This window comes from Syngnathus floridae, chromosome 11 (genome assembly GCF_059516105.1).
Source record: "Syngnathus floridae isolate MCC-2025c chromosome 11, RoL_Sflo_1.0, whole genome shotgun sequence".
NCBI lineage: Eukaryota > Metazoa > Chordata > Actinopteri > Syngnathiformes > Syngnathidae > Syngnathus > Syngnathus floridae.
In genome coordinates, this window is record NC_142423.1 from 12,843,147 (window position 1) to 13,099,263 (window position 256,117).

The 256,117-nt window shown below is 42.9% G+C and overlaps 8 protein-coding genes and 3 long non-coding RNA genes across 20 annotated transcripts; 7 read left to right on the plus strand and 4 right to left on the minus strand.

Annotated features, from left to right (window-relative positions):
* Positions 1 to 2,870: 2,870 nt before the first annotated feature.
* Positions 2,871 to 15,963, plus strand: wnt4 (wingless-type MMTV integration site family, member 4). 2 transcript variants are annotated; one of them, XM_088389686.1, is made up of 6 exons: positions 2,871 to 3,456; positions 12,726 to 12,807; positions 12,949 to 13,102; positions 13,207 to 13,338; positions 13,819 to 13,961; positions 14,033 to 15,963. In XM_088389686.1, the coding sequence occupies exons 1-6, from the start codon at positions 3,239 to 3,241 to the stop codon at positions 14,501 to 14,503; spliced, it is 1,200 nt and encodes a 399-aa protein (XP_088245812.1). In that variant the 5' UTR covers positions 2,871 to 3,238; the 3' UTR covers positions 14,504 to 15,963. The 2 variants fall into 2 exon arrangements, with proteins under 2 accessions (XP_088245812.1, XP_088245813.1); XM_088389687.1 differs by lacking the exon at positions 2,871 to 3,456 and adding an exon at positions 10,394 to 10,425 and having other exon boundaries at positions 14,033 to 15,960.
* On the minus strand, positions 8,252 to 10,521 carry LOC148391192 (uncharacterized). Its single transcript, XR_015861298.1, has 3 exons — positions 10,180 to 10,521; positions 9,842 to 9,930; positions 8,252 to 9,341 (listed from the first exon to the last, which is right to left on the minus strand). It is a non-coding gene; the product is annotated as an uncharacterized LOC148391192 (long non-coding RNA).
* A 2,738-nt stretch (positions 15,964 to 18,701) lies between the features above and the next one.
* rtf2 (replication termination factor 2) lies at positions 18,702 to 24,878 on the plus strand. The gene is made up of 9 exons (XM_088389808.1): positions 18,702 to 18,875; positions 19,243 to 19,337; positions 19,760 to 19,853; positions 19,955 to 20,094; positions 20,331 to 20,409; positions 23,103 to 23,213; positions 23,319 to 23,373; positions 23,916 to 23,981; positions 24,075 to 24,878. Exons 1-9 carry the CDS (start codon positions 18,807 to 18,809, stop codon positions 24,275 to 24,277), a joined length of 912 nt encoding a protein of 303 aa, XP_088245934.1. The 5' UTR covers positions 18,702 to 18,806; the 3' UTR covers positions 24,278 to 24,878.
* Positions 20,022 to 23,356, minus strand: gcnt7 (glucosaminyl (N-acetyl) transferase family member 7). 2 transcript variants are annotated; one of them, XM_088389807.1, is made up of 5 exons: positions 22,258 to 23,356; positions 21,923 to 22,180; positions 21,111 to 21,852; positions 20,865 to 20,960; positions 20,022 to 20,776 (listed from the first exon to the last, which is right to left on the minus strand). In XM_088389807.1, exons 2-5 carry the CDS (start codon positions 22,136 to 22,138, stop codon positions 20,538 to 20,540), a joined length of 1,293 nt encoding a protein of 430 aa, XP_088245933.1. In that variant the 5' UTR covers positions 22,139 to 22,180; positions 22,258 to 23,356; the 3' UTR covers positions 20,022 to 20,537. The 2 variants fall into 2 exon arrangements, with proteins under 2 accessions (XP_088245933.1, XP_088245932.1); XM_088389806.1 differs by having other exon boundaries at positions 22,290 to 23,355.
* Positions 24,879 to 25,142: 264 nt separating the features above from the next.
* tfap2c (transcription factor AP-2 gamma (activating enhancer binding protein 2 gamma)) lies at positions 25,143 to 37,596 on the plus strand. Of its 3 annotated transcripts, none has more exons than XM_088389805.1 (8): positions 25,143 to 26,314; positions 28,811 to 29,299; positions 30,159 to 30,210; positions 31,636 to 31,707; positions 32,383 to 32,605; positions 34,060 to 34,178; positions 35,183 to 35,324; positions 35,621 to 37,596. In XM_088389805.1, the coding sequence occupies exons 1-8, from the start codon at positions 26,189 to 26,191 to the stop codon at positions 35,910 to 35,912; spliced, it is 1,515 nt and encodes a 504-aa protein (XP_088245931.1). In that variant the 5' UTR covers positions 25,143 to 26,188; the 3' UTR covers positions 35,913 to 37,596. The 3 variants fall into 3 exon arrangements, with proteins under 3 accessions (XP_088245931.1, XP_088245929.1, XP_088245930.1); XM_088389803.1 differs by lacking the exon at positions 25,143 to 26,314 and adding an exon at positions 27,813 to 28,209; XM_088389804.1 differs by lacking the exons at positions 25,143 to 26,314; positions 31,636 to 31,707 and adding an exon at positions 27,816 to 28,209.
* A 9,726-nt stretch (positions 37,597 to 47,322) lies between these two features.
* LOC148391196 (uncharacterized) lies at positions 47,323 to 64,175 on the plus strand. Its single transcript, XR_015861327.1, has 3 exons — positions 47,323 to 47,457; positions 59,725 to 59,870; positions 60,059 to 64,175. It is a non-coding gene; the product is annotated as an uncharacterized LOC148391196 (long non-coding RNA).
* A 1,686-nt stretch (positions 64,176 to 65,861) lies between these two features.
* On the plus strand, positions 65,862 to 67,149 carry LOC148391197 (uncharacterized). The gene is made up of 3 exons (XR_015861318.1): positions 65,862 to 66,009; positions 66,214 to 66,302; positions 66,505 to 67,149. It is a non-coding gene; the product is annotated as an uncharacterized LOC148391197 (long non-coding RNA).
* A 42,129-nt stretch (positions 67,150 to 109,278) lies between these two features.
* Positions 109,279 to 219,404, minus strand: cdh22 (cadherin 22). Of its 5 annotated transcripts, XM_088389837.1 has the most exons (16): positions 219,123 to 219,404; positions 204,283 to 204,391; positions 193,061 to 193,256; positions 168,254 to 168,326; positions 144,975 to 145,669; positions 140,839 to 141,133; positions 134,045 to 134,164; positions 131,094 to 131,261; positions 129,734 to 129,915; positions 128,857 to 129,113; positions 126,910 to 127,046; positions 122,424 to 122,545; positions 118,048 to 118,165; positions 115,784 to 115,933; positions 115,495 to 115,596; positions 109,279 to 111,060 (listed from the first exon to the last, which is right to left on the minus strand). In XM_088389837.1, exons 5-16 carry the CDS (start codon positions 145,179 to 145,181, stop codon positions 110,522 to 110,524), a joined length of 2,397 nt encoding a protein of 798 aa, XP_088245963.1. In that variant the 5' UTR covers positions 145,182 to 145,669; positions 168,254 to 168,326; positions 193,061 to 193,256; positions 204,283 to 204,391; positions 219,123 to 219,404; the 3' UTR covers positions 109,279 to 110,521. The 5 variants fall into 5 exon arrangements, with proteins under 5 accessions (XP_088245963.1, XP_088245965.1, XP_088245962.1 ...); XM_088389839.1 differs by lacking the exon at positions 204,283 to 204,391 and having other exon boundaries at positions 168,258 to 168,326; XM_088389836.1 differs by lacking the exon at positions 204,283 to 204,391.
* Positions 219,405 to 223,968: 4,564 nt separating this feature from the next.
* tbc1d20 (TBC1 domain family, member 20) lies at positions 223,969 to 227,742 on the plus strand. 2 transcript variants are annotated; one of them, XM_088390736.1, is made up of 8 exons: positions 223,969 to 224,383; positions 224,800 to 224,976; positions 225,059 to 225,139; positions 225,217 to 225,403; positions 225,473 to 225,574; positions 225,828 to 225,969; positions 226,083 to 226,257; positions 226,461 to 227,742. In XM_088390736.1, the coding sequence occupies exons 1-8, from the start codon at positions 224,332 to 224,334 to the stop codon at positions 226,613 to 226,615; spliced, it is 1,071 nt and encodes a 356-aa protein (XP_088246862.1). In that variant the 5' UTR covers positions 223,969 to 224,331; the 3' UTR covers positions 226,616 to 227,742. The 2 variants fall into 2 exon arrangements, with proteins under 2 accessions (XP_088246862.1, XP_088246861.1); XM_088390735.1 differs by having other exon boundaries at positions 223,971 to 224,383; positions 226,079 to 226,257.
* A 445-nt stretch (positions 227,743 to 228,187) lies between these two features.
* necab3 (N-terminal EF-hand calcium binding protein 3) lies at positions 228,188 to 238,700 on the plus strand. Its single transcript, XM_088390602.1, has 13 exons — positions 228,188 to 228,411; positions 229,875 to 229,899; positions 233,323 to 233,431; positions 233,836 to 233,861; positions 234,408 to 234,505; positions 235,087 to 235,223; positions 236,291 to 236,367; positions 236,493 to 236,560; positions 236,662 to 236,706; positions 236,937 to 237,049; positions 237,258 to 237,335; positions 237,403 to 237,494; positions 237,603 to 238,700. Exons 1-13 carry the CDS (start codon positions 228,286 to 228,288, stop codon positions 237,629 to 237,631), a joined length of 1,023 nt encoding a protein of 340 aa, XP_088246728.1. The 5' UTR covers positions 228,188 to 228,285; the 3' UTR covers positions 237,632 to 238,700.
* Positions 238,701 to 246,100: 7,400 nt separating this feature from the next.
* Positions 246,101 to 252,181, minus strand: dhrs3b (dehydrogenase/reductase (SDR family) member 3b). The gene is made up of 6 exons (XM_088390760.1): positions 251,738 to 252,181; positions 247,910 to 248,053; positions 247,611 to 247,730; positions 246,731 to 246,969; positions 246,528 to 246,653; positions 246,101 to 246,452 (listed from the first exon to the last, which is right to left on the minus strand). Exons 1-6 carry the CDS (start codon positions 251,930 to 251,932, stop codon positions 246,368 to 246,370), a joined length of 909 nt encoding a protein of 302 aa, XP_088246886.1. The 5' UTR covers positions 251,933 to 252,181; the 3' UTR covers positions 246,101 to 246,367.
* Positions 252,182 to 256,117: the final 3,936 nt, after the last annotated feature.

The window sequence follows — 256,117 nt, forward strand, 5'->3', positions numbered from 1 at the left end:
TTGGGCTGCTTCTATACAGACTAAATCACCTCTCTCAGCTGTTCATTTACTGACCTAACCCCTGACAACACACACACACACATATACAACTCAAACTCTTCTACTTCACTGCACCAAGTGAAAATCTTCACATTTTCCAAGGAGGCGAACAGAGGATGGAAGACAACAAGAGGATGAGAGGGAGGGGCAGGCCAAAGGGCATTTGACCCGTGACCTTTGTGTTGTTGGTGGGGCATTGGGAGCCAGTGGACACAACCACCCGAGCTAATGAGTAACTACACGCTAGGTGCGACGCACAAACAGGCAGAAAGGGAGTCCAATTTGATTCATTTGAGTGAGAGCAATCGAATCTCTTCTGTCAAAGCAGGAAAATGTTCAGTTGAGCAGCATTCTAAGATTGTTGAGTCAGTCACGAAATTGAGTTAGAGGCTTAGGTTTGAGTGTTATCAAACCCAATTTTTTTAAATCCACAAGTGTCTAAGGTCCACTATATCTGCGTCATGCAAAGAAGACAAAGATTGACACCAGGAAAGGGTTAGAAAGTGAAAAGAGGAAGAGACTTGTCACAAGTGACATAACTCTTGCTTGTGTTCACGTTTTCTTGATGCCGACATGTGAATGTGTGCTTGTGTTTGTGGCTCACAGGAGAGCAAATGTTAGAGAAGCATTGACGTTACCGGGGCGATGGCCCAGGAGCGTAAAGCCGACAGCAATATAAAACCTGCGCTTTACCAGAATGCCTTTGTGCCGACTATGTGTGCCAGATCCGGTTGCCATGGGGACGAGAGGTCGATAGGGTAACGCGCCCTGGTGCAGACTTTCTCTCTCATGACCCCCTTCGCAGTCTTGATCTGTCGCACACAATCATACACAGATGTTCACTCAGGTGTCTGTTGAGAAGTTACAACATATAATATTCATTCCTCAAGGTGTCAAAGTCAAGGCCCAGAGTTCAAGATGATACTTACTAGGCCACGCCCCCTCACAGACACAAATCCTACAGTTTGGCAGAATTAAACTTTCATGCAACCTATTTATTTCTTTACGTTCTCTTTTATCATGCATTGTGTTTTTATATTTATTTTCTACAATACTTGCCTGTATTTAAAACAGGTCAACGAATAAGGCCATTTTCATTGCAAATTCATTTTATTTACAAATAAAATGAGTTACAACCTTCCTTTATTTTTGCTGTAGATTAAAAACATTTGGATTTGACTTCAAAAGAAGAATATGAGACACCATTTCGCCATTGTCACCATTCCAGCTTTTATTTTCAAGAATTGACATCTGGATCTAATACAGCAATGTAAATGATAGCATTATTTGTAACAGGACACAATTTTAGGTGGAAAAAAAACAACTACTGGAACAGAAACTGGAAACTGATTTATAGTTGTGTACGATAACTGCATCAACCGTGGGACCCGCTCAAGTTTTGTATTCTTAATATATTTGCATTTCAATTGCAGACCTTTTTTTTTTCCTTACCGGACCTCTTTCCAAGTTTTTTTTTAATTTTGTTTAGATTTTATAATGCAGTGCTATGTTTCTTTATGAAAAACATCTGCCTGTCATTTGTTGTTTGATTCTCAGTGTCTCTGATTTACTAATTGTGATCATGAAGGAATTTCTCGTTTTAACTTTAATGACACTTTTCCCCATACTGTCAAGATTTATTAAGATTGATTATAAGGAGGCCTATTGAATTTCTTTCTTCAGCAGTGGGCTGCTTTGCTCACTTCCGCCCTCTGTTGGCTAACCAATTATTCCGCTGATGTCGGCAATCCCACGGGCCTAGCCACTATATTAACCTAACCTAACCACCAATATTTTAGTTTTTCTAAATATCACTTAAAAATTGACTCAGTGGTTTTCCTCTCCTACTGAAAAAAGTGAAGAAAATATTTGTTCGGTGTGATATTCCACCCTATCTGAAAATCTTGAAATCTTGCAAATGGGACAAGTCAGCATTTGAAAAACCATTCTGACACGTTTCTCTGTGGAGACCAATAAAAAGCATTTTCAAGTTTGAAACACTTTCATTGGGAAAATAAATCACATTTGAGCTAAAATATTTATAGTGGTCCACGGATTGGGCTGCATTTTCCACTGGTTGATCTACTGCTAGTCCCACCGTGCAATCACTCTGTCAACAACACTCCGATTGGATGCAGCGTCAACATTACAGCAAGTTGAACTGCAGGCATATGCAATTATTGATTTAATATTGGAAACTATAAACACTAAAAAAGTCAGCTTTTTCAGGTGTGGACATAGACAGGCAACATTATGCAATCATGAGAAGTCATGGTCATCTTGGCAGGACGAGCATCATCCAGGGGACACATTTTGCATTCTTAAAATATTTTTCTCATGACAGCTATTAAGCTCTTCCTCCTCATGCTGATCAAGTCCCCATAGCTGCAACACACAATGACTGTCTTCCCCGGGACGTTGACACTAGTCAATAATGTCCCTCACATTTGTCATCTTATTTGGGATTTGCAGGGTTCGAACGTAGACATTTTGCTGCCAAGCTTTAAATAGCCTGTTGACCGCAGAAAATTTGGTTGACTGTGTGACAGGGAGCGCGAGCCTCTGCCAAGAAGTGGTTTGAGGAGCGTGTGTGTGCATGTGTGTGTAAGTAAATGCGAGTGTGTTTATGTGAGTGTTGGAGAGGAGTGGGGATAGCTGGGGAGGGCATTAGTGAATGGCTGTGCTATTGCATCCTCCCAGGAGACCTCTGAAACACATAGTGCCGTCTACACACACACACGCGCGCACACACTAGCTCATGAACCCGCCCCACTCATCCCCCTAAAACTCCCTGCATGTCTCCGCCATACCTCCACATCCTCGCACCGCCCCTCAACTAAAGTCAGCATACACGCTCTCTTCTCTGTCAGACGCACCGACAGAGCCAAGTGTGTGTGAGTGCGTTCATGTGGATCTGTTAGTGCGCTACTCGCGCTTAGTGCGTGGTCCCCAGGGGCCCGATGACAGGATAGCCGCGTGGCGTGACTTAAGCACCATCGGAACGCTTCATTTGTATGGTTGCTCCTTATGTGCACTTTGAGGGGGTTAAGGTGAATGCAAAGTTTGGCTGGACTTTTGGAGCGCATCCTATATCGTTCCCTGTGGCAGTGGATGCGCTCAAGGAGCGACGGACGCGAGAAGTGCGCGGACGCGCTGTGAAGCTGCGCGCCTGTGCGGCCGGACGTGGCCGAAGCGCTGGATGCGAATGCGATGGATTAGCAGCAGCAGCAGCCTCGTCCGAAGCGCTCCCCTGTTTCCCTCCGTTCCCCGCCCGGACAAGGACTCTCCATCACGGGATTATTTCCACTCTCGACGACTTTCTGCTCCCCACCGAGCTGAGATGACAGAGGAGTGTGTGTTGCGGTGTGTGCTGATGCTCTGCTGTGCGCTCCTCTCGGCCAATGCCAGCAACTGGCTGTAAGTTCAAATCTTATGTTTTCCTCTTTTTTTCCTTTGAAGAAACTCCGGATGTAGCACCTTCACGTTGAACCATTTTTAGATTCTCATTAATTAGCGTGACATCACTCATCTTCCCATACAGGCGCGAGTTAATCGTTGAATAGTCAGAGTTCATAATTTACTAAACTCCCTTTGTGCACGTCCCCCCTCCCCAAAAAATCATTGCAAGCACCTTTTGCACCTAAAAAAAAAATCAGGCGTATCCAGCTTGTCGTTTTAAAACGGCGCAAATGATGACTTGCCGTTTTGCACGCAATCTTATGAAACTCGTATTCCAATAATTGGCTGTGTAGACGAATGGGTGCAACAGGTCTCTTGCGTCACACCAATAATTCTCGTTAAAGAAGGTTTAACGGATGATGAAGAGAGACACAGTAAAGAGGCAACAGATAATTAAAACTACAAATCCTGAACGCCATGTAAATGGCAGAATTAAGAGCACTTCTTCACTTGCTGGGATTCCAGCCAGCGAGACACACTTTGATGTGACGGGTTCTGTGCTTTTCAGATTTATTTTTCAAATCACAATGTGAAAAGGAGGCAGTTCTCCAAATAATCAGTCATTCACCAGCCCATGTGTAATTTATAATATCCTGCCTGTAATGCAAAAAGACTTGAAATAATGCTTTGGAAGATCAATTCTGCAAGTGGACAGCAACCCGACAACGAAAATAAGGAATGCACGATGTGCAAAGTGCAAAGTGTCTCCTCGGGTCGCATGTGTGTGCCTGCTCTGCCTGCGCTCGGAGGGAGGCGGATGGGATGGGTTCGGTGGCTTTCTTGCATTCCTCCGCACAGGCGCGATTCCACGTCTCTTATCTTCCAACACGTTTTATTTAAGGAGGACCATTCCATTTCATTGCACAAAATCGCGGCCCCGGAGAGGCTTCATGGGCCAAATGAAATAATGCTGATGAGTTGTAGAACATGTCACGGCACGGTGCGCAAGCACGAGTAACCTTACAACCTGTAATTTGTAATTCATTATTCCGCTTGTCAGTTCTCTTGAAACCGTGTACGTTTAAGCCTAATCTGATGTTGACATTAAGATAACTGCATACGGAGTGGCTGTAAGAAGAAGAAGAAGAAGCCACGTGAAAGCTTTGCCAAACACCTTGAACTCTGTCACCGAGTGCAGAGTAATTGTGCTGGTTTGTGACTGAAGGCGTGGTGACAGCAGAGGCATGTACAGGCAGGCTTGTGGAGCTGCCAGTCTGCTTGCACGGTGGAATTACTCCTCTGAGATGGTTGTGCTGTGTGCGTGGACTGTACACGTCGATGTTCACCTCCACCTTCAAATGCAGGTAGCGGCGCCCGACATACGACGCGCGCAAATTCCCGTGGAAGAATATGACGCGCCTCACAGATATCGCCGCACTTACCATTTTTGATTTTATTTTTTTAAATATTAGGGCCTATTTCTCTCTTAAATCTATTTTTTTTTCAATGCGTCCGATTTACGTACTTTAACATTCGGGTGAGTTTACTTCTCCGTTTAAGGAACAATGCAATCAGATTTGGAGGCAATTGAAAGCAGGTACTGATTCAAAATGTTACATAAAAGTAAATGATTGGAAGTATATGACCTTTTTTTTGACATTTGACAGCAAAAGAAAAAAACAAATTTTGATGTATGGAAATTGTAATATTGACAAACTCTCAATCATTAAAACGTCTAACTGCGCAACGCCATTTGGAGAATGTACTGGCAGGAGTGCTCACTGAAAAATGTTGTGATTTACTATGGAAGAAATTTGGTTCTTTTTACAGGGGAGATGTAAATGTTAGGTGGACCTGGCCCAGTACAGGTAACAGCTGAGTCGAAGAAGAATTTCGACCTGTGGGGCCTCGTTTCAGTCATGCTGCAGCAACAATCAATGCAGAGCAGTAAAGGAGATACAATTGTTGTATGGTGGTCCGCAGCAAAAAAAAAGTTTTGGAATTGAGAATCTTTTTTTTTACACTTATGTGCAGTCATTGCTGCTTTTAAATACTTCAGGGATTGACATGACCTATAAAATTATAATTTTGAAAATCTGATGTACAAAAGAAAAAATGTGGACAGATTAGGAATCATCTAGAATTGCATTTCTGAATAAATTTAGTTTTTACCTGTATAATTAATATATAGTAATCCCTTGCTACATCACGGTTACCACCCCCCCCAAAAATTCACAAATTCAAAATAAACCATCTAAATTGATGAATTATGGCACAAAAAATCAAATGGCAGGGCGTGTCCACACAGTTGTAGTACATACACTTGTAAAAAAAGTTGTTATAATAATGAGAGTTCTAAAATCATATTTACAGTATTGTACCTTGTCATAAAAATGCTATAATAATAAAAGAGTTTTAAAAACATATTTACAGTATGCACACTTGTACCTTGTTATAAAAATTATTATAATAATAAAACAGTTCTAAAATCATATTTACACATATCATATTTATATTATTCATACATTATTTTCTGTATGTCATTTATACTACGTATTAATGGTATTTACATGTTTGAAACTATTATTTAATGTTCCAATGATAACATATGCACTTATATGGTTTAGCCATACACTTATTGATACACAAACAATTTATGTATGTTTGAAATAAGGGTGACACTACTTTGCGGACTTTCACATATCGCGGGTGGTCTTGGAACCAATTATCCACGATAAAAGAGGGATTACTGTAATCCTATAGTAGAGAGACATTTTTAATTTATCAACTGTTAATTCATGACGTTGTGAATGAAATCTATTTGTGCATTTCTTAATGCTGAAATGGCAATGCTGCTCCATTCTATCAATTAGCTACGATGGAATGTGATGAACAGCACAAGCACCAAGAAAACAGTAGACGGCTTTCTAACATTAGATATGAATACACGATGATGCAAATAATATTCTCCTTAATGTCCTACAAGTAGCGTGAAGGTGTTTTACATGTCATTGTTGGCTCGGTGTGTGTGCAGTCGAGCACATGTCCCATCTAACCATGGTGAGGTGCTAAAGAGATGCCAGCGTAACCAGAGAAAGCAGCAGAGACCTTGGCAGCACACGCTGGCGCCTCACACTTTGTTCCCCTTCACATGACTGCAATGAGGTTGCGACATGTTATTTCAAGCCCTCTTGTCACCGCCGGGCGCGCAATTATCATGGCACACTTGAATCAGCGGGGGGAATCGCTCGCGTTGACCAGATTAGGACTCGGATTAGTTGAGGGCAGATGGGAGCGACGGGGAACCGGCGAGCGGGCGGCCTCACTGAAAGATGAGATACAATTGTGGCACTCGGCAGAGAAGTGCGGCAGGCTTTCGGGAGACATAACACACCATCTGGCGGCGACCGAGGAGGCCCAACGAATGGCTGTGTGTGAGCAGCTGATTGTGCACCATTCTGACTGTTAAGATGTGTGACTTTCACTGTGATTGTATTGTTTTTACGGGCGGCACTGCTTATATACAGTTTGTGCCAAAAGAATTAGAACAAAAGCCGCTTTCAGTTCTTGTTTGTCTCTGGGCGGGCTTCTGTCTCCTCTTCAGGTGGTAAAATGCATGCTCTATGGGGTTAAGGTCCAGATTGATTGATTGATTGATTGGTTGGTTGGCTCCAGACATTTAGTTGAGCTAGTTGACCCAAACCAGCTGCTAATGACTGCAGCTCATCTGTGACAGCTGTGAAGTGCGATCAAAAAATGTATGGCTGGGTCAAAAATATAAAAAGAATAATGCTTTTGTGTTTAGAGAATGAGAATACATATTTCGCATAACTGCGCCGTGGCATTGTGAGGGTTGCAAGGCCTTGTGACGAATCAAATATTTGCTAAATATATCATTCGATCCAGCAGCTCCTGGGCATCCACTATTGAGATTTTTTTTATTAAATCTGTTTTGTTATGTCCAAAAATGTGAAAGTGAGTCGCAAACGGGGGACTCTTGTTCCAACACATTCTCATCAAGGCTGCAAAGGACAGTACAGGACCAAAATGCGCATTATTGTTTCGCATTTCTCCAGCCTGGCCTTAGTGCGTACGCACATACCTGACCCTTTCATGACCTACATCCGCATTTCATTCTGATCTAACGTTGAAAAGGCTACGTTTGAAGAAGGAGACTCGGCGGTGATGAGGTGGGAAGCAAATATGTATTCTAGCCTCCCACACAGATACGTCTTTCTCCATACAAATATGTGCGTACAACACAGAGTTTACACATGTGCGATAACTGTGTAAATAGAAAGCTGGATGGTGCGTGTCCACACTTGCCCCCTTGGTGTGACTGATTGCAATTCCGCAAGCGAGGACATTTCTCCATCTTGCAAATGAATGAATTTGAGTTTTTTTATGAACCCTTACAGAAAAATGTCATAAAAATTTGGCATAACATTATTATTCTAATATTCTCACTTAGACCCTCCTAATAATGGAATCTAGTGATGAGCCAGATTGAACAAGGTTATAATCCAAACATCCATTGTCTGCCACTTATTCAGGTGTGCTTAAGCTTTAACCGGCTGACTTTGGATGAGAGGCTCTAGACTGGTCGCCAGTTAAGAGGGCACACACAGGCAAACGATTAACAAATAATTCTGTGTTTTTCTTTTCTTCTTTTTTTAAACCCAACACGATTTTTGTAACGTGCGCACGCACGGACACCCACACAGGCCTCCAATGATTCCGAGCCTTATTGGGCAATGGCACGGATACCCTGGCGAGAGGTTAGTCCGTGGGTTTTACTGTCTTTCATTTGTTTTCCCAAATTGGCGTGAAACGGTGGAGATGTGAATGTGTCTGTGTTTCTGCGTGTGAGGCTTGAGGTGTTGGCAGGGCACTTTATTTTTAGGGGGCAATGAGCTCTAGTGGAGCCACCAGCATATAAATACACCCAGACACACGTGTAAGCACATAAACACACCAACAAACAAACATATTACCATAGTATCGAGCTTGCCTCACATTTTTCCAACCTATTCACACCGCCTGACTTCCACCTTCTTTTTTTTCCAACTTCAAATGTACCCTGCACACTTTATTCTGCATGAGGTCATTCAATTGACTACTTCAGAGAACAGAACATTGCTGTAAAGAGATTTTATCAAGGCAGATGTCACAGCACCTCACAAGTAGGGCGTCACAATAAACTAATGGAGCAGCGCCCTCAACAGGTGGCAGTACGTACAAATACAAATGGTTACTGGAATAGTCTCCAATTTATGGCTGGTACCTTCCCAAAAGTTTGAGAAAGTAAATCTAAATGCTAAGTTGCCCAACAGAATTCTCTCCATTACCTTTCTGTAGAGTTTATACACCCAAAAAATTTGCTATTTCAAAACCACTGCCATAGCAACCAACCAAACCGTGACCTTGAACAGGAGGAAATTATTTACAAAATCGATGCACAGAACTATTTTGAACAGAAACAGTCCAATATAAATTGCCTGTTTTAATAACAAAACCATCATGTGGATTTCTCATGGTGTCCAACCGTTTTCCTTCTTGTCAGTATTTTCTGTGCAAGATAACAGCAAAAGTCATAAAAGTCTCCCCCGTCTGGATTTATCTGTTATTTTCACAAGGCTGCGGGGGGTTCCAAGTGGGAGGCTTGGTTCATTCCACCTGGCCCAAAGAGCATCCGTGGGCCGCTGGTGTGTTTGTGTTGTATTACGGCCTTCACAGCGCCGCCGGCTCCAGCGGGTTTAGGCCCGTGGGATTCATGCAAGGAAAGCGGGAGAGAGGGAGGGGTTGCCAATATGTTTCTCCGTGCTGCCCTTCTATGGGTTGACTCCTCTGCTTGTGGGCTGAGATGTTTTGTCAACCTCGTGGAAAGGAAGCGATGGTATAGGCTGCAGAATGAGCAGATAAGAAGATGCAGGGTTGAAAATGAAACATACCCGCTCAAGGTCAGTCTGTTACTTTCCCATGACTTGACATAAAAACACGCATCCCGATAAAGTACAGCTTTCTAAATTTTCAATCCACATCTGACACTCCAATGTGTCCCTAATAGTTACTTCTATACATCCATTACACGAAACACTGGCTAGTGTGTAAAGCTGAGGGTTCAGGTGTCCCCCAGGGTCAAAATGAACTCCCTCGCTGGCATTATTTCCGTGATGCTGGAAATGAAGACGCCAAGTCGCAGACTTTTTGTGTGCTTGCATACCAGACTCCCATCATGGAAACTGTGTACGCCTTCATAATGAAGACCTTCTAAGCAAATCGCAATAAAGTGAGTGAGTGTGAGGTCACTTCCAAGTGTGTAGTGTATGCTGATGGGTCTGGCTGAGATGCTGTGGAGTGGCAAAGATCGGGGTTATCGCGCTGCTGAGTGCTGAATACTGACATTGTCTGCTTGGGTCCAGCGTGGCCTTCAAAGAGGCAGCGGGAGAGGAGGATTATCGGCACTGTTGAGAGGATGAGATGAGAGCGGAGCTGCAAAGAAAGAGGTGTTTCACTTCTCTAACTTTTGAAAGGATGACAGACAGGTTACTTGTTGCTCTGCAATTTGTTTTTCCATAAGAGTGGAAATCCATTTCAGGATCAAATTGTCGTTTGCATAAAAACTATTTTTTTTCTGTTTTGGTACTTTGATATTGTTTTGAATACATTTTTTTTCTTTCATGTTATGTTTGTTAGTTTGGTTCTTTTTTCTGTGTCCTCAATATTTTTTTCTGTGTTCACCTGTTCTTGTCGGCCAATCAGCTCCCTCAGCCACTCCTCTCTTGTCTAGGTGTTCCTCATTGTCTCGTCAGTAGGTTTGTATTTAGTTCCCTGCTACCTATTAGTCCTTCTTGCGTTTTCTTGTTGTCATGGTCCCCTTTGTGACTGTTTGCTTTGTACCTTATTTTCTGTTTTTTTCTGTGTTTGCCTGTTCTTGTCAGCTCCCTCAGACACTCATGTCTTGTCTAGGTGTTCCTCGTCTCGTCAGTATGTTTGTATTTAGTTCCTTGCTACCTTTCAGTCGTTCTTGCTTTTTGTCGTTGTCATGTTCCCCTTTGTGACTCTGTTACAAGTTTTGCTTTGTACCTTATTTTCTGTTCCCTGAGTTTTTAATCATTTGGTCATTTTAACTTATTCTTCCAATGATTGAGAGAATTGAATCCTTGAAGCTCAGAATCGATCTGCCTGTGCCTAACTAAAATCCACGAAAATAGTGTTACCCCACCTGCGCCACAACTTAGACCTGCTTTTAGCTGGCAGTGTTTAATAGAACATTTCAGCTGGAACACCCAGCAAGGCACAACGTCCCAAGCACAATAAACTAGACTTGATATGCCAGTTTAGTGCGCCTGTCTATGAAAATAGGCGCCCAGATCTTTCTTTTGGAGAAGTGTCAAACAAACGCTCCACAAAGCCAAAGCAAAAATGCACAGATTACAGCTTTTAATACTGATCCGAGTTGTGAGCATCTTTGAGGTCTTGTGCTATTTGCTGATGTCATGTGCGACAAATTCAATTAAATTTGATGTTCTCATGGATCGAATTAAAACGGAAGATCTTTTTGCGTGTGCTGTGACAATTATTTTCAAAATGTGGAAATTAATAGCTTAGTATTTATAATATCCCAGTAAAGTGCTATCAATAATTTCAGCAGAATTTGCCAAGTCTTGGATATGTGCCACTCCATTCCACTGAGACAGACACACAAGGGCTTTGCAGAGGTATGTGTGGTCTTGGGAACTCATAAAACGGGCTTCAGAAACCTTAAGGAAAACCATGCACACTCTAAGAGAATAACAGCCTTCAAGTCCGTCCCAGGGCCATTTGAATGCACTCGCGTTACTTGTGCTGAGCTCCTCAGAGACGTTTTTAGGCTCATCTCTGTAGCAAATTCAAGCCCTGCCTTCTATTCTTTTCGCAAATGGTGTTTTGCATCTTCTGTCATCAAATGCAGCTGTTTTCCTCACGCCCCCCCATTCTACATCTGTTTCCTTGCACACCGGTGCGTTCTTTGTTCTTCAGGACATTCCGAACGACTGTATTAGCTCCCACTAATGTTTTTTTTTCACTGGCTCTTCTCTTACCTTCATGATTGCTAATTTATCACCCAAAAACAGATTAGGAGCTTTAATATTGTGTACGGAATATTAGGTTGATGAATCAATGTAAGAGGACACACACACACCTCGGCAACCAAATCTTAATCAAAGTGTTTCTATACTTTGGCTTGCATGAAGATACCATAATTTCTGGACTATAAACGACACCTAAAATTAGGGAAAATTCATGTTTATATATAAGCTGCTTTGGACTATAAACCACAAGTGTTTTCATATTTAATTTCCATATATAAGAGAATATGCACAAATCATACAATATCATAAAAATCATGAAAAATCCAAAAATAAGTCGCATTGGACTAGAAGTTGCAGTCGGGAGATTCAAATGACTCTATAGGCTCTGCTTATGATAAATGTGTGTTTGTGTTTGTTAAATTTAAGAACAGCTTGATAACGGACTTTGTTTTGGATAATCCAAACTGTTGCTTCTGCCACATTTTTCAAACATGAGCAAGAGCAGGGGACTCGTTTCAGACTCAACAAGCAATCAAACATGTCAGGAACCTTTGAGCGCTTTAGACGGTACATCATCAAGGCTCCGACCTCAAAGGGGAATTCAGCGTCGGAAATTGTGAAAGCCTATTTCTGTAAAGCGCAGCTGGGCTTGCAGATATGAGAGTGAAGTGAGTTGGGGCGGTTGTGTGTGCATGTGTGTGGGGGTCATCAACAGCGATGCCATTTTCTCACACGTCTACAATTGTGTGTGTATGGGGTATATCTTTCTGACCTGTCTGGCCTAGAGGTGCTTGTCTGTGATAAACCACTTTCCCTCCTCAGAGTGTAGTCACAGCCAGACCTTCATCCAAAACATTCTCACAACATCATGGGAACTGAGCCTGCAGGACAAAATCTGAATGACGGTTTATACAAATCCGCGCATCCCTCCTTGAACCGCAATTGCAAGCAAAAACTACAAGCAGAAGACTCGATTCAGCTGTTTTTCACGACTCGGATGCTTTCCCTATCGCTTGATCCATTTTAATTCAACCCTGTTTACCCACTTGGTGCATTTTTATTTATGTAAGAACATTTATAAGGTGCACTTAGAATAATAAAACTTAAATATCGATGGTTCGGTTGATTGAGTTATTTGAAATTGATTTATTTGCTGAACTACTGCTGAGCTGTTGGCTATTTATAAAATGATTTCCGTGTCTCTTCCATCAGGTACCTGGCCAAGCTGTCGTCAGTCGGAAGCATCCGGGATGAAGAGACGTGCGAGAGGTTACGAGGCCTCATTCAGAGACAGGTGGAATGATCCACAATGTTGTTTTCCATTCCTGCAAATTTATTATCAGTGTAGCGGTAGTTCCGATTTATTTCTTGGTATATCTTATTGGGAGCGACTGTATTTGTTTGAGATGTCTTCTGAGATTCTATTCCGCTGCAGGTTCAGATCTGTAAGCGCAGCGTGGAGGTGATGGACGCGGTGCGCCGTGGTGCTCAGCTGGCCATCGATGAGTGTCAGTTCCAATTCCGGAACCGTCGCTGGAATTGCTCCACTCTCGAGAGCATGCCTGTGTTTGGCAAAGTGGTCACCCAGGGTAAGATCTCTGTGACTTCACTAATTGTCATACTTCTTAAACGCGGTCTTCATTTGTCCGTTCTGTGCATAATGAGTCATTGCGTGTATATGTGTGTGTTCTAGGCACCCGTGAGGCGGCCTTTGTGTATGCCATCTCAGCAGCCAGTGTGGCGTTTGCGGTCACAAGGGCCTGCAGCAGTGGAGAGCTCGAAAAATGTGGCTGTGACCACAACGTACATGGAGTCAGTCCAGACGGTGTGTATCGCTCCCCTCCCGCTTGCAAATACATAAGCAGAAAAACGGCATCAGCAACACATCGAAGCAATTATACTTTTAATATTTGGAAAGAACAACTCTTGAATATCTAATTATCTGATGTTGAAAAGTTCTTCTTTAATTCTTCCATTATAAAGCCCGAGCTATGTCGAAATATCAACTTAAGTACCAAAAATAAATAAATGCTGTTGGTGAAATGTGTATTAAGTCAAAGTGGTGCTTGTGTGATTATCACTGAGTCAGTGTTGTGCTGGTGTCAGGCTGCGGTTGCAGCCAGACAGCAAAACAATGAGACCTCTTATAAGTCAAATGCAAAGCTGCTGACTTGTGGCTAACACTTTGCTGGTTCAACACTATGAGGATCACCTCAGACATTTCTCTGTCATTTGATACCGTATTTTGGGGGGTTAGCTTTTTTTGGGGTATGTATTTGAATGATATTCCAACGTCTTGTCGCAGGATTCCAGTGGTCGGGCTGCAGTGACAACATTGCTTACGGAGTGGCTTTTTCTCAGTCCTTTGTGGACGTGAGGGAAAGGAGTAAAGGCCAGTCTTCCAGTCGGGCCCTCATGAACCTGCACAACAATGAGGCCGGCAGGAAGGTAACCCAGGGTGCGACCTGTAGAATCGCATGCAAAGATTTATTCATTGATTTATTCGCTCAACTTTTCAGGCCATCCTGGCTCACATGCGTGTGGAGTGCAAATGTCATGGAGTGTCCGGCTCATGTGAGGTGAAGACCTGCTGGAAAGCCATGCCCCCCTTTCGCAAAGTGGGCAACATCATCAAGGAGAAGTTTGATGGGGCCACTGAGGTGGAGCAGCGCAAAATGGGCTCCGCCAAAGTCCTGGTGCCTCGTAACTCCCAGTTCAAACCTCACACTGATGAAGATCTGGTCTACTTAGAACCTAGTCCGGACTTCTGCGAGCATGACCCCCGCACGCCGGGCATGCTGGGTACAGTGGGGCGCCAATGCAACAGAACCTCAAAGGCCATCGACGGCTGCGAGCTGATGTGCTGCGGCCGCGGCTTTCAGACGCAGCAGGTGGAGGTCGTGGACAGGTGCAGCTGTAAATTCCACTGGTGCTGCTACGTCAAATGCAAGCAGTGCCGCAAAATGGTGGAGATGCACACTTGTCGATGATGAAACGGGCACTGCTGACCAACTTCACAAACCATCACAACTAGAGAGCACACTGAGGACAGGTAAAGCTCCCTCTTCGGCTGGATAGGACCAAAGCTTTGTGCTACTCGTTGACGAAAACACGGCGAGTTGCAGAGAAGTGCGCGGACATCCACTTCTTCATCGTGCCGTTTGTGTCGTCTCAATTTGAAAGCGTTGTCTCCTTCCCTCTACGTCTTCTTGTAATGTTTAACTTATTTGTTGAGACTGAGGATCTTATCTGAGATTGACTAAGAAGGAGGGGGCAGTCTGCTGGAGATAAGGAGAGACAAACAGCATCCCTGGATGGGTGGGGTTGAGAGGTTTGGGTCGGGGGGGGGGGGTGATGGCACTCCGTCCTTGCTGCTCCTGCTGCTGCTGCTTTGGGGACTCAATCAGTGCTGCACGTCAAGGGAGCATCAAGAAAAGACGTACGTGGACTTTACATGATTTGCTTTCTGTGTGTGCATGGCTGCACTGAGCTAAGATTTTATCACGTCGAGTTGTGTGGTTGGCACCACGTGGCGCCATGATGCCGCTCTACTTAGACACACATGCGGACACGTTTTCTGCCAATGAAAGCCACTATCATCTCCTTCCTCTCCTCCTGTAAACTCACAGCATGAGCACTAATGGTTAAAAAAAAAAACACACTCACACGCGGAAAATATTGCTCAATAAGATCCGTACCCATCATCAATGGTTAATAGAGAAAACTATGTCAACCCTGTTTACACCGAGCGGCACGGTTTGGTTGAGGTCGGAATGAAATGAAGTTTTCCCGCTGTAAACATTTTATGAGTGGTGCCCAAAATAATTGAATTGTAGAGGACCACATGGTTCTCCTCTTTGGACTTGGTGGAAATCAACATCCTTCAGGTCGCAAGGTTATTGATCGCCTATGGTATGTCGTTGTTTGCCGCACACAAGCAACACATGAATCAGACAAACACCAAGACATTGGAAAGGTGCCGATTGGTCGCTGAGCATGCTCTTCATGCATGATGACTGAAGCACTTTCTGTTCAACCGCACATGAAGCCTCCACCCCGCAGCAACTGACAACATGTGACCACACGCGGCCAATTTGTCCCAGCGAAAAGCCACGCTTGCCTATAATAATGTGCTATCGTAATCATAATGTAGATCTGTAAACACTGAAGATTATAACTGCCTATGAATGTATGTTCATCTTGAATATATGCTGTGTCAAATACATATGATGTCCCCGACTGCTCTTTTTCAAATGTCTGGATGTAATCAAGAGTAAGAAAAGTGATGATGGAAAAGACCGGATTCCCCCACCAACACTGAAACAGGCTCATAGACATTTAGCCTAGCAAGCCGCACCCACTACCAAAGCGACGAGTCTGGATTTCCGGGCTACGTCGCTATAAGAACCACCTCAATTTTGTTTGGATCCATTGTGACATTAAAAACAATGAAACCATGTTTTTGTTGAGACTTTCTTCGTATCAGCATTCTACTATGTGTGAGGTTCTCTCAAGGTAGCTCACATCACATGACCACAAAACCACATATAGATATTTAAGTGGGATTTGGAAGAAGCAGGGCAGCCGCTCACCGTCTGGTCTGCTACGGATTCACGAAGGAACAGAGGCAGGAACACTGGGATAGACGAGGATTTCAGCCAAATGCAGACCACATGGCATGAGCTTTTACTCACTCTGTCCCCATCGATATCACACACACACATGCACACACATCTAGTGTATTCCGCAATAACTTTGGTTCCATTGCGGTCCTCCACTGCGGTAAATGTGTCTGTAACAACGGCGACAGATGGGATCTGTCCTTCATTAAGCCACCATGATGGCCCATATGAGGTGTGGGTGGCCATACCGATTGGTGAGCTTGATTTTTCCGCACTTTGGTGGAATGCATTTAAAGAGCCACGTTGCCTTGGAAGGGTTAACTGTGCAGGTTGGCTGGATCTTAATGCCGCTCGCTCAGACCCCTGAAGACGAGTGGCTTTAACGCAGCCTTCTCCTTGGCCCCTCGCAAACTCCGAGATCTTCTCAGGCATAGTTCTCATATTAAAAGAAAACAAGTTACACAAATGAGACAGATGGTTCTTGTTTGTGATGACAGTTGCACGACTTACTCCTGCGGCTCTCCCACCTCCTGCCACCCCCACCTTGCCCCCTCCCTCTCACCTTATCCCTCTGAGTTTTCTTTCTCTGATATATTTGCTATTTTGTTGTCGCACTAAAAAACCCTGAAGGCTCTTATTCACATTTGCATTGACAGAAAACAAACGCCCTGTTCTCACAAATTAAGCCAGACTTTGATTAGTTTGGAATAATAGCCGACTAGAACTGGACCCCAGTCAAAAGTCAAACAAAGCCTGTATGCACTCACGTCACTTTTGTACGTTTTGACATAACAAATTTTAAACAGGTCACAGCTCCAGTGGGCCTTTTGAGCTCAGTTCGCAAATCAATCGAAAGCCCTCATCTGGAGGCTTTTAGGACGACGTTCATCTCAGCCGAGACGGACGAGATTTGGATCGATCAGCAGAAGGAATGTCTCAAGCGTGACAGTGACAAGTTGTTTCGGAATGTTGATGGGGGCTTTACCTGCTGTGGGTCCTTCTCAGCTAGCTTACCTCTCCGTGCACACGCTCTACTTACCTTTTAGCTGTGCGTCTGTCACCACAGAGATTTCACATGAACTACAAAGAACCTTCCCTTCACACCTGGATACTAAATGTACTCTTATACATGAAGACATGCGTGGCTACAGGTGAAAGGAGAAGGAGTATGTGTGTGCACACGTGTGCGTGTTACATGTATCTTTAAGTCAACAGCAATCGGCCGTGTCAAAATTATCCTTGCGTTGACCGGTAAAAGTGTCATTTGATGGCCACCTGGCTGTCGAAGGCACGTGACGGCACAAAACACACCCTTGTGTCATTTAGAAGCGAGAGCAGCAACAGTTCACCGTGTGACGGGTGGAGATGGAGGGTGGACCTCAATATTTTCTCCGAGGTTGGTGCAGCTGAACAAATAAGAATTTCAGCGACGTGAGAAGTTTATTCAAGTTTATCGTCAAGGTGAAGGAAGCAAGCCGCAATGAGATATTGTGAATAACAAGTTTTTTTTTGACAAATGATGACGGCCGATCAAGGATGAAATGTTTGCTCATGTTGTAAATTTTCTCCAACTGATTGATCGAAATGTGGAGGCCATACTAGCAGGCGCTATAAGGATATTGAAAAAACAGCTTGCCATAGCCTGCCGCTTTTGCAAGTTTGCAAGAATCTGGAGCACGTTCATGGAGCGAGACCTAATGGTGATTGGATTCTCCCAGAGGACAAAACATTTGGACTCATTTGTCAAACATGATGAAGGCCAATGGAGGCCAGGTGTTATTCCTCCGTGAGCGTGTGTACGGGATGTAGAACAGAAGACGCAGACACAGCAGACGGCAATGCCCTTCGTTCAGCCTGCGTGATAATTAATGGCTGTCAGTGTCTCTTTAGTGGAAGAAGGTGTTGACAGACAGCACTTGAGAAAGGCAAGGAATGTGTGAAGCCCTCAGAGATTCATGCGGGTGAAGGAGCGCCTGAGGTGAACAACCGTTCAACATCACTGATCAAACGTCAACTCAGCGCAAGCCATGCAGGTCGCCTCGCATGATGATGCGTCACCCTCATTTGCTGCCGTTTCAAGAATTATGTGCATTACATCTGTGCAGACTTTGTAAAAGTGTAGACTGATCTCTCACTATCCCAATGACAGATTCTGAAAATTGCATGGCTACATTTTTAAAGTGCATTCATTACATAACTACATAACTTTAAAAAAAAAAAAACATAACTTTTCATTCAGTGCTTTAAAAAACTTTAAAATTACATAACTTTTCATTCAGTGCCTCAGTAAATAAATACAAATCATTAACTTTAAAATGAGCTGGCAGTGAATGAGTTAGGAAGAACTCCAGATGCTTGTGACTGTTAAGAGTAGATCAATTAAATACTGATTCAACTGCTGCACTTGAGTTAAAGTTAGAAAGAACAAATTATTTGCCACGAATAATGATTATCTGAATATAAACTGATTTTCTGCCATGGATTTGTAGTTGGGCGCCGGTCCCAAACCAGTAGGTGGCAGAAACGCACAATTTCGTTGTTGACATCCGCCGAAGAAAAAAAGAAGATGACGTATATCCGGTTAATCCAGGAAGTGGCCCGTTTTGTTGTTTTTCTTGGTTGACATAAACACTTCGACGTTCCCGTCAGACTTCTCCACTCTCCTTCCAAAATGGGATGTGATGGTGGTACTATTCCCAAAAGACACGAGTTGGTGAAAGGTCCCAAGAAAGTCGAGAAGGTTACTATACGTCGTCATTTCAATGAGTCGATTACGTGGGCAAATATTGCCAGGTTGCTAACTGCTAGTTAGCTAGTGTATAAATCAGCGTACTTTTTAATGTAATTAAGCTCCGCTTTTTCATGTAAGTAAGTACAACGTATCGTTCCTAGTGCATATTTTTCATCTTTTGGGATTTATGTGCAAATTGATTATGTTAAGATCAATGTTGAGATGTTAAGATTACATTTTAAAATGTAATGTCCCATCATGACGTATTGCACTGTTATTGTTGATCTTTCCTGATATGGTTTAGGCGTGATCAAAAATTTGATCGAAACGTGCTTTCACTTGGTGTGTGACTAAAGTTACCTTCCCTGCCGTGTAGGTTGACAAAAATGCAGAGTTGGCCGCCAAATGGAAGTACTGTGCCCTAAGTCAGGAGAAACTCAGACGTCCAATCGTTGCCTGCGAACTGGGAAGGTCAGTGATTTCATTTTTGTTTATCAGTAACAATACCAAATTTCTGTTTTTGATAGTTGCTACTGTACCTGTGCAAAGAGATAGTGAAACGATATACCTCAGCCAAAACGTACATTATCAGTGAAGAGCTCAGGAATGAAAGATGACAAGACATAACTTAAAATTCAGATTTTATTCATTCAAAACAATATTAAGCAGTGCGTGATACATAAATAATGAAAATTATCACATTTCTATTATTCATTTGATGATGTCCGACAGCTGTCGTCAAGTCGTCTGTTTTCAATACCACTTTTCATCTTCTGCAGTAATCAAAAGCTAATTGGGCCACTGACAGCACTATAACAGTAACTGGATTAAAAACAATGCAATTAAAATATACACACTAAGGACACTTAAGACAAAACTATTCTCTTTTGAAGACTTTATAACAAAGATGCTGTCATCGAGTATCTTCTGGATAAATCCGCTGAGAGACCTAACACCGAGGCTGTAACGCACATCCGCGGTACCAAGGTATGTTTATGCTTTGTCTGGTTCCTCATTGGTTGAGCATTCCTCCTCTTTTCAGTTTACACGAGGAATCTTTGCATCCTTTTGCACATTTCTCTCTGTAGGACATAAAAGAGCTCAACTTGACCGATAATCCCGAGTGGGGAGGAGAGAGAAGGAACACCAAAGGAGACGTATACGAGGACGTCCATTGTGGAATGTTTATTTGCCCCGTTGTTGGGCTAGAGATGAACGGCAAACACAGGTAACAAAAGCAAACTCAAGTCGGATGAAGTTGTGCGGTTAAAGTGACACAATTCCCATCAATCGCACAGTTGGGACATGCATCATGGCAACGCAAAGTGGAAAAAAATACAGAGACGTGAATTCTGACTTTGGTTCGGGTTTTTCTATCAGGTGAAATGTCTGCCCATGTGAGCGCTACTTAAACGCGCAGTACGTGTACATGCTTTTTCATGTCGCCCACCTTTGTGTTCTCAGGTTCTGTTACCTGCAAACGTGCGGTTGCGTCTTCTCTGACCGCGCCCTCAAGGAAGTCAAGACGGAAATCTGCCACAAGGTGAATGCAATTTTTTTAAGGCATGACGTGCAATTTTAAAAATGGGTTTAATAAAACAATCGAACAGAACGCTGGCTGATAAACATTGCTCAAAGCAATCGTCACTTCATACCTTTAGTTCTTGTTTGTCACCCCCCCCTGGGTGACATGTCCTCGTCATGGTACTTTCTCTGCGTGGCCAGCAGCCATGACAACTCTATGGGAACCCTGGCGTTGCCCAGCACCTTGTTCCTGTGCCACTGCTCCAGGCAGTCCAGGGCCTCGGGCAAAAACTGGCTCTCAAACTTGTTTGCGAACATCGCGTCGCTCCGGATGAGCCAGGGTAGGTCCTTCATCCCATAGATGCAGATGGAGCGCACGTAACGGCCTGAGAAACCAGAGATGATAAACAGAATAGCAATAGTTTGGGAGCAACAAATCAACCAACAATAGAGTAGAGTCGTTTTGTAGAGTACCGTGGCAGCCGTCGTGCAGTGTTCCTTCATGCTCCGCCCACTTGATAGCACGGACGCTTCCTTCCCAGCGACCTCGTATGTTGTTGCCTGGTGCCTCTTCAGATAGAAGACAGAAGCAGGCAGAGTGGCTCAGAGTGTCGCACGGCCTCGTACAAGCAGAACTTAACGGTGATAGTAAAGACCGCTCATTCATTTGAAAGGGTCATTTAAAACTTGCACCTTTGCCCTTCCCAAATCCATACTTACCTTTGATGTGGTTGAGCGTCACCCAGTAGTGCTCATCCGGACTGTATGTGTCTCTGGACCACTCGAGGAGGTCTCGAGCTTTGGGGCTCTCGAGAACAAAGTTGACGAAAGCTCGCGTGAGCGCGTAGTAGGCTGTTCCGAAATATATTTCAAGGTTGTGAGGAGGCGCGTCTTTCTCGACTCCCGCTCCAATGAGAGCTACGTGCGAACCAACAATCTCCTCGTGTCGGAACTTTGTCCGTATTCTGAAATGTGCCGGCTGCTTAATCCCCGGCGTAATGTTCTTGTCCCGCCACTCTTTGCTCTGCAAGTAGCGCACCAGCTCCAAGTTGCTCCTGAGCGGGAAATCCTGCCCGCACAAGTTGATCACTTTCTTCCAGTCGACTTTGGACGCGACCAAATCGGTCATGCAGTTCAAGTCCGCTTTCAGGCGCGAGAAGCCGCCATAGGTAATCGTCTCGCTGCGGTTGGACAGGAAGACGTTTTCAAAACAGCCTGCCAGATTCTGCACGGCTGCCCGGTACTCCTGCGGAGCCTTGGCATCCATGTGGATGCAGTAGACATTCTGTGGCGCATAAATGGCCCGCAGTAGCCGGACTAAAAGCTCCAGTTCTTTGTGAACAGTTAGGATGAAGGCCAACGAGTACTCCTCCTCCTCCTGGCTCAGAGGTCTCGTGATGAAGTGAAGCTCTCGCATCATATCGGAGCACTGAAGCTCGCTGTCGGTAACGTAGCTTTCGATCTGAGGGGGCAAACGCACGACCATTTGCAATCCAACATCATGTTCTTTGAGGAGGAAAAGTATCTTTTACCTGACAGTCACGCCGATGCCATTCCGTTCGTTCGACGGGAAGAAAGGCTCGACACTGGGCGGAGAAGGGACGGCACGATGGCGTTGGGGTGGAGGGCTCGCTGGGCGTCATTTTTGTCAAGTGAATCACCAGAAAGACTGCGGCGCTCATCGCGAGGCACAGCAGGAAGCTGCATTTGGACCAGCCAAGCTGGCACATGGCAGACCTTCTTGTCATCCCGATGGCATAATGCTTCTACGTTCTTTGGGATCCCGTTCACTTAAAAAAAAAAAGAAAGTGTGGTCAGTCATTTGATGTGCTCATAGGAACTTATTTGCAAGTCCGATTTCAAGCACCTTGCCTAGTGAGCACCTTTGGAAAACGTTACCTCGGAAGCAGTCCAGCTGTTGTTCCTCATAAATACGGCAACTCGTAGTCCATTCAGGAGAAAATAATGATAAAATAAAGTAGACCAACTTTATATGTCCCAGGTTTGGGTCAGGGTTGCAATTATTAAGAGTGAGATGGCTGGTTCTCTTCTACATGAGCTCTTATTTGTCGATCCCCCTGAGATCCAGATAATGCTCCCTACCTGGTTACCGGCAAGTGACGCACACACACTACCCCTTTGTTTATCCTCCTCCTGGTTGCCTGCTCACAACGTTGCATTCTTTTCTTCTCCTCGGATGTTTAGTTTGAGTAAAAAGGCGCGTATATCCCGATACGGCTCCCTTTTTGGATGTCGTCCGCCCTGGACTGTGTGCGTTTGTTAGCTGCTTGCTCAGCTTCTGCGATGATCCCTCCTGTGTTGCGCAGAGCACATGGCAACAGCTCACGCCCACCGGGCCCGTATTGCCAGGACACAATGGAAAGCGGCCCTGCCCTCCTGCCGCTCGCTTACTCTGAGCTGCGGCACGTTGGGCTTGTCGTCTTGTTAGCCGGAGCGCGTTCGAACACTTATCAGTTGGCCGCATGTCATGTTGTGCTTCCCGGACTCGCCTTTGTTCTATTGTATCTATGTAGATAAAAGCAAGCGATGCGGAATTATCCGGTGAGCGCTCGCTGCGCTTTACTGGATGTTTTGCCCTCTATTTCATTCATGTTGTTGCAATAAGATCTCAATCAGCAGAGATTGTCTTTCGACCGTTTGATGTTGTGTAACAATTGTGCGTCTGACCTGTGCCGTCTGTGCGGGCTTTAGTGCGGAGACCCCTTCCAGAACACGGACCTCGTCGTGCTCAACGGAACAAAGGAGGAGGTGGAAAAACTGAGGGAGAAAATGGAGGCGAGGCGAGCCATGGCCAAAGCTAAGGTGACTTCTGCGTTTCGCCGTGAAAACTCAAAATTAACGGGCAATGGAATTTCCCCGTGTGGGACAAATGAAGGAATAGCTTTTATGACTTTTTTCTTCTTTTAGAAATCAAAGAAGAGCAAAGCTGCTGCAAGTGCGTCCACCACATCACAAGCAAAAGGTTTGTGCAAGCCGCAAGCAATTTTCCATGCTCATTTGGTTTTGGCTTTTGAATGGACATGACACTTGGGTATTCAAATACCTTTAACCAAATGATTTACATGGGAGTCAACATCATGAAAACTGCCCTCTTGCACTCTTCCTCAAACAATCAGAGTCATCTTTATCGGCCAAGTGTGTACAAACACAAGTCATTTAGTAAGTAAAGCAATTATACCCAAAAAAAAAAAGAAACATTAAAGGTAAGATTGTTTGAGATTGGTTGTCTCCTGACTCCCGCACCGCCCAGCTCTGCTGGTGTAATTTCCTGTTTGGCTCTGGGCTGCCAAACACCTGCACTTTATTTGTGTAGTGTGAGCTTCAGTGAAATGAGGCAACGTGTGCACCCTTTCCTCTTCCTGCACACATAACACTTTCTTTTGAGCTTAGAATGCGCTGGACCTTTTTCATTTTGCCTTCAATAGGTCCTCTTGATCAAATGCAGAAAATGTCAGTGTTAAATGACAGCTTGCATTCTTGCTGTGAATTCTCTACGCTCTGCAGATGATGGAAAAGCGGAGGAAGCGCCAAAGTGCTCACTGGAAAATGGAGGCACAAGCAGCCAATCAGGTGTGAGATTTCATCCAGCTCAATCCAATTCAGAATCTGCATTTGTGCTTCCCGTGCAGCTTCTCATTGTCGCGTTTGCCTTTCTTCTCTCAGTGAAGGCAGGAAGCTCGGGAGCCTCGCACCCGTCCTGCGCCCTCAACGGCGACGGGCCTTTGGCAACCGCCTCCAAGCGATCCATCCAAGAGATGGAGGAGAAGTCGGAGACTTTCAAGTCCATCTTCACCACCCACAGCTCTGCCAAGCGCACCAAAGATCAAACCTCCAACTGGGTCACCCACACGCCGTACCACTTTTAGCTCTCGCACGGGCGTCCGGACGCATGTCAACTCATTCCCGGCGCCTCCACCTTTTCTTGATCTGGACAGTTTTTTTTAATGACTTCCCAGGCTGCTCACACGCTCTTGTTTAATTTGCATCGTCCCCCACGCGTCCCCTCCTCCCCCTCTCTCCCAGGTGCATTGAGAATTAGTGTTTTTTTTTTTTTTTTCATTCTTGGTAACAAATCAGACAAGGAAAAATTGATCAAATATTTAAAAAAAAAAAGATATTAAAAATGAAGACAATTTGCAATTCTAGTAATGACACACGAATTTGATGCACAATTTGTCCTCGCGGGCCACATAAAATGTGGCGGGCCATATCTGCCCCCCGGGCCTTGAGTTTGACACCTGTGATATACAGGATCATTGCTCAGGTTATCATGCGTACCTTGCTTTAAGTCATTATGTGTTATCTATCTATCCATCCATCCAATCGAACCCGTAACCTGAAATTCGAGGCGGACATGCTAATCAGTGCCCGATTGTGCCGCCATTATATGTTATGTCCCTTTGTATTAGTGCATCATTTCTAGCATTAGAAAATAGTCAAATTAAAGTCAATGTGTGTGTCAGAAAAGTCGGCATTCCAGTTTGTGCTGTATGCATAATTGTAGCAGGTTATTATGGCGTCAGCAACCCTGCAGTGGAACTTCATGACTCGCAATGAGGAAATACAGCCACAAGAGGGCAGCAGATGCCCGGTCTTATTCTGTACGTGTTTCTATGTTGAAAGACTAATTAAATAAATGACGTCATATAATAGGGGGCCACGTTTGGGCCAGAGCAATGAAATCATGGAATAGTTGATTGAAATTAAAATAGCTAGTGTTCTCCATTCGTTTGAATGCAAGTCGAATACACGTGGGCTTTATGCGGTGCCTCAAATCATTGTTTCACAAAACGGCAAGCCCCTTTCTCACGCCCGAGCGAGCCATATTTTTTTTTGAGCCAATAAAACAACAAAATCCAAACATTAATCATCCAATGATACCTGAAAATAAATATCGATAATTTAACTCCAGTTGAAATTTACTTTTGCAACGATCTTAAATTAAATAACTGCAAATTATATTCTTTATAGTGTCTGAGCGTTTATCAGTTATTGTTGCTATTAATATCTGAACTGAAATAACTAAAAATATAAAAGAAATGTCGGATTAATAAGAGGCAACGCTTGTATTTATAATTGCATGTACAGTGTTTTACTTTTATTTCAAAAGGCAGAAAGAAACTTCTCAGTCCATGTTGCAACCCACAAATGACTTGCATACATTTTACCTTTGCATATTTTCCACCAGATTATTACGCACAATTTGTTTATTTATATTTTCCCGTCCTTTTCCACTGAAGTCATTTGGAGTGCAATTAGTCAATTCTGTATAAATAATAGAACAGTTGGGCGAGTTCACAGAGGTAAGATTCTTTTCTTTAGAGGACACCCAATAGCCGAGCGTCGTGACGACACTTTGATGTGCTCATTAATTACAGTCAAAGCATTTGTGAGATCAGATAACAGGTTATAGGCCTTAAAAAAGAGAGAAAAATGGGTGGCTTTTGAAAACGGATTCTTTGGGTCACCCTGAGGCGATGCGGCCTTTTGAGGGGGTGGGAGATGGAATGACTTCATCTTGGAATTTCCATGCCAGTGATTTTACCCCATATGATATATTTCATCGTGATATAATAATGAAAATATATTTGTCAGTATTTGACCGTGCATTGTCAATTTAACAGTTTCATAATTTGGAATTGAGTTCAATCTGCTTCTAGTGACAAGAAGGGAAAACAAAAGAACATCAGACCCACTCACAACGAAAGGCTTTAATTAATGTCGAGGTCAATGTTTGGATTTTTCTCGTTCAGGTGTGTTGTGCTTGTGGCTGGCGCATGCGCAGTGCTTGTGAGCAGGTGAAGAGCGAGCTGCAAGCATGCATGTGGAGTTCGCGTGTGTTTCACTCACTGGCCGAGATCAGAGCCACGCAGATGTCTGTGCTGGACAGGATCGACTGGAGGGTGAGTGCCGTGAAAGATTATTCGCATTTTAAATGGGCTATATTTGAACTCTTATTTTACCTTCCAATCGAATTGAGCTCTTATTTGACATAGGTGAATGTGTATTTTTCAATTGATGCAATTTACAAACGAGATACATTTGTGTAGCAAAGTAACGATGTTGTGAGATTGTTGCAGCAATTTAAAGCAATTAATTTCAATTCATTGTAAAGCCACAAATATGATCACACATGCAGCCTGAATAAAAAATATGTAATTAGCAACTAAAATTGACGCGCGTGCATTTGAATAAATATATCTGTTTGTGCTCACTTTCCCCTCCGTTGCAACCAAGTGCATTATTTAATTTAATTAAAACTAGGTAACTAATTGAAATAAATTATTATTTATTTACGCATGCAGGCTACTTAAAAAGGGATTTATCCACTATATGTAGTTTTTATGCGCACACACACACACAGTTCAAAACGTGAGGCCATGCGTGATTAAGTGCCTTTAGGTCGCTCCTGTCCACTCTGACGTCAAATAACATTTTAATCAGCACGCGTATGAGTTAATCTCGAGCATATTTGCTGTTCCCATGCACCCTGGCACGCATGCATTGCTCGACACCGGCTGTTCTCTCTCAAATTTAAATCTGAACCAGTTTGAAAGGACCTTTTAATGGTTAGGCTATTAGTCGACACATTCGTGCAGTTTGAAATGTTTTTTTAATTGCAGCAAAACGTTTTTTTCAAAAGTCTATGTCTGCCGAAGTTTCAAAGCGTGTTTATGTCGGATCTTGCAGAATTCCACCAGAAATGCAAATGAGCGCAAGGAGTTTCGTGGTGAGTGAGTGACGCATGCTTCAGCCCCCTCAGGCGTATTGGAACTTTAAACAGACTCTAAACCACCACTGAGAAAGTCTTTAAAACACCACGAATGCTCATTATTTAACTGAGAGTTTCAAAGTGACGATTTGCGAAAAATAAATAAAAGAATAAATAATAAATAAATAAATAAATAAATAAATACATACATAAACAAACAAATAAATAAATACATAAACAAACAAATAAATAGATAAATAAATAACCCCATTCAATGATTTTAAAGAACTTTCAATACAGGATTATGACAAAACGGCAACAAATTTAAACGAATTTAAAGAACCTTAAATACAGTACTATGAAAAAAATGCATGAAAAATATTTCTAATAGTGTTGCAGCAAATGAAAAATGTCAGGCCTTAAATTGGGAAATAGTTGAGCTAATTTTGAATGTCAGAAGTTATTAGTTGGTCTAAATTATGTATCCTGTAATTTTGGTCTCCTTTCTGGCAACGTACCAGCGCACAAAGTTCCTATTGGCCATTTTTGTAACCAATCAGCGATCGCTACCTTTTTTTTTAACCAATGGTTGCAGCTTTGAGTTTTCCTTACCGGTGACGTCCTTGCACGCGGAAACGCCCACCCGTCTTGACTGCGCGACTTTGGAGAGCTGCAAAAGCAGCCTGCGCCTGATATGCGCGTCTGCGCTGTTTTGTCCATCAGAGGGAGTCAAGTTTCTTCTGTTAAATGTACAGCCTGGCTCCGGTTGCTCAACAGACGTGACGAGCCGCTGCGGAGACCACAAGAGAATTCATCTTTTTCTTTTCACTGGCTTTCCGTGGAACAGTCTCCGGTTGGCGGCCGGATAGCTGTCCGCTTTTTCCGTTTTTATAACAGACGCTCCCTGGGATGTTCCCCACCAAACTGGATTAACTCCAAGGCATTGATTTATTCACTTAGTGTGTGTGTTTTGGTTATTGTTTTTTGTTTGCTTGTTATTTTTCGGGGGTGACAAACCCTTTCCCCCCGGGGGTCAACATGTTGTGGAAATTAGCAGACAACGTCAAATATGAGGATGACTGCGAGGTGAGTTCGGGGACAATTTGAGTGAAGCACAGAAATTATATCAAAGAAAATGGTCAACTGTGTGGGTACTAACTTAAAATATTTTAACTAAAGCCAGTCATCCAGTCAAAAGCGCATATGAAGCAAATATATTTTCTGGACCATAGATGAATTTCAGCTCAACCGTTTGCTTGGATTCGGAGTTTGCGCATTTTAAAAGAAGTGATTTGACATTTATAACGCATGCTGCATGAGGTTAGTAGAACTTAAAGGTGTGCCGTTGCAGCAGGCACACACGAGATGACGATTTGGTAATATTCAATATTTTCTGCATCTGACAAAAAAAGCTCAATGACACAACGCAAAACGTAGGCTGTGTTTTTTTTAAGTTAAATTCTTCCTAGTTATTGTGTTTTTTTTTTAAATATAATCAAATAACAGTGAAGATACGGTTCCAAAAGTTTATCACTGTGTATTTAAAGTAAAAGAAAAAACCCAACCTTCAAGTGGTATTTTAATCTTTTGGATTTCGCTCCAAATTTCAAAACAAAGCAGGAAAAAAATTATGTTTCAAGAAAGTTTTCTGAGAATCTGATTATATTTGTCGCCCTCCATCCTGCAGGAGCGACACGACGGCAGCAGCAATGGCAACCCGCGGCTGCCCCACCTGCCAGCTGTCAGCCAGCACCTGTACAGCCCACCTCCCTCCCTCTCACACTCGGCAAGCTCGGACTTCCAGCCGCCCTACTTCCCGCCCCCCTACCAGCCCATCTCCTACCCGCAGTCCGGTGACCCTTACTCGCACCTGGGCGACCCGTTCAACATCAACTCGCTGCACCAGTCACCATCGTCCAACCAGCAGCAACCGTGGCCGGGGCGCCAGGGCCACGAGGGGCTGGCAGCGCACGGCCGCAGCGGCCTGGCCGGCCAGATCCTCGGCCTGGACGGGGGAGGAGGAGGCGGAGGAGGCGGCTCGTCCGGGGTGAGGAGGGAAGGCTTCCGCCGGCCGGAGCTGCTGTCCCCGCACGCCCATGGCATCGAGGCGTCGGTGATCGGGGACAACATGCATGGCATGCACGACATGCAGGGCCACGGCATGGATGAAGTACAGGTGGGTGTGGGCCCTGGACGCCTCACAAAAAAAAACAAAAAAAAACAGAGTGCATGGAGATCACACACCAGTGTGGTTCCAAGGCCCAATTTGATGTCAAGAGTGTCACATCCCTAAATCATCAGAGAATAGCCTACTCGTACAGTACGATTGGATATGCCTTCATTTATGTAGAAATTGAAATTATTTTCATTTTATTGTTAACAAGAGCATACCAGTAATCATCTAAAAAAATATTTAGTTAGGTTTGACGTCCCTAAATATGGGCCTCCTTTTAAATGTTTGAAATTCTTTGCAATTATGCTGATGCATGCTCCATAATCAGCATCATCATGAATTATTTCTAAATATTCCAACTATTTAATTTAATGTGTAAAACTATCTTTTACGTAACTTTTTTCTATACTTAAAATGTCATATGGATAATTTTTGGAAATCAACACAAAAACACTTGAAGCAATGCAGCTGGATTTTTTTAATTTGTATTCTCTAAATTAATTTTTGTGATGCGGCTATAAGCGAAAAAGTTATAAATTACAATGTGTTCCAAGAACTGTATAAAAAATATGCCTCTTGGGTGATCATACTTCTTGACACTCGTAAATTATTATCTCTCTGTAATTATAACCAATGAGTGTCAGGTGAATATGTTACTTAGTTCATTCAACTCCATGCACAAACATTTTAGAAACACTTGTTTGATGCAATTCATTTGTGCAACCACATCCTGGCAACCCAACCAAAACAATTTTTATCAATGCCTACAGTTAGTTTTTGTATTGGCTGCCATTTGGTTAACCTGTGCAATACCTTCTTGATCTCATTTCCAATTGCTTTTTTTTTTTATTTTTTTTATCAGCACGTGGACGACCACAGTATTATCATGGCAGATCAGACGGTCATCAAAAAAGGTACGTTTCCAAACACTCCTCCTGCCCGAGTAAAACGTGAAGCTTGCAACCTCTGCTCTTCAGTTGTTCAGAATGCAGAGTACAGACAGTATATCCTTCTGTGACCCCCCTCATGATCCTTCATACCTGCAAGATGTACTTAGCTAAGCTCCTTGCAGGGAAGCTCCTTGACAAGACGTCCAGTGGGTGGAAAAGAAAGTGTTAAAATAATAGCATTTACTTTGTCTTTTGAATCGGCCAGGGCGCGGCAGTGGGCTCGCATGTGAAGGACGGTTTAGTAATTTGTTGGGACACGAATTGTTTTGATTAAGGCTCTTAATTCCCCAATGTTTTGTCATCAGGAGTCCATTAAAAGGGCTTTGAGTCAGAGTGACTGCACATTGACTAATACCACTTGTAATCATACACTTACGTGCAGAGAGAAAGATGGACGTCTTACGTAATCTTGGTTGTTGTTCTTTTGTGTTTTTTCTTATATTGCATTCATCGTGCATCCAAACGTCAAGCAAACAATAAGTTACATTGCTAACTGTTTTTATATTGTTCAAAACATTTTGTTCCGGTGAGCTTGTCGTTGGGACTGCCACTTGCACAACCAAACCAGCAAGCGGGAAAACCTGTTCCGCATGGAGGGAATTTGCATTGTTGTGAAACAATTCCCTACTCTTGGTCTGAAGGTTGCTGAAAATGCCGCTCGAGTTTGGCTTCTTTACCGTTTCTGGCATTGATCCAATAAAGGCTAGGCAACACTGTACTGAAAAAATATCAACAGATAATTGATGAATGACTTTCATCTAACTTTCATAACATTGAAGTGTCAACCCCTAAAGAACTTCAGCCCTAGGTGATTTAAATAGACAATTTACTTGAAATCAATTAAAGGTACATTACTTTTTTATTTTCAAAACAAGTGTGGTGTTATGATTAAATAATCACAAATTGATTCTCATATTCCATATATGATTTTGTAGAGGAAGTTTGTATGTCTCAAAAATCTGAAAATGCTAACTTGATATTTAACATGTTTGTTTCTTTATAAGCATCTCAAACTTTCCTCAGTTGCTATGAAAAAAATGAAAAGTGTTTGTTTATTTTGTAGTGTCACAAAGATTTATAATTCAGACTGAATATTCACTGATGCCCATGTTGCATTTGTTTTCATGTTTCATGTGTTCCCTAATGACTTTTGTCAAGGGGCTGAAACGTATTATGGGTCTTAAGCACCTCTCAAAAGATCTAAAAGAGGAGAAAAAAAACAATACAGGCTTTTGCGTTTGTAGATGGGAAGCAACGATGACTCATGGTGCGGCGTTCCCACGCTTGAGGGCACGCTGTGGGCCAAGTAGGCTTCCCGCGAGCAGCCAGGCAGCCAGGCAGGCAGGCAGGCAGGCGCCGCATGTGTGACTCTTGTGATTTTTGTCTCAGTATTAGGACTGCGAGGGGCCAGGAGCCTTGATCGCGTACAGAGGACTTGTTATCAGGGGGGCATCCTTGCGGGTGAGGATTGTCGCCTCACTTTTGTGCTCTATGTTAGTGTGCTGTGCTGTGGTTGTATGTCCAGTGACTGTAAGTGATTGTACGTTTTCTGTAGATCTTCTAGGATAACTGGAGTTGATGTACATAACTGGCTGTTTGTGTACGGAACATATTTGTGGGTGGTGGCTGAAGCAATCTGTAGTTTACAACAGTTGTAGATTTCTCTTGAGGTGACCTTGAGTTCCTCATATCATCATTGTGTAGCATTTACATCTAGTAGGAAGATCAACAATAATGCGAACCAAATGAAATGAGCAGAATCCACAAAATGGCGCACTTCCCAAGCAAGATTCACAGCAGCGTCTTTGCCCTGCAATTTGTTGTAGAGAGTTGTGCACCCAAACTCTAACATGAACGGCTTCGAAATGATGCAGAAACATAATACTGTGGAAAATATTCAATTTTTGCAGCCATGTTTGGACAATTTGAAAATGCAAAGATTTATTTTCTTTGTGAGGGGAGCTTTGAGAATTTGGTCGAAATGGTTCAGTCCGGTTCAGAGTTGTATTATTCGTTGCATTATGTGCCACTCCCTTCTAAATTTGAGTGCAGACACATTGTGCCGCATGATTACGATGGTTTTGATGAAGCACAGAACGCTCATGGTGTCTTACCCACATTCTCCTCCCCACTCAGGGCCCGTGACTCTCCCCAAAGGCAACGCGCTGGGCCTCCCCTTCCAGAAGGAGTCCCTGCTTGGCATGGTGTCCAACCCCACGGAGGTGTTCTGCTCCGTCCCAGGTCGCCTCTCGCTGCTGAGCTCCACCTCCAAGTACAAGGTGACGGTGGCCGAGGTCCAGAGGCGACTCTCGCCGCCTGAGTGTCTGAACGCGTCGCTGCTGGGAGGAGTTTTACGCAGGTCAGAGTGCAAACCTTCCAAAACAAATTGCATATTGGTGTTTCCATTGCAACTTTAGATATTTTGCATTTATTTTCATACTGCCCCCGGGTGGTCAGGGCATGCACACCAGAAGGAGCAGCACAATGTCTGATGAATGGAATAAAATAAAAAGTGGCAGAAATAAGATGGATTGCCACTTAGTTAAATTTATGCCACATGTTCATGTATGTTTGCAGTGTTTGTGTGCCATCATGTGTGACAGTCCAATCTACGTACACCAGACACTGGAAATTTTGTGCTTGGAGCGCACGTTTGCTGCTTCCCAAGTGCCTCGCGTTACTGCTGACACACAACAACAGATTTATAAGCATTTTTAAGTAGGTCATATAGCAAGTGGAGGGGGATTGTTTGCGGAGGGACATTGCACACACACCAAAGGTGCTGCCCATCTCGCAGAGAGAGCTGGACCGCCACTCATGCAGCAAGTGTGCCGTGGTCTTATTGCGCAGACGACACTCGACTGCCGCTGTTGCTGCTCAATTGTCTTGTGGCATTTTCACATAACAAAAAAGCGGGATGATTTACACGTCATCGGATTTCATAAATTATGTGTGGGCGAGACGGAAAGTTCCTCGACCAGCAGGTTAGTTGCAGTGCAGTGTGTCTCGACATTTTTTTTAATTAAATGCTTGGAAAAAGTCCAAGGTAATCAGTCTCAGAGTTACAATTTCTGCTTTGGCTTCTTCTCGTGCTTGCATTTGTTTTTTTTCCGGGTTGTCCCGGTTTCTTCCACATTCCCCAAAACATTCATGATCAAATCATTGAAAACTAAATTATCCATCAGTATGACAAGTTGAGGGAATGCCCCGCTGCTCGTCAAAAGTTAGATGAAATGTGGGGTGCTATTACAACTTGACCTATAAAAATGAATGGATGAATGAATAATTTGGTCTGGTGTACCTCAGGCCTCCGTACGTGGCCCTCTATCATTCAATCATGTGGCGATATTATTCTGTTCAACTAAATGCATGCAACTGATCAAGTCAAGTTGGTCAATGCCCTTTGCTGTGGAAGCAACTCTATTTTGGAAATTGTTAAGGTACAACAATGATCCAAATTATTTTACTCAGCTATGACGGGATGTTTGGTTAAGGGTAATCGCCACACATTCATATGTTGGGGTAATTGAAGATGAATTTTCCATAGGTGTATAAATAGTGTCGTCGACTGTTTATTAGTGATTGGCTGATGACCAGTCCAGGGTGTGCCTCCTTTCTCACTCACAAAGACAGCTGGGATAAACCAACGACCCGAGTGAGGATGAGCACTTTGAGAAATGGATGGATGAGTTGATAGAATCATGCGAGCAGACTATTAAATGTCATGTTCATTTCTCAAAGAGATTTCTATAAGTCAGCCGGGTGACAATTACTTATGTCTTTATGCGTGCGTGTATCTGGGTGTGTTCACAGAGCCAAGTCGAAAAACGGAGGCCGCTCGCTGCGTGAAAAACTGGACAAAATTGGGCTCAACTTGCCTGCAGGGAGAAGGAAGGCGGCCAATGTCACTCTACTTACCTCACTTGTGGAAGGTGAGAAGCGTCACTCTGTAATTACTCTCGGGTTGGAATGTAGTTTTCATAAAGTGAGAATGTGGGAACGTCAATCATACTTTCGCATTCTGAAAATGTTACTCAACAACAACAACAACTACAATAACTGACTCTAAACACTGCTTCCTCCCACATTCCAAAAACATGCTTCTGTATTCCAAAATAAATACATACACTGTATTAAGAAATAAAAATACAGAAACAAAATTGATAGTTGGCAATTCTTCTGAATAGACTCTCAAACCAAACCGAACAAAGACTGCTTAGCTTTATGCTATTAACCAATGCAAAACACCATCGACAGGCTAATGAATAGCATCAACGTTGCAGCATTATAACCTCTTAAACCACACATTATACAAATAGCTTAAAGGGAAACAGTCAGAAAAAAAAATATGTTGTTGTGTAGTTCATTGAATTTATATGCATGAAATTGTCATCATAATAAAATGTTAGGGAAACTACCAGTTGTTCCATTAATACAAAAAAATAAAATAAAACTCCAAATGTAGTCGCAAGTATTTGGTCTGCAATTTTTCCACAATGTGTTTTGCTGTGACCTGTGCTGACTTCAGAATGTCTGACTGATCAGCTGACAGATAATAACTGCCCTCAAGTCCTCCCAAAAATCAAACTCAGCCTTTTACCTCGTTGTGGTAAATATAGACTGGTCATGTTTTGGCCCCAAAGTGATCACAAGAATGGTTGCCCTCTGTTTTCCTCCTCGCTTCACTTTGATTCCAAAGTCTGATGACTCTGCGATGAGAATGTTTGGAGCCCGCCTGCTGCTATTTCCAGACCTCGCAAGTTGAATCGGGCCTTGTTATCTGGTGCGGCGCTCGCCGGGAGGCCCGGCTGACCTTAAAGCTTCAATGCAAAGCGCTCGGAGCGAATAGCTGATGCGGCCCTCGTGCGTGTGTTGACGTTGCTACCGTGCAAATCAAAGACACTCTTTTTCATTCCACCTTTCCGTCTCTCCTCAGGTGAAGCCGTTCATTTAGCTCGTGACTTTGGTTATGTGTGTGAGACGGAGTTTCCCGCCAAGGCCATCGCGGAGTACCTGGGCAGGCCCCACGTGGAACGTAACGAGGTCAACTCTCGCAAGAACATGCTCCTCGCTGCTAAGTGAGTTGTCATCTTTTGTGCTAAGAAATTCCCTTTTGCTAAATGTTGACGGAATTTGGGTTCCCTACAGTCTTGTCTTTTATATTAAGGAGAAAACCCCATCATTTTTTTTGTAATTGTCACATAGGAGAGGGGACTGACTTTATTCATTTTTGAATATATATTTGTGCAAATTTGCCAATTTTTGGTCCCATGTACTTTTAATTTGAAGCACGACAAACGTAAATTTTTCACAAAAAAAAAAGCACAACAGTATTCAAATGTCAAATGAAGTGTTGCCGTCCCCTTTTTCGCAGGCAAATTTGCAAGGAGTTCACCGACCTGCTCACCCAAGACCGTTCGCCGCTGGGTAACTCACGTCCGGCGCCTATCCTGGAGCCGGGCATTCAGGGCTGCCTGACCCACTTCAGCCTCATCAGCCACGGCTTTGGCTCGCCGGCCATCTGCGCCGCCATGACCTCGCTGCAGAACTATCTGAACGAGGCCCTCAAACAAGTGGACAAGATGTACCTGAGCTCCGACACGCAGGGAGCCTCCGACGGCGGCAGCGGCAAATCTGCCGACAAACTGGACAAGCACAGGAAATGAGACCCCCCCCCCACCAGCTTTTCCCCTGTGAATTCCGAGACCCCCGGCTACCCAACGCCCCTTCCAATATAGTATTGTTACGTGCGGCTGTGTTCAAATTCACTCCCTAATCGCTAATGCACTATATCGTGATAAACTAAAAATAGAAATAATTTAATGAACAATAATGAGTGGGCGACTTTTTCTTGGGTGTCGAAAGATTTTCATCCGGAAAAATGGAAGGATGCCAGGGCTATTTTGACAGTTTTTGCCTTTGATATACTAAGCACATCTAGAAACCCAATTTCATATTTTTAACCTGTCCTTTTTTTTTTATACCGAACGCAATAAACATCCACAAATAGAGATTAGGGAGAAGAAAAGGAGTGAACAATTCCGAACACAGCCATTGTTTCGGGCAACTTTGAGGCTGGGAGGATAAGCGCATGCTGCTATTCTCCCCCTGTCAAGAGGACATCATTTCAAGATGAGTTGCTGTGACCGCTCCCACCCTCCTCCCCCTCCTCCCCTTCCTCCTCTGTGGCGTCTGGAGGCAAATCCTCTGATTTCCTGTGTCTCGACGGACTTGCAAAAGGACAACGTTTTTTTGGTTTAATTTTATGAGAAAGAGATGCAATTGCCCAGCACTGTTTTTTTCTGTTATTATTGCTCATGCTTTGTTTGTGAGACTGTGCGGGGAGGATTCCAGTGTGCTGTCTGAATGGGTCACTCGCTCAACAGAAGCCTCAGTGATAGTGTCTTGAAGGAGACATATTTTATTCTGGAATTGTTTCAACGTTTTGAAATGTTTTGAAGTTCCCAGGTGTCTCATTTGGGATATGTTTTTGACAAATACATCGAGAATCTTTGTGTCCCTTTTGACACAAATGACACAGAAATCACCTTGTTTTGAAAGGGCTGTCCTGTCTGATGTTTTCCTCACCCCGCCCACTCAACTGCGGGGTGCACCATTGCTTAAGTCATATTTGACTTTTTTTTTTTTACCAGTTACTTCGATTTGTCTTTTGCAAGTGACTATGATCTGGATGACTGTGGAAAATAATTGCTGTGGGAGTCGTTTTTATGTCAAGTAAATCTTTCGAAGGGCTCGCTCACAGACACATTTTCAGAAATAACAAGACGGCAAAAGATTTACTTGGTTGTGTTTTTTTGCACTTGATTGGGCCACCCAAATATTTGTAGATAATTGGAAAGTCACTTTTCCATCATATGTCCCCTTTAAAAGGTCTTCGATTTGATACCACATGTGTTTGTTTAGCCTTTTAGTATTTAAAAAATGAGGGCGAGTCAACCTATTGTTGAGTTAACGCCTGTGTGTGTACTAGCATTTGTGTGTGTGTGTCTTGCGAGCACATGGACATACTGTAAATATTTTTTTCTAATTAGTCATTAAATCCCAATACATAATTTTATTCACACAAACTTGTCCCCCAAATGTAAATATTTTCTAATTTATGTTGTAATTTAATGGGCTGTTTTTTTTGTAAATAATGGTAACCCTTTTTTTTTGGTGTGTGGTTTTTATGATGATGTTTTTCTAATACATGGGTTAGTTTTTTTTTTAGTAAATCAAATAGCGAGGTTAGCTCTTGTGGCCATGATGTACCTTTTTTGGCTTTGGAAATGATGTAAAGATACATACAAACAAAAAACAGCAGGAAGAATAAAAACAATTCAAGCCTGACGCTTGACAGCGACTCGCAGGTTTCCTTTCAACGCTATTTACCGAATTGGATCACTCACGACTTTCTGGAAGTCAAAAGTCAGAGGAAGAAACTGTAAACTTTTTTTTTGGTTCCTTTCAGTCGTTGTGTGACAGAGAGGTTATAATTATTTTTGTTGGATAGTTTGATTATCTCATGTCTGTCTCTTGTTTCGTTGCTGGTGTGGTTTTACGAGGTTTCCTCCAACTGGCGGCGCCAGGTTTACAGTGCTGGGTTTGTGACCTTTGACACCCAGTAAAATGACCTGCTGTGTTCGCATGGGGCAAGCAAATCGCTCATTCACTCATGACTCCACTGAAGTCTGCGTTTGAAAGGAGCATCATGGATTTAAAAAAAAAAAAGAAAAAAACATCCAAGGAGTGTATGTCAGCCATTAGTGTTGGTAGTTTGAGCCTCTCCCCTCAGAACCTGCTCAACCAGAAGTGTCAGCATCGGTGTCTCAGCGGTTGACTGCCCGTCTCATGTTCGTGATCAGATAGTGGAAGGAGGATGTAGTTGTCGGGAAGACGACGACGTATGCTAAGTATCGGCGAAAGTCGGGGGGGGGGGGTTGGGTCAGGCTTTGATGACCTGTTTAGCACAACACGGCCGTGAGGTCTTATTGGATGCAGTTGAGCGGGCTTGTCGATACGGCACTTGTTCAACACCACCCTGTTCCATTCCTAGTCATTTATTTTTCCAAATTCTTGCAAGAAGGTGTGCGCCGAGGGAGTGATTGTACTGCGACGCGCCCAATAAAACAGAGAGTGAGAAAAACGTCCGAGCAAGCGCAGACTTGTGCAGCTTACCTGTGAGCTCCGTCACGTCTGCTCGTCAGACAAAAGAATCCCTCGCTGCGCCTTTTTTGTGAAACGGCTCGGCCCGAATGACCCTCCTACTATGCAGGCCGCAGCACATGACGCCCTCCCTGCTGACAAGCGTGACTTCACGTTATATTGTTTGCTTGGAAACACAGAAAGTGGGCATGACTCACAAACAATACAAGTCATACATTCAGGCCAGTACTTCCAAAATGGACTTTTACACCTTAACACGTTTCTCAGATCCACTCGTTAGCCATAAACGCTCGGGACTAGTCGCCCGCCTTGCCCCTGCCACCGTTACGATTCCATCATGGCTTAGATTTTGAATTTGCAGCAGCACATTCTTGTAACCCCTCGAAATAATCTGCAGTTGAGCTTGAGTCAGTTGCCAGCACAGAAAACAGATGGCCCCGCAAATTTAGATGAGTGTGTCCAAAGGATAAGAACAATGTGAGCGTTTGTAATTGAAGTTTTGTCATAAAAATGTCTCGAAAACTAAATTGAAGGACTTTTCACGCTTTAACAGAAAAACAATACAAAATGTTTCTGTATGATATTTTTGAGGTTCATTTTTGGGTGAACCATACAAGTATGATATGTTACCATGACAACCAAGGCCAAAATGACAGCATTGTGTACACATTTCCATTTTTACTATTTTGTGACGAGCAACACTCGTAGCAACTTTCTGTGGAGTTGTTGTTGTTGATCAAAATATGATTTCTACTTGTGTTGCTTTCTTTGCAGTTGTTTTGGCGCTAAATTTCCGTCTGAGTCGTCCTGTCCGCCCCCTGCGTGACTCACAGGTAAAACACTTGCAGTCTGTGCTCAGGTCATCATTGTCTGGAAAACCTTGCTTGGTTTCTAGATCATTCTTTTTTTAAAAAAAAATAATAATTGCAAAATAAAATCCAAACATCCCACCACAGTGAAAGCCTATGGATAATGAAATTGTGGAATCTGATGACATCACTGCTGATGTCACTTTTCTAAATGATTTTGAGAGGGTATCAGGGTGGGCTCGGATGGGTTTAATTTGTCCAAAAAAAAGGAACTGTTGTGATGGTGGCCTGGGAGGTGTGTGTGTGGGGTAGGGGGGTTCTAAATGGGTTCACAGCCTAATCCCAGAGGAAACTGTGGAAGAAATTAATCTAAATTACAATGATGAGTCTGGAGTCTGGAGGGGCTACAAAGGCAGGGGAAGCGGGGCGTTTGTTTGAAGGGAGCGTGGTGGTGGTGGTGGTGGTAGGGGGGGGGCATTTCTTTTCTCCGACCAATTAGTCGCCAAGTGTAGCACCGGACCCCCTCGGCCCCTGCGCTCCTCCGCACACAGACAACAGATGTTGCCGGTTCTCAGGGAATGTGCGTCTCATTGCAGGCCTGCTTGCTGTGTGCGTCATCTTCCTGCCTGGATGATGTCAAATGTGACATCATCGTCGAGCAGGCACAGCAGCCACATGCTAGAGCCAAAACCGTACTTTATTACTGCTCCTTGAAGCAATTTATCAAAATATTCCATGCCTCAATCGTGGATCGATTGGAAAGGGTCAGATGAATACAGATGAACGGGTTTGCGGAACGACGCCTTTCATTGTTGACTGTAATAGGATTAGAGATTATGGGGGGGGGATTATTGATCGGTCTGCGTCTGACTCTTTCTTTGCTTCTCATTGGGACCTCACACATGGTCCATTCCCAGGAACCACGGGAAGACAATACCTGCTGACAGGTTTGCACCCGGGTTTGCTGTATGAGGAAGGCTCAAGACAACATTTGTGCAAAAACTCTGATTCTTCACAACTGTATTTTTTTCACCCATGGACAGCTCTGTGGTTTTCATGCTGGCTACATAACTCACTTAGTAGGTGTAGTCATTTTAAGCAAAAGCCAAATGGCAACTGTTGATTTGTTTTTTTTATAGAATTTAGTTTCATGTTTGCTTTGTGTCCTTTGGTCTGTCTGTCCCGTTACGTTCTTGGGTCCACCTAAGCGTGTCATTCCAGTACCTCGTCCAACCAATGAGCTCCTTCCAACCTTTAGTCTTGTCCTTTCATGATGATTATCAAGGTAATTCCCTTGTAAATGTTGATGGCCTGCATTACATAGTGTTGGGTAATTATGTGCAAAAGAATAACGAGCACAGGACTGAGCAATTTCAGAATGGGTCAGGCTCAACGGGTATTATCCAATCCCACGCCCATTCGTCGTACGTTACCACACCACTGACCTTTAATTGATTCATGTTGTCACTTACAAATGATTTATGGACACACTGCTGGTCATAAGATAGCAGCTGAGAAAATGTGGGGTTACGCAGTTTGGTGTTCCACTTGTGTAGATCAAACCACGTACTATGTTGTTTACAATGTACTGTCGCGTACACAGCAACCATTTTTTTTTTTTTGCTAGAGAACATTTAGGGCTTAGGGAGATGTCAAATCCTCAAGAAAGGTGCCCCAATATTCATTTCTGTGGCACTTCCCAGTGGCTGGACTTGGGGTCATGGAGCATACACGTGTACGGTTGGCCACGGTTCAATTGGAGGTAAAGCTCATTACCGTGGCTGTCAGTCCTTAAACAGCTGTACGCTTGAGCTTTGGCCTCGGGTGCTTTGACTCTCAAATACCGGAGAGACACAAGCATGTTGGCTTGCTCTGTAAAACAAAAGAAGAATAAAATGAATTGGATGTTTTTGTAGAATAGGCTTCTAATTTGTCAAACTAAATTAAGGACTGAGATTTTTTACTCCAAGAATTTAGACGGAACTAGCTTGCATTGAAGAAGTCCGTTTTGTAAATGCACAACAGAGTACGGCTTTGTTTACAATTTTAGTGACATGTCAGCTCCATGCGCCACGTGCGCTCGTACGGTGTTGTCATTTCCACGACTGAGGATGCCTCACCCCTTGCAGTTTGTCAGTTACTTAAAAGGGGCGGATTTCCGCCAAATTTCAGCCAAACTGCTGTCACGCTTGGAGAAACTCAATGTGGGGGCGCCATCATGTAAATTAGCAGCACGGCTCATCACAAGCCAAACACAACTTGCTGACAGACTAATTTTAGGTGGCTCGCAGATGAATGACTGGAGCCGTTATTGAAACGCGTCAGTTGGGCAATGTGCATCTCAGAGGTCCGAAAGCATCCGTATGGAAAGAGTCCGTGTGTGCCACAGCAAAAGAGAAAATGAAAAAGCCAAACACGCAAAGCCCCTTTGAACGGAGCTCTGCGACAGCAAATGCTTCCAGTATGTAAAACCACATTCATTTCCTGCATGTGTTTATCCAAAGAGGAGGATGAGATACAAAGCGAGACCAGACTTGTTTGCAGCGTGCAGCACGGCCGCTGTGTGTGTGTGTGTTTGAGGATTTGAGTGTGCGTGCGTGTGTGTTGAAAGGGAGATGCACTCATCCTGCTGTGGGAAAGGACATACTTAAGCAACTGGAAGTAACACTTTGCACCTTGGTAGTTTTATGACGAATACGTCGGACATATGAGGATTGAGTCTGTTTTAGTTTCAGAAAGTTTAATGCCGTGCAAAAAGTCACAGGTTGTTAATACTTTTGGTGTGTAATGGTATGGTATTCCCGAGAGAGGTTGGTTTAGGGTTGGGAAACTGGGTTAGGTTTTGGGATTATGGGATTAGGTTAAAGCAGGAGTGTCAAACACATTTTTGTCGCCGGCCGCATTGTACTCATAGTTTCCGTCGGAGGGCCGTTATGAGTGTCAACACATATATTATATACACCTGATGAATAATGAGCTTTGAAATCAAAAGATGGATGGAAATAAAAATTGCTAGCAATATCTGTAGTTTTTAAAAGTGAAGAAAATTTGCAATTTTAGTAATGACACATAAATTTGTCTTCGCGGGCCACATAAAATGAAGTGGCAGCTCAGATCTGGCCCCCGGGCATGGAGTTTGACACCTAAAGGAATGTGCCAATGTGCTTTTAATCGGATTTAACTATTTAATCAAGTTAACAAAATGCAGTTCGTCTCAATTATGTTGGTTGGATTAATCAGGCTCTTAATCTTATGTATGTTTTTCCAGTAATAATACTCCGCATTGTGAAGGATTATTATTTATTTTTTACTGATGCAGCTAGGATGATTTGCACTCACCAATATTGCTTATTCTACAGTAGAATATGTTTCTTGAATGTTCAGGTTACCTAAATAAGTCATTTTTATGTTGGTTAAATAAATCATAGTAATTAATTGAATGCCTGAAGGGAAATTCATTCAATTTGAATTGCAGACACTCCAGTTGAATGAAAGAGCAACACACTGAAGAATGAATGTCCGCAGGCTGTATTTGTGTACGTGAACATTGCCTGCTTTGTTCCTTAAACCGACAAACGTACATTTGAATAAAAGGCTCCATGTTTGACCAACATGCCCGTATTTCCGTCGCTCAAACGGCTATGACAAATCTAACCTTGGCAAATATGAATAGTAATGAAGCGTGTTTCTTTCCTTTCCATTTGTGAGGGTGCCAGCTAAAATTGCACCTGCCTTTCCGGCAGAGAATCAAAAAAAAAGAAGCTGAGCGAGTTAAATGTGCATGACTTCCATGACGCAGGCAACCGTTCTGCTGATGCAACCACCCCTGCACAAACTGGCACGTGAAAAAGACAATACACACTTACACCGGGGAGAAGGAGAGCGAGTGACGGCAGATGTTCGAGATATCAGGCTGATAAAGTTACTATCTCAGCATGTTTACGCTGTGCAACCGCTGCTCTTCACTCTCTCCTGGTACCTATCTGATGAAGAGCCACGATGCTCAGCGGGGCCTTTAAATGTACATCGGAATATGAATCAGTAGGACGTCTATCGGCTCATTGAACCGGTGAGACGTTTTCAAATGGTTGCTTGGCTTTATTGGCAGGTTGATCGCAACACCATGTCAGGGCCAGGATCGTGACAAAATACAAACACAGAAATACGGGAAACTGTCCTTATGAGTAAAAAAAAAAAAAAAAAGAGCAGCCGCAAAAAGGAACACAAAGTTCTGTGCGGTTTCTGTCTTCAGGCGGGTAACGGCTGTTCTGGTGGATTTGACAAAGGCCCAGTTTTGTTAGAACCGGAGAAGCCTTTGAGACTAAAGGTGAGATAGCTTCAAAAACAAGACATGTGAACTTGAGCTGTTATTATTCCGGCTAATTCTGAACAGACGTCAAGTAAAATTTGTGGCAAGCTTTCATGGGCCATAAAAAACAAAGACGTCAAGGTCGTCTTTAGCTCAAGTTTGTGCGCTACCTGGTGCAAAATGCAAACTTGGCACGAGAGCGCTTCTTGGGCGTGGAACTAACCGTGTGGACCGGAGCTGCTACGAGACACTCCATATCAAGTAACATTGTCTTTATATCGCAGGTCTTCATCTAGTTCCAACAAAGCTTGCCACCAGGATACACATTTGTTTCCATCAAGGGTTTCATCAATAAGACATGCGTGCCAATTGTTTTGTTTTTGCTCTTTTGCATGCATGAGTGAGCCTGAATGTGCGATTACACAAGTGTGCAAGTGTATGTACGGTAGAAACTTGAACGCACACTCGCGTGCGGCTCGTTGTGTGTGTGCGTGTTCAATGCTTTGTCCAAACAGACAGACACAAGTCTGCAGCAGGCGAGAAAAAATGCGCCTACTCGAAAATATCCCTCTTGTTCCGACACGTTTTATCATTTTCCGCTCCAACCGCCTTGCTGAGGTTTTCACGCCGCTGTCACTGGTGAGGAAGGAGGAAAAGGTGGGGCAGTTGAAGAATCCTAAAAGTTACCCTAACTGAGAATTTTGGTCAATCTATCAGTTTCAACAATCAGTTCTTTGCAGGAGCCGATCTCAAAGCATAATTTCCCGTGTCTGCAGGTATACCGCGGTCCTTTTTTTTTTTTTTGCCTCTGAGGGACAACTCTGTCTCAATGGTCTCATCGCCATCTGATTCCCATTTCCTGAGTGTCCCCTTGGAAGTTGTCCCAAAGGAGTCACCGAGTAACCCAGAAGGAAGGAACGGAGGAAGAAAGTACAATGTGCCTTTCCTTTTGACGATACGCATCTTAAGGGAATTTAAATAATCGGTGCGATGTCCTTGTACAATCAGGATGAGCTTCGGGGCCGCATCCTCTCAATTTTGTCTCAGGATCGAGATGTCCATCCGTCCTCTCGACCATTTGATGCAATAATTTTCAGCCATAATATGCTCCTTCATTATGAAGGAGGCACACTTTTCCACCCCTCCTTCATAAAATAATCCAAATAAAAATACAAATAGATGTTTAATTGACATGCTTGTGCAATAATAGAAGACATTTTTGTTTTGCGTGCAAATAAGCCTGAACTCTGACCTTTTTCTGACATATCTGACTGACAGCAAAGGCAATTTATTCTTTGCATGCTTGCATTCATGAGCTTGTGAACGCATTTGTCGGCACTTACATCTCTCCTTTATGACCATTCTTGGGATGCCGCGCATCGTGTCATTGCGTTGCGTGCCAGCGCAGGCCGCAGCTCATTGCTCACAAGTAATAAAGTCAACGCATACGTTGAAGGCAGCGTGAGAACAGTGAGATGGCAAGCTGCCCCGTAATCTCCTGCAGTAGCAAGGGGAAGTTAAAAGGGAACGCTAACAAGTGCCGTTTTACTGGAGCCTCCTCAAATGCCACATTCAACATGATTCACGAAAAGGGCACTTTGAAGGACCAACATAAAGAATTTCAGAGTGATATATAAAGAAAAATTGTTTCGTTTCAACAGAACTAAAAATTAAACGAATGAGCCAATGAATGTTGCGAAACTGTGCACACCCCTAATATCAGGAACATGACTGTATTCAGTTAGTGTGCACCTGCCACCACCTAAAGTGCCTCAGTGGAACCCCAAATAAAGTTCGATGTTCTCGTAGGCTTTCCCTGACATTTTTGTAGTCACATCTTACGACGTTAGCGATTGTACACACACAACGCTTTGTAGACTTTTACGTTCCACGATGCATTGTGGCTCTCATGTAGACAAAGTATGGACTGTGTGTGTGTCCCCCCCCCTCCTTTCTCTTTTTGGAAGAAGAGCAGAGGAGGAGGGCTTAGGGTTAGCATGTACACACATAAACATCCTCCGGGCAATGGGAGTCATCCTGGGAATATTTATCTTTGCTGGTAATGCAAAGAGGCAGCCAACCTCCAATCTGGCCTTTGGCTATTTTCCCTGAAATTTCCCAAATGGGAGGAGGGGGAAAAGTGGGAAGGAAGGTAGGAAGCTAGGAAGGAAGGTGGCAAAGTCAAAAGAAGACGCTGGACTCGTCTCGTCCATGACATCCACATGGGTGAGCGTGTGTGATTGTATCGGCAATTTATAGATGTTTGCGTGTTGCTGTTGCATGAGAGTGTGTATTTGTATGTGCGTCCGACCAGGCGGGTCAGGAGTGGGCCCGAGGCGGGGCGATGAGTCGTGTTGGGGACCTTGTGTTTGGTGTGTCTGCGAGGCAAACTGTGGTAGGGTGATGAAGACGTGTGTGTATTTGTGTTTTTGTGTAAGTGTGCGCGTGAGTGTGTGAGTGTGTGGTTACGCTCCCACACCCCGGGCCATCCAGCATCTCTCAGGGTGCGCTTGATTCAAAGTGAATGGCAGCGTGCCGCGTGGCTCCATTGTGGCCAAATGACTTGTGACACTCCTCGCCTTGTTCCTCTGACGTCTGAGGACAGACACACACACACATACACACACACTTACACACACAACACAACACACACGCAAAGAAACATGGTAAAGTCAACTAATTGCCCAGATTTAAATTTTTATCACTATTTGTTGATGCCGAATCGGCTTCGAGGAAATCCATTTATTCAATTTCCTTGCTGCCTTTCCGTTAGAGGTCCATGTTCTCATGTTTTTTGTCGTCACTTGTCACACATTTGTAATTCAATGCACTTCTAAAATGTCTGTTTTTGGCCTTCTAGTAGATGACTAACCCTGGCTAGTAAAGAAGCACGCTGCTCTAGTGACATGCCCGTCCCAATAAGCATGCGTCAACTTCTCGTAGCTTCCAGAGCCCTACTCAAAGTGCCAAAATGATCCAAAATAGTTTCACGCTACCTCGCGAGTAATATAAAGCCAAAATGACCCAAAATAATTTTAGGCTACCTCACGAGTAATCCAAAGTCCTACAAGTGAGGACAAAGAGGAGACAAGTGCATGAGATGGAAAACTCGACATCAAGGATATTGAATAAATGCTCGAACGGTCCGCTATACTTTTTTGTATCTGTTTGCACGACATGTGTTTTTCCTTAACATCTCTGACCCGCACCAGCGAGGGCCTGAGGCACAAGGAGGGAATGCACATACACACAAAAGCAAGTGTACAGCTCCATGGCCGTGTGTTTAATGTGCACGGTGCAACATATGTGCACGCCAGGACTATTTGCAATGACAGTCGCTGTGTCCATTTGGGCGGCTTCAGAACTCTGTCACGTCGCATGAAGTCTTTGTCGTCCTTGCCGCAGGCTGGCGCCAACCAAGATATGCATCGCTTTTGACTCGAGCTGTGTTTTTTGGGACTCTTACATGGGGTCGGGTGAAACATTGAGAGAAAGGAACGGGTTACAATTCCATTTTTTTTTCTTATTCATCATGTGGAAGGAAATTTTAAAATCGATTGGAAATCTAACTGAAAACAATTTGTATATAAATGTTCAATGTGTCAGGAAATTTGAAATGTGAATGGGAATATTTCCCAAGGAATATTGTGGACTAAATCAGCTTGATTTTTTGTTTCCTTGTTTCTTGTGTCAACCTATCAGCTATCTTGGGCCGCCTCTCTCGTCAGGTGTGCCTGGTTGTCTTGTCAGTGTGATGGTATTTAGTTTCCTGTTTTCTATCACTCTGTTTTGGTGCTTTGCTGTTGCTGATGTGCATTGTTGTCACTCATATTAACCAAGCTATGTTAGTATGTTTGTACTAAGTTCATCTTGTTTTTCCTTTTTTAATCACTTCACTGGGCAGAAGAAACCGCCGAAACATGCCAGGTAATGCACCTAAAATAATTTGTTTGATATAAAAGAAACCAGTGAAGTGATATGTTAGTATGTTGTTTTTGTGGTTCTTGCTGTTGTTGAAGACTTTGTCCAAAAAGTCAAAGGTTATAAAATTTTACTTTTTTGTATTAGATTACTCATTGAGATATGAAAAAAGCCACATGTTAAAACCAACCAACCAAAAAAAAGAATGTCACCACATTACAGAAAGCCAAAATTGTGAGAGGAAAGTCAGATTTGTTTGAAAAAAAGTTGAGTGGGATTGGGGGGCGATGAATTTTCAAGTCAATGTTAAAGGCAACACATGAGTCAGACACACTTTCTTCTTTGAACAGCACTTTTGAAACTTTCCCAACTTTATTCTCATTCGCATTCATCAAATTCTTCAATTTGAATCCTCTCACTCTTAGATTGTTTTTGATACATGTGAGCATCCTCATTTCACCCTGTATGTGGCCTATTACAAAAGAGGCCATTATGTGTTGTGTTTCATCTGAGGGCAAATTACATACTTGTCTCTTTCTGTGAGTATCACAGAGACACGCGTTATACACGGATGTCCTCCCCTCTGGCCCGCTTTAACCCTCGTCTGCAAAACGCCGCACCGCTAAGGGTGTCTTTGGAGAAGTCCGAAAGACCAAAATGAAACGTGAGAAACCATCAAAGCTAAATATTTTGGCGATCAGAGATTTTCAGTCATTTCAATAAGAGCATTGTAGTCATGTCTTTGAGAGGTTGTTGTAAATTTGGTCCTTACCAGCCTCTCACGTGGTCCTCAGAGCCACGAGGTCATCATCAAAGTCCTCGTTATCCCTTCCGCTCCGGGTTCTTGTACCTCAGACGAGGATGAATTAGCCAATTATTAGTGGAGTGCCCCTGGGAGGCGTTTGAGGCCCCCCAGCCTTCATTGTGTCACGGCTAGCGCACGTATTCAGGGCCTCAATTAGCTGGCTGCAAGAGCCCGAATGGCGAGCCGTGTTCATCTCTTCCCTCTGAGTAGGTGAGGGAGATTTTAATTCAATTAGGATTAGTTTCCGAATGTCCACTGTTGCCGCAAGCCACTTCGTCTCGCTGCCTCCTCCTTTCGGTTTGGGAACCTCCCAAATGAACGAAGCAGACAGTGCACGCATCTAACTTTATTTTGCTGAATGCTCCTGGCAACAGAGGACATGGAAGCTTTGTGTCTTCATTAAATACCTAAAGGGAAATTCATATTATTTTTTGGGGTCACAAAGTCGATTTCTGGAATCTGGGTTTTGAATTATCTGGAAATTTGGAGGGCGAATGGACCTTTGAAGCACCTCAATCTCGCAAGACTGTAGCTCAGCACGTATAAACTAAATTTGCAACGGACACTTGGACCTGTTGCGTAAATCCATTTTTCAACAGTTACTGGATAGAACAAAGCCTTGTTGTCTAAATCAGACCTCCTGCTTGTGTGGCTGTGTGTGATGCTGCAGAAAGGAAGGAAAATGATCTTTTGTTGAAAAAGTGCCCTGGGTTGTGATGGATTAAAGATTAAAGATGTTTGCGTTTCTTGTTTGCAGAAGTCACCACACACACACAAAAGCAGAGCTGTGTTTTGTTATATTTCGTTCCTGTTGCTAAGTGGATTAAATGCATAAACATGTCGGGTTCTATTCTGGATTCCTGGACATTACGCCTGCCAGTGTAATGGAGCCTCATGTTCTGACCCGGGCTTGGAGGTCGAGACTCAGCAAGTCGAGTCTATCTATTATCAAGAGAGAGGTCAACGAGGCGTTTAACAAGCGTGTCTGCATGTTGTCCAATGCGGGTCACATGTTCTGACTCCAAGTGAGCAGACAAATAAGAGGGGGGGGGGGGTTGTCTTGTCACATCTCCTCCCCCGCTGCTTCAAAACGTCCCGGGCAGTGCTGACAATCAGCCGGTGCCTGTCGCTTTGGTGTGGAACATGCACAGTCTACAGCTTTGCCTGCTTCCTCACATTTAGGTGCACTTCTTGCGCACCCAAACTAAACGGCACAAATCTGAGAACGGTGTGCTGAACCAAGTGTAGGGCTCCCACCAATTGCAGTATCTTCATTCAGTCTAGACAAATGGCGACTGTAATCATTTGTTTTCGTGAAACAACAAAAATTACTCTCTCCAAAAATTAGCCTACATTCCAAAAATGACCTAAACAAACAGAACCAAAGTTCTGTTTGTTGATTAATTCTGAGTCCCCCCTCATCTGTTAGTGATCTCCTGGTCCACCACTGTGAACACTGTGAAGAACAGGGGGGGGGAGGTTGTTGAGAGTCAAGAAAAGTTTTTTTAACTGCATCCTGGTACATCCTGCCTTAATGAGGCCCCCCCTCTCTGTCTGCCCATCTGTCCCCAGCAGGATTGGTCGCACGGGGCCCCCGTGTTTGTGAGGTATGCTGACAATGCACAACAGTCAGTGTAACTTCATGGTGGACAAGCGTCCCTTTTGCGCAGACATGTCATTTCTCACAGATTACTCCCCAGGAGGACAGAGATTAAGACATTTATCTCTCAGACCCCACCCCACCACCACCACCACCTCCGATGACCCCTCTCTGGGGTATAGTCTCATTAGCTCGAGCTGCAGTGGCTTGTTAACCTCACTAATCGAAATGGGTACGAGTATAAAGGAGCCAAAGAATTTATTGCCAGGTCCACACTTCAAAGAGGAGAGTGGGGAGGCGGCATCATCAAGTCGTCCGTGTGTGTATGTGTGTGTGTGTTCCCTTCTTGTTGGCAACAGCGCGAGTTCCAGATAACTTTCTAATTGGCTATCGTTCCATTTTACATCACAATCCATGGATGTACAAAATTCGTGTTAGATTTGCAATAGTACGATTTACGATTGTCAATCGGGAATGTTTTCCAAGCGTATCAGAGAGGAAAAAGACATCCCACACCAGATGACTATTAATATTTTTGAGAAATCCAGTTATCGGGCCTTTGCTGACTTTGATTGTAACAGGTACCCCACTTATAGTAAATGGTCTTTGACAACGTCTATCTTGCTTTACTGGAAACAAAATCTCAGGTTAAACTTGCACGGGAGTAAACCCGCTGTCAGATTCCACCGTAGTGGAGCTAATGTATGTTTTACAAGGACGTGTTGCAGCCTGCCTAGCGCTCTGATCATCTACCAACACGAACACACTCCCATACAACAAACAACTTCGACCTTATTAACGTTTTTAATCGAGGAGTCACGTGCCACATGCCTGCTTTGGCACTTAAAACTTCACCAGTCTGGTTTCAGATACGACTTCTTCCTACCACCATTTTTTCTTCTCATCTCAAAGGTCCTCGCTTGTATGATAAATGCACGGAATACTTTTTTTTTTTTGCCTTAAACGGACGAGACACTATTAACGGATATTTTTGTGCTGTTACCACAGTCTACTGTACATTTTTAACTAAACTGGTGCTTTCAAAAGCAATAAAGAAGTGATGAAAAGCACATTCAAGCACATGGAGCTCCGTGGTGTGAGTGTGTCTCCTTGATAAAACAAATGTATTGACTGCTGATAATAGCGAAGCATTACGGAAACCGCAGCAGTCATTCAGCACGGAGTTCTCCTCGGAATCTATTCAGCGAGGCCGGGAGTGGCAGTCAGCGCTTAGCAAACGGTGAAATCCCCAAGGTGCAGAAAGGTACTTTGTCGAGGCGAGCGTGTAATCCATTTATTCAATGCTACATGTTTATCTTTTGGATCTTTGTGTCACTTACGCTGCGCTTGTGTGCTCGCCGTCGTCGTCAGTGACAGCACAAGCCTCTTTTTAGATGGGAGTCAAACAAAGCCAAACGCTTTGGTTTGGTTAGGTCGGCCTGGGTAGGGATTTGGCTCGTCCTGATTCACGGGCGCACACCACAATAGATGCAATGAAATCTGTTAATACCGAGCCCGTTCGCTATTATCCCGTGCCTCGCCTTTTAGGTGCGAGGCAATTCAGCAAGGATGATTTTTATTTGTACAGACAGCCTGACTTAGACTCACAAACAGGCTGACTGACAGCAAATCAAGAATAAGGGCATTTGGAAGTGCACGAGCCTTGAAAAATAAGAACGCATATTTGGACTGTTTTTATGCATGGTCGGAATTTTCTAAATAAACACTTCAGGTCCAGTTATTCCTTGCTGCTTGTTGCTGTCGGTCTTGAATGGAAACCGTTTCAATTTTGGGTCACGACCTCACATTATAGATTTTTTTAATTGACCCAGGAATATTATGTCTGGAGAAATGACATTAAAAGCACATGATAGGCACCAATGAACAAATGCACACTTTAGGCTGTAAATTAATGAGAGGAACAATTGGCCAATAAATACGGTGGGTAATAGTAAACCAATTATTGCCCTTTCTATATCTTTGGCTCGTCTATTAATTTCTTTTTTTGCCCAAATGAAAAAAACAAAAAAAAATCTGTCATTGCACTTGTCACTTTGTGGCACGTCAAACAGCAGAGAATGTATTCAAGCCCGTGGCCAAGTGTGACCTTTTTAGGGGGCGCTCGGGCGCAGTTTTCCTCTAATTAAGCCGTCCTTTTTCATGCATACGCAAATTCATACACATACACATGCACACATACACACCACGAGATGCCTTGCTCATTAGACCGACTCCGGGATCAACAGATTAATTTAATCTGCATAAATGCAAATGTCCTGCTTGGGTTTCCTGAGCGCAATATGACAGTGGTTAGCACTGAGGCTAACCCAAAAGGTTAATAGAAAACTCTAAACTATAAAAATAATTACTATAACATAGAATATAATTATATAGCATTAACATTATTCATCTGCATGATTTTTTTTTAACTTCTTTGCAGCCGGAAGCATGCTGCAGTACTTCTCAGGCAAGCGGCACGCCTAATTGGTTTGAGACAATGACCACTTGATGACCCCAATAAGACGCTAACAAAATAATAACCTCGTCACTGGCGCATATTAACCCAATTCTTGAGGATCCTGCAACAAGGCCCGAGCGTGGACAACGCTGGCAAGTCTGTGCCGGCGTGCAGGCGTGACAAAAGAAGTCTTCCTGCCTGCAGAGCTCGTGTGAAGTCAAGCATAGGCGAGCTTTTCCTCATTAGACATGCAAAATAACGAAACACATGTTTACTCTCATAGGCCACATTGAAACATCCATCTACCAAAACACGCAATCCACAAATCTGTCAAACTGATTTGGGATCGGCTCTTTCTTTATCGACAATGAACACAAGTGTGAATTGTGTCACTGTCACCTGGACAGAAAGTTGAGAGTGGGCATAAAAATAGCGTCGCATTCATGCAACTGAACCTCGTTTGCCTTGTAGCTGTGCATGCGCTCTCGCACATGGCGTCAAAGCACTTCTGTGGCATTTCAAGAGCCTTTATGAGTGTGTTGGTAGTGATACCTACAAGGCCCTCAGTCGTACCAGTGGGCACGGCGGCTTCCACGACCCGCACGCCGACCCGTGTCCTGTTGTGCTGAGCGGGGCCATACGGACGGCCGTTTAACAAGTTCCCCTCCCGCTTTTTAAACAAACACGGTTCCCCCCCCCTTTCGCATCTGCCGCCAGCCCTCCCTTGGAGCAAGCCGCAGTGTGAAAAGGTGGGCCAGGGCTTTTGCGAGCTAGAGAGAGGGAGAGATTACAGCACAGGGAGGAGTGAAGTGTGTGAGAGTGTTGACACACTACAGGCTTGGCCTCTAGTAAATACACGGGATATCACACAAGGGGGCCACTGGATGAATGGCGCTGCCTCCCTGGAGAGTAGACGCACCGGGCCTGCACTCATTAGCTTCCCTGAGTCAAGGCGGGAGAATAAAAGGAGGCCGGGCGGGCTTTCCCCTGTGACGCCGCCGCCGCTGCCACAAAAGAGGGCCTTCATGGGTGTGTCTCTCAGTTGGGGTCCCAGTGAAATGGAAATGCTGTGATTGCCATGAGCTGATAAATAGTCACCGACTACATGAGATTCCAAGTCAATTATTGTTTCAATTAGTGTCCTTTTTTCGTCCTTTTCAAACAAACTTAAATTAACTCTCACACACTGTTTGTTTCAAAGGGTGTAAACAACCTGTGTGCTCCCAGCTGAGGCCTTTTTTTTGTCTCGACTTTTGCTCGTCACGTTAAGCAAGACGGACGTGCCTGTGAGTTTCCTCCAGCTCGCCTAATTGTGAGCCACTGCATTGGGGAGCTACGGGCCTCCTTCCGCTTGCAGACTCCTTGAGCTCTCCCGCACTCAGCTAAACTGGCTTGGCAGCCGGCGTGTGTACAGTGCCAGGCTGGAGGGCGAGTGTTGCTTCTGCACGCTTGAGACTTTTCTTGCAAGGAGACTCTGATGAATGCTGCTTATCTCCTGTTCTTTTGTAATTTTTTTTTTTTTTTTTGGCACGCATCAGTGTATGACTTGTGAAAAGCGCCCGAGTGAGGATTGTAAGTGAGCAGGACACCCGTCACAGGTCCGCCCGTGAGACCCAGTGACACCTGTCATCACGGCTTACATTGAAGACCTGCTACGTTGCACCTCCAGCCTTGCCTCCGTCACTACCACACCAGGGAGGGTCGGGGGTGCGGGGGTCTGGATTAATAGATCCGCTCTGCACTCTCTTCCCTACTGGTAGCAAGGTTAGCGGGCACATTGTGAGCGGAGAGGAGGGAGCGAGGCATGAGGAAAGTCGGCCTGGTTTGTCCTTCAGATGATGCGTTTGAGGCCCTGTGGCTATGCGGCCCACATGACTGTGTGCTTGGGACAAAGAGGCTGCGTGTGTGTGCGCATGTGTGTGCGCGCTACTAGGATGCTCAACAACTTCACTGTACCAGTGTCACTTTGAGATTCTTTCAAAAATATGTGGTAGACAATTAATATATTGTTCCTCTTTTTCTGTGGATCGCTACTAATTAAAATCGTGTTCCTCTTTTTCTGTGGATCACTATGCCAATAACATTGCTGTTTAAAAGAAATTGTGCAGGTCACGTTAATATCCAAAGCAAATTCAACCAGGAACACAGAATTGCTAGCTTTAGTGGTGCAAAGAGCAAACTTTATATTTTCAGACTGAAATAAGCACAATTCTTAGTTTATTGATTCATTTAGCAGCTCAATTTAGACCAATGGGTGTTTATGTACAATTAAAATATGAATTAATTGATATAAGTAACTATGCATTTATTCAATTATTCTTATTTTAGTCTATGCCGAAAAACTGTGTCTTTGGGGGTTACTGTACTGCGGCTGGCGGTACTTCATATCCCGGTAACGCAGAGAGCTGATTATTGCCCAGTCGTGAGTCGCCGTGCATAAAGTAGCCGAGACAGAAAGAAGGAAGGGCGGAATGAGGCCTGTTGGCTTCAGAAAGCATTTAACAACTTCCCCTGGAAATTGAAAGAGGAAATAGTTTTGGGCTGGATTGCAGCGGGGGGCGAATGAAGCCCATATGAGGACCAGATGAAGACCGAGCGTTGCCAAGCTGGCCTGACAGTGGGAGAAAGGGGGGGAAACCGTGGTGGGGGCACGGGGGGGATTTCTGCTTTGATGTCTGTCATTAACATGTTCCGACAAGAACAACAAAACATGAAAACACAAAGTGGGATCATCGTGTATTTGTGTACAAGAGAGTGTTTATGAGGGCATTTAGCAAACTTTTCAACATTCCCCCCCACCCCTCCACCACAACCTTTCCACTTTAATTCTCAGCTCTGTTCCACACTAATGACTTCCATCCACTTTGTGTTTTCATTAAATCGTGTATGTGTGTGTTTGTGCGAGTGCGTGTGTGTGTGCACACGCGCGTGTGTGTGTAGGCTTGTACATACTGTAACAAAACATGCCGACTCCCCTCACAATGGGGACGGACACAATTTTCTCGGCAGATGTTGACCAACGTCGGAAATTTGGGATTTTGCAGGAATTTGTGTTATTAAATATTTATAATGAAATAAAACTGTCAGTTAATGTAAAACAAAGAGTGCTTGAACTTGAGCTTGGTAGCTTGAAAGTGACTCAGGATCTTCACCCAGTCTAGCTCTTGAGTCACTTGCAAAACTCGCTAGTTTCTATTGGGTGCTTTGTTGTCATGGCTTTTGTTTTAGTCATAAAAAGTTCAACTGAGGTCCTGACGCATTTTCACCTTTCCAACCGTCACGAACTCCAAACTGACTTGGCGCAGGTGTGTTCCTCGATGCTCGTCCTATTGCTTGTTTTGCAATCAGTCATGATGTCAAGCCCCCTCTCCGCCGTTCTGCCTTAGTAAGCGGCGGTAAAACAGGAAGGCGGCTGGGAAGTGGGCCAGAAGGTTTGACGATGAGCACGTGACATCCCAATGGATGTTTGGGCTCTTCTCGGATCTATGCACTTTTGGCTCGTAGTCTGGCATCTCGCACTGGCTGGCGGTAGGGCTTGGATTCTTCTCGTGCGCGGCCCGCCTGCCGCCGTGCTCTCGGATCAGCGCATGACTAAGGCACGCGTTGTGACATTTGGTGGTATTTGCATATTCATTTTTGACATTAAAAATCCCTCTCTGGTGCCTCAGGTGTTCTCCACGCTAAGGATCCAGTTCCTCACGTCCTCACTAAATGAAATTGACCCGACAGTCGGGCTGATAGCAAATCTGAACCACCCGGTTGGCGAGAGAAAAAAAGGCGACAGAGCACTCAGGGAAGTCTAGCTCTGACTCACTCTGGTTTTAATCAGGTCGGAAAAGCTGTGTTGTCATGCGATGATGCCGAGTCCAACTCTCGCCCTCAGGTTGGCACGCAGGTCAACGGCGGTGGACCCGGAGAGACTAAGTCCTGGTACATGCGTACTCATTTGGTACATATTATACGAGTTTTTATTTTTTATTTATTAAATGTTGGTGATCAAAGTAGTGCTTTGGCGCCATCTTGAAAACCATGTTGAAGTGAGGGCTGTAGCTCTTGAGAATTTTTGCTGTTTTGTTCCCGAAAGCATTCAAGTATCACATGAGCTACATACGTAAAACAAAGCGGCAGGAAGCTAACCGACCAGTGGCAGAAAAAAAGAGACTAGGGGAATGGGTGAGCCAGACGGGAGAGGAGGGTGAGGGAGAGAGTGTGGGTGACCGCGGGGCCTGTTTGTGAAGGCGACGTTGGCGGTTATGGCTTTGGCCCCGAGCACCGGAGCTGTCACTGAGAATTACAGCGAGGGTAAGAGTGTAAGCTGCCCCAACGCTGCTCCACGCAGCCTGGAGGGGCACGTGGGGTCGGTCGCCCGACTGCTTGAAGGAAGACGGAATGCCTGTTTGTGCCTAACATTTATCATCACACACCTTCCGATGGGTTGACGATTTGTGATTGAAATTATTGAAGTGGTTTAATGTCTACAATTGTCTGCCCTACCGTTTTCTGAGCAGAGGAGGGCAAAAAAGCAAATGAATTATTTAAAATTATTTTTTGTTATTGTTTTGATTGTTTGTCTTAATTGTATTAAGCTTAGTTTGTTGACTAATGAGCTATTCTCTGGCACACGTTAGCTACGCATAACCCAATGTCAAAATGCAATATTTTGTTTTTCTAAACCTGCTCATGCAATTTAAAAAGTAAAAGTGTAAGAAGGATGATTAGCGCTGCCTACAAGCCAAAATATTTACTTTTGCTAGCGTCAACTCGATCAGAGATGGCATTTATTAAAGATGATTGAGCTTGTCAGCAGCCTTTGATAACCAACAACCGTTAATGTGAGTGCTTCATCTTGTGGCTGCACTAATTGTTATTACGCAAAGCCCACGGGCAAAAGTGGCTGCCCAACCATGGCAAGTTGCCGCAGGCTTGTTTCGGGGGGGAAATGTCTTGCGCATTCCCAAAGGTTGCAATTAAATATGCATTTTTACAATGCACTTAATACCTTGTAGGCCTCTAATGAAGACACGTACTGCACACATGCACCGTTGTAGTTATTGTTTCAAATAATAATTCAGGGACACTTTTTTGGCAACAACTGAACATGGTAATATGAAAGTAGGTACATAAGAAAAAATAAATGCCATTAACCAGTCCATAATTCAAAATTCTGTAAAGACTGTTCACAAAATTTTGAGAGAAAGAGAGTCCTCTAGTGTTACTTAGTAGCACCGCATTCATTTAAATGCAAATTATATTCTATTTGTAAATCAAAAATATAAATGCATATAGACACACTGTCGGACGTATACACCATTTAGAAAAAAATCCACATTGTAAAAATTAAGAATATCTTTTTTTGTGGTTGATTTATTTTTAAATGCAATCATCAATACAGTACATACAAGCGGCATAGAAAAATGGATGGATGCATAAACAGATAAAATATACAGTATATGGTTTATATATTATAAATAACATGATATACTTGATATAATTCATGAAAGACATGCTCACATACTCAGTGGAACATTAATATTTGTTTTTCTCTGTCATGTGACCTTCAAAGCGATTCTTTTCAAGTCATCCATTTTCTATGCAGCTTGTCCTGCTGCCAATAAATACGCATGAGTACTATATTTATGTTGTCACTTCCCCAAACTGATAAGAGCAAAGGAAAACAAAAATAAAACAACACATTGTGTGTCTTTACTTGAAATATCCGTTAGCAGAAAATAAAAGCACAGAGGCATCTTAAATGCAAGACTGCAAATCCATTCACATGACATTGTGTCATGATTTACGTAATGGAAACGCTGTAGGGCAGACATGAGAATGCAGCCACAACCCAAAGCATTCAGGTGTGGAATTCCAGGTCTACTAAAGGGTTAAAAGGGGGTCAGGGGAAGAGGTCAAAAGGTTCTGCAGGTACCCCCGCAACCTTTTTCTCCTCTCTGTCTCACACACACACATACACACACATGTGCACAGGGGCTTTGTGAAGCTGTCTTTTGTCATGCACACACAACTGGGCAGGGCTCCAAAATGCAGACGACATGCCAGGTTAAGTGACGGGTGTGGCCAGGTCACAAAGATCAGCATCTCTTTTAATTACCCAGGACGTGCAGCCATATTTCAGCTTGCGTGCGTGTTCGAGAAAGCAGAAGCAGGGGGTTGGGAGCGCTTTTAGACTCAACAGCATTCCAATAACAACCTGAAACCTTCAATGGATTGCAAGTGCAAAGGCCTATTTGTGCCTTGCTATGGACCGACTGGGAGGAGACAATGTGCCTTTGACCCACTGGGCTCGATGACAACTATGAAAATGGGCAACGCATGAACGCTTTAAGGAAGATGCAAATTAATGAGTCGTCTTCTCACCTACTTTCTTATTTCTGGTGCCCGGAGGCAACGGCGCGCTATTCTGGAGATGTTTGGAGCTTTGCAAATAGCCTCCAGCTCTTGCCGTTTTGTCTTGTGCTTCAGGTGCACAAATTCAAAGACCCGCTGCATTTTTGTTCAACTTGTGTTTTACAAATTGGAACAACAACACTCATATGTATATAAGTATACAGTATCGAAGGAGATTAATGGCTTTAAAAAAAACACCCCAGGATGATCTCCTGCCGTCTGCTGGATTGGATACGCTCATTTCTGGTGGTGGTGTTATTGTTTTCTCCACCAGCACCATTATTTCAGAAAGTGCAGTTCAATGGAATACACGTCACAATTGAATTCTAATTAAATATATATTCAACTAAATTTGGCAAAATTAAAATTGCTTGGAGTTGCCTGCAATCGCTTGGTCTTTTTTTGCAGTCATAACTGAAGGATACATGTGGAAGAGTATAAACTAGACCAAACTCAACTCTCCTGCATCATATTAGTATTCATGATGTTATCATTTGAAACGTTTTAGGGTATTTTTTTGGTAACCCCCTTTTCTAGTGAGCTAACGAATGCCCCGTCGCCAGGTAACACCCCTTTTCAGATGTTTACAATAAACACTGTGATAGGCATCACACAAGACCGGCCCCTCGGGCACAGGAGAGGGAAGATTAACAAAGAAAGCAGGAGGAAAAAGAACACAACTAAATGCATCACTATGATGCTGTGTTTGGAAATGGAAAGGTAGATTAATTAACGAAGCATTATTAATGAATGGAAAATGTGATACATGAAGAGAAATTGGGCACAATTGTATTATTACATTTCTGGTTACAAGTTAAAGTTGATGAAATGAAACTGATAGGCAGACCGTTTGTCGCTTTTTTTCAAATCTTCATATTTACACTGAGGCCATCGCGTGATTACGACAGGGAAACATTTTGACAAGCTGACTGCTCAGTGCAACGCAATTACGGTAAGGCAGATTCTTATGTGGATGCCATCACTTGGAGTCTTCTTATCTTTCAGAGTGAGTGGCAGCGGGCCCTGAGGCCAAGCGGTGGCAGCGGGAGGAACGCTGAAGATGAAATCCACGCAGCTCCATGACCCGCTGAGGAAGTTGAGGTGGCAGTAAAAGAAGTTGAAATTGGTAAAAGTGCTCCAAGTGTGTACGTGTAAGTGTGTGTATTATATCTGTGTTAGAAGCTTCAGGGTAGACATCAATGATGTACAGTTTAAAAAAAAAACTTTGTTGTATCATGCCAATGACAAATGTTCACTTTGCAAATATTCTTGCCAGGATTGTATAGGAACTTTAGCAAAAAGTGACTTTCATGATGCGTGCTGTGTTATGTTCTGACAGAAAGAGAGAGAGAGAAGTGGAGAGCGTGAGTTACAGATGCTGACAGGACAGACGGAAACTCAGCCGAACAATTCCCAGTGAAAATGAGCCGCCGGCCGGGGAGATTAGTTAAAAAAGCCAGAAAAAAAAAAGAAAGGAGGAGGTCGGTTAGGATGATGAAAATGATCCACGCCCTGGGGGGGGCGCTGCCTCCTAATGTGACTTATTCCCTCGCAGCAATTAAGCAGACTGACATTCTTTTGAAGTAGTGAGACTCGGAGATTGCAACAAGTTCCAACTAGACTGCTTTCCAATGCACGAGAAGGATTTTTTTTTTTTTTTTTACAATCAGGAGTCACTCAAAATCCTCCCAAGGCCATAATGATGGCATTATGATGTCAATTGGCAACTCTGAAAAATATCAGCTGCTACTTTTAATTTTTCTTATGTAATGATTCTTACAGTGTATAACGTTCTGTAAACTTCTCACTAAAAGCTTTTTCCATCTCACATTTTCTGCTGTTAAAAATGACGATGTGCAGGAAGGGCCCCCGCCACAAATCACGCATGTAACACCTTTCTTCTGCCTTGACAAGGTCATCGCTTTGCCTCCGAGGCACCAACGAATTAGCGGCGGCTGTCAGGTGAGAATGCACTGCTTATTTCATTGTTCATTTGTTTATGAGCAAAATATTGTAAACGTCGCAGAGCCTTGACAGAAAACGGGACACCAACAGTCGTCAACGTCTTAGCCGCACTTGCAAATGACACATCTGCTTGGAACGGGTGAAAAGTGTTCATCACTTTGGATAATTGCTGTAAATCTGCCACAATGTGTCATGTAGTCTTTTTGAAGTCACAAAAGTTTCAAACTCAACTATAAACTTAGAATTTGCAGTTGTGAAAAGGCCAAAACAGCAGATATTATGCAAAATTGACTTTATTTTTCACTTGTAAAATCTGCAAATGTAGGAAGTCTCCCAAAAGCCCCAATAACATCACAAAATGTCACTAGATTTGTTGTGAGCCATTTAAAAAAAATATAATTTAGTAATGTTTTAAATCAAAGCTTCTATTTGACAATGACCAATCGGCGCAGTGACACGATTAGCGACGAGCACTGTTGACGAGCGCTCTTGATGCTGATGAGTCTGCCGGCGGTTCACTGCGGGCCAGCTTTGAAATGTCACTCCCAGTTGAATCTGTGGTGTGATTCATTTCTCCGACTCGCCCAGCACTGCATGATACTGAGCGGGTAGAAATGTCAAAGAGGATGGATTTTTCAGAGGACATTCCAGAGTTTTGTCATCATTTGTGTAGAAAGGAACATCAACAGACTCTCAGTCGAGAAGAAATCAAAAGAAAATGTAAATGAGCAAAGAGATACTGCTGTGACCCACAAGCCTATAAGCAGATTTTTTTTTTAATGAGCATCACCTTCTCTCTTCTTCTTGATGTGAATGTGAATGATTGAGCATTAGGGTCTACACTTAATGATGCAATAGGAATTGGATGGTGGCCAGTTGGGGAACAACATTTGGTTCGGTGTGCCTCAGGGCTCTATTGTTGGTCCTCTGTTCTTTAATAAGGACACTGTAATTCAAATCGAATGCCTGCAATTGCTCTTGGTATGTTCAGTTTTTTACATATCCAATGCAAACTGGGGCGACTTGGTGTGTAACACTTATGAAGCAATACTACGTTGACAGCTGTTAGGGTACAATTGTTGTCGTAAATATGTTTAAATGCAACTATAAAAACTCAATGATCATTTCAATCATTTAATTCTGGTTTTGTTGTATTTCGGTCACTACGTCACTGTCCTCTTATTTTTAAATTCTCTATCCAACTAGTCTTCTCAAGTGCAACTTAATGACTTTTAGTCTCCAGGGCATAACATGCGGCTAATTCAAATTAGCCACCCACTGGATAATTAGAGGGCGACGTTTCCAGACAGGCCTGTCATTGTGTGTCATTCTTTTACGTTATATTGTCCAAAGGCCTTTGGATGTGCTGTGTGACTGCACATACAGTATCAGTGTCATTCTTTAAGTCAGTTCAAATGACAAAATCACAATTGATGGGCATAAACACGCATTGTTCATGTATTTTAAAGCTAGTTTAATATAAAGTAAAGTTTGTTCACATTTTCTGTGGTGTTCTTTTGATGCTCGGTGTGTGTGTGTGTGTTTATTACTTGACCCAGAGAGGTTGTTGGTGCTAATTAATATTATCAGGTTGGATTTTCCAAACTTGTATGAGTTAATTAAAGGTGTGAAATGTTGGAGCGCAGCTGTCAGTTGGATGACGGGAAAGTGTAACGTGCACAACACAACACACTTTTGGACGGTTGAACGGTAAGAAGTAAATGTTGCCCGTTAATTAGGAATAGGCGGACGCGAACTTGACGAGGATCTGCTCAGATTGGTTCCTGAGGTCTACAGCTGCTTGTGAGGATGAATTGTGCATTTACAATGTCGTGTCTTGTGATTACCTCTCTCGACCACTTGTCCCACTAAAGCAACCACAATTGCAACCAGGGTGGGTGTACTTTGAATATGGTTAGTTTAACATTTAACAAGGTTGCTAGTCCATCATTTTTAACCATCATGTTAGTTTGATTGGTATAAGTGAGAGTTAAAAATCATTGCGTCTGTCACGAAAATATAGATCGAGGAAAAGATCCCAGGAGCGCTTCAGCATCAGCATTCTTTTAATTGTCACATCGTGTGGTTTGGACACTGCTAAGGCATCCCGACACTGACCCATCAGCACCATTCAGATCTATAACTTTTCACACTAGCTGTTCAGGCCCTGGAGGTCTCCTCCACTTGCTGCTTTTGTATGAAAATGCAGCCTATGTGTCTCCAATAAATCTTCCTGAGTAATGACGCCCTAGCTAGGTGATTCATGAGCCGGCTGACAGCTCAAATTGCCGGTGTGAATCTCTGGCACGGCATGAGTCGTTCTCCCAGCCAACTCTCTCTCTCTCCCTATCTCTCTCGCTCTGGCCTTGGGCATGCAAGGCGGGTCTTGGGAGGGGGAGGTGGAGGTCAGAGCTAGTACCAGAGTCAAAGATTTACCCTGTCACCTTCGGTTTGAGCTGGATAATGGCGAAACGAATTGTGTGCGTAGAGATCATCAACATCGTGTTAACAGTGAAGCCCAGCCTATTCGCAGTGAAAATACATACAAAAAATGTACAGTAATTTTATATTACACAATTTATACTAATTATCCAATGCAATATATGAAAATGTAGGCTTAAAATTAAATCAGCCGCTTAATACTTTGGCCTGTCCTTGCCAGCCCCCTCAGAGGTTTTTATGTGGACACTGATACGTTTAAAATTCACACTGATCTTCTTAGCGCCAGAATATGAATAAAATCAATTTAAAATATAAAATGCATGCATTATGTAGACATATTATGTAACATATTCCCTTTTGTGCACAACAATCCAACAGTGTCATAAAATGTGATTACTGTAAACATCCTTTGGTGTGCATGTGAAGGGCCTGAAATTCCAAGCTGTAATCGACCGTAGAGAAAGCGGTTGTAAAAAGAGCCATGCATAAAGTTAATTAACATAAAGTTAATTATAAGGTACACTGACAGTTCTGGCGTTTGATCCCTGACACATTTGATGGGCTCTGGTGGATGGGGAGCAGAGCCGGTTCAGACCTCCGAGGCAAAAATATACCAAGGGGCCCCCCTAACTAAAGTCATCCAACATTGTGCAATATTTTCACTCATGTTCCTCACAAAATTAATAATAATAAGGCTTGTAAATTAAAAAAATAATTAATATAAATTGCAGAAAAAACAACAAATTGCATCTTATACGTTTTGCAAACCTTGAGTATCCTTCTCGACAAAACAAATCATGTAAAAGCTTCATGAAGCTGTTCAACAAAGGTTAACAAAAACGCCGCATTGCTTCCTGAACAGAGGCTTAGGGAAATTAATGAAAGCTTTGGAGAATGAAATAAAGGCTCTTTTTGTTAAATCCACCATTTCCCCATCATGTTGTTCCAATTTGTGTTTGTCCTGAAGGACCCTGGTTCCATACGAAAAACACATTTCCACTGTTGCATCAGTGCAGCCGTTGAGCTTTTCTCTCCACTTTTCGTTTGTGTGCTCCCCTTTGACTTTGCATCTACATCAAATGTACTCATAATGTTTGGGACATCAAACACCCCCTTGAGGGGTTCTTGCGGTCGGTATTCCCAGAGACTTGCTGGAACAAATGACAGACCGGAGCAGAAAGGCTTAGATGAAGAAATCAAGACAACGATTTTGTGGGGCTCAGCATTGCCACCACAGTTGTGCACTAACGTGGACCACAAGAGCATCACACGAGAACTCGGACTGAAATTCAAACAATACATTACGTCAAAGACAAACTATGACTATTTTCCCTTCACATGAGGTGTCATTTATGAGAAACTGTGACAACGTCTATGAAACAACAACAAATGTGTGGTTTAATTACATTCAATTAGGTCAAGTAAAAGTTTTTGACTTACTACTACAATGCAAACAATTGTCTGGAAGTTGTGTGATCAATATTTAATTTATGCTCATTTGACATTTTTGCTCAATAAATATTAAGTTAAATGAAGTACTGGTCTATGCTGTTCAACTCCATGCAACTGTATTGACACCTGCTGAAAAAACTTTGAACCTTTTTGAAAAAGTAGTACTTTCCCTTGTAATGAGTTACATTTATGAGTGAGTAATTCAATTATTAATTCAAATACTTTTGGGGAAAAGTAACTAATTAATTACATTTTGGAAGTAATTGGGCCAACACTGAAAGTGACAAAGAAAATCTTCAATCCATTTATTCATCCATTCATTATGCACTGAAAACAAAAAAACTTAGGATTCTTTGGATTGACTTATTTAGTTCAGACATTTACATCGATTGCACATGATACAAATATGTTAAACTAATATAATTTATTTGAACAATTTTACGGGAAACAGTAGAACATGGTCAGTTTGGCACTTATTAATCATATGCAATAAAAGGTGTTAAAAAGTACTCACTTTCAGATTGAAAAATAAACATTTTTCTGGACTTCTCGTTCTTATATTTGATTGACCATAGCACTGAATGACAGTATTAAAAAACACACTGTAGGAAGACCATGATGACATTGACCACTTGATGGCAACATTGTTGCAGTCTTGCTATCTCAGTGGATGTTGGCTCTGACAGGGGGAGCCACAGGCGCAACTTCTCCGTTCATAGTCAACTCCTGCCTATCGGAAAGGTCCCAGGTCAGGGCTCCCATTCTACTTCTTGATTTTGTAGAGTGGTGCACAAAGGTCATTGGGGTCAAGCTGAATTATTCCTACAAATGAAGCAAACGAACAATGAAGTCACAAGCTCTGTCTCCATCTTGTGGTACTCAGATAAAAATAACATTTTTACATGTATATGTGCATAGCATATATATGTTTTGGTCCAATCAGATTTCACCCCCCATGTGATTCTAATGTGATTCTCAAAATCATTAGTGGTGGCTGCTATAAATGTTTTATTCCTAGTACCACTTAAAAAAGCACTTAGCTTTGTTGGCTAGACTTTATCCCAAATGTTTTTTAAAAAAATCTCAAGGACACATGCCGAATATTGGACAATAAATCAGCCATCAATGATTCATCATTTGAGGACAACATTATTATTGCGGATACCTGGGAGGTGCGCACCTGTCTGTGGGTGCATGTGACCACAGGGGGTCACTGCAGGGGTATGACGGGTACGCGCAGCACGCAGTGGAGCTCCTCAGAGCGCCCCAATAGCTGATTGCAATCTATCCTGATTGGAAGCGCGCACACGCCAGGGTTTATAAGCAGCAAACAGTTCAATCCTCTTGTCCAGTGAGCAGCAGCAGCAGTAGCAACGAATCGCACTGAGCTCCAGGAAGAAAGGAAAAAAATCATGGGAAGAGAAGACCAAGGTGAGCTCACAGTTCTCAACTGGACTCATTTAGTTTACTCTGTATGACAAGCATTAAGTTGTGTACTAACTTTTGTTTGAAATAACAACTAACCTTTTCTTCCCTTTCTTTTTGTAAAAATAACTGAACTTTATCTACATTGTTTATTTGGAAGAAAATTGTACATTTTGTTTAAACTCATCCATTTTTTTGTATGTTTTACAGTTTTTTTTACCTTTCGCTCATTAAAGTAGCAACGAATCACACTGAGCTCCATGGAGAAAGGAAAAAAGTCATGGGACGAGAAGACCAAGGTGAGCTCACAGTTCTCAACTGAACTCATTTAGTTTACTGTGTATGACAAGCATTAAGTTGTGTACTGACCTTTGTTTGAAAGAATAACTAACCTTTTCTTCTCTTTCTTTTTGTAAAAAGAACTGAACTTTATCTACATTGTTTATTTGGAAGAAAATTGTACCTTTTGTTTAAACTCATCAATTGTTTTGTGTTTTACAGGTTTTTTCACCTTTTGCTCATTAAAAAGCTGAACAAAGAGTGGAATCCCAGTCTGGTAAAGTCCTTCCTTTTCAAATGTGGAAACCCATGACGTTAACATACACGTGCCAACTATTTTGTCCTTGTTTCATAAAAGCAAACATAAACCTTGGTTGGACAGTTTGCATCAGAGCAGCAATGCAAAATGAAAATGTCAAGCCTCAGTAGGCCACTCAAAGTTTTTTTGGTATTTGCCGCCTGCAGTATTTAATCTCAAACGGTCAGCTCCATGTTGCTCCACAATGCGGCTGGACTGGCAAGAGAACAGGTGGTGCTGTCACACAGGCGTTTTGCCAGGGACTCTAGTAAATCGTCCCTTCAGTATACAAATCGACTCTGGCGTTCCCCTCTCGGGTTGATGTCGAGTGATGGGCCGAGCGAATTAAGTGGAAAGTGCTGAATGACTAATGGCAGCCAGATGGAGAAAGGGAGGTGTGTAAATTGGTGTTTGAATGGCCAGCTTCTCTAATTCTGTTGAACCAAACGGGTTGAGTCAAATTGCATCTTTGAACTCCCTTGGGAATGAAATAAAGGACTAATGAAATAACCTCTGTCTCCCCCTTGTGGATTTGAATTGAATTGCCAGCATTAATTTGAATTTACAGGTTATAGGGGAAATATTACTTATTTTGGGGAAGACAAAAGGCATGTTACTCATTTTGTGCTGAGGCCAAAGCTATTTCTAATAAATAATACGGCATTGACTGCAGCTGTTGGTGTCAAACGACATTGTCAAATGTGAGTAGATCTTTTTTATTAGGCCATAGCCTTGTCGAATGGAAAAGTAGTACTTTGGTGCTATCTGGGGCAAACAAACTTTGCTGGACTCGTTCCCTCATTTACGTCCTCCTTTAAAAGACTACAGAACTTTTTGTCAAGAAAAAGCTCAGTTAATTTTTGCTTATTCATTTCCCCTTTGTCGGTCGCCGGTTTCAAATTTGCATCTGTCATTTAGTGGTGATTACCAAAGCTTTGCACCGATGACAAATCGGTTGTTGTCCTCATTTGAGCCTGATTTACATTTTTGACATATTAGCTATGTCAAAGTTAAACCGAGTAAGTCTTCTCTTGGAATATTAATAACCCAATAACCGTGGTTATTTTTCTTCCTTCTTATTGTCCTGACACCAACTTCTTCAATGTTGGCAGCAATGCCGTGGGCCTAAAAAGCCTTAATAAATGGGAAAGTCATCTGTCATTCCATCTAGCCTTGCTGGCACTTCTCATTCTTTTGTTTGGTGTGGAGTGAACTCCATTTAGTGGGAGATTTTGCAATCTCTGCGGCTAAAGCGCCGTTTAAAAAGCCCACAGAGAGGAAAATATAGTGGAAGCTTTTTACAATGCCTCCAACCATGTTTTGTGCTATTTTATGACTTTTTTTTAGGTTTATTTCCTACACAACACTGCTAAATAGCTTCGTTTTCCCCAGTTGTAAGAGAAAGCTCTGCAGACCTCCCACTGACAAGTGAAAAATAGCAGGCGACACTTCTCTTGTCTGGTGGGAACCAGACAAGTGTTGTAGGCCTTCGCTTATTCATGCACCTGAGAGCTGCACACGAATCTCATGCTAGCTGCTCCTTGAGTCGGCCTATAAAGTACACCAAGGCAGACTAAATCTCTTTGCAAGGCCCTTGGAAAAATCAGAGCGGATTACCTGCCTTTGCCTTGCCCCACATGGCCGTCAGAAGCCATACGGGAACGTAAATCGTATGAATTTATGTTCACCAAAAGCTGCAAAACCTAATTGAGGGGAAAGATGCGGAATGTAGGTAATTCTGCAAAATAAAAACGAAAAATCATTTCGGGAGTCAAATGTTTTCCAGAGAGCTAACTTTGATTTGTAATGTGAACATGTGGTGCAAAACCTAGAGTATAATTTAAGTTTGCTTTTCTCACTGTAATGTGCCATAATGGTGGCCTTTCCTGAATCAAGTTGAATTGCTCATCACTTTCTTCCATCTTGGTTGCCGTGTCGTCAATACACGTGCTATGAAATGTAAATGAGATGAGCGAAAGCTTCTTTGCCGGCCGTCGATCCTTTTTACTCTTGCTGTGTATTATTATTTTTTTGCCTTTGTCACTTGCATTTCTCTTGTTGTGTAATGATTCACGATCCGACGGCCAATCAGCATGATCATTAGTCACCACTGCCCGACAGCGGCTGACTCGTACTGAGGGCACAGCTCTAATAGCCGTGTGATGCATTACTGCAGCTGGGCAGACTCCAGCTACAAAATGCTAACGCTGAAAACAACAACTGTATGCTTAAATGCTATCAGCACACAAAATACATTTATATTATTTGGTGGTCTATTCATGTGAAATCAGTAAGTTCTGTGTCACGGATCGGATGGACTTAAATACACTACAGGTAACAAAAGGCAGGTGATTACATTGTGAGGCAAAACAGGAGGGGAGAGGCGACACTAACAGAAACCATGGTAACCTAGACATAATAAAGCGCCCGGTGACGAGACGTGACAATCTGAACAGCTTCAGTGCAGTTCAAGGCTGGAGCACACTGTAAAAGCTTTTTTCCCACTCAAACCATGATCACAAAGTTGGAAGAAGAAACCGTCTGAGATACTATAACCGCAATCTACTTTGAAGGGGTCGAGCGGAGTGTTTGAGGACAGTTGAGCACATCAACAAATCTATAGGAGAAGGTCGTGGATGTACGTGTGGCACTTAACTTGAATTTGCAAATGCAGAGGGTGGAGGCAACGGCACCATACACAACGTGCATCATTTCAATTGCCTCCAGCGATAATTGCCAAAGCTTCAGTCAAGTATGAGACAATGCGCCATGCTGACAACTTGATGCAGGGAAATGTTTGGTCCAGGATAGGAAGGCCTCTGGCTGGCTGAATGGAGATGGAGGAGGTGGACAAGCAGCTCACGCAAGAGATTCAGGAGTTAGGGGCTCGCTTGCCATTTTCTGACAACACACCAGCGTGTAGGAGTGTTCTATCAACACCAGGAAAATAATGAGCTGGAAAGCACCACCGGAACAACGGCACACAAGCGAAGGGGTCAACACGGAAGGTCAGCGACACATTTTCAAAAGCCAGAAAGTTTCTGGTTTTCCCTACTGCTGATAAACCTCCATTTAACGCTGCCTGGCTCTTTAATTGCGGCAATAAATAGAGCGCTTCAGTAATAAGCACTTTAAATCGGAAAGTTGGCACACTCGAACAAAAAGAAAGTCTTCAAACAAGTCGGCAGGTGAAGATGGTCCAAGAAAATACAGCAGGAGCTTTCGGAATTATTGCTTTGTGGATTGTTGGACTTTTAAATGGAATTCATTTGACAATGTTATTGTGGTAAACAGCAGTCCAGTTGTTTTAATTAAGCAACAGCGTTGTAGCCTAAAGACAGTAAGCCAATGCATGAAAAGGTTATTCTATCTACTCGGAGAGGGTGATTAATTCCAAAGTCATCATGAGAGTTTGACAAGGTTAGAGGAGAAACGACTGCAGTGGAAAAACTGTTGAAGTCGTTGACCCCCAAAGAGGCGACCATTGGACCGGAGTTAATCAGATGCTGTTGAACCCTGAAATATTATAATGACGCTTAGAAGGGACAAGGTGGATGCTATTTCAACCTCCGTGATTAGAATTGTTCTCTTTCCGTAATTGACGAGCAGCAGCAGTTTGACAGGAACACGCAACAGTTTATTAAATGTAAACAATTTTCCTTGTGTTGACGCAATTGTGTGCAAAGTAATGAGAGCAACGAAACATGCTTTTACCTTTTTCACCAAATAAAAAGTGGCTCATCAAAAAGTGATGACTTTGACATTGTGTTATTGCATGTAGGACGCCGCTGCCTCTATCCGTCTTGCTGTGCCCTAATTGATAACCTTGGCGCGTCTAGTCTTCTCAGCCACTGACTGATCGGCGTAATCGTGGGGATCATTATTAGCGAGATACCCGACTCCTCCGCCCCACAACCAAACGCTATTCATCACATCAAGACTTAATTGGATTGCTAATTGATGTGTAGAAAGCCATGTAATTGCACTAAAAGGCACTTTCTGGTGAGTGGCAAAGGGGGTGGCGGCAAACACTCACTCTCAGACGCCGTGTTTGTCTGTGGCGTGGTCGCTTAGCGGAACATGTGAAACAAGTATGAAGAGGGTGACAAACATTTAACCCCAGTATCATATGAGGGTCAAAGGTGAGCATTGATTATAATGTTAAAATTCCATTCCATGCCCCTTTGGAGTATGCACACAAGTGTATGACTAATGATTGACACCTCATATGTTGTCTCTGCTTGTTTTTTTTGTAGTATTGTGCACATTTTGAGTATTTTGAAGATTTTTCAAGTACCACTAGAGAGAGCCAAAATGCACTCTGCTCCATTATTTTTATACCTGCAATAACACAAACACACACACACTCACTCACGCGCTCACATATTCATTGAGTGAGTACGTCCTCAACAAACAGCTCATCCGTCTTCATTCTCTGTGATTACTAAGAGGGTTGTGCGCTGTGGTCGATGAGCGTCCAATGTGGAAGCATACAGCTAAAATAAATACGGTCGATGAGCCATGTAATGGAGCACAATGAGGCGCCATTCAGGCTAATTCAAAAGAAACCTCCACGTAAAACAGCCACGCATAGGAAGGAGGCTCTTCACCTCAATTCCCTTTGGCTTTCTTTGTATCATTTGTACACACTTTGGTGCGTTCATGATAGCTGAAGTCCTCCTTGAGTTCTTGGGATTTTTCCGAAAATAAAATGTTTTCCTATTCCTTGCTGCTTTTTAATATACACTGCATGTTCTGTGAGAATCATGAATAACATATTTGGCATAAGCTGCTGTTGGCCTGTGCTACCAGCAACACATTTTTAGTGCGTTCAAGAAGTTTTTTGAGTCATGTTATGAAGGGCAAGTTGCATATGCAATACCTTAGGGATTGAGTTTTTTTTTTCCCCAATTTATTAATATTGAAAACCAATAAGGTTGGACATTCTGTTGACTCACGGAGGTAACAAACAATATAAAGAATGATAGAATTCACAATCAGTGGAGGTCTTGCTACAAAAATGATCCCTGAGGGTGAGACGACGGGCAAAAATTGCAAATTCTATTATTTCCATTTGCATTGGATAATTTTGAAAAAGCTTCAGGGAAATCCACATGACTGTCACAACAGAAGAAATCATTTCCCTATGTCAGTAAAACAAGACTTGCCATTCTTTAGGGAAAAGGCGATGACCAACCCAGTTGCACAAATGTCAACATCAGCTTCCATCTCCTATCCGGACAAAATCTCATCAACAAATATTTGCTGGGGCCGAGGACTTTGTGTGTGTGTGTGTGTCACCTGTCACCCCGTCACACATTGTCAGCATCCCACTCAACCGGGTGGCCCAAGCGCGCGGAGCCAGCGAGCTGTCAGGTGCAGGACATCAACACCTCATGGGGCAAAAATGTCAATCTGGGCCGACAAGTGCTCATCACCGTGCCGGAGATGCGACTAACATCCCCCTGGAGGGCATCTGAGGTGTGCTTGCGTGTGTGTGTGTTGGTCCTGTGTGTTGTCAGATGCACAAAAACGACTCTGCAGACTCAGACGCAGAATCCATGAGCCAGTTTTTATTTCATGAGTGATGGAGCCACAAATGCACTGACCTTTTGATCTTGAGTCCCAACCTGTATATTTTCCTACTACAGTAAAGCAATGCTGATGGTGGAGGGGAAAAAAAAGAAGTTGCTTCATCAGTTGGTGAATGTGTGTGAGAAGCACTTTGAGCGCCTTTGTAGGTGGAAAATGATTATTTCAATTTTTTTTTTAAATCTGCAGGATACGCAGACAATGGGGTTGCTTGTTCTTCTCTTTCCCTGTCACACGCTCTCAATTCCTTTTTCCCTTCCACCTTTGCTGTCGCTAATGTGACAGCGCAGACAATAGCTTGTGGGGCCTTTACAAGGTTCCCCAACTAATAATTAATGAGAGCTTTTCATCCCATGTCCCCGTGTTCTGGATGACTTGCTGGTCTTTGAAGGTGCTTCAGACACAATAGCTGCTTTCAACTACCCAGAATCTTTTGCCCGGGCGCTTCGTCTTTGCTCACCACAGGGCTCTCAGGGAAAAAATTGTGGCAAGTGGATGGCAAGAGAGACTTAGAAGCTGGGAATCCTGCAGAGCATTAGCAAAATTTAAGGAGGGAACGAATAAGTCGTATCCTCCCATGCCGTGAATGTGTTTGGAGCCAAGCCTCCAAATTTTGTGTTGAGCATGCAGCCTGGATATCCTCAGCGGCGATTTTAGATTCGGTCAAGTGCAAAGCTTGTTAAATTTTACATTTCAAATTACTTATTGATTTGCAAAATCAATCTTAGGACACAACAATGTTTACTATGCACTTTTGAAAGTAATTTCCACAGCATCCTACTTTGACTGTGTTCCGGCCACCTCTCCCTGACCTTTCTCTGCAAACTTTTCCAGGGAACAGCTGTGTGGGCGTGACAGTTGTTTGGTGCATACTTTTGTTTGTTTGTTTTTAAACTAGTGTCGTACTGTACATAATCCAAATGAACCATGAGTAAGGAGAACCATCACCGCTAGTTAGTATTTACTACTCACAATGGTTTACATTACAACATACCAAATTCAGGGTGTAAGTCCAGCGAGCTAGTGAATGCCAACAAAGATGCTCAAGTTTCTAATGAAATTTCAACATTTTAACAACCCTCAAAAGTGACATGGATTTTTTGTCAACAATCCATCTGGCACGGTGAAGATCCACTTTGTGATCCCTCAGTTGCCAAGACAACAGGAAAGAGAGCTCTGTAAGTTACACTTGTATTTAATAGCTTTGGTAATTGTTCAGACTGAGTTTGTGGCAACTTAATCACTTTATTTGCTCAATATACGCCTGGATGAATCATTAATGGCCAATGTTTATTCATTCAGTCCAACAATTCGCTTTGCGGTCAACTGTTGTCCGTTATGCATAACAAATGTCGGCTAATGTGAACGTGGCTAGGGATGGCAAGCAAAACACGTCGGGTTGTGAAGATAGAGAATATTTTTCACTCCAACCGGCTTGGCTTTTAATATTCCTCTTATCATTCAAGTGCTACACTTCCCCAGGTGCACAGAAGCGGCACAATGCAGGATAAAAGGAAATAGCTCTTATTCATTTTCAAAGGCCCATTTCAAGCAGAACAAAAGAGCGCCGTTTACAAATCATTATACCCGAAGGGAAATCTACCAATGGATGACATTGAAGGCGAAAAGTTGGTCGGCGACACCGTTCCAAAAAGCAGACATCTAAAAGCTTTACGTCTTCATATGTACTTGGACTAAGTGGCCAAGCACAAAGCAGCGGCGGCGGCGGGTGTGCACGACACAATATCACAGCCGGGAGCAAACACAACGCAGGCCAGTTTAGCAGCAGTGCATCAAATCTGTCTTCAGGACCATCTCATCTCACTTATCAGGCAACGGTCTAGCTACATCAAGCGCCCTCGCGGTCATCCTCTCACGTTGCGTTCAGTCTGGTGCCGACTCAAAGCAAATTAAGGCTTGAGCTTGCATGAATTTGATAATGTGGAATTATGTGAGCGTGATGCAACGTCGACGGTGCACACTCGGGTGAGTTTTGTGTTTTCAGGCGTGAAGCGAGTTAAACCGCCATGACGGTGGAACATTGTGTTTTTGTGCTGAGTGGAAATGTTCAAGCCTCTAAGATGCCAAATGACTTTTGTCATTTCACTGGCTTCAGCCATTTTTGTGACACGGTGTCACCTTGTGTGTAACCGTCCTTTATTTATAACAGTTTCTCGTCTGTGCCACCCATTTGCGATGTTAAGCGATGCTCAACAGTAAACACCAAGTCAATGAAAAACAAATATTTTGCCTCATTTATTGTTTTAGACTTTAATGTTTCATCATACGGTATACACCTGCCACTTGCATAATGCGACATTCTCTTCCCATAAGAAGTCATTTGCAGCAGTCGCCATGGCAATAACGATGGCATATAATTAGGGTTTCATATCCCTCAGCTTCTTCCATAATTGCACGCTCCCAAGCAGAAATCTTCATTTGCATGTTTCTCAATACAAGGGAAACTCATTAATGGTAGACAATAAGGATTAGGAAATCACTAAGCACAACGGTAATGTGGGAGCTAAAACTCAATTGGGGTCTGCCGTCGTTGAGATTTCGAGCGCCTCCTCTTTGCGACTCTTTGTCATGAAGAATGGAGGAACATGTAGCTTTGCTGTCTCTGTCAATGGAGTGGAACAACTACGTGGAATGGAGTCATTCCCCAATGTCTGATGTCTCTTTCAAACTTTGAGTCATTTAGATTGTGCTGGCTCTCTCGTGGCAAACTATGTTAACAGTCCTTTCCACTTTGATGTCACACAGGAGCCTCTGATGCCACCACTAGTAGACAAACACTTCAATGTCATTGGACCACGTGATAAAAATGGCTCGCAATTATTATTTTAGCCTGCTTCTTTCACACCGAGCTTTGATTTGTCGAGTGTCCGTCAGCTGTCACCCTGTCCCACATTGTCAGCAACTTTGCTAAGCGGACATGCAAATGTGAGGCCAGCACATGGATGAAGAAGAACACGCATGTTCGCTTAAGAGACACACCGCCAAACAAACTCCCAGGAGCGGAATCCATTTATTACCTTGAGTTATTCTTTGAGATCATTTTTCAAATGAAGTAAGCAGTACTCTGTTGCTGTGATCGTGGCTGCGTTGTAAAGTGGGTGAAAGATTAATCAGGGAAAACTCTATTACTGAGGCTGGAATTAATGTGAGAGCAAGTAGCGGCATGATGAATGGATATTTTAAACATGGATGGGGTGGAGGTGGGGGGTTATTTGCGCGAGGGGAAAAAATGCAGACGAGGCCTACGTGCTGTGACAAAACTAGTCAGCAAATCCCAGTGTGAGCGTCGTGGTGCTACCCGGGGAAGGCGAGTCCTTTGGGGAAGGCCACTGCCTATTCTTCACCTAACGATAATAAAAGACATGATTAAATTGCTCGATTCCTTTCTATCTCTCGGAAGCACATGACAACTTTCGTACCTTTCGTTTTGCTTGCAGGTTTTGAAAGTCAAAGGACCCCGTGTAATGCTCATTTAGTGCAGTGGTCCCCAACCTTTTTTCAAAATAAATTCTTTCTCATTTTTGCTAGCTTTGCAGGCTCGACTGGGGATTCTTGATCTGAATTAATTGATCGTCGATACATTTGATGTTTTTTTTTTTTCCTGTGCGCCTTGGCGGCCCGGTACTAAGTGACCCACGGACCGGTATCGGTCCGCAGCCCGCTGGTTGGGGACCCCTGAGTTAGTGGCCTTGGATAAGTAAATAGCACAGCCAATATTGTTTTATTACTTTCTTCGCAGAGCTTTTTACAATTTGAGTATATTATTTTTGTTGTTGTTTTGTTCACAAGGATGAAGTTAAAGTGAACAGGGATGCCAAGAAGCTCACCTTGAAGCTTCTAATGCTTGTGTCTGAATTCTTGTTCCGATTCAAACACATATTTGCCTTTGGGCTTCTTAAGAAAATTGCTCTCATTGAATGAAATGAATGCAATGAAATGGAAAATCCTACTTTCATGGCGTGCATTTCAGGAATGCAGTCCTGCTTTGGTATGCATTGAGCATTACATTGTAGATTGTTCAAACAGATGAAAATGGATAGAGGCTACGCTTTTCAGTTCTGCCCAATCTGAAACAATCGAATAGAAATGATGTAACATTTGCTCTTGTGAGTCTGGGGAAGAACTATGAGCAGAAGAAACTTTTGTGCAGCTAGTCTGGTGGAACAATATTAGAAACAGAAACTTGTCATTTGCCCTGCGGTAACTCAAACGAGTTAAATTTTGAATTCCACCAAGTTGCAGAGTGAATATTCCTGAGTCAAGCTCTCGAACAAGGGCAAACTTCAATCGAGGCCGATTCATCTCAAGCTCACGTTGGACCCAAGTGAACTGCACAACCTCGCCAAGTTGACTACTTATGTTGGTGTGTGCACAATAAAGTGCGTGTGCCGTTTGCTTTTCTAAAAGGTATTGCTCTGTCAAAAACAATCAAAGCATCCGTTTGGAAGACGATACCACCCAAGTTGCTCCCTTTCCAGATACAAATGGCATTTTGTCACAGATGAAACTTCCAAAGGAATAAAAAAGTACACCACATAGACATTGTTATGATATATAAAAAAAAAAAATGCTGGTAACTGAAAGCTGCTGCTATTCCTCCGAGACCAAAAGAAATACTTTTCAAACAGACTCAGTGCAGAGAGCCTTAGGTGTAAAAAAAAGAATATTTAAACAAAATCCTCCAATGAATCTCACCTTTGCCAACCCAAGTTTGTTTACCTGGCCGCTTGTGCACATCAAACTCTTTCGGAAGGGTGGCTGTGACAGACGGCTGTGAAGCCAAGTGGCAAAAGAGGACCTTATTGATCATTCCCGTCGACGGCGGGCAACTGCTGAGCTGAAGAAATCCAATGCGTCGAGGATGAGTGAGTCTTGACTGAGCGCCGCAGGTCAGGGAGTGACAACGGTTCAATTTTCTCTGATAGAAGATACTTCCTCAAGTGGCCTCGCATGAAAATAAAATCACAGCTGCTGCTTTCCAAGGCAAGTGGAATGACAGAAGTTTACCTGCAGAGAGGACAAGTGCATGAACAGACCACACTTGACTATTTTTAAAAAAAAAAATGAAAAAGCAGTTTAATACTAAGTTAAGATTTGTTATTGATTTTTTTAAACTTTGGTTTGGTAGTAGGTATGATTCATCTATAACTCAAATGCGCAAACATTAATTCAAAGGTGGGCTTTTTGAGCTTCGCTCAACTGAGCCTTCATGGTTAAATGTCAGCACGTACATTCGTGTGTGTGTGAGCGAGATTCGGACGGTGTCATTGGAAGTGAAGCCGCGGTTTATTTTGGGACGCATTAATCTGTCATCAGAGGTTTGTCCAAGTTGGAACATAACGTTGCCCAGAGCAACCCTTCAACCGGTGCACTTGTCGGATATGTGACTGAGTGAATACTGACGGACAGGCTGGTGTTTATCTGAATGCCCTTGTTACACGGCTGGTACTCGATGTACTATTCATTTTTTGTTTGTTTGTTTTGTATTTTTTGTTTCACCGTTTCAGGGGTTCTCAAACTCATAATTTTCCTAGGCCGCTGCCATAATCTACTGCAGTCATGACTTGTGTTTTTGTTGATTTAATTTTTTGTCATGTTGTGTCATGTTTTTCTGTCCTTTGTTCAAGTCAATTGGTTCGTTCTTTGTGTCGTCCAATTAGCTTCCTTCACGCGCTGGTTTAGTTGCCTGCTTTCTTTCAATCTGTCTGTTCATTGTTGTTGTTGCTGTCATGTTGTTTTAGTTAGGTCATATTTGTGGAGAGTTTTTACCTTCCAATGAATATCAATGTAATTTTTAACGGACAATCATATCGTAATTTAATAAACAACATGCAGAGAATTTGAAATGTGATGAAGTTTGACTGCTCTTTGCTCGTCATGCTGCCAGGCACAAGATAAAGCCCTAACAAGAAAGGTAATTGTCTTTTTGGCATTGTGTGAAATCATCCCGATCCAATCTCAGGGCTTCTTTGTCGACTAAATCGAAAATCGCCTTCCGTGAGGAAAAAGTAAAGTTTCATTAATTACAGGGTGTTAATATTGCTGGCGGGGTGCCGGTGATGAGAAGGAGTCTCGGGATGCTCTCTGTTGCTCTTTCTCTGAGGGGCGTTTTCAATTCAAAAAAGCTTTTGTGTCATCATCGGTGCAGAAATGTGTCTGCTCGAACGGACGAGAATGTGATATCACACTTGGGTTATCAATTCCTCTCAAGTGTCTGTGCCGACGACATAATAGCCCCCCCCCCCCCCCCCCCCCCCGATTATGTCAATTTGCTCCTCGCCGCATGACTCCATAGAAGCCTCCTCAGATTTTAAGGACCCAATACCCAGTGTGCTGCCATCTTGAGATAAATGTCATTCTTGAATGTCGGGCTTTTTCCCGATTGGTAAGAGGCGTCTTTTTTTAGCACAAACGCCGTTGCTGGTGATCTTAACTACTGGAGCCAAGTTTTAATGGCCCATATAATGTAGTCACTAATTGATGCAGTATAAAGGGCATGGAGCACTTGCTGTGAAAGGGAACTTCTCTTTAATGCAATCATGTCTCGCAAGGAGGCCATTTTACAATATTAAATGTTGTGTCACACGGCCAGAGTAATGAATTACTGGCGCGATAAAAGGCACCAGCTAAACCTATTTACCGAGTGATGATAATGAGTCGATTTACTGGTAATTATGACGCAAATGCTTTTTTTTTCTGGGCTTCGGGGGTTTGTCACGTTCTGCATTCTGATGATGATCCCGAATAATTGAATTGAATTGTTTAACGAGGGAAACTTCGAAAATTTGTAGGACTGCGGCCCCCGAGGACTGAAGTTCGACCACTGTGACAGTCGTGTGTTTTTCTTTCTTTCATGGCAGAGCACTGTGTCTATTGATTCTCAATATGTGACACAAGACAGCGCAAAGGTTGCTGAGTTCAAAGACAGCTGAAGTCGCTCGAGGGTAAGCCTTCATATTTATTTTCTGTCCATGTTCAGACTCCATATTTGTTTTTGTATCTTCTATAATAGCACATGCAAATTAGGTCAGAGTAGTAGTGCCCTTGACTTGAATGTATCAAAAAGTACTCCATCTGCATACATTATGACTTATTAGCGAAAATGGAGCCACAAACATTTATTCAGTTATTGGGCCCTTGTGAATCAAGAGACATTTTAAGTTGTCTCATCAAGCGTTTTGGAGGAAAAGCTTTAAATTAGATGTCCTTACCAAGGTGAAAGTGACACAATGAAATTATTTCTTAAATAAATCAACAATATACTCTACCTTGGTAAAATTGCTTTTCATACATCACCAATTTGCAGGAGCTCTTCGGGTGAAAAGATGTTGATTTAAAAAAAAAAAAAAAGAACAGGAACATTTTGTTCTAGTAAGACTTTGACAAGTGGGTAAATGGGTGCCACGGGCGAGCCAGTAAATGAATTATTGGAGTTCCCAAAATGTCTGGCAGGCTTTGCCGAACAGACTGACTTGAAGCCACGACACCGCCTTCGGGATATGGCAGGTTAGTCCGATGACAAACGAGGGCTTGTGTAAATTTGTGTGTCAGCCACAGAAAGATTTGACATTGGTGCTTGCTTTAGATCCTAATAAATATTCTTATGCGAACAACAGCAAAAGATTGAATGCCCATAAATAAGTAGCATTGTTGCTCACAACCGAGACAAGCCCTAATAGCTCTCCTTGATCTACCAATGGTGGGTGGAAGAATATGATTAGTGCTGTGAATATAGCCAACTATTTAGTGTTAAAAGTTAGAAAGAAATGGGCTTGTTTGTTTCTTGCAGAACACAACTCGGTTCATTCAAGTTCTGTTTTGCATATCATGTGTCTGTTTACCACAGGCTTTCCTTTGGGCTCTGTTTCTGATCCCTATTTTTCCCCATTATATCCTTTGAAAATAGTTTTTTATATTTTTAGACTGATGACACCCAACTCAACCTTGTCATGAATTCAGTTTTGATTCATTCTCTGCTAATTCCTCACGACTTTAATTTTCATGGTTTCATAGAATTCCACTGCCATCATAAAAGATGTCTTAATTTTGCATGGTCATGGAATGTTAATTGTGACTCTTAACAGAGGCTTATGAATATACATAATGTATAAACATGAGTTTTTTTGTAAGAAAAAATACATCAATATCCTATTCATATATTTAATGTAAACAATACATTCTCTGGGTTTGCATTAAATAGAAAGAACTCAGTGCAGACAGCATTGTTGTTCCATTTCTAGAACTGTTAAGACTTTTTTGACAAAGTTTGATTGATTGTTTGAAGCCATGTTGTCTCTCCAGTACAAGTATTTGCATCAATAGCTCAGTTAACCTTCTGTAAACTTGGAGCAACAACAAAAAAAAAAGACTTGTCAGGCAAGACATATGTAATGAGTTGGCCCGTGAAGCACAAATCTCAGACAATGTTATATGTGATTTGTTCAACATTTTATTTACAACACTAACAAAGTCTGGATGGTTTCTGCTGAAATAGTGTTTTCTTTCACCGTGCTTAAGTCTTCTCGTCAACGTGTAATGTTCGACATAATCCTGTCTGTACGTTTCATTATGAAGGCAGCTGTGTCGTTTGCAGAACCCAAACTAGGGCGGCGATGTAATTCACAACGGAAGATTCTGCCCCAAATTATTTGCGTACAAGCGCAGCTTCTCTCCAAGTTTCCACATTGTGTGAATTACTTAGCCCTTAGCTATTCAGAATGATGCTATATATCGTGTCCTTGTCTGCGGCGCTCTGGGATTTGTGATCGCTGGCCGGGTGGATAACTGTGTGATGATGCATAGTGCTCCTTATGGAAGCATAAGCTGATTTCATATTGCTTTTCTCCTGACATACCAACACAAATATTTTGTCTTATTGTGTCTGTACAAGCCCGCTGGGAAATGAAATAGTAAAAGTAGAGAGGCTGCCAGCGACTGCAGGTTTTTGCAGTGTGCCTAAAAGGTGATTCTCTGCTTGGCGACATGGCTAGTTAGCGACACATTCATAAAAATAACCTTGGGGCAGTTGTTCTAAGATGATCCCGGACTTAAAAATGTTTTGTGGCTGCGTCTGGAAGACTTCGTCTTGCTTGCCGAGACTGTAAAGCATGATTTTTGCAAGCAATATTCCACCATCAATTGGATATTTTCAGATTGCAAGGCAATTGTGGGTTTGCATATTCTAATTAGTGCACTCAAACTGCTTTTATGCTCTTGGAATAATGTCACAAGGACTTGTTTTTAGGACAAGAAGCTAATATGCAATCATGAATACCAGTAAAAGAAATTAACAAAATAAAAGCGTCCCTGACAGGACAATAAACACGAACCATCAAAATTTACTCTGCACGAGAAAACTGTTTCAAACCTCCACAGTTAAGAAGAGAGTTCTAAGTCTTGTTTCTCCTTAATGGTGTCTTTGTTGTCGTTTTGTCACGCGTGCTCAGTTGGATTTCGAAGCGATCATTGTTGACGAGGGTCACGAAATGTTTTGCTGACACCCTGCCAGCAGATCTGTAGGCCCAAAATGAAAGCACGTTCAATGCGACGCCGGTGCTGCTGCGACGAGCTGTTTGTTTGTTTGTTTCTCACGACTCCTAATCCATCCTGTGATGAAAGTGTGAATAAATTAAGCACGCATCCGTAATGAGAACGCTCACTGATCAGTCACAATGCTGAGGCCAGTGACAGGTTTACTAGCCAAACAGAGGCGCAATAACTCCTTTCCTCATGAGACTTTAATGTTCGATTTTTATTGCATGTTTAAAGGAGGGGTGTTAAATTATTTTAATAGTCAACGCAGTGCCTACAATTTGTAGCACTGTTGAATTGTAGAGGTTTGGACTTTATTTTGTTCACCATCATTCATCTAAATGGGCCACACAAAATGTTATTAACATTATGTTTGGCCAACTTTATAAACTTTGTACTCTAAGTAGCAAGACGGAGGATTCTAAGAAAAAAGGACAAGCCTTATTGAACCTTGTATTGTAGATGGAGTGTTTTTCCGCCTGTGCTCGTAATGATGGGTTAGCACAGAGCTAAACGGTAAAAGTGAGCGTCATCTCCTATGAGCTGCATAAAATTGCTGCTTTTTGTGCGCATTTTCTCATGCAGCATATTTCCCATTTGGAGGGCCACGTCAACTAGGAAAAATGGAGACAATAAATTTATGAAAAATATTATTTGCTAGTCACAATGGTGAAGCATTGGTGAGCACGACCGCCTCACAGTTTAGAGGGTCCATGTTCGATTCCACCTCCAGTCCTCCCTGTATGGAGTTTGCATGTTCTCCTTGTGTGGGTTTTCTCCGGGCATGGTAGGCTGATTGAGCACTCCAAATTGCCCGTAGGTGTGAGTGCGAATGGTTGTTTGTCTCTGTATGCCCTGTGATTGGCTGGCAACCGGTTCAGGGTGTCCCCCACCTACTGCTGAGATGAGCTCATGCATGCCCGGGACCCCCGTGGGGACAAGCGGTATAGAAAATGGATGGATGAATGGAAAATATTTTACTCTGCATCAGCAGCTCCACGCTTGCGTATGTTTACATTATATAGTGAGCTCAGTTTCCAAGCGAGGGTCGTCAAGTATTCGAACGCAACAAATCCCTCTATTCGCTAAAATGGTTCCCTACATTGTGAGTCGGAGGCCTTGGATATCTATCGTACATAGAGAAAAATGAACTTCCATTCTTGTTTAGCTGTGTGGGTAAAAATAAAAAAAGCATTATTGTCTGAGCTCTTTGATAAGTGATGGATATTATTCTCTCTTGGTAAAAGCCTCTTCTACCACCAGGGATCCACAGTACCTTGGACAATGTGCAAAGCGGTTTCCTTTTAGAGGGAAGATAGCTGAAGGTCAACGCATCTCTAGTTGAGGAGTGTGCTGGTAAAGATGTAAAACAAAATGGAAAGAGGACTGAGAGTGGGAGAGCCTACGTAGATTTTTCGCCGGTTGCACAGAAGAAAGAAAACTGCATCCATGTTTGTTCTCCAGGCCACATTGGGCCCTATTTTGTTCTGCCAATCCACCCAAAACTGTCAGTGTTCAGTTGACCTTGGTCTCATTCCCTATCATCTTAATTGCCAGCTGGCACGCTATGAGAAGCACTGAAGGTTGGTGTTGGGTCACACAAGTAGGAGGCCCCGTGGTAATCTCAAACTGGAAACTTTGTTACGCTCCTCTTGTATACATTTTTAGTTCTCCCCTTAATCCATAACAACCCGTAGCAACCCGTATGGAAGCATAACCTTTTATTTGTGTTGGATTTTATGGATGATTCTGTAGTTAGTGTTTGCATGGATTAACATAACTAGTTTATCATGCATTGTTATGGCACAGCTGGCATCAGAAGTACCTGAAGAAGCAGAATTTAAACAAAAGAATTGCCGATAGTTAAAATAATAAATGACGGTGTTTCTTTATGGTACTTAATTGCAGATGGGAATATATTAAGAAATATCAGTAAACCTCCAACATTTTCAGAGTGACATGGGCCTACTGCAAATAATAGCTACTCAGAAGAGAAAAATAAAACACCTCTTCTTTTCACTTAAATACACATGCAGAAAATGCTCGACATGACAACCCAGGCTAAACTTAGCTCATTTCCCATATGCAAAGAGCAGTTTACAGTTATGTTGTATCACTCCAGCATCCTTCTGTTACATGGATAACTGGGTTTCCATTAGTAAGAGCTTTGATTGTATTGTGTACAAAAAAACAAATTCTTTGTGTGTGTGTTGTGAAGAGTGAATAGTCTTTGTGTTAGCATAGGTTTCGGAAAGTTTTCTGCCATTTAATGCTCTCGTTATACTCAGTACAATCAAGCTGCATAAAAAAAATCTCAGACATGACCGTATCCCTCCTTATATAATTATCCATCATTGCTACGAGAAACATTTTGTAGTAGATGTTTCTCCCTTTGTCAACGAATGATGGCGCATTTGCCGGACTGGTTTCATGGCGGAGGTGTTTGTGAGGGAGTGCGACCGATTTTTCACACGTCTCAGACAGAGTGACTAACAGGAAAGTGCCATTTGTGAGCAGGCGGACGGCGACAGATTTCCTGTCCAGCCTGGCAAGTGTAATTAGCACACTAGAGAAGACAGGCTGAGAGAGAGCAACGCTTGCCGGGGCTTGCCGGGGTCAATGGTTCAATCATACATTCAGCAACATGGCAGCACACCAGTTAGAGTGTCACACTGTCAGAGGCCATGCAAGACTTCCTCTTACTTGCCATGTTCAGTGACGCGCCCATGCACATGATGAAGATCAACATTGTGTCATAAGAACAGTGTGTCTTACAAATCGGAGCCTTCAATAGCCATACTTGGATAAATAAAAGGACTTTTCATTTTTGTGTCCATGTCTACAAACAAAATATAGACATGAAACGCAATTGGAAAAGGTCCCTATGAGTCGGGAGTCCTGCAGGAGTTTGAACCCGAGGGAGCGTGCTCAGTCTGAGGGATGTAATGTGCCCTCCCCCCACACGTGCTCGCCCACTACCCAACCTTAGTCTTCTTCCTCCCGGCCAAGTGTTGCTCAGCTGCTCAAGCGCCTGCCTTGACCCTCTTCAGCAAAGCGATATTCTTTAAAGGCTGCCGCCGGCAAGGCCAGTTAGCTTCTATTCAAGTCGACAGCAGAGCTGCTGGCCGAGAAGGCCGATGATCTTCGTGGACATTCGTTCGCGTGTAAGCACACAAGATTGTGTGACAATATATTGCCATACATGCGAAACATTTTAAAAGTCAAGATGTTGAAAAAAATATTATCAGGAAATGACTCCAGACAAATGAATGTATTTATTTCCAGGAATTCGTTTTAGACTCGAGCCGCTATTCAATAACCTGGCGCGCCACTGCGTCTCTGACAATTAAATGAGTTTATAAATAGAATCCTCGTGGAGGAAAAGACACAAACATTTGTTCAAGTAAATATGTCCTACCTTTCATCACTTTTTGTTTGCTTTAATTTCCAAACCTTACTCCTGTTCAATGCGACCATGTTCATTATGAAAAAGCAGCGCTTGTAATTAAGAACCTTAATTAGCCAGGTAATTCAGGGGAAGCACATTTATTAAAATAATTACAAATATTGTTGTAATTTATAGTCACCGTCATTGTCTGCACGTATAAAAAGCCACTAATTGGATTTCACCTCTTGGCTTTTTGACCCTTCAACAGAATTTTTTATTTTGGTTTAATGGCTAGAGCAATGGCGCTTAATTGACGAAACCTCCGGCTCTCAAAAATCTCATTACACTATGAGAGACACTTTTAGGGTTTGGAGGGAATTTCCCGGAAAACAAAAATTGTAATCCTGTACTTCTTTAAAGCTTAAGAGATTTAAAGTGTTCTAATTTCATATATAATAAGCAGTTGCCTGCGCGTGACATTTCTACTCATCAAGATGAGCCATGGGATTCATTAAAATGCATTAGCCGTCTTAATTGTCTGTAATTGAGCCGGGCCTGCAGGCGCTGCGCAAATTTCGGACCTAAACCCCATCTTAGCATTTCATTATTACCTCATGCTCAAATTTGATATATAAATGAAAACTGATGTTAGGCTTCTAATGATTATGCACAGTTGGATGGAGGCTCAAGGTTGCACTGAAACGGAAAGAAAATTAACACACTGCTACCTCGAGATACGAGTGACCTGTTTTTTTTCCCTGATATAAGTTTAGCAATTTTGAGGAATGTATTTAGTTTATTTTGTGTTACAAAAGTTGATGCTTACTCTTTCGTGCATATGCTCACGGATGAGGCCTAATGGTGACAAACTAAAGGAACTTAGCAAGATGAAATTGACCCTTACAAAGTGTTACCGCCGGTGCGGGATAATCCACTTTTCGTGACCCGCATGCTGAGTCACAAGTATTGTATCATTTTCAGCCACGGAAAACATCATTCTGTTGTTTCAACTCCCAAGGATGTGTTAAGTAAGAGTGTTTTCATTATGCTCAAGTGTTCACGGTTCACAAGATGCCTCGGGCTTCAATTACGACTGGCTTATGTACTCAATATCGGGGCTTAGGGCCAAAACATCAGAATAGGAAATCAAAGAAAAGCGTTGTTTTCTCTTTATGATATTCTTTTTCCTCCCAAGCAACTTGTTTTGCTCTAATTAACCAATTTTCTATACTGCCACAATAGTCATTTCATCGATTCATAAACTGCTATCACCCCAATTATATTTTGCTTCAAAAAAAGTGGTTTGATGATTAGCTGATCATTTGAATGAGGTGTGTTGGAGGAAGGAAACAGGCTCTCAAGGACCTCTGTTTTAAACATTGAAATAGTTTACTTGGGCCTAACACAAGCGATCTGGACAAGTGTGAACAAAATACAGTCAGCGAAAAATCTCATCTGAAGGTAAAACTGATGACCTCTGCTTTAATGATCCTGACCAGGTCATTGAAATTAGAGGGCCGACGGTAAATGAGAATGAATTGAGACATAATCCCCAAACACGGCAGACTTCATCTGGCAGACACCGGTGATACATCTCTTTTAAAAGGTGCTTAATGTAGACGGGTGGACACTTGCCGATGACGAAGCCTATTATCTGTCACTCCTCAAGGTTAAAGCCGCGGGAATCGGGATTGGTAAAAAAGGCCATTTCTGCATCAGCTTGTTTTTTAGTATTATTTTTTTATCATATCCAAAAGGGTTATGGATGATCGGTGCCAATATGAATGATGACTCTTCTCTCGTTATTCAAAGGCGAAGCCAGAGGTGATTTTCAATGCTTTGGCTTGATAGGATCTTCATGGGGCTTGCACATGTAGATGCAACAGAAAATAAAAATATGTGACCTCTAGTCAAGGTTTGCTTGATTGCTTGTTCAGCTAAGGAATAGAGAGACCTTTCACCTTAAATTATCCTGCTGATATTAGAGGAAAAGACAGCCATATCATTTTATGTACTTCACAAAAACATCAATTATTTAGAGGTATCGTTTTAGCACTGTGGGGATTATAGTGGCGTGCCGCCATTCTTCAATTTGATCTTTCAGGAACAAATTATAGTCGTCACATCTTGGACATAGCACACACCACCAAAGTCAATCAATACGTGCTGTACTTTTTCTATGGGATTTTTTACTAGAGTGTTCCTCACTCTAACTTCTGAGACAATTTGGCCATTTTACACTTGCAAGCGGAGAAAGCCATCAGCACCCTGTGTGGTACAGAGGTGCTTGAAAGCAGTCTGACAGTCTGAGGGTGTGAGTGAAGAGGTTTCGGGGGTCACCTCTGCAACCTGGTTAATCAGTGCAGAGGGTCTCAGCTCTTTGTGTTACAAGGTTGTGGAAACAGAAACCAGTGGAGCATTTTAGATAACTAACGGGTAAGCAGGAATGTTTCCACATCATTTGGAACGTTTCAACTGAATGTGGAAACCTTCCAGAGTCAAGGTTGGTTAACAAAGTTGATGAGTCTAGTCTACATTCCAACATAATCATACGATCACAATAATTTGTCAATTTTTTTGTCACATGTCCCCACACAATGACGTCTCAATGAAATGATAGTTGTGATGCTGGTTACCAAACTTGTTGGAAACTAAAAAGGTCAAGAGTTAGTTGAACGGGGAAAGTGCTACAAAGTAAAGACTGCATAGTATGCAACAGTTAACTTAGATTGGACAAAATTGTCAGAGCGGTAGAAACTGACTGGCTTGACGATGGTGTTCGTTATCAATTAGCTTTTGTTTTTCAGCCCACCTTCTTCCTGATCACACAAGTCGACTCCGAGGGTTGGAAGCGAGAGGTAATAGCCAACACCTAATTGGATTCCCTTTGCAAGTGAGCACAGGAGAAAATTAAATCAAGACTAATGAGCGCCAAACAACACAAAAAGGAAGATAAATGGTTCAATGGATGAGAGACAAGAGAAGATGGTGAACTTTCCGTCTTCCTAATTTTCTCTGCTCGACCATGCGGGGACGCCGGAGAAGACTCGCTAATCAAACACATTGCTCTTCTATGTTAAGGGTGCGTTCATTTCACGATAAAACAAACACTGCTCAGGGCACATCGGTACTCGGTCATGGCCGATAGTGACTCGGTAATATGTCGGGAAGTAACATTGCTGGTTACGGGCATTCCGATTTTAAGACTTTTTTCTACTTGTGTCACAATTCAGCAATCTATTGTCAAAGTGATAAATACCATTCCATATGATTTGAAAGTGGTTCAAATACCGCAGCTCTGCTGAGCGGCTTACAAAAAGCTCAAGCTAATTCATTTTTTTCTTGTTATTTACAATAACTATATCGACTGTCAGTTTGTGCATTCATTAAGGCCAATTCTAAAGTTGTTGTCGTCGTAATGTTACGCTCAGTCTTGTTTGTTCCAAGTGGCATCGAGTCAACATCCCTAGCACATGCCGCTGAATGGCAATCGCCAATTACTCCCAATCAAAATCCAATTGTCCGGGCTCAAATCTTACAGCATTTAATCTATCTCTCATGTTCTCACTTGGGATTTCAGGCCTATTATCTGATTACTTTGTCCCCACTATTCTCTCCGTGGGTGGCACAAATGTACAATTACAAAGTTTAGATACTTGCGTTAATGAGATTAAAAAGACAGCGTGGGGTGGGGGGGAGAGAACATTTTGAGCTAACGTCGATTGGCCGACGCTCATACAGATGAGCTCACGTGCCTCTATTGGACATGTCTGCTATAAACAACCCAGATGGTGATGAGACACATGGGTCAGCAGGCTGTGGCCTCATCAGTCAATTTTCTCTTTGGCCTGTAAATAAAACGTTCATAAATTGCCAGCAGAAGTTTGCATGGTATTTGCATGAAGAAAAAGCACCGTTCTTTTGGTCTGATATTCTGTAACTTTCAATTTTAGTATGCCAAAAAAAATCAATTTTATAATCTCTTTAAAAGTTGTATTTTTTTAATAATGTGAAGTTACCTTGTCTAAAATGTGTCATATAAGAAAAGCTGCTATGCCACGTGTTCATACATTCTAGTCCTATTATTAATAAGAATAATCATAACTTCCAGGTCACATATTTTTATTGTCTGTCGCATCTACAGTCTTGACTGCAATTTCTAGTTGGAGGCATCATTCGGAGGAAGCCGAATAGTAACACAACTACAGTAAATAAGTGGCGTACCTGATTTATTAGCAGCGGCTGACTGGGCTGCAGGTGCAACTGAAATGTGCGTACACTACTATTTTTGTTCGCCCTCGGGCATGTACAACAATGTGAGAGGTTTAAAATGAGATTTAAACAGGGTGACCTGGATGCAAATATAAATCAATATGTCCATAAAATCCTTTCTGTTCCTAAAGTTTGGTGTGGAGCCTTAATTTTTATTACAAATAAACTTCATGAATCTGTATGAATCTCTCCTGTATGTTTTTTTTTTTTTTAATTCAATCCAAACACGCACAAAACTTTGGCAAAGTCGTTTCTTTTTTGTAACCGCTTGTTGCGCAACTTTTGCCTCTCCATTTGGACTTTTTCTCAAGAGGTCTTGTTTGAACCTTCACACACTGCCACGTCCAACACGGGGGCAGTGAAGATCTTTTACATTAAAAGCTTCATGGACTTTGTGCAGATATAGTGGCACATTCCTTTATTCTTATTATTCAATAGCTACTACGTTAACACGGATGTACCGTGCTAAGGTTTTTGTCGTATTGTATCTTTTCACATTTGTGGACTTTTATCTCATTCTGCCTTCATTTAATTCATTTAAAAAGTTCCTGTCATATAGATTAATGCAACTTCTCCTTACAACCGAAGCAGATGATTAAAGTGTCGCTTGAAACGTAAAGCCTTTATTTCGGTTTTCAGCCTAAAACTGGAGTAACCTTGTCCATTCATCCATTCCACAAAGTGAAACTTTATATAAGGTGAACAAGCTAATAAGGGTAGCAAAAGGTCAGTTCTTTTCAAACCAAATCTAATGTCAATATAATATATAACCTGATCCGAGATAAGTATTTTTTTGAAAGCACAATTACTCATAATGTCATTTGAACACAAAGACGGACAAGTCATCCTTTCCTTCAAGTCATCTTTTCCTGCAACCTAAATATCTTGTTTGTGATAAAAGAACCAGTAAAATAATTGACAAGCGAAAACAAAATGAACATAGTACAATCATCTTTTCCTTCTTCTCATCTTTCAGCAGATATGAAAAGAGGCATGCCGGTTCTTGTAAATCTTTCACGTTGGTCGAGGTGAGCGGGTCATAGCTCGGCGGTCCTAATTGTTTCCTTACTTACCTCTGATGTGCACCTTGATCCTTTCCCAGATGGAATGCTCCCATTACCACCCCCCTCCCTCGCTGCCGGGCATAATGGAACGTCATCGCGTATCTATTTCTCGAGTGTTTGCAAACGTGTGCTGCCCTTTGCAAGCAACTGTATTTTCTTGACTGCACAAGATGCTGACAACATTCATAAAAGGATGAAAGATTTCACCTCGTTTAGTGTTAAAACTCAATTCAGCCTTTTTCAGGTTACGTTTATTCTCTTCTTCTCAGTTACCGCCAACGGAGGCAAAGGGCCAATCTTTAACCTACATTCTAAGAGGAGTTCAAGCACCAAGTTCACTCCTCTAGTTGAATAGGAGGACACTTTATAATTTGCCATTTCCATGTAGTGGCTTGAAGAAGAAAAATCCTGATTGCTTTGGGAGATTACCTTGAAAGCAGATCGCTGGGCTGATTGAGACCAAAGGTGTAATGACGGGTGCTGTTGACTGAGCAAGTCCGCCTTTCCGCTCACATTATCAAGGCCATCAAGAGAGGACTGCAATTTCCCAGCCTTTCATTTCATGAGCTATGCATATCAATGTACCATTAATCAAAAGATAAAGTTCTTCCCTGAAACCATCCTTCTTCTTTCCTTTTCGACACTCTATATGATACCAAGGATTAGCCCGGAAATGAAGTGATAATGAATTCTGGATCTACCTTCAGGTTTTAATGTGTTGTAATTGATAGGACACAATTAAGAATTTTCCTGCTACTTCTTGGCTGTTGCTTATAGATGCAATTTAGTTCCCATATTCAAGAACCTTCCTTTCGCTCTGAATGATCAATTGCACAAGAATGAATGAATAGCCCAAGATCACTATATGGAGATTGACAGACTCTAAAATGTCCCCCCCATCTTCCCTCAGTGTTAAGAGTGTCTGCAGTTGGCAAATTAGAACAAAAATGCTTTGGTTGAAAGAATAGAATGGTGTCCTTCATCCATTTCACGGCTGGCCGGCGTGACAGGTAGCCAGCGTAAGGTATGATTAATTGCTACTTTGTTCAACAAATCAATTAAGTTGGATGGTAGTTCAGAACCACCACAAAGGGCCGAAACTCAAATTAAAATCGTTGATCGAATGTCCATGCAGATTCATGGCAGATTGTGATAAATGTACAAACGTCGTATGTTTCTGTGCTTTAAAGAGAGATTCAGAAAAACTCGCATTGGTACAGTGATCTCGAACTATTTGCGCTGGGAAATAATCCGGTGTGAAATTTCTCTTTCAGCTGTCAAACTTTCACAGATCCCTCTGGAACAAAGGACATTTTCATTTTAATTGATGTCTATACTAGATGACCATGGCAACAGACGTAAAAATAAGTTTGAAATGCTCAATATTATTTTCTTGGCTTTTTCATGTGAGGGTCTGCTCACTTTTTTTGACTTGAATGGCTGTTTGTTGAGTTATTTTGTCAAAGGATTTGGGAATTGGCTGGATGGATGTCTTCTTGAAAGTTTTCTCATTTACAAAAGAAAAGTGCCAAGACTGACACTTGGAACAGATGGAAGCATTTGCAAACATTTACAATCCGAGCGAAGCGCAAAGAACTGAAATGAAGCTAAACGGTTTTGTCAGAGCACAAAACGACGAGCTTGAAGAACGGAGAGGTGAGCAGCGCCCCTCCGAAGTGGCCAAACAACACCAATTTGTGTTCTTGTCAATGACTCCCGAACAACTTGCGCTGCCAATTAAAGCGCTCGAGCCAAACCTTTCAATCAGGAGAAGCAAACCGGCAAACAGGAGTTCAATTTACCGCTAAAATGGCTCACACGCTCGTAGAATCGTTGAGGTCACACTGTGAATCAACGCTGTTGATTCCTTGCCATTAAGATGGTCAAAGGGTAGTTTGAGCCGTTCCTTAACAAAGTTGAGAAAGCCTCAGTCTTTTCAAATTCCAATCGCAACAGTGAAATACGACAAGGTGCTGCAAAGTCAAGGAAACTGAAGGACATGGCTTTGCAAAGATCAATATATAAGTATTCTGTTCATGTTTGCAAGTGGATCAAATTACCCCGTATTGCGTAATTACAACACACTCCCACGTCCACGCTCGACCTTTGTTGGACGTTTGACTAACTGTGAGAACCTCCACGTTTGTCCCTTGACATGACGGCAGAGCGCAACAGCAGACGGACCTTGTTAGCTCCCCTTGCTAGAGGCTATTGATCCAATATTAACCACCCTGTCTTTCTTCTCTCAAAATGCTCTTGCAAGTGATGAAAACCTACGTCGTGGAACGACTTTAGTGAAGGCTACAAACGGGCAAGGTCAACTCAGCGACGTAAATGTGGCTGATGAAAATGCTGGAAGGAGATTGATTGCCTGGTGGTGTCAAATAATAATAATAATAAATATTATTTTTGCACTTATTGGCTCATATAATTATTCTTTTAACACACAAAAAAACTATGAGAGCGTGGAGGGCAAGAATACAGCCGGATGATTAAAATGTACAATACGGGAATACGAGTGGCCTTCAATGCGCCCGACTCGGTAACCTTCTCCTGTTCTCCGCCCACGCAGCCTCCGGCTCGCAGCCACTGATTCAGTCTTTGCCTTTTCATCAGTCAACATGTCCAAAAGCAACATCATGGGGGCAGACCCTGCACTGTCACTGGGAATTTTATGCGAAATAAAAGCAAGGGAAGAGGGCAGACATTTTGCCCTTAGTTCGCGTCTGAGGGGAGATGCTTAAAATATAAAATGACTGCGGGCGGAAAGTACGAAAAGAGGGTTGATGGGAAGAAAAACCATGCCTGACAGAAGACAGAGGTTTGTTGTTTGAGATATTAATTGCCTTTGTGGATGACTGCATGAGCAAGCCTTTTGTCCGCTGCGCTGCTTCTTCCCCCCTTCCGCAAGTCCCAGTCTGCCGAGGTTTTGGCGCTAATTTCTTATCCCATAAAGCGCTGCAAACATAATAAATTAGGTTAAAATTGTGGGAAACAATTCCATCAAATCCACATCTTGTTCTCGGACTCCTGCTCATCAAGGGATATCATTTGAACAAGTAAATCGCAATTAAACTGGAATTGCAAATATGATCACACACACACAGTGATACAGTGCCTGTGAGAATTGGTCTCAATTTCCTGTGGAAAATTGCAAGCTTCTAGACACGAGTGAAAAGTAAATTTCATGGTTAGCTGTCTGCCAATCTCACACCTCTTCCCTCTTCACGCTGCGTTCAGGAGTGATTGATGGAAGTCATCTGTCCCGACGCCGCAAGAAAGTCTCGGCATTAGTCGCTCCTGGCCAAGGTCGTGCAAGTTAAACCGGGCAAGTCTGAAAACGCCATTGTGCTGTCATGGTTGCAAAGTGGACAACACGCTGTTGGAGTGTTGTGTGCCGCACCGACTCAAGCAGAAAAATTGCCAAGTGTGACATTCTATATGTGCAGCTATAATGTGGATTTTGAGAACAGAAGCTATAATTCTAAATAAAACTCTAACCCTGACATCGGTAAATTCCCGACCCTCCACTAAAGATGGAAAGCAAATGAGGGAAACTTGCTGTTACTGCTCCCTCTCCCAATTCTGATCGCCCTAGGCGTGAATTAACATTTTCCATTCAGAGCAGAAAGTGGCTGGAGCTGCCTCTGCTGAGGGCTCGGTGAACTCTCATCAACTTGGTGAGCTCTGTCGGCTTCAACGCTGCCGTTTATATTTAGATGTTCATACACAGCCCGAGGGAGACGGACAATGTGTTGCCCTTATTATCATCCGGGCTGGCAAATTTTAGCACCTTGGCTGCGAACGTGCATCGGTGCTCTAGAATAAGAAAGTAGAGGGGAGAAATGTCATTGACTACGTCACCTTAAATCAGTGTTGGCCGACTTCCGTTGAACTAAGACACATATTTTAAATTTGAAAAAAAATAAAACAATATCACCAAAAGTATTGTGTACTTTTAAAATTAGACTTTACACCAGTACTTTTGAAATATAGGGAGAGGCAGTGTGACTTTTTTTGTTTTTTGTAAAATAATAGTGTGATTGCACATGTACTAGGATAGGTGGCAGTGGTGCTTTTATTTTTTTCATTATTCATAGTTTCCTTTTAGTTCTTATTTTTTTTATTTAAGAGCAGACTTGGAAGGAATTTAATTATTTTTAGGTGTCCCGAGTGTTTTTTTTCAATATTTGCTGGAAGATCTATAAAGATGAATAAGGATGCACCGTCTGACTTTGAAAAGTATCAAATGCATTTCTGCGAGCTGGGGTGAAAAATCATAGTGGGACATGTTGGTTTTATTTTTTTGTCAATGCTTCATCGGAGTCATTTATCAGGAACAACACACCGTTCAGCGCCTTAGTCTGTTTTCTTTCAAGGCAAAATTAATACGACAATATGTGCATATATATTCTTGTTGATGAGACTGAGGTCAAGTTGGTGTTGACCTTTTCTGCGGAGCACCTTGCATTGATGCGGGGCTGCAGAGGCTGCGTTCCGCAACACCCGCGGCTCCCTTGCGCTCAACGATTTAATGACCCGCTCAATATCACAAACAATGTTATCAAGTACAAAATAATGACCGCCTCCCGCATCATTGATGTCGGAGATAATTGTTACCCAATTTGCATGAGAAATGTCGGACTCTCCAGCAAAAACATTCTTGTTGCTTTTATTTTCCTTGTTAAACGTTGCTCACACAATTAGGCACCGGGAGTTATATGATCTTCAAAAATATCAATCGAGATGTTATCGTGTGATCAGAGGCCAAAGGCAACGCGGGCGTGCATCTTGTAGCGGCATCGTTTCAGGCTTCACTGACTTTCGATAATGAGGCCAACATTCATAATAGGTTATATTATTAACCTTTGGAATGCGTGTTTATCTCCGCCACTGCAAAGCAATGCCGCTGCAGTCCATTATCGCTCATTAGGTCGAACATTCTCGACCGAACGTGGGTTAGATCAAATTAATTGTGAAAAAGACAATCCGGCCCCTACCTCTCTCACCCCACCCCACCCAAACCCCCTTTAACTCTTTCCAATTTCATGAACTCACTGTAATTGATCTCGGACTGCCGCCCACTGGCTAGCGTCAATCCATCAGTGCTGTGCATGTAATGCACCCCCACCCTCCCCCACTAAGTGAGGCGCAACCTCGCCCGGCTCCTCGTGTCCGTCCCCCTTTCAAAGACGGATTAGATTGACCTCCTCCAAACACACAGCAGCCAGCCGGCTCCGGCGCAACAAGATGAAAAATCTACACAAAGGCTTTGCACAGCCAATTTGTGACATGCACCCATCCTCTGCACTTTGACTCGTATCGTGTCGCTGAAGAAATTTGTTTTCATCCTTTACCTTACTAACCTGACTCAAATTGACAGTGACCCATACAGCCATTTTTTTTTAACCAAAAATTATGTCAGTATTTTTTTCACATGTATTCATAAAATAACATTTTTCAATTTTGATTTCAGGTGCAGAAGTGGCAAAAACACTTCTTTGTGTTTTTTTAAACCACTGATTGAAAGATTTTGAAGAAAATGTAGGATTGAGTGTAGAATCTTTTTGTTCACACCCTTGAACCCGCCTCGGCATTCTTGGCTGCTTCCCGCATCCGTTTCGTTTTCTTTTCGTGCTCCTTCGCCACACCAGACGTGTCAATCAGAGCTCTGAGAAAGAGCACTCATCTCCCAGGGAGATTATATGTCATCAGAGGATGGGGGAATTTGCAAATCTCCTCTTGTGTGGCTGAGAGCTGGCGCCGTTGCCCATCTCCTCCTCGGTGATTAAAAGGAGAGATCGAGTGTGTTTGCGTCGGGCGCCGGGATGCTCATTACGATGCGCTCGCATGCGGTTGCAAACGGCCTCGGCCAGGACCTGTAATCCCCCATGTGCTTAATGGGAGGCCAGCCGGACTCTTTTCGAATGCAAGAGGGTCAGTCCAATATTCCTGTTCATGATGAGTGAAGTATTATAAAAACAGGGATGATGCTGTGGCCTCTGTATTGAACGTCCCCCGCAAGTATGTTTAAACATACCGGCGAGTGTGTTCATCCTCAAGTCAGTACCCTGTGGCATTATGGGAAAAATGCTTGTAGCCTAAAAAGTTTGTAACCTCAACTCACTATGAGTGTAGCCTTGACACCATTAGCGACTTACTGTACATTGTAGATGCTGAATACTATTTATTGTTGTTATTCTAACTATTTCGGTTAGAATCTTTTTTTCAATTCTTGTTTCGATGGCAGAGTATTGAGCAGACTCATGCTGCCATTGTGTCCTGCCGTGGGTTAGGATTAGATGCCATCAAGGTCCGCCTTTTTCTTTTCATTGTCAGCTTCTCTTGTGACAAGTGTTCCATTCCATTGAATGCTGCACAAAATATTTGTCTCCGAGGAGGTCAAGCGTTTGTTCATGTGTGTGCTCTTGTGTCAACGTATAAGATTTTAGACACAATCATGAGCATTTTCTTTCTTGGTTTGTTTGGCCTTGGCATAAGTATGACCTCAAGGCCTCCTGATGCTGAAACGCTTGCTTATTTTTGTCCACAGTTAGGCCTTGGTAGAGCCTGGCGGTGTGCCCTGGTCACGTTCGTATTAAAACACTTAGTTTTTTTGTACATGAAGAAACATATTTAAGGGGCTACAAAGGAGACATCATTTGAATGCATGCCACAAAAATGCCAATCTCCCGATGAATGAACATAACTATCCATGCAACAATAGTCTGCTACCTAATTGAGAGAAAATTCATTTTTCGAGAATACATCTCCTCTCAGGAGAGGAACGCTGTTGCCTGAAATCCACTGGGCTGCCCCTTTTTAGCAATTAATTTGCTTAATACATTTTCAACCTCCGGCTTGCTTCCTCCTTGTTGCCGGGAGACTGCGAGCGCTATCACAGTCATTCATCCTGCATCCTGGGCTCTCTGCGGACGTCGCTTGTTGTGCGTTGACATACTGCTTGTCCTCTGCAGCTCCCGCATTAGCCAAACAATTACTCACACCACAAATAGGGCTGGGGCCGCTTGGGACTAATCTTAAGAGGAACACAATTAGGACTGGGTAGGAAATGGCGCCATTAAAATCTCAAACAAGAAAAGTTAGTGGACATTCAAAAAGAATATGTTGATGTTTTCCACTGTGTTGGTGGTGGTTGAGGTAGTTGGCGCTGGTGGTTATGCTCCAGAGTTGGCATCAGTAGACGAAGAAGATTGCTCGATAAATATATGTAGTCATTTCATGTATTTACCACGATGGTCGAAAACAAGCATGTCATTTTATTAGGAACGTAATGTAGACTTTGATGGATTTAAATGTTGGCAGTTTTTGCAGTGACTTTAAACCAGTATGAAGGAAATAACCATACACAGTAAGTTTTTTTTACAATAAAAAAATTACCATGTCGAGCAAGGCTCTTTTTTTTAACAATCCTCAGCCTAACCCTTAACCCTAACCCCAAACTCTACCTTCAAATCATAACCATAATTTCAAACCCAAACTATAAACCCGACCCGTAACCCAAACTATAAACCTTACCCTAATTTCAAATCCTACTTTCTAACCTAAATCTTAATTTTATTGTTTCAAAGAAGGGTTTTAAAGTAGCTTCTATTATTGTACATATGTGTGCTGATGCTCCAGTCCAAGATGTCATCTTTTCTTGCAATTGCAAATGGTGAGATGAACAAAAAACCATGAGAAAGCCACTTTGAAGGCATTTTGTCTCGTGCTCAGTTGAACACCAACGACAAGCGGAGAAGTGCCTTGAGAAAACTCTTCTTCTGAGTAAGCGCCACATAAATCAACAAAACGAAAAATGAACTGAATTGGAATTGATTTGTATTCCAGAAATAAATGAAAGCGTGTGATACTTAGCCAATGACGACGCATTGTCCCATTAAAAGATGATTCTTGGGCGCACCCGGCGTCTCTCGGCTGTGGACAGGAATGAAATTTCCTCAGGTCTCTTCAAAGTTCATTAGGCGGGATTGCTGGAGCCGAGCCGAGCAACGTGTAAAGTATGATTATTCTTGACATTTGGAATGTTTTGCAGGAAAACACATCAAATAGCCAACATGCTGAAACGCAGCAATAACACGCCGTCAAGCAGAAACTTCCGTCCCGCTGACCTCTTCCCGGACCCATTTCACAGTCTAACAGATTGCTTTTCAGAAATGGACTGGAATTAGCTCTGACCCGGGGAGCTCACCGCCGGGGATGAGATGGACTCGTCGGTGGCCGCGCGCCAGGTGAAACCCGGAGAGGAGAGAGGGCGAGCCAAAGAGCCGTGTTCCAATAAATCACAATCTCGAGATGACTTTTATTCATCTATAAATCTCTTAAAGGCAGAGAAAAATGCTGCGGGACCAGCAGAGGCTTCTTGTAGGGAAGCAAAAGAGCAAGTCACTTCAGTGTACCGCAATGTTTTTCAACACGCTCAAAGTGTCATTTTGATGTTGGCCTGTGAGTCCATATTGCAATGTGGAGCGGTTCCTACCAATAATACGAGCCAAGACGGATGGAGACAGGGAAAGTCAAATGAGCGTTAATTAGCATGTGCTACTAATTGCACTTGTCAACAGCCCCAGTTTGCATTAGCAATGGAATACACCGATGGGGATGTATTTCAGAAAACTGACCACCATTTCTTCTGTATGAGTTTTATTCGCCAACCCGGGATGAAGATCCTTTTTTTTTTGTCAGATACACTCAAAATATGATGTCTTTTGAACCAAGGTCCCCCAGGCAGCCGGGCACAATCTTGAGCACTTGGTCACATCTGCCACAAGTCCTCAATACGTCTCACTCTTTCTTATTTGACCTTTAAGAGCATTTTATGTCCAACTACATGTTGCTTTGTAATTATGTAAAGAACATCACGTTACTTGAATATGGAATTTGGCATATACTGTAAATAAAGCTACCTTTGCCTTGGAAAAGGTTTGAAAAACTCTAGTTATTTGTTTACACTCAAACTTCAGCTTGCAGCCAATACAGGTGATGTCATGCACACAATTTCAGGAACTCGGTGCTTCACAGTGGTTAGGGAGACTTCAATCTTGAAGCTCTTTCTCATTTAATAAAAAAACAAGTTATTCAAACAATTTGGAGCATAAAAAAACATCGGTTGTCAGGTTTGCCAGCACGATACACACAAAAGCATTCTTTCAAAAAAAAAAAAGACCTAGAAATTGAAATGCCTTGAGTTAGACTTGAATCAAGTCTTGTGACTTGTATTTAAATTCCGAGGATTCCACTTTGGATGCCATTCTGCAGCTACTTCCAGTGCAAAGCGTCCATCTATCTTCAGGCGCTGTAAAGAAATCACTTTGCATTCAAACGCAACAGCTCATATGGACTTTACAAGCGTAGTAAAGACGGTGATGTTTGCCTGAGGCGGAAGTGGTCAGTCGCCAAGCGGGCGCCGAATACATCATAAAGCAGCTGTGGCATTTGAAATAAATGAAATGATGTGGAGGATATCTGCTAATAAATGGGATGGTTTATGGTAATTAGTGGAACCAAAAAGCCTCTTCGAAGTAGTTCACCATGTCAATTCAAGTTTGTTCAAAGTTTTGCTTTCAAAATGGCTTTTTTTTTAAACACTCCACTCTTAACATAAGAAAGACTAATGACCTGTTTGTCTTTGCCTCATAAGAGCACGGAGAGAATTATTTCACCCGCACTCGTGGGCCGACTCTAATAAAAATTAATGATGTACAAACACTGGTAATTAATTGCACGCCACATCGGCTCCTGCACCGCCATCTTAGTCGGCGGTGTAAAAAAAAAAAAAAAGTCCAGTTTTCAATCAGCCTTCTTTTGGATGACAGGAATGCAATGACATTGTCATTATCTGCAGCTTCTTAAGGGTAGAGAAGCTGAAATTAAAGTCAAAGTCTGCTTTATTGTTAATTTCTTCACGTTTCAAGACACACAAAGAGATCGAAATTGCGTTTCCCACTATCCCACGGTGACAAGCCATATTACATATTATATGTATATATTATTTTATATTGGTCCACGGACAAACAAAACAATCAAGTAAACAATACAAAAAGTAAAAACAAGAAGGCACATACAATGAATAAATAAGAGCAATGAATAAATAATAAATAAATAAGAGCAACATGGTTGAAATGGAGCAATTAACCACATGATTCTGTGACAGCCTTGCCAATGGCACTGTGAGTGCGAGTGAAACATTTCATTCCATGATTATACAATCGTGACCAAAATTAAAAAAAATAAAAAATCTTTGAAATGCTAAATACATGCAGTGTGCTAACCATATTCCAGTTGCTGTCTTTCATTGCCTGTGTGCGAGCGTGTGTTTGGCTTGCTGTGACAGCTGTCTCCGCTGGGCTCCCATCCCACTGCTCACCTAAACACACCGCAATAAAACAACAAAGCCTGCAACAATGAGATGGTTCCACGTGGAGAACATGTGCGACCTTCTTGCCTCAGGCCTTCCGACCACTTAAAAGTGAACACAGCAGCTTAGCAAACGCACACATTTCTGAGTGAAATTTAACAAAATAAATCTTTTTTTTTCCTTCATTTTATTACATCTGCATTGTGATTATTCGCCGTGGTGCGTAGTTGTAAATATTACAGGGGACTTCGTCAATGAGGCAGTAATTGGCCTTGAGGGCGTTTTTGCTCTGAGATTTACAGTGTTGACTCAGTGCACGAGACGGAGAGAGATAATGACCGGGAGGCAAGTTCTACCTTCAGCGCCATCTGTCTGGAACACCGCTGTGGTACGCCTGAGGGTGCACTTGTTTTAATGTAAAACTGGTGCCGATCAAAATCAACATCACAGCAAAAAAAAAAAAAAAACTGCAAATGAGTTCAAAGTTAAATATAACTGAACTGCACTTTGGCAGTGAAACTTTCACGGGAGACCTTCTCACTTCCACCCATGCATTATCTAAACAGTTCATCCTCATGAGTCACGGGAGCCCTTGTACAACACTTTGAAATCACAGCTTGAATTGAGTTGACTTGTCATTTGCCCTCTCCGATTTTGCGTGATGAACAAAATTCAAATGGGTTAGACAGGACTTTAGTTGAAAATAAAAGTGTCTAAAAAGAAAGTCATTCTGAAGTGATGACGGAAGTTGGTGGAAGACAGGAACAATTAAATGCAATTATTTCAACAAAGCCATAATCCGGAGAATCAAAAGTTGTGTCTTTTAATGAAGGCATACTCATTTGGGAGCTTTGTGTTGAATCTCAGTATGTCAGACTGCTCTCTCTTATTCTTCTTACCATTGACATTACCATTAAAATGTCAACGCAAGACAAAGATCAACAAAGACGCAGGTAATTGTTCTTGAATTTGTTCCCCATTCTCAGCTATTTCAAAATCGGTTTACTTCTAAATCTTCCAAAAAGAGTGACTGGAAGACAAATGTGACCCAAAATTACTTTTGAAGGAGACATACCATTGAAGATGTTTTTTTTTTTCATCATTTCAGATGGTTTCCATAAGAGTCTGTGACACAATTTCATTCAAGTACTTAACATAATTTCCACATAGGAAGGGAAGAGCTGAGATTTGAACCTCAGTCCTCAGAACCATTGATGATCTTAATTAATTATGCTTTCTTCACTTTAGAGAAGGTCATGGTCATTTTTGTTTAGGTCAGGTGTATTTTATTCATGCCTGATAAATTGCTTTCATGTACAAAATGGAAGGCATGCATACACAGCATTTTATTGATGTATGTAAGACAAATGCCTATCTCAAATTATACACAATGAATCTTACATTATATTGATCTGATGGATCAATAGAAAAAAAAAAGTTATATTATTAATCGTCAGTCACAGCATCACGGACGTCGGTGCGGTTTAAAATCTGCACACAGCAAGCTCCACTGTCTGTTACTTGGCTGTTGACATTATTTGTCTTTTCCTGATCTGAGCTAACAAGCTCATAAATGCTATTTGCTCACAAGGACATTGCGGCCAAATATTGCCCAGATGTAAAAACAAAGTGATGGCCCCCAACTCTTTGGCATAAAAACATTGCATGTTTTTAAACCTGGAGATGTCCACAGCTTTCCACTTTTTCCACGGTTAGAAACAAAGACTAGCAAAAGCTTGGTGAAGTTTTATCACAACACATTGTATAGAAAAAATTATTTCTACCTGAGTTTGGTACAAGTCCTCATGTGACCTTTGCAATGTGCAGAAAACATTAATTTTACATGTAGAATACAAATCGACCCCAAAGGCATTTTGAGGTGTGTTTACCTTCTGCTACACTCCATCATTGTGCACGCTGCATAAATGAGCAAGGGTCGAATTTATGGTGTGCATTGTGCTTGTTTATGTATGCAAAAAATATGGTACGTCCAGATGTATTTATGCAACAGTGCTGAAATATTGCAAAGGCATAATGACTGCGGGTGCTGGAGCTATATGTGCATGTTAAGACCCTGTGACATTTTGGGAGGTAAAAAAAAAAAAGCTTTGTTTTTAGCATTTAGCCAACAATATTTTTCGAGCGCACTTTGGAAACAAGTTTGCAAATATGTCACAGTTTGGAAAGAATGACGATCAAAAACGAATATGCATTGTTCTTTTTAAATACCAAATAAAATAGAGAAATTGACCAAAAGCTGTTGTGTTAGTCAGTGACCTAAAGTGCATAGTAAGAAAAGTAATTCTAATCATGGTGAGGCTGAGTGACACACTCACTAATTAGAGCTCCGGCGGCGTTAACGGGCAGGGGGCAAAACTGTCTCATTTTGACAATGATGGAAGATGAATGAGAAGCTTGTTTGCAGACAAAATGTGACTAAATGCGGCCGAGTGAGGGAGGAAAGGCCCAGTCGCTTGCCCGTGGCACACGCTGACTCATGGTCACTTCTCCACTTTGGCGTTGGTTACGTCACCTGACTGGAGGTTATGTGACGACATTGTCTTTTGCGAGGTGCACAGGCTCCTGATGGCCGTGCCGCTGGTGACATTTACTTGGCTGTTGTGTTGCATTGTGCTGAGCCAAAAGTTCATGTTAATTGTCGCTGTTTGGAAGAGACACGGAAAGAAACACGCTCATTCATAAAAGTCACGAGCCAGACAGCAGTGAAATGAAAATAACACAGATCCGTTTGCTATTAAGACTCAAAAACATTCTTAGAATATTAAGACCTTTCAAAAACAAATACTTTTTATGAAAAACATATAGATAGATTTTACCTTGATTTGGACAATATTTTTTTTCTGCTAAAAATATGACTTTTTCACGCAAAATATATTTTTCTTAACTCCTTGGTAGAACTATTCATTTGTTTTGATACACAGGTGCTATACAGCTGAATTTCAAGTGGAACCAATTTGATTCAGTACAGCTGAGTTTGAGAGGGTCTAATGCACGATGAGTTTTTTGTTGACATTTTGCATCTCGAGAACTTGCTTGTGAGCTGCTCCATAAAACCATATATATTCCTTGTCTTGCAAGAGAGGTTACCATAGTGTAGTGGTTGGTACTCTGGACTCTCACCCTCGTGACCTGGGTTCAAATCCCAGTGAAACCTAATCTGTTTTGTTATAGCAAAATTTGCAACACAGTTGCTCGTGTGCTGCCCCATGTAACCATTATAACTATTTGCTTGTGAGCTGCTTCATAAAACCATATAGATTTCATTCAATGTGAGCAATCCTTCCATAGTGTAGTGGTTAGTACTCTGGAGTCTCACCCCAGTGACCTGGGTTCAAATACCATTGGAACCTGAAATATTTTATCATAGAAAATTTGCAACACAGTTGCTCGTGTGCTACCCATAAAACCAACCATTTGCTTGTGAGCTGCTCCATAAAATCATACAGATTCCATGTAAGGTACGCGAGCGTTCCATAGTGTAGTGGTTAGTGCTTTGTACTCTCACCCCAACGAACCGAGTTCAAATCCCATTGGGACCTACAGTATTTTATCATGGAAAAGTTGCTTGTGAGCTTTTCCATAAAACCAAATAAATTCCTTCCAAAGTAAGCGAGGGTTCCATAGGGTAGTGGTTAGTACTCTGGACTCTCACTCCAATGACCTGGGTTCAAATCTGAGTGAGACCTGAAATGTTTTATCATAGAAAAAATTGCAACACGGTTGCTTGTGTGCTGCCCCATATAACCATTGTAACTATTTGCTTGTGAGCTGCTCCATAAAACCATATATATTCCATGCAATGTGAGCAAAGGTTCCATAGTGTAGTGGTTAGTCCTCTGGACTCTCCCCCCCAGTGACCTGTGTTCAAATCCCAGTGAAACCTAAAACATTTTATCATAGAAAAAGTTGCAACACAGTTGATCGTGTGCTGTCCCATGTAACCTTTATAACTATTTGCTTGTGAGCTGCTCCATAAAACCATATAGATTCCATGTAAGGTAAGTGAGGGTTCCGTAGTGTAGTGGTTAGTCCTCTGGACTCTCACCCCAGTGACTTGAGTTCAAATCCTATTGAGACTTAATATATTTTATCATAGAAAATTTACTTGTGATTTGTTCCATAAAACCAAATATATTCCTTTGAAAGTGAGCGAGGGATCCATAGGGTCGTGGTTAGTGCTCTGGACTCTCACTCCAGTGACCTGGATTCAAATCCCAGTGAGGCCTAAAATATTGTATCATAGAAGAATTTGCAACACAGTTGCTCGTGTGCTGCCCCAAATAACCATTATAACTATTCCATAACTATAAGTTTTAGCTCCTGCAGAACGTGAAAATGACCAAAAACTTTTAATGCAGTGTACTTAACGAGGGAATCTTGGAAAACATTTTGGAATGCGGCTCCGAGGACTAGAGCTTGATACTTGTGACCTTTGACCGTGATATTTCCCTAATAAAGTGGCCTGTTATTAGGTACACTTGAAAATGACGTTGTACCTAATGGAGTGTCCGTGTGATTCCCTCGTTAAGTGCAGGTGCGTGAAAAGTTTTAGCTCCTTTTGAACGTGAAAGTGACCAAAAACTTTTCACGCAGGTGCGCTTAACGAGGGTCACTTGGAAAACATGCTGGAAGGCGGCCCCGAGGACAAGAGCTTGACACCTGTGACCTTTGACCATGATATTCCCCTAATAAGGTGGCGTGTTATTAGGTACACTTGATAATGGCGGTGTACCTAATGGAGTGTCCGTGTGATTCCCTCGTTAAGTGCAGGTGCGTGAAAAGTTTTAGCTCCTTTTGAACGTGAAAGTGACCAAAAACTTTTCACGCAGGTGCGCTTAACGAGGGTCACTTGGAAAACATGTTGGAAGGCGGCCCCGAGGACAAGAGCTTGACACCTGTGACCTTTGACCATGATATTCCCCTAATAAGGTGGCGTGTTATTAGGTACACTTGATAATGGCGGTGTACCTAATGGAGTGTCCGTGTGATTCCCTCGTTAAGTGCAGGTGCGTGAAAAGTTTTAGCTCTTTTTGAACGTGAAAGTGGCTAAAACTTTTCACGCAGGTGCGCTTAACGAGGGTCACTTGGAAAACATGTTGGAACGCAGCCCCGATGACTAAAGCTTGACACCTATGACCTTTGACCATGATATTTCCCTAATAAAGTGGCCTGTTATTAGGTACACTTGATAATGGCGGTGTACCTAATGGAGTGTCCGAGTGATTCCCTCGTTAAGTGCAGGTGCGTGAAAAGTTTTAGCTCTTTTTGAACGTGAAAGTGGCTAAAACTTTTCACGCAGGTGCGCTTAACGAGGGTCACTTGGAAAACATGTTGGAAGGCGGCCCCGAGGACAAGAGCTTGACACCTGTGACCTTTGACCATGATATTCCCCTAATAAGGTGGCGTGTTATTAGGTACACTTGATAATGGCGGTGTACCTAATGGAGTGTCCGTGTGATTCCCTCGTTAAGTGCAGGTGCGTGAAAAGTTTTAGCTCCTTTTGAACGTGAAAGTGACCAAAAACTTTTCACGCAGGTGCGCTTAACGAGGGTCACTTGGAAAACATGTTGGAACGTGGCCCTGAGGACTAGAGCTTGAAACCTGTGACCTTTGACCATGATATTGCCCTAATAAAGTGTCCTGTTATTAGGTACACTTGACAATGGCAGTGTACCTAATGGAGTGTCCGTGTGATTTCCTCGTTAAGTGCACCTGTGTGAAAAGTTTTTGGTCACTTTCACGTTCAAAAGGAGCTAAAACTTTTCACGCACCTGCACTTAACGAGGGAATCACACAGACACTCCATTAGGTACACCGCCATTTTCAAGTGTACCTAATAACAGGCCACTTTATTAGGGAAATATCATGGTCACTTGAAAAACATGTTGGAACACGGCCCTGAGGACTAGAGCTTGACACCTATGGAACCCTTGCTCACATTGCTTGGAATCTATATGGTTTTATGGAGCAGCTCACAAGCAAATAGTTATAATGGTTACATGGGGCAGCACACGAGCAACTGTGTTGCAAACTTTTCTATGGTAAAACATTTTAGGTTTCAATAGGATTTGAACCCAGGTCACTGGGTTGAGAGTCCAGAGCATTAACCACTTTACTATGGAACCCTCACTCACATTGAGGAGAGTACATATGGTTTTATGGAACAGCTCACAAGCAAATAGTTATAAAGGTTACATGGGGTAGCACACGAGCAACTGTGTTGCAAATTTTTCTATGATAAAATGTTGTAGGTCTTCTTGGGATTTGAACCCGAGTCACTGGGGTGAGAAGTCAGAGTACTAACCACTACCCTATGGAACCCTCACCTACATTGCTTGGAATATATATGGTTTTATGGATCAGTTCACAAGCAAATAATAATGGTTATGTGGGGCAGCACACAAGAAACTGTGTTGCAAACTTGTCTATGATAAAATATTGTAGGTCTTACTGGGATTTGAACCCAGGTTGCTGGGGTGAGAAGTCAGAGTGCTAACCACTAGACTATGGAACCCTCACTTGTGTTACATGGAATATATATGGTTTTATGGAGCAGCTCACAAGCAACTGCGTTGCAAATTTTTCTATTATAAAATAATTCAAGTCTCCCTAGGAGTTGAACCCAGGTCACTGGGGTGACAGGCCAGAGCACTAACCACTACACTATGGAACACTCACTAATGTTGAAGAGAATATATATGGTTTTATGGAGCAGCTCACAAGCAAATAGTTATAATGGTTATATGGGGTAGCACACAAGCAACTGTGTTGCAAACTTGTCTATGATAAAATACTGTAGGTCTGACTGGGATTTGAACCCAGGTTGCTGGGGTGAGCAGTCAGAGTACTAACCACTACACTATGGAACCCTCACTTGTGTTATATGGAATATATATGGTTTTATGGAACAGCTCACAAGCAACTGTGATGCAAATTTTTCTATGATAAAATATTTCAAGTCTCACTGGGAGTCGAACCCAGGTCACTGGGGTGAGAGTCCAGAGCACTAACCACTACACTATGGAACCCTCACTTGTGGCAATGGAATATATATGGTTTTATGGAGCAGCTCACAAGCAACTGTGTTGCAAATTTTTAATATGATAAAATATCGGAGGTCTTATTGGGATTTGAACCCAGGTCACTGGGGTGAGAAGTCAGAGTACTAACCACTACACTATGAAACTCTCACTCACATTGCATGGAATATATATGGTTTTATGGAGCAGCTCACAAGCAAATACTCCCTTTGCAACCTTTTTTGCACCACGGTCCGGTTACGTGTCAGAAATATTTTTGTGGACCGGCCTTTATATGAATAAATAATACATTTATATAAATAAATAATAAATTTATAATAAATATATAAATACGATGAAATAAAATAATACGACTATTTCTTTCTTTTAGTAGGTTTTTTTTAGTTTTTCCTCTGATTTTTTATATTAAAGAATAAAGACTAAAGAATATTTAGGATTTATTGTTATTCAAGTATTCGACATATAGGAATAGAACTTTACATATTTTGTTGTAATATAACTGATTTTAATATAGAAGCTGGTGTAACACTTAACAGATTTTTGTTGGTGGTGTGCCTCAAGATTTTTTCCAATGAAAAGGTGTGCCGTGAATGAAAAAAGGTTGGGAAACACTGAAGTAGGCATTTCCTTCAGATATTGCTCCAATACATTCTAAAGTGGAAGGATACGATTGAGTTCGAAATGAAGTACCTTTCTTTTTCAGCAAAGAATATTTCAAATCCTTTTGGTTGTCACACCTCTACATTTTGAATGCTTCAAGGAAAGCCAACAAAGGTCAAAAGTCCATCAAGCGGCCTGAGTTCCAAGTTGCTCCTGACAAATGTGAATGGTGTTAGTTACACAGTGCCACACACACATTTTGTCGTGGCCGCCTGGGCTTCCCTGTTGATTTTTGTGAAAAGCAGCTCTTTTGTTGTTGTGCTTTGAATATGAACACAGATGAGGAAGATGAAAGGCAGCTCGCGCCTCGCCATCCTCCGATGGCCACGACAATTGCGGCTGCTTGGCAGAAGGCAGCCTTAGGGGGGGCGGGGGCGGGATGACAGAAGGGTCTTTGTTTGATTGTGCATGTCAAATGCTCCGTTTGTTTCCGTCCAGGATCCATCTGTGAATCCTTCCCCTCTGACAAGACACACATTGGAGCTGCACAGAGACTCGCAACTCAGGAGACTTCATCGCAAATGGATGATGATGGATAATCAAATGCACGTGAATCCACATGACGGGAGTAAACTTGTAAATGTAAAATGATAAAGTATTTTTTTTAAAACAATACAAAAAAAAAAAAAGTAATTTACTGACTGCAAATTACGCGAGTAAATTTTTTAAGATAGTATTGCAAGGGAAAATAACCATGCAAGTTTGTGAATTTAACTGAGTCCACACAAATATGTTTTATCAAAAAATTAAATATTTATTTGGATTTTTCCCTCTTTTGATCAGTTTTCCATACATTGAGGTCAACATGAATTACAGGTTGAAGGTAGAAGGAGGATGCGACCACTTAGTCATCGTACCTTTAAACCGCTGTCCCTTCATGTACATAAAATGAAGTGCAAAGTAAACATTTCATGATACAATATTAACTTTTTTTTTAAAACACACGAACAAAATAATAGAACATCAAATTGGTAATTCAAATGTTTGCAATATTTGCGTTTCAAATTAGCTTTGTCAACTGAAAGAACAACGACAAAAAAATTCAACTTAAAAATTGTTTTGCACCCCCATCCAAAAACACAAGTAGGCAAAGAAATGTTCTCTTCCTTGTTTTCTTTTTTTTACAAACCATCCATCTCGCATTATGTTTTTCACAAAAGAGTTTATAGAAAAAAAAAGAAAATTCAAATATAGTCCAAAGTTACACGACCTTCATTTCTTGTTTTTTTTTTGTCTTTTTATTTCCCTTCTGGTACCAAATTCCATTTAGTCTGTGGAAATAAATAAATACAAAAGAAAATAAATAGATAAATAGCAACGACCCTTGAAAAAATATCAGTTTTTTCAAGGGTTGTCTCTCTGTGGCATCCAGTGTGAAAACAAAAAAGACCAAATGATGCCACCCATCTGAGAGTGACCACGAAGTGGACAAAAATATTGGGACACTTGATTTTTTTTTCTTCTTCTTAAATGTGGTTCTTGACATGCTCAATGTGTAATGTCCATGACCTTCTGTTGATATTGGCACCATTTAAACAAAACAATGGTGTGCAAACTATGGAGTGTGGATTTTTTCTTCTCCACCACAGGTGTCACAGTTCAACCCTCGAGGCCCATTATCCTAACCTGTGTTGAAAATTCTCCTAATTGATAAACTCATTGAAGAAAATGTGTGTCCCACTACTTTTATCCACATAGAGCGAGACACACTGAGATGTTCCTGCTGCTTTCAAAGATTTACAGGAATATTTCCTGCTGCTTTCTCCTTTTGTACGGCAATTCCGTGAAGCTGACATCTCTTTTCTCTCACGCCTGTCACACTCAATTCCCAAATAAAGTCCCTCAGGAAAGCTAAAACCGGGTCAGAGACACCAAGTGAGATAAGGAGGTCTTTCCGTGGTGTGTTTTGGGAGAACACTGGATAAAGAAAGAGGAGAATAAAGAAGAAGTCTCTCGGCAGGGTGGGACGCTCTGCTAGGACCCGTCCTCATCGGGTTTTCCCGGCGCGTAGTAGCCCGCCAGCTGCCGGAATCGCGGCCCCCAGTCACTGAGGTAAGAGAAATCCTGATCGGACGTGGTGGACAGTGTGTGGATGGAGCTGAGCGACAGGGCGGGCGAGCTCGTGCCCTCAAAGGCGTACGTCTGGAACGAGTCATACGGCGGCACCGACAGATCGGCGTCGGCCTGCTCCACCTTTTTGCGGATGTAACCTTTGAAGAGCGAGAAGTCAGCGGCCGAGCACGATTCCGCCGCCCCGCCCGCTAAACGGTTCGCCTGAAACCACTGCGGCAGCGTGTGGATTTCCGGGACCGAGTCGGCAGAGGCGGCGCCGCTCTTGGACTCGGGGAAGTCGTAGAGGTTCCTGAGGGCACTCATGTCGTAGGCCTGAGTGTCCTGTTCACCGCCGCCCTCGTCATTGTACTTGATGACGTTGTCCCGCATGTCCTCCTCGTCCTCAGCCATCCGCTGGCCTTTCCGGTGGCGTTTGAGAGTCAGGATGAGCAAGACGAGGACTGAGGGGAAGGGGGGAGGGAGAAAGGGTTACGAGAGATTCAGTAGAAGGACGGTCCGAAAAAACATCTCGCCTCAAGGATGGAGGTTTAATCATCAACCCGTCTGAATCAAACCTTACAGGGGACAAAGGGAAAACCGATGGTTAGGGGTGGGCAAGCTTTTGTGCTCAAGAGGCACATTTAATGAAGAAGACGATGATGAGACATGATCTCGTTATCTTTATGCCGTCTTTTTCCTGTTGTTTCTATCCAGTCTGTAGGTTTCAAATGAACACTTCTTAACACTTTTTTTGTATTTTGGAAATGTTGGCACTTGTATTCTTGCACTCGTATGCGCTGCTGTGACAAGTAAATTTCCCTGCTGTGGGATGAATAAAGTTCTATCATCATCATCATCATCATTTTCTGGTGGTTGTCTCAGTCCAATAACTTTGTTCAATCAGTCTACTTTGGGGAGCTCTGATTTGGAAACAAACTGAAAGAACATTGACGGAACATACGTAGGTAATAGTCTGTGTTGTATAAAAACATGCCCTGAGCATGATGGATTTTCCAATGAGCGCCGCATTGTAATTTTTTAGACTTCTCTGAGCACACACACAGCAAAATGGGAGGGGGAGAGTAAGGGCATTTCAGTGTATTGTCAAGTTTTTCCTCTTGAAATGCATGAGCATTGATTTTGCAGCCTCGCCCAAATATATGATTTAATTGACTTTAAAAAGGGGGAGGGAGGAGCTTTATATCAATACTCATTCAAGCCTGAAGAAAGTAAAACTGTGAGGATGCATCAGCACTTTAAATGAGCCAAATAAGCATAAAGAGCACAAAGATTACTTGTGATTATGACGAACATACACAAGATAAGACACGAGAGCACAGCTCAGGTTCACTTAGTGCTCACATTATTCCAGTGTCCCAAAATGCCACATTCAAATTGCCATTTCACTCTAACTATCTGTTTTCTTTGGCAATACATGTTGTTTATTCCTAACATGTCGTTTAAAACAACTACATTGACTGTGAGTTGACTTGCATCTGGTTGGCTTTAGAGTTGAACAATTAAAGGATGCCAGCAGAAACAGATCATTACCCATCGGGCGCCTCGATGCATCTTCGGGAATCAATGCCTGGAATGCTGGCGGAGATAAAACGACTATAAATAACACAGCGGGTTCAGGCCCAGACGGCTGCGCGGCATTTGATGCCGTGAACCCGCCAACACAAAGACAAACGACGAAACATGCAACCAGCGCGGCCAGAGCATCAGCTGTGGCTGTCCGGGGAATCTGCATAGTGCCGTTCTTAGATGGAAAAGTTCAAGGTAGCCCCGGAAGTTCAAATCTTTCCATCATTTGTCTTTGGTCCTATAGGGGTGGACGCCAATCATTTTTCAGTAAAAATATACACTAGCCTAAAAAGAAGCACTGTAGTCAAACACAACCTAAATGTCTGCAGTAGTTCTTTTTTCAAGCGGGCAATTTAGTATAACTTTTGCTATTTCTCGCTAGCTATTTCTTTTTTAAAAGTGATCTCATGCTAAGGATTTTTTTTTCAAAGTTACATTGCCTGACATGCTATTACCCACAAAAAAAAAGTCTCCAGAACCCATGCCCTGAATTTGAGTTTAAGTGGCCATTTGAGAATCATTTTTGGCTATTTCTAGGACTCCCGCAAAGAGCAACTTGTCCAAGACATTTTGTCTGATTTCCACCAAATTCCCCACACTTTGGAAGAAAATCATCTCAGCCATCGCTGATAATGACAGTGTGTGTAAAAGCTGCAAACGTTCCCTTTCCTGCTCACCTAAGGAGTCTTGTGAGGTGAGAAGCAGCCTTACTGAACTTGGAATATGGACACTACACACCGCTTCTGGCTGATAACATCCAATCACATTCAGCTCGTATTGTTTGTTGGGCTCCACTGGGAAGGCCCTGCCTATAACAATTGTGTTTATTGTTCTCCGCCGTGAATGGACCGAGTTAATTGCCACGGGGGTTTGATGGGGTGGTGTGGGGGGGGGGGGGGGGGGGTCGTGAGGTGAATTGTAGCGCTCACCTCGGCGCATACTAAAGCTGGCACGTTGAGTTCAGCTCTAATGAGGCAAGTGTTAGCAGGGACGAGAAAAACACTCTCGACTCCATCGGCTTGTGCAGATGCTTCTTGTGCAAATAGATCGGACGCGGCGGATTTAACCTCGTGACAAACCCTTGCCGATAGCACGGCAGCGCTGCCGATTAGCCACACAGTAACTTGAACTGTGTTCAAGTTATTTACAGTGTTATTTTATTTGTATTTATTTCCCAACATCCCAAGGAAATTTACCAGAAATGTTCCACCCCTTTGCAACTCAAGTAGGAATCACGTGACCCTTCTGCCCTCGTCCACACAAATCTTCGTATCCCTCCCAAGCACGTATACAGCTGTTGCGATAAGCACTCTTGACAAGGCGGTTAATTTGCCCCCGGGCTGCTCTGCGCCGCCCTACCCGGAAGTTCATCGCCAGCAGATGGTGAGTTAATTAGACCTGAGGCATGCAGATGCTGCGGTGCGCCAGCGCCGCCGATTCATCACGCCGGCCGGAGGAACGGTGTGTTTGTAAAGTAATTAGGGACAAATTTGTTTTCATTTTCGGCCGACAAGTGAGGTGGTCCCATCGCAGGAGCGTGAAGATGCCCGCTTGAAGTAACTGCTGTTGTTTGTGTATAGACAAGTTACACACTGCAATCGAGCGTGCAGTCTCAGAATAATCCATCCATCCATTTTCTATTGAGCTTATCCTCATTAGGGCCTATCTCGGTTGATTTGGAGAAAGAGACAGGTACGGGTCGGAACTCAGTCACTTCATTTACTTGAATATAAAATCAATGTGATACGTATATCAGGTGCTGATAGCATATGACACCTCACCACACAAAAGTCAAGTGAGCTCAAGCTCTGCTACTGATGCTGCCGCTAAGCCACATTAACGCTCCTGTGACTTGGGCTGCTCGGAAGTGCTTTGCGAAGACGCTCCACTCCATTTTCAACCAATCAGTCAGCCCCAGTGGCATTGATGTAATGGCGCCAAGAACAACTCACGCACTTAAATGGAACAGTCGAGCAAAAAAAAAAAAAAAAGTCCAACTGCTCATATGTTTACACTCAATGCGGCAATGTAAATATCTGAGTGTTTTCTCATACTAACGCAGTTAAGTTCATTTACAGATGGCCCAATTTGTTACTCCAGCACTGCTTGTGTTCTGTACAAGTAGTGTATACTGAATACAAATTTAATATTTTCAGCCATGTTTTGGTCAACCTCCACAAGCAGAAACCCATCTTGAGGGTTTCTAAACATTAATTGAAACCTCTATTGAAACCCAATACAAAAAAAAAAAAAAAATTCAATTTGTTTTGAAGTATTTAGTAAATGGTTAAAAAATAAAGTTCTATAGAAAAACAATAAAAAAGAAAGATTTGGTCGGGAGTATCTAATAATGGTTCTGTGAATGTTATCCATTTTTTTTTAATGCGTAAGTGCTCAATATCCACTAAATTCTCAGAAAAAGCAGAAACAACATACATGGTTTTGTATTGCGTATTTGTGACGAGCATCTCATGGCAAATACTTCGGGGTCTTGGAGTGCATGTGGCCCACAAAACACAGCCGAGTTGAATAGCAAGCAGAGACCGCGCTCGACATACGGGCAACGTGTTTGTGGATGTCTTTAAAAAGATGATGAATAAGTGATGCTCTGCGCCCGAGAAAATGTTCTGCTTAATGGAGGCATATTCATAACAAGTCTCATTAGGACGAGCTCTTTACAAGACACTGACAGCGCTCTGAGTCACACTTGCGAACGGCGGGGCGTTGCATCATCCATCATTCAGGTGCGCTCACCTCTAGGGGAAAGACTATTCAGAATAAGAGTATTCATGAAAAGTTCACGCAGAACAACACGGAATCGTACAGGTCTCGGCGTGTACGACATGTTTGTGCTCGTATAAGCGCTTGTAAAGTCTTGCCAGTGTCAACAGGGTTGCTCCTTTCACACAATCTCAGTAAGAAAGAAAGTGAATAGCTCACAATAGAAGACTGATCTCCGCCAAGGCCAGACAGCCGTTGACATTGTTCGGCTTAAGAAAAAGAGCATCTGTTTGTGAGGAATGTTGTTGGGACTTTTCTGACATGTCATTAACTACAATAAAAATCTGTGAGCACACACATGCCATTTTTCCCTTGCATCACGCCTCGATCAAGATGGAAAATCAATATGTGTGCGGCTTCACGCTTTAACTGGCGCAGCCCCCTTAAGAAATCCACTGCTCTTGGTGAGTAGTTGACCTGACCACCGCTGGCTCACCCTAATGAAGTGTACTTAGCCAATCCGTCGCCCACCCGTTTACGTACTCCGGCATACATTCATGAGTACCTCAATTCATCCATTGGCTTACCGATGAGGATGAGCATGCACACCAGCAGTGCGATAAGTGCCCCGGGGCTGAGAGCTGCACTCATGACATAGGCCGTAGCGTTGCAGGACTGGATGGTTCCAGCTGTAAAAGAACATAATGCACGATCAATAAAATAATCATCACATTGCATCGAAGTTCATTTACAATTGTGACCCTCCTTTGTGGTGTCGCCTTCAGCAGCTAACAAATTGTGTGCAAAAAGCAAAACAACCCAGATGACCTTTCAGCCCGGCCGATGGTGATGGTGATTGCTGCTAAGGGTGCTCACCTGTGTCACAGCCGCAGATGTGAATGGTCAGGGTGCCCGTGGAGCTGAGCGAGGGGGGGCCGCTGTCACCCACCAGGATGGGCAGGAAGTAGACGTTCTGCTCGTGCCGGTTGAAGCCTGACCGCTGCGTCCGGATACCGGCGGTGGTGTCTAGGTTGCGTCGAAGGGGTAAAAGGAGACATATTTATTTCGCCGTTTCGGACAGTGATGAGCTTTCAAAGACTCTTGTTCCAGCAGGATGAGAGACCGCTACAGCAGGTGGACAAAGGTTGCTATGACAACGGCAGAGATGATGATCAACATGATGTTTTCTGGAGAAAGCTTCCATGGTTGCAACATTTATCATGCTCCCTTAAACAAACATGAAGGCAAGGGAGAAAATGAGCAGAATAAACAGAAGTTAAACATCAGTGCTATGTGTGAAAAGCTCATCCTGGAGACATAGATGGATGGATGAGAATTCCGTCGGAGGCTTTGACAAATAGAGTCTGAGCGGCTTGGTGGGCGCACTTGCATATGAGATATCGAGCAATCCATCTTCCAGAACGTACATCACCATTATCCATGCAGCTCCGGCGCACTTCTGGTACGCAAAGACGACGATCTCTCTATTAGCGCTCGTGCACACGAACATGATGACCCCGAAGTTCTCCTTTGGATTTTGACATGCCAGCTTTTGTCGTTCTCTTAAAGGCACCACCCAAAAGAGTAGTGCTATATATTACCAAATGTTTTGGGAATTTTAAAATGTATATATTATTTGGAAAGTACATTAATATAAAATTCAATATTAAAATTAGAAAACAAGATCCATAAATATTTTGGAAGTGCGTATGCGGATAAAAGAATGAAACATGAAAAGTGGTCACGCATAACGGCCCAAGCTTAACTCTATCAAAACGAATGCAATTAAAAATGACTTAATCGAATCAAGCGAACTGCTTCAAGTCACGTTTGTTGCCTTGAGTGGCATGTCAGGAATCAGCCGTGTTTGTGTTTCCTGACGACCGCTGACAACATTAAGAGTGTTTATCAGCGAGATGGTGGCAATGGTGTTGGTGATAGGTAAGTGGGGGCGGGAGGAGAGTGTGTGCGTGTGTGTGTGTGTGTGTGGCGGAATGGGGGCTCTCGTCTCTCATCATGGTGTGTGCGGAGGCCCCGCACACGGCATGAGGAGGAGAAGATGCGACAGATTGAAAGTGACAGGTTGACAAATGTGTCCACCAGAGGAGACACGGGAGAGGCCAATAACGAGAACGGGTGGGAGGATTACAAAGTCTGTGCACCCCCCTCGCTCCCTCCCCTCCATTCTCACTTGGGTATACAAGGCTCACTATTGTGTGAATGTTTTTGATTAGCTACCTGGCCTACCTTCAACAAAATGTAAACAAACACGTGTTTGATTGGTGCTATGTGTAACCTTTACATGTATTTAATCAGACACACGCACACCGTGTCCCGCAAGCACTTGCTGTGTGTGTTAGCATGCGTGTGTGTGTATACAAAGCTGAAGAAGCTCGTGGGATGCATCGTGCTGGCCATTTGTGCCTGCGTGCAGGTTCACGCTTGGGCTGCAACGGGCCTGGCTCGCAACTTGAGCCAGCGCCGTGACATTTCCCCATCGCTCAGGCTGCTCCCGTGACATTTCCCCGGTGTCACATCAATCTTGATTTAGCCGCGTGTCACGTCGGCTTAAATCCGTGACTTTAATCGAGGATCTGCCCACGTGTTGTTGTTTGTTTTGCGGGCGGGGCGACAACGTGAAACGGGCGAAAGGATCCGTGGCGCAGCGATAAACGACGTCTCGTCTAAAGTTGGAAAATAGTCGCTCAGGGTGTTTATTTATTTGGGCTGTCAATCATATTTGTTGGGGAATGGTTGTTGTCATTTAAGCTGTGGTTTGCGTACTTTTACACGCAACAACTTGGGGAACTAGGCCATTATGTACGACTCCAACAAATACAACAAACTTGAAGGGGGCATGTTATATAAAAATGAATTTTGAATGGCTTGGAGACAAATGGTTGTAAAATTCAGCAAGGGCCCACAAGTTCTATTTATACAAAAATAAAGCCACCTCTACTATTTGATCGTCGACTGCCTATCACGCCATTGTTGCATCTCCTAACTCTTTACATTCTATTCAAAGATGATATTATTGTATGTATGTCTATCGTTGTGCAAAGTGTTTTGACTGATGTCATTTCCAATGATGATTTAAGCTTCTCCATTCTTCTCAAACAGAAACTTTCACACATTGTCACCTTGGACATCCCAAAGGTCAAAGTGTCGATTGCCAGAGGCTTCCGGAGCCAGCGTGAAGTAAAAGTGATGTCCGGTCTGTGGCTCGTCTTTGTCCACCACACTGACGGTGTGAATTATCTGCGGAGAGGAGCAAATGGAAGAAAGATAAAACGCTCTGTGAGAAAGGTTAAAATCACACACTGGTAGCATTCAAATTGAGTAAACAATGCCACCGCATTTTAGAGACATCATTGAAGAGCTTGAATGGCTTTTAGTGAATACCTAAAGTCAGCAAAGTAGTTCAGAAGAAATTTGCATGATAACAAATAGACAGGGGCCAAACTCTTAAAACGGCCCACTAAAAGGCTTCCCGCTACATAAAGCGACAGGAAACTGCCGTCTTCACTTGAGCAAGAAGCAAAATGCACCTGCAATATAAAAGGATGGGAGGAAATGAAAGGCACAGAACGCGGTCGGGGTGTCGTCCAGCAATCTTCTATAAGAAGAGTGATCCGCATTCAAAGATAAAACTCAACTGTGATCCAATTTGGAGATCTCTGCGTGGACACAATGAGATGAGATACCATTTGCAGTGAGCTGCACAGACATCAAAACAACCCCGGAGAGGCTCGGTGACAATTCATTCAACTTCTGTGCGGACGACACACCATTGAATTCTCTGCAGGCGCACGACACAGTCAGCCACGAAACATTCGTCGGAATGTCCGACCAAAATGGAGAGACGATGCAGTGCCTTCGCTTGAATAGATTGGTGGAGTTATTGAAGAACTAGTCCCGCATTGATTGAAATGGGAACAATTATTTTGAAGAATTGATATTGCGTCGATGAATGCCATCTTCTTGTTCTCAAAGATGTTTTTTTTTTCTTCGCCACCTGCACTTGCCAAGTTAGTGGATTGCTGCACCATACCTCTCTGACATTTCATGAAGCCCGTCCCAGTAGACGGAATGGTTTGGCATTTAACCACAGGGCACGTGTGACTGATGATTTAACAGCAGCCGATCGTACGCCAGCTGCGTTTTGCGAACAACTACGCGGCCAGCCATATAAAGACGTTTTGAAATAGCAACGCGGTCCTTTAATAAAGACGCCAGTCCCTCAGTGCACACCAATATTTTGTGTGTGATCTGTCGCGCACAACCAACAAACTCCTCTTTGATCCATACAAGCTAAAAAGTCTCTGCCAAAACAGACGTGGTCTCCCTCTTCTCATCATTCTCCAAAGCCTTTTCAGGTTTATGCAAGTCAGAAAGTGGGGGAGGGGGGGATGGGATGTCATAAGCAGGAATTTGGCTCGAGCCGAGAGATGAATGCTGTAATATCTTTTGAAGAAATGTATGAAGTGAGCCTTGATCTGTTTTCGACATCAGAGTCCTCAGCAGGGGCTCTAGTCTCAAGGCGTCGTCTGCGGGCGGGCCAACCAAAATTCGCTGCCAGGAAAACCAGCCACCAGCAAGGTTGCAAGCAATCTTAACGAATCTCAAGGAAGAAGAATGAAGAATTTCAACTAAACACGGTGAGACAACGGCAGATGACACAGTGGGTTTGATGAGTCTTTTCTCCTCTTTACAGGAGGAGGAAGACGGAAGAGGAGGTGAGCGCTGGTTGTGTGGGAGTTTATCGAGCAGCCTGCACAGCTCCCTCAAGCACAATCACCTAATTAGATTTCTATCCGCCGCTCCCCTTTCCTGACCCTCTTAAATCTCCTCATTGGGTTGGAAAGCTAGAGGGGGAGACTTTCCCAAAAGTGCAACCTGCCTTACCGGGGACCTGTGTGACCGCTCAAGGTTGCGAGAGGACGCAAAGGCGTTTCCATTTCAGGGGAGCCACGGGACGCAGCCAATAACGAAATAGCCAGACATGAAATGATAGATGGGACATTCATCTCTGACGGCTTTTGTCAATACAATCGCTAGTGGCAGGGTGAAAACAAGAAACAATTCGAAAGTCACACCAAGTTAGAAATTGAAGGTGTAATTTGAAGTTGTTGTTTTCAGAGAATTCTGCATTTTTTCTTAGTCACTTCCTAAAGTTACCGAAGATATAAGAACATTCTGTTCATGAATGGATGTGTTGTTCTTAAATAGAGTATTATTCCTCTTGATTTAGGGCCTAAACTGTCTTCTTGATGTGGCAAGGCTCTCTGCTTTGGTAAAATCATTCGAATGCACTTTGGATTCATATTGGTTTGACTAAGAGGAGCTTAACTAATAAGGCCGGTATTGAGTGTTTCTGAGAGCCGAGGTAGCTGCGGTCAATGCTAACGTCGGTAAGTACCGAGGAAGTCCATGTCAGCACTCTGTCAGGATGGCATTTTCAATGAATTGATTGGAATTATTCGCTTCAAATTGTAATTTAACAACTGAAACTGGTGGTGGGCGTGTCCCCTCCTAGATGCCAACCTGTTTGAATTGCTGCAAAACAACCCTTGCTGTGGAATAAGAACATATTTTTTGGGGGGGTGATGTCAGGCTTTTAAAGCAACCAAAGTATTTCGGCGTCCAGTTCTCTCAATATAATTTTTTTTTTTGATGAGGATAATGTACACTAACAAAGAACCCGTGAAAGACTAAAGATACCGTAGCTGAAGACGAGCAATGAACCTGCGGCATGCATCATGGCGAAGCCATGTGCCGCACTCCAGGGGAGAGTCTCGGACCATTTGCAACGACAACATGGATTCCTGGAGCAGCCTTCTGTGAAAAAAGTTTGGAAACTCATCGCCGGCAATTTGACAGTTGATTTGCTTTGCGTTGATGTGAAATATAGCAGGTGTTGTGTGGGCTCCAATGCATTCTGCCAGCGTCTCGGGCCTCAGACGCTTGGCACTCAACAAAAGTGGCGCCAATGCTTTCAAACGTGCATTTCTTTATTTATTTTTGCTTTTCACAGTAGCCAGATGGAACAGAGAGGAGTGAACATTCTCCGGGTGCGTGAGGCAAGCAGGAGAAGCTTATCAAAATGATTTGATTTTGACTTGAAGCGGAAGGAAATATTTTCTTCATTTATGCCACTTTCAATGAGATGTTGGCCTTTGAAATGTGTATACAAACTCATTCAAAAGAAAAAATATAATTAAACCTTTCATCACGTCCTCCAGCGCAAGCGTAAAATGACATGAAATATTTGTACATGTAATTACTGGTCGTCTTGGAATTTAGAAGAAATAATTGAATGTAACAGAAGAGCAGCATTCTGTCTTCCCTACTTTCAACCAATCTCCTCTACTATGAACACCCGCAAGCTCCGCCGACGCAACCCATCCCTCGACCTAAATCATACGGCATTTCAGTCGGACCCCTGTTACCTATGAAAATAATAGGGAGGCGGAAAAAGTATTGTTTTCCCTCAGGCCCCATCTTGTGAATTCCCCAGAGACCGAAAATGAATGCCGGGAAGCCTTTGGCCAAAGGCAAACACATTTTCATTCAATCCCAGCCGCGGCCACGGCCATCTCCACAACACCATAAAAAGCCACAACAGACAAGTAAAAATGGATGCGAATAACCTTTTGCCTTTCACAGGTGCTCACAGTTGCTAGCGAAGCATTTGCTACTATTCGTATGATTAACTTGCACCACGCTTGCGGGCCAGTGTGTTTGGTGCAGGACGTCTAATCAACTCTGCGATTAGAAGCTGAAGGTTAATGCATGCTTCCTCCAGTAGGCGAAGGAGGAAAAAAATTAACGTGGCGAGCGACGGTGGGAATTGGAAAAGCGTTTAAAGCTCTGTGGATCAAGAGGAGGACAGACCTGAGCCTCATTACACATGTAAATACGTACGGCATCCAGCAAGGAGGCTGTGCTGCCTTTTAAGCCTTGTTTTTAATTACTCCTTTGTTTTCGACATGTAATTAGGTCCAACTTAGCCCAAGGCATTTCTCCTCGTGGTGTGTGGAGCATAAAACACCCGAATAACTCTTTGAATTTTTAATGCTTATCAGCGAAAAGAGCAAGAACCCCTCAACGCGGGAAATGGTCTCACCTGTGCTTGTGATTTTTCACGCTGGTTACACAACTTTTTGAATCATTGTATGTCTGTTTTTTTTTTTAATGCAGGCTCTACTTTGATGCAGCTCTTTTGCACATATTGAGCAGCACCACCCACAAGATTAGGTATACTCGGGTTTCACAAACAAAGCTTTATCCCAACGTCAGACTAAAATGCTCATGTTAACATTTTAAAGTATTTCTGTCATTTAAGAAGAAATGGGTATGTGCTTGATCCAAATATTAGCCAAATGATTGTCCTGCTGGATTAGCACTTGTGCAGAAACAGAACAAAACCCTTTTGGGAAGTAATTGGATGGATTTGTGAATCCAAAAGCCAATGTGATTTTTGCTATCGTGCTGCTGGAAATGGCAAGACAATTACCTGGCCCGGCATGGCATCTTCACATATGAAGACTTCGTAGGGGGAGGCCAGCTCAGGAGGATTGTCGTTGACGTCCAGGATCCGAATGCTCACCGCCGAGTGCGACGCCATGGTGTGGTTATCTACAAGGGGAACAGAAAGCGCAATGAGCGTCTCCTCTCGGTTTATGAGCCGAACTCACATCAGTGACATCTCTGTTGGCCTTCCGCTCGAATCAATGCAGCTGTCTGCAAGGGCTTATTCGATTTCACAAGTTAGTCAGCGAGCGCGAAGCTGCAGCACTTTGGCGCTGTCAAAACGCTGACGTTGACAAAGGAGGGCAGCGGTGCCGGCGTGCTGACTTTACAACAGCGGCCTGATGCAGACAAGGATGCGTTACGATTTGACCTGCTAAGAGTACGAAAGCCGCTTTGGCCCTCCTGGAGGTGACAGAAGATGCCGTTTGTCAGATAATAAGTCATAAGTGGGGACATAACATGCTAGCGGCGGCTGTTTTGTTCTGTAAAGAAAGCAGAAGGAAAAGCGGCATAGGGAATGCGACAAAACTCTTCAGTACGGAAGAAAGCGTCTGCGTGGCTCACTCGTTTAGGTTTTTAATGCGACGCCTCCTCCATTTGCACACTAAACACCTTCAGGCATCTGTGAGCGGCGTTGGGAGGATTGCAATTATATTCATTGTCACATTTTAAAGTTAATAAACAGAATATCGAGAAAACAGGGTGTCCCCCAGAAAATGACTCAATCTCATTTAACTGGCAATTGCTCCCATATTTCATCGGGCCTACACTCGAAACAAGTCAGCTATGCTAAAGATGATAATAATTTTTGCTTAATATGATGACATAAAGTGTAGTCTAAACAGAGAAGAAAAAAATCTAAAAAAAAAAATATATATATACCTATACTATATCTTCATCCTTTTCTCCTTTTTGTTTCAGAAGTTTTCTTTCAAGTCGAGTTAGCCGTGATTGTCATCATTTGAAATCTGCAGTTATCTTTGCTTTCTTGTTATAAAGTGGAGACCAATTATTTCAATTTATGCATCCGGCGCTTCACTAATATGCCGAGCGTATGAGGAACACGTTGTGACAAAGGCGTTTGTTTTATTCATCAGGACATTTAGGCTAAATCACACAGGAGCAAGAACGCATGCACTTGGGCGGCACGCCTAATGGAAGAAAATGTCATCGTGGGAGGTGTGAGGACGATATAATTAGCACAATCAAAAGCTGCTGCAAATTACTGTGACATCTCCTTGTATCTTCATTTGTCCAGTGTCCTCACAAAGCGTACAGGAGGGGTCCCATGATGCTTAGTCTCTCTTATAAAAAAAAAAAAACAAGCTGATGTACATAGTGTGTGCGTGTGTGTGAAACAATTCCAGGTTGAACATTAAAAAGAAATGAGAGCTAAATGAGAGTCATGTTTGCTTCAGGTGTTGTCTTGATATCCGGGTTGATTAGAGGACATTTGTAATAAATAACACAGCATTCAATCAGCGCACCAAAATGAGAGTCTTCCAAGAGGGGGGAAAGAAGAAGAAAAAAGACGAGAGAATAAAGACTATTGTAAGTTATTCCTACAAATAGAGCAATTAAATTGTTTTGAGGGGTGGGGGGGGGGTAGAAATATGGCTTCAGTGGCTACGCCAAAACTAGAATAGACACAGTAGGGACATTGTGCAGCTCTCTGGTGCACATACAATGTTGAGTTGTTTGGGCCAGCAGTTGATGAGAATCCTAGCCGTCACTAATAGTATAATCCTCATGTTAATGCAGCTTTTTTTTTTTTTTTTTTTGAAACAGGGCCGCATTGTGGCGGAGTATCAGTGAGAACAAAACGGCGGAAAGAGCTCCGCCGGCAACAGATATCATTTCTGTTCTGCTAATTTTGTCTCCTCATTATGTCGCCGTCCCCGCTGAGCCGCAATGAAAAGCAGCAATCATCCCATGTTACACATTAAATATTTCAATTTCCACAATTGAAAACAGATGAAACACTAAGAATTTCCTACACTTATATGGGAACAAGGGAAGGGGGGTTGAAAATGTCGAGGGAGACAGATTCATTCATGTGGCCCAAGTGGTGCTGCTCTAAATATGTCTGCTGTTGGACAAGAAGAAAAGGATTGTGTGGATTGTTGGCATCTTTTTGGGCACTCACCAGCTGCTGTGCATGTTCCGGGGGAGTCACTGTGCTGCACAGTGGCACTAAATTATTTGGACAATTGTGGAGAAAGGAAAATAAAACATTTTTGACGTGTGTGTGTCGAGCCTCCTACTGAAAGTCAAGACCTCAGTCCAGGACTGGTACAATACATGGAATCTATGTGTTTTATTATTGCCTAAATTTATATTGAGGGATAAAATGCCAATCAATTCATTCAGCAAATTCTTCTATGAATGATGTTTGCACATCTTGACAGGGAATTGTGTACTGCTGATTTTCACAAAAGTGCTCCTATCCGTACACAATACAGCCATTAGGCTTGGAATTTTCGCCGTTGCATGATGTCATTCTACCACTGTGCACAGTATAAACACACAAATGTCACATCAGTAATCGATACAGCTCACAATCACGGTCATTTTTAGAGTCTTTTTTTAGGTTTTTTTTTTTCCTCTTCCAGATATCTCTATTAGGTAGAAACCTGTACGGCATGAGTATAGCGTGATGGACTACTTGCTGGCCTTTGGAGGAGCAACACAGCGGATAATTGTCTATTTCATCCCGCTGCAGCGACCTCTTGATTGAATTTGTCATGGGGACAAGTGGTGAAGCATTACGCTAGGCGCGTAACCTTTGTGGCTGAAGCACCCGCCTTGATTTCTTTTCTTGTTCTTCCATGACATCCAATATTTGGTAAATGTTTTGTGGAGATGCCAATGGGAAAGCTGAACGTCATCAAGCGAATGACATTGCACTTCTCAGAAAATCAATGAATAGTATTTGATTGAATGCCACAGAAGAATCGCAATTTGGCAAAAAACTCGAGGGTATTTCACATGACCCTAAATGATTAGGTAGTTTTTTTTTTTTTGTCAACATGAGCATCAATACGGTGTTGTTGCAATGCATCAAGGAACAGATATTTGAAAGTACTCACTGGCATATATTCTTTATCATCTGCAAAAATCAATTCACTCACATCTTTTCTACACGCCAAGGTTATCTAGGCTCCTACTTGTTGAAACATTCGTATATTGTGTTCGCACGATAAGGATAAACAAGATGATATGTGAGCAGGCTGACAATTTTGCAGCTCCGCCACCCACCGTCGACAGAAATTGACATCAAAGCGCCGACGGGCTCACCTGACGGACACCGTTTGACCAAAACCCCACACAGGCGGATGAGTCAGACAAAGAGTTGTTTGTTTTTTACTCTGCGTTTGGTAAAAACACATGTTCCTGATATACCCACGCACTGCTCAAGCTTTAACTGGGCAGAATCATGTTTTGATGTTATAAAAATCCAACTGCGCACATTTATTTGCCAGACAGACAATTTATGCTGTAGTGAATCTACTTTTCCCTTGAACACTGCAAGAGATAAAGACTTTCCAACTGCTCCTGCATCTATCTCGCGAGCTATCTATCCCCGGGGTGAACCAACCTGTCTGGGTAAGACGAGGAAAAGAATATTTCAGATCTGCGATATCATACTTGCTATCAGAAAATTATATGTCAGTCTATCTTAGCTGGGTGTGTTTGGGAAAGTGCTAAATACTACCAGGAGAACTTTTAATTGGATAAATGTGAAGACGCACGTACGTACGTGCTGGAGGAGAAGGAGCACATCCTCATGCACTTGTGTACCCACTGACATTTAGTGTGCATCTTGCACTTTCCTAGTCTGGGTTAATCCTGCAGCTCAGACGGACCAGCGCGGTCGCAAAGCTCCTGTCACTGGTTCGATAGCGGTAATACAACAGTTCAAAGGTTGCAAAAGGACGTGCGGCGTAATTAAAGGTCGAGGGACACATGCTTTGACAATGTCCTCAAGACGAGTTGACCCCGTAGCGTGTGTGGCCTTAAAAAGGACTTACGATAGATAAATGACTTTTTAATAGCTGGTAAACAAATGTGCATAGATTGACAATCTACGCAGCAATATGCTCCTGAAACGAGTTAGCAAAAGGGGAGAATCTGCCTTCTCTAGTACTACATCGGATGGTGGGAAATTTGATGTCGATTTCAGCACCCACATCGATAATTTAGACCCAAGAGCCAGTTTGAGACAAAGAGCTCCTCTCATCAGCCACGGGTTACCCTTTAAGTAATGAGATGGAAAATGTCTCTGGCAATCACAGCACAAATACGAATGTAAAAAGTTGCACCGATAATCATGCTGACACGGGAAGATGACATTTAAGACACTTTCACAAAGGTTGCCAGAGACGAATGCAATCACCCTCTTCGTCATAATGTCTCATTTGATATGTACGAGGATGCAAATATTAGATGAGTAGCTTGAGGAGGCATACCGGCTTCCACGGCCTTGACGGTGATGTTGTGCCAGCCGGCTGCCTCGCGGTCCAAAATTTTCTCCAGCGTGATGGCGCCCGAGTTGGGGTTAATCTGAAAGATCATGTCCCAGTCGGTGCTGTGATCGATGGAGAACCTGGAGCAGACACGTACGACGTATACATAAGAGGGCTTGGGAACAGGAATACAGGAAGACATGTTTCGCATTCAGGAAACAAAAAAAGAAAAATGGAACTGTGCTCCGTATGTACCTTGGCATGACTAAGACAACATTTCGGCTAGATGAAACCTTTTTCCGCAGTTGGCAGAAAAAGACTCGTTCCATGTACTCAATCTAGTTTTGGTATCGATACAAATAGTTCAACTGAGTCTTCTGGTACTTCTTGTTTGTCGAGTGAGCATTAAAGATAAATGCCAGCCAAGGTCAGCTACGTGAACTGGCAATATCTTGCAACCAACCCACGCTTTTTCGGTTTCCCTTTTTCTTACTTTGGACCTAGACTGAATATTTTTTTTTTATGGATTGCGGTGTAGAAGCAACAGTCTTACCCTTACATAAATTGCTTCTTTTTGATGAAAGCGTTTTTCTTTTGATCCGCCAAGCTGCAGCACCAAAAACTTGACCGACAAGCGCACCCCCCTCCCACTCGTAAACCATAAACAAGGATTTATCTTCTTAAAATTTGACAGCAATCTCTTTCTCTCCCGTAGCTGCTGTCGATCCGGGTTCATCTTTTGACAGGTGCAGCTGTCTGCCAGCTGTTTGATTTACCTGCTGGAATATGTGCAATGCTTTTAGCTGCAGCCATTTGAAGCTAGTGGCAAAGCACCCAGGAAGCATTGCTATAAATTCTGCCGTCGTGTGTGTGTGTGTGTTTCTTTTACCCACCCCACCCGTGCTCGGGCTGCGTTAATATGCAGGACTTACCGAGTGTGTGCACGACTGTGTGCGCCAGAGGCCATGAGCTTGCCAACTTAGCCCAGTTGGTGGCTTCTGGCCAGCTTTCCCCTTTCTCCCATCCACTTAATCACCCATTCATTTTCTAATGCACACGCAAACACGGGCGCAAATGTAACCCACATGCACGCGCGCACGTAGCCTCGAGGCTTCGGGCTGCCTGTGAACGACAACGCTGCCAGTGTGTTGTACTTTATTACACCTGGAACCCGGGCGCCTCATGCATTTTTAATGGAGGTAATTTGCACAGGCCCCGCGAGTGTGAGTGTTACACTCCGTCAGCGACACTGTCTTAGCCCTTATCTACTCTCCAGCTTCCCGAGGCCCGCAATTGCTCTTTCCAGGTGTAAACCCAAGACCTTGGTACAGGAGATTACGCAGCGATACTGTCTCTTATCACCCACTGCGATCATAGAAGGGGAAAAAAAAACAGACGGATGATGAAGCGCCATCCATTGTGCAGTTTGAGATGAAATCAGCTGCCTGTGTAGACGGCGGGTTCTTTTTAAGCCCATTTTTCATGATATAAATTTGGTTCCAATAAAAATCTTACTTACATGCGGTTAAGCATGCAGAAAGACAAAAAACTTCTGTCATCATATTCAGCCTTGGCGAGACGCTTTGCATTGCATATGAATGAATAACTTGAAATTTTGGCAACAAACATTGCACCGCTGCCCCAAGGAGGAGCCTTCCATGGTCCCACTGGTATGGATACTTTTCCAAATTGCCAAAGCTCTTTGCAAGGCAAATTACTATTTTCATCAAAGCTTATTTCCATAGCCTCTGTCCAGCTCTGAGAGGCAAGTCCTTAGCGTTCTGTATACCAGCTGATTGCAAAAGCCAAGCATCTTAGCTCATTTAATTAAAAAAGGTAATGGGGAGGCGTGGTTCAAGGTGCAAGTAAGTTTCAAGGACAGTGGATGCAAAATCCATCATGAAATGCATCCATCATTTCGCACTTGTCTCACTTTGCGGCTTTTTATACCTGACAGGTTTATTCTTCACGTCGGGGTCTCGGGCGGTGACTACGCCAACCAGCGCTCCCACTTTGGCATCCTCCTGCACCTCCATGACGGTGCCGTCGGCAGGCTGAAAGAGCGGTGGTTCGTCCACGTCCGACACGCTGACGCGGACTATGGTCTGATCCCGGAAGGAGCCCAGATCCACGAAGCGAGGATCCAAGTGCTTATTCACGGCCTCGACCACGACATTGTGTGTGCGTTTGCTCTCAAAATCCAACGGCTGTAGGGGGAGAAAAAAAAAAAGCAAATGTGTTTTGTCTCAGTTCTGGCTGTCAGACATCCTCATTAGGAAGATATTGAGCCAAAACACTGGAAACCTAATTCACCCCCGCTGTCACGTTTATTAAACAAATAGAGTAACAAATAAGTCAAATAATTGCGCACATTTCCCACAAAAAATATTGGATCACTCTGGATAGGGCTACAACAAAAGTATCACCATTTCCTGGACGGGTTTGCAGCAATGTCAAGATATCAAACATTGCAATGCAGCCACGCCAACGTTTACATTTTTATATATGAACTTGATTACAACTTGGAAGTCAACCAGAAGATTGTGTTTGACTTTTGAAATTCCACAATATATAAGTAAAAACACTTGAATTTGGAAGAAAAAGTAGGGACAGGTATAATCCACAATAACCAAGCCAAAGAGCCCCTTTGGGCTAATTTTTAGTTTGGATTAGTTCAAGAACCAAAATAAGGACAACTGATAGTCATTGAAAATCTCGGTGCCAAGGAACTACGTTGAAGTGAGTTGCGGAGCATAATTTAAACTAAAGTAGCTACCATCTTGTGGCCTCTGCAGGCAATTATAAAGTATTTGGGGTGCTTTGATACCTTCTTGATGGAGACGACGGCTTCTTGGGTGGTGGCGTCGGTGGTCACCCTGAAGAGCTCACCTCCTTCCTGGATCAGGTAGCTCATGTCTGTGTTCTCCCCCATGTCTGCGTCGGTAGCAATGACACGCCCCACTGGCGTGCCGATGGCAGCTCCTTCTGACACCGTGAATTGGTACATCTCTAGTGACCGGAGCAGACACAGGTACAGAATTAATAAAAACAAAAAACAAAAAAGACTGCAGCAGTTTGCGTGTAGCATACTGCAAGGGCAACCTGGCACTGGATGTATTGAAACTGGTATCAAATGTCAATAAATTCAAAAAACCAAAATGGTTTGGAGGGAGGCGATTATGAGAAAGCTTTGAATTTATGGACCTGCACTCGACTTGCTTTTCGCCCCCTTTTTACCAAGATGGAGTCAATTTGGAGTCTATCAGAGCAGCAAAATCATTACCTTTGTGAGGTTTAGCCCTCCGACAGCGCAAACATGATCTAGCAAGATGAAAAAGTTATGAATACAAAAGAAGCACAATGAGGCATATCGAGTTCAATTCGGGCCAGAGTGGTTCTGCTCCTCAGGCTGTAACAGAAGTAAAGTATATTTTGGGGAAAAAAAAGAAAGAATCAGTGTGTTCGCAGTAGCATTCCCCTGTTAGATGTCACAATAGTCTTGGAGCCTAATGAAAACGTGCTAGGTTTTTGTTGGGAGATGCCTCGTGTCCTATATTGGAGTTGCACAATAAGCAAACAGGAAGATTAGCTACTTTGAGGAGCATTTGTTTTGGACTAAAGAGACATTTCATTTGACTGCAGGAGGTAAATAAGAAGCCCAGAGTGGCCGCCTTATTGACAAAACTCATCCATAGAAGTCTCTGCTATTTCATTATTTGTTCACAATGTTTGCACTCACAAAAGCTGAGCAAAATTATAAGTCCTCTTTTCTAAGGTTAATAGACATTTTTAAGAGCTAGAAATACTGCCATGTTGATATTTGAAAGTCAGCATTTTAATCTGCATAATTTTATTTTATGAACAAGATATTGGATGATTAACAAGCAACAATACTTTTAAGGAGACATAAAGCCATCTCTAATTACAATTTTCTGTTGACCACGGTCATTTATTTATATTTCTGAGACAACGTCAGTTCTGTTGTCATTCAGTGATCTTCTTCAGAACTCCTTGTCAACGCTAGAAAACTTTTGATTGGCGGTCAGAAAAAATAGTGCATGTGACTTGCCATTTATTTTGATATCTCAAAATTTCACAATGACTGGACTCCTGTGTTTATTTATTTACTTGGTGGTTTGTTTGTTTGTTTAAATATCTGTCAGTAGGAGAACTTGTTGTCCACTCACTCTGCGGGAAGCGTGGCGGGTTGTCATTAACGTCTGTGATCACTATGGTCACCGTGGTGGACCCGGAGAGACCACCCATTTGCCCTGCCATGTCGGTCGCCTTGACGACCAGCTCGTAACGATCCTGCGTCTCGCGGTCCAGATCTGCCACGGCTGTCATTATGATCCCTAATGATAGCCGGATGGGCGGCCGGCCAGAAGAAAAAAAAGAGAAAGAAACAGAGAAAGGGAAAGATTCAAGAGTGGACTGGAAAGCTACAATTCAGCACATCAGGCTATTATCATAACCTCCCTAAACATCATCATCAGGCAAGCGCTGCACTCCCGAGTTGGGCGTATTTCATCTCACCTCGTGAGATTTTTTTTTGACACCGCTGTATGAAAAGGGATAATGTATGCCAGAAAAACATGGCACGGAAAAGAAAGGCACGGATTTCCAAAAAGCAATGAAGGAATACGGAGAAAGCAATCAAACCTCAGCTTGAAGCATACACACGCTGTGCTTTTATGGAATGTCCTGGTAGTGAAATCAAATAATCGTAAAAGTTTAACAGGTTAGCCAATGGAGATACTTTGCCCAAGGAAATTTTGGAACGTGTTGTCACAGTAGTGTGAAATCCTACAAATACACATGTCGTCTTTTTGACAACACAGATGCGTGGGACGAGAAAACAAATGTCAGTTTCTCAAGTTAAATGACATTTGGTCAAGGTAAGCTTTTTCCAAATGGTCTTCATGTTTTGTTTTTGGTCACACAGCATAAAGCTTTATCTGCTACATTATAACAAAGGGCTGTGACCTTTAAAATTTACGCTTTGGGAGAAAAATCCTGTGGCCATTTTGGTCAATGGCAGCCATATTTTTCAACACAAACTCCAGTTAAACATTTTTAACTGGGATATGTCAGTCAAACGCACTGCAGAGTTGTTTCAACTGCATAGTCATTGGAACGTCTTCACAAAGTTGTTTCAGTAAAGTCGTTGTGAAGTATTTACGAAAAGTCACTTGAAGGCATTCGTAAAACATAGGCTTAAAAGTGTAAGCGGGGTTCAGAGAAGAAGTGTTGTCCTTCTTGGAAGAAAGGAGACCTTCTTGTCTCTGGCCCTGCAGCATGAGTGTCCAGCTGCTTTACTTTGCACAAGTAATCTAATTCCTGTCCTCGTCACATCAGAATCTATTGATGCATTTCCGCAGTTCCGTGTGCCGTCGTCTCGCTCCGAGGGCCGCCGCGTTGCGTTGGGAATACAACTCAATGATTCAAGTCACAGTTAGCCCTTGACTGCCCCCCCCTTCGTTCATCTAATGCCAGAGTGGTTGCCTCCAAATCCAGAGGGAATCCAAGTTGAAGCCCTGATCAACATAATGGCGCTGAGGCTTCATGTAGATGAGGCTTTTATTCATGGAAGCAGTCAGTTTAGCATGTGAGATCCACATTCCAAGCTACGCTGCGCCGTTGAAATATTCTTCCAATTTTATCGGTTGTGACCGCGCACACCAACTGTGAAATAAAGCCCCAGTATGCATAATATTAATTTCATATAAAAGACACAGAAGACAGTCTAATCTCTCTTTTTTTTTTTGTCTTTCCTCTCTCGACTCACTAGACAAAGGAAATGTGAGTCTGATTGTGATTTTGAAATTTATCTGCCTGACATTCCAACTTGCATACTGTTTCAAGTACTGCAGAAAGAAGCAAGAGCGGTCCAACATGCGGCTCACGGGACATTTGAGGCTCTTTGTCTACGTAAATATGTTTGAATATACTTGCAGATGAATTTGATTGTTCTTGTGAGCTAAATGCCAAAACCTTAGCATTATTTTATTTTGCCATAATGCCAGAGGGCATTGACTTGTGAATGCTCATAGCCCATCAAAATTGCTGTGTTGCCCTTCCCTCATGAACTTGCACCTATCAGGCTGGACTTCCTTCTTCTAAAATCTCGAGTGGGTCGGATGAACAGACCTCGGTTTGTGAGGCAGGCGCCGGAATGAAGCATCCAGTCGGGGGAACGCTCCCACCAAGTCAGAACCATTTATCATCCAGGAGCTCAGGTTGGCCAAATAACACTGGTAGCCGCCAAAATGGGAATCATTAAAACTTTAGTGCTTTTCCCTGAGGAAGGTGGGAGATGCACTCCAAGGCCCCGCTGCCAATGCTAAGCTAGCCCAGGCGGTTATATATATACATATATATATATAAAACTAATTAATCTATATGTCATGATCGCTTGTCTCCTCTCGGCACTGCCATAAAAATAAGAAATAATAAAAAAAATAACATATATATATATATATATATATATATATATATATATATATATATATATTTTTTTTTTTTTTTTTCCTTTTTATGAGTGTTTTAACTTTTGTTTGTTTTTTATAGCAGTGCCGAGAGGAGACAAGCGATCCTGACATATAGATGAATTTGTTTTCAGTTACAGAGAACGTTGAGACCAGGAATAGCCTCGGGTAATGGGCTGCATGCATTTCACCAAGTCTGCAGACAAACAAATCATTATCTGCTCACATGCGTCTGTTCTGGCAATTATCTATACATTCAGCATTCTACATTGACTCCTGATTTATCCTTATTTGTCTTTTTTCCAAATGCACTATCCATGGGGGAAGAAAAGAGTCTTAAATGGTATCATCACCGTGGTAATATTGCAACTTCACAGTGTGGCTGGAAGGCTTGTGCTGCCGAGATCCCGTGATGCTTTGCGCTGGCTTGTTAAAGGCTCCAGGGCAAGAAATCAATGAGATTCAACTTGTTTGCTCAAATGAATGAAAGTCATTGAGTGAAACTTTATAGGCTGCCTTGTTTTGCTCAATTGCTTTTATGTTTTTACCCACAAAAAGTTATTGGTTGAGGGAATTGCGGCTTCTAATCGTTCCATGATTTCAGGTAAAGAAAGAAAGAAAAAAGAAAAATACATGGAGTCATTACTTACCTGTGTGCCTGCCCACAGTGAAGAACTTTTCTCCATCCAGGACGCTGTAAACCACTCTGGCACTGCTGCCATACGACGGGTCGTCAGCGTCGGACGCTGTGATCTTGAGAACAGACGTTCCTATCGACACAAATGAACCTTTTCAGTTTCACCTTGGAAAGAAACTTTGTTTAAAGGTTACAATTTCACTCAATGTGATTTTTAAGGGCTCCAAGGCCCAGAAAAAAAAAGCATGTTTCATCTGCAGTGCGGTGATGCCAATTGTCTCAGCTCGCTCATTAGCCCACACACAGCTCTTCAGGATGAAAGAGAACATTAAGTCAATGTTATCATTTGCATCAAATAAAGACGCAGCAGAAGGCCACAGCATAACGATTAAAGACGATTACTGCCACGCAGATGAGAAATGACGACATCCAAACAGCCTGGCGGCAAGACAATCATTTAGTAGTTTCTCAGCTTGTCCCATCTGTGGTCACTCAAAGCTTTTGAGTCTCAGTAGCCTAATGGACAAAGGGCTGGCGTCCTCAACCAGGAATTTTGGCTTTGAGTCTGAGCTGGGTTTGATTATCTTTCTTCAAGGTTCAGTTTTGCAGCAACAGCATTTGGACTGATGCAAAGTTGCATCAAATCATTGAGTCACATAAAGCAAAAGCTCAGCCCAGGTTTTTGCAACAGTACTTAATATTGCACATTTTCATTTTGGGAATAAATTCACAAAAAAATGACATGAGGCTAAGGCTCCTCAAGGACAAAGAGTTGGCCCTTTGTGTCCGTCACTGTGTGGGCAATTACGGACAGCTGGTGGTGTCCACCAAAGGTCACCGCTGTAGCCTTTCTCGGAGGCCTGTCACGGCACAGCTCGGCCACCGGATGGCTATATGCTAATGATGCTAATTAGTAGCGAGTGTCAGAGCGCTGTTCACTTCACGCCATCGTCGTGAGCTCCGAGGGGGAACTTGATCGGGGTGGTGGAGGGTGGAAGGATCCAAATCAGCTGTCACCAACTGGCATCTCTTCTACAGAGATTCCTTGACTTACAAGTCACATTCATTCCGACCAAACTTGTAACTCAATTTAGTAATTGTGCATCAAATTAATTTCACCCACTGAAATGAATTGAAATGTTATTCACCTTTTCCAACAAAAATGTAAAGAAACACATTGGCTTTATACATCTCTCTTTCAAAATTGCTGACTTCCTGTTCAATTTTAGATATGATCAACAAAATCTAACCAATCAGTGAAACTGGTGTCTCATGGGAGAATTGTTTTTCTTTTCCTACTATGATGCATTTTTCATGAGGGATGGTGATCATGTTTTTTGTCTAACACCTTTTCACGCAGCCCCCACTTTAAATACGACATCAACCGTCAGGATAGCTATGAATAAGAATGCCTAAAGGCTTTCCATCAGATCTCCTTGCACCAGTTCAGCCATGAGCATTTCCCAATACAGCTCTGTGACAAATCAACCAGAAGGTAAATAGCCCGTTGCTTTGCCTGACATATACCTAGCTCGCTCAAAGCCACAATGGAAGGCTATAAAGATAGCGTCATTCCCAGTTGGGCCAAGTGAATCAGATACCTGTCTTATCGTATTGAAAACATTAGACTGGAGAGACATGTTTTTTTATTTTTATTGTTAATTCTGCCCACCTGCTTGGCCCAATTGCAGTGAGTCCAATAAAAGCATTTCCATCCAGTGGATTAGTCTCTTATCTTAATTTTCCCCAGGTAACCATGCTGGTTCGGGCTACTGGCTGCTTGTGCTGTCAGATGGCTTGGAAGAACTATATAAATGCAAATCATTGTATATTGTGTTTGTATTAAAACACAGAAGCCTGGCAGCAGGTTGGGGACTTGAGGTCTAATTGAAGTTGGATATTTTACATACTTGGAGTGTCTGCTGGTGTCACACTGATGCAGATTCTATTGCTGAAAAAAAGAGATTCAAATCATCCAATGCACTCGAGTCAGCATGTAAGGCAGATTATACAGTAGCTTCATTTACAGATAGCAGAAGACACCAGAACTGTACTTTTTGGGCTCCTTTTGGTACGTGTAATTTCTCTGTTGAATGTACGTTTAAAATGTTTTCAGTTAGTTATTTTATTCAATCTTAAAAGGACATCCATGTAAATATAACTAAAAAAACATGCAATTTCAACAAATATATATTTGTAAGTACACTTTCATCAAGTTTAAATACCAGGTTGCAAATATTCAATGAAAAATAATATTTCACTGAGCAACAACAACACAAATGATACTCATCCGCTCGACCCTGATCGATAAAAAAATACAGCAAAAAAGCAACCCTGACAAATACCAACACTCAACATTCAATTTAGGAAGAGTTAAAAGCCCATCTCCCTCCAAAAATGTTCAATTCAAAAAGCAAATAAAAAAGCAGCCCATCAAAGATTCTCAAGGCGAGCCTCTGGAGTTTTCCTATACCCTTAAAACTGCATGACAATAGTTGTAGTTGGGAATATGTTTGAACATACTTATTCCAAACCAAAATTAAATTTTAAAAAAATAAAGAAAAAGAAATACCTGGGAAGTATTTGTACTTTGTTTCTTGGTTTGACTGCTGACTTGCTGATGTACTGCTAACAACAGCGCAGGCCCTTTTCAGCTCTGTGAGAGTGATGGTTCAATTAGAGCAAGGGGGCCTGCTGCGAAAGCATGCAAGACTGACAGCTATTTAAGAGTTGGCCTCATAAAATAGATTTGTGCCCCCCACCTTCGCCTCTCGCCACGCCGGCGAGGGGGCTTTAACAGCCACAGCGGCGAGTCTCTCGCCGCCGTCCCATGAGCGGGACGACTGACTGCGCCCCACCTAGCATTATGGATCGTTTAGCCATCATAAAAGCTGAGGTGTTTTCACATGAAAAGTTATTTCAACACCACTTTCACCATGATTCATTCCTCCCCCGGCCACACAAACGCTTCGGGAGTCAGATAAGAGACAGGGTGAGTGGGGGGGGGGGATGTCATAAAGATCAATGGGGTGCGTTGGTACATTGATCCTTTTTGAGATCTTGACGAGGATTTAGGGAGAGGTTTCATCCCTTCTGACAGAGGTTGTAAATCCAATTTTGGTTAGCCTTTGAACTCACAGCTTATAATAAATAGAGCAGATCCGTCTATAATAGTGTATTTGTTTGGCTGAAAATACTTTGCAGTGCTGAGATAAAGCCAATGTCTGGCCGAAAGGGAAACTTCTTTAGCTTTTTTAGAGTCTCAAATAACTCTATAAAATAGTATCAGATCAAAAAATGAAATATGTATTATATTAAAACAAATATTGTGTGCTTAATGGTTAGCACTAGATGAGGCCCTTGTGTTGAATTTGCATGTTTTCTGCATCCAGGGTTCACAATTTGACAAATTCCATCTAGGAAATGTGTCCAAATGAGCCCCAACAGGAAGCAGAGACGGTAGACAAATGGGCCATACTAAATTGTAAAGCTTTTTTGGCTACAAAATCTAATGTGGGCGGAACATGGCCAGTAAATCACATCCATTTATTCACATCATATTGTTTTTCATGTTATTTTAATTTCACTGAAGACGACTCCAAATTAATTGGACTTCACTGATCTTCAGCATTTTTTTTTGTCAGTCAGCAAACTCCCAAAAAAAACAATTATTGAGGGTAGCGAATTTCAGCACAGCACTTTCCTATTCTGTGCCATAGTGCAAATAATGCACAATGAAGTATACTGATTGCACAGAAATAATCACATCACATATTGGGTGGCTCAGTTACCCCCCCCCCCCCCCCCCCCCTTCCGCCCAACAGACACACACACACACACACACCACCCCCCCACCACGGCACTAACTCAGCCGTTCTGCAAGAGTGATCCTCCTCCCTCCCAAACGCGAGCACTGATTCAGGCCACGTGCAGATCAGCGACAATCAATTACAGCAAAGCGCCACCGGTTGAGCGCATCGCGGCTCGGACGTCGCCTCTCGTCCGGATAAGGACGCTTGGCGGAGACCATCGATTGGAAGTCACTGCTGCCTCCACCTGTCTCATCCATTGTTAGCATGACAGACTGGAGGCATCCTAATGTGGACTGCAGCACTTTGCCTGGGGTTATCTCATTGTGGCAGAGCAACACAGGCGTGATTAGCTCTTTAATTCTTACACGGCGTACAAAATTGGCAATGCGTTACAGCGCTCACCCTGACTCTGAGGATGGAGCCTGGAATCAAAATGATGACACTTCTACTGCTTGTCATGAGTCCTAGAGAGTCTGTCTTGGATTTCTACCACAGGTGGGTTAGGTGGAGAGGAACCTTCTACCATTGCAACCACATCAAACTGTAACAACAACATCCTCCACTAAGAAGTTTCCCCGGGTGTCCCTGCAGGATGCCGACGAGACTTCGAGGTGAAAAGCTCAAACGTTCTAATGCTTCAAATGTAACCAAGCGGCCTTGAGGAAATGTGGCAATCTCGCTGTTTGGCTATACTTAAATCTGCAGGCTTTTTAAACCCTCCTGAGGCCTCACTCAAGCTCCATAAATATTTGAGCATTTACTATTGATGGGGAAGAGCGCAGGGGGAAAAAGCCTGGCTGCTGTTCAAATATTAACGAGGCTTTCCAAAACATAAACATTAAGCCCAAATTCCAATGTGAACCACCTGCTACTGAGTCGTGCTTGAAAGCGGCTGTTGATACAGAGATGTAAAAGTCTCCCTCGACTCGTTAAAAAACATCGTGTTTGAGGCAACAAAAAGCACTTTACGCCACCAAGGCTGTCTCCTTTCACCGTGGAAAGACTATATTTAACTCGAGGAATATAAAAACTAATTGGCCACCGTCTCAGTACGACAGAAAAGCTGCAGAAATGTAGACGATGTCTATTGGGCAATGGGACGTGACTAGGAACGATTTGCCACACGTGCTAAAACACCACATAGCAATCGGCGAATGTCTCCCCGATGTACCTGTCTCTGTTTATCTGAGGACACAGCCAGCGCCGCTCCCCCTCCCACTCCTTGTCATCCTATCATAAAGACATGCACCCTTCTCGACAACATTCAATCAAGCATGAATGGCGAATTTGATTTAGGACTGCAATTTCATTAGCCGCATATTTTTCAACCAAACAACACCCGGCCCAGTCGCTCACACTTCATCAACATCATCGCCACTCCTATTTTATCTGCCCTCTGCATGTTTTTTTTTTAGATTCAACCAACCTTGGAAAACAAACAAGAGTATGTACACAGGTGTTAGTTTACTCTGATAGAGAGTGAATGAAGTCGCGGGGTGAGAATTTCTGGCAGCTAGCGACTGATTATTATATAAATATTACAGCCTCTTGTTTTCCAAAACGATTTGCTGCACATTAGTTGCTCTCGCCTCAAAAACAGATGCTCATGTTATCCTTACCAGCTAGGCACAAAAGCTTTGACATGTGAGTGATTTAAAACTTGTAAAGTATATGTGCAGAGAAGCAGACTTTGAAATGGGAGGAAAGTACACATAGGGCCAAACCACATAAAAGATTACAATCAAGACTACTACTTTTCAATTTCAAACTTGTATATTTTTTTCACTTGAGGGCACAGAGATTTCTCATTCAAGCATGTAGCAAATATTTCACACCTTTCATCGTTTGCCGCAGGATGCCTTGCCACAGAAATAACCGCGTCGCCACTGATGTCGGATAATGTCGTGTTTGTGCACGTCTCCCTCGAAACAAATTGTGTTCAACATCTGAGGCTCCACCGTATTCTTACTGTGAATGGAACTTAGCTGATATTCAGGAGGGAAAAAGCGAGCAACATCTCATCGGTACGGCTCTGATATTAGTCATTCTTTGCAGAGGGGAAAGCTTGCCTGTGAGCATTGTCAGAGTCGTGCACCGTTTGGTGTTCAGATATCCGTTGTTTCAAGGTAAAATTGCAAATTTTTTTTAGCGTGTGTAGTTCCTTTTGTATGCTGGATGAATATTTCTCTTTGCTTCGTTTCAGGGACCATCTGAGATTGGCAGTAAAGCAGCTTGAAGCCACTTTTGAGGAAGTTTTTTTTTTACAAAGTATGTATATCAGCCAAATTATTGCTTTTTGTGACATGAGTTGCGTCACCGACCACAATAGGCTTGTGAGCAGAAGGCAAAAAAAAAGAATGACCGCTCGATGGCTCGTATCTTGAAAAAACCCTAAATTGAAAATTAAGTCAGCAGTTTTTATTGGTTAGTTTACAGTTTCCTACAAATCTGATGGGAACACATTTTTCTTTCTATTGTCTTTAATTATTTAGACAAGTGTTTGTCCTTAATTCAAAGTGTACTGCTTTTGCCATCTCTAAACTGCTTCAATTCAACGCGTCTGACACTTTAGTCAAACCATGTGAATCTTGCCGTCCAGCCTCTCACTGATACGACCAATAAACAATGTGTTTGATCAGTGTCTAAGGACTTCATCAGCAAGTGCCTCTATCATCGAAACATTTGACAAGCCCCACCTGTGGAGCACCTGTAATAATTTCCCTCTTTAGCACTGTGCCAGAACACAGCCGGACGGCTCACTGGGGAGCAATGCAATCATAAACGCCTCCCTACTCCACGTTTGATTGCTCGCGGTGGGTCGTAATCGCCATCAAGCCAGTGAGGATGCACCGTGTCGCCATCACCTATAGTTTATTTTCAGATATTGCACTGAGCATTTGTTTCTATTACACACTTCTTGCCTCTGACCTAATTTGATCCACGTGGAATCTAAAATAATCACCCATTCAAAATAGGTATTGATTCTAGGTCTTACCTATAGGAGACAGTTCGGCCACACTGCCGATGTACGGCCCCTCCGAGAACTTGGGCTCGCTGTCGTTGATGTCTTGGACCTTGATGACAAACTCGGACTCTGGCTCCAGCGGGTCGTTGCTGAGGCGATCGCGGGCCTGCGCTCGCAGGGTGTAGAAGGCTTTCTCCTCGCGGTCCAGCCTCTCCATGGCGTGGATGTCGCCCGTCAGCTCGTCGATGATGAAGATGCTGCCCGCCCCTTCTCCGGAGATGGTGTACTTGATGGCGCCCTCGCCTTCATCCGAGTCCGTGTGAATCTGCAATTGAATGAATACGGTTTGTAATGGCTTGGGAAGATTTCAAGGAGCAGTGAATTAAAAGACTGGATGGACTGCCATTTCTAAATTGCTTTGTTTAGGTTGAAATAGCACAAATGGACCAAAAACAAATTCTGCTAAAGGAGAGGTTGATGCAAAAAAAATGGCCCAACATCATCCCAGCCTTACAAATGAAAGTACTTGACATAGCTTCATATCAAACTTTATCCGTGTTTGACTTCAATAGCTCAAAGTCAGATCAAGTTCAATTCTTGTCATCCTGGCCCCGAACAGTAATCGCAGTCCAATTTCATCCACCGGGTCAGTACACCAGTCATCATTTAGGATGTGACAAAAGACTCGACTCTTCCTGTGGTAATTTACACCTTTTCTGCAAAAGACATCTCTCCCAAATGAGGCGTTCAAAGTCATTCCGGTAGTTGTTAAAGGTAGACGAAATGAGAACTTAAAAGAGTCGATATAAATCAGACCAACAGTTCCCCCTAATGTGATTGGATGTTCAGACACTCATCAGACGGCAATACTAGGACACTGTGTGATTCTTAAATCCAACTTAACAAGAACCTCTCCCACTTTTTTTGCAACGTGAACCACAGGAAGGTAATATTGTGAATTTTAGACAGCAACTAACGAACCAAATCACAGCAGCTATTCTTCCTTTGATATACACTTTACTTCTTTTATCAACTTGATTGTAAGTGATCGTCTATGTTCAGCGCTCAATATCAATCTGGTCTCTCTTTATAACGCCGCATTTCCAAATGAGATTGTACCGAGAAGAATGTGCATGAAATGTTGTCACTGTGCGTTAATTCAATTGCACAAAGGCTGCCACCGTGTACGCATTCAACTTTTCTACCAACTACACACCTCACACAATCGCACACACACGCATGTACACTTCATTGACACTAAATGAGTTCATCATTTTGCTAGCATGATGTAATTCTGCCCCTCAGGCTGGATATACCCATCCGTCTGTCAGTCTATCATCTCTGGAGTGATGCGAGTTGGCGGCTTAAACACACACACGCACACGCACACACGTGCATGGTTAGCTAAATTCTATTCAGCAATCTGAAGGTCAAAGCCAAGACACAATTTAGCAGAAACAAAAGCAGATGTGCAGACAGACCTTCAGCAAGCTTCTTTATTTTTCATACCTACAAAAAAATTGAAAGCGTAATTCAGGCACGCACTTGTTTGCAACGTGAGAGCAAAAAAAAAAGACGGAGGGGGTGAGTCAAATCCCAAAATGAAATCTTCCATTTGCTAATCAAACTCTTGCAGGTTGTGAAGTGGTTTACTATTCCCACAAAAGGAAACATTAGTTTTTCTGCAAGTTTGTCTTACTTTTATAAAGAGGCCCACAGACACCATTCCAGCCTTGTGCCCACGCACTTGCACAAGATAAGGCCAGGTGAACAATGCAAACAACACTGACTAACAAACTAATACTATGAGATATATACTTGCAATTGTGGGAGGGGAGTGGGTTGGGGGCTAGGACACGAGGCGGCTATTCCAACTTTTCAGGGTGCGACGCACCTCCTCAGCACACCTGGACTCACACTGGGAAAGAATTGGAGTTGGGTGGGGAGCGTCGAAAAAGGCCTCGGAAATAGGGTTGTGTATTGCGTAACTGTGTGAGTGCATGTGAGTCCCATGTCCTTGATCAGCGACAGGCAAGCCGAAGCAATGTCTCTTGCCATGGAGACGACCTCGCTGTGTCCTGAACACTGACGTGAAGCATCTGAGAATGAAGCAGTAAGGGAGATGGGGGAGAAAAAAAGAAGAGGACTTGGACTTTTTATTGTTTGCCGGTGGGCAAAGTGATGCAACAACTACCCAATCCAACCACTTTTACGTTTGTGAAGCTGATCTTTTTATATTTAAAAAAAAAAAGTACCAAAAAAAATCTTCCAAGTACCACCATCACGACTAACTTTAAAATACATCTAAGTTCACATAAAAATTGTTCCCGAGCTAGCTTTGAAATATTCTTCCCAATTTGAGTCAAACCAGTTTTTCTTAAAGTCATGTTTGAATATTCGTCACCTCACACAAATCAGATACCTTCAAGATGGACTTGAAGAAGCACTGCAACAAGTTAACATCACCTCGCAAATATTGCGCACTTATTCTGATGAGCGGAGAGCTATTCTACCTGCTTTACACATCTTTTATTCCAAATTACCTCACAGCGGCACTTTTCCCCCACCCACGCTTTAAGCTACTTCAGAATAATTGAAATTATATTTGCAGGAATTCCGAGCGGAGGCGGTCGGTGCTTGAGCTCCTCCGCCTGCTTGCTTGATGGAGAGCGGTAAAGCAGTAACAAATTGGCTGTCCCTTATTTAAGTCTGTGTAATCAGGAGGTGGGCCTGCCACATTTGGCTGCCGCTTGTCAGTCCCTCAGATCTCGGCCGCATCAAAGTGTTAACAAGGTGACTATCAGCCGCGGCAGAGGTGGAAGCTGCTGCAGAGGAGGCAAGAGAGGAGGAAGTGGCAGTAAATAGTTGCCCAGTGAGCAGACGCCTCGACAAATAAAAAAATGAACGTCTGGAGTTGATTGGACAGAAGTGTTGAGGATGAAAGGAAGAACATCGGAAGGCAAAAGTGGCCTGACATAATCCTCAACCTTACAGTGGAACTTTTAAGGTCACTGTGCACAAAATTACATGTGTCGAGCGGGAACATCTCTGCTCTGATGCACCAAAAATGACCTATCAAAAACGACAGGCTGCAAATGACACATTTTACTCGATTAAGGGCAAAGCAAGAACATTTTATGTGTGATGTTACGTCAGTTTGCGCTGGCGTGTTACTTTTCAGCCAGTGGCTATGCTAGCCAATGCACTCACCGAGATGTGACGTGCTTTGTTTGTGGAGAATAACTCAATTCCTGATTCTTCCCAAATCCGTTCAGAAAAGCAACAAGAACGCCAATTGTAAATGTTGAACATTTACGATCAGAATTCATGTACGCCGTTTAACGCGATTAAAGTTACACTCCCTTTCTGAAGTGAAAGGCGATGTGACGTTTTTATTCCATATCCAGCTCTTCAAAAGCAGCCATATTTCACTCATTGCAATGCTTGTCTCCTCCGCTCGCACTAAAATAGCACATTTTGAAAAAAAAATATATTATAATAGCTCTTGGATCGTTCACCCGGCGAGGATTCATTATCTAAATGTACTGATCCAAGCTGCCAGTTTAATGTGACGTGAGTGGCCTTTTTATTGGTAAATCAGATTTCATTAGCGGAGTAGCCGGGGTGTTAGACAGAGTGAGCTTGGCAACTCTGCTGACTTGGCTCAAGTAATATTAATGGAGAGGAAAAAAAACATTAAAAACATGTCGCAATCATCCAGTCGGCTCGGGCCTAATCCGCCGCCACGCTAAAAGCGTTGATTGCCGACATCCAGCTGAGTGCATACATTTTCATGAGAGGAGGCGCATCATCACGTCATTTGTCTCATACTCTATGTGACAAATGATGTGATAACTGCCTTGCAAGCACATGTGTCAATCTCCTAATGTCCCAATACTAACGCCCATCAAGACATCATTCAGTCACCATTTGAACTTCATTATCAATCCAATCGTGGTGAGGGGATGCCTCAGCCACTTGGAGGCAGTCACGATTGCTTATTAAGCCCTACTATTGTTTATTGTTCTTTGCAGAAGATAAAGAATATATGTTGATCATTCCAGCCAATCAAATATATTGTATTGCAATAAATATTATTCAGCAATGCAATTGTCACATCATAGCAGCACTTTTTGTAAATGTGTGCGACAAAACGGACGTCTTACCTTTCCAACATAGAGGGGCTCTGTGCCGGTGTACTCCTCCACCACAAAGAACTGGTTCCACACCCATCCCCGCTTCACTCGTTCCACGGATGAGGCTCCTTGCTCCCCCCTGCTGGAGTCACTAGTCCGTGCAGCTTCACACCAACAGATAAAGAAAGTCGATGCAGCCAGCAACGTCCAAGCGGCAACTGTCCAGTAGGGAGCCATGTCCAATTATAGGAAACACAAACAACTAAAAGAAAAGTCCAGCGGGGGTCCACATGTAATTAAAAAAAAGAAAGAAAAAAAAGAGAGGAATAATGTCCACGTTGCAGTGAGGTGAATATTAATCCATTAGATCAAAGACGGTCAGTTGAATGGAGGCCGTTTTAGATTCTTGTACTGTAACATGGCCACTCATTGGGATTCCATCTTTGACCCATTTCCGCGTAAAGTTTCACATGACATAACAGGATCTTTTGAACTAAACATAAGGATGAGCTCTCTTTAATTTCCCAACAATCTGTCTATCCAATCAAGTTAAATGTCTTCAAAATGTCCATCTCTTGTGTTCCAGGTGGTTTCATGGCATGCTGTCCAAAAAGTACATTTCCTTGGAAGGTTGTTTGCTCGATCAACAGTAAAACTGTAGACTAAAGCGGTCGCTCTTCAAATGTCTTGCACTGGTCCAACGGTGATCCCGAGAAAGGCCAAACCTGTGAGACAGAAAATATGACACAATTACACGATGGGGAAATAGAAATAACCAAAATAATTGCGGCATTCTGAGGAAACCATGTGAAAGTGAGCAGAGAAGCCTCATTTAGTCAGGCCATTTGCTTATTTAAAAATAATTTAAAAAAAAAGTGTATTCATGGCATCATTTTGTTTTGCTCTGCCCTGAGAATTTACAATGTGTGTTTGCTTAGGATGATCGGTTATTTAATGTGTTCTCAACAATGAGCTTGTAGCCAGAGGTCATTGTTCGCCTCAGACTGACAGAGCGAGCCTTCGACCTCAGACAGACGATTAATTGCATGAGGAAACACTAATTGGATGAAAGTATTAATCAATTAATTCAATCCAATGAGGCAACAAGCACCTAATACCGTAGACAAACACTGGAGAGCAGCTTGGGGGGGGGGGCAAGGACTGATATCTGTGGTTCACTAGATCCAAAGCCGGAAGGAACGGAAATCAGCGAAAGGAAGCCAAAATGAAAGCCTCACAGCGGAAATGATAGCCTGACGTGTTATGCGAAAAAATATTTAGAAAATCACAAACGAAAAGGAACGTTTTCTTTGGTCGGCCTCACAATCCCGAGGGAAGCCAACGCTTGCCGGCGGACGGTTTAACCGATTGTATTTGTGTCCTGTCCGGGGGACGTCTATAATCACACTGGCTTCCCGCTTGGCCCTGTAGCTTGCGGAAATAATTCCTTCTCAAGCTGTTGGTGGAGGCAATGTGCGTGTTATTGGAAAGCAGCGTCAAATCCCCCGGAGCAAACAACCTCGAGAGCGAGTCAAACAGCTCGCTTCTCTTTGCTCACCTGCTCCAGACGATGCGTCCAAAAACATTAATGCACTTTGCTGGGATTTGGACGCTTGGTAGACATTGTTGTGATGCAGAGCGTTAAGTCAGCACCCAGAAAGCGCTCGATACACAAAGTGCGTTCTTGTGCGACTTGTGATACAAGTCAGCGCTAGCTTGGATTTTGACTTCAACAGTTTGACCACACATGAAAGCTGGAAAGGGAATTTGGATTTTTCCAAATAACCACCTTTTAAACTGTTGCACCCACTAAGATTTGTGTTTAAACACTTAATACATATCTGAAGATAATTGCTAAAACTGAGTGGCCACTTGTGGAGATGAAGCGATACTATTTCAATTTTTTAGTCTTGCATAAGTCATTCCTCCTCCACTATTTTCTGAAACAACATGAGCACTTTCAACTACGCATCAATGATAATCTTGTGCAATTGCAATTTGCGCTTGCGAGCTGCCCATCTTGCAGCACCTTGACTGAAAATCCATTTTCCTTTTGAATAGTTGGATGTATTTCAGCCACTGGAAGGTTTTCATAGCTCAAAAAGTAGTTATGTGCAGAATTCCAAAAAATGCTAAACCAAGTAGCAGTAGCTATGTGATTGTCATGTAAATGGGTGACTTGGCTAAGTAAAGGCTGGCAGACACTGCTGGAAACATACGCAAGACGCAGATAATGTGCATTCTCAGCCTTGCCCGAATGAATCTTGGCTGGGACAACAGCGGAGGCGGGAGAATGTGACCCGTGTTGCTCCCTTAGCTACGGCTATGCCTGCAGCCACACAACAGAGATGACAGACTATCCTCCTCGTCATCATCATCATCAACAACTTCCATCCGTGCTCCATCGCGTCAACACCACCCCATCGATAATGTTAACAAGTACCATCCAATATGCATGACTCGTGCTCTGCTTAAATTGATCCCAAATACTCCGTTTCAAGTTTCCAATTAGCAATGTTCCAGCCGTGAAGTGGAAACTTCAAAGTCATAAAACACACGCCGCCATGTTTATTCCTCGCTGCCTTCGAGGCAAACGGCGTCGGGAGGATGAAATTAATTCATTTTGCCTATCTGCTGCTCCCTCCCTCTTTTTATTTTACAGTAGATGACTTAACAGGGGCGTCAGGCAGTTTCAATGTGTTTAATTAGAGAGCATTTGTATCAAACATATTTGTGCATGCACCAGCGCCACACAAGTTAGTTGCGAGTGCTCGCTATCTGAACACAAAACTTATCCAATGGCTCTCTCCCTTATTCCGTTCCGCCTCCACATTAGGGAATTTCATTAAGTGTGTACACATTTACTCATAATTAGGCCTGAAAGTAAGAAACGCTAATGAGGAAGCGAGACGCGTATGCTAGCGTGTCCTGGCTTTCCCTCAAATTTGGCCATCGCCACGCTGGTTTGTCGCCAGCCCACGCAACCTAATTAGCAGTGTGTCAATTAGTGCCCTTTCCTTTTCTGGCAGCAGCCAGCAAAATGTAGGCTTGATGATGCAAATACGGCTGCCATACTTGTCCATCTCGTTTACTCCCATCTGAGGGATATTGGCAAGCATTGGGCAGCCATTCGTGACCTATTAGGCGCGCCGGATTGATCGGAGAGCTTGCGTGGGAGTCTCATCAGCGGGCACGACCAGAACGGGCCCTTTGACAGCTGGCAGCAGGCACATGACAGCCCGGCGAGAGTGGCGGCCAAGAGGCAGGGGGCCTTCCCTCGTCACAACCACTACAGTGAGTGGCCAAGCAGAAGTGAAGGAGATAAAACTGGTTCGTATCTCTCACTTTCTTGTTTTCCACCAATCACGCATCAGTCGGTAAGACGAGGCTTGGAATCCGGATGTGGGTCTACGTCAAGGTCAGCTTAGTACAACTTGTGGAGATGTTCTGGGGCCAACATATTGTGTATGCAAGTCTACTTCAACCAGCCCAAAATCCTGAAAAATGATTTGACTATTTGCTTCATCACTGTCATCTAGTGACAAAAACAATTATTTATTTACCTGTCATTGTATGTCACTGGCATGGATAGGTAGATGAACAACATACATGTACAGAAAAAAAATCTTTGGACACAACACAGTCTTTTCTCAAATACATTCTCACACACAGACACACACACACACACGTTTCTAGGAGGCAAGTAACCCTTTTTTAATATTGCAAACATTTCTTTGGCCCTCTGCCTTTGACTGTGCGCTTCTCAGCCACTCCTACAAACATATTTCTTTCCAGCCTTCCACTGTCTCCATCCGAGTTCCTTTGTATGCTGGGCTTCTTTTTTCAACTTTCTTTTCACTCATATTTTTTCTTCCGTCACTTTGCCTCCTCACCGACCAGCATCCCAAAAAGATGGTGTGGCTAAGTTGAAAGAATGTTCAGTTCGAGGACACGTTGCAATTTTGCACTCACGTTAAAATGATTTCAATCATTTCCTTTTCATCTCGTGTTTATTTTTCTTTCAGTTCTCTTGGTAATACGGATGGGAGAGAAGTTTGTCAAAATAAACCGAAGATCAAGAATTCAGGCACACACACACAGCATTTCTAGCAGACTTTTTAGTTAAATATCTTCTCTAATAAATGATGTCGAGGGTCCATCGTCTCATTGGATGCAAAGCTGCGTGCAGTGTAAACCTCCCTTTCACCGGGTACATATTTACCCTCGACTTTGAAATTTGGGATCAGCCTCTATAACGAGGCCTTGATCCGGCACATTCGCACCCGACGATTAATGGAAAGGTAAACTAAAACCGCCTCCAAAGTGCTCTCGAACTGTTTATTCCTCCGAATATATTAAAAGGATTAGCCCGTGTACGTAACGTGATTACGAACAACGCGTCGGGAGTGTGAACAGGCGGAAAGTCAACACACACGTAGATAGACCCTCGTTCTCAGGAGAGTGAAAAGGTGAGGGATAAACTAAAATTATCAGGCGGATTAAGAGATTACTTCAAAACTGCCTTTAAGATTTTTTTTTAGTCGAGTAAAACCATAAAATATTAACAGCATACTTACACAAACTAGATAGAACCTAATTGGAATGTGCAATGTGAGGAAAATGCAGTATTTGGTGCATATATGCTTCTATAGCTCAAAATCTCTGAGTTAAAAGTTCTAGAAAGGAGAGCAATTCATGGAGTGACCTGAAAAGAATTATGCTTGCATCTCAAAACACTCTAAAATAAACAGAAAAGAAATTCATTTGTTATGGTGCCTCCATCTTCAGCCTGAGGTCTGTGATTGTCTACCTTTATCCAAGATATAAAACAAAACAATATCTTGTCAGATGGAAAACAAGATGACGATTATTTCACTTCTGCTGTCTATTTTTTCACTTTAAAAAAGATGATTATAAGAATTGTCAGATAGGTTTCTAAACATAAAGACTAAATTGAGTGGACAAGTGCAAGGAAAGCTTTCTGATGTCTTTCTAATGCTCAGAGCACAACTGCAAATGTTTAAAATGCAAATATCCATTAAGTCTCCCTTGATAATCCCCCCCAAAAAAAAAATGAAACAACCATAACCCTGCCAGATACGCTTTGACTTGTTGACATTCTGACAGACCTCCACCAGGATCACGCCGCATTTAACACTTGCTCGCGGCTGTGTTCAAGCATGTAGGTGGTCTCAGGGGCTCCTCGCGATGCAGAGGGCACGGCCGGTGCCAAGTGTTGACAGAAACCGGTGCTTCTCATCTAACCGACTATATAGACAGCTGTCAGCCAGCCTGGACATCATCCATCGCACTCATGCAAGCGGAAAAGGCTGTTTTTTCCAACCTGACCATCTCTTCATATTTGATACCACCTACCAACCTCCCTCTCAGCCAGCTGAGGCTGCGAATCTAGAGCGCCGACGACCCGTGAGACGAGCGATTTGGTAAAGTGCAGCCTGCAGCCTCGTCGAGCGCTTTGGTGCAGCACGAGTGGATGCCCACCCCCGCTTATCTGGAAGAAGTCCAACAAAGTCCAGGAACGGATAAGAGATATACCTCCTAGACAATGTTGCAATGAGTCTAAAAACATAACGGAAAGAACTCAAAAATATCTCAATTTGTAACCCAGATTTTGCAGGGGTGCCATTATACAACAAGTGTGGCTTGCAAAGAAGATTGCGGTGAGGTGCAGCGTTTTGCAGGCTGCAATTAGCGTAATCACAAGAGCGACGTTTGCACGCCACCGACAATATGTCACCTTCCATTAGGGGCCGCAAGCAAACGCAGGAGCCTTAATGCGTGGCAGCGGCCGTTCGCTCTCCTGCACAGCTCCCCGGTGTCAATGCGCATCTCGCTCTCCTCGGTCACGCTCGGCCACATGCCATTGACTCGCCAATACCACACAGACGCAGAATACAAAGTCTACTCAAGAGCGAGCGAGCCAAACAATGGCGAGGTCCAATTGCTACCGGCCTGTATGGGATTCTTGGCAGGCAAACAGAACGGAGCGTGGCTGGCTGTCAAAGTGTGGGGGTGGGGAGTGATTCAGATGGATGAAATGGGTCAAATCTTTCTGCAGAGGTGCTTTGGGTCGAGCATTGTAAGCTGCGGCCAAGCAGAATTCAAATGTGGGGCCCGAACATGAGCCGTAAACTCGGCTTTAGCGACAGCCAGGGCGGTATTTTACGTTTAGTGCGGAGCAGCTGATTTTTTGTTCCCACCTGGACCCGCGTCTGTCATTCACTGTCAATTCTTGTCACCATTCGTCAGGGAGTTTTGATTGAGCCTGACATACTGTACAATGCATGTTTGAAAAGCAAACAGGGCCAAGTGATATTTTAAAACTTGGCTCATTTGTTTGTAATCGCCATACAGCATGCCTGAGTGCCAACTAAGGCACTTACAGGAATGACTGCTGTGATATGTACCAAATAATGTCTGTGGGGACAAAACATTTGTAAATAAAAAAGCAATTTAACAAATAAACTGGACTGCTGCTGTTTGGATACTTCACGGAGACAGACGTGTACAGTCTTTACAGTGACGGGGCTTGCTGAGCCAAGTGACTGTGACAAATTGGGATTGGAAACCATAAAAAAAAGGGGGGGGCTTTAATAAGGATGGCGGAAGGGATTGGACTCTGGTGTCGGGTTCACTCCAATGAACAGACTGCGTGTACTCCTCTTGAGCCTAACTTTGATGGCGGCTTTCATCCATCTGATGGGGAGATTTTGCAGATGCAAGATGCAGCTGGGTGTCTTTCTTGGATTTTGTGTGTGTGCATGCATGACTTTTTTAAAGCGGTCCCAACTTTGTATGCGGGTGCGCAACTTTAAATGCATGTGGGCAGAAAAACACGGAAGGTGATGAAATGTGCAATGTTTGTTTTTTTGGAGCGGTGGGGACGAACTTTGTGAACGCACTGGTGATGAAATATGCGTTTCCAAATAGTACATAATTTAACACTATAATGTTGTTTAGTAACATGATTACAACCCTATGAGATGCCGCTAATGCAGTGCTTAATATATGTATTAGACAAGGGAAGGAGACCCTCCAGTATTGTGAAGAAACTCGCTGAGATTTCACCAATTTGACGGAAAAGAGAATTTTTAACATAAATGTTTTAAAATTTGTGCAGGGTAGGATGAAATCTTCAAATGATCAAGGCATTCTTTAAAGTCATGATGTAATTCCATAGAAGTTTTTTTTTCCCGTATAATGTCACCATACAAAGAGTGTTACATTTCTTGTGTTAGTTATTTCTGGATGTTTTTCCACCTCGAGCACCGAGTCAATCGGCTCGCTTCTTCATTTTTTGCTGTAGTCTTGACTCTGAGCCATCCAATGCATTCAGGCGTGAAATTCCCATTAAACCTGAGAGCGAAGCGGCCCTGACTCTGTTTCTCCGCGCCCTCATCAACATTGTGATGGTTTGATTGTGCGCTTGCCAAATTGTGCGTGAAGATCCGCCACTACAAATGTCGGTGGTCAATTTGTTGACCGGGCGTCCTTCATCTTCCCGTGACCGGAGTTCAGTCAGTACGCGATGCCACGAGTGCTGCCACCATGTTGGGAGCGCACAATACAAGCGCGTTTTTACATTTTGAGAAGCCTGCATTATATTTGTGGAAAGGTCAAGCCTACAAGCCCGGGGACAGCTTGTATAAGTGTGGTAATTATGATGTCGCTACCCGGGAATTAGAGGGAGCTTTGTATCCGGTGTCAACACCCAGCACACGGAAGGGAAGCTATGTAAGTCCGTTGGAAATGTCAGTGACGGGGGGATGAGGGAGGGCGATTGGAAAGTAATTATTTTCTCAATCGTCATTACTGCCCTTGAAGAGTCAACGGTTTCCTTGTTGCCAAGTTAAAAACAAAGCGTGCTCCTCTTCTTGACGCTGACACGATAAAGGTCAACCTTAATGACATGCTTCGTTAGCATCCAGAATGAGCCTCGTCCGGAGCACCTACGGACGAGAGGTTGGCGCATCTTTTAGCATCTATGCTGACGTGGTGCACAATTTTGTTTGTAGTCACGGGGGAAAGGATCATAACATGTCGTTTTCTATGTGCTCATTATGGTTGCACGGCACACATGGAGAACTTGACACAAGAAGAAAATGTGAAATGCCTTAAAACAATGTTTTTGGCAGTAAAATGCAAGTACAATCATTTTAAAATAGAGATTACACTGAAAAAAGATTTTATAGTGGTGACAATTTGATTTCCATTATTTCTGTATCTTCTAATAGAAAGTTCAACTGTATTCTGCAACAACAATTTTGTCCAAAGAGTCAAGGGGTACCATAAATAGACTTTTTTTTTTTTTTTTTTTAAATTAGCACCCTTTAGAAGAATAATTTACATGCAGATATTTGTTAATTAGAAGACGTTTGGGGCTTTTTGCACATATTGACTAACCCGTTTGTTTTCTGTGAGGAGAAGGGCATGATTAACACCTCTCACTGCAACTTGTAATTAGCATTGCAGCTACTACTTGCCAAAGAAAGTTTCTTTCTCAGACAACTTTTTATAAATCAATAGAAACAGGGCAACAAAAAACAAAATGGAGCATTTTCTACCAAGGATTTCTTTGCAAATGCTGTTTAGATTCCGTTGCCATGGCAAGGTGAGTCCATGCTACAGTGATGTGAATGGTTTGGAAAAAAGAAAGAAAAAGAAAAGCATGACTCCTTCAAAGACTAAGAGCCTCTTAGCGAGACACACTTTATCATCATCTCACGCCATGCTTTTTCTTTTTGTGCCCAAATCAATAGTTGGATGAAAATGAGCTTCTTTGTGATGATACGCAACTATAGAACTCTTAACAACCGTCTCAGGAAATGATGGGATGCATTAAAAGATGTGAGCGTACAGTCAGGGTGAGGTGCACCGGTGGTTGTGAACAAATATCACGCATGCACGGCCCGCTTGGATGAGCAAGGTTTTCGTCCCTTTGTTAAGCAATATTCGATGGGTTTTATACAACCAAATAAAAAGAGCTGCAAAATATTGAGGAAGTTTTATACAATTGCAACAAAGAAAATAGGATTTGCTATACTTTAGTTTTGTGTCAGAAAAAAATATTGCTGCGGGATGACCCTTCGCCTTTGGGTTAATTAAAATCGCACACATAATAGAAAGAACATGCAGTTCAGATCGACTGATTGCAGCCACTTGGCTGTCTATTCGAGAATACGCTGCACACTGTGAGCCACTCTAGTTGCAAAAGAGGGCTCTTTCGTTCCGGTATAATTAAACACGCTTCAGGTAGCTGAGGTCTAAGGTCATAGGAAGCCCTTGGCGGGCATACACATTTGGCTATTAGGATGGAAACGTCAATAGGACTCTAAGCGTGCACTGTGGCAAGTAAAGCAAAGACTGATGATGAGACAAAAATGAGTTACAACTACATATGTGAGTGTCAGTTTCAGTTCAGTTTAAATTTCAAAGGTTAGATGTTGTATAGTTCTTGTCACACGCTTATCTTAAAACACTGTGTACAGCTGTTGCTCATACCCTTTTGAAGATGGAGGTAGAATGTCCAAAATGGTGGAAAGCAGGCATGCAGGCCGAGGGACAGAGGCAATGGCAGGCAGGTAAAGGTGGTAGGCCAAGCAAGGAAAGGGGTCAGGTGGCACACAGGCGTAAATCCAAATTGTTTGTCATCCAACTAAGGTTTCAACATAAAGGGTTCAGAGAAGTAGTTCCAAAATTTACAAGCTTGGAGCAGACTACTATCTTACTTCTTTGTCTAACTGAGACTGACTACCAAGTGGTCAGGTGACTGATCAGGTGACTGACCAGGTGATCAATGGCATATATAGCTTGCGTCAGAAAAGTTCCAGGACTGGTGACACTGCAATGTTTATAGACCTTGAATTTAAAGTTGTAAACCTGTCCATGGTGAAGACTTGTTTTTATTCTGCTGCAGCATAAAAAAAATGAGAAGTTGGTCTTCTTGCTTGTGATGTCAGCGGGAAGTAAATCATACCTTAGCAATCAACTCCTTCGCTTTCCTGCTGGGGTCCCTGAACAAACTATCAAGACATCGTTGGCAGTGCGTGTTCCAAGCGTTACGGACCCCACCATTAAGTGAGCGGCCAATTATTAAGTCCATCACAAGTCCATAAGAATCCCAGCATGTGCAGTTTCAGATGCATCTGGCTTGACTGCTGTAGCAGAAAGAACTTATAGATTGTACTGCTTGAGGTTATATTCTATATGGAAAACTCTTTGAATCACAGGCTTGCACGTTCCTTCCGTTTAACATCCAATTTAAAGCAGCTCTCCAAACTATCAGCCAGCCACAAAAGGGATGAGATCCTACTTGGAGGAGTGAAAGCGCCAAAAAAAAAAAAAACATAATCATCCAAGCTGGATAGAATGGCAATTGACATGCGGTCGCTGATTTTGAGGACAAACATGGTTTAGTAGTGTGTGAGCGCACACAATAAGTGGCGAAGTGTTTGAATTACATTGAAGTGTTCTAAACGGATTTAATGGCTTTGCAATTAGACAAAATGAGGACCATTTTGACCCAAATATGCAAAAAGATATTTCCAATCAACACTTTAAAAAAGCTGAAAGATTAATTTTCATACACAGTCATTTCAAAACATCCACTTCATTATATTAGCTAGGAAAAAAAAAAATCTCAGAAATGGGCTTTTATTAGCCAAGTGCGAGCGTAGTTACGTATTTCGTACTGCTTTGCATTCTAAATTATCGGACAACAAGATGGCTCAATAAAGATAAAGGCCCACAAGACAATGCGAGAAAGCTGAATGTTTACTATAATCACAAAGTCCATTTAGCATAGTTTGCTGCTATAATAGTCAGGACCCAATATAAATCTCAACAACTAATTAAATGCTCCGCCATGATGCCAGCGGAGCGCTTCTACTAAATGCTCGTTAACTCAAACTCCACTCATTTTCAAATGGACAAATCAACTTTTTTTCTCTCCATATTGCCCAGCTCTACATCCTTAATACAGTAGCGCGGGAAAACCATTGCTTCACGTGACCCGCAATCCTCAGAGTGAAGGGCTAATGAGAATTGAAATAAGGGGCAAGCTCTGGCGCGTCCAAGCGAGGACAATTACAATTACAATGCACGTCCGTGTCACCTTACAGACTCCTTGGATTTCTCTTAATCGCGCGCAGAGTGTCCTCCCCGCTTGGGCGCCATTAGAGAATTCGTCGGGGCACTGATTGATGCCAAGCAGAAGACGGAAAGACATCCACAATGAAGCGTCTGGGATAATACGGTCTTATCAACAGAGTCTTCGTGAGTCGGGATCAACAAGTCTGACAGCGCAAATGACTCGAGATTACGCCTTTTGACGGGCAACCCAATCTTTGCTTCGGAATTATGAACGTTAGCGGGTTATCTTCCCTCGCCAGATGCTCCTCTCATTGTGGTGGAATGTCTTTATTTTGGTGCTCGGCCATTGTTTTAGATGAGTAATGTAAAGAGTACGAAGCGGGACTGTGAGATGAATGGAAGCACGCCTCCATGGCGTGAACAGAAACATCGTCTTTCAAGTCATTAATATGCGCACTGTCTGTGGTGTCCCATTAGCAGACAAAAGATATTGAAGGCAATCAAGCGAGCTCATATGAAGACAATGCGTCAGGAGGCAAAAATGACTATTTTAGTTGATCACAGTTTCTCATCCCCCAAAATAAAAAGCTTTGTCATCTCAAAACCCGCTGAGACTCTCGCTGTTTTCACCAATTTGGAGACAGCGCATTAAGTCCAACGCCTCTGGAAATTGTTCACCATGTCTGCCTTTCTCATCTCCTCTCTGTCTTTAAGACTTCCTTTCCTCTCAGCCCTCTCACTCCCCCGCCTACTTTCCACAAACTATTCTGCGCAATAGTTATTCTCAAGTCATTATCTTATTTGTGCGTCTCCACTCAGCTGTGAATCCACAAGGTATTCCTCTCTGTTCTCCATTAGCTCGGCAGCAGTCAAGCTTCTGCTGCCAATCACGCGCCACTGCCAAAAGAGAGACGGGCTAAAGAGACAAGATAAGGAGAGGTGAAGTGGAAGCGGGAAGACGGGGCGGGGGTAGACACAGAGAGAGAAATACGAAATAGCTGTGAAACAGACAGTGTTAGAAGTAGGGGGAAGTGATACAGGGGGACTTGGAGATGAAGAGAGAGCTTCAGGGGCTAATAGGGGCTATGCGAGAGTCCAAATTATGGGTCAGGGACTTCACTTGGCAGCTGCCATGGAAACAACTCCCAAAGCAAAGATTCCTTCTTTTTTTCTGTCTTCAAATGGCAAAGTTTCGGATTGAATGAGCGAGACAAAAAAAGATTCGAAAGAATACTTAAATGCTGATTGGACTTTTGGAGTTTAAAAAATGCTCCAATCACCTTGAGACGAGAATAGATTCTGATGTTAGCCCACAGACAACCAGGAGAGGATAACCAGAAAAAATGGAGAACATGTGCTTGAAGTGCTGTTAGTCATCTGAAGTACACTAAACACTAAAAGCCTTATAAAACATTTTCCCTCGTCCTGTGAGGCGCTCACATATTTTCAAAATGGCTACATGTTCACCAAAGTGCTAGAAAATAGTTATGGTTGAGGCAAAGAGTGAATAAATACATGCAACACTGAAAGTCCAACAATTTAAACTGCAGTTCCTTGGACAATATCCTTTGCTTGAGTGCACATGATGAGATGATAAATGTCAACGTGACGTGCTTTGGAGCACTATGGGAACGAAAAAAAACACACACACACTTACTGTGCTATCATCGAATCTAGATTTGTATTGGCTCTTTTTTTCTTCTTCTTCACACTATCATTATTTCTTTCATATACATATAACATAACATTTTAATAGCATGAGGAATTTGTTGCATTTATTGATTGATTTCAGTCAATTTTGTATCACCCGAACTGGCCTAAAATATATTGCCTTTTTGTGGAACAGCAGAAGTCATGGAAATATCTGTTTCCATTTCAGTAGCATTTGAAATAATCAAACTAAATAAATTCATCGTCACGTTTCAAATGCGACACGGAGGGTGCAGTCCAAATCGCTCTACCTGCTCCTTCTTGTTTGTTCTGCTCCTCGAATTCGAGATTAGTAAACACCAGCCACTTCTCTGCACTGCATGGCCAATCAGATGGGGCGCCCCCGCTTCACCTGCCCCATTCGCACGGATTATTAATCCCTAATGACGTGTTACAATAAAGTCCAAGCGGTAATAAACAGATCTCAGAATTTTCCTAAATTAATTTCCGGAGCGGAGTGTGACTCGATGGTAAGAGAATGGAAAGCATGGAGATATAGCAAACACAATTGCATACTGTGCAGGTCAAAATTGAGACGCACTGACATTTAACAGGAACAGAACCACGGCAAAAGTCATTCTGTACTTTGCGTGGATGAAAACTGAACAGTCCATAAGGGTTAATGGCGGGACGACTCCACGGCACGGCAAACACTTTAACTCCGTCACCCTCTGTGTCGCACATGTGAATTCAGCAATCAGACTCGTGGAAGATTTAACGAGAGCATTAGTGTGGACGACACAAGCAATCAGTGTCCTCTAAGTTTGCCATGTTCTTGTGCCAAAACAGAGCATTAGGTCTCATCCGATCCCACTATGTTAACATTGGGGGCAAAGCCTCCGGATTAAATATTTTAAACATGACTGGATGAAGGCCTCTTGGGGAACTCTGTTGTGTTCCTATGAATGGTAACAAAGTTGATATCCTGCAAGGGCAAAGTTGTTAGCGGCTCCTGGAAATTGAAAATCTCCTCTCGGGTTTCAAGGGGGCTCTTGTTTTCTTTTTGCAATAAGCAGTAAAGTAGAGGCTGATCACCCAGGGATAACTCTTGTGGTTTTATTCAAATGAGAGTGGTATTTTTTTTTAATGGTTTGCTGTTAAGAGAGTAAGAAAAATCAAATGAAAATAATCTAAGAAAATAAGACGGCTGCAAACATTCATAGCGAGCCAGACCCAGTTGGACCCTTGAGGTGTTTTGGGCAAATGTCAAGAGGGTGGACCCAATTCGAGGGTGAGGAATCTCATTACCGTTCTAGTACTCACGAGCATTGAATTTTTCCTAATAACAACATCAGCAAAGAAATAATCTGCTGTAACTGAATTACCTCTTAAGAGAGGCCGCAAATATATATTAGCCACTTCTAGGCAAACACTAGACACAGAAGGGTAAACAAAAATCAGGAAAACCACATTTAAAGTATACGGTGAAGTCTTTTCATGTTTTCAGCAGTTATCCTCGTAATTGTCAAAGAAACAAATCCTTAAATTCCCTTGACATGATATTTAAATCATCTGATAGGCTATTCATTATGTGCTGCTGTTTTGGTTAGCAGTAGAATTAATACAGTCCAACAGTTGTGTAGAGGACTGCGTCTGTGAACTGAGATTATTTGTGGTGTTTATTTGCTTCAATTGAATAAAAAACTGGCAGCTAATAAATTGCTATCTTAAAGAAATGGACACTTTTACAGGAAATATGCTATATTATTGCCCATTTCTTTGATTGGCCATTATTTGTGAGTTTGAAGACTTTCTGATTGTGCTGACAGTTAGCCACCTACTGCTTTGGCATGAACTGAACTGCTGCTGAATGTTACTTTTATTGTTATGACTACAATGATGCTTGCCACCCGTTGTTTTACCAGTGTGTGTTTGAATATTGCAACTGAGAGAGCGAGTGGGGTGCACTTGACTTGTGAGTCCACATTCTGTACGTGTGTGTGTGTGTGTGTGTGTATGTGTGTGTGTGTGTGTGCCCATGCGTGCGTGCGTGTGAAAGAGTAATAATGTTTCATCTCTACTGTCTGCTTTGCTGATGTTTTATTCTACTGTTAAAGTGGGACTTATTGCATTTCTCTGGTCTAATATTGCTTTCTGGTGTGTAGGAAGTTGCACAGATATTGCATAAAGAGTTGTTGTTGTTTTTTACTTTATTTGTTTTGTCACAAAGATCTCTGTTGGTGCAGATTGCAGCTTCAATCAGGACAAAGAAGCACAAAGAAAAGTGTACTCGGTAGGGATAATGATCATTGACTTTCCCTGGCATGCTTTTTTAATTAAGTTTGGACACATACTGGCTTCAGGTACAAAGAAACAAAATGTTTCCTTTTACAGTTGCATAAATATGTCTATATAATACAATGAATTATGCAACTTTTCCAAGATTATTGAGAATTTTTAAGCATGACATTTGTGTTTGTATCCGATCAGCGGTTTGGCAATTAAGTGCTGTCTCAGTGAGTGAAAATGTCATCAAATTCTATTACTGTCTTGATGAAGGCTTTTTTTTTTGTTTGACTTCACAGTGGGTGCTTCTGTTTCCACATGTTTGAAGCCGCTCGACAAGTCACAGCATCCTCACGCCGCGATGACCATTGTCATGGTAACAAAAGTGTGTGCTGGCCCTGCATCAAGCAGGTCTGAACGGAGGCGTATTTGCATGAGCCAGGACGACCTCCTTAAAACAGGCTTAGCTCAATTAGCCTTATGAAAAATGACAAAAGGTGTGTGTCATATCTTGATAGTTGGGGTGTTTTGAAGAATGCAAATTAAGACACCAAGGAACTGTCTTCGATTATATAAAAAAAATACATGCAGATTAAAATGGATTAAAAAATACACATTGTTTTTTAAATAGCTCGTTTTCAAATCAGACGAGTGAAAACGGGTCAAATATTAAAAAAAGAAGATATTATTAAAAGTGAAGACAATTTGCAATTCGAGGAATGACACACGAATCTGATACACAATTTGTCTTCGCAGGCCACATAAAATGATGTGGTAGGCCGTATCTGGCCCCCGGGCCTTGAGTTTGACACCTGTGCTCTACGTCTTTATTCCAACTACTGAAACTATTCTATACTGTCAGAAAGATTAAACGACATGAAAACAGTCAGTAGACAAAAATATGCCTCTTAAATATCTTATCTGCTTCTAAAATATATTCAGATAATTGAAGAGAAAAAAACAATGAGTTCCCCGTCGACATGAATTCATCATCGCTAGCAATGAAGTGTCTAAACACAACATTGCTTTACAGAGTCCGGCATGCCATTTCAATTCAAGGCTGCACATTTATCAAAGAGCCACGGGATGCTCCAGTGGTACAACAATAACAACAAAACTGAACACATCCATGCTGGATGTCAGAGACCGGCAAAATGTAATACTCAACATAATGCACTTTTCATTTGCCCACAAACATGCGCTCACAGACAAAGCTGCAAGGGAATGGGTAAAAAAAAAAAAAAAACATCCCCAGCTGTTAGCCATATAATGACACTCCACACTGACAGTAATAGCCCCGCAAACAGCAGTGGGATATTGTGGTGCGCCATACATTGCGATCACTGCAGGAAGCTTGTACAATCACATGATGACACCACAAAAGAAGGCCTTAGTATTCATGACAGAGAAAATACTCAAGGGAGGAGGAAATCGTGTTCTAAATGTATTCCTAATTTGTGTATTTATACTTGCATATATATATATATTAATTTCACCTAGTGTTCCATTTCAATTTCTACTGTAAATGAAAAAGAGTTTCCTTTTACATCTTTGTCGAATGTATTGAATGGAAGAATATCTGTCAAGTAATATAAATCGAATCATCCATCACATTGGAATCTATATGGGTATTTGTTTATCTGTAATTATGACCTTATAAAACAAAATTTCACAAAAGTCCATCTTGGAGAGGGGCAATGACTTTTGTTTGCCACCCTTGTTTTAAATCTGTCTGTCTACGTGGCACACACTCGGCGGCAACCCGTTTATTCCCAAGAAGGTTGGACATCAGCCCACATCAAGCACAACTACATCACAGCAGCATTGTGAAGCTCAACTGAGTGGATGATGCGGGTAAGTGACGGCACCGCATGCACGGCCAAACACAAGCATTTCTTCCATCTGGCCTCACGTCACTTAGTGAGACAGCACACATGCGGGAGATTTGATGGAAGGATGGCAGAGGTGATTTAAGTGGAGTGGAGGGAGAGGAGAAAATGTTTGAGCAGGTAGCCGAGACACAACACATGTATTTTCCCAGACAACAACGGAAACTACCGTATTTTCCGCAGTATAAGGCGCACCTGAAAACCTCTAATTTTCTCAAAAGCCAACAGTGCGCCTTATAATCAGGTGCACCTTATATATGGACCAATATTGAGCCACTACAGCAGTGTAAATACATGTGTGTTGTTTGCAGTTGAGCAACCTGAGGAGACCTTAACAGGTGGTGAAGAGACAAAGATGGAGTTGACCTCCAAGCATTACGCCATTACAAGGCTCGCCAAGTGGAGTAACTACGATGCTTAATAATAAGTGACAAGCGCGAATCAAAGACAAGCTCCATCTGACACACACAAGCGCACACTTTCCAACTTGAACACAATATGTTCAGTTTTACTTGAGGGCCTTCATGAGTGCTGCTGCTCACTCAAGTCCTCTTAGCTCAGGGTCCCTGGGAGACAAAAGAAAAAAAAAACACACCAAGGAGGCTGTTTGTCTTATCATGTATAATTTAGCAGTGTTAAAGTGTTTTTTTTTTTAATGTTTAACATAATGCGTCGAGGGCACGGGGCAACAGCCATTTTGTGTAATCAGGCCAGATAAAGGTGAGGATTTTTAGTTTCTCACATTTGCCTTTGTTTTGAATCAATTCGGCGCACTAAACAAGTCGATAGGAAGTATTTGGAAAAGGGCAGGCACGTTCTCATCAAAGCAATTTGACTGAATGATCACATCTGTCGCATCCATTAGGGACCCACAAAACGTAGCATTGACACGGGGGACACGAATCAACTCCGGCTTGTCTTGAAGACATATTGCGCGGTTTGGATAAAAATACCGACAAGGGATGGACCCGAGCCAAAATGTTAGCTTCAAATCCATCACAGCGTAAGGCTTGACAAGATAACAGCCGTGGCAATATTTTCCATACTTGGGTAATAAATATTAGAGAATGCCAAGCGTGAATGTAGAAATAGCACAGTGTGGATACAGAATGCGGTTCACGAGGCCTTCTGGCACACGAGACGCCTTATGACCCCGACAACATCCAGTTAACTTTGGGCAATGGGCCACATTCTGCTTCAACAGATCACAGGGGCCTCGGTTGATGACTGTCAAAATACTGTACGAGACTCTGAAGTTACCAACAATGGGCGGAGAACCAGAATGCTTGGCACAGTCATCACCTTACAATGCTTCAGTTGATTCAGTTTTATAATTACGGCATACGAGTGTTTGCAAATAGCTAATGGCTCATGTTTGACGAAAATGAGGAAGATAGTATGATCTCATCTGCTATATTGCAGTAACTGTTAGCTGCTAGGTTAACATTCATCTGGGTTCTTCTTGAATTTGGCGAAAATCTGCTCAAACTCAACAAAGCAGGAGAAAACAGCCCTTACATGAAGGTCATTTTTCATTAGACTGGAGACAAGCGGGGGCGGATGAGGCGGTTGGAGACACAAAGACAGCAAAAATGGACCGGGGTGTGGAAAAGAAGGCACAGAGGCTTGGCTTTAGCCATTGTTGGCTTCTCATCCTTCAGCGGAGGAGGCGGCACGGGACTCAATCGCATTCTCCTCATTCCTGACCACGCATTAGCAAGCAGGGGATCTTGTTTGCCTTGCTCAATTAAATTCCCACCCGCACATAATTAACAACTGTTTTGTCCACAGATCAATAAAAGCCCTGTTCATTAAAAGTCCCTTTGCTTCCTCGCTTCTACTGTGTTGGAGGAGGTGGCAAAGTCTGCAATCTGGATTTTCGACTGTGGGTTGTTTCTTTGCTTTTTTTTCTTCTCTCAGCTAGTGTACGATAGAGACGGAAGTCAAAGGAACTGGAAGCATAGAGGGTTTGGAAAAAGCTTTTGAAAAGGAGTGAATAGACTCGTGGCGCAGTGGAAATGCCAATATGAGAGTAACATGAGCTTGGTTGTTCATCTCCACCGATACACCGCGTGAAAAATGCATTAACGATTCGACACGTCGCAGCGCACTGAATGGTTTCTGGAGCAGAACAGTGAATTTGTGGTTAGCGTATCTGCCTCACATGTCTAAGGTTCAAGGTTTGAATCTTGGCTCCGGTCTTCTTTCCTGGAGTTTGCATCCAAATGTTTGCTACCACGATGCTACTTTTCTCCCACAATCCCAAAAAATAACTTGAGCATCGCATTTAGAAAACAGACAGAAACCTGTAATCTTCAATTAGATGGCAAAATCGCTATCCGTGTTTCGGAGTGCAAAGACAAGGCGGCAGCACGCGTTGCCACTTTCCGACGATCGATACAGACAACATCTGCTGGCTTGGACATGAAAGTCTGGCCGCCAACCACCTGCCAGGGCTCGCACGGCGAGTGATTAGGGCGCCGCTTGCTCCAATCTCCAATTCTCGAGAACTATCATGCTCTTCCATCTGCCGTGCGAGCGCAGTGTCTTCTCGGAATACGTTTGAGAGCTGATACTGTCTCAAAGCCAGGTGTCTTGCTTTTATTATTTTTATTGGGTTTGGTGGAGCATCCATCACATTGTTGTTGATGTTTCATGTTCTCTATACGCTTTGTCACAAGGCAAGTTGGCTCATTTATATCAGCAGAGGTAATCGTGTTATGGTTGAACACCCATACTCTGTTACAGGGCAGACCTAGAATGACCTTGGAAGACAAACACACTGTACCGTAAAAAAGTTCATTATGCAAAAGACAAAGCACACATATTAAAGGTTTATTGACCTAATTAAGCAAAACAAAAAAGTCCAGTATCGAGAAGTGTTCTTGTTATCGAGACAGAAACTTGCCAATTTCAAAGCACGGGAGATAAGTGATGCATTGCGCAATCTGTGGATAATCACTGACGACTTTTGCTCATCTACTGTATTTCAACAGGAAAATAACTGTGTATGCAATCATGGATATTCTTACTCATTTCAACCTAGACGTCATCCTCTGCATACTGGACCACAAAGGGATTTAAAATAGCAGATTACTTGATACAGATGGACAACGATCAAAAAAGCCATACGTTCTTCAAAGATTAAATCCAGGACCAAAACTAATCGCAATTTCTTTGGCCGAGGGCTGAACTTTCCAGCGCGTGTGATTGAAATCTGGATCGCACCAGGAAAGAGCTGACAATGAGCTACAGTGACAGCCATTTTGGCCCATATTCGTAGTTGTATGGAAGCGTCCCGTATTTTTTGGAATCATTGCACCCTTGGTAGACCTCACCGCATACGGATTCCCTTGTGTTGCATCTGGCGGTCCCTAGGCAGCGCTCATCCCTCCTTTCACTTCTCTGCTGGTAAGCTAGTGTAAAATTGGCCCCTTTGAATCGTCGCCACAGTTGACTCCTCATTCGGAGCGAGCACATTCAGTGCTCCCAACCGCTCCCCTTTTTTGCCTGCCATACTGTACGCCAAACCAGTGAGGCTCAAAATATGGTTGACGCACCCCTGGTGGTATGCCAAAGAATCACGAACCAAGCACGATTTTATTTAGCTTGAAATTCAATATATATGGTCTGTTTGCATGATTTGGTGCACGAGGGAGAGGATGCCTCCACCCCCTCGATCGCTTTGCTGAGTTCTGAGCCAGCCTGTTTGGATTATGGGACAAATGGAGGCACGTGACAGCACAAGCATGAAAAAAGTGTCAGCAAACTCTCGGGAAGCTCATAAGCAGATGTGTGACTAATGGCAACTTTGTAACGGCGACTTCGTTAGGCCAGCGCTAATTGCCAGAACAACATTAATGCACTCGCCTAGTTGATGGAACGCTGTGATTTGAACGTTTGATCATTATCTCCATTTAATTAAGCATACCTGCACAATCGCATCTACCTAGCGGCGTTTTGTTGGGATAATATTATGGATGCGTGGCCACTATTGTGTTGGATAGAATAGAATTATAATTTCATATTGAATGAACCAATAAATTAGTTAATCCATTAATCACTGTCAAATTTGACTTGGAGTGAAATGTTGCTCGACTGAGGCAATAATGAAGAGTGGATGAGTTGTATTGGAACGGGGCTGTTTCATCAGTACTTTGTTAGATTATGTTGGAATTGTATCTTATTACAGACTTCATTCAATTTTCTTTTGTTTTCATAGCCCATCATTTAAATAAAGTAGAACACGTAATCATTGAAAAAAATAAAATAGGGGTTAAATTAATGGCAGGGCAATAACGATTGTTCATTGCATTCCCTATGATGGACATATTAAAAGTGACGTGTCTGGCTCGTGCTTTGATTCTACACCCGCACTCTGATACAAACATGGAGGACATATTGACACAGTTTTGATTAAGCCAGTGCATTAAAAAAAAAAAAAGATTTAACTGTGGGTATTTGAGATTTATAAAAGCCTCTCAAAACCCTCCATACAAGACATGAGGGGGTCATTTTTTTTTTTTAATTATTTGAACTAAATCCAAATCTTCTCCTTTCATCACAGTCATCCAAAGACTGTTGACACAAGCAACATTTTAATATGAGTATAGTTCGACAATAAAAGGCCCATTAAAAATGTACTTACTATTCATCATATAAACGTTTTATGATTTATTGGATGGTGCGGACTTTATATGATTTAATTACAGCATATTGAGCACGTTTATAGTACCTGCAAAGCTGGATTTTTTTTTTTTTATAAAAAGATGACAGGCGGTGGTAGTTAAAATGGGCCATTGAATCAAAAGAGTGATGCAAAAAGAGACGACATACCATCTGCACGGTGGGTAGCGACACAAAGGTCAGCGACTGATTTTATCGCTCAAGGTTTTTTTTTTATCATCAAGGCTTGAATGTGTATTTAGCATATGTGTGTATATGTGTGCATGTTGCAAAGGTTGCTTTTGATCAGAGCTGGAGGATTTAAAACAAGTAATGCCTCATTCTGGCTGGATACCAGTGACACGCTTGTGACCGGAGTCTCCCTCTGCCAACTGCAGAAGCTGTTGGGTAGTTTTAGCAAGACTTTTTGGAAAATGTTTGTTTTTGGTGTAAAACCCCAGCACCCCCCGCACTGCTGAACAGGATAAGTGGTGTCAAAAATGGATGGATGGATGATTCTAACGATGCTATTGGGGTCAGGCAGCATCATACTATATCATACCAGTAATTGACAAAGTCACAAGATAGGACAACCATCACATATACGGAATGTGATGTCATCTCCAGTAGGTTAAATAAACAATAAGAGGAAAAACAAACAGGGAATATTGTAAATGTTAAATAAGAATAGCTTTTACATATGCTGCTACACAATATTTAGTTAGTACAGTCTTGCTCATTAAAAAATAATCTGCACATTCTTGTTGTGCTTCAATGCGGCATAATACTCTCATTGGGATGGAAGGCGTTGGATCACCTTCATCAAGTGCAGAGGTTATTGCCATAATAAATTCAGTGGGCACGACTAATCCCTGCAAGACTCTTCTATTTTGATTTGAGCTGAATGAGCGACACAACACACACATGCACACACAATACATACACGAATCTATCAAATTATAGCATGCAGCGCATTCAATTATATCACACAGCAGATGGCGTAAACAGAATCAAACACACATAATCATAATGGTTGGATCTGCCCATGTTTCGTATTAACCCTGATATCTGAGGACGCGGCACAGGACGGGACTTATTAAGACTCGGGGAGACCTGAGCTGGCGACTCAGCACTTTTTTGATGTGCAGTAATCTTCAGATTTGGAGGTAAACAAACACACGGATGATCGCGCACGCTCGGGAAAAGACAATTGATTGGAAAAAAAAAAGTCTGTCATTGTTCAACTCACATTGTGCCTCATTGTACCCTCGAGTAGCATATCAGGTTGTTTTTGCTTTCTTGACATTGGAAAAAGAAAATACAGCAAATATTTGGAAGTGAAATAAAGTCAACACTTTGAACTTTGTCACCAGCTGTCTGGAAACATATTGTAAGAGATGTAATTTAAAATCCTTAATGCCCTTGCTAGGGCCGTGGAAAAATAAATCCTGTAAAGTTCAAAGACGTTTGGTCAAGATATGTGAGCGCTAGAGCGTTAACATGAAACACGGTGGTCCAAGGTTAAAGCTTGTGTCCTGTAAAGCAGCTTGTATTTTTTTTCTTGAAATACAAGTCTCCAGAAGATGGATGGGATTATCTTATCTCGGCGGGTACACACATGACATCAGAACACGGTCAGACAAAATCAGCGGTGTGCTGGTCAAGCAAAACTTCCCGGCCGGCGGATTACACAAATAAAAGACTCACCAACCCTCAGCCCGATGACCTCGCTGCCACGCTCGAGAGACGACTCTCGGGTCCACGGCCGACTGTCTCGCTTCTGCAATGCCAAAAAGAGACCCCAGAGAGAAGTTTATTCTTTTTCCTGCTTTTTAAATGAATACATTCCCCTGTTAGTTTTCTAATGGAGGAGTTAGTGGCCAGGCAGGGAATTTGGCAATTTGCTAATGGAACATGATGGGAAAAATAGTCTGTATATAAATAAGTGCTATTGGTTGCTCTGCGTGGCGAGGGCCAGACTAAATAATGCTGGAAGTCAGAAGCTGAAGTGCTTTAAAACATACAACACAATGGTTGTCATCTTCATCTTGTGATTATGGAAGAGGAGGTACTATATTAGCCCTGAACATAGGTGATTACCATTCTACCTCAGTGATGATGTCAATTCCAGGGGGGAAAAAAAAAACCTCCTAAAAATGTTATTGCTTGCTGTGAAGCCAGATTACAAAAGCAAAGACTCTGTCAGCAAGACGAAGCTTTTGGATTTAGCCCGCTTAATTCGGCGGAACATTATTTACAGGAATGGAGGTCATGTAGGCAGGGCAGATGTGGAGTTGGCACACATTAACGTAAAGAACTTAGCCGCGTTGGCCCGCGCAGTTTATGTTGGTGCTCTGACATTTATGAAGCAGATGTTTCCACTCTTGTCACAAATGACTGTCTGGCGATTAAACTAGTCGTTTATGACACGAATTATTAAGGTAATCATTGACACCACTTTTATCAGTCAATCTATTATTACCCCTTCACAAAACATTTTGTTAAATTCAAACCGGGCCATCTTTCAATCTCAATTACAAATGTTTGCAGTGACTTGGAACGGAGTGTGTTACATCGCAGCGACTGCAAGCTTCAATCTAAAGACAGATTTTATCCCTGCCTTTATTCACACCAAAATGTAACATCTGAAAAGAGCTCAATAGCTTCCGTGCTACGCTCAAAGGCCTCACAAGCCCCGTTTCCATATACAGTATTTCCACGCTGTCTATTCTCCAGTGTCCCGTTTGGGCGCTTAATGAGACAGCATTTGATCGTAAGGGCTCATGCACGAGTAAACAGTTGCACAACAAAGGCTTCAGTGCACGTACGTACCGCGGCGACCCCCTACCCCGCCATTAAGGAGCACTTAAGATGTTATCACACGGGTGGTTAGCCTTCTAATAGCGCACCGTGTAGTCTTGCTCAGGTTTTGATCTTGCGTCGAGTGTCACGGGTCGATAAAAATCTACCGCAGGCACTCGATGGTCAACAGCAATGACCATACAAATTGATATGGGGGGGAAAAAAAGAATTTGTTTCCTGTTCATTTTCAGGCAAGGATTCTTGAGACATGACGATTCGGCAATTGAATTAACAATTTAGTTCCGTGTCGATTGGTGAAACTGGTGTTAAGGGTCCGTTTTTTCTGGGGGGGGGGACTCATGAGACAGTTACGTGCACCTATAAACTCCCAAAAAACAATTAAAGCAATCAACATTGACCCCAGTTCGACCTTTTTGCTACGCTAATGTGGACATGGCGTTTCTCCATTCATGATGACAAAGGGTAATTTCATTGAAATCGATTGCTTTGATTTCATCGAGAGCTTCTCTCAAACTGAGCACTACATCATATGGAAGACATACTATGTTGTTGCTTCATGGCACTTTACGCTGCAAATTATCTCTGCTATCACCCGCTGCAAATGTGATGTCATGAGGATGTGTTACGGCTTGTGTTTGTCACATATAAAAGAGTCACTTTTAATTAGCCCGAGGAGAAAACTTGGCAGGAATAATGGCGAGGGAGTCTGCACAACCGTCGAACGCTGTCAGTAGGGCGCATCTAAAAGAAGAAGTGTCTTTCACATCTTTCATCTTTATCACCCTTTAGGTATTTCTTTTGTTGAATTAATCATTTAGAAGCCTCTGGAGGTCGTCACATGAGGTCTCTGCTGCTGTTCTTTATCAGTTGGGTCTCCCAGGGAGTTTAGCACAGTTGCCAGTGGGAAGGCCTTTTTTATTTAAACACTTTGTGGATGGAGCCAGACAGGCCAGACAGGCCAAAACTAGTTACACACTCTTCAGAAGTACAAGCGCAGATGCCAGTGTAGAAAATACTCTGGCAAAAGATATTTGCATATCATTTTGGGAATGTAGCGTCATCCCTGGAACTTGAATAAAGCAATGTAAGGAGTATAAATAGGAAAGATTCAGTGGAGTGGCCCCACATCTTCGTTTCCAAATGTCAAGACTAAAGGTAAATCCTACAACATCTACTCAAGTCGGAAAGCTGAGGAATCTCCTTAACAAGGCATTTGTGCTTGTTTACTTTTCAGATGTAACCCATCCTCCTAGACACACGAGGGTCCAAATGCTGTCTTCGGCCGACTCGGGGCAACCTAGCGGCGGCGAGTGCATACGGTCTGCTGCACAGATATGATATGAAACATACAAGCCCCCCTCTCCTTTCCCCAAATCCCCCGTGTGTATGTTGTGGGTATTAAGAGCTCAGCGGCGGCCACCCTGCTTTAGAAGTCTTTTCCTGAGGTAGCGCTTCACAAGGCGGCTGCAGAGGAGGATAAACGCGCCGCAATCCCGCAGGCCAAGCGCCTCCTCGGCTCACGCTTTGCACCCCTCCACTGCTTATACCCCCACTTTCCTTCCCATCCCTCATTATTCAGCCCCCCCGCCCCACCTCCTGCTTTCTGTCCTATCCGTCCCCTCCTTCCCTCGGGCCCTTTGGTATAATTCTGCTTTTCTGTGCCTTCTTATCCCGCTCCCCTCCCACTTCATGTCCGTCCCTTAGTCCTCACATCTTCGTCTCTTTCTTTTTTCTTTTTTTTTGGGGGGGATTTCAGTAATGAATAAGGCTGGCGGCCTGTCTTCCCAAGGCTGGAGTGGATGAAAATGACAGCTATATGCATTGTCTCTGCACTTGGACAGAGTGTGGCACTCATTGGGAAAGTGAGAGTCAGAGGCCCGTTATATAACTGGCAATTTGACTTCTCAGAAAATGATGAGGGAAAACACACACACGCGCACACACACACACTGGCATGTACTAGAACCATCCATTTTTTATATATTTACAATTAAAACATGGGACACTATTGTGCTGTGGAAATTTTTCCCGATTTCACTTAATTGGTTCCAACATTACCATTTATTTACTACAAATGAGTTTTATTTTGAACTGCTGTGTAATTTGGTTGACAATACTGCTGCTGCACACCTCTTAACTGGAACACGTAAGAGGGAGCACAGAGCTCTTGTTCTGGTTCGCATTTGAAGAGTCTGCTATTTGTCTTTAAATATGTTCATGGTCTCGCCCTGAGCTGCTCCATCTCTGCCTCTGTTTCTTCATGGAGGAAGCCTGGAGGGAATGGAGATTTTTTTTTTGTTTTTCTCCAGCTACGAAAGACCTCCTGGTGCACGAGTTTGGACAAGTACCCTCCCGATCGACTTTTAGCAGCCAGATCAAAACACATTTTTATTTCCTGGCATTCTACACAGCTTGAGACTCTGCACTTGTTAGTGTCTCGTTTATTTTTATTGTTTTAACTTTGTTTTTGTATTATTGTTTCTAAATGGTTTCCTGATTCGGCTCTCTATAAGAAAAATGGAGTTAATTTCGGTTATAAATTGTGATGAGATCATCGCAGAATGCTAAAATGGCCAATGGAGGATTTACGATGGTGAAAGTCTGTTAGGGAATTTGTTTTGTATTCCAAGCAAATCCTCTAGAAGTCTTTAAGATGCCAGAGTCTACAAAACGTTTGATTCCAATTCTTCAGTAAATGGATAGAAGAAATATTTCCCTTTACAGATGAGATGCTAAATCTGGGAATAGGCATATTATTTACTGTCAATCCCCGGAGGAGCGCATGCAATTCCAAACTGTGCACGTCAATATATTGCGCTGAGACAAGTTCTATAAATAAAACGAGTGACTTCAATAAGGGTGTTTACAAAAGGGAAAAACACGCTTCTGCTAGCAAAATAGCTTCAAATATACAAATTTGCTCATTACTGGAGTAAAGATTCTTTATGTCATTCATGAAACAAAAATAATTGAGCTGGGGAAAGAAAAGGCTAAAAACGGAAGGAAGCAGAACGTTTTAGCCTGTGGCGCTTCGCCTTGTTTGCTTGTTTCTTTCATTCCTGAGACAGGCAAGTCACTAAAATGGAGTGATTGGAAGAAAAGGAGCAAAACAGGCTGCCATTTAAGCAGACAGTGACAGACGCACATGGAGACGGAGTGAAAGGCAGATCAGGGAGGGGCAAAAGCGGCCTGAATCCAAATTAAGCTGATCAGAGCTCACTGTGACTTAATCTAGTTATATGGATAAAGGATTTCCCTGTGGCGGAAAACACTGCAAGTTATGACACACGTGTGTGTGTGCACGTTGAGATACTGCACTTGTTTCTCAGTGTGCATCGTTGTGATCTGTTAATCTCAAGATGAGCCTCGAAAGTCAAAGTAGAGTGCCTTTTCAAAAATCAATTCTTTCACTTGTTAGGCAAGGTTGTGTCTGCAAAAGTGTGCAAAAATGACTTGTTGGAGGCAGAGTTGTACCACGTATTCATTCGGTGTTGTCTTGAGATATCAGTGACACCACTTTTTGCACATCCCAAATACCAATTTGTCCAATAAAAAATAGTAACTTGGAAAAAGAGGTTTCAAGATGCTATAACCACAAGTTCAAGTTTCATGTCAAGCGTAACAAATCAAGACAATTACACTTTATGCCTGTCCCTTAATGAAGCCAATCTTGCTTAATGCTAAAAAAAAAAAAAACAATGCAAAAATGCAATAGGAGGTCCAAAAGTGAGTGAGTATCATTTTGATTGAGCTTTGTATTTTTAATTCTGTTTCGTTTTTAGAGAGGAAACCCAATGAAAAGACGCCGCAAGCTTCAGACTTGACAAGCTTCAGGGATACTCAAGTGTCTGAACAACAATTCAAAGGGCGATAACATGGAAAAAAACAAATAAGAGTGTCAACGAGCTACCTTTTGTTTTATCCCACAAGACAAAAGAGACATGAGGAGTAAACGATTCCGAAGATACATAATTGTCAGCCACCAGTTCTTCTTTCGCGACTGGCACTTTTGATGAAATTCATTTCAAGGAAAAGAAATATCGTGTGTACAATACTCGCAGCGTCATCAAACAGAATGACAACATGGGCGGCGATGAAGCCCTGAGATTTCAGTTTGAAATGCATCAGCTTCAAAACAACCCGTTCTTTTCATCAAATTCCTTCTGAGCTCCAAAATCCATGCAATGAAAAAGCATTATTTAATTCATAGAAAATGAACGGCAAAGCGCTACAGTTCAGAAGGCTCTTTCCGTGCCGGTGCAAAAGCAAATCAATGAAATATGGGCTGTGCGTTGGAAGTGAAAGAAATAGGCTGAAAGATATGACAGGCAATGGTCTGACACTGGCACCTATCCGAGCTTAGACTCGATCGTTTCATGCGACGCCCACAAATGGAAAATGGAAGCAAAAACATTTGAGGAAGATATATGATGAATAGTTCAAATATTTGAATCACTCCCAAAATGTGGAAATTAGAGGAGAGAAAAATAGAATTTTTGGCTATCATTCTGAAATTGTGAAGAAAAAAAATGCAGTAGTGACAACTTAAACCAAAGGTGTCAAACTCAAGGCCGGGGGGCTAGATACAGCCCGCCACATCATTTGTGGTGCATCAAATGTGTGTGTCATTACTAGAATTTCAAATTGTCTTCACTTTTATGAATATCTTTTTTTTTTTTAATATTTGACCCGTTTTTACTCGTCTGATTTGAAAACGAGTTATTTGTCACTTTGTTTTGTAGCTTTTACTTTATATAACATGAGGTGCTCATATATTTACAGTATTTTTACGGGTTGACAGTCATAGGAGCCTTCGAAAAGAAGCTATGACTACAATGTGGCCCGCGAAAAAAATGAGTTTGACACCCCTTACTTAAACAGTTTAATATGGTTGAATGGTTTAAATCAAGCTAAAAAATTAGGAGTTCACCGTTGCCATTAAAACGATCGTGTTCGCAATCAGTTTTGAAGTGTTATTCACACAATCTGCATTTCCATTTGAACAATACGTAAAGAAATATGTATCGGCAGGGTGGCTGACAAAGGTGTTACAAATTTTTTTTAAACAAATCAGTGGCAGGTGAGCGAATGAAGCTTATTCTTGCACAGATGTTTTAAACAAAAAGAACGGCAGGTGTGCGAATGAAGCTTATGTCTAATTGTCCACTTGTAGTTGCTCATTACCTTTCCAGCTGAGAATAAGCGTGTCTCCTGTGAAGAAACATCTGCGTACTTTGTGTTTTTCCACCAATGTTCATTTGAGTACCTGCCTGTGAATGGAAAGGCACTTTTCTCAAGCAACACAGGCCTTGCTTTTGATTCTTTTTAAATTGTGACAATGTGTCTGCCAGCTCAGCTGGTTACATTAAAAAAAAAAAAATAGTCACATTCGTTTATTCTCCCGCACATCTTTTGCCGTCTCGTGTAACTATGCAATATGAATAGTTCATTACGCGTATCGGCGGCCCCTCTTTACCCACAATGCTCTACATTCGAGGAACGTAAAACACATGAAAGGCGAGGAATAGACGTATCGAGCCGCCGGCGCTAAAACGGCCTTTTAATTAAGCAACCAGCGTTTACGGACAGAAATTAATTAGAAGGAGTAGAAATCATTTTCCACGGGAATGGTTGCTTTCATTTCTCATAGAAATTCACGCTCTTCTTAGCAAGGCATTCACAATTTGTTCTCTGTTGGCAACCAATGCCGAGTGCAGACAAGCAGCTGACGTTTGCATTTAGGGTTCAGACGAATAATATTTAACCTCTGTAGCTTAGACGCATCTCGAGGGTGAAGCTGCTTGGCACATTACAGTGATCCAGATGAGCTGACATTGAATTCAACAAACTAATGTGACAGAGCGATGCCAGCTTTTTTTGACGGCGTACTTTAGCCTTGGTGTAAGTTCGTGACAGGCTATAGCTATCCTGCCATGTCATGAGCGGGGCATGAATGATTGGTCTTTGAGCAATGAACAAACCACATGGAAATGTCACACGACATGTCAAGTCAAAGGTTAAGCAGAGCTGCAATGTTGGAGAGACAGCGTACACCTCGGACTGGGTGCCAGCCAATCAAACATATAACCGGCAACGTGCTGAGAAGAACACAACAATGGTTCTGATGACACACAGGGAAAAGCATCTTTCAGAAAAAGTTCTTCAAAAAAGAGAAGAAATGCACATGAAAAATGCTTCTCCTTTGTTGACCTAGACGTCTCAGGCAGTCCATCTTCCCAAGTGAAATTTGAAGTCTGCCAAGCAAAGGCGGCTGCAAACTGCTTTGTGACTGACAAGTGGAGGGGGCGGCTAAAACACTTGGCCATCCTAATGCCCTTCCTATCGACTCTATTGATTCCCCATTCTGCCAGCAAGCCTCCGAGCGGGAGGAGCACCACCTCGTGATGGTCAGCAAAGTCTGTTTAAATAGTTACAGAGCACAGCGGCTCACGCCCCGCAGTATTTAAACACACGCTCACACACAGACGAAGCACGACCAAGATTGCAGCCTCACACAGAGGTCTCCTGAAGTCAGTCAGAAACAAGATTTCATCCTGGCGATTGGTAGCGATAACCAACGGTCTGCGAGATATTTGAAAACGGGCCTCACAGAGAGACTAAAAAAATAGTTTATTGATCGTCAGTGGAAGAAAACTGGGTGCATCCACCTGCACCTCTGTAGACATCTAAACACTTGACATTGTTGGCCGTAAAACGAGTTTTACTGAACTGTTCATAAATTCACTGACCGATCCTTAGCTATTTGCTAACTTACTCTTTAATTCTGTGCTTTTTCTGTAATGTCTTAGGATCACACGAGGTGGCGCCAAAGTCCTGGCTAATTGGAAGGTAGTAATTGATGTTATGGGTGTTGATGTTATCGCTCCATATCAAATCATCCAGTGGGTTTGACCAAATAGATTTGGATTGGAATTAAATTCGGTGTACTTGTTGATATGGCATTGGCATTTTGTACATTTTTAATGCACACTACATAATTTGCAAATTTATAAGAGAAGATCACATGAGAATAAAGAAAGCTGTAAATCTAAAATCGTTTTCTTTAGAGGTGATGATGAGTGTGGTATAATGGAGGTCCTTAAAGTAAACAAATTATCCAACACAATGAGATGCTTTGATGAATTATGTGGCAATGGAGAGAGCAACACCACTTAAGGGCGAGCCCACAAAAAAAAAGCTTTGTTCTCCAGTCAAGGTCTCCGGCATCTGTCGGAGAACATTCCGTGCAAACGACTTGATTATTGGCATGATGGCAAATGGTAGCGCATCAAAACAGCAGCTGCGTGAACACGGCACTTGGGTCCCAAAATGTAAAGAGTTGGCAGACGTCAGCGATTTCATCTTCTTGCCTGAAAATGAATTTCAAGCAAAAAGGTTCCCTCTCGTTTCGACACAAGTTTGGAGGCCTTGCAGATGGCGCTTGATCTGTGGGAGTGGCATTTCAAAAACCAAAAGCCATTCATTTACAAATGTGATTCCACTTTAGTTTACATATTTAAATGTTCAGATATTAAGATGTGATAGACAGTATTTGCATGATTTGAATGAGGCAAAATAACATGGTTTTTCTCTCGAATATATTGTTATCATCATTTGTTTCAGATGTACTGTAATTATTTTCTGTATAGAAATTAAATTTGGTGTTCAAAAAGTCTTTTTTCAAACTTGAGTCTTGAAAAAGAGGGGGTCGTCTTATAATCAGGGTCGTCTTATATTCGGGCCAATACGGTATTTGAAAAAAAAAGAATGCTGGGATGGTTGTTGATGGCTTGTAATTGGCCCAAGCACCTATTTGCTCTGATTAAACGAGGACAAGCTCATGCTTTACAATCACTTTAACTGGATTAGTTTACAACTCGGGACAAGCGGCAAACAAAATATTTTACGGAGTCATCGTAAAAGAAATACAAGACTCATTGTAATAACGTTGCCAAATTGTAGCAGTTAATCAATTGAACAAACGCTCCAAAATAAAACTGCATTATCGTGGTACAAAATCTATGTCTTCTTATTACGGGGCCTTGGAAATTTGAATTTTGCAAATATTTGGCTTTTAAACTTCCATCCACACTCTCAATAGACATCTCACCTAAATTGTGAAGCAGTTTTATGATGAAAGGAGTCTTCCGGGTCTTATTACTTTTGCTCTAGCTGGAACTTTTGTAAACACTCTGAAAGCCTTTGATAAACGCCCATTCAAACTGAGCCATTGTTCAGCAGCACTCCAAACGTACAAAATACCACAAGTGGCGGTGCCTGCTACTACTCCCTTTACAAAATTCACCCAAAAAAGGAGAATTTGACATTTTTCTGTTAAAGTTGTGACGTCTTTTGTTTGATGGTGTGCTGTGATGTTTTCAAAATGACCATAATTACAAAATAAAATAAAAAAAGAATTTGGAAAAGCAGTCAGTCATTTTTTGAAATATGGTTGTATGTTGTGCAATCCCCCATTTGTAGTCTCACGGTGAAAAATGGCTCCATCCCCGGAGAGGTGACCCGCTAATGTAATCTACTCCCCTCCCCTTTAACCTCGCTGTAAGCTTTTCTCACCTGTCAGATTACTCTCGGGATGATGAGCCCAAGTGTGTACACGCTGTCGTGTGCATTTATTTGCCTTTGTATTTTTCTCCACGGTTTTGGGAAGCTCTGTGCTGCTGTCGATATAAACTGCTCAAAGAATATTTTTGGGAAGGTCCCAAAAATCTCCATTTTGGTGTTACTGTCGTCATCTCACACGCGCAATGATCTCAACGCCGTCCCCTGGCCCGGCCAGCTCGGCTGCCGCTAACCCTCGGCAACTTCAATCAATCGGCCTGCTCAACTAAATCAGCAGAATCGTAACTGTAATTGATATTTACAATGTAGTGAGACCTTATTTGAACAGAGGGGGCAGCAAAAAAGAAATTGATGGCCATCGCTTTGATACAAAGTGCAGTTTGGAGTGCAGGGAAACACGGCCGGCCTTATTTGTGTTGTCGCTCCTGTGCCAGCTTCACAGTCGCACTGCACATCAAAACACAGGACACACTTCTGAAAAAAAATGGGGGGATATTTTTGGTGTATTTTTAGTTGCTGCTGCACCTTTGAACGAGAGGGCGGGGGGCGGGGATTTTGTTGCATGCTTTGAATGGGTGAAGAAATGTCTGCTTGACACATGTAAAAACGGCAAAAAATGTAAGGCATGCTTGCTGAATATGTTTGAGCAGCATTGCGTCATTTTAGAAAAATGTTGGATCCATGAAAGCCTTTTTGAGGAATGGTGTTTACGTTGGCGCTCCATTTGCTGGACAGTTTATGTTTAAATATTAAGAACTTCATTTTCCACACATTTAGGATCAACATTAGCATGCTTTTTTGCTGCATGCTTTGGACGGGTCAAAAGTTGTAAAAACATCTCATGTAAAAATAGTACGAGTACAAATTGGAAGCTGAACATGAATGAGGTGCGGTAATTGATAGTGAGATAAACACAGACTCAAAAACTGCAGTTTTAAGTCCCTGCTGAATGCTTTGAATGGCTAAAAAGAAGCAAAGGCATCTGTTGGCCAAAATAATATACTGCTGGTGGCATTTGGGAATGTAAAGTGGAAAAAAAGATGAATAGGCAGGTGGCAATAGGGCTAAGGACCTTTGTTTTAAGAATCACAAATTGCTGCATTTAATCATCAATTTGGCCAATAAAAAAACTGCAAGCATGTGATGCCGGGACCTGCAAAATGAAGGGATGATCAAATGGTAACCCTCAGCATTTCAAGTGAGAAGCTCGCAAAGCTCCGTGGAGGGTTTTTTCAGAAAGCCGCCAGCACTGCCGGGGGTTTTGTTTTGCTATTTTGAAAGCTAATTAGTTAAATGTATCCGCGCCGCTCCCTCGACTGTGTCACGCGTCGGGAAAATATTTTATCATTTCGGTCATTATTTCTGTTCAAAGGCTTGGAACAAAATGTGCATTCTTTTCACGTCAGAAGTCTTTCAGCGGCAGGACCATCACAGAAAACACTAGATGAGACAGCGATGAAGGTCGTACCGTTGTCAACGAGACAAAAAAAATGTGTTTGGAAAAACCGTGGCACTTTTGTGGCCACTTGTCAAACGCAATTAAGGAGAATAGCATCAAAGGGCAAAAACACTTGGATGCAAATTAACCACAGGAGAGTTCAGTTTCTATTTGGACACACAGTAGTGTGCAAAAGTCTGACATGAGATCAATTATTTTAGCAGAATTTCACTGGTGGTTGGCGCTTCCATAGATGTGATATGCTAAACTTAAACTCGTTAATGAAGATTTTATTTTTCTCTCTCAAGTGGCACAATTGTGATATGTGTCATGACTCATGTTAACGCAAATTGACAAAAAAAAATACGGTGTAAATATAGACATATGGGAGTTGCGTCATGTGGAATCTGCAAGTAAATAAATGGATGAATCGGATATAGACGTTACATCCAAACTGGACATTTGGAAACGTTGGGTTTGCAGCCAGGTTGGCAATGAGAATCTCTTCTCAATTGGATACAGAAAAGAATTAAATTAAAATCCAGCCCACTGATGAGACCAAAAAATTAGGAACCCACACATGTAGTTCTTGTCAAAAGATGCCCTGAGATTGACAAGCACTCGAGGATGGATGGACGGATGGACGGATGGACGGACCAACGACCACCCCATCCACGAAACAGCACCTCTCGGTTGCCGAACTTCTTGCGTTATTACTGTATTTACTCACAAGGAGGCCGGCCTCCCCTGACAGCGCTCTGGCTTTGAGTAGCTATTAATATCCTTTCCCGCTTGTTGCTTTGTCACATGCGTTAATCAGGGGCTTGGAAATAATGGATGGGAAGCAGCAGCGAGAAAAGATGGCAACAAGAGGCCAACTAAAACGAGACTATGTGTGTCAATATGATTATTTCATGCTCGTCATACATAATAATCAAGCTTTGATCAGTCGACGTACAGGCAGCAATCTCTGCGTGGAATTGAATTTCTTTGCACCCAGGTAACACATTATCATTGGGTACGGAAGTGGGTGTAAGATTACTTCACTCCGGTGGTGTCTTGACTTATGGTTTTAATTTGCTCCTTTAGGATGCTCATAACTCAAAACTCACATCACATTTCCTCAGTGAAATAAAAGGAAATGCCATAAAGGCGTTCATTGCGCTCCATCAGGTGTGCGTCCCTTACTCGCCAGAGCGGAGTAAAATTCAGACAATCACAGAGACATACATGACGCTCAGAAGTTGCATTTTTCATAAGCCAAGGCAACATTATATTTCCAATTATCACTAAAAGCCTGTTAATACAGCTCAGGCCCATTTCTTAATATGGTAGGATAGAACGCAATCGGCTTCTGGTTCAATTCAGATATTAATGGAAAGTGAATTAAGATTAACTTAATTGTCACACTGAACTACACAGAGTGTATTAACATTCATGGATTTCATTATAACACATAATAATATGAAATCAGTTTAGAAATAATTTGGCGGTAAATGTTATGCATTGTGATGGGAAGAAAATGATTTTTTTTTTTTTTTTTAGCAGTCTGGGGTGCGAATGTATCATCTCTCTGTGGGTCCTTGGAGTTAAGTTTGAATAACTTCAAAACTCATCAGTTGTGGCATTTCCGGAGATTTATACAATCACTCCATAAATATCCACAAAGGAGCCAGTTAATGACTTGACCAGGCGTTATCAAAGGGGATTTCATCCCGAGGGTAATTACTTGCCGAAGGTTGTTAAAATCCTCTAAAGACGAGAAGAATGTTTGTGCAACAAAGAGCCGCTGTCTACTTCGTGAGATTTATTTGGCGCCGTTACATGTCACTACGGTGAATGCCAGCCGTCCCTCCTTGTGGCCGTTTAGCGCTTGGCTTGGCTACAATGTCACCTTCTGAGCGACAAAGCCAGCGGCATAGCAATGACACACGACAAGACGGCCGCGGCCGGGATGATTTTTCTCTCCGTCGTCTCTTTCGCTGATGTCTCCCATACACTAACAACGTTATTTACAGAGGTGGGAAGAAGTCACACATGCAAAAGTCACGAGTAACTCTCAAGTCTTTATGTTTCAAGTCCCAAGTTACTACTTTGAGAAACCTAGTGAGAGCTCTGTCACTATATATGACTCTTTGGTTATCGCCACCCTCCTCCCCGCACCAAAGAAGCGGAAGGAAAGAAGCACTGTGCAGACTTTCAAGCAGGTCTCAGATATGGTGGTGGGGGTGTGGAGGGGTCATTCTATCTCATTTTCAAGCTCTTCGTCCCCTGCACGCAATTCCTTTCTGATCTGGCTTTCAACCTCCCAGCATCACAGGTCCCCGGGGGCATTCGACTTCTGGTCGTGTTTGATTCTGGCAGGCCATGTGTTGGCATTGGCTACAAGACCACAGGGAACTATGAATAATGGATCCGCAGCAGGCCCAAGTCTTCCTCCTTGGACTCCCAGCTGGCCCCTCCACCACCTCCACCTCCGCTCACTGCGTCTGTGAGTGGAATAGTCAATGCTACATTAACAACTAATATTCATAAAGGTCCACTCTGGCAGGATAAAATTAACAAGAGATGTGGAGGAAAAAAGGTAGATGGAAGTAGGGGGGGTGGAACATAAGGTATTTGAAGGCCTTTATTTTGTATTCACAAATACAAGGAGATATGGATCACGACAATGAGCTTTGAAGCTACAGGTGGTGTGTTGAATTATTATCAGCGATATTCAGATGTAATTATATGAATCACATGACATGGCTCTAGGTGGCTCAAATTTCAGCTCCAGCCTTCCTCTGTTGTACTACTGGAGCCAGCTCCTCAATTTGTGCTCTAATCTTGTGGAGTTTGACCACATTTTCAGAATGTCGCTCTTTGTTGGTATTTTAAATGATGTTTTAGGTACCAGTTAGCGTGCAGGTTTCACGCGGGTTGTGTTGTGCATGGGACGCAGCAGGTCAGAGCAGCATGGGGGACATTTTCAGAAGAACGGACAGAAAGACCAACACGGCTTCACAGCCACCGGCTGCTCCTCCCTCGCTTTGCCTGCAACGGGCAAGCAAATTCAAAAGACTGTGACAGCCACACGCAGGCTTGTCATTCAAAGTGACAAAGCCGCACGCCTCCGTGCCGTGCCGTGCCGTCCGTCCGTCATAAAGACACAGGTGGACAGAAGCGGCGTACGCACACAATCGCAAAATGTTGAGTGAAGAAGCCATTAGTGACACGATGCAGCGTGTCTGACAACTAAGGGAAGGAATATGAAGCCTCTAAACCTGAACAAAAAGCCCAGTGAGATTTCTTTTTTAAGTCAGAATAAAGGTTGGTAAGAGGTGGACGGATCTTTCCAAATAATATTAATAATTTCACATCTGTGTCAGTGCCATTTTTTTTACCTCACAGATCCTTCATAACAGTCACGCTTGTATATATCTTCAAATGTGTGTGTGTGTGGAAAAGTTGAAGAAAATGCCGCAGGAAGACGCAAAGATTTTTTGTACTGTCACAATCAACTTTTGACGGACAGGGTGAAAATGTCAGCTGCCAAATCCAATATGTGTCATTGTCCAATAGCCTAAATGAGCTGTGACACCCCAGCGTGCCAGACAAAGAGAAAGGCAAAGAATCTCTGCAGCTCTTTGAACGAATCTCAAATGGCGTGAGCATTCAATACTGCCTTTGCCTTTTAACTTAAAAAAGAAAGATGTCAATAGGAAAGGTGAGTCAGAGATAATAAGATAATTAAGAAGCATAAATATTCTATTCATTCACTTCACCCGACAGTTAGGCGTGTAAAATTATTGATTTGTTCTGCAATTGTCTTAAAAATAAGAAACTTAGGAAATTGCTGGTCTCAGTGAAAAAGCTTTGCTGGGTAGTCCTAATTGAAAATGCCTCCCCCTCCCCGTCTCTACCAGGTTTTATCACCAAGGATTTGTTTGTTGTGATTTGGCCCGATGTACAAAACAAACTAATACGTAAATAAATAAAAAGTGCCAAATTGCATGATGATAGCAATATCCTGCCCACCGTGTAAGAGTGTCTTCAACTCCCCCGCATTGCAGAGACTCTTTTGATGGAGATCTTCAAATACAGAATGGCTCCACACACTCGGCTACGCACAACCCCCGCGTACATTTATTATTCAATCTTTATGATAACGACTTTTCTGGCTTTACTATCCAAACTTCCGACACGCCCTGTCACAGCCGCTGTAAAACTGATGAAGTGTTGCTTCTTTTGTTTGTCTTTTTACACACGCGTACTCTCCAGCAGATACCACGGAAGGCACTGACTGAGACAGCCACAAAGAACTCATGCTCAGCATGACCTCCACCAAGTATCAAAATCGCTCCAAACTTTTTTACAAAAAACATAAAAACTTTGCTCACAATCGTTGCATTGTTGAGAATATCGAGGCCCGAGGAGGGCAATTCATTTGTCCGACGAACAATACTTATTCTATGATTTCAATGAGGGCCTTCACAGTGAGGGAAAAAAAACAGATATGACAAGATAAACCGAAGAGACCCCCGCCGGTGATTAATATCTTCGACAGACATATCTGCAGGTTTCACTGCCTTTCCAATCATGGCGGAAGCTCCGAGCCAAGCGGGACGGCCTCGCAATCCCCGGCTCAGGCGTATTGTTGCGTCTCCCGGGTATTATCTTACAAAGCCCATTAAGCTACAGAAACAAAGAGGAGAGAGAGAGAGAGACAGAGGGAGAGTGACAGAGACGCACGTACGGGCTCCTAACTGTACTCACACACACACATGCATGAAAAGAAGTTTAATCTTAGTAAAGATATGTATTATCAGTATAAATCCCAGCATGTCCGGATTACTGATACAGTATGTGTGCTTGCAGCTGTGTGCCATTAAAAAGTGATGCGGCAAGCTCAGACGGTACATTTTGGGAGAAACAGAAGGAAACAAATTCAGCCGTACGCAAACAAAGAAAAACAAAGTCATGATGCTTTTGTTTCTTTTTTTTGTTGTTTTCTTTGGCACGCTTGCCAAATGATAGTTCGGCTCGGCTCCAGCTCACGCAAATGAGGACAAGCGCGCAAGAAAAATAGCTGGATGGATGGATAGATGATAGATGGATAGATGGATAGATGGATAGATGGATGGATGGATGGATGGACGGACGGACGGAAGACAGCTTGGACAGGCTCCAGCATGTCTGCAACCCTTGATGAGCTTTAATGTTTAACTGAAACAATTATTTGCATGAAGTAAAGTCTTAAGAATTTCCAATTTGGGACCCGTTGAAATCATCTGTTTTCATCACCTTTCTTGACATGAAGTAAATAATAATATTGTTTATATGAAGAACAAAAATATTAGACAACTGGTGAGTGGAATAACTGATACAAGAGATAACAACACCAGTGTTGCACTGTTTTCTTCTAATTTCTTTTTTTTTTCACGTTCCAGGAAATATGATCATGCATTCCATACTGCTTGAAAATGACTGAAGAGGGCCGAGTCTTGCAGCTATACACAATTTGGTGTCGAGAAGCTATCAACACACAGTCATCCCCCCCCTTCTTCTATTGAACTGTTCCTATGTTTGGAAATAATGTCAGCTTCTTGAGCAGAGTGCTGCCACTTATCAAGTCTTGTGTTCCCAAACGCGAGGTTTGCAATCTCTCCTTTTCTTTACAAGATCGAAAGAGGAATTGAACGCACTTGTGAACGTCATGCCACTGATGATTGGATGGGTTGCCAAGAGTGTCGGCTTGTTCCCTCAATAGCATTTCAGACAAGATCTGATGCGCTTCATGTTTATGCTCATCTCCACGGAACCATTGATCTGGATTTGATTGGTTCCAGTTTTCTATGAAGCCTGCCCCACTTGTGCTCCCCAACCTCATGCAAATTAGGCTTGTACTAATTATATAACCTTGTAAATAAACAACATTAAGTAAACCTTTTTTATATTAGTTTTAAAACTATTGTTCTTTATGCATCAGGGCTTGTTTATAAATGTTCTCATAGAAAAGATTGAGATTTTATTTTCTCAGAATAAAGTCTTGTAATATTCTGACTAAAATTTGTAAAAGAAAATAATGATTTATAATAATTTATAAATATGTTAGCATTCAAATTGTTTTTTCTTTTTATCACTATGGCATTTTCTTTTACTCAAGATTCTATCTTGAGTCTTGTTATTACATTTATTTTTCTTTTAAAAAATTGTGCTCTTGTAATGTGGCTTTTGTTTTTCTACTAAACTTGTTAAGCTACAAACAAAGAGAGTGCTAAACCTTTAGTTTTTCACGAGCCAATGAGGATTCCACCAATGTCCCACGTCATCTGAGGACTTATTTTTTTTACAGACTCTTAGATACGTGTCTGGAGCTCATTATTATTATTGAATTGTTGTTCACTATTGCAAAGATTATGAGTTTGATTATGAGCAGCCATTTGTTTGTTTGGAAGCCGAGGGCATTGTTATGCGGCACGGAGACAATACTTGATGGATGCAATTACTCAAAGCTACTGACCTTTGCATTCATCTGTCAGCGTAAAAAAGACAACCGAGGTGCTGCTCGGTGGTCAATGCGATGTCTTTTCATGCGTGTGATGCATCACGTATGATCTATAAATGTTTATCTGATCAAAGCTATAGACTTGAATTTGTACAACGATGTTCTATACCCAAATTGCAATTTTTTTTTAGCAATTGTTTTTGGGTTTTTACATATTAACTGACTGCAATGCCCTCACAATTAGCAAAGGAAAGCGATATTGGCCGATGCTGCTGTTAGCCACGGCTCTCACCCATACACTCACACGGAGACCACTTTTATTCCTTTTTTTTCTAACTAATTTAATCGTGTTAATGCAAATGGAAAGCAACTTAATAACCGTGGAGACTTTTGATTTGATTGATTTCACATTTTGTCATTTCATTTTTATTTGTCATTATTATTTTTTTTTAATACGTCGATTTTAGATTGTTTACAATAATTTGTACTTTTGGCCCCTGTTAGCCGGTTGAAAATGGTTTTTTATTCCTTGTTATTTCGAGGATTGAATCATCATGGGGTAAACAAGCAATCTCATTTGTATTAACTTGTATATTTATTTATGTATTCAGCAAACAAAAAAAAAGGAAGCCTTTTGGGTTGTCTGTACAGCCAAGCACTCACATCCACACCTCGATTAAAAGCCGCATAAAAGAAAGAAGGAGCTCATTTTACATTTTACAAGGAGACCTTTTGGTGACAACTTCCCAGTGCGTCTACTGCAAGTTTGACGACACTCCTGTCGAGTCTGTTAATGTTAATTAGAGTTATTGCGTTGCTTCTCAGAGTAAGCGTACATGTTTGAGTGCAGACACGCAAGTTTGAGTTGAACCACCACTGCCACTCATCTCTCTTGCTCTCAGGCACAAAACATGAGATTCTGAGAATGTGAGGTTGAGTTTTCAAGGCCATTTGGAGATACTAAGAGCTCAAATTATACAATGCTGTTTTGCCACAGTGCTTCATCAATTTCAAGAGTAAAAACGCCGCCAGAGAGAGCGAGCAAGGGAGAGAAAATCATAAGAAGAGCCAAGCGCTTGTCAGTTGCTAGGCTGCATTGTACAGCAGCAAAACAGAAGCTTAATTTTTGACAAACATACAAAGCAACTTGTCTCAAGAAAGCTGGAGACACCACATGCACTTCAATGCAACAATTCAACAGACTTTGATACGTTGCCAGGACGAACCAGTCACCTGCACATTTCACATCAGGAAATATACAATACTGTATGGAAAGTGTGTAATCTAACATCTAAGGCTGGATTTACACTTGCACTCAAGTGAGACGATATAAAAACAATTTGAACATGCATCAAAGCAGCAAAAAATTATTTCCGAATCAATATTACTACTTGTACAGACTGCATAATTTAAACCTTATTATGAAATATATTTTAGAAATGCTGATTATAAAATGCATTAATGTGTGCAGATGGAGTTGGCTTGCCACAGTTGTTTTGCTCTGAGCAAACAATCAGAGGACATTAGCGTGCTCGCTCGGTCAGGACCAATTTTAAGTCAGAAACATTGTTGATATAGCTTGAGTCGCATGGGACCAGCAGATCAGATTGACTTAGCGATTTATAGAGACTGCGATTGACTGGACACAAATCTGATCGTACAAAGGCCACAAAATCAAGACAATAAATGAATACGCTTGCATAGAACAAATATGAGGATTTAGCTTCACTGACAATGTTTTTTTTTGGTTGTTGTTTTTATTTGACTTGTCATTTACTCGTATCAGTAGACCGATGTGGTCAACCCAATAACATCAGATCAGCCAGGAATGGAGTGATTATAATTGCACGCACATCGAAACCAGACAGTGAGATTTTTTTTTTTCCATTAAGACCGTACAAGAGTATCTCTGGAAGTGCGCGACAGCGACAGAACCTATCGTAAATCTCATTTCAGGGACACTCTTTATGAACGAGCCTCTTCACTTGGCAAAATGTCACCTCGTGCCGCCAGTAGATAATCAGAGATGAGGCGAGGACGGAGGGAAATCTCCATCTTCTCTGTCAAACTGAGTGAAACTCGTATTCTCGGATGTTAAAGCCCCCATTGGCGAGCAGTGATCAAACAGAGTGTTTGCTTATTAAAGGGAAGCCTGCCCGCTTCCTGAGATGCATGCAGAACATCTGATAAGAGCCCAGACACTAATATCATAATCACCTTCTTCTCACCTTCCTTTAATCCCCTAATTTCAATCTCTCGCACACACAAAATGCCCTCACACTGCTAAATGTGTTCTTTTGGGTTTCAATTTCGGGTGCCGCAACCTAAGAGGCAGCACTGAGGAGGACTACGGAGAAATATGCAGCGTAATTAACAACAAGATGAAGAGGCAGAGAAGGTCCCCTACCAAGCTGCAGGCTGTAGTACGAAATATTGATGAATATCACGGAAGAAAGCAAGTCCATGCCTATGACTTTGGCAAATATACGATGGTTAATTTGCTTTCTGTGTTATGATTAACTTCAAATGGGGGGCGATAAACTGTTTGTGGCATGTGGCATCTTATTTAGGAAACATGCAAGCAAGAGTGACAACAGAAATGAATTCAAAAGTTTGTTGTGGGGTTTTTTTCGAGTCTCAATATCACAGATTTTGTCATAGGCCTCACAAAATTTCCGCCGCAGATGCAATTGTTAGCATAAACATCACCTTATAAGATGCTCTAGGATACCAGGCAGGACATATCCGGTGTGATGTTTGGGATTAGCATCAAGACTAGCAATCCCAGTTGTTTGTCGTGATTTGCAAATACATTGCCACACATTCAAATTAGATTCCACGCATTGAATTAATGAATCGATGAATTTGCGTGGCTAGCATCTGGCCGTGCTCGTCACTTTCAGGTTCTTTATCTTATTGCGAGTTTGATGTTACATATTCATCCGGTTTGAGCTATTGACTAAATAATTCATGAATGAAACACTAATGCACAATTAAAAAGTATGTGTTCACTGGGTTTGTCACAGAATTATTCAAACAAATAGGTCAACGGAATTTTTCCAGTGAAAGTGAGCAACCGGATACCCCGCCGATACCCCGATACTATTACCATGATGACTAGGGCTTGGTAGTCAGTCGGTCAGTCTGTTAGTCAAGTGCCCATAAAGATGGTAAGAGCATTTTTATTCATGGAGGCAGCACTTCACCAAACAATATTGTGTTGACAACTTCCCCGAGCAAATTATGTGTTGTTGAAGCCTGGCAGTTGCCGGAAATAGGCTCAAGATCTTTGTCCAGCCTGGCTGAACATGTCATAGTTGGAAAACTCAGTGCAGAATGATTATTACAGAATGCAAGTTATGTTTAATTTCACACTTGATGAGCTGACAAGCAGTCCAGCGAATCAACTCTTTGCATACACGTCATTAAATAGTCAATTTTAAATTACAGTTTGAAAAAGTAACCCTGGCTGTTGCTTTAGGAAATAGATGACGTGGCCCAACTTGGCAACCTCCACATCGTTTCGAGATGGCAGCCATGCAGAAAGGCGGCGCGCCACAACAAGAGCTCTCCGCTAAAGTTACGGCGGACCTCCTCCCGGGAGGATGAGGAGACTGAAGCGTGACGTCCGGCTGAACAAGTGGCTGTTTACAAAGCAGTTGCTCTTCCGTGTCCAATGCGGAGAGGTCGAAAGTGAAGTCAACCAAGAAGCAGAGGCCTGATATGGGAGCTCATCTCCAGAGAAAGAGCGCTTCATGCCTCGAGGAAATGTACATCCAGATGAAGGAAAGCAATCCAAACCAAGCCTTAAATGAGTTACAGCGGCAATCAATAAGCTAAATGATGCTCTGCTGAGTAATTCTTCAAACTCTCTTGGACAAATGATTGAAATTATTCAGATGTTTATCTCATGATAGGCTTGACCCACAGAACTCCAGCAGTTCATACAAATGTTGCCACCAGACAATTTCCTGCAACACTCAATGCAAAGTCACTTTTATCTAATCAAGTCATTTTGGTCACCTACCTAGGCCAGCGATGTATTCTGACAGACAAGGCACAATGCAAGTGTTTAATCCACTTGTTGGCTTTCATACAACAACACAGCACAAACATCATTCCGCAGGCATTAAATTGAAGAAAAAAGACCAAACAAACAAGAAGTGAAAGCACAAAGTTGCAGGGAATATTAGAAGAAATCAGATGGCGGGCCTTAATGGACGGCTCCAAGTGTGCACTCGGATGGCGTGTTGGAAAGTTCGAAGCCTGACATGAGCGAGCGCTTAGCAACAGATTTCGCGTAGGACAGATGGACACAGCAGCTGCCTCATCCTTGCCGCTGCCGCGTCTTGTTGTTCTTTTCTCGTTGTCGTTGGCACACACGAGTTGCGATTACGCGACGGTCTCGCTCGCATGCTGCCTACCAGGGCAGGTGGCCCGCATGTCTTTTAATACTTTAAATGCATTATGGCCATGCGGAAGGTTTAAAGCTGCTTTGTAAACGCTAATGTATCATGATGTCACAGAATTATTGCAGTGCCAGTGATGAGCACGAGACATATGGTGGGAAATTTGCACGTGCAGCGTGTAACCTCGGCTCGACGTGAAGGCCCGTCGCTTAAAGTGTTTGAAGCATCTCTACGTGCGGACATGGATAACTGAGAGCCTCGACTATCTTAAGTTCTAATTACCTATCGGCGATACAAAAGTGTAATCCTCTTTGTTTCATGTTTAATTATAAAGTGAATGTGAACCAAATGGCAATAAATAGCCTGAAGCATGAATTTGGGCTATTTTTATAGAGACTTGTTTATAAAAATTCAGCTGTTGAAACAGTTTTGACTCATGACATAAGAAATGGTCATTTTTTTTTGATAGTCTTCCAAATTTGTTTCCATAGATTAGGTGGGCTCCAGCTCACCTATGACCTAAATGCGGACAAGCGCTATTAAAAAACGGATGGATGGCTTTCATCACCCCCAATCAATGTCAGAAAGAGCAGCGTAAAAGAGGCTCAGGAATCACCTGCCACTTGACTCTTGGATTCAATGGAGGGGGACGGAGCTTGGCATCAGTGGGCAGCCAGCCCTCAGCCGTCCATCTCCCAGGGCCTGAGAGTTAATAGGGCCACCCTGAGGGAGGGTGTTGAGGGGCTAATGAAGTGACTGAGGGCTGACCATCCCTGACCGCCAACTAGCCACGTGAAGACTTCAACGAGAGTGCTCCCCCGAGCGTGAACCGGCCTCCTGCCAGTCCGCCGGATCAATTAGCAGCTTAATTGTGTGGGTGGGTGGGGGTCTTGCGGGGTCCCACCCGTTTTAGAGCTGAGTCCGTCATCTTTATTGCCACGCCGCTGTCGTCTATCCTGTCCGTTCTCTCCGGCTCTACCCCCCACCGCCTCTCCTTTAACGTGCATTGATGTTGCAGCTTGGTAAACGGTAATCAATGTCTTCACAACTGTGGGCTGCTTTAAATGATTTTTCCCCCCCCTCCCTCCCGCCATTGCTCTCTCAGGAGACACGCGTCTGCTTGTATTACTGGCGAGGACGTAAATGCGTCGACTTGCTGTGTGCAGACTCGCAAAGTACATTGACTTAAACTTGTGGACTGGTGGCTTAATACTATCATAAGTGCTATAGGAAAGTGAGACTCCTGCTGCGTGTCTTTGATTTGTAGGCTAGTGTGAAACCGCCAGCCTCAGAATTGGCAGTCTTGTGCAGGTTTTTTTTTTTTTTTTTTGGCGACAAATTACAATCAGCCCTTTCTGCCATTTGGGTTACTCCTCCATGGCCTCCACTGTAATGTACACACTGTTTAAACCAGCAGCCCGATAAAACAAGATTCAGTCAGGAAGTGCATTTATTTCTCTAAGCGGAAACGACCTTTTTATGCAGACATTTACAAGAATGTCAGAAAAATACCACATCGATAAGACCACATTTAGTAGGCTATCAGACCACACAATGCGTGCAAACAATCGCAACAGTCAGCCATTATAACAATTACACTATACCCTTTAGCCAGTTTGTACCAATGTCACCTTTAATATTTAATAGTACGGAAAAAAAAATCTAAGGGAGGGTCTTAGTTGGAGACATGAGACAGAAGATATGATGTATTAAAAATGACACAGTTTACTGTCTTTTCAATGTGGGTATGTTTTTGGTGTGTGTGTGTGTGTGGGGTGGGGAGGGGGCGCCCAACTCTCCAAGTCACCAAGGTTCAATAAAAGGTCATGGTCTTTTCCCCATACCAGCCTTCTTTGACAGATTCCCTCACCTAATTGGGAAGTCACAGCCATCGATCGGCTCCATGTGGGGATATTTCTCTCACTTTTTGCCTGAATAGCACTTAGCTCAGCTTAAGTAGAGAGCTCGCGCACGCACGCACGCACGCGCGCGCATGGACATATACGCGCTAGAGCGCACGCACACGCGCGCTCTTTCCCCACAATACTGTACAGTGCACACACATCACAAAGGAGTATTTGAACATTTGTAACCTCTGTCAAGGTCACAAGTCATCATTAGGAGCATGTCATCCGAAGGAATGGGTAAATGGAGATATCATCCAGCACAGAGAAGCGACAACTCAAGAATGCGCTGCATGTAAAATGTGGAAATCCAGTCAGGTCTGCTGCCAAAACACTTTCCATTCTAATCAAGCATGACGTTAGATAGGCATTAAATGTGACTAATTAGGGTTGCTAATACGTGCGTAGCACGCAGTGCAGCAACGTGACAGCTTTCCTGTTTATTTTCCGCAAGGGCGATTTTTGATGAAACAGCAGCCAGTTGCACGCTAATGCGCCTACTTTGCCACTCTCGCTATTTGTTGCGCGGCTTTTGGCTGCCGTAGTCGGAGTAGCGCACGGTGGCGAGCGGCCAAGTTGCCCGAGCAAAACGCAACCCGACTTGGCGCATCAAGTGGCTGCAAAACGCACGCTCTCGTTGAGTGTGAGCGAGAAACCGACAAGACAGGATCTTTGTGCAGCCTTCAAGTGCAAATGTGAGGCTTGTGTAGCCGTGCGCATATTTGTCATCCTTGACACTGCAAGTCTCACTTCGCAACATCTCAACGTACACAAGCTCCAGTTAAGTCCAAGTCGCAACAAGTTCTAAGCATGCGTCTTTCTCAACCAAACCAAATTATGCGCACATGCTTGCCAAAAGCGCTCGCTTACCTATGCGTCCGACTCCAAACGAGGACTGTGTGCGTCCCTCTCCTGCCAGGAGGCGGCAAACGTGTACGATATCCCGTGTGTTGGTGGTCTTCAGAGACTCCGCGCGTGTTCCCTCCTGTCCTTGCATCCACGCCGCGCGTCTGGCGCAGGACGAGGCAAGCTCCTTTCGGCACAGCGAGATGATACAGAAAAGCCCCTGGTGGTGATGGAGGGAAGGTACCAAAAAGAGAGCGAGAGCAGGAGAGCGAGAGAGGAGGGGGTATTATTATTTATTTTTTTGCAGGCGTGCAGTGTCACACAGCAGTATGTGTCTCCTAACCTTTATTGAGCCAAGTCATCCATTTTACGTTAGAAAAATGCCATAGCACAACAACAAACAAAAAATGTCACACAAAGTGGGACAATTGAAATTCTTGTCTCAGCTGGCCTACTCGGTTCGTACAATTGAAGGCAAATTATTTCAATTTAAGAATTACATTTGAAAATTAAATTCAAGACCAATTCCCCTATGTTCCCATATTCCAAAGTCACTTGAGTCCTACCTCAAAGCAAATGTAAATGTAAATCTATGAGTTATCCAACTCGGACATTTTTGAAAGTGGCAGGGACATTTGCACAGCGGGCACCACAATGGCTGTTCAGTAACACACATGAGTGAACTGGATGCAATATTGAAGCTTTCCACATGTTTCTTTTTTTCCCCTTTGAGTGTGGGAGAAGGTGAAAGTGTCGAGTGCGCCCGCTGCTTTGAAGTTAATCAGAATGTGTTTGACTGTGTGTGTGAGTGTGCGCACGTGTGTGTGCACAGGAGGACAATGTGTTGGAAGGTGAGGATGACAAAAGACAGAGTGGTTTGTGCAACGCCATCACAAGCATCTTCCTGATGCATCAGTCAGATGGTTGAAAGCAGCAAAAAAAAAGTCATGTCGTAATCAAAATTTCAAAGGGTCATGCATTATGTGTACAATCCAGTTTTAATAAAGATCATTTCAGAAATTGTGGAAGGGCACCAGCACCTCTTGACCTTAAACTGGCTGTACATTTGAACTCGCCCAAGTTGGAAATGCATTTTCATGCAAGACGTTAAAAGAACGGTTCAGAAAATGGATATATGGATAAAAATAATTGGCTTGATGATTCTAATTTAAAAAAGTCAACCCAGTTAATCAAGATGTACTATATCAACAATTCCAGTACTACTTTCCTATTTACACAGACCTTTGGCGCCACCTTGGCTCAAAGAGAACATTGTAGCCTAAATTGTACGACCGTCAAATAGAGTATTGCGGACGCAAACTGTCAATACGTCTTGTAATTGCGGCCTAATGATGGCGACACTTTTGTGGCCGAGGGCCCGCAATCGCTAAGCGTAGCCAGTCCCAGCAAGTCCAGACCATAAAAAAACAGCTGATCTTAAATCAGCCACCAAGATGTTTTATCTGTAAATTGCCAAGTGGTAATGTCAGGCGCTAAATCAGGCAACTGCGAATGGCTGCTCATTTTCAGCCTGATTCTCGGAAAAAGCAGCAAGATTTGATGATCATTCCAAAGATTTATCATTAAAAAAAGAGAGATTGGTGCTATAGAATAAATAAAACTGGCAAGCAGGGCTGGACTAGAGGACGAGGGCTGGTGTACAGGGCAGATTCTCGGTGGGCCAGCAATTTCTTTTTTTTAGGGGAGGGGGGGCAATGCAATGCCATTTAACGATCTTCCTCCATTCCAAGGGAGCCACCCACATTTTAGATGAATCCATTTACTATATTGACTACAATACGTATCACGTCTGAATAGAAACTTTATCCAATCTCTTCCAGAAAGAACTTTCAGGATGTCGAATAGTTTGCACGGCATACAAAGTTTGGGAAAAGACGATTTCAAGTGAGAGGAGCAGCCGCTCATCAATGAAACCAATCGACCAAGCTAGACTCTCCTCAGCACGTTTTCATTTCTCAAGTATTTTTGGTCTCTCGGCATCAGCACGTTCATCATGCTGCAGCACGCGGTGGCAAGAAACTTCCCGATATCACAGGAGTGCCGTAGCCCGGAGCTGGATCACAGTCCCCCCCCCCCCCAGTAGGCGACTTGCTAATCTCCACTGATGCGACGCCATCTTCTTTCAAAGCGCTCGCCATCTCCTTCAAAGACTAGCAGTCGGTGGAAAGAACGCAAAGACTCCCTGCCACCGCACATCTATTCATTCATTACAACACCCTGGATCGAAAACTATGTCTGGTCTCCTAGCGAGAGGAGATCAGAGTAGCTTGTGAAGCTGTTTTGAGAAAAAAATACAAAGAAAAAAAAACATGGCATAACATAAATTGGAGATGTGAAGCCAAAGTTGCCTCATTGGGTTTAATGTCATTTGGTCAAACTTTGGGAATTAGATGTTTGCTATAATAGATGAGTATGCATTTTTCAGCACGATTCTCGGATCTCACTTGTTGGCTGGTGAGGATAAGCACACAAAAAAAAAAGGACAGACGGACATTGTTGGATCAAAAACGGCCATTTTATCCAGCAACACACCTATCACCAGTTTTTTTGCCTCTTGACTAACAACCCATCAATTCTTCTAACCAGTTAGCCGTCAAATCAATCCCTAATCAATCCATCCATCCATCCATCCATCCATCCATCCATCCATCCATCCATCCATCCATCCATCCATCCATCCATCCAAACTGAAAACCGTGAGCACAGATTTTGTGAATCTCTTCACCCCCAAAACTGCATGTGCAAATCTATCAAGTCAAGCATCCATCCATCCATCAATCGATCTGAGAAAATCCATCAACACGTCCATCCTTCTTGTCCTCCAACGCATCTGTTTCGAGAACACATCCGTGTGCTTTATCTCCAGGCCCAAGACTCCTTTTCATCTCCCTAAAAAGGTTTTTGAGGCCGCGTGTCAGCTTCCTGTTTGTTTCGGCATTGTTTTTATGGTTCTTTTAGATATTTGATAAAGCCTTCGCTGCCTATGCTGCACTTACAGAGCAGTATTCACAACACTTGAAGACCCTTGAGTCCCTTTTTGCATTCAGATCAAAGTCCACCAGTGAGGTTGAGCTCCCTTTTTCGTGGAACAGCCTAAGGTCAAAATAGGTCGATTGTGGTTAACTGCATTTTTGACACTGAACATTTATCTATCTTATTTATTTAGAATTGCATCTATTTATTACTTATACACCGTTTATTTATATTTTTATGTCTTTGTTTTGGTCCTTCAGTATATTTTAATACCATAGTCTATGTCTCAGACTTGGCTCTGATATGCAATGCCAACCACATCCAAAATGTAAAAAATAAATAAATAAAATTCATTTTAAAAATAAATTATAATAAGGCTGGGTTTTCATTCCAAAAAGTACCTTTTTTCCAAGTTCAGACCCTTAGTAGTGATTCAAAAAGTAAGATGGGCATAGTTAACATGTTTTGATCCAGTGTGTAATTGCGATGCTCTATGAACTTGAAGGGATCATTCGCTTTTTTTTTTTTTTTTTTTGTATATTTGCAAGCTCACCTTTCAACGGCAAAAGGTCTCGGCTTTTGGGCTTCAATCTGCAAAATGTTGCTGAATCACTGCTGCGTTGAACCCAACAAAAGAAGCGCTCAACCAGCATATCACATTGACCCTGATACTTTTCTCTTCGTGTCAGTAATTTAAATTGGCTCAGCCATCACTTTTAAAAAGCAGCAATTTTGCATTCAGTGTGTGCGGGAATGTGAAAAATAATTGAGTGAGATGTACGTTAACTTTGTAGCCATCCTTTTTTTCTTGCTCTTTAAATAACAGGTGCAGCTGCCGAGAATAATCTGACCTCACACTGAATGTCGTGCGACCATACGACACCCCTCCCCAACGATTGGACGCAAGGTCACAAAGAGAGCAAGATTGTCAAGCCCGCTGGATCCGCCGCACCTTGACGCAGCTCAGACGGCAATCAGTCATTCCTAAGTTTGCCGCTGCACCCTGTTCTGACAGAAGCGGGCAAACAGTGATGGATTGACTGAAGGGGAGATGGAGCGCTTTTTATTAAAAATAATGCAGCGTACCGACTCAACCAATACACTGCAGAGATGTCAGCAGCAACACGTTGGTGGCGCTTGGGATTTTTCTCCTGATGGCTGCCTGTAATTCAGTTCTAGTCAAATTCCAACAAGCATGTCCATTTATCGGCCACCGGCTGTATGACACCGTTTTCTATATTCGTCAACTTGGGTTAAGAGTGAGCCTGTCAACAGCCGTAACTATGGAAAAGAGAACTGAAGAGGCGCAATTGGACAACATGCAGTCAAGTTGAGAAAAATACATTTATATCAGAGTTAGCAAATCTACTCCCAATGTAGTGCATAATTTTGGCCTGTTAGATTGTTTAGCTTTGACAATGCTTTGGCCCCTCGGGTAGTAGCCAGCTCCTATCTCAGCTATAAAAAGTAGCATAGAAAGTGAGATATTACTTTTTTGCTGGAACATTTGCATTAAATCACATACCAGAGGGGTTGTATAGTGATGGCGATGCTCTTTTTACATCTCACCGGTGACGCATCCTGCTTCCGTATTATAGAGCAATTACAGACATGGCTCGCCTCTTCTGGCTTGGCTCTTAACTGTAATTCTCACAACGAGGTGATTCATTTGATTTTCTGGAAGCTCTAAGACCAGACTTGGCTCCATACCGCATTTATAAAAAAGACCTCAAAGCATGCAAAGTGATGGCCTCTTTATTTTCTTTTTCATATGATATTCTTTTTTTTAAAAAAACGTTTACGCACTTGATAAAGAAAAAAAGCACTTTAGCACAAATACAAGCACATGTATAGAAGTAACCATACATACAAATGCTTAGGCAGACTCGGAATTGTAAGGCGAGTTATTATCGTTGTTTGTAGCACCATTAAGGGTCCCTCTCTATAGATGGCATGTTATGGCATTAATGTTGATGGAGGTGATTCGCAATCTGCTGACTGGGCGTGAAAGAGTGCAGATCAATAGGGAATGCATGTCGTGTCAGGAAATGCAGTCATTAAATCTCGCTCCACTTTGGTGACTGGGATCAGCAATTGCAGCAACAATTGTCTATATATACATATATATATTTTTTTATTCTAAAGTATTTCTCCCCCTACTTTTCGAGTGAGTACTTGTGCCGCCTCTGCTCGTTTGAAGGTTTATTTTTGCATGACTCGGCAGAGGTGGCGCAGTGAAGCTGCACATATAAGCTTTCCTTCTTCCACCTTCGGCAAGAGTGCGATTATTGCATTCTTAGCGACTCCTCGTCTTCATCTGCGATAAATTGGAATCGGTGGAGAATGCGTGAGCGGACTGAAGGGTGCAGATGGCAGCGGCAGCCTCTAAAACTCAAGCCAATTGTTTTCAGGACACCATACGACCGTATTCACTGGGGATTCAACTTTTGAAATGTTAGTTAAAAAAAATGTAAGGAATTGAACCCGCACACTTAGAACTGTGAGGCAGATTTGCTAACCTGTGCCTCACCATGCCACCATCCAATTATTCCTTACAGATTTTTTTTTTTCCCTGAATCCACTCCGACTGTTTGACTTTGCAATTAGTGGATGCAGCTTCTTTGAAATTTGAAATATTTTCAAAGGCAGATATTTCATAGAACTTAATCGTCACTTGCAGCGCTCACAGCACGTGCCAGAGAGAGATCACAGTTTTATTTCATGTTCTTTCTGTGTTTGATTTGTACTTTCTCAAGTCTTAAAGGTTGCGGCGGACACAAAAAGACCATCTTGATCAAGTGCATTAATAAACACGAATGCTCTAATGGCCACTACACAGATGAAGATTCGGCTGGAAAAAATACAAGCTTTTACATTTTGATTCTCTTTCACAGAAGATAACAAATATTCCAAAGTAAAAACAGCAAGTCATTAAAGCAGGATGGATTTCAGCCGACGCGTTAAAAAAAAGTGATGAAAATTCAACAGCTCGTCGGCCTACAAGCGTTATTAATTCTCCGTCAGCCAGACTCATATTCTTAAAGAAAATGAATTCTGCTGACCAATTTGCTTTTGTAATAGCCTACTCATATGCCGCAGCCTCGCTCGCTCGCTCGGCCGGAACCGGGAGAGACGAAAATATCGATCGAGGGCTCGTCACTGTATGGTCAAAGATGGATTTGAATGCGTTGATCACACCGTCGCAAACTTCTCTCTAAAATGCAAGATAATGGAGATGCATGAAAGGTTTAGGTTCATCACAGCTTTTATATTATCGGGACAAACATTTCACATCTCTCAGCCCACTACACTAAATACAATGTCTGATCCAAGTGAATGGAGGGAAAAGGGCAATGAAACCATGTTGTCCTTTTGTGCTGAACTATGGCTGTGACATTTTACCGCACCGCAACATGATGCCTGCATGTTGAGAGCAGGACTGGCACCGTGCGCTGGATTGCACTACGAGATGGAGGGCACAATTTCCCGGCAGGCGCCATCGTGCTTTGTCATACATCCGACACGCCACACACTCGACCAGTCTTGAAAAAGGCCCCGCTTCAAAAAGAAAAAAATACTCGAGTCGAGTACAAACACCTGAATAATAAAGAATCTATTCCTCATTATTTCCAGCCACTATAAATATATATTTAGTTTCTGAATGTAATGCTGTTTTATCTTTCACTAAGGGTCCATTGCAGGCGGTTGGACCTGAGCACATGATAACAATGACGTTTATTAAAGCCAACAAAAACAGAAAAATCAATAACCGGATGCAAATAAAGCACAGGCAAAAAAAAAAAAAAATGCTAGGGCGAGGGAAAATAGCTGACAAAGCAGCTAGCGAGGTTTACCGACGTGACAGAGAATTAAATCCCAAAACAAGAGCCAGGTGGCAGGCACGGAGCCAATTGGCTGACAAAGCATGAGACACAGGTAATATGAAAAAAACAGGCCAGCAGAAGAGAAGATGCTGTTGAACAATACAAAATAATACAATAAAAATAAAATAATATTGAGACTTAAATTGAAGTTACAACGCAACACACATGAAACGTCATCCATCCAATATCAATTACAGTGATCCCTCGCTACTTCGCGTTTCCTTTATCGCGGCTTCACTACATCGCAGATTTTTTTTCCACATTAAAAAAAAACATTTAAAAGTCAAAATAAAACTTCTAAACTGAGAAAACATGTGTCTAACCTTTAGGGACAATGTAGTATTGCTCTAAATGTTCGTTTACATTCCTTTATTTAATTAATTATCCGCGATAAACGAAGGATTATTGTACCGCCGTAACGTTTTTACCTTTTTACGTTCACTCTGTGTTGGATTTGCCTGAACTTAATTCGACTTTGCTTATACATTTGGGCCAACTGTTTGTTTGTTTGTTTGTTTGTTTGTTTGTTTGTTTGTTTGTTTGTTTGTTTGTTTGTTTGTTTGTTTGCTTGTTTGTTTGTTTGTTTGTTTGAAGTAACCAATATTGAGTAAAAAAAACAAACTATTTTGCTGCCAGAGCAGAGTTGGTGCGCTGGTGCTTTGCGGACTTCAGCAGTCGGCGACTATCTGAAGAAACCCCTTTGATTCTGTTTGGAGCCGTTTGGAAGTCCTGTGCAAGTATGACACATCTATGACATTTTCAAGCGTGCTTAGAGGTTGTTTACTCCCCAAACTCTTGTTTGCGCTTCCTTAGCTCAAATATTTAGACCGCAAGTCTCCAACACGTTGAATTGGACTAATTGGTTTTCATTTGAATTTGCTTTGCCCGAATATGTCTGGCTTGTTTCTGAGAACACGCTTTATCAATATTCCTTCCCCAGAGAACCATATGAAAGTGTCACTCCACTACCTTTTTTTCTTTTCTGTTTAATGCACCGATCCTGAGTGTACACTTTAGGCAGCTATTAATGAGTATGTCTCATTAAAGCTTAATGACTGTATGGATGCCAATTGGAGTCAAACTCAGCCAAAGCATAGAGAATCTCTCATCCACACCGGGTGGAAGGAGGAGTACACCCCCCCACCCCACCTACCTCCATCTGAAGTTTGACGTGGGGGGAAAAAAGAACAATTTTGGAGTCAAGTTGTGTATGGCTGTGGTGGAGACAACCTTGTGAAGTTTACCTTCATGTATTTGCATATTAGCATTTGGTTGAACTCGCAAGAAACCGTTACAACAAACTTAAAAAAAAAAGACATACGTGTCCAATTAACCTATTTATACGTCTTGTGTCAAGCGATGATATATTAGTGGTGATGAATGTTCACCAGCAGCCTTTTTTTCCCGCAGCAGGCCAGCAATGTTGGCTTGGAAAGGAACTGCTGTGTTGTGCCAAAAGGCACCGACATCGAAATAACAACATCGTATCCGCTCTTGTAATGGTGTTTGTATGCCTGAGTCACTTTTATATGCATGTAGCAATCTGGCCAGCAACTGCTACTGACAACTTTGAAGATGGCAACGTGTTTTAGTGCAGCACATGAAGCTGGAATTCAAAGCTCAAATGCCAGCAACGTGAGCCAGATATGATAATTACTAATCCAACGTGCTGCTTTTTCCTTTGATATCATTGTATGAAATCTTTTCCTATTTTGGAGTAGTGTGCGAGCAAAAGCTTGGCTCGGAGCATGTCAACCTAGCTGGGAGGGGGGGGGCAATGTTGGGGGTTACCTTATGGCATAAGCGGAGACCATGATTCATTTGTGACCTTTCTATGTGTCTCAGATCAAAACGAATGTACACAAAGAAAAAAATCATATTTCATTTGGTTATGTCGCAATGTGTTTAAAGTATGACACGTCAAATCAACGTTTGAGCTACTTGCGTAATGCTCACTTCTGTCTGGCAAATTGCAACTGCATTTAATTCACTTCTTTTATCATATCTCTCTGACAGCATTCAAAATTCAGCCCGATCATTTTAGCCAATATCTTCAGAGAAGATCAGATTGTTCTTAAGTGAATATTAAAAACAACAATGTATTAAAAATGGAAATTTTCAACATGATCTCTTTTGTGGTGACACTTTTTAGACTTCCAACGTATGAATTTATATTCCATGCGTTTTTTTTTTTTTGTACAGTGGAGATTTTTTCTACTCCCGTGCTGCTGCTCGTCTGGCAAGGAAAGGCGGGATTGCGTGGGTGTGCTGCTTTTAAAAGTGGGAAAGCAACAGAGATGTTGCATTAATGGGAAAATCTGCACGTTTCACAACATGACTGCACATTATTGAAAGGAGATAACAAACGATAATTCTCATGCCAAAAAAGTTGAGGACCAACACACAAAAACATTTTTATCATCATTCTCGGTACAGCAAAAACGAAGCAGCAGTTATCCTCATGTTCAAAACAGTCAAACAAGGCACAGATGCTGAAGAGGTTCATTCTGAAAGCCTCGAAAACCTGTTTTAATAACTGTCATAAGGACGGACATGTTCAAGGGTGAAATATTAACCTTGCTCATTCTTTGACAAGCACTCAAAGGAATAAGCCCAAGCTCCAACTGCATCTATATAAAGGTGGGAATCAAAATGATCAAAATAAAGTTCTATCATACTTGTAGATATTATTAATTTAAGATTTTTAAAAGGAAGGCTTTTCATCTACTGGTGGTTATAAGCTAAAGGTAAGCACGTGCAGATGGAGAAAAGTAATATCTCTCATGGGTGTATCTGCATTTGTCCGACAGTCAGGACGAAAAGCAATAGTTCAGATAGAAAGAAGGTGATGGAGATGGATGAAAGCACATGAAGCCCCCCAGCCTTAACTTTAAAAGGCGACTATCATAATTGGACTCTTGCTTAATCATTCATGGGTCCTCTGAGAGCTAGAGGCTACATCATCCATCATATACTGGATTTGTCTTTCAATTCACATCAACCAGGTTGTGGGAGCTCTTCTTCATTCAAAGAGGTTGAATTTCGCCAGTGGTGCCAGCAAATGTCCATGACTCAAAACGTGGTTGTCTTGTCTTGTTACTGTTCCTCAAGATGTCCGTCGTTGAGCAAGAAAAACAAAGATGTGGAGTAAAGTTACCAAGCTGTGTGTGCCGTGTCTGTGCTCTGATGGAGCAACTATGTTTGTATAAATTAATAAGAGGATTTAGACTTAGAAGACTTATCGCAGGGAGAACAAAATACTTTGCCACCAGCAAGTTCGAGGAGTCGTTTTGTTTGACTGCAGTACAACAGTGTGAACCTGAGTGGACAAAAAGAGTCTCGCTGCTGCCACCGCTGACATCAAGCCCCAGAGCTTAAAAAAAAAACAACAACAAATAATATTCTTTGCAAGCCACAACATGACGCTGTTTCTCAGGCAGTGAGTCAGCTGTAAGAAAGCTTCCTTATGCTCCTTTGACAGGCGTGAGCTCAGAGTGGGAAGCTGGGATCAGACGGCGGCCAACCGGGAAAGCACGACGGCTTCGATGACGCACAGTCGACACTATGCCCGCTTACGTCTTTGGCTTAGGTTGATTAAATTCAATACTTGAGAGAGCTGTACAACAAACTCTGTCATGACAAAAAGGAGAATGCTCTTTGATTGATGCTGTCAGAGGTTTTATTCTTTCAAAACATGAAAGCCTGTTTGGCACCATTGTGCACAACACAGTTGGTTCCAAAAGATTTCCCTAAGCCCAAAATGATGCCAGTGCTGCAGTACAATACTCCAACCAAAACCAAATGTACGTACATTTTGACAATTTGAATAAGAATTGGCTGAAAATATGTTGTCCATAATCAAGAGGCTCGAAGAACATTAAAGGCATCGCCTGAGGCCGAGACGAAGAAGAATTGTGCAGGATGTCGGGGCATTGACCCGCTTGCTGTTACGAGAAGGAAAGCCGAGGGACTATTAAGCCATAACGTCTCGGGGTGAGCGTTAGCTGACCGATAAGATCCGCTGGCCCTGGAATTGGAGCGTTTAATGCGAGAGCAGCGCTTTCTCCCGCCCTTGCCTCAACCTGGACGTCACCTTTGTCCTTCGCACCAAATAGGTCAAATTACAAGCCACAAAGACAACGAGCAAGGATCTTTTTATCAGAAGATGGCTGAATGATCCTGCAACGCTTTCAGAGATGGCCGGTCAGAAAGAAAGGAGGAGAAAAAGTGGAGGAAGCTAGATTTCAACATCTTGCTGTTGTCTCATGCAAACGCACAGGTCTTTTATCTAGGTCTCAATTATTCAAGAAGAAAGCAGCCCCCCCTACCCTCATCCTCCCCGTGAGAAGATATTGGACTCTACATTACCTTTTTCGACAAGGGAATACGGGGACTGTAGTAGATTCCACCTGAGAGCCCGCCGCGGGACCCGGCGCTGGTTGCAGCCCTAACGACATCATCCATTTCTCGGGGCCTCCTGGAACACCACCGTGGTGATTTACAATTTATTCACATCTGTTGTGTTCAATTCCTTCGCAACCCCTTCAGAGCAGCGTGTTCTACTTTGTCTCGACGCAGTGCACAGCATACTGGAAAAGCATCGTAGCCTATGTCCATATGCGCACAGCTATTTTTAAATATTTCATTTGTCCCCACCGTCCTTCCTGCTGCAAAATATCTCGTCGTGCCCATTGTGCTCTAAATATTTGCACTGTTGAAATGTGTGCGTTGAAGCAACAGGTGGCCACCAAAGGGCCATATTAGTCAATCGGAATATAAATGAAAATGATTCTTAGTGGAGACAGGTCAAAATACAATCTCTGTTATTAAAATAATAATAATTATAACAGTGATATGATAATATTGATAATATTAATAATAAATAATAAATAATAATAATAATAAAAATAATAAGAGTAATAGAAATAGAATATGAAATATATTTGATATTTACAAATGGAGGGTTCGGCTGAGCAACAGGTGAATGCCATACCTGTAAATAACAACACAGAGTAAAATCTGTATTGCGCAAGCGTTTATTGGTCGAACTGAAAACAAAAGAAACTCTCAAAAACCTGATGTGGGTGGATTTCTTAAAGTGGTCAAAAGGGGTCAGACAAAACGAGAATCAAACCAGAGGGAAAGTAAAATTCCCAGAAAGATTTACCACGGAAAAAACGTTCAAACAATTCCAAAAGTGGACATTCCCACCGACTTGGGTTTCATTCATAAAAACACCCAGCAACTGGCTCCCTGAGCATAACAAAAAAAATGTAATGCAAAAAGAGTCACAAAACTAATAATAGAATGTAAAACCATAATATGAACCAACGTTTACAGCCCCATCTAACATAAACAGATATTAAACAGCGCATCAGGAAGCGTAACTGAGCGCCGACGTAAATTCAAATAGCAGCAGATGGCCAATTTCCTGAGACGCTTCTCCTGTAGGCAATTTCAACATAGCGGACACTAAATCATATGATATGAGCCCCGGCTTGTGTAGGGATTATATAGATCACGTTGTGGTGGCCAGCTGTTTGAGTTACCTTGATTGACCTTTCCTGCACGCTTGACACAACTCGTGAACATGCTTAATAAATTCCCGCATCGCTCATACGCGCAAGCAGTTGCCGAGCCGGCAAAGATCGGGGTTGACTCTCAGGAGACGCTAGAGAATCAATTGCCAGGATTACTAGCGTGGACGCCGTTGCCCGGAGTGCTCGTTCAACAGGATTGCTTTGAGATCACACCACCGTGATGGCCTTGTTGATATCGTACTTAGAAAAGCAGAATGGTCATTTTACGTTGCCCTTCCAGGACTTCCGACTTTTGCATTCTTTGTGTCTTAAGTGATGATGATTTGCAAGTCAAGGAAACTGGACATGTTTCAAGGAGACAAATCATGGAAAAATTTACTTTTTTTTTTTTTTTAAACTGCTTGGTCTTTAGTATGCCCCCTCACGCCTGCCCTTCATAAACAACCAAATATTTCTTGTCCATTATTGTAAATGTGTCTGTTAGCTTGCTATTCTTAATTTTGCCAGATTGTAGTATAAAGGTATAGCTAATTTACATACCTACTACCACATTGACCTAAGGGCTAGGCTGGGTGAAGATCCATTTAAAGTCAGTGAGTTTTTTTGAAGTGACAAGATTGTCTTTGTAGTTCATCGCCCACCATCAATTCGAGATGGGTGCCATCGTGTCAGCGCACTTCAAATAGCCCAAAATGCTTTTTTTCTATTTAGATCTTTTCCCAATGACTTTGGAGGGGGCCCCTATCCTTCCCCCCACTCTCTCGCTCTCCGCCATCCCTCTTCAAAGCAGCGCCATAAGTGTGGGAATGAAGACCGTAGATTATCTGCAACGTTTGCCCCCGTGGCGGCAGCGAGTCACTCCATATAAAACTTTCGACACCGAGGCAAACAGCCAGCCTCGGCTCGAATCATCAAAAAGACGTCCAGCGTTAATGACTTGATGTTTTTGATCCTTTTTGGGTGCTGCTGGTACCAGATTCTGAGAATATGCTTTTGACGACACAGCGGTTATGAAAAGATGAACACACACCTCTGTGAAAATTCCCAGATTTTGGTACTTTAAAAAAAATACATAATTTCAAAGCTTTTTGCACCGATGTGACTCCTCTCTTCTTTTCAACTGATTTAACAGAAAAAATGAACTTCTATGAAGGAGGAAGCAATAAAAGAAGAATTGAAGGAAAGGCCTTGCATAAGTGTGCACACTTGTTTCCTGTATAACTCAGAATGTAACTGTGTTGGACTAACAAGATACAAAGATGGCTGACTTGAAATAACCCGCCACCCCTTTTTTTGAGGCTATACAAACAAAATTGATTTGAATCAAAATCAGTCCAAAGGCCACAAAATTAGCTAGCCAGCACTTTCTAAAGGTCATTAATCAAATTTTGGCACCCAAGTCGCTGGTTTGTTTGCCCTCTCAGCATTGTCATGATCAGCAACAGCGACAAGTGGCGTAATATGCACACACACACACAAACACACACACACACACGCGCATAATAAAAGGAGAGAAATGTTTTCAATTTTGGAAGGAACATTGACCTCCAGCTCTTAAAAATATATCTTCAGAGTTCACATTGAACTATAACTCAAATTCTAAAACAGCAAAAACAAGACTGAGAAAAATGCTTTAGAAAATATTTCGTTTCAGACATACAACCAAGAACGGCTCGCGAGGAACATGACGGCAAATTGAAAATAACCCTAACGAGTTATTTTAGACAGACAGTCCTTCCAAACACTCTTTGCGGTGCTTTAGTATCTCAGTCCTCGGAGTTATTCTCAACCACTATTAGCTCTGACAACGAACTTCATAAGGCAGCTAAACGTGTGGTATCGATTATAGCCCATTATATGAAATTCTCTTGACAAAAGCTCCTGAGGAAGACGAGGACGATCAATAAACAGCGATGCCAAACAAGAGAAGCTTCCTCGCTAAAGCAATATAAGACAGTACATGTTTACAAAGGCGAAGCATGATTACAATATGGTCACTCTCTGTACAGAATGTTCTGGTGGCATAATGGAGGATGATAGTGCATCTGGCTCCGAGGACAAAGCTCCATCTTCGGAATGCCTCAATGACTTTTGTCCGCAACAGGAGTGTTGTGCTTGCCAGAGGCGAGGCTGATAAACATGCGCGGCATCGTGGGGAAGAAAAGGTCAGACAGCCAGCCCGAATAACATCTCATTTCCATTTTCTACAAGTCCAAGTTGCGGTCCACTCTCTCCGAGAGTGGATTCTCTCGTGTTCACAGATAAAGTCTAGTCCTGTCTGCTCAAGGACACCGCAGTTCTTTTTTTATGACTATTTTCCCGTCATTGACAGCCGTAATTGTCATCTTTTATGACAGTGTCACAGCCCACTTGACCTTGAACGGTGTTAAAACTTTCAAAAGCAAAACATTTGAGACCTGAGAGCACAATGACTTTTCTCTCAGTTATTAGTTCAGGGCGGCTCGGTGGCGCACTGGTTAGCACGTCCACCTCACAGTTAGGAGGGTGCGGGTTCTATTCCACCTCCGACCTTCCCTGTGTGGTTTGAATCTTCTCCCTGTGTCCGCATGGGTTTTCTCCGGGCACTCCGGTTTCCTCCCACATCCCAAAAATTGCCCCTTGGTGTGAGTGCGAATGGTTGTTCGTCTCTGTGTGCCCTGCGATTGGCTGGCAACCAGTTCAGGGTGTCCCCCGCCTACTGCTCGATGACAGCTGGGATTGGCTCTAGCACACCCGTGACTCCCGTGGGGACAAAGCGGTGGAGAAAATGGATGGATATATATTTCAACAGGGGAACTATCTTGGCTTCGTTTTCTTTGGGCGACCTTTTCTCTTGTAGTTGCACACTCAAAATCAGTGCAAGGAACAAAAAGAGAGGACTGGCTCTTTTTTTTTTGTTAAAGCAGGCTCAAATCGACACATTTTAAAGGCTTTATATTGTCAGAATTCAAGCCCTGTTGGTGAGCTAGTCAGAGCCATTTCATTTGCAGCGGTAATTTACTTCTTTCCCTGAATGTTCGTGGGAGTGATGGTGACTGACGTCTTTGAACGCTGCAACTGCGAGCGCCACAAATGAGCCGACATACCGTCGTGAAAAGCCACTCGCCCAATAACGATTCGCGGGACTCATGTCGAGGCTTGACGTTGAAGAAAGTTTTAGGCTTTTTGTAATGCTTATGAAAAAGAAACAAGCGCACCAGGCTACTTGTGAGTGTTGGAAAGTGATTACAAATTACAAAATTGTCATTTGCTTGTGCCACCAGATGTAACTCAAAAAGTATTGTGAGTGTACCCAACAGCGTGAAATGTTTTCCTTGCAACTTTCCATCATGCTCTCTCAGAGGAACACAAGTACCATATCTCAGCATTTCTCCAAAACCCGATGAACCCGAGCCTGTAAAGGCAATTGATTTCACACTAAGTGCAATCCTCTCCGTTCCAGGTGACATTCCGGAGCGGGCTCCCAGAAGGGGGATAGCGATGGACGCCGTAATCCAACACAGCCTCATGAAAAGCCTCCAATCATCAGAAAGACCCAAGGGGGTCTTGTTACAGTTAGCAGACTGGATCTGAGGGACTCCCTCAGGAGGCCACGAGGCCGTTGGGAGGGTTCAAAGGTTGGACGATCCCGTGAGAGTTCTCTCATCAAACTGAAAACAGGGAAAATGCTCTTATCATGTCACGGTTTTGTCTAGACAGGGATTAGTCATGTTGGCTTCAAGCGGTTTTCTAACGGTAACCTTCCTAGGGACCTGGAAATTCATGGCGCCGGCTGAAAACTCAATTGGAGAAGAGTTTAACACAAGCAAGCTGCTTCTGCTTGCTCTTGTCTCTGCAGAGTCCTTGTATGTATAGACACACCACACACATATACACACATGCACATGCAGGCTCCAGGGGCCGACGCACTGCCACTCCAAAGTAATTTTCACGCTGTGACCGTGCCACACGACACGCACACGGGCTGACGGCCCTGGCCGTGTGTAGCCATGCCAGTCGACGCACAGCAGGCAGGGCTGCTTCCTGCCTGATAGTCTGACGGCTTCACTGGGCTCGACCTTCCTCTTCTTTGCTCCAACTTAAGACGTATAACACTGCATGCACCGTTAGCCGAGTGGATGGCACACAAAAAAAAAAAAAAAAGGGTGGTAAAAAGTCCAGGTATTGACATCGATTGCATTGGAGGTTGGTTTTTTTTTCATGCAAACATTTCTACTTTTTTAATGTCATTATTTTTTATAAGAAAAAGAGAAAGCAAAACTAAAACTGCATCTTTTCTATGTTTTTGCCACCAGACAGCAAAATTAGAGGCGGTCACATAGACAGAGTGGTTACATTGCAACAAAATATAGCAGCTGACACTTTCCTAATCGGGTAGGGGACCTTGTTGCTTTTTCTGTAATTTTTTCAAAAGCCATCATTCAGCTCCACACAGCCAGCCGAGGTTTAACAGCGTGAGGGAAAAATGTAATGGCTTGTTTTGTGCCGCCTGCCTTCTGTTGCTTCTTACCACCATCATATCCAGTGATGTCTCAAACACGATTGCCTAATGCGTTTGAAATCTACGATATGGATGCAACGATTTGGGAAAACATATTCAAACTTTCCACCCATATGAAATGGGTCTATGTAAATTTGCACCAAAAGTTATAATATCCTTATTTGTTAGCATTGTTTCTAATGTTAGCAACTCGTGCGGTGTTTGTCTTGATTTATTTTGCGTGTAACGATCACAAAACCCAAAATGACACGTTCGAACCCACAGGGGAGCAATATTGAGGGGTTCATTAGCCCACCTCGAGGGGATCGAGAAGACGACATATCAGGCAACTCAAGGATTGAGGAGAATATTAAGAGAGATTAGGCTCGGGAACAGAGTGCACAGTTTCACATCCTTTTCATTGGTATTCTGAGCATGCAAGCGGATCTGTAAGCAGGTGCGTCTTTTGCCAGAGGCTGCTGTTTAGATACAGTCATTTTCCGGCGTGATGGTGGAGGTCTCGGTGGGGCGTCATTTTGCACCTTTTGACCCCATTAAACACCGCACATTATGCAAACGGCACAAGGGGGCCACGCAGCAGCTCACAGTTGCTTTTCATCGTCTTTGACAAACAGGTTTCTAATAACGTGTTTGCTTTCATTGTACCCTAGTGGTGTGGTTTCTACATAAAAAAAAATAATTGACAAAAAAATAATTTCAAGACTTTGACCAACATTAATGGCAACTTTAACTTGTAATATGTTTTGGGGTGGGGGAAGATTTTCAAAACGGGAAGTAAACAATAGTCGCATAAGTCTGCACACCCTCTTGTAACTGGGCAGGTGGCCATGTTCAGACATATCTGATGGAACGACGTGATGGTGCAACTGCTAATACAATGACAAAGAACTGGAAGTCCCTCAAAATGGGAGAAATGATGATTGGCTAGCAAGGGTCAACAGTAACAACAACAAAAAATATTCGAGGCTGCCAGAGAACTAGCTTGAGAGATTTGATATGCTTACGTACTTGTAGATGTAAAGTGAATCCTGAGATTGGTAGCAGAATAAAATGAATAAATTTCATTTTATCTACGGGTGTCTCGTTCTTGTACTGTTTTGTTCTTTTGCAATGCATGATGGGTCACCCTAACAAAAACGCAGCGAGACGCAAACAAGACAGAAGGTGACCTTCTGGCAACACTTAGAAGTTTAGATATCGTTTGTTTATATAGCGGGATGTGGAATTTCTGATTACAGCAGAGGCATGGCGTGAACTTCCGACCCCTCTCTGGCTGGCTGTGAACGCGAGACGCTAAAGAATATTTTGTCATGTTAGTCAAATGTGTTTTGTCTGCACCACAGGCCACAAATACAATAGTGCGATTTGAGCAACTTGCGCTTGTCAGTTTTCCTTTTCACTAAGAATACTCAGCTTGTCTTTATGTATTTTTGCAGCAAATCTTGGCACCTTCACAGATCATTTGATGCTATAAAACTAAAAAAGAGAGCGCTTAAATCATTAAAGGTACAGCCCGCGATGCTTCCGATGCTTTATATCGACGTGAGGGTGCGCTTTGAATGCGTCCTACTTGGAGTGATGTGGGACATAAAAAAAAAAAAAAAAACAAGATGACAAAAAAAAACTTCAGGATCCTCCGCACCCTGATCACTTCTCATTGCTTACAAAAGGACCATCATTTGTTCCTGGACAGCCTCGTGTCAGCCGGAGTTTAAGAGTCCCAAAGCGGGCTGCAGCCAGACGCAAGCAACAGGGACAAATCTTTAGTTTGATCACTGGCAGATCTGGAACACTTTTTTTTTTTTTTTTGCCATCTGTGCTGCTGCTGCTGCTGCTTCTCTCTCTTTTACTCTGGCTGCTACTTTGCCTGTTTGCTGCTGCATTATTTAGGCAGCGGAGACTAGAGATTTATATGTGGTAGACAGCAGATATTAGCCTTAGTCTCCAGAAGACCAGATGGCCAATCAATATTTCTCAAGCCATTAATGGCGAGCGAAGGAGGGAGATCTGTTATTTAAAAATGAGGCAGCAATACGATTGCATATAAAAATGGCAGACAGGAGAGTGGAGCACTCATGCTCGTATTTTTTCGGCTTTTATCTACCTCCCGCCCACCCTACCCCCCCCCACACCCTGACTGCCTCTATCTGCCTTCTTCTTTGGCTTTTTTCCTTTGGCTATAATCGGCCTCATCTGCAACAGATAAATTTCAGTCCCTCAGCGAGAGTAGTCCAAGAACCCCAACCAGCTCAAATTGACCCCAACAAAACATGACATGGCAACCAACTGCCTGTGGGGATGATTGGTACATGGTGGTTTGGAGTGCTAGAAGGATGGCCATTTGGGGATTTTCTTGCCTCTGTCAACGTGCTGGAAACCAATCCGTCAAGTCTTATTTTTTCACCGCTCCACAGGAAAATGGGCCACGGGAATCGGCAAGTACCATCAGGACTTGCATGCAGGCCAACCATTTATTAGGAAAAGTGGCAGCGGTGGTGCAAGGTGAGATTTTTACTTACTTTGGTGTTCTTTACTTCGTGATTAGATACGGATGGCCTGCCGTAGCACATAAGTGTCATAAATCCCATTTCCACATCTATCAGCCTTTAACTGCAAAGCTGTAGCACCATCTGCTATAATGGATGATGTATTTGATGTCCAAATGCTTAAGAAGGCAACACTACGTCTTCATTTTCGTCTTAGAACTGACAAAGTCACTTGCATGCATGGTCTATAATAGATGCCTTATTTATCAAGTTCTTTTTTAGAATGTAAACTCATTGGCAGTTTAAGACTTTCCTATTATTCCTCTGTAGCTAATTAGCACAAACGTGCGCTCACTAAGGACCCTCTTGAATGCATATTTCTTGGCCCCACGAGTGAGACCTTGAAGCCAGACAAATAAACAAATGGCATACATATATGCAAATCTTAATAAGACATTCTGTATTCTTCTCCAGGCAACAATTGTTGACATGTTACATTCATACATATTGACAATACAAGACAAGCCAAGAATCATCCCTAATCTTGACGAATATATACGTTCGTGGCAATAAATGGTTGGATTTCAGTTGACAAATGCAAATTGGGGCAGGGTGTCTATTGGAAAAGAGGCAACCATATGAGTACAGTTATCCCTCGTAAACAAACAATACTATATTGTCCTAAAGGTTAGACACGTTTCCTCAATTTAGAAGTTTTATTTTGTCTTTTAAATGTTTTTTTAATTTGGAAAAAAAAAATCCACGATGTAGTAAAGCCGCGATAAACGAAACGCGAAGTAGCGAGGGATCACTGTATATCCAATAGGATGTACCCATTTATAAGGTCGGGCATGCATCTTTTTCTACGATAACATTTAAAAGAAATGGTGGTGATCAAAGTCAAAAGACAGCATGAATGTCTTGAAATCAGGTTTATCCAAAATGTCTGACTGGTGAAAGAAGAATTAAAAAAAAAATAATAAAAGAGTGTAGGAACACTGTTGCCAAGCTACGCATCCACATCAGACCTTGCCTAAACCCATTCCCTTGGCTGTCATTGACAAATACAGAATAATTTACTTTAACTGTTCCTGAAAGACACAGGGCTCATTCGGAGGCCTGCAGGAAGAGCTGCCTGCAGTTTTTAGACTCTTCCAGAAGGGTTTTTATTCAGCAAGCATGGCTGCATGCCCCAGATAGCGCCCGTGAGGACAGTACAGCACACAAAAAAAAAAAAAACACACACACACACAAAATGTTAATTAATGAAACCAAACCGCATTATATTGTAGCGTGCGGTCATGAAATGAAACATGAGCTCACAGGCAAGTAAATATTTGCTCACGCGGTGTTGTCAAGCGGCATTTGGATAAGCGACATCAGTTTTATTGTCATCTGTCGGACAATTAACCTCCTCAAGTCAGCCGTGATCCCCAAGAGGAAAGAAGTCCAGCGAAAAAAGAAGCGCCTTGTTCTTTCAAGCTGTCAGCTTTTGATTAACTTGTGTCTTTTGGACCCCCTTTTCTTCAGGCTCGCTCTTATTCCATTGTCAGAGAATGAAGCCAAAGTCAATCCTTTCTACTTTGCACAGCTCTCGTGGGGCTTGAAAGACGATTGAGTGCGTGTCTCCACAACGCCGCCAAAGCTCTTACTCCAGAAACAGCGTGCGGTCAAGATGGGAGAAAAAAAATTGTTTTGGGTTGTGTATTCCAAAAAGCAGGTCAGCAAGCTGTTTGTGGCATATTTGAGACACCTTAAAAACTTAACCTCAAAATGACACTGGCACAGTCTTATGACTTCCAATACTTTCTCACAAATTCAGCCTATAAATGGAATTTTAGCCTGAATTCTAAATGCGCACATTGATGTTTATTTGCTTGCTTTTGTGGTTCCCCTCCCAAGCTCATCACGTTCTCTCCCTGCATGGCTTTCACTGACGCTTCCGAAACAGGTAAATTCAAGGACCATTTTAACAGGGCTTTAACTCGCTTGTGATATTTGTGTGTTATATTTACAGCTCGTATTCAAGTTAAACGCCAGGCTATCTAAAGCCTGCTAAGCACCTCCGCAAAGTTGCGCAGCGTAAATCAGCTGCCATCAGCCAAGGACGCCACAGCCTATCAGCGGCAAATTAAAAGTTGTTGCCTCTGTTTTGGACCCACGTCTATATTTTTTCCGCTGCTCTTCGTGACAGCTGCGGGCAGGATGCCAACACGGGCTGGTTTACAAAGCCGTGGAAGGCTGAACGGATATGAGGCGCGGAAAGTATATCATATCAAAGTGTGATTATATACTATTCTATCTGAGCGGATACACCTTGATGTATGAGGCAATTGGGGACAGGCTGTCAGTACAACAGCCTCTGTCCTCGGGCCCTCGGCTTTCAAGGATGCCGAGCCGGTCACATCCAATTTCAACACCCAAATTTCCTTCCGTGTTACTTTGATAAGAACTCCAAATGTCCTCTGAGGTGCAGTGCAGAATAACATGTGCATTGGAGATCCACAACAAGGAGAGGGGGTTATTTTCAGGAAGAGTCAGTTGGAGCGGGAACACCGTGTGAATGTAAAAAGGTAGAAAAACAGTCTCTCTGTCTAGTCAGCAGAGAGTTAGCAGAGCACTATGGATGGCTGTGTCAATACAAGTGACTCTTTGTTTTATTGCCACACCAGCTCGCCATCCATCCATGGCGCGCGGGTTATTGACTTAACATTACGAGCGTTGTATTTGTGCCCCTGAGCACGACTCGGGCTACAAGCATATTTGTCCATAACGGATCCATGACGCTGACTATTAATTTTAAATCAACAACAAACCTGAATGACTAACTAAAACTAAAAACGTTGCAACACATCAGCAACTATTCCGACATAAAACGCTGATACACTGACAGTCAAAAGAAACAATCGTCATTATTACAAATATAATCCAAGCTATCACAATTTTAAATAAAAAAAAAGCCTGCTTTGTCAATTTGCAACTAAGATAACCTGGAAACAAAGAATACTGAGAAGTAGTTGGCGAAGGTTTCCCCAAGACTTACTTTCAAATTGGGAATATATGACATGAACCTGAATTTAGATTCGGTAAAAAAGATTTTGAATCAGGATCCAATTTCAAGTTAGTAAATATGATGTGAATGTGAGGAAACATCCATTACGGCGCCGTGTCAGCAATGTGGTCAGTCACGACAGTCCTGTCCAACGGTGAGAGCAGTTACAACTAGATTTGCCCGCCAGTCAGCCAATGATATATCTAAGCCGGATGCCAGAACATGCCATTAACGTCTGACAGTAGCTCATCCTTACATACCCCACATCCTGTCAACAGGCTCCCACATCACGGTAATGTTACACTTCCCAGATGGCCGAGCCATTGATGAAGTTTACGATTCAGTCCATTCGCCATTTTCAAGTCAAACAATAAATGTGTTTTCTATGCAGCCCAAAAAGTATACGGCACACGGTATTCTCAGTATTGTCGTTTGTGGAACATGAATTGAAAACGGCCCAAAAAGGCCACTTGCTAACTTTCCGAATAATGAACTGTAAATACGCGGGGAATCATACCAAGGAAATTAGCTGCCACCATTTTAATCATGCAGAGAACATCATGAGTTCCAAATGGATTTTTTTACACAAGCATGCAACCTCTCCTGAGGTACACACACATACACCGGGGATGTCTCGTACTTTTTAAGCAGTTGTGAATAAATTCAGCTAAGCGGAAAAAAGCGTTTGATGTCGAATCCAAAGACAGCATGGAGCTTTGTCATGATGTCAAGTCTTGTAATAATAAGTGTGCGGGAGGAATTCCACGGAATTAAAAATGTTTTTACATCATCTCACCGCATCCGTCCGCCCAAATGGGCTTTTCATGAACCTGCAGAGCAAACACAAAAAAAAACAAAAAGAAAAGAAAGACAGAAAGAAAGTCACATAAGGAGGAAACGACATCGGTCATCAGTGACTCCTGGACAATTTTTTTTTCCTGTGCTTGTTTAAAAATGTGCAGATTAGGCCTCACTCATGTGCAAATGTAAATCATCTGGTAGGGAGATGAAAGGGTTTTCGTTCATTGAGCCCTTCGGTCCGCTTGGCTTCCAATCGGAATCCAAATTGCCCGAGTTCTCCCTGGGAGGATAAGAAGCAGACTGGCGCGGAGCTCCGAAGGGCCCGTGCTAAACTTTCTTCTTCTCATCCCCCAGATAAAGCGTGTCCTCAGCTACACAGCAATATTGGGAAACTTTACAAAGATAACAAGCCTGTCTTGAGTGAATATCTTATTTTCTCATTCCAACATTTTCCCCGGTGTTTCCTCGTTGGCTAATTTCAGAATGGAATTGCACTACAAGTTTAGTGGGCTTGAACTGAAAAAGCATTTCCAACACATCTGGGACGCGTAACGTTATCATGACGTGGCAGCCCGTCGACAGGATGTTGGGTATGTAAGGATGACATACTGTCAGACGTTAATGGCATGTTCTGGCGTCCATCGTTGCTGGATATATCACTGGCTGACGGGCGGGCAAATCTAGTTGTAACATACATAACGTACATAAAGAACGTGGTTTCAGATGAGATTTGTTCCAAAAAAAAAAAGATTGAGGGCTTTAGTAGAAGAGTTGACAATTCGTTTTGTTTCTCTCAGTGCAGCTCTCTTTCACAACATCACATCTTAAAATAAACATCATTAAATATAGCCGTTTTGGACTCTTTTTACAAGCACTGCAAAGAACAGACGTAAACAAAACAAAAGAAATCCCAATTGGAATAAGCGAGCGGCGTATTATCTTTCAATTGCAAAGCGCCGGGGAACAAGTCGACAACTCTTTCTGAAGCGAAGCTCTTGTTAATTTTATGAGTCAATTACATTCAAATGCATCCAAAGGGCTAAAAAAATGACTTTAAGTTGAGAGGAAGGCAGAGAGGGTAAAGAGAAATCATCCTTATGAAAATTCACTCTAGCCTACCCTTGTAGAGGCGTCAATAATGAATGATACTTCCATTGTTGAGTCAAAAGCAGTTTGGACCTTTCACCTGCATCTCACTACCTTTTTTTAATTTATCTCTCAGTGCACGTTTTCATTTGGAAATAAGATGGTGGCATTGACTGGGTTCTGCTGGCAGTAATCAGGACAACCACGTAGAAATCGAGCAACCAGGTCCCCGTGTTTTGTATCAATTTACCGTTTGCATAACATGAGCCATTAAAGTCAATGAGGTTACTTCCCTGTAGAGCGTCTATACAACTAATTGCATTGAGGCTAAAGCTAATTGGACACTGCTCGTGGGTGTTGGGAAAAATACATCTGTTTGAAATCTCAAAGAACCAAGGGGGTGTTGAACTATTGTTCAAAAAAGGATGAACTAAAAAGCAAAACATGAGTGTTTATACAGAACGTGCTGCTTTAGCCTTTAACTGGATCATGTCCTAATTCCACATTAACAAAACATCATCCTATAAACTCCATCCCACAAAAGGCCACCGCCCTCAGAATTGCAAAGCAGCTCCAAAGTGCATTATAAATCCACAGACAAAAGGCAAAACGCAGCGGACAATTAAGCGCAAGTTGCTTTTAAAAGGTCTGGCGGCCCACACGCCATCATTCAGGCCAGGGACATACGGGGTAGAATTGCGCTCATCAAGCATCGGCCACTCTACAAGTCCACGTGTGCTTAATCGCCAGGATAACAAGGACCAAGCTTTAAAAAAAAAAAGGAAAATGCGATTAAAGATTTCGCGGTGGAATTCCATTCTGTCAAGAAAGCTGGTCTTTCAGTAGCTAGATCCATTAAAAAAAAAAAATTGCACAACCATTGTGAAAGAGCATGCAATGAACAACTATATCATCGGTAAATGCTACGTGAACCTCACAATTCTCTGCAGCTTCAAAATTGTATCATAATGGCTGCCTTATTACGATTCAGACATCTTTGTGTTCGCCTATTGTGGTGACTCAAGAGTTGAACATAGTTTTCTTCACTGTTTGCCTTTTATGTGCAACCTTCACCCAACGTCAACATCAGAGCATTAACTGCCGCCTCACACTATATTCCTCCCATTGTACCTGCACTTTTTTGTGTCTCTTTAAACAAAGCCACGTTAGGACTCAAACGTCAGGCATTTCAATTATGCGATGCAAAGTGCGGGGAATAATTAAAGCTACAATCAGCGGTGTCGTGTCATCTTGCAGGTGGCCATAAATTAGAAGCTGATTGCGGAGTTCATTTCTGTCATGGCGCCGTGTAATTATTGTCAAGGATGTATGTTAAAGATCCTCTCGCGCCCTATCTGTAAATGAGACCAAAAAAAAAAAAACTGGAATAGCTGACAAGCATCAGGACATTGAGATGCACAGCTTGATTTTTAATTACATCAACAGTTTGCACTCATTCTAACACTTAAGCAGGCAAGAACTTGTCCTTGGTACTTAAATGGGAGTTAAAAGATGAACCCAACATGTATCTGTTAAAAAAAAAAAAAAAAAAAGACCAACTATTAAATATGCTGTTAATTAATCTCAGATTTTCATAACAGCTGCCATAGCTGCAAGGTACTGTTGGATTGAGTCAATGTTTATTTCATTCCGTGCTTGAGTGCCAGAGACCACAACAAATGATCTTAAATTTAGACAGACAATTTCAAAAAACAGTAAATGTATAAAATCGTAACACTTACAAGAATGACCAGATGATGAGTTTTTCCACCAGCTCCCAAACTTTTTGGTGTGCATGTGTGTTGAGCTTTTTCAGGGACTGTTATAGCAAAAAAAAAAAAAAATCACCAAGTGTTTTACCTGTTAACTTTTTAGGCAAAAAGCCAAACAAACATTTGCATAGTTTTAAATATAACTAATCGACATGACACTTGCTGTCACTTGCACATGCTGGCTCACTACGTGTCACATATAAAACCTCCCCTACTTCCTGTTTCTGCCTTGCCCTTCCTGGCCTACCATTACATCATTTCAAATGCAAATTCTTAAAGTTGCATTTGTAGTTCCAAAGTTAGATCTCACTCACATGAATTCCTCAAAATCAGTGCACATAACAAACGCATTGTCCTCCATTATTTCGCTTTTGGTCCTGTACAACACGAGGCCAGGGGAGATTTCAAAATGAGCCTTCTATCATATGCGTCACTCGGCTGATATGACAGCCTTTCCCGTGACGCATGCAGAAGGCTAAAATCAAAGCGAGGTGCCAGCGGCGGTCTCTGTCACCTCCCTGGAGACGCCGCTCGCCTCTGCAAGTGCGAGGAGAAGAAGAGGCTTGGACTTTATTCATCGATACCACCCACTGTGGTAAAGAGCTTCAAATGGGCGGAATTACAGGATCAATAGCGTGATTAGCGGAGGCCTTGTAGCTGCAGTCTGTTGTTGGCAATCCTTTGTAGCTTGTACGATCCAAGTAGGCCCAGGAGAGAGAAAATGTTGCTCCTTCCTTCGTGCGTGAGATACATGCAGAGAGACTGTAGGGGTCAATGACCTTTTTAAAAGTGAGTGTGACTTGAATAAGTTGAAGGGCTAGTAACTTGATACACACTTGTGAAACAAATTAAATTACCTTTAATTGTATGTATTTAATCAACTCAATCACAGCCGTGCTTTTAAATTTGTCATTTGGGATCTACACGTTCGCAGCCACTGAGGTCAAGTTTGTTTATCAACAGGCACGGCAAAGAATCTCGCCCATATTGTATATATGTAAAAAAATAAAAATAAAAAGGCTCTTTATTCTTGTTTGTTTTATTTTCTGAGAAAATGCAATTTTTCCAACAGGGCTGATAGCACCACCCTGGTGACCTCAGCTGCAGAACATTGTCTGAATGCACACATTGTCCTCATTCACTATAGCGGAGCACTTGAAACTGTTTTGTTCAGTCTTATATAAACACCGCAGAGACAGACTACAGAACTGCCGTTTTGTGCCGGTATAGTTCAACTAAAACAGAATACTTGCCTCAGTGAAAGATCATGGGATATTTTTCCTTGTGTATGCTGGAATGGATTCATGAATTTAACATTCCTGGAAGATTTGAGATGAGTGTTCTGAGTTAAGAGTTAGGTTAAGGAACGATGTAAACTCGTTTTTCAAGGCATCACTATGGCGTCAAACCACCTGTCGTTTTGTGTGGTTCACATGAGGTGGACGCGAATAAGGCTTTTTTTCCTGTTGGCAACACACCTGCATTTAGAAGTATTTTCCACTCGTTGAATGTCATTACAGGAGCAAACTGGCGGGCCGCCCCCGGGATGAGAGAGACAATCGATGTTGCCAGTATCTTGGCTCTCCTAATCTTTGTCCCCTGGGCCAGCTTTTCTATCTGTAATAGATCTTGGGGGGATTAAGGGCTCCCTTCTGGAGACACTTCCCTCTCATCGCTGAAGACCAGCGGGGTGCCGGTCACGCGGAACCGGGGCCGTGCCGACGGGACGGCAAGAGCGGGATATTAGAAAAGGCCACAATGCGGCTCAGGAGTGGGAGAAAAGCTGGAGTAAAAAAAAAAAAAAAAAGAAAAGAGGGCCAAAGAGACTTTGCGCGATAGGTAAAAGATGGCGCGCGGACGAGCCGCGTGGGAAGCAGGTAGGGGGAGGCAGGAGGGGGAGAGAGGAACCGAGGAGAGGATAAGCACCCGGTCAGCCGGGGGAAAGCCGAGAGCCCATGTAATTTCTGATTTCTCTAATCCTTCTGGCATTTATACTTTCAGCTGACAGATAATGAAAATGAAAAATGAAATGAAAAAGTTCCACTCAACCAACGCTAGCCATGGGATTTTCTTTTTCTGTCTCTTTTGTAATGCCTCGCTGGGACCATGTGCTGGGTCAGCAAAACTCCATAAATAATATAACCTCAGGTAGACGTCTAAAAGTGTAGTGAGATAGCTTAATGGATGTCCATCGATGTAAATGCTGTAGATGAGAGATGGACAGATTGCAGGTAATGGATGGAAGGGTTTCTATGTTTATATCACATTGTTTTTATTACATTCATTAACCAATAGAATAACTTTGTGTTCATAACAGCACTTTACTTTTGCATTGGAAATACAGACGTGCCTAATTCCCAAGAGAACATTCTACCGTGGATAAAATGCAGCCAAATCAAGATTACATGAATAATCAAATGATGTGCAATTATGTAGCCATCAGCTACGTATCATCCGTCGAGATAGTATGACAGTAATTTTAATTAAAGCCGCTGAAACGCAGAAGCTCGACACTCAGCTCAAACTGGCCCCACCTCCTCGTGGTCAAAGGATTGATGACTTTTGCAACACCTAAATAAAACAAGACGACAAAAGAAATGGCCGACTAAGGCCCTGTCTGAGGTCCGTACTTGCACACATTGGGCTGGTAGCGCGTCTGAGCGTTGTTTGTTTGAAGCGACTCCCACAGTCCATTTGGACTTTGTTTGATAGAGGGATGCCGTAATACATATTTATTATCATCATACCTGGATGCTAATGGGAATAAACCACCTTTGTCAAAGCAACCAGGCAGGGGTAGAGTAAAATGGATTAGCCTGGAGTGTTATGCTTGCCGTATTTCACTCTGAGCCAAAGCAGGTTGCCTATTATGCATAAAAACGCATATGGTGTCGTATTAGAAGAAAAAAAAATGAGGGTTGGAGGGGCGGGCGCAGGGGGCGGGATGCTAAATCCAGAGTTATGAAGCAGGAGCAGCGTTTGGCGGCCCGCTGCACCAAAACAACTTAATGTCAGCCGCTAATCAAGTTGCAGGTGTTCATGGGAGCAAAAGAACATTTCACACATTTATTCAAATGAGCTGTGAGTCAAGCGCTCAAAATAAGATTACACGGATGGGAATCTCGGAGAGGCCGAAGCCAAGAAACATCCAAGTCAATTTGTGCAAAAAGTTCTTAGATTTCAGTGTACCTATAGAAATAGGGGCTTGGCTCTGCTGTGAATTATGGGGGAAAAAAATGTATTTGCCTTAAAGATTTCCATAATTTCCTAGATTAATGGCTCAAAGCATACAAACTATGATCCTGACAGAGTTTAATGTCTCTTCAAATTATTTTTACAATATTACCCTTTGAAATAAACAGCCTGCAAATGTCATGATTTAAAAAAATGCACTGGATGATGTCAGCCTAACTTCTTCCACTAACAAGCCAGGCTAAAGTGAACTCTCCCCCGACAAACAAAAAGTTTGAGGTTGTATCACTTCAACATGCTTCCTTGACCCTTGACATCAATGTATTACTTTCCAATTAGATGGGACTTCAGTGCCATCCTGTGGCCTATCAGGGAATTTCATCAAGAGCACAATGAATAGTGGATAAGATTGATAAAAAGACTGGGCATGAAGGTGGTTAGGTAACTTGTGACATCACAGTTTAGCAAAATTCATAACACCATACTATTTTGGAAATAGGCGGATGACAAAAGATTACTTTTTTAATTTAATTTTGCAGTCGGTGAGTGCTGTCACGTACTCCAGATTTTTGTCATATGGTATACTGACTGTGTTTCCACTTTTTCTGAGCAGTGTTTCTGTGTTGAACTGCACAACTAGCTGCAGCTCCAGCAATAATACGCATTAAGGCCATCCGACATGATCGACGAGAGCGTCCACCTCGTAGGATATTGCCATTTTTTCCACGGAGGCTCCCTCCGTGCTGCCGTCTCTCGGGCCGCCGCTTAAAAGCTATAAATACTGAAGAGAGTGACACCCCCTTTAACGTTTGCTCAATTTCAACACTTGTCCTGTGACAGCAAATTGTGCTGCCCCCACCATTCCTTCTGCAAATGCCACCATTTTTGCATTCAAGCTGCTTTTTATGACAGGGGCACATCCATCATAGGGTAAAGTGGGAAGAAGAAAAAAAGGAAGCAAAAATGCAAGTCAGTGAGTAGGTGTAGTTATTTCAGCATTGTTTATTTTGCTTTGCAATTGGGGACACCATTTATTATAAGCAACATACTGCAGATGAACATTGCAAAGCATATTGCACTAACTCTTGCTGCGTGCGAGTGAAATAACTTGGCAAATTAATCCATGACTAAATTTAGAAATGTCCTCAGCACATCTGCCTCAATACGTCTGAAGTTCTTGGTTCAATCTCAGGTCGAGGCTTCTTACTACATTGAAGAATCTAAATTGCCCATAGGCATGAATGGCTGGCTGACTTTATGTGCTCTGTGATTGGTTGGCGATCAGTCATTGGTGCTCATTTTTCGCTCTTCTTTTTTATTTTTGAAATTAAACATTGACATTACAGTGACTGATAAAAATCTGTATTTTTCCCCCAAGGTGTCAGCCAACTACCTGTGGTTGTGATTTGATCAACACTGCCATCTTCTGGTTTTTGCACTTCATCGCATGACTGCGCTACACGATTTTAAAATGTTTATATAACGGACAGCAACATTTTGTTTGTTTGTTTAATTGTTTTTTTTTTTACCTCTGTCCAATTATGTATTCAAGTCTGAACTCCTTGGAGACGAATCTATTCTCTACGTGTACAGTATTGTATAAATAATGTTGTTGTTTTTATGCCGTCAGGTTGCGCATGCGCTCAACTCGCCTTTTGCTGTGACGTTCCAGTACGCCGCCGGTTGTCCATACAAACATGTAACGTCACCGGTTTCATGACGCTACCTCGGCTCAGCTCTCCGACTCATGATGTCCACTTTGGGGGAGACGTTCACGTCGGAGGTGCCCCGGAGAAGACTAGCGTAGCTCGCCAACGAAGGACGAACCAGGGCCGGCCCGTGCTAGCCTAATAGGCTTGCCGTACTAACTGAGCTGATGGCATCCGTGGGAAATTAATTGTAACGCTTGGCCTCAAAAGTTACCGTGGACAAATATGTCAGTCTGAAGACGAAAAAGCTAGCAACAGTTACATAAAGCGAAGGAAACATGAAGACATCAGGCACCGCCTCGTCACTGATAAATGAGAATCAAAATAACGGTAACAACCCTCCACCCATTCGGCGACATTCATTGTTGCTTAGCTTTATTTTTTAACTCCTAATATTGAAAGTTTAAGTGAGTACCCGATTGCTAATTGCGCTTGTACGATCAAAGATGTGTATATATTATCAGTATCCTTGATCAGGTGACATGTTAATTCAGTGCCATTGTATGTGACGTCATCATCATGCGCCGGCAAATAAGCAAAAGTTTTTGTTTTTATACTTTCCAAAAGCACTCCAAGATGCTATAGGATGACACTCAATTGCTGCCTATGTAGGAAAGTAGTACATTAATTTAGGAAGTATGTTGAAGTTGTATATCTCAACTGAGAGACAATCTTTGTCACTGGAATTTACAGAGACTTTGTCACATGCGTGCCATAGTGGGTGATTACATACTCTGTTTTGTCAGACCGGCGGCAGAGAAAGCTGGCCGACATCGCCCAGGCCCTGCAGGCGAGTCCGGCCGACGTAGCGGCCCTCAGGAGGATGGCCATCAGCGAAGGCGGCCTGCTGACGGACGAGATGCGCTGTCAGGTGTGGCCGCGACTCCTCAACGTCCCGCCCAATATCTTGGAGCAGGAGCCAGGTAATGTGCATGTCTTCCATAACACGCTCGTTCTTAACAGTGGATCTTTTTGCCACATTTATCGCCCACTCTTTTTGCATAGAAACGGTGGAGCGGGACAACAACAAGGATTACAACCAAGTGCTCCTGGACGTTCAACGCTCACTACGGAGGTTCCCTCCTGGTGAGTACCCCAGAAACACAAAGCACTTGGTGATGTTGCCAAAGGTTCACATGTATGATGCTCGCCTACGTGTCCAGGTATGCCGGATGAGCAGCGGGAGGGGCTCCAGGAGGAGCTGATCGACATCATCCTCCGAGTCCTCAAGCGTAATCCTCAATTGCACTACTACCAAGGTTACCACGATATCGTCGTCACCTTCCTCCTGGTTGTGGGCGAGCGCTTGGCAACGGCCCTTGTAGAAAAACTCTCCACGCATCACCTCAGGTAACGTTGCAAGTCCCTCTGTCTTTTTGTTTCTAAAATTAGAATTTTCTGCTTTGTGATTTTGGCTAGGGACTTCATGGACCCCACCATGGACAACACCAAACACATCCTCAACTACCTAATGCCCATCATCGAGAGGGTCAAGCCCGAGGTGCATGATTTCATGCAACAGTAAGGCAAACTTTCATCCACTCAAATTTTCCCCACTAAATTGACCGAGTGTAATCGAGCGCTGCTTCCACAAGAGAGAGGAAGTCCATACAACGTCTGGTGATGTTAACCAACGTTGTCTTGGCAAAATTGGCTCAGTCGTTCTTTATCATTTGTGTTATCTGACAAAGCGGTGATATTAAACAACCAACCCATAGTGGGTGATTTTGTGGTGGTAAAGGACACTCGAGCGACGTATGTCTGTCCTTGCCAGGGCGGAGGTGGGCACCGTCTTTGCTCTCAGCTGGCTGATCACCTGGTTCGGCCACGTCCTGGCAGACTTCCGCCACGTGGTGCGGTTGTACGACTTCTTCCTCGCCTGCCATCCACTGATGCCCATCTACTTTGCGGCCGTGGTGAGTCGGTTTCGCTGCCAGTACTTCAATGAACGATGCCGGATACTGTATTCAAGGAGAGATTGAAATTTCATAGTGTGATTTAGAGTGACGTGCGTGTGTGCTACAGATAGTCCTGCACAGAGAGGAGGAGGTGCTGGAGTGCGAATGCGACATGGCCATGGTCCATCACCTGCTGTCACAGATTCCTCAGGATCTGCCCTACGAGACCCTCATCAGCCGAGCGGGAGACCTGTTTGTCCAGTTCCCGCCATCCGAACTGGCCAGAGAGGTCGCCTTTCGCGACTGGTAAGTTACCGCCACCCACTCTTTCCCGACGTGGTGTCAGCCTTACAATCAGGTCCAGAAATTGAAGTGTAACAAGCATTAAAAAGGGAACAATTGAATATAATTGGACCTGAGTGTACCCTTTTGTGCAGCAAAAATTGCAGTGACACCACTGGTAAGCTAACAAGGCGGGTTTAAAATTGTAACCTTTTCCCCTTCCCAAGCATGGCGACCACCACGTTTAAAGACTTTGACTTGGCCTCGACGCAGCAGCGGCCTGACTCGGTGCCCCACCTCCGCCGGCGGAGGCAACTGCAACAGCAGCAACAGCAGCAGCAGGAGCTGGCAGAGCGCTCGAAGGTGGCCCGGCCCTCCGTGACCCGCCGCTTTGTCCGCTTAGCGGTGATGGGCCTGACGGTAGCCTTGGGGGCTGCGGCGCTTGCCGTTGTCAACACCGCCCTGGAGTGGGCCCCCAAGCTGGACCTCTTTCCATGAGCCTTGTCTGAAAAACAATGGACCTTTTGAAGAACTGCTGCCATCCTGTGGCTCTTTAAGGTGTCTCACAAAGAGCACAAACATGTCTAGTTTTGTTTTCAGAGGGTTAGTTTTTTTCTGTGGAGCATACAGATATATTTATTAGATTAGTTTGTGAATAGTAAACCACAAATATTTGGGGATTACTGTACAGCACAACTGACAATTTCGTACTCGTTATTGGTGGTTACAATGACCTAGTTATTCTAATAGAAATATATTGTGGCCTTTGCTGCCAATTCGACACGAAGTGTGTATATTTACATTTGTAAGGTATTTGATATCAGGACAAAGACCAAATGAAGAATTGTTAGAGTCCTCGTCTATTCAATAATTTCTTGTATTAAGCTGTACAGAAATGGCACTTGAGTTATTTCAAACGTATTTCCACTACTCCACCGTCCGCCGCTTCTTTGCAGCTGTACTTGGCACATTCCTCCAATGAGCAGTAACTAGGTCATTTGCTTTCAGTTTGGGTTGGTTAAAAGCTGGGTCAGTTTGAGCTGCCTCAAAGAAGATAAAGACTGGGTGATGCCTACCGTTTTGAGACAGATTTTTTTTTTTGTGCAATTTGTTGTCACTTCACAGCCAGTCAACTCCATTCAAATGTTGTAGGTTCTAAAATTGAATAAGCACTTTTTGTCACCACTGCTGGAAGGAGTCTGGGTTATCAGCATGAAAGTAAAGTCTTGCTCACCTTCACTTGTGAACACATCTTTTTTTCAACCCTGTACTTGCTGTAGCTTTTTAAAATTGATTCCACACAAAGCTTTATTTTTGACGCCGCCAGCCACCTAACTAAAACTATTAATATTTGGGGGAGGAAATATTTGTCATTATGGTCTTTGCTGAAAAGCTCTGAGGTGTTTGCCATTCATTCATGTTGCGCTACATTTTTGTGCGTTTTTTAACCCATATAATTTTATGCAATGTTGTACTGTACCGGAGACTACTAATAAACCATTAAAGTACGCCTATTGAGCATTTTCTTGAGAATTCACAGTTCTCACTTGTCTGAACAGACTTCCTTTGATTTTACTGTACTTCTGTTTTGGTCCTGGAGGTGGCCGTGTTAACCAAAAGTTATCACTGCGTTTTCACTTACGGTGAATGTGTCAGGGAAATAAGATTACCTTTCCAAATTGTTCTACAAATCCTTGCAAATATTTTTATTCTGTTCCACCTTTGTTTTACAGGGTTTACAGATTACATACTGCCAGTGAACGCAGATCCTCACAAAGATACATAATTTGTTTTTAGTTATTTTACTTGTACTAATATTTTTATCACATTAGTTTTACATTAGTAGTTTATGGTATTCTTTTTTAAATGCACACGTTTTTTTTTTAATGCAGCGCTTTTACGCACAACTCAAAGCGGCCAATCGCAGTGCGTCCAGCAGGGGCCGCTCGCCCTTAAAAGTAGCGTCTCACCTGCACACCTGACACAAAACCTCTCAACACATCGCCTGCATCCTCAGCCTCCCGAGTACGAGAAGATTCTTTCTTTAACAACATGTTGGCGTGCACGGAGATGATCACAATGTGTCTGCAGTCAGCCAAGCGCAAGCATGTTCGGGCTCAACAGCAGCAGCAGAAGCAGCAGCACAGCAGCGAACGAGGGCTCAGCATCCTTCATGATGTGAGTGCTGCATCCATCACAATTGTTACTTTTTCATGGTCCTCCTGAGGTGGGAAGCAAGATGCCTGCTTAGGTGGTGTGGTAATAGACGTGTTGCTCTATTACCTAAATCCACTATTTGCTTTTGTGGTCATGCAAATGACAAAGAGGCTTGAGGACAGTTTATGTGTGTGATGCCTGCCACTCATGTGGTGCGGTGTAAGTGTGTGCATGTGGGGGGGGTCTGTAAAAGGGCATCATGAAGAGTTGCAGCTGCCACAAATGCATGACTATATTATTGTCTTCATTTTACGACATTGCCCTTAGGGTTTCCAGATGATTTAATTTGTAAAAGTGCAATGAAAACTCTCGATACCGTCCACCAGCAATCCAAACTTAGCTCCTTCCTGATATGCGAACTGTTTAAACAGTCAAGCTGAATCACTTCAACTTACATGACAGCAATTGATCATTTCCTACTGCACTTTGATACCATTTTACCGCATCTGAATACTGAAGGTGAATTTGTGAAGAGTCAATTGAGGGTTTTTAACATCTGGTGTCCATAGCAACTGAATTTTCAAAATCCTTTACAGTGAGTGGAAAAGGTTTTACGTGTCAAAGACATGCATGGTCTCAGCCAGTCAGAATACAAAACAAGAAGTCTACAACGCCCGCAGAGTCGACATCTGCCGCCATGATACGAGGGGGCATGCGGCACTCTGGGATGCAGCGCTGACCTTTTCGTATCCTCCTGTAAAAAGCTGCATTAGCAGCCTCTTGTTGCCGACGAGCCAGAACATCTAAAATGTGCTTTCTGTTCCACTGGCTAAAAAGCAGAGGGTTCATTTGATATCAGCTGTCAAGAAGCACCTTTGCAAGATGACGAGAGGGCGGGAAAGGCCAACCTTGACATTGTTGAAACAGAAAATGAAAGCAGTATCCCATGTTATTAATTCCCTGACAGACGTGACATCTCCCAAAAAGGCAAAAGCCACACTTGGAGTCAAAAGGAGCTACCATTGCCTCCCAAGGCTCATTTGTGGTGTCCATACAAGTCTCTTTTTGTCAGCAGTTTTCGACAAAGGTTAAAAGTGCTCTAAACTCAATTTATCTGTATGGTGTTTATAAACCAAAGGCTGCCATTCATCCATCCATTGGATGAGATTTGTTGGGGACAGTGACGTTCGTGAGTAGGAGTTAGTGAAAGCAACAATATTTTTCTGAATATGAGTCATTGCTGCGTGCGGAGGTCCAAGAAAATTTCCTGCAAAAGATCCAAAGCTGTTCAGACCTTGGTCATGAAGACATTGTCCTCTTTACCTTCCCTTTCTCTTGGGAAAAAAAAAACTTTTAACGGCAATTTTTTAATGTGATTCAACCAATGTTTTGGTAAAAAAAAAAAGATTTTTGTAATATGCACCCTCTCAATCGACTGCTATAGTGATATTCGCCTATAATTCTGTCTTCTGTCTCACCTTTAGATTTTCCGTCGAGCGGACAAAAATGGTGAGTGTACATTTGGTGTGACAATCTGCTCTAACCGTTTTGTGTTCATCCCTCACAATTTTGCTTTATTTTTATGGGTCACTTCTCCAACAGCCAGGCTAGTTTCTTTACATTTGCTGTCCATCATAAGAATTATTTTGTTGTTGGTTTTCTTGGTCTTTCCTACAGTATCAAAAACTAAATGGCCCCCAGGCCACAGTTTGGACACCACTGATGTGAAAACTGCCAGAAAACACACAGCTTTTTAAATGACATGAGCAGACCCACAAGCTTCCACCAACCCACTTTTGTCTCAGCCTCATCCATAACATACTGTTGAAAATAATCCTGCGTGTGATGTAATAACTGGAAACGACCTGCTTTCCTCTTCCGTATGCGCCGCCGCACACGCCCTGCTCTATTTATTTTCTGTCTGGCTGAAATAAGGTGCCAAAACAAATCAAGAAGCAGCAGGCGTCAGCGGGGACGTAGTTACATTTACAGGCTATGTGATCTGTATGCTTCCAAATTTGCAATTACTGCCACGACTGTAAAGGATTGTTACAAGGGGGGAGCATCGAGTCCATTGTGTACTCATGAAGATGATTTTATTATAATATAGTCGGCTGGAGAGAGTGTCACCACACCCTCGTGTTGTGGTCGATGCAAAGACGTAGCAGAAGCAAAACAACAATCTTTTTGTTCATCCATCTCTGCCTGCATTGACGTGCAGAGAAACGCTGAGCAATTTAATGTGCTTCAGCTGCTTGATACAAGGTGCAATTCACCAGTCGCCATTTATGCAACAGAGCAGATTTATATTGGGTGAAAACTGCACACTGAAACAAATTGGGACTAAAATGAGACTGGATTTTTATCATATACAAAGGAGAATCGTGATTTCAAAAGGATATAAATGCAAAGCGGTGCATGGAATCACAATCATGGTTGATGGTATAAAACTAAATAAAATCTAAACAACAAAAAACACAGACACAAACTTCATTTGCAATTCACTCTTTCCTCCCATTTGGCAAATTTCGTAGTCGCGTTTTGTAGATTTCCAAAATGGCAATTTCCAACCAAAACAGCCAACTCCCTGCTCAGTCTTTGTGTGAAGTCAGGGGGCCGCTGAGTTAAGTGCAAATGGTTGCAAAAATCTATTTTCTGACTTGCGGAGCGTGTTTATTTGTCAGAAAAATAATTAAAAGAAAGAAAAGAGAAGAATCTGCTCTGGTTTCTTGCCTGTTACGTTGGAATTTTACAATAAATAAATAATGAGAATGTATAAGCCACATCTGCAAAGGGAATAACCTTTTACAAAGTGTGTCCTTCCTATTTCCAAAGCTCAATCACACTAGTTTATATCGATCCCTTTGAAACTTTCCTTTTAGCGTAAGGGAGAAGAAGAAGAAGAGTTATTTGCGCTGTCTTCATCTGGTCAGCACGGGCGATTTTCTCATGCATGATTCATTTTCAAACTCGATTGCAGCCAAACGCAATGAGGAGCTTTACTTTTTTGTTATTGGTGTTCAGTTTTTTTTTTTTTTCTTTTCTGATTACCACTGGGATGTTTGGTGCCAAATTGTCCCTCAGCATAATGAGCGAGCTCAGACCATTTATCTTGGTGAAATAAAAGCCATAGTGAGCACTGCAGAGCTGGGAGATGAAACGGATAAGCGGCACAGTCCCCCAGCCGGAAAGCCGAGAAAGCCGCTGAAAATCAAACAAACAAAGGAAAGACGGAGCATTGAAGTGTGCCTCAGTTGTAATCAAACAAGCTAATCCTCCACCTGGCCATGCATCTGAATGTCGCCTCCGCTAGCCATCTGGCCGTGTCCGTCACACGACGCGGTGGGATCAAGAGCGCCCGTCCTTTGCTGCGAATGATTGTTTTATTAATTACGACGTTGCATCTAATGTCAGAAAAATGTGCAATACAAAAGGAACTGCCAGAAAATGGTCTTTTTTTTTCCACTTTCTTATATAAGGTGTTTTGGCATGCAGTGTAGAGGTTCAAAGAGCTGAGTCACTCCAGCCTGCTGGCGATGACATTGTGACCTCTGCGTGTGTTTGCAATTATTCATTCACACCAGTGTGATGTTTTGCAGGCCGTAATCAATCATGGCGCGTTCTGATGCAAATTGGAAGTGCAAGTATCACCAAAGTCGTGTCGCAATCATGAACTGGTGAAGACCTCATCAAAACAATGAACACTTGTAGTACTGCAATAAGAGTCGTCGTCTCAATCCTCTTTTTGCATTCATCAACAGCTCCATGTATTTTTAGAAATAATTGATCTAAGGCACATTTAATATCAACAACAATCAATAAGTCTTTTATTTGCCAAGTTTGAGCATGCCGAGTGGCTGATCCAAACCAGACAGTGATGGAGGTGCAGATGATAGGCTAGATGATGGCAGTATAGAAGGTGTTCATGAAGGTGTGACCTTTTGGCGTGTTATGAGAGTAGAATGTAAAGAATAAATCAGTTTTACCACATTTTTTTTGCTTCACTTCAATGGACCTTGTGCTACTCCCTCTACTGTGCACGCCTTGGCCACCAGTTGGCATAATACAGACAAATGAATATACGTACTTGACACGTAGACAGTTGCAGTGTCTCTCGTATCTGGAGGAACAGACAGGGCCACGGTTTGTTTAACAATGCTAATGCTAATGTTCCAGTGTCCGCTTGGTGCCGTCAGTATTTTAAAAGGACGAGGAGGGCAAGGAATCGCTATAGTTATGTAAGGCGGAGCTGATTTAAAGGAACTAAGGGGGCAAAGCGGCACGTCGAGGCAGGGCTTCAGGGCTGAGGTAATTACAAGCGTCTTCAGATGAACAGATGGCGCCCTTGAGCCTTCTGTCTGCCCAGTGGAACTTCATGACAGGATCGTTATCAGATCTCTCATCGGGTTGGGAGATGCACCTGACTGCTTTTCATTGCTTTTTGCCCGACACGCTCCATCTGTATCTCACTATACCACTTATAAAATATATATTTTGAAATCACATCCCTTTATTAAAAATAATTGACTAACCCTCAAATTGCTTGAAAATGTCAGCGTCTTGTGTCTCTTCTGCGAACGGACACCGGTGGTTGTTGATGCTTCTTTGCAGATGACAATATGACTTTTTTATTTTTTTACTTCTGAAACATTGGCTCAATTTCTGTCACACCAACCAGACCATCACTGGATAATTGGGAGCGTTTCTGTTCAGCAACAACATCGGGTTGTCTATTATTGGCAAAATATTGGACTCGCATGACAGAAAAACAATGAGACAGCATTTTGTCATCTTGCGATTATTCTCATCCTATCACCTATTCCTCAACCAGCAACCAGCTGCCAGCAGGCATGAATTCAAAGTACAGAATTCAGGAAACGCCATGATGTTCTTTTTTAAAATCTTGACAGCAGCTGTCTGTTGTCTTGTCAGATGACGGCAAGCTGTCATTTGAGGAGTTCAGCGCTTACTTTGCTGATGGTGTTCTGACAACGGCGCAGCTGCAGGAGCTTTTTCACTCCATCGACGGCCGGCAGAATAAGTGAGTCTGATTTGACCGTTGATGCACTCGTACGAAGACCAGCATCCAACCTGTCAAGTAGTCTTCTAACAAGGACCTAATATTACAAGGATACAGCCTTAAAAGACACTAACAATGATACCTTTAGACAAGGTCACATATATACGCATTGTAAGAGACAATATGTATCTCGATCACAATGTGCAATATGATTCAAGGAATGAACGATTCTGTTTGATTCAGTGGGATTACAATTCGATAGGGTGTTGTACGGCTATAGCTTTTGTATTTAATAGCATGCAAACGTTTTTTAAGGCCCAAAGCTTTCAAATATACACACGCACACAAACACACGTGGCTTGATGCTTTGTACTTGTTCATTTATTTTTCGTAACTGATTTCCTTTCCTACTCTGTCCTGTACAGCAATCTGGACACTGACAAGCTATCAGGTCGGTGCTCTTTGTTTTGGCCAATTTATTAGCAATATACGGTGTGTTCTGAATAAAGCCTGCTAAAGTAGGGCGGAGCTTTGAAAGCATCCATAGCTTTATTCATGGCAGACATTTTATTTGGACTGTTTTGTTCATATTAATCTGCATGTGGTGTTCATGTCATGTGCATTGGAACTGCATTGCATGTTTTTTTTTTTCCCACCAGCTATAATTCATCCGTTTTATGTCTGTCAAGTACAATTTTCCTTGGGTATGCGAGGGAGAGGAATTTAGTTTTTCAAATGACTCTAATGACAAACCAATCCCTGTTGATGGCAGGTTTAGAAACTGTCTTGGATTTTTAAATCAGAATATATTTTATACAGAGGATTAGGATTAAGGGCTGAACCTCATCTTGTCATGTTGATTGCGAAATCCATACTTTAGTTGCCTCACACTCCAACAGAGTCGAATAGACACTATGTATAGGCCGTAACATACTCTAAGTATGACTACTGATGAGTTCCAATGCAAAAACACGTGACACTTGTTTCCTGTGCGCAGATTATTTTTCTCAGCACCTTGGCGAGTACCTGAACGTCCTCTCAGCTCTGGAGAAGCTCAATGTGGCTATTTTAAAAGCCATGTATAAAACTAAAGAGGTAAGATATCATTGAGGCGGTTGCGATGTTCAAGTTATCGTAAAAATGGGCAATCTTTAACATATCGGAGCACACACACTTCTCAGGAAACTTTATCCAGATCCTCGCTAAATTCATGGCCCCACACAACGACCTGAGGATAGCTTGAGCCTTGAACCGTGAGTCAAGTGTGCTCATTAGAGGAAACAACTGGAGGGAGAATATGTGCTGCATAATTACCTAAGCTGTCTTAATGAGCTCACCTTCCTTCTGTTTCAAAGGGGCCCGAGTTGCGAGAAAATTGCAAAGCGCTTGGTGCGTGTCCCGCGTGTGCTTTGACAAGGGGCCCCCGCACTGTTGCGCTACCTGTCAGCATTTACGTTGAGGGACAGGAGCGGCAATTATCATGTCTATTAAAAGCCCGACTACATCGGAGGAGTTTATGAGTCATTGGTGTGCCAAGACAATGAAGTGTAGCGTTGCAGAGGTGCTTATATAGTTTGTAAAGTAGTTTTAACTGCTGCACTTAAGTGGAAGTAAAACAGTAGAGACTTAAATGCACTTTTAGTCATTCCACAAGCTTTTTATGCGTCTATTTTCAGGAGTACCAGGACTCCAGCGTCCTGGGCCAGTTTGTGACTCGTTTACTTTTGCGAGAGACGTCCGCTCAGCTGCTGTCCCTACAGAGGTCGCTGCAATGTGCCATGGAGGCTGTGGATGAGGAGAGCACCTGCAATCTGTCAGTACCAGCACTAACACTTTTAGCCATTGCTATTGTTGTTATTTTTTTATTCTACCTGTTCAAAACTACCATACTATAGGTCCTATAGGTTCAACCTACCCCTCATAAACATTAGGGTTGGGCTGGGCGAGTACCCATACCAGCCACCAATACTAAATGCAAAAAAAAAATAATCCATCATCCTTGGTAGGAGTTTCCGCTAACCCGTGGAAGATTGACACATGGCGAATCGTCTCTGCTAAAAATATATATTGGCAAAGTTTATAATGTCATTACAGAGCAGCTTTTTTGTTCTTGGGTGCCTTTCCTACATTTTGCCGGCTCCCATATCATTCTGAATGTATCGTCCAATTGGTGTCTATATCTTCAGTATCTCTAGAACGTAGGCGGAATAATGAACACGGAGGTTAAAGAGTATCCAGTCGAGAAGGTTCCTGTTTAATTGTGTCAAACTGAAGAGAAAAGAAACCTATCCCTGCTATTCCACAGAAGTCATTGAAGATGACGTTGGGAGCAAGCGGCGAGGATCCTCGGCTAATGATCGCCACCTACGACTGCTTTTCTTTCAATTTATGAGGCCCCGGAATGGTGGAATGTGGAGAATTCCGGTTCAAACAGATATCTCACTAATAGGCCCGACACTATATAGGTTGCATATGTGTGTGTGCATATAGTGTACGTGTGTGAGTGACTTGTATAACTCATTTCCGCTGCGTTTTAACATTCAAAGGTCTCTTTAAAAATCTCTGCGCACTATTGCTAATGATTCATCAAGGCCATTGTGATATTGCTGATGTCATTGACGATTATTTGACGCACTGTGACCAAGTTCAAATACCGATTGTGACTTTCCGCACACTCAAATTTTCAAAACATTTCTGGAAAGTATTTGGTGCATTTTTATGGGAAGTCAAGATGGGAAAATTTGAATCTTGTAAATTAAGAATTTTCCTTAAAAATAAGGGTAGAGGTCACTTTTTGAAAGACACCAACTTTTTCCGGTTTCTACATTTCAAATTATCATTGGTCACCGCCTTCTCATCACATTTCTTCCATCGTGACAGAGGAGAGGTGGAGATGAGTAGGCGGAGCTCCGGTCTGCTGGTCCCCAACAATGTCCCCCCAGTCTCCCAAAACATGGGTAAGCGGAATTTGATTCAGGCATGCTTTTCACAATCGGTCTTCCATTCATGCACATTCAAAATGAACACAACAACATTGCTGGTCATGAACGTCCAACCATTTGCAGTCACTGTCTTTGTGTAGACGAGGACGCCGAATGGAACGCTCAGCTTGGCAGGCTCCAGCAGCTGCTCGATAAACTGGAGTGTCAGGTGTGGAACATTCAGATCGTGTCCCGATTGCAAGACTTAACATGCCCCGTTCGTCTTGTACTTCATGTACTTTTGTCATTGATTGTTGTCTCTTTTATCAGAGTCCCAAGTTGGAGCCCCTGAAAGACACGATCATGTCCACAGAGGTAAGTCGACTGTCAGCGGGGCTGCAGTTTGCTGGAGAAGCAAAATTAGAAAAGGAAATAAGAAAAGATGAGTGAGTTCGTTGTCATCATCGGTAACCATGGTGACAGATTACAAGCGGAATACACAAGTGGATGTCTGTCGCTTATGAGGCGCTCTGACTCACCGGTTGCCACGTTGAAGGCCGCAACTGCCCTGAAATATTTGACATGTTTGCTCTCAACACACGCAGAACATTCTGCTGGTCCAGAGGAAAATGATAGTGAACGACAACCATGTGGACAACTTCCATAAAGTTCTCAGGAGCTATGTCGACGCAGCGTCGGCCCACTCAGACAACCTGCAGTCAGTATCCTGATTTATTTTTATTTTCTTATTACTAATGCTTGAATAAAATGCACAAAGACAATTCATTTCAGTAGTCTTATCGAGTTGTGTTACCATTTTGAACCCATTTTCTTTACGACTGAATGTGTGTGTGTTACTTAAATGAGCAACTTATTTCATGGAAATTTAATCTTGTGCATCTCTTGATGTTCTCTCTTGATGCCAGTGTGTCCATTCCGAAGGTACCGGGAAAGTCTTCCTATGTGATTTATGAGTTCTGGCGAGACCGCCTCTCCTGGATGAGGTTGGCACAAAATGTTTCTCATTTAATTTCCCTGAGAGGTCTTTTATTAATTTTTTTTATTCTTCAGCTACCTACAGTCCAACAGCAGTAAAGACTTCCAGCGCTGCATCATCACCATGCTGGATGACGCTGAGGTCGTTTCGACTATGTTGCTCCCTGGTGTGTATGAGCGTGCATATTGCTAATGAGTCATAATTTACAAATAGTAACAATAAAGCAATTTATTGTAAGAATGTTTGAGTTTTTCTTTTTTTTTTGTCCCTGCAGCTTCCTGGTGGATTATGACTAACAACTGAGTGTCACATCCCCTGCCTCCAACGCTGTCATAGAGACGCCGGCGCATCAAAACCTACTCATCCGCATGGCCACACAGACGTGCACACACACACACGCACAAACACGAAGGTAGTGAATTCAAAATGTATCTGTGTTTGAAGGCCGTGTCGCCATCCCGCCTCCTCGGTGAGCTTCTTGTCATCTCACCAGCTCGTTATTTCACGATGAGATGCTACACAATGTACATACTGTATCATTATGGACTGGAAGGTTGTTGAAGAACTTTGACCTCCAAAATTGCATGACAATGCCATTAATAATGTGCTTTCATGGAATATGCAGTATTATCTTTATGTACATCATACTGGCGAAAGCAGGAGTTCAGATTTAAAAAAAAATACTTGCAGAGGACTCGACTTGACTTTGACTTCACTTAAAGTGAAGTCCCTAATGTTGTAAACAATGGAAAAGTAGCTGTGCAGCACCACCTAGGGGACAAATTGTGATCATGCACACTCATGACGACTCAAGACGTTCAGAAATAATTGATAATAATAATAATAATATAGTTCTTTAAACATGTTTATTTCTGAAATCAAAGATTTGGGACGGACGGACGGATAGATAAATGGATAGATAGATAGATAGATAGATAGATAGATAGATAGATAGATAGATAGATAGATAGATAGATAGATAGATAGATAGATAGATAGATAGATAGATAGATAGATAGATAGATAGATAGATAGATAGATAGATAGATAGATAGATAGATAGATAGATAGATAGATAGATAGATAGATAGATAGATAGATAGATAGATAATTTGCATGCGCGTGTATTAAGAATTATAGATAGAATCACCACAGGATGGCGGTTTAGCTGCGTTAACTACATTTCACCAGTAGATGTCAGTGTTGCCAAACAACTTAGTCTGTCCAATAGTTAAACTTCATTGTAGCGCACAGTCCGGACTAAGCTGCATTTGCAAGTTACATTTTTGATTGCTTCTTTGCACATGTGAATTTCTGAATTTGTTTTGATTTCCCAACACTCTATTGTGAAGTAAAGAATATGGACTGATAATGTAGTCATTTTCTTTTTTTAAGTAGCACGGTACCTGCACAAATACACCGAATCAAACATTGAGTATGAAAACTAATTGCAGCAAATGCACAACTCCATGCAAGCAGCTCTCCCACAATTTGTAAGTACAAAAAAAATCATATCAATTGGATATTTGTTTTGTTTCATCTGACAAGCTCAGGTCAAAACAATTATCGCTTTTCCTAGGAAGCCAAATCAATAAGAAGGTGGAGAAATCAGAATGCATAAACTTAAAACACATAAAGAAACATGATTCGAAAAGCCAAACAAGCCATGCCTGTCTGCTTAATACTAAAAAACAAATAAACAAAGTAAACACTGAAGCGACCAAATCTGATGTAGTCGCTTGCCGGGGCTGATAAACTGAGTGTTAGGACGCGTGCCTTGCAATAAAAATACGAAAGAAAAACAGTTCTGTAGGTGAAAATCTGAAGAACCCTTGCAAGTTTGTTTTCCTGAGCATTCAACACGGGAAATAACTCATAACATAAGGCTAACAACACACTGGTATTTTCTCGGCATTGCACACACTGATTGCTTCCTGTCAATGCCATCGGTGTTCAAATTCACCACGAGATTTATAGGTTCCCATGCAATGCGCACAAGAGTCCCTCTAGTGGAGTGGGGGATAATTTACAACAATCCAAAAATAACATCCATCCATTTTTTGTACTTCTTGTCCCAACGGGGCTCGCGGGCGTGCTGGAGCCTATCCCAGTAGTCATCGGGCAGTAGGCAGGGGACACCCTGAACCGGTTGCCAGCCAATCACATGGCACACAGAGACAAACAACCATCCACACTCACACCTACGGGAAATTTGGAGTGCTCAATCAGCTTACCAAGCATGTTTTTGGAAATCGGAGTGCCCGGAGAAAACCCACACAGGCACGGGGAGAACATGCAAACTCCACTCAGGGAGGGCTGGAGGTGGAATCAAGCCTGTAACCTCTGAACTGTGAGGAGGATGTGCTAAAAGTCAAACCGTCAAATTTGTTGTTTTGACCACTAAAAGAGCATCAGGTCTCACTGGCAGGTGTAAAAAGGACCGGGCATCGGAAGCAAACTTAACAGGCCTTTCCTCTTCACGAGTATTATTGTGCTCTGGAAAATGTATTGGTGGAATTGTAAAAACACCCCCCTCCCAAAAAAAAAAAAAAGAAGAGAAGGAAAATTTAGGGGTGAGGGGAACCGGAGCTATGGCCTGCGGATGAACCCATCGGGGACTTTGCTTGGTGGGGTCATTCCAAGTTCAGGTCTTTCCCTCGCTGACTCTGCGAGAGCGGAGGAGCTGTCCATGGCTGAGGGGGCCTGCTCTTGACGGCCTCCAGCCCCCGCTGCCAGCCCCCCCGGGGGCTCGGTAACACAAACCCATTTCCAGCAGGAGTTCTGTCGAGTGTGCGCTGGTGGTGGGAGCTGTACTTACATGCGGGTCATTCCGAGGCTGCAGGAGACGCACCTCCGCCTGCTGATAAATATTCCCTGGCAGACGACTCGGCCCTTTCCACTTTGTGATTGAAAACAAAAACAAAAAAATTAGATATACACACTCAAACAACCTGTAATGAATAAACTAATATTAAATGTAGCATTTTGTTGTTCCACCCCATTGTTATGTATATTTTAAAAACAAATTTATGGATGTAAAGTGGCTATAAATGATCATGCGGCTTTTAGAATAGGCCCCCAAAATGTCAAATGGGGTCCAATCTCTCAGTGGATAATCGCAGAGCAAACAGCAAGCCCGGGGTGGCCAACTCATCAGGCAATTTGCACACGGCGCCCAGCATGGGGCCTTTGAGTGGATAAGTGGTCCCTCCCATAATGTCAAGCCTAAACCCGAGTGCGAGCTTAATGACACACCGACTGGTGGGGTTCGAAGCCCCCGTGACATTTTTTGCTTTCTACAGTCAAGGGAGGAGTTTGTTTATTTGGGGCGCCAGTTTGCGGTGACACCAAATTCATTGGAACCGATGACTCACTAAGCTCCGGTTTACTTCTCTGAACAGAATGACAAAATTAGAATAATAAACATCCCCAAATCAGAAAGGGAAGTGAAGAAATGGCCTGTGACTCATTAAAATGGAAAAACATCTTTTTTTGATCACAACTTTTAAAATGCTGACGAGCTGATCCTTTGAATCAACTCTGTTGAAGTATGCAGGACCCTCGAGGACCAAAGTTGGACCCCAAATATATAGGCCATAAAACAAACAAAAATATTCCCCATGCAGCTTCTGTGCAGCTAATGAGATTCTCATCACAACTTTCCAACTACCAGGCAACCCACTTGACCAGTCCACGGCGACAACCCAAATCCATTTAACTGATAAGGCCGCACGGTTCTTTTCCAAGTCAGCGTTCTTTTTCCCCTTCTAGGATTCCATCTTAATTAGTATTTTGTATGTGTGAAAGAAAACAACGTGGTCATTTCCAAGAGCCCGATAAGCATGTTCGAGACGTCTGGAATTTAAAGACGCTTTGTCTCGATGTTGGCGGGCAGATGCCAGCAGACAGAGTGTCTTGTTGACAAGAGTGTGATAGAAATGGAGAGCGAGGAAGAGAAAGCAGGCGGGGCGGGACGGGCCAAGTAAACAGCATGAAGGGAGAGGTTGAGAGAAGTTGAGAGGGCGGGGGAGGGGGAAGTTGGAGGGGGGCACGAGGGGGTGTGTGGGTTTGGTTTCTGTTCATGAGTAGAGGACCTCCCCATGAACTGTGCAGTCGCGAGCCGGGTCATTGGGGCGAGGTTGTCAGAGCGTGCCTGAAACAGTACACCCGGGGGTTCAGCCAGAGTTCACACACTCGCCGTGTCGCTCTGCCATGCAGCACGCACACACAAACGAGTGCGCACACCTCCAATAAGCAAGGAGCACATAAGAAATGTGCTCGGGCCTTTTGGCTTTCAGCAAACAGTCTGTCAGTTTGCATATGCTATGAGTGACGTTTTGTTTTCACACCGGCGCCTGCAAAGTTTATGCCGAGGAGGCACGCTCAATGTAAATACGGGAAAGCCATACAGCGGCCCGTCGACGGCGCGTCGCAAACCGCAGCCAGGGAGAGTTTCTTTAATTCCACTCAGTGTGCTTTTAAAGAGGAGAGGCCACTAAGCCAGATTCCCCTCGGCGTGACTGAGCTCTTTGTGGGAAAGCTGTCCGCTTGATTCCCATTGAAGACGGCTTGGCCCATTGTCAAACCCAGAGCTTGACCCGCTGTTGAACCCAATTGTCAAACTTGCCGCCGAGCTCGGGACTTTGCCGGCGGGGGGAGCAGAGTTCAGCGTTTTGGCAGGCCGAGGTTAAAGTTTCTGTCGTTTTCCAAAGTGTCGTGACTTCATAAACTGCAGCTAATTTGCCAGTCCTGTCTTTTTCAAGCTCTGGCCACCTTCACCTCTCTCTCTCTCTCGCTCTTTTTCTCGTGCGTGGATTATGTGTCATTGGAAGGCTTTTGACGGACAGGCCCAGCTGTGGCAGTCAGGCGCCAGAGCACCACGCCCTCCAAGTCCAAGGCAGACGCAAGGCCCGGGCTCAGAACAATCCTGCCTTTGTGAATCTACTGGAAATCATCAGCGGTATCCAAATGACCGTAAGCTGCAGATACAAGCCAGATGTTGGAATTCCTCCACTCAGTTCAATCGCAGTCCAGTCTGGCTCATCCAAGCCCGACAGCGCAGCAGTGGCAGAGCGAGTGGTGGGCGGGTCTCCGGGATTATTCTGTTACACGAAACTCGCACGCTCAAGTCGAGCTTTAGCCTCTGGAGGAGGTTGAATTGCCACAAAAAAAGATTTGAGGTTACCATAAACAAAGAGGACAAATGTCACAAAAGGTATCCCATCAGGACTTTCCTCCTGAAAAGTTGTGACGATTCAGCTGCCATGAAATTTAATGTTTACCATAACACAGGGACTCTTTGTTTACTTATAACCCGGTGTGCCCTATATTCAGGAAAATCCCCAAAATAAACCTGAGACTGTTCCTTATAATGGTCATAATGAGGCCTCCACATGTCTTTGGAGGACAAAAGTTTTTTTGCCGTATGACATCAACAAGATGTGCTGACTGGAGCGTTTCTGGAAAAAAGGTTCTCCTATGAACCCCCGTCTTCTCCGCACAAGGCCTAAGTAACGACTCTCTAGAGGGATGCTTTCATCCTGACGCACACACTTTATGTTTGGTCTGTTTCCATTTAGCTAAAAGTTCAGGTGTAGTTCAGCGAGGCCGGGCCGCCTGCCCACGTGAGCCGCATCCAGGCGCCGCGCTCGGGCGGTTGGCCTTTGTTTGTGTAATTGAGCTCTGCCATCTCATTGCGGCTTATGTGTCAAAAGAACCTGAGAAAGAAAGAGAAGCGCATCTTGCCTTCACCCGGCTTGCCGTTGCCCACCGAGCCTGCAGGTCTCCTTGCTACCTTGATTGCTGCTTGACCTCCACGTCCACACTCCATGTCGCGTGACCCACATGCGACTCACCTTGAACAAGACCAGGTCACGAGCAAAAACAAAGGCGGGTCACCGAGTTCAAGCGCAACAGTCTTGCACGATTCTAATAACTAAATCGCCGACAAGTGTGTGAGAAAGAAGACTTTTCAGGAGCGCTGTCCCGCTCGGGTGCCCGGCGAGCTTTCCAAATGCTGCAAGGAGAACTTCGCTTGACCCTCCCACGCCCTTCCCCTGCGAGTGTCATTGCCTTCTGAAAAGCAGCCTTCACTTGGCTTTGTTTGTCCCTCAGGGCTCACCTCCCACTTTTGCGCCGCTGACTGTCCGCGCTGCAGAACACAACACTGGAAAGCACATGTGAAACACAGCCTCATGACCCAGAAAGACTTTTGTCTTTTCTTTTTTTAAATACGTGCTCGGAAAATGGACTTGCTTCTCCTTTTGAAATTCCGATGGGTGTGAAGGCCCTCTTGAAATTGCTGCGTATTTTCATTCTTGCCTCAAATGATAACAATTTTTCTGGCAGGCTCAACAAGCGTGACAATCTTAAACAATTCAACAAAGAGTTTCCAAACTTCTCGTTTCTTCAAGTGGCAACATTATGCTAATGCTACCCTAGTCAAAGTGGTGAACACAGTATTTGAATGATCTGGAGATGCTGTGACTTAATTGCCAGGCCCCATCTCGTTTCTCTCAGCGGATATCTCTCAGCGTTTACCAGAGAATAAGAACTACTTTGTCATCTTTATTGCTCGCTGAGCTGCCGCTGTTCTTATTTTTTTGCCTCGATACGATGTTCTTAACGAGCCCGAGGCGGCGCGACACGAGCGCCGAGCGTGCAGCCACAAAAGATTAGGATTTATTTCAGAACAAACGTTATTTGCCTACCCCAAGCTGGAATATTTCTTTACGGCTTGACTACATTTATCTGCCATGCTTGTGTGTGTGTTTTGACTGACAGGCTCTGGGCTTGTTGCTCCCCTCGACCTTTAACACCAATGTGTACAATAAATCTGGCCCTTTGACAGGTGGACTGAGGCGTCACGGCCGGCCCCTTGCCGTGGGTTAGGCCCGGCTCTTTTTATCACGCTAGTCGCCCCGTGATGGATGAACCCCGAGTGGCGAGCAGGCCGGCGGTGGGGAGAGAGGTGGCCGAGGTGTCGAAAGAGGCGCCACCTCGTTGCCTCGCTTTTGCGCAACCTCAGGACAAGGTCCACCTGTCTGCGTGCTTTATTGCAGGTGATAGTCCATCTTTAACTGGTGTCCGATAGTGCCTCGAGTGCCGAGAAGGTAACAAACTACCGACATCCCAGAAGTACCAAGTTCTAGACAAATTTTGTATTTACTTGCAGAAAATGGAAAACGCTCAAAATATTAAATCAGGAGCAAATAAGGTGCTTTTGCATCAAGTCTTTTGCGTTTAAAACACATGCCAGATCCCTGCGTGGAAAGCCCATTAAATCCAGATTTGCCATCTAATAATAATAAAACAGCATTCCTCTTCCCTTAAAGTCAGATTAAAACTAAAAATAGAAAGCATGCAGGAAACATTACAGTCTAAAAGAGTCAAATTCCTTTGAGCTCAAGTTCGTGGTCAGGGGCTAGGAACACTCAGGAGGACAAAAGCCAAACAGTCCCACATTTTAGGTGTGCACACCTCTTAAAAGTGCTCAGAATGAGAACGTGTGTGACTGCTGACTAAATTCAACACACCTGGAGGTCACCAAGTCCGGTCCTCAAGGGCACCACAGCCTGTTTTAGGTGCAGCCCTACTATGCCACACCTGGTTGACCCCTGTGTTAGCCAGTCGCACCTGAGACCTGGCAACACAGACGAGTCACATGACAACAGGGAATCATCACGGCTCAATTTAGACGTTTTCACGTGTCACCAGCAATTGGCTGTGTCGGGGAATTATTGGGAGTCCAAGCTTTGCTATAACAGCTGCTCACTGACCACTTATACTATCATAAAAAAATAAAAATAAATAAATAAATTCCAAGTATAAACATTGTGGCATCTGGTCACAACTGACTCAACAATGAAACCCCTCTGAATTTCTTGACAGAAAAAAAAAAAAATCATCTGCTTCCACCTGCGTTGGGTCAGTCACCCTGGCGCTGACGGACTTCAGCCGGGAAAAGGGCCTTCCAAGTCCGCTTTGATTTATTCACTATTTGGCTAACCCTGCACTGAACCTGCCTCGGGAGATTTCAAAACCATTTTAGTTCTCCTCTTCCACATACGGCAGCCTCCCCGACCTATTTCCATCGCGAGGAGCCGTTCCGTCCCGCTCGGCTTTCGCAACAGCTCAGCCTGACAATGAGAAACAGGGCCCGCAGTGGGGGTCACCTCCCGAACACGATGCGTAGCTCAAGGAAGAGGCGGGCAGGTCGATTACAAGCGCACTCGTAAAGCAAAGTGAGCAAACAATAGCCCGTGGGTCAAATAATCCCCGCCCACCAGGCATTACATCATCAAGAGTATCTGTTGCTTTGAAAAAAACTGAAACCAGCATTGACAAATTACATTACAGTGATAATGTGTATTAAATCACTGTGCACTCAAATGAACGTGTCAGCTCAAATGAAAGCATTGCGCTTCTGCTGACTCACAGCTAGTGCGCCATCCATTTAATGTGCGACATTGACTTTTCGTCCCCCTATAAAAGAGCATTCATGGCCATTTTATGTGGTGCATGAGATGGGGGTCAGACACGGTGGCCACGCCAAGTACCACCGAATACGTCTTAGATCATCTGAGACATTGATGGATTCCCTCGTCGTGTTTCGGGAGAATTCCACCCTCGTCCAACCGTAGATAACGCCTACCGCCTCCTCGTTTTATGTCTTTAACAAGTCGCGTTCACCGAACACACGTGCGGCGTAAATTTCAAAACCGCTATTACGCTGCGACAGCCATTAAAATCCCGACCCGCACACAAAAGAGGTCATCTCTAGAACTGCATTTTATTATCTGTATTTTATGCAAATAAAAACAAGGAGTTAAAAAACATCTGACTAAAACAAGGGGGGCAGGTACAGACTTCCATCTCTGTGCATTATTTACAAATCTTAACATCAGTCCTTCATCACGTATATTCCACCCTGCAGAAGCAATGGTCCCTCCGCGATGGCGTCTTCACCACCTCCAAGTACCACGAGGTCCATAGTTCCCTTTTTCAACTCAGAATTGGCGGAGTCACCCGCATCCAAGCTCATGTCCGTCCTTTGAACGTGTTCATGCAAGTATAGCTCCCCGTAAACTTGTGGATTTCTTCAAGTGCACCTTGTGGCATGAAGCTGGGAAGTTGAGAATGGGAATATTAGAAAGTTGAAGCGAGACTGAAAGAAACGCACGTCGGGACTCGGGCTCACCTTTTGAGAACGACAAGCGCATGCATGGTCCAAGGCAGGTAGAGAAAAGCCACATCTGCTCGAACCGCATCCACAGTTTTTTGGGCAACCGCCTCCGGCCTCAGAGGTGGAAATAGCTGAGGGAATCTGCCAAAACATGAATTAAGATCACATGGAGACCAAATCAGGAGCCTCCGCAAATGTCAAGGGGTTTGGTTTCCCACCTGACTCTCATGCCCTGGAACATTTCCGTGTTGGTGTGGAAGGGAAGAACTGTGGTGCAGCCAACGCCCGGACAGTCCAGGAGGCCCAGCGTCAAGCTCTCCATGAAGGCCAGAGACGAAGCCTTGGAGGTGCAGTAGTCCACGGCCCCGGGGATAGGCGACTGGGACAGGATGGAATTGATGCAGACCACGTGACCGTGCTGAAGCTCCAGCATCCGAGGCAGGAAGGCCTTTGTGGTCTGACACCAGAACGGAGGGAGTGAGGGAGGGAAGAGATGTTATGACGGGAATGAATTATAGCCAGGAACCGGCCAAGAGTCAAGCCGCAGATTATTTTCCCATTTCCATTGAAAGGGTAATTGAATTTCCGTCTGCATATTTCCGTCTTCAGATCTCCATTTAGAATAATGATGCCACGACTTCCACAGGCCCCCTCGGAATGTTTCAGGAAATGAAGCCTTCAGAAGCATTCCGCTTAACCTGCACCTCCGAACTTGTCAAGCTTGACAAGTTTGAAGGCTCGCAATGAGGGATTCTCAAAATCCCCCGTTGAGCCTTTTATATCCTTCCAATCTACTCTTTCTTATTTTAATATCGCCAGCTTCGTGACATTTGCAAGGAAAAGTAATTTTGACTAACACTAGGAACTTTTGCACCTTCATCAACATTTTGCATTTTCTCTGAACTATTGCCAATATTTGATGTGCTATTTTTTGATGAATTGTTGTTTTTGTAAAGCGCTTTGCTATGGCCAAGGCCGTTGTTAAAGCGTAATATAAATAAAGATGTATTATACTAAAGTTGCTACATCTACAACTGCCATTCCTCACATTATTTGTCGCTTCTGCTATCTTGTGGAATATTTTTTAATCTGTCTTACCCAAAACTGTCCCATGGTGTTGATGTGTTGCGATTTCAGTAGGGCATCGTCGTCGCTGTCCATCAGACTTTTGCCGTGGACCACAGCTGCGTTGTTCACTAATATCGTAACATCTCCAACCTGAGAGCCAAGAGAGGGAAAAAGACATTGGCAAGCTCACCACGTCTGCTTCGATGAGATAATGCACTTTGCGCCACCGGAGCTGTCATCAACATTCTTCGCTCTTAGTTTGACATTTCACTTGAAGTATAAATCTCTACACCAGATGGGAGCGATGAAGCGGCTCAGAGGTGGAGTACCTTCTCTCGAACAACCTTGGCTTGCTTGTAAACCTCTTCCCGATTGGCCACGTCGCAAAGGAAGTAGTGGCACTCGGTTCCCGACTGCGAGATCTCTGCCGCCGTCTCTTTGAGGCACTTTTCCGTGCGGCCCCACAGGATCACCTGCAACAAAAGTCAGGACTTTAAAACGGAAGCAAACATGCAATTTGGTCATTAGTCATGCCCAACAAAAAAGTGTGTGTGCCTTGGCACTCTTCATTGAGAGGCCATTTTGACTCCGACAAATAGTTTTCAGGCGGATTAATTGTGTGTTTAGCTGCCGTGTGAATGAAACGTCTCTTCATCCAGCCCGAGACCAAACGAAGGCCCAGTCATCCATCTGAGCGGGGGTAGCGGTGGGCTGGGACATGGGGGTGCGAAGCTGGGTGGGGGGTGGGTGTACTAGTGATTGGGCAATTAGATCTGTCAGTCTCCGGGGTCAGGGAAAGGTAATGAAATCAGGGGGTGAGCCCTCCTCATCTCTCCAAACACAAATTCTCAAAGAGATTACACGGCCTTTTGAGCAGATGAGCCCGCTCGCTCACTTGTGCTCAGGAAGCCTGAAAACGTGCGCAAAGTGCTGAGGGCGCGAGTGTGCCATTTGGCCGCGTGCCCGCCGCTCGGGATAATATCTGAGGGGGAAAGTGCGGGAGGTGAGCGCCGCTGGCTAAGACCGTACGGGCCTATTGATGACATCGTCTCCACTTTGCACTTTGAGTTTCGATTTAAAGGCAAATGGGGTGGGCACACATAGTATTTACATTTATTGGCAAGGGTATTTCGGTTACTTAGCGAGTGAAGTTCTGCCTCCGTAAGTGAAAATACAAGCCACGCTTTTTATTGTCACCACAAGCGGCACCGGCAGGTTCTTGAGTGTTTTCTATTCAAACTGACATTTGGATTTCGGCCATTTCTCCCAAAAAAGAACTCTAAAAGTTCAAGCCTCCCAAAATAAATATTTTACGTGGGCCTTTGCATCTTTGCATGATTGGCCGTTACCGTTGCTGATTGGCAGTGGGCGACAGTCGGAGCCTCAGCAAACATGGAAATTTGACACCAGCGGCTAACTCGATTCGTTTTTTGTTTGCCAGGCCAAGAGAGATAAGAGCAAAGCAGACAGGTTCTGATGAATACGTGAGAGCTTTTAATGGGATTGGCTTCTTGCAAACAATGCTGACAAAGAAGCCTCACACCTCCTCCTCCCCCCCAAAAATCTCATTAAATGGCATCCTTCTAACTGCACTCACCTGTTGAAAAAAAGCACATTTGATTGATTAAGGTTCATCAGCCGTCGCAACACAAACAAGCTCAAAGCAAACAAGGATTAGCAAAATTGAAAGGAAACAGCCGGAAAGCCGTTTTAATTAACGCCTGTAGCAGCCGCTTCTCAATCAGTAGAGCAAAATGGACTCTCCAAAGAGACATGGAAATTTAGACTGAAATGTATCTTCGGGAAAAAAGAATTTAATGTTTGTGATTGAAATCCAAGTTTGGGATGTTAGCCTGACATTTAAGGGTGAACTTGAACTGCACTCAAGTGCAGAACTCAAGGTGTCTTGCAGTATGTCCAAATGTTCAATGTCAGCACATTCAGTCCATTTTGTTGAACAGTAAAATCCACAACAGGTGTTTGAACCATGACAACCACGTCCACTTGTAGTGCATGACCTCTCTTTGGGTCTTTTGGAACCTTCGAACCATACTCTGTGACTTTAATCTCAGGAGCCGCTCCGCGAACCCGTTTGAAGCCTCCTGTTGGTGTCACAATGTCAAAAAAGGAAATTTGGTTCAATTGTAAAAAGTTAAAGTGGATGTTTCGTGAGTATTGGGGATGTTGCACAGCTTGAAACGAAATCTTGAAGGAGAGCCCTTCGCAACTTGACGACAGTCGCATGTTACACCCCCCCCCCCTCCTGACCCCTTTTCAATTTCACACCCGCCACACTAAAGGGCTGCAGAGGAGGTAGAGGGGGCAGCGGGAGTTCAGGAGGCAGTCGCCTGCCGCTGTCTAATTACTGCAGAGACAGCAAGGTCACTTGCAGGGCAATACCCAGCTGGGAGTGGTGTGCTTCCCGCCTCCATGCACACACTCACAAACACACACACAGACACACAAACCTGTTGTCACCACTTTGGGTTCCAACCATGTTGAAATGCACATTTTTAGGCAATGAAGCAATACTTTGTTACTGGACCTAGTAGGCATCAGTACAATAGCTGAGAATTTTCCCAACACTTTTTTATGTTCATTCCTTAAATCTGAAAACTAATATGCATGTACATCCTCCTCCTCACATGGTCAAACATGGCTTTTTATGTTTTCAATCTTTACGATGAACCCCTAAAGAGTGGAAAAACAAGGACAGCAGTGAGATAGAAGAATGAGAATCAGGGCACATTTAATGATGGTGATGTAACCTAATAAGCAAATTAAGCATGCTTTGCTGATTTGTGGCCGATATTTCTGCCCGCATAAAACATCTTGTGAATTTGGAAAAATCTCAACAACCTAACTTTTGCGAGTTTTTTCAACCCATGTGTGTATTTTTCTACTTGAGTGAGTACTTTAGACACCTCTGCTGAGAGGTCTCTCTTTTTGGAAGCCATCCCTGCAAATTCTTCGGTTTATTGTTTTGGAGCATCCTTCTGCAAGAGTTCTCCGCAAAGCCCATCTCTGAGGATTCATTCATCAACTCTGCAGTTTGCCTTTCATGCAGCGTGGAAGTTCGCAAAGAGGAAAAAGGAAATTCTGGCCTGACAATCACAAAGGAGGGACAGTGGGGGGGTTGGCGCCGGTTCACATCAGAGGTTAGCCTCATTCAAAATGGCCCCGCTGTTTCCTCTTAGCATCTACAAGTTTGTCGCGCACATTAGCGCAGGTGTTGTTTTCATTGCCTTCGCACCTTTGTGGCAGCCCAACAATGAGGCGCTGAAAAGTGGGACGACAGCTTTTGTTGTGCAGCTGCACCCTGAAAAAGACTTTTGAAAAAACGCTCTGGATTCCTTCTTCCTTTTTTTGTAATCTTCCTTTTTCTGGACATATTGATAACCTAAGTGCATTGGAATCATCAGTCCCACCACTAATTCAATATGCAAAAAAAAAAATCCAATCACTGATGATGCTGAATATTACGATCACAGGGCAGACACCAAATAAAGTGGGAGGGAGAAATGATGACGATAATAATGACGAGGACTCCCAAAGGCCTCTGGAGATTTGGAGGCCCAAGCGGCAGCTCCTTGGGAGGCTTGAGGTACTTGAACATGACCAATTGCATGAGAAGACTTTCCACTGATGGGGGACTTGAGGTTGCCATCAGTCACTTTTGAACATATAAAAAATGTGTTTGACAAAAAATGGAAATTGAATTACGCGATTCTATTCAGTCAGCTACCATATGATGAAATCAAAGTGTGCTCATCTGTGATTGGCACTTTAGTATAAGAAAATGTTGAATATTGTGGACATAGTTTGCATGAGAGCTGTTTTGCTCCTAGGATAATCAGTGTCAATCAAAATTAAAGCATCGGGCACTCATTTGCATGCAGCTCTTGTTTTGGATCGGTTTGCCGACAATAATAACGTGTCCTCTGGATGACTCCTTCACATGGGTTTTCGCAGTGCGCCTACTGCCTTTTCGACATGTCAATCCCATCTCAGCCCTTCCCACAACACGCGTCACGACAGCTCCGCCGCTGTTGGCCATGAAACCTCTGCGTGACCCCAGCTGTTGTGTAACACTCCACATTGCGCAGACACAACAACAAGCGTGCACAAGTGGAACAAGTCGCTGCTATTTTGGTTACCTTCCTGGCGCCCTGCTTGGCAAACTCCTTGGCCAGGTGGCGTCCAATGCCGCGTCCCCCTCCCGTGATCAAGACCACATCGTCGCTCAGCTGCTTGCGTCTGCTCGGCACCAGCCAGCGCACCGCGGAGCGCACGACGTAGAAGAGCACTTGAACCGGGAAGAGGAGCACCCGATACGCGCTCCTCAGCTCCATGCCGGCGTAAAGTCTTGGTTAGGCTGCACTTTTCTTTCCAAAGTTTCACCTGCCGCCCTCGATCATGCGTACTTTGAGGAGAAACGGCAAAAACTCGCGTCCAAACTTGATGACGTCGCCGCTTTACGAGCTCATCCCACCTCGAAGCCCACGCACCAAACTCTTGTGCGCTCCACGAGCCGCCGTGCGCCGCTTTTATATACGCGCGCCTCCCGCCGAACGTGGAGCGTGGAGACGAGCCGAGGGCAGTCTGCAAAGGAGCAGGAGGAGGGGTGGAGAGGAGGACGATTTGGGGTGGGGGGTGGGGGGACAGTAATCCTGATTGACACTGGTGTAGAGGGCCTCCAAAAAGTTGTCACTTCAATGCTCTCCAGGGTGCAAAAAAAGTGAGTTATCTTCACTGATAGATGCACTATTTAATAAGCTAATTAGAAATTGATTTAGCTTATCAGGTGAGCAAAATGCAAAAAAAAAGATAGGGAGTCAAACACCCAGCGGTCACCTCAGGGGTCAGCTGCAATACACCGAAGGGACTCCACTACAAGACTTGTGCCATTAGTTAATTGAATGTAAACTGTATTTTAAGTCATTTATTTGTTGAGACTACAATCAATAGCAGAGGTGTCGAGTACAGATAATTGAAAGTACATGAAAATAAATCATTTGGGAGTAAATCGTCCATCTCATCTTTGTTGTGCCTGCCAGTGTCCACAAATGTGTGTATGGTCATACGCCACACTACCGACCTTTTTTTTGACGAGACCAATTTTTTGTGGGGGGGCTCAAATGTATTTTCTAAAAACAAGCATAGAAAGCATGCAAATTCAGTCAGTTTATGTGTATTAATAAATATGCCATCACTGCCATCTACAGATCAGATGGAAAAGTTCAGATAAGACTCTCTCTCCAACCCCCCCACCTCTCCCCACATGTATACATTATTAACGGTAATGAAAAGTCACATAAAAGGTCAAATATGAACCAGAAGAGTCTCAATGTGCATAAATTTTCCATCATTTGTAAATGAAATACTATTATTTGTGTATTTTGGGTCACACAAGAAAAATATTCATGAGACTTCAGGTTGAAAGAATGACTTTTTTTTTCATTTGGTTCATTTGTGGTCCAAACAGTACGTTATGAAAGGGTTCAGGAAAAAAATGCATCCCTCCACGTTTCCAGGATATAATGAGCACCATTAAGGATGATTATTTTTTATGCCGGCCTCCACTCAGCTCAAGGTAAGCCAAACATCCACATAGTCAAACAGGGAGAGACTGTGGTGTCATCATGGAACATGAACAGACAACAAGCAGGCCTTTTTTCTTTCCGTCTGCTAATTGGTCTCATGTACTGGAGCTAATTTAGACGTCCCTGGCGGGCTGAGGATTGAAGCAGAGCTCGCAAAATGCTTGCCGGGCTTGCTTGTTACCTTGGCGGCTATGGTGGAGCATCAACGGCTTAATTGGCACTGCTTGTTAGATGACACGCTTCATTCTTTTTATCACCGTTTTTTTTTTTTTTTTTTTTTTCAAATTCTCCATCCCCTTGGCATATTTTGTACGTCATTAATTTATTCTATGTTGAGCCACTTGCAAAGATGCCAGATATGCGCAGAGCTCTGTGTGTTTGAGAGCGATTCTTTTCAAACAGGGGGAAAAGCTCACTTGTAGCGACAAGGCAAAAATCAGTTTGCAACAAATGACATGTATTCATTCTGTAAATAAAACCTGGTGATGAGAGCTTTCCACATTTGTGGGCCGTATAATGGCATACAGAAGTTTTCATAAAATCAAATTTTGCTTGAATGTGAAGGGTACAATAAATCTCAACTGTCGAAGTGAAGCCTGTTTGCGTATACACAGCTAAAAAAAGCCAAGAACACAATTTCATATTCTTTGACCTTTTTTGGAGAGGAGGCTATTGACAAATCAGACGCGGGTTCTTTGCTTTCCTGCGGCCGCTGATATCCTACAGAGGGAGCTGTGATAAGAAATAAAATCTGTGAAACGTGCAGTGAAAGCCAAGCTCGCCACCGCTTTTCAAACGTGGCTTCTTGAGAGGGAGAACGTTCACATTGACACTCACAACCAAGCATTCTGCGTGTTGTTTGTTTCCATTCTTATTTGGTCATGTCGAAAAGCAACACATGCGTCAAAGTGTCCCGTCTTTTCTCTCCCGGGTTCTAATTGGGCCCTGAGTGCCGTGCCTGGGCTGACATGTTAACCACAGAGTTGTCACTTCCTCTCTGTGGCGGCGTTTGGAGTGGACAGTTGCTGAGTGTGAGGAGCAATAAAACAACACTGGAGAGGACACCTTAATGCATCCTTAAACTGTAAATTGAGGTTTAAGGACTGAAGTGTTCAAGAGGGATTTTGGTACCAGCACTCTGCAGTCGCACAATAATATAAGACATCTGGCTTGAGCATGTTTCGCCTTCACAGCTGTAAGTTCTGGTTATCAATTTGTTAATCCCCTGATCCCGACGGGACGGTGGTGTCACAATAATTGACTTCTTCATGACCACGGAGAATCTGCTTTCATCTTTCCCTATCCTCTGCTGCAACTCCAACTACACCAAGTCGACCCTCGCCGCATCCATAAATCTCCTCTTTGGTTTTCCTCAGGGCCTTCTACCTGGCAGCTCAATTTTCACCAACTTTCCACTGATATATCCACTATTTTTATTTGTATCTCTACTCTATCTCTACTGTTTCTCTTTTTCTAGCTTTGTCTACAAACCGTCCAATCTGAACTGATTTTTTTTCCCGATCCAATTCATCCCTGACACCCCTCGATAATCGGCTCCTTGAGGAGATCCAAATTGGATACGTGACATTTGTGAACCACAAGTAAGAGACTGTAGCCATGCGGGGTGCCTTTTAAAGAACGATCCTTGCAAGTATTTGTGTGCTTCTGTGTCTGCTTGACGGGTGGAGAGGAGACCAACAGTCAGGCAGTCGACTAAAATCCCCGGAAGAGGGTTTCTGAACCCGGCTGAGCAAATCCTGGAAATACGACTGTTGCTCGGCTGGCAAGTACATCCATCTGAACTGTGCTGTTAAACGAGGGGCACACGCCAGATCGTTTAATGGCCTGTTGGTCTTTCTACTTTCGATTTCTCACACAACTTCACTGGCTACATCTGAGGAAGTAGCCTGAGGACACAATTTGTAGTCTAAGCGTTTATCAATGTGCACTGAATTTCATTGAGCCAAACGTGTACGTATACTATATTGCACTCCGGATGCAAAGCTTCTTCAGTTTTCCTTAACCGTGCCTCTCAGCTCACCCGTGTCATACTGAGACCACGACGCTTCGTCTGTTTGAGTTGCTAACCACGTCGCAGTACATCGGATCGCAATAGAGCTGGGTAAATAGAAGTGAATAGAGAGCTTCCATCATGAGCAAACAAGGAGCTGTAAGATGACTTCGAGTCTTGTCTTGTTGTTTTAGCCGGCATGCTCCGCAAAGGCGCCGCATGGTGGAACATTTGCCGATGGCGGTGGTTTAACGGTGGCATATTCTAAGCACACAAAAGTAGGTGAGCCTGAAAATGTGTGTTCTGTTGGCTTCAAAAGATAAAAAAAAAAGAATTTGCAAAGAATAACCCACAATTTACATTTGGCAGGTCTCCAACCAGGGAGCTAAGTGATGTCCTGTGGTTCATAAGAAATGAGAATACGTCGGAAGTATGCCTCAACATGCAATTAGTAGGTGAAGGCAGAGTTAAAAGAAAAAGGGTCGATGGATTATTGTTCCAAATGAAGATTTATTGGCTTGATGGGGAGGTTCCGCTACAGCCCGGATGCATGGATCGGGATCTGAACAGAGAAATGCTTGTGGAATCGTAGCAGGGTGACGATCGATAGTGACTAATCCTTGTGCTACGCACGTCGCTGCACCCCAACCCCCCAACCACTGAGCTGTTTGAGTGTTCATTCTGTTTGACACAGTTGACTCGAAAGCTAACGACAGCGGCAGGCGGCCAGCTGACCCGCCCCACCGGGACTTTGAGTTTGAGGCGAGAGCTGCCCTGCTGCGCCCTCCAAGCACTCCTTCAAGGCTTTAACACGCTGTCACCACACGGCAAGTCAGGCTTTTAATTCCAGCGTTACACTGATAGCCAAGATAAAAAGTCATTAGGGGAAGATATTTCTGGAATACCCGTCAAATCATCACTTG

Bases quoted from the DNA above. Each gene is read 5' to 3' on its own strand.
- wnt4 (XM_088389686.1), top strand. From the start codon at position 3,239: ATGCGAATGCGATGGATTAGCAGCAGCAGCAGCCTCGTCCGAAGCGCT. The intron at 3,457-12,725 runs GTAAGTTCAAAT...CTCTTCCATCAG, and splicing joins GCCAATGCCAGCAACTGGCT to GTACCTGGCCAAGCTGTCGT. The intron at 12,808-12,948 runs GTGGAATGATCC...ATTCCGCTGCAG, and splicing joins GAGGCCTCATTCAGAGACAG to GTTCAGATCTGTAAGCGCAG.
- rtf2 (XM_088389808.1), top strand. From the start codon at position 18,807: ATGGGATGTGATGGTGGTACTATTCCCAAAAGACACGAGTTGGTGAAA. The intron at 18,876-19,242 runs GTTACTATACGT...CCTGCCGTGTAG, and splicing joins GTCCCAAGAAAGTCGAGAAG to GTTGACAAAAATGCAGAGTT. The intron at 23,982-24,074 runs GTGTGAGATTTC...TTCTTCTCTCAG, and splicing joins AGGCACAAGCAGCCAATCAG to TGAAGGCAGGAAGCTCGGGA.
- gcnt7 (XM_088389807.1), bottom strand. From the start codon at position 22,138: ATGACAAGAAGGTCTGCCATGTGCCAGCTTGGCTGGTCCAAATGCAGC. The intron at 21,853-21,922 runs GTAAAAGATACT...TTGCCCCCTCAG, and splicing joins GGCATCGGCGTGACTGTCAG to ATCGAAAGCTACGTTACCGA. The intron at 20,961-21,110 runs GTAAGTATGGAT...TTCTATCTGAAG, and splicing joins GACGCTCAACCACATCAAAG to AGGCACCAGGCAACAACATA.
- tfap2c (XM_088389805.1), top strand. From the start codon at position 26,189: ATGCGCAGTGCTTGTGAGCAGGTGAAGAGCGAGCTGCAAGCATGCATG. The intron at 31,708-32,382 runs GTGAGGATTGTC...CTCCCCACTCAG, and splicing joins TCAGGGGGGCATCCTTGCGG to GGCCCGTGACTCTCCCCAAA. The intron at 32,606-34,059 runs GTCAGAGTGCAA...GTGTGTTCACAG, and splicing joins CTGGGAGGAGTTTTACGCAG to AGCCAAGTCGAAAAACGGAG.
- cdh22 (XM_088389840.1), bottom strand. From the start codon at position 145,181: ATGGCTCCCTACTGGACAGTTGCCGCTTGGACGTTGCTGGCTGCATCG. The intron at 141,134-144,974 runs GTAAGACGTCCG...ATTCAATTGCAG, and splicing joins AGCCCCTCTATGTTGGAAAG to ATTCACACGGACTCGGATGA. The intron at 122,546-126,909 runs GTATGCCTCCTC...TTCCCCTTGTAG, and splicing joins CGTCAAGGCCGTGGAAGCCG to ATAACCACACCATGGCGTCG.
- tbc1d20 (XM_088390735.1), top strand. From the start codon at position 224,332: ATGAAGACATCAGGCACCGCCTCGTCACTGATAAATGAGAATCAAAAT. The intron at 225,575-225,827 runs GTAAGGCAAACT...TGTCCTTGCCAG, and splicing joins GTGCATGATTTCATGCAACA to GGCGGAGGTGGGCACCGTCT. The intron at 226,258-226,460 runs GTAAGTTACCGC...CCCCTTCCCAAG, and splicing joins GAGGTCGCCTTTCGCGACTG to CATGGCGACCACCACGTTTA.
- necab3 (XM_088390602.1), top strand. From the start codon at position 228,286: ATGTTGGCGTGCACGGAGATGATCACAATGTGTCTGCAGTCAGCCAAG. The intron at 234,506-235,086 runs GTAAGATATCAT...GTCTATTTTCAG, and splicing joins CCATGTATAAAACTAAAGAG to GAGTACCAGGACTCCAGCGT. The intron at 236,368-236,492 runs GTAAGCGGAATT...GTCTTTGTGTAG, and splicing joins CCCAGTCTCCCAAAACATGG to ACGAGGACGCCGAATGGAAC.
- dhrs3b (XM_088390760.1), bottom strand. From the start codon at position 251,932: ATGGAGCTGAGGAGCGCGTATCGGGTGCTCCTCTTCCCGGTTCAAGTG. The intron at 247,731-247,909 runs GTACTCCACCTC...CTTGGCTCTCAG, and splicing joins CCAAGGTTGTTCGAGAGAAG to GTTGGAGATGTTACGATATT. The intron at 246,970-247,610 runs GTAAGACAGATT...TTCTGGTGTCAG, and splicing joins ACACCATGGGACAGTTTTGG to ACCACAAAGGCCTTCCTGCC.